Genomic DNA, 282,076 nt, shown 5'->3' on the forward strand with positions numbered 1-282,076 from the left:
TATTTGTTACGAATGTATAAAAAAAAAAACTGTCACATCTAATTTTACAAATAATAAAACATGAGGGTTAGTCACAGCTTCTTTAAGACATGCATCATCTTAAAATACAATAAAGCGATCATCTTTGAGACAAGGATTATATGTTTTTGAAATGTTGACAGATGAACAGATATGAGTGATGACTATAGCTGGCTATCCAGCACTTTGAAATGAAATCCTTCTAGTGTAAGGCCAAGGTTTCAAATTGTGTCAAGACAGTCAGTCCATGATAGAAGACGTACAGTATAGCACATTTTTAGGCATACTGAGCATACTGTATAATGCAGAGCATCGTAATTCAAAGGTTGTGGCTCTGTCTATTTCTTGAAAATACCCACGTAATTCAACCATATAACTGCAATAAATCTACATGGTCCATGTTCTTTATTTCAACCATTTACTGAAAAACTACAAACATGATAACAAACCAATTTAAGCGTACTACAGTTAAACACGACAAGCACGGTGCGCACAGGCAAACACTGGCGTGCTCTCAAGGCTCCATAACTCCAGTTAAACTAACTAAGCATGAGCAGCTTACTCATTTTAACCAATCAGATGGCAGAGCTGACTGCAGTCATTAAGGGTCCTAATTGAGCTTTATCTACATAGCTGCTTAGTGTTAGCAAATTAAACACAGCACAATAGAATTTATTTACAAATTTCTCCCTCTTGTAAAAATGGCCTCAATAGATGACAAATTACAAAATCTCTGTAGAGATAACTTTCAATTACTAAAGAATCTCGCCTACTCCACACTCCCTCACGACTAAAAAATGTACACCACCCTCCCTTCTGCAAATTACTCTCCTCCTTTTCTGAGCACCCCCATCCCTCTCTCCTCAACCCTAATAATTTTGGTACAGTCCCTAAAAGCTGCTACAAGAGTGTCAGAAGTGTAGTTGCTGCTTATTTACTTTACCGTACTCATTAGAGATAATGGGTTATTTTTTGTACTTTCAAATCCCAATGGGAGCCATAAGCAACTTTAAAAATGCTATGAAGGAGCCGACAGCCCTCCAATTACCGTTCACTTCAATTAAAAACACTAAAGCTCGAAATATACCGGCATAGTCGTACTTGCATAACACTGCATACACAGCTTAATGCAGAACACCTACACAAACATAATGTCAGCAATGCTTTCATAGTCTATTGTGACAGGGCTGGGGATACTTGGTTCTTCTTAAAAACTTGCAAAGTAATTATATATGCTATCTACGCTTTTACCCTGCTATACTGTGGCTATTTGAAATAAAGATTAAAAAAAAAGCATGTGTTACATGCTTGGGATAAATAAGTGATACCGCACTACTGTTATTTTTTCAATGCTGAAGCCAGTAATTATCTTCTCAAAAGCACCTAAGCAGAGTTTCATGGGAAATCACAGCTCAGTCTAACACAATAAAGAGCTCTCTTGGCTTTGTTTAATGGTGGATATAATTTTATGTGTCCAGATGAGTTATTCTTTCACTTTATTCTGTTTGTTCCCTGTGGTGTAATGCTTCATATTAGTTTCTCACCAGCTGAAATACAGTACTCTACTGCCCTCTCTCTATATTCTTACTTAAACACCACCATGCTGCATGTCTGAGGGTTGCATCTGCTGGGCACGCCACCTGCTGGGCAAAGAAAATCCAAGTCACAGAGATACTTAATATTTTGAAATGGCATTTATATTTGAATTTGAACTAATACTCTGACATATTCCTACTTTACTACTCTGTTCAATTGGGACATATGAATACAAGGAGTCAGTGAATGTGGGTTGCATGCAGGACACAGAATAAAATCATCAAGGAGTGTTGTAGTTGTTTGGGTGTTACCTCTAAACTGGTAATCTACTGTAATTCTTTATTATCAGGATGTCCCAATAACTCTGTATAAAGTCTCCAGATGATTCAATATGCTGCAGCACGAGCACTGACAGGAACTAAGAAAAGATATCATATTTGTCCTCTCTACATCTAAGATTAGATCTTTCCTCTTTGACAAAGCTTACAGAGCTGGCTCAGGTGAGGCCCGAACTGCCCCTTAGTTATGCAGGTATAGGCCTAGACTGCTGGGGGTACTCCCATGATGCACTGAGCACTTCTCTCTCTCTCTCTCTCTCTCTCTGGAGCTACAGGATCCGGACTTGCCACTACAACATTCATTATTATTTAGTCACTTTTGCTGCTGTTATTACTGATAACACCATTACGCCGATGGATATTGATATGATTATTGGCACTTTAACAGTCAGTCAGGGTGCTTGAATATTTCTTGCATCGTCGGAACTGTTTCTCTCTCTAATATTGTAAGGTCTTGAGCTCACCCTGTAAAGTGCCCTAAGATAATGTATGTTGTGATTTGACGCTATACAAATAAAATTGAATTGAATATAATAGAATAGTAGTGTTTATTTAATCCCTGACTCTAGTAAGTGTTCAGCGCTCTCTGGCTTGTTTTCCATCACACTGACACTATTCGCCCAACCTGCTAATGTGTGATAAATGACAAAGAGCCAGAAGCAAAGCCTGCCCTTGCACCAACTTTGTGTTGCTGCAAGGGTAAGCTTATGAAATATCAGCCAAAAGGGAAACAGGGCTTCTGATGTTTGCTGACTGAATCAGTCTGATTGCTTGCAGGCCTGTCACCTCATCACCAACACCAGCCTTGTTAAACTCAATGCAGACTGCACATCTCCAGTACCAAACTCTGTGGGAGCTACACAGGAGTACTGTTGAAAACGGAAGACTCATGCGGCGCAGTGCGAGACGAACAGAAATCAGCTGCTGACACGGTTTCTGAGGCAGAAATCGTCATCATGGCTTGGCATCTGTCATTTCTTGTCTTAGCTTCTTTGTTGAGTTATCTGTGGGAACAAGCCGACTGTTTGCTGCCACCATGTGACAGTGGAGATTCTCTGTATAAGTCACTGAGGCATCTCAGCAGCCTTGTTGTTTTGGCAACTTGATTGATTCTTTTCACTGTAATCTCTTTCAGGCCAGGGAAAAATCAGGGCAATCAATTTAAAAAGTGAAAGATCTTTTTTTTTTCTTCGCACACAATATGAAATATTTCTCATATTAAAAGGCCTTAGTGTGCATTCTTTTTTGAAAGATGATGAACAAAGAAATCGATTTTAATAGTTTTGTCTATAGCATTTTGTTATTGCATGTCAGGCTTGTTAATGTTGGGAAAGTTTAATTTGCTTCTGGTATAAACACTATAACAAGTCCATCTATCCATGACAAAGTGAACCACACAAGGAGTGTTTCTCCTTACATGCACAGAGCTTTTGTTTTCAATAGAAGCTCTGAGTTTGTCTGAGCATAAATGAACCTAAGCTGGCATTCCTAGGAAAAAAGTCCCTAAGTAAATAAATGCACCTACATGCACGCACGCACGCACGCACGCACACACGCACGCACGCACGCACGCACACACACACACACACACACACACACACACACACACACACACTTTGGTTTGGTGTGGCTTATGAAACAGATGGTAGGGGAAGTCATGGCCTCTTGTGTGATACAACTTGTTTATCATGTGCACAGACCACGTGTATATAGCAAATATGTTCATCTTAGATTTTATCATAGAATCTCAAAGATAAATCCTCCACTGATATATATTATTTTATATGTGAATAGATGAACAGAATCTGTGTAAGTCAATGACATTTTACCTCATAAGATAATGTACTAATAATAAATACATAAGGTAATAAAACAATAAATCAAAAACGATAATACTTGTCTACTTATCTCTACTTTTTTAATCATGTCATGTTGCCAGTGTGAGATGAATATTGTATATTGGAATTTTATTTTTTATAGGGAACATCAAGAAGCCCTTGAAAATATGTGAAACAAATACAATGTTACAATTTTTCAAGTTTATTTGAGCAAGTCAATATCCTCTTCTGAATTACATTGACTTCAATGACATCTAGATCCTCAAGCTCACCCATCATCTTCAATACAAAACATTTCTTTAAATACAGCCTGATCTTGCAATAATGTCCTAATTCAAAGTTGCGACATATAATTTCACTACAGTACACAAACGCATTAAAACTGAAAGAAAAACACAGAAGAACAAACTGATTATTTTATCGACAAAACATCATGAAGAGTTCGTTCCAAAATACAGCCTGAAGTTTAAGCACATTATGGGTTTATATTGAAGTTAAGAGTCACCTTTAAATGAATGCAGATTAGAACTGAAATTTGAGGACAGAACGATCAATTTAGAAGCACAAATTTTCACAGAAAGGATGTAGCAGAGTATTTTTGAAATCAAATCCTTCATACACACATTACAGGTACATACAGTGTGTTTTTGCACACGCATGCATCATCGAAAGCCCAAGATGTTTTCCTACATGACAAAGTCTCTACTGTGAAGGGACTTACAGCACTTAGCCAAATGGCAGCTTATAAGAAAGCCTCTTAAAAATGTGGGCTGTCCTCTGTCAACAAAAGTAACAATGTCAGAGAACAAAAAGTCAAAAAAGCAGGCCTGCTGAGGCTGGTGAAAAAACACACCCAACAGCACCCCCCCACCCCAGGGAATATACAGTAGATTCATGCTTTAACCTCAGGTTAAAGCCTAAGCTCAAACCAGATCCCCTAACTGTCTGGTTGGTAGATGTTGCCATGTTTAGTGCTGGAGCCCATGGTGGAGTGGGTGGGTGGGTGGGTGGGGGGGGCCTATGAATCTCCGAGTCTTTCCATCTCCTCCGGTCTTATACAAGCTCATAAGGACATGCCTTAATCGTGTTTGCCCTTCCCTTTAGGCGTGCCTTCGTTCCAGGCTACATAAACAAACAAAGCCAAAACCACATGCACAGCGAGAACAGCAACAATGGCTGCATAGAAGTAGCTGTCAGAGCTCGACATCTTCATTGAACCTGGGAAAAGGAGGCGGAGAAGCGAATGTTAAAAATACATAAATAAATGAAATAACTAAAACAATTATTTGATTATCAAAATCGTTGCTGATTATTTTTTCTGAGTTCTTTGTTTTTCTAAGCTCTTAGTTTAAATGTCTTGATTTCTAAATGATCTGATGACAGTTTGCATCAACAATGATAGCAAGAATACTGCAAACCATCTCTCTGTCTTTCAGTTACTATTGGAGCCTGACCTATAAATTGGCCAATATTATCTGTCAATAACAGCTTTTTTTATATTAAAAGGCAAATGTCAGCTGATATATTGTAATTTGATTTAAAGCTGCAACAATTAGTCGGTTAACAGAAGTAACTGGCAGATATTATGATAACCAATTAACCGTTTAAGTCATTTTTTAAAGCTAAAACACGATGAGGACTTTCTGCTTTTCTGTTTCATATAATTGTAAACTGAATATCTTTGGGTTTTGGATTTTTGCTCAGAAAAACAAGGACTGTAGGACAATATGATGAGTATTTTTCACTGCTTTTTATGCCTCTGGCCAGTGACAGCTGTGGCAGAAGGCATTATGTTTTCAAGTTGTCCGTCCATCCATACCGTTCCCGTGAATGCAATATCTCAGGAACACCTTGATGAAATGTCCTCAGATTTGGCAATCACGTTAACTTAAACTCAGGGATGAACTTATAAGAATTCGGTGCTCAAAGGTCAAGGTCAATGTGACCTCACAAAACACATTTTAAGCCATAACCCAAAAATTAATTATCTTATCATGACACAATTCAACACATATCTAATAGGATAAAATGATGAAGTGATGACATTTTCTATCCAAAAATTGTCAATTTTTATGCCATAATGTTCTTCAAAAGACACTTAAGGCCATATTTCAACACCGTAATTTAGGAACAGAAGGGGAGATTATGACCAGAAGGGGAGATTATTTCCTGTAACTTCACTAGTTGGGGGCGTTAATTGTAGTTTGCATTTTATAGACCAAACAATTAACTATTATTTTTGAAAATGTTGTGCAGATTAACGATTGATTGCAGCCCTGATCGCATTTTGTAACTCTCCAATATGAACAGAAACACAAATCCAGTACCGGTGAGGCTCTGTTTGTGATCGGGAACAAATTCTTTGTTTGATCGGGAACAAAGACAAGACTTGTAAGTGCAGTTGGTGGTAGCATCCTCAATAAATCAACAGTGAATAAAAATAGACATCAAAGGGCTGGTACTGTACTACCAACACAAACCATGTAGTGTTACAAACCTTACCCTCAAAGATGTACGCCTTTGATGCGAAGTACAGTCCTATGGGAAGCGTGACCATCAGGATAGTGAAGAATAGCAGTGTCTTGAGGGCAGAAACCAGGGAGCTTTCATTTCTGCAGAGGAGTACAAGTTCATGAGTCAGCCAAGATGAAACAAGACAGCAACCTTACTGTTGAGGAGGAACGGGACTCCAACATGCTGACTACTGGCGTGGGGATGTCCCTTGGCGGTGATGTTGTGTTCCAGGATTATGCCACAGTAGATAAAAGTATTTTATAAACTTTGGCACATGTCCAGCATCGAGCAGAGCGGGGAGACGGATGTTTAGAGTCACTCAACAGACAGATGGGGGCTGCTAAACTCAGCTAGGCTAATGCTAGCTGATCATTTAAAGTAACGGTTTGTTTTCTTACCCTCGAAAATAAGGCGGCGGTCCGGCTGCAGCGTCTGAAGATGCTCTGACTGATCCGTCCATTGCTGGGCTGATATGAGGCTAGATACAGATATAAAATGGAAAATAGACACAGTTTATGCTAGCGTGCAGCTGTTTGTTGTGTTGTCACTGTTGAAATCCCTCTCTTCCGCATGGAGTCACGGGAAACGTCACATGACGAGGTTTGACGCCAGTTAGTCTCGCGATGCCAGACTGTATGGCTGTAGCATCGACCAAAGAATGGATATAAAAGGGTTGATGTACCTCCTCTGTTTTCGCAGTTTCCCTTTGGGCCTGACTTTGATTCACAGTGAAATAAGGTGAAATACAAGTAAAGTACAAAATTACACATCATGCAATAGAATACTCATTTCAAATTTGTGTTATTGTAGCCCTTATATTGTAGGATTATTCATGTATATGCCTGTATTATATATATTATATATTATATATTATTTTTGTGAAGTGACCATTCATGTCAGTTTTTTTGTTATGCTGTATTGCATTGATAAATAATAGTTGTGTTGTATATTCTGATTCTACAGATGTGCGTTTTTTAATTTATCTTGAATATCATATAAAAAAAAACATTAAAATAATATAAATAATATTTTGTGAAAAACATAAGGCTGTTTTTTAGTGGAAATTACATAACTATAATCCAAATGAATTCAAATTTGAGGAAAATAGGTGGGCAGTTAAAAGCTAATCATAAATTCCTCACATACACAGTGTTTCATTTAGGATCTTGAAGAGTATGTCTTGACTTCTTTCTTCTGGGAGGCCAGACTTTATGGTCAAAGCCTGGCTGACTATTGCCAGACTATGTCTTGAAGAATTCACTAGTATTATTGGATTGGCATTGTTTATATTTAGGCTCTAAGTTTATTTGAGCAAAGTATTAGATAGATTTTCAATCAATCTTTCATCAATCAATTTTTCCCCTGAGGATTTTCCTCAATCCACACCTTGTACACCTGCATCTGGAATGGAAACTGCTTTACAATCAAGAAACGTACATTTTTTCATTCTAGAATACAAACAATCATACCAATACAGGGATTATTATAATACATACTGTGATCAAACAAAGTAAATTAATAGAATAAAGTAATAAAGAGTAAGGTGAGCACATATTTTAATAACATTTGAAGGCCCTACACACCCAAACAGATGTTTTCACTTATTCTGACTGATTACACCTCCCCTCAGGTGGAAGTTGAGCAGAGCTATGTTGGGAATAGGTTATTCACACAGCAGACTTCTTGACTCATCACAGCAGGAAACGCACAGTTGTAAATAACACGAAGATTAGCTGAATTCCATTTAGCCGCTTTAACGGACCATGAGTTATTAAAATGTGTGTTCATTTTCAGATTTGTGATAAGGCATTTGTCAGATAATCCTGCAAGGTGTTAAATGGTTTGTTAAGGTTGAATATCAGAAATTTCTCAACCAATTAAGAAACATTAATCATTCACAAAAATAATCTGAAAAATTCTAATTGCCAAAATTTGTATGTTTTTTCACTGGATTGCAACAGTGCTTTTGTAGAAATAGATACTGGAATTGGATATACGATATGGATATACGATATCTCATTCTGGACCATAATAGTGGTCCTAGTGTCGTCTTTACCAGCTGGATTTAATCATTCTTGTTATTTCATTCTAAATATTTCTCCTCAGGACTTCTGTAAACATTGCACCTTTTGTGGACTGATTGTGTAAAAGTTTTCTTTTTGAATGGGAAACCACAGAATTTTATTGGTTTGGATTGTGGAATAATCAAGCCTTGTTTCGTGGTAGATAGTAAACACATCTGTTATACATATTCCTAAAGAGATAAATGAGCATTCTAATATCATACCCCGAAGAAGAACTCAAATCAGCGTCACATAATAAAGTTGCAGTTGCATTGCAAGGGATTTCTTCATCATGCCTTTCTTGCCTCATCATTCAAAAACTACATCTTTTAATAATATGTTTATACTCATAGTTCTATAATGTGAGACCCATCCTTAACAGTTCAAAATCTAAAGTCCAGACCGTAAGTATTTGAACAGTTGTACATCTTCTGTTCTTCACGCACTGTGCACATTCAATTAAAAATAAAATAATAGATAGACTCACATAAAAGTGCCATCTCTCAGCTTTAATTTTAGAAGGTTAAGTCAATATTTAGAAAAAACCTTGTGTAGATATCGCCTTTTTAAAAGATAGTTCTTCAATTGCAAGGGTTCAAAAGTAATTGGACACTTCACTACTGAATGTTATGTAAGTTCATTCACAAAATAGCTCACATGTGGCTCTGAATTGATTGAGAGTTGCCATTTAGATTGAAGTGTTCACCTGACAAATGAAGAAGATCATGATGTGGCTCAAAAACAGCAAAAATATGTCAGAAAGATATTAAAGGCTAAATTTAACAGTTGGGTAAATTCTAACAAAAAAAAGTGCAATGTGCAAAAAATGTCAAACGAAAAGGTAGATGGAGGAGCGCAACTCATGTGGATCACAAGAAATTAATTCGCATGGGTGAAGAAAAATGTCTTTTTAACTGCACAGCAAGTCAAGAATGCTCTCCAGCATGAAGGTGGGCAAAATCAAGAGAAGACTTCATGACCATAAAACCTCAGAGATTCACCACAAGATGCAAACACCTAAGCCTCAGCAACAGAAACAAACATGGTGGTGGTTCTGTTATGGCTTGGGCTTGTATGGCCACTGGTGGAACTGGCATACTGACATTTACTGAGGATTTCCCAGAAGCAGCAGGATCAATGCAGTGGTCTACAGGAGTAATCTTTGTTTCTGTGAGCTCACATTCAGCCTAATGCATCAAAACTCTTTGGACGACACGTCATCATTCACCCAGATGACATATGGCCGAAGCAACCAAAGAGTATTTCAGGTTGGAGAGTGCAAAATATTGTATACATTTTGTCTAGGTATATATCTGTGTATATATCTCCCACATATTTTTTTTTATATTGATGTAAACCTGCTCAAATTTAAACTGGAGACCTGGCACTTTATCGTTATTTTATTTCTAATTGAATGTGCTCAAGCTCAGAGCCAAAAAAACCAAACAAAAAAGTGTAACTGTTCAACTAGTTACAGTCTGAGCTGTATGTTTTCCTCTTATCAAGATACTAATGTCCACTCATACTTACATCACTGTCTTTTCTTCCATTCATAATCAATCTAAAACAGAAGTAAACATATAGTTTCATTATTCAAGGATCATTTGTTGCAGTCTAAAATAACTTTGGTGGAATAAAAATATGAGATGACATCACATCAGTGTCCTCAGTGGCTGTACATGCACAATGCACATATATAGTACGCCTATATGCCTGTGTTCCCCTACATTCCTGAATAATGTAATACTGTAGACTATTTCTTGTTTAATTGCAGATGTAACAGAGAGCCATTAAGTCTATTTCATGCCAAGTATATACATTTAGTGTCGGTACACTGGCTGTGTTTCTGGTTGAAGTCTCCCTAGCCGAGTGTCAAGGAGTGGCACTTTCTGCTCCAGTTGGCTTCGTTCTCACCGGTATCACGCTCAGCAGGTTCCCCAAAACACATTTCATTTGAAAAGACATTCAAAAGAGACCAGCCGGAGCCACTAAGAACACTCCAGTGATATGTGTTTAAAATAATCATTTTGCTTGTTGTGGCAATTTCACTCCCAAGTTGTTACCCAACAAAAAGCCAGCAAGACGCCACTGACTCTGAGGAGTGTCACAGTGAATTGTATTATTATCTGATTTGCTGCTGAATGAAGCACCAAGAGCAATTTCAAAAATTATGTTCTGCCTTTATAGTTTTGTTAGATTTTGCACTTTGCAAACAGGAAGCATGGGAAAGTGTTTTAAACCCTCTTTCACTCAGAGCAACCCACAGATCAGACAGGCTTGTGTGATGACTTGCCTCGTTTATATTAAAATACATTTATTTTTATTTATAAGCAGGAGGAATCATTCATTTAAATGTAAAATGTTTTAGTGGCTTGGTTTGGGGTCCTTTGAAACCTTAACAAATTTTCCAAATGCATACAGATGTTAATTTTAAGGAATTGCCGGTGCATTTCAAAATGTCTTGTGTATAATAATATTTATTCTCAGTTTAAATGACAGAAGTGTGACAAATGTATCTAGAGATCAGGTCAACCGCGTGCAAAATGTTCCACACATACCTGTGTTTATGAGCTGCTGACTAACATTATTATTATACTGTATGTTAGTGGTGGTTTTAAAATCTCACTGTCCCATAAGTTACTTCCCTTTTTTCTAATTGTACAACAAAATATCTCATGTCAATCATTAGCGCTGGCAACCATTACAAAATAAGCAATGACCTCTTTTCATAAACAGCAATTATTCTAGGTCAAAAGTACATCCTCCCAATGCGCTGGAATTTTATTTTCTCTGGAAACAGATGCAAAACTCAAAATTAATTTGATGGTTTATTGCAGTGACCATTGGGAATAGACCATAAACCCTAGAGGACAGAACTGTTGCAGTCAGTGGCTGCACATGTTCACCTCGTTATGGTGGGATTATGAATTTTAATAAAACAACTGGTTCAAAAATAGAAGCTTGACAAAATCCATGTTCTCAATTGAATAGCAGTGTGTAGATCTGGTCAAGGGTTCTTCGGCTGCAAGTTCAATACTAGGTTGTCCTTCCTCATGGATCTCGACCTCTGACCTTCTGGAAGTATTTCCCACGGCTCCTTCTGTCTGGTCTCTCCTAGCTATGCCTTTTGCATTCCACCTGTCACCAGTGGTCTATGTCAAACACGAGGCACCCTGCATGCCACACCTGTTATTTTGACCAAGCGACACGGCGTCCTTCAGAAAATATTCAGTGTCGTAATGGGGACTATTACTGTAAATGAAGTTTCCATTTGAAAAGACACAGAGAATAAAACACTTTAAAAATAGTTCCATGCTATTTTTAGCCTTGTGATTCACTGCATTTACAACTATTGCAAAGGATGAGATGACTGTTGTCAGCATTAATTCAAGTCAGCAAGTTCATAAGTTGGTAGTTTCCTCTGGCATGCGCAAGTGGAAAGTTACCAATTAGGCTACTGTACTTCAATTACAGTTTTGATGTACTTGTCCTTCAGTTTTTCAATTTTATGCCTCTTTATACTTTTCAACATTTCATTACAACATTTCAGAGGAAAATATTCTTTTCAGATTAAAGGTCCCATATTTGACACTTTTCCAGTGTTTTATTTGAAGTGTTGATCCATAAGAAGATATATTTGCGGTTTTAAGAACCAAAAACCATCTCAGTGTAGTTTAACATCTCCTCTCTCAGGTTTCTCTCTGGACCATCCTCTCCACAACATTCTGGCAGGACAGAGAAGCAGCTACAGCTGCAGCAAACGTCTCATTTCTCTGCGCTGCAGAACAGAGAGGTTCAGGAGATCCTTTGTTCCCACTGCCATCAGGCTATACAACAACTCAGCCAAAGGAAGTGGACTAATCTAATTATTATTGTTTATTTATTATTAACAGTTTTTTTATTATTATTACTATTATTATTTTATCAACAATGAGTAAAGTATCTATCTATCTATTTGTATGAGTGGGATCAATCTTCCCATCCAACCCTCTGTGGAACACAAATATGGTCCAGGTCCAAAGAGCTGAAATGATCCATTATTTCAGAAGAAGCAAAGATTAGAGGAAAACAATTGATGGAAATATGTGCTGCACATCAATTTTTTCTTCATTATTTCCCATTAATCACGATGCTTCAGATTTATCTTGTGACCGTCTGGAGGCCTGAAGCCTAGTTTGAAAGCCACTAGAATGCCAAACTGCAAATAGAGTAGTTAAAACTATCTCCAGATACAAAAGCTTCTTCCTGTTTATGTGGTTTTATCAGTATTAGCGATCTAATAATTGAATAAATATCATTGACTATGTGAGGGGCCATTTTTCTGTAGAGCATGTAATTATACAGTATATTAATACCTCTACTTAAGATTGTGATGGCAGGACTTCTACTTGCAATGGAATATTTTTGTTATATTGATACTTTCACTTCCTGTAAATCAAAGATCTGAGTACTTCTTGACACACCAGAAGTTAGTGTCAGCAAACAAGGAGCATGGGAACATTTTGTCAAGTAAAAATAACTAATAGTTTACAGATGCATCCATAATCCCCTCCACTGTATATGATTCAGTCTAAAAATAAAGTCAAGAAATCTGACGCGAATAATCACCATCATCCCTATTTCCTGCTCTCATTGGCTTCCTTGGACCCACGACACCTAAAACCTCCTGGTAGTGTTGTGACCCAGAGCCCACTGGGACATGTAGGAACACATCATATGCATGAGAACACAGGCAGTGCTAGACCCGATGCACAAATCCATTAGGAGACTTGCTATTGTGGCAGTAGGCCCACAGTGAGACCCCACTGCTGTAAAATGCAGTGATGTGCAAGAGCTGTAGAAATTCCTCTGTGCAAAGAGTTGTGTTACGTTTAGCTTCATCCAGCGGGCAGAAAACCATCATGTCATGCTAGCGTTAGGCCATATAATGTCTCATTGCTCATCCATTTTGTGTTAATTGCATTTGTGGCAATATTCTGCTGTTGTGGAAATAATCTTTATCTCCCACAAATGAGAATTGGTTTCTTCGAGGCCTCTCCTGCTCACATACCACTGAGAAGGAGAAGAAAATAAGCAAGTGAAAACACGGCTGTGGAGGGAGTAGAGTATCATGTCCTCACACAGCCTCCAGTTTAACTGTCTACGCCTTGTTCCCCCTGTGCTTGGTCCATTTTTGGCAATAAATACTCACTGACATAAAGTGGATGCTGCACAGGGCACTGTATTTCTTTTTGATATATTTCCAAAAGATAAAACAGGTATGCCTTGGATCTGATATGTGACAATAAAACCATATAATTTATGATATTAAATTCTGATATGTCCCTATATGATAATACATAGTTACTCATGATGTGGCCTGGCTGTTGAAAGCTCGTGTGAGACACAAAGTAGCAGCTAAAGCAAAAGCAAATGAAGCTGATGTTGGTGAGAAAAAACAGAGAAAACACTTCTTGGAAAGATAATGTAACTCACAGTGAGAAAGAACCACATATGTACATGGAATCGGCAAAATGAAGTCATGAGTTATGATGGATCTTATAGGGTAGGGCGGCATGGATAGATCATGCTGTCCTTGAACATAACCGTAAGAAAAATGTCTCCACGAGCTATCGCCCTTCATATTAAATCACTGGCAAAATGACAGGCAGTGTGGGTGGATAGACCAGTCATTTCAACTATTCATCCTTGACTCTGGATTGTACTTTTGGTCTATCTACTGAGCAATATGACTTGTGAATAGTCTATTTTTTAATCAATATGGTTGTAACCAAACATGTTAATGATACATACATATATAAATAGGCTATAGAAATTCTATAAGCTTGTATGTGTTTTTCTATTTCTCATTCATTTTAAACATCTCTAACTTCCTATACTAGGAAAAGTGGTCTCTGGACTCTCGGAACCCACTGTATATAATATCAATCTTACACTTGGCAAGAAAGCAAAAGACGCATATTTTTCAAAATGTCAAGGTACACCTCAGATGCCTTAGGAGAGAGCAGGATAAATATATAGGAGTGTGGTGAGCAAGAAAATGAGAGAATGAAGAGCAGAAGGTGAGAGGGGGGAGAAAAAGAACAATGACCCTGCCATTAGTCTTTGACTCTTTGGTGTTGTAGAGCCGACACTGTCATCCTCCCTCAAGCCCCTTTAGCCACTCATCTGTGGCTGACCTTGCACTGGCATGTGGGCTGCTTCTTTCCTCCACATCAGAGACACCAACTTATAAGACTGCAAGCAGAATTGAACAGTTTTGTGGCATTTCGCAGCTCTGCAAATAGATGGCACCTGACTCTGCAAGACAGCTGGAGTCTCCCTGCGCTGATCCGAGATCCATCATGGATTCAGGGTCCTATCCCTGCATCTATAGTCATCCACTGAGGTTTTAATTTAACTAGACATCAGACAGCTTATCCAGACTTCTAGATTCAGCAAAGCAAAGCAGAATATAAAAGTCTGAAAATTTATTTGAAAGTATATCTGGAATATACTGGGAGTATTTATAAATCATTTCAATTAGACAGTGAGAATGTGAAGTGTCTTTAATATTCCAGCAACAGTACATCATGTCAAGAATGTGTCACACTGACATCTTGGAGCTTCCCTGTGAGGTGAACCGCTCATAGTTTGTTTGCTGGGTGGAAGTTACGCTGGGAGGCTGTCAGAGCTCATTTCGGCTAGGGTGACATGTGCGCGGGCAAACTCGCACTATCACAAAATTACATCTCCTGCTCCTGATGCGTATCATGTCCCCCGGGCATTTAATAAACAAGAAAGTTGCTTTGTGTTTTGTCATCTGTTCTCCCACTTTTCATAATTCCCTAAATCATCCTGGGTCAGAGAGGGAACGCCCCGAGCTTTTAACTTTTTTAAGACTAAATTGGTAGTTGACATGTGGTAGTTGAAACAGTTAAAAGTTTACCAGAATAATTGTCTGTTGTCCATGAGCACACAAAGCCAGTTCTGAAATGATAGCTTTGGTTCTTGTTTCTAATTTCTCCAGCTGAAACCAGAGCAAAAGCTTCCACAATCTTCCAGTGTATTTTATGAGGGCAACGTTGCTCAGAAGACAAGCCTGAGGGTGAAGGAACATAGCGGTCAATTAATACACACCACACAGAAGGGGTCTTAGATATCCATATACACTGAGAATCAATTATAGGATTCAAACTTCTCCAGACTACTGCTAAAATGTGTTTTCCTAATGGGCACACGGCCTATTTTTTAATATTCTCAATCACAAAAACCCAAATAATTGCCCTAACTCTTTGACAATTGGACTGAGAACTGAATGAAAGGGCTTCAGTGTAAATCTATAATTAGATTATGGATTTCACCTAAGGGAAAAAACAAACCCTTAGGCTTTCCCATCATTAATGTTGCATTTAAAACCGCAATGACACCGTGGTGATAGAAAATTCATTTATTTCATTTTCAATATGTTGTTGATGTACTCATGATTGAACTGAGCAAACAGGCAGTGCATGTGATGTACACATGCTGGGATGTGGCTTGAAAAGTGAAGTCTCTCATCCAAAAATAGGCTTTACAGTATGAGCTGACGCCCCTCCCTGGTCCTCCGTGGTGAATACTGACTAGTTGTTTGAACTCTTTCTGTCTTGCTTGCTAATCAGTTAGGAACACAATGTACTGGTGATACAATTTCCTCCCGTCATGAGGAAACGGTTTGTGTACGACATGGCTGAAAGGGATACGTGTGGTAGCAGTGTCCTCTCCAAACGTGCTTATCTCTTTACATGATACACATCTCGTGAAAAGGCACTTGGTGAATCATGGCACACAACCACAACTGATGCACCGGAACACTTAATCTTAAGCAGATGCTTTATACATTTATCTCTGCTACATTGTTGTTTGTTGCAGCCGGCGAGGGCTTACTCTTCAGTCCCTCTGTGGCACACCTGGATGTCTCCATGAGGAGCAAACGCGGGACGCAAAGAGCGAGGAGGATCGTCTTGTACTCTTTGCGGAAGTTTTGGTTTAGAAGCCCATATATGATGGCGTTGAGGCAGCTGTTGAAATACGCCATAAAATAGCTTGAGACGAAGAGCCACTCTGGGATGTTGGGTGCAACCTTCACAGGGTTTATAGCTACGGCCAGGCCTATGAGGTTTAGTGGAGCCCAGCATACTGCGAACAACACAAACACCATAAACATAGTCAGGAAGTTCCGCACATCACTCGGTTTCAGTTTGGTCCTTTGTTCTGGTTTAACCCGATGTTTCACTTGAATCACCAGCACCCATATCCTCATGTAGCAGTAAGACACCACCAGCAGCGGGATCAGGAAGTGAATGATCACCACAGAGATGGTGTAGTACGAGCTGACCGTCTGGGCGAAGGTGCAGGAGTAGATGCGGGGGTCGTACTGTAGCGAGCCGACAAAGAAGTTGGGCACTGTGGCGAGGGCAGTGAGCAGCCAGGTGAGGCCCAGGTAGCAGCAGGTGTTCCTCAGGCTGTACAGACGGTCGTAGTGGAGGCTGTGGCAGATGTAGCAGTAGCGGTTGATGGCGATTGCCGTGATGTTGAAGATGGAGCCGATGACGCTGAGGCCCATGATGAAGCCGCTGGCTTGGCAGTGCAGGTCACCCATGGTCCAGTCATTGTGGAAGATGGCTGTCAGGACCAGAGGGTAGGGGTACAATGCCACCACCAGGTCTGCTACGGACAAACTCACCACGAAGATGTTGCCTGGAGAAACAGAAGAGGTTTAGACAACAGACAAAAACGTGTCCCAGACTGGTGTATAATTAAAGCATACAGCTCTACCGCTCTGGGTTAAATTTCTTAAAATAAACTGGGTCACTGGAGGTATGATCATAAAAGAGCAACTTCATTGTGCCCTCTGCCCCTTCACTGGGTTCATTTTGGTGAGGCTTTTAAGATGTACTCTCCACTGCACTAATCTGGATCCAGGCGAGTGTTGTATTGTCACAGCTCTCCATGTCACAACCCCTTTTCTTTTCATGGTAACCGGTTTTAAAACCAACATGTTTAGCCATAGTAGTGGTGCCAATCCACCACTTTGGCCCAGACTGAAAGATCTCAACAGCTGGATGGATGGATGGATTACCACGGAATTTGGTACATATATCCATGGCGCCCAGGGGATGAGTCCCACTGACTTTGGTGATCCTCTGACGTTCCCTTTAGCGCTACCATGAGGTTCATATGAATGGTTTTGAGTGAAATATTTTAACAAGTATTCCCATGATATGCGCTGTGTATATAACTGCAGCCTCACAGAGCAGCAGCATGGTTGTGGGCTGCTTAGTCTTTTCTACATACACCAACATATTTAGTCAAGGATACAACAGAATAATTGTAAGAACAGTGCTTTTTTTATTTCTGTCAGTCCATCGCAATAAAATGCTTATATCAAGCGGTTCTTGTTTCAAAGCTTCTTCGCCCCTGGCATCAGACAGCTGAACACAAAGTTGAAGCACATAAAAACCAAGACATGGGAAATTATAACGTCTGATTACATCCAAACAAGTTCCTGTCCTCCGGAGGTCCTAGCTGATGGTAGTGTGACACTGGATCTCCTCAGAAGACATGAATCATTGAAAATGACGTCTGATATTGTAACAGTGCAGCTGTTCTGGGGAGGGGGAGAATAAAACAATAAATCAAGATGTAATGCTGTGTCAGATAAGAAGAACATACACTGGAGCCATAATGCAGCTGAACTAGTGTTTCACAAAAAGGAGAATGAGCTTCACAAACATTTTGAGTAGACGCTGTGCAATAGAGGCTCTATTGTGAGTGCGAGCTGCACATTTTCGGAGTAAAGGTTGAGGTGTGACGAAGTGGAGATTCTGTCCAGAGTTTGCTGCCGTTTAACTTTACCCAGCTTTTTAGCAATAAAACATGATAGTGAGAAGTAACATCTGAATAAAGCTGCACAATAAAAATCTTAATATATGACTCCCCACTGCTCGTCTTACTGCTCATTTTACAGCCAGTTTCTCTGGCACCATTACATCACTGGTTAGAATAAATAATCTGTGAAGGATTATATATAATGTGCCTCATTTCCACAACATTTTGTGTCAGACGTTGGGGTGATTCCAGGGTGAATTTAACATAAACCACCTCCTGAAGTTGAAATGTGCAGGCATGAGGCTCTCACTTGCTCAGACAACAGCTGAAACAACAGCGTTGATTGGCAGATATGACGGGAGTGGATTTAAAACACATGTTGGCCATCAATCCTCAGCGTTCAAAGCCTTGTTACAATCCCTGCACCCCCGGGACCACACAGCTACAGTATGTTGTTTAGCAACGGGCCTAATTTTAGTCTACTTGCCTAACTTGATTCATTTACTGTGGTAAAGAAAATAACAAAGTCTTCTCTGATATTTTCTTTTAATTTCAGAAGATGTTGGTTTCACATTTTTCCACAGACCTGGCTCAGGTATTCACAGGGAATCAATTTATTTCAAGTTACTAAAACAGCACGGGCCTTCTCTCAAGCCTGCTGAGACTAGAAAAAAAAATAAAAGCATTTGCTCCTCATCCGCGAGTCAGCTCAGTGGGCAAATCTGTCAGATTGTATTTGTGATGCTCACAGTACTCACTGTGTGCATTTGTCATTGTGCAGAGGTTTGATTCCTCGCTGACATCATGCGGCTCGGTGTTATCATGTGCGCTGTCTGGACAGGGCACGATCTCTCTGGCTGAACCCTCTCTCCCCAGTTATCACCAACAGGATGAGGTAAGCGTTAAAACACTGAGAGGCTGAGAGGATTGCTGTGAAGCGGCCAGATGACAGTTTGTGTTTTGCTGGTATTCATTATTAAAACACTGGACAACCCACTACCTCTCACCGTTCAATTAACCAACTTGGCCGGCCTGATGCCCATCGCGTCCAAACTCACAGCACTCAGTCTGATTATTGTTTTAGTGTAAATCAGCCGACCAACGAAGATACTCTCAGGCCCGCGTACAGGAAGAGAGTCTTGCTCGCTGACATCTTTGGGAGCTATTTTTATCAAGTGTGAGTTGAATAGAGTTTAACCTGGATGCTTATTGGTTACAAGCCATCAGGGACAGCTGACACGCAGCCTTTAACTTCTGTGACACCACTGTCTCTGTAATTATGTGATGTTTCAGTATTCTCTCACAAAAACTGTCAGCCCAGTGCAATGAAATCAACTGATTCTTGCTTTAAAGTTTCCACTCGAGAGCTGAGCGACCACCCACTGAATTACTTCAAGTGCATCTCTTTCTCTTTGTCTGTCACATACAACATTTTTTTTTTTTTTTTGGCAGATGAAACATGAATGAAAACTCATACAGCAGAGAAATATTCAGCTCTGCTTGAGTGAAACAGGATATTTGTCACCAGAATCATCCGGCACACACCAGGATGCAGCATATTCAAAAATATGTCAGACAGAAAGTGCCTCACATCCTCCCCTTCCATTATACCAACCTGCATATGTATTAAAATAGGCTCTGTATAAAATGTAGGCATATTTATGGCACATTTGCTCCATTCCAGCTGAATAGTTTTGAATAGTAAAAAGAACAAATTTGGAAATAAGAGAGGAGGCATGGTGGAGCAGGAATAGGTACATAATGAAGTGCAGGAGATAAACAAACCGAAAGACAAAACAAAAGCCTGCCGGCCGAGTCGGTTTTCAATCTGACAACTTGCATTGCTGTGTGCACATGTGAATCTCAAGGGCTTATGTTCCTCTGTCAAACCCACCATCTGTATCCCACCACTCATGCTGGAAACGTGATATACTACGCTTTGATTCACCCGGCTATATTTATACACCTTTGAAGTAAAGATGAATTCATAAAAAATGTGTAGGAGGGCTGGCATCGCTTGAATCCGGCTGAATGTCAGCGGCACGAGGCTTATTACTACAAGTGCATATCCCAAATTAGATTACATTCGACTGAGTCAGTCGTGTTATCATAAATAAGCAAGAGTAACCTTTCGGCAAGGGCATTAGCGCTGATGAATTAGTAGTGACTACTTCATGAACTCGTGTTCAAGGGGCCAGAGAATTTTTTTCTAAGAAGTTTAACATTAAACTGACAGGAGCTGCCTTTTGGTGATGCAGCCTGCATGAGCCCGGCCAAAAACATCATCGTCATCATCAGAGACCATCTACCAATCAGACCCCCAATGTCTGAGAAAATAAGACTCACTGGCCCTGGGAGAAATCAGACCGTCAGGACACAAGCAGCGTCTGGTGCGACGGCGTTTCACTCTGTAGCCGCAATCCCAGAAATGAACGAACGATGGTGAATTAGGGACAAAACATCCTCCTACAGTGGAGCGAAAGACTGGAAGTACTGCACACTTGAGGTTACATTTACTTTATCCAGGTGTGGTTTATTCCAATAATCCTAATCTGATAATGTCCTACCTCCACACCTCCCACACGAGCAGACTAAATGTCATCCGCTATTTTATTGTCAGGAAAAGACGACATGTTTAATGTAGTGTGCTAAGTGATATTCCCCGTGGATCTGCGCTGTCAATTTAAATCGGATTCTGGTTTGACTCACCAAGTCCACTGACTCAATTAACCCCCCTCTGGACACTCCAGTTTCTAGGTTTTATTCATGACTGGAGAGTGACTGGATGCGATGCATGATTTAACAAAATTCATGCCCATCCTCAACCTTACACACCCCCATGACCCCCCAGCTCCTGACGTCGAGGTGCAAGCTGCACATACACACACACACACACACACACACACACACACACACACACACACACACACACAGGCTCATTATTTCATTCTTTCCTCCATCTGTTCCACTTCATTCTATTCTTTTTCTGCCCCCTCCTCTCTCTTTTTCTCATGAGTGCATTTTGTTAGTGTATTTTTAGTATGGTTAACCCCCAGTGGAAAACTCTAGTGTTAACACCCCATTGGCAGTCCTGCAGTGCCATGCTCTACCCTTTGAAGACTCGCTGGATAGATCCTATTACATTTGCACGCGTGATAGAACCTACAAACCTGTGCAGATGGAACATATGGGTCTTCAATTCTCCCCAAAAATATATGAAGATATCAGGCAACAAATGTATTGTCACTAAGATGCACCAGCATTTTTTATAAATGTGCACACATGTTTTTTTTTTTTGTTTTTTTGGGTTTTTTTTTTGGGTGGATAGCGGAGGGATATATGAGGCAACGTGCAAGGCGAGTGTGTTGAAGTTAAGCAGAGCGGAAGGGTCCTGCTGCTGTGTGTGAGGTAGCAAACCAGCAGTTAGAATAGTGTGTAATGGACAGAGGAGATGGGATTTTGTTTTCAGCTGTATGTCTGACACGCCAGATTCTGCAAAAATATATGTCTGAGTTAGTCTTTACCAACTGTAAGTCATAAATCACACCCAGAGGATGTTGTTGTATTATACTACAACAATTATAGTTCGATTATACTACCCCCCCCTCACAAAACACCCATCTATCACATAAAACTGATTTTTTTATGGCAGACAGGTTTTCCACAGCTGTTCACTGTTCTTCAGCTGTGTCCATGCTCTCCTCTCGGAAAACTCTATACAATTAAACATTCATACAAAGTGAGCCAAATCTATAAATAGCTTGTTAAGAACAGAGAAGAGATTGTTGATAGGCTAACAGCAATAACAAATTCAGTCCCTGAAGGACACAGAATTATTGCATGAGATGGAACGGGAGGTTCTAAGCTTCTAGTGGAGGATCGACACAACGCTGCTGAGGACTCTCGTGTGACTGGATCTGCCAGAAAGTCCAATTAGAGCAGGAGAAAAATGACATGAGATCTGCAATCAGTGCAGTGTCCACAGTCCACCAGCGAGAGGAAGACTTTTGAACCTTTTGTTTGAGACCAGTCAACTGTCATTTTTTTTTTTTGCAAACCAGATAATCAAATTATCCTTCAGGCTTCTAAACTTCTTGCCAAACTGCTTTTGGCTGGTGTAAATGGGAGAACAGTGGAAGTGTTATGTAATGTATTTGAAATTGTAATTAAAAACTCATTATTCCAAACACTGGCTGACCTAATCCTGCTGCCTAATTCCTCATGTTCTCATTAGCATCATGTTGTGATCGCCGAGTTTAGTCTTTTGCCTCAGCAGAGGACTTTCCTGACTTTATTTTTAACCCTGGACCTGCTAGGTACAAGGATTTGCATATGCATTTATTTTTCGGGATTGTATGGAAGTTATTATGGTGGGAAGGGGAGCTGATCCTTCTGTTTTTTTTGTTTTTTAAAAAAAAGATATTTAAAAAATGTTGTTTTCTTTAGAATATAACAGCCTTAAATTGGTACAACTCACTCAAGTATTAATAAATAAAAGAAGCATTTTTAATCTTAGAGTTACACTACACTGCAGTATGTTCACTGCTTGTTTTACTTGTGACGTGTGACATATATAACAGAAGAAGAAAAGCGCTAAACATTTAGTGAATAGACTCAGTTTAGCATTGATAGTTTGCTAATGTTTTCTAACAGTAGCCAGCAAAAGCTGCTGGTCATACCAGAACAAAACAGCAAAACACAGAGCACGGTAGCATTTTATTACATCTGCCAGGGAGGTTGTGTTTTCACCCGCATCTGTTTGTATGTCAGCAGAATTATGCAAAAAGTACTGAACTGATTGGCACCAGATTTGGAGGGAAGGATGAGGCGTGAGCCAGGGAAGAACCCATTTAGTTTCTGTGCCGATCCGGTTAATCAATTTTTCACTTTCTTAAACACTGTTGGATGAGGTGTTTCTCAAGACTTTTGCCAACTTCTCAAGCAATAATGTAGGGATCTTGATGTAATAAAAAGACATATTTATGGTGTTGAGATCTAGGAGTTTTTACAATCTGGATCTGACAGACATGTGTAGGATTATTTGGCCTTGGCAGAGATTTGCGCTCTACTGAGTGCCATCAACTTTTCATTTGTAAAAGGAATACTGTCATATTTCTCCTTCGAAAAGTTACATGAACTGACTTTAATGTGTTAATGGAATCATTTTCATAAGAGACACTAACGCACACATTGGAACTTACAAAAGAACGTTTATAAAGATGACATGCTGTTTGGAGGGTTACATTCAATCATTGATTAATAAAAGGATCCAAGTCTGTGTTTCTCAGAAATTGATATTGTGGGCAGGAGAATCAACTGCTTTACATTAGTAACAAGTCCATGGCCCCTTCCCAAATAATTTTTGTATTTTTGTATATTCCCTTATTAGTTCATGAGAACAGACTTTAGAAAACATTGTACATTACAAGGCACTGGACATGAAAAAAACTGCATTGGTGACCATTTGACACAGCTGAAGTCTAGAGAGGAAAGGGGGCAATTGAATGCATATTTGCCAGGAAAGAAAGATGACATCAAAGTGATCGTAATAAATATCTTCTTCGCCTCCACCCTGCTGTCAGGACACATCACATGTAACAACAAAATATAAGGTTGTGTTTGACACCTGCACAAAAAGGACATAGAAGCTACACAACAGCTTCTCTCACCTTGGCAGCTCATGGCACACTACAGGTCCTGATAGAAGGAGGGATGCTATTTATCTGGGAGGGAGAAACCAAGGATAAAGCCGGATGGAGGGAAGAGGGTGTTATTATTTATGAAGAGATATGAAGGCAGACAGGCAAGGCTGTGGAAACTCCATCAAACTGAGACTGGAAGCTCACTTTAGACAGAAGCCTGATTACCAAACAGCAGAGGTCACACGTTATATTACATAATTAGTTATGAATGAAGAGGGGAAAGCAGGACACCCCATATACACAAGCTTAATGAGACTAATATTTCTTCCTTTTGGTGTTGGCCAGATGTAAATGAATAAAAAGCCAGTTGAGTGGGTTTTTTTTTGTGAAATTCTTTCACAAAAAATGGATCAAATAAAAATAATAACAATAATAATAACTTTCCCAGCTTTATTGTTAGTATCTGCTTGTTCCCAACAGGCATACTTCACATACACCCCTCCATCATTTATTTACATCGCCGAAAAACAAACAGATCTCTGCTCTATGGGTCTGTTTCAAAATCAACATTTTATCTTTTCTTTATCTCTCACCTGCATTCCTGAGTTTTTTGTTCCTGTACACGGACAGGATGACGAGGACATTGCCCAGGATGTCTACCACTATGGTGAAGATCAGCACGCTGGCCAGCGCAGTGGACACTCCACTGGAAGAAGCGCTTAGTCCGCCGTCGCTCTCATTCCGGGACAAACAGTTCGACCCGTTCACATCCTTCACCTCTAAATCCATCTCCCCTCAGGGTGCAGCGGCTGTGCTGAGGATACTCCAGTGTTGACTTGAAAATGATAATAATGATAATAATAAATATTCATAGAATAAAAATTCAAAAAAGGGATTTATTGGAGGGACTCTTGGAACTTCTTCAGGGTACGAAGCCACACTCCACACGCCTTTGGAGCAGCAGTTGCAGGACGCGAGCCGTGACATATAAAATGAATACACTTTACGCACGCAGGGAAATTGAAGAAGTTCATGTCGAAGGTGATGGAGAGAGCGGGAGCTCGCGTTTCACCGCCGTCCTCCGTTTGGTCCTCATGGTCCTCATGAGTCACCGAGGCTCTTCCATTCTGCCAGGAGAGCTCGTCCAGAAGGCATGTGAGCGCTCTCCTGTGCGTAATGGAAATGCGAGGATGCGAAGCTCACACACAGGGCAACGGAGAGCACCCCGTGTTGGCTTTGGGGGATATTAATTTTAAAAAAACTGCACTTGTGTCCAATTCTGTCTGCAGGCGAGTATTTGAATCGCTGGATAAAAAAGCCAGGTTTAAGACATATTTTTTGAGCTGTTTCAAAAACTATAAATAGTCTGAAATCGTTGCGCCCTGACCTGCTTCTCTGCACCACTCGTTAAACAACAACCCTGAGATCCGAGTGAATGTAGAGCTCGTGGCAAAGATAGTGCAGCTTATTTTAAATTTAAGGTTTACAACATCAGCCATTAATAACTTCTTATTCAGCTTCTCTTGTGCATAGAAATGGCGCCTTCATGTGTCCAGGAGAGACTCTTGCAAACAGTGAAAAACATGCACAAGAAATGAGTGGTTAATATTTTACAACTAAGAAAATAATATCATGAATTGTGCATCACTGCTGTTATATAAAGGTCTACATTTTTTCAGGCAGCACTTCTGAAATCATAAACCACAAGCTTTCAAATACTGTTGCTTATAAAAACACTTGGAAGAAGTTAAAATAAACAATTCCATCATTCCTAAAAACTTTTTTTTTTTTGATTGTGCCAGCTGGAGCAGAGTTGTTTTGTCTGAGCAAGATTGTAAAACCCAAACATAGGACACCTCCAATGTTATCCCAACTGTTTTCATTTTGTTGCTGTGGTCACACATATTATATATTGTAGTGATCTCATGGTGATGATCAGCCAACAGCTCCATGTTTTGACTTGTGAATTTGACATGTAATTTTTTAGATTATAATCTAATAAAAGATTTATTAAATTTTTCATAATAGCTTTCATTTTGTTTGGTTTGCCATGGTTGCATGTACGTGTTGATGAGCACCGTTTAACCACTAAACTATGAAAAGGGCTGTGGAACATCCAAATCACAATCCATTCATTCATCAACCATTTTATAACTGTTGATGTAAAAACAATACAGTCAGAATCTTATTTAATCAAGCTGTTTTAAACACGTATAAAGTGAGGTGGAAGATTATACCTCATTAACGAGTGGTACTAAGAAATTCAAATTTTTGGCTTCATTTAAAGTTGATAATGAAGACTGGGGTGTGAGTCCGGCATCACTTGATTTACTATAATGTGGCAAATGAAAAAACAATTGTCAAGAACTGATGGTGGAACTGATCATGGATTTATTTGTTTATTGTATGGAATTAATCATATTAACAAGGAAACTGTTATAATTCAGCTTCTGGATAAAATGATGTTGTTTTCTACCAGTGCTGGAGGTACAGTCATGTTTTTATTTCACAGGAAAAATGTGCCACACCCATAGCTTTTAGGGTGTGGACGACAGAGACTGTTGGTTTCCTGACTTAAGTGCCATAAAAAAAATAAAATAAAAACCCTGATTGTATCAGCGCAGGATGTGGCATTGTTTCCTAAAAGCTGTTTTCCCTGAGCAGTATATTTGTATTTATCCTGTCTGAAAAGCATTTATGAAAAGCTTAATTTTCAAGTAATGAAAAAGTAGTCTCTTTCAATATGGACAGAAAAATGAGTGGGGACATGGTCTGACACAGGTCGGTCACAGGAGAGGACAGAGTGGAGGTTTGTCCAGCTGAGACTGAGCAGAGTGACCGAGCTCTGTCTGTCCCACTCCTCACCATGTGATACCTGTGACATACAGCCGCAGGGGACGAAGAGGATGAGACTTATGTTGCTTTGGTGTTTCAGTGTGGATTACGTTTACAAAAAAAAAATCCCAAAATTGCTAGAGTGGATGCATGTCATTTTCACACACAGGCAGTGTTTTCAGACTGAGCCATCAGTCAGTGTTGACATCTGAAAAAACTAAGTATGACCACAATTGCTCCTGTACTTTACTAAATGGTTGAACATTTCTTATCTTAAGCCTGTCTGATATTAATTTTTAACATTTTTATGGCAATATTGAAAAAAAAAAAAACATTCAATGTAATGTGAAATGGTCCTTTACAGTGCAGAATTCATATCTTATTGTCCTGCTGTTTGGTTGAGTCTGAGCTCCTTTCATTGGCAAAAACAAACTGAATACAACCTGCATAGCAGAAAGAGACTAGCTTACAGAATCAAGTATCTACAGACAGACTCCTAAAAGTAAATATTGGATTTACAGCAGGACAACACAACGAAAGCAATTCTCTCATATCAAGTAGTGATCCACAGAACTACCAGAACAGCGTGGCGGAGTGTTGAGTGTGGATCTTGAACACCACATCTTCAAAGTGAACTGACTATACTGAATCATCATTGTCATTGACCAAATAAGTGGCTTAGGGCAGTGAATGAATGCATTCATAGTGCTTAGATAGAAAGGGAATTAACGTCCCAGCAGGGACTATGAATCTTTAAGTGAATTCGAATCAACCTATTGATTTGTAATTTCCACCTTTACACCACAGGCTTGATTCCTGCTGCGTTCTAACAGTAAACACATTGGTGGGTTGTAAGCTAGGCCTGGGTGGGTAGAGCTGGGCACTTCTGTCGTTCAGTGTCTTTTTCGATTCTACCACCTGCGTCTCACACAGGGGGCTTTCACATTCAGCTGCACCGAAACTCACTGTGCACTGATGTGATGATGTGACATACGATACCATATGTCCACCAGTACAAATGATATAAGTGAATTCATATCATGGTGCATATTTCTACGAGTGAGCTACCTATCCTTAATAGACATGTTTAAGAGACACAGAGAGCAAACTGCATCTTCCATCACCAATCTCTAATCACAATTCTGCCAATTCTAACACATAGACAAACTTCGAACCCTGTCATAAAGTATAATATTGACCCCACTGACCTTGGGAGGGAAGAGGATACTTAAATTTTGCATAACCCAACTACAGTATAAAGAGAAGCTCTCTCAGGAAAGGTATGAACAGGTAGCTGTAAAACTTGTTTTCAGCCTCATGACAGCCTGAGACTCTCTCCATGAAAAGTAACACCAAGGCACAATGTGGAGGGCAGCGGGACTCAGTTTGGCTCTGGGTCTGATCTAATTTGCTGGTGAGTTATCTTATTCCAGAAACCCATTTATCATTATTATTTTTTTCAGTTTTGGTGAGTAGATCACATCAACCGTGTGTGTGTGTGTGTGTGTGGGACTGATGGCAAAACCTATTTTAATGAACGTGTGCTGCCTTATATTTCTAAAAAGTAAAAACTGTATGTTTCGGTAAATACCTCACAAATACAACATTGAATGCTGACAGTACCTGAACCATGAAGACTTTTGTAGCATGCACTATCATTACACCTTTTTGAAAATCAAATTGCACTTTCAGTTGTGGTCTGAAATGTGTTTCAGTAGCAAATGTCAGCACATATTATAATATGCAGCTCTTTCATTCTACAGAAAAGGGCTCGAAGTCTCTATCAGGAAAAAAGCCTTTGCTGACGGAAGAGGAAATTTAATATCCTGTAACAGAGGTTACACTTCATTAAGCCTGATGCCTCATTATTGCAAGAACTAGGCTCAATAAAATGTGATTGAGATTCTTATTGTCTCTATGAGTTTTCTTCAAAGCAGTCGTTTATAGGATCATAAAAGGCTTGAATTGAAACTCCTTTAAACGTTAAACTCTTTCAGACGTGAGTAGTAGTTGATTTCTGCTGTTAATCTGATGCTGTCCCATTAAAAAAAAAAAAACAGACAAAATTTTGTAAACTTTTTCATTGTGGTACATCAACCTTATTAACTGGCAATCTACTGTTATAATTATGAAGCAGTCACTTCCTCAAATTATGAAAATTAAATGACACTGTTGACACAACACACTGTTAAATCATGTTTATTTCAAGGAAAATGTGCATCCTGTCACTCAGTGTGTGTTTCAAATTAACTGTGATGTTTCAGTTTGCACAAACACTGTCAACTTGTGTGACAAAAAACAACCTTACCTTACTTTACCTTACCTTACTTTACCTTATCTTACCTTACCTTACCATGACTACAACAGACATGCCTAAATGACAGCAATCACAATGCAGCTGTTACAACCTCACTGTATGAGTTACTATGTGTAGTTTACTTTTTGTGAGAGATGACATGTTTTCCCCTCAGGGTGTCCCGTAGCTGGGACAGGGATGCCAAATATCTTGGCATACCTGTGTACATCTGTCACACTAAAAGCCAAAAGGCTTTTGGCGTGGGACAGCCGTTGTCACATGCTCTCACGCTGCCAGACAAATCACATGCTAAATAAGAGGGAGACTCAAAGCCACTCTATCAAAAATAGTTATATAGCTTAAACAGGCTTTCTCTGCACATATGACAAAGTCTGAACAGCAGGCTTCAATATGAGTCCAAAGGACATGGAGTGCAAAGGAAACAGTTTGTATGGCTTTGATTGACTGAGGCGCACACATACTGTAGAAACCAGCACAAAACACATTTCGTGCATGTTGAGTTTTGCTTTATTCATTTGGCTCTACAGTTTCACATATATTACAAATGTTCGTACAAATACAACTTCCAGCAAAAACATAAAACATAAAGGAGCCGTTGCCTGTTTGCGTTAATCATGTAATTCACTGCCCACTTGTGGTGGCAGCAGAGTATTGTCTCTGAAATACGGTGGCCCTGAGAGCTCAATGCACTGCAATTTAAGAAAACATGCAAATACAAAAATTCACGCGCTTCAAATTCAGAGCACATCTTCATCAACACATGCGCTGCAAATATACACAACACAAAGGAAGTGTTTCCAAGACAATTTTCAGTAGTGTTTGCATGTGTTTTCTGAAGTTTAAGTGCGTTGAGCCCTCAGGGCCACCGTACTAAAAGTTGTATCTATCGTTTCCCTCATTTTCGTTGGTGTTAGCCATGTCCCATTGACAAAGGCTCTGGCTTGTCAAGCGGAGAAGAAAGTAGCTTAACTCGGAGGTTTGCAGATGCACATTGAGGATAATCCTGGGCTCTGCCTGATGCCTAGCGACAGCTAAAGTGTGCTTGTCCAGATGTCTTTGACTCAGCTTCTACCGTTCTGAGATCAGTTATGATATTGCACGCGTCACGCATGCACACACACCTGTGGAAACTATACTAAACGTGCATTAAGAATCAGGAGTACACGAGGAAATTACACCCATGTATGATCTCGGTGCAAGAACTGTAGTAAGCTTGAGAAGGAAAATTGCTACAACTGCCCAAGACCCAAGTTCCTGTGTCTCCCTTGTGCTTCCCAACTAGTCTAGGCAATGAGCCAGGACTAAAGCAGGTAAATACAGTTCAGATGTCACTGGAGTGTGTCATTGTTATATATATATATATATATATATATAAATATTATATACAAATATTTTGAAGATTACCATAGCAGTGGTTTTGAGATATTTTTCCTCTCAACTGCACATTTGATATGTTTACTGTCAGTTCAAAGTAATAATCCTAATACTTCTTCAGACAGGAAGGACAAAGGTGAAGAAGTCCAGGCAGAGAGCGGCGAGCTGCAGGAAAGAGACTTTCAGCACAGGAAAGTCACGCAGCACAAAATCATGAGACAGAACCGGCCCTGAATTAAAGAGAGATTTGCTGCTGCTGCTGCTGTAATGAAAAGGTATGTTTTAGTCTGGTCCATATTTTTTGTGAGGGGTTCTGTTTGCCCATCTGTAAAAGTCCCACCACCCCCCACCACTGCTTGATGGACTGTGCCATCGTTAATGAAATTTGTTTCAGCTGTGCTTTTTGTGCTATTACAGGTCAAAATTACTGCTTCAAAAAAGGTCTGTTGCCTAGTTACACATGCATATAGTTTCAGTTCAAAAATAGAGAAAGCCTTCCACACATAATTTACTTTGCTACAAAATCACACAAGTTTTTTCCATAATATACACTTTTCTTCAAAGCTAAACGAATAAGAAAAGTCTGCTAGGAGAATAGACCATGAAATAAATGCAATAGCTGTTAAAACAGTTTCAGCCCAAAGTCCAAGTAGCTGTTCTGGAGCTTTCAATTTACCAGTGGATGGAGTTTACACACTTGTCATGGATTTTTCTTCTGAGCTCTTTAAGGACTTCTCATCCATATTGGCTTAAACGTTGGTTTTAAAGAAAAGTAGAGGAAGCTCTCAAAGCTGCAACAGAGCAGAAGGAGGCAGAGACATGCCTAACCTGGTTGTCTCCTGGCTGATCAAGTGCGGGCAGTTACTGCAGTTAAGGTAGTGTTGATCCAGGGGCAGGAAGACAAGGAGAGGCTCCAGTGGCATAAGGAAAAGACCTGCCGCATGGAGTCTCTCAGGAGTGCCAGGCAGGCTCTGGATGACAGAGCAAAATGAGAGAGAGCAAAATGTAGGGATGAACGGATCGGGAGATGAATCAATCTAGAAAATCAGATGAAGGAAGTTCAGAGAAAACCCAAGATGAAATCTCTATGGAAACGATTCCTCCAGCTCTTCAGAGGAACTGGGTGGACCGAACCTTTACCAGTCACCCCTAACCACTAATCCTACTCCGAACCCCTATGAGCTTTTTCCTTCAGCTCTCATTCTCTCCTCCCTCCTTACCCTCCCCAACCCCCCATGATCAGGACTTAAGTGTTTGCATGTTCTCCCCTTGTCCGCGTGGGCTTTCTGCTGGTTCTCCACTTTCCTCTCGTACTCCAAAGATGTGATCTAATTACATTGTCAATAAAAAAAAAAAATAGCACAAAAACATTTCGACTTAATATGAAGTGACTCTAGAGTCTGTTTTCAGCTGTACTGTATCTGATACCTTTCATATAGAGGGAAAAATGTCCCTCAGTGATTGAGGTTTTGTACTGCATCAAAGCATTCTCATACACATTGGAGTAGTGCAACTTTGCAATGAGGATATGGGCATAAAAAATATGTCAATAATATCTTAAACCAAGGCATGGCAACTTTTTTTAATTCAGTTTTCAAATTTTACTCCCAATAATTGTTGGTAGTAGTATCTTTAAATGTAATAGCCTTCAGTCTGATGTCTGATTGCTCATTACTAAGAGATCCTTCACTCAGGTGAAAAAGCGAATGGATCTTTAAAGGCTAAATAAAAGGGATTGTTGTGAACTTGTTTCTTTACATTCTCTTAAGTGAACCTTCAGAAAAAGTTGTATCAGTCTTATTATTGAAGCTAGACACATTTTAATCACATCCACTTTTAATAATCTCTCACTGTGCAAAACCAGATTCTACATTTTACACTTTCCAAACAAACTTCCCCAAACATACTTTTCTTAAAGCACGCCACAGGACACACTTACATACACTTACATCTTTCCACTTACTGTTATAGCCTTTATTGCATAAATTCTGTATCTGTGTGCCTTTTTCACCACAAGCTTTCATAACTGTACATTGAAATATGGCTAGGATTGTTAGCATAATTACTTGGACAAACAATGTGACAAATATCTAAGGCACTAGAAGTCATAGACTACGGTCCGCATATTCTGCTGAAGCACACATAAATCTAGGACAACCGGGGTAAAGACAAAATATTCACAGCAGGCTTTTCTGCTCAGCAAATACATGTGACACAAGAGTAATCACATGGAAAATACAAAATGGGAGCACATGATTCATCTCTTCTTCCATAGCCAAAATATAGAAGCTCATGTATGCAGTCTATGTATTACGATGAGCTTCGTCACAGTTCTGCGTGTGAAGAGCCTGGTCTATCTCCAGATATGATTTACCCATACAAAATGGGTATATAGGCACATTTATGTCCTGGTGTGGCTAATCTCCGGATAGGGTCAAGATCCTGTTCAACAAAGCCTGAGAAGGGGAAACAGGGGGCATCCGGCATTGAAAGTCACAGCACCTGTTTAAACATCTGGACCATCATGGCCGATATGTTTTGATAACATCTTTGATAGGCCTCCTGCATATTGGACAGCAGGCATTTATCTGTCTCTTCAGCTTCAGCCCACAGTCGTTGCAAAGACACATGTGTCCACAGGTGTAGATGACGGTGTCCACCTCTTGGTCGAAGCAAATGGTGCATTCTCCGTTTTTTCCAGAAGGGGGCAGTTCAGAGGCAGTGAGCCTGGGAGAGATGGGAGGACTGAGAGGGGAGCTAGGAGCAGTCACTAGATGAAAAGAAAGGAAAGAAATGTGGGTCTCAAAACGCAGCAGACATGGATGTATGTGCACAGATAACTTCAGGTCTACAATACCGTTTCTTTTACATACTTAATTCTCATGTAGCCGATGTACTAGGGCTGCACCTAACAGTGATTTTTATAATCACTTAATCGGCTGATTATTTTCCCAGTGAATCGTTTGGTCTATATAACATCACAAAACAGTTGATAAAAATGCCCACAACTTCCTAGAGCCCACTTGATGTCATTATATGTCTTGTTTTGTCCAACCCACTTAGTTCAATTTACTAGGAAGGAATTTTCATCTTTGAGAAGCTTAAACAAGAATTGCTTTTGTTTTTTTCCACAAGAAACCTAAACGATTGATTATGAAATAGTTGCAGGTTAGTTTGATTGACAAATCAATTCATTTACTATTTACTGCAGTTCTACAATGTACCAAGTCATGGAGGAATATCTCTAACATTGTCAAAATCTGTTGTTGCTACTTCAAAAATAAGACAAAACACCTTTTCCAAGACTCGTCTAGTGTCACATACTATACGGCCCAAATGATCTACACCAAGAGCCTTCCTGCTGTGATCCCATGAGGGTTTCTATACGAACTGTAACATTAGGCATGCCGTTAACATTTGGTAACGTACCCAGAGAGGATTCAGAAGCAGAGGAGGATCTGTTGACACTGAACGCCAGATCTGAGTCACTGTCATCTGGACTGCTGCTCTGGGAGGTGCTGGGGGATGTGGAGGGAGGACTGGACTGCAGTGTTCCTGTGTCACAAAGATAAATACACATCAACAAATACCAGATAATTAGACTCATGTAAAGCCTTTAATTGTGACATTGAGACAATCTGTATATTTAACTGTAGTTGTTATCATTTCAATACAGTGTGTCCTTGAATTGTTTGAATGTACCGCAAGAGTATAAGGCGTTACGCTGGCTGGCCTTAACCAGTCGGATTAGATATTTGTATTACTTGAAGTTTCATGGGATGATTGTCTTTCAGCTGTTTGAGGATAACATTGTTGGATCAGAAACCAGTGAGAATGGGATCTGAGCTGATGGGAGTTTATGTGGGAGTGGTGGGAGTAGGACAGATAGGTCACAGCTCAAAGCTGAACAGGCAACATGCAGACATAAACTACTCAACTGCATTCCTTTAGTCTGGGAAAAAATAAATTGCAGGGGCTGCCTGGACTCAAGAATAGCCTGTGTGTCCTTTTTGGGCATTGATCATGTTTATATTAAGGCAAAAGTTTGACATTTTTGGAAATACCTGCTTTCTGGTGGACAGCTGAGTTAGAAGATTGATACCACTCTCATGTCTGTCCATTACATAACTTGGTGCCTGCATTACCCATAATGCAACGGAACCACTGACAGTTAGGTCGGAGATTTGGGAGTGTAACGGCTATTGTAGCCTTGAGTCGCTAGCCTTAAGCAGAACAGTCTCATCTAATTACAACAGTTGCACAAATAAAATTGTAGGGTATGTTATTTTAGGAATTTAATTCAAACAGAATAAATAATAGTTTTGTTTTGGTTGTGATATCACCCCTGTGTGTACATCATGTTGGCTGCTGTAAATACATTCGGCTTACCTAGTATCCTGAGTCTGTTGACAGCCCCATGCAGGGTGAAAAAGGCCCACAGAACCTGAGAGGAATCCACGCAGAGCAGCCTGCCACGTCCCACTCCGTTCACCCCGTGATGCACCTCTCCGCTGGGCAGCACACTGAAGCTGAGCACGTCTCCAGAGCAAGGCATGGGAAAGTCCCGGTGCACCACCCAATACTCTTTACGGTCCAGGAGAACCTCAGGGTCTGCTGGCAGGTCCCCGGCATGTAGACTAGCTGGGTCACAGGATGTTAAACCAAACAACAGCGCCCCAAAGTAAGGCAGACCCAGGTGGCCAACTTCCACGTACAAAGTCTCACCCACATGCAGCGGCCGGTCACTGAACACCAGAGTCCGACTGCTGTCCAGAAAGTGGATGCAGGCGGCTGAGCGGTCTGCAGAGAGTATTACATCAGAGCCACGGACAGGGTGAAAGTGCAAGTCATTGTCCAGCGGGGAAGGAAGGCCCCGGACAACCCGGGGGACGCTGAATCCAGTGGAGGCAGATGAGGAAGGTGTGGAAGAGGAGGAGGTGGAGGAGCAGCAGGGGATGAGCTGAGTGTAGTTATTGAGCTGGAGGTTGGCCATCTTGGCAGCGGCAGTCTGGTTGTTCTCCAGCTGATTGTTGCTGTAATTGGCTGAGTCGTGGCTACTCTGAGGCAGATAGGCGCTCAGACGGGCCGCGCTCAGGCAGCTGGATCCCACACTCTCAGCAAACGTGCTTTCTGTGGCGGAGAAGATGGACAAAAATGTACGTGACTGAGACATAGTATCATAGATCTTTCCCAAGCTTTTCTCCCAAGCATTAAGCTTTGAGATTTTAATTGCACATGTTGCTGCATCTTTTTTTGTTTGTTTTTGCCCTATGTGTGTTTTTTTTTTTTTTTTATAAGGGCCCAACTAATGATTAATTTCATAATTGATTACTTTCTCAATGACTTGATTAGTCGATAAGAAAACATGCCTATAAAGCATGAGAAAACTGAAAAAATGTCCATTACAATGTCTTAAGGAGCCTAAGGAGACATCTTTAATGGTTTTGTTAACAGTACAATATTCAGTTTACTGTCACAGAGGACAAAGAAAAGCAGCAAATAGTCACTATTAAGAAGACAGAACCAGGGAATATTGGCTTTTTTTGCTTGGGGAAAAGAGAGCGAAAAAAAAAATTAACATATAAAATTATGAAATAATATTTCAGCAAATTTTCATTATTTGTTACAAATGTGTTTACTGCATGTCCATTACCATACTGCTATTTGATACTTTTTCCCACTGTGACAGCAAGATGAGAAATACAAGATTAAACATCTTTGGTGCAGTAAGCCACTGGTCACTATCAAGGTGCTGGATAAAACACATTGATAGACATTTCTAACAACCAATCAGCAATTCAGACCGAGAATCTATGCTGAGAGCCCTTCGTATGGCATGTTGAGATGTTTGTTGTGAAGCGTTTCAGTACAAATAAGCTGTGTCAACAAGCAATTTATTTTACATTCACCAGTTTATTTACCTCCCTATTTAATTTCCTTTCTTCTCTAAACTCATGCACAGATACATTCATACACAGAGTTCATAGTAGAGCTGAATTTTTCTGTGTATGAGGGGCTGATATAAACAAGTATGACACTAGTAGTCCTGCTGGAGCAGTTGCGTGCACTGGCCCCTCACCAAAGCTCCTGGGATCTGCGTCTTGACCAAACATGGCCATTGCTCCTGTCAGACTGAAGATAAACACACCCAGTGAGTACTAGAGGGAACCGCAGGGGAAAGGGTGATGGAAATGTGGGAGGCGTAGAGGGAGAAGGAGACAAAGCGCGGGAAAATGATAGTAAGGGAGAGCGTTAGAGGAGAAGCGGGGGTAGTGATTAGGAGTGAGAGGTTCAAGAGGAACTGACTGGATGACATACGACAGTGACTAGTTTTGTCGCACGGATCATTGAATCATAGAGCCGCCCCAGGCAGCTCTACCTACTCCCACTATGTTGGCCTGTGCTGCTGCAGAGCTTTGTGGCACAGCTGCTCTCTGAACTCACAGGAAGCTGCTTAAATTAGCTGTGAATGTGTTGACATTATAAAAATAAGTTTAAGGGTTGTCAAAGCCATGGTCAAAATACATGGCCTTCGAGCTGACAGATGAAGTTGATTACAGTCAAAAAAATATCCTTAATTCAATACAAACTACCAGGGATGTATGCAATTACTAATGACATATTGTGTAAAGATTCGTCAGCAGTCAGTTGTGAAATCTGTTCCTCTCACTTCCTTCTTGTATATGAATCAGCTACCTCTCGCCTCTCTCAGCTGCAGTCATGAAAAAAACAGTAAGTAATCTAAAGGAGTGTTTTCACAGAGTGAGTGAACGACATGATAAAATGCTCACCGAGCAGCGTGACCTCCTGAGTGATGCCGTAGATATCTACGATGGCCCAGAGAGGACAGCCAATGCTGAGCCCACAGTGGAAGAGGATGGGCTCTCCCTCATTGATGCTGTAGAAAACTCTTCCATGGCGATCGGCCCAGAATGACAACACGTTGTCCTTCAAGGCCAGTCTCTCAGGCAGAGCTTTGGCCCAGTAGCCGGGACGTGTCACCAGGTCTGGGCAAGCGTACTTGGGGATGTCGGTAGCAACCAGTTCACTGGGGTCCAGACTGGTGAAACCAAAGCGTAAAGCTCCACTCCAGCCAGTGTGCACACCAGTCAGACGAAGACGCATCTGAACGAACAGCAATGATGTAAATACACTTTTATTCTTTAAATCTGTATCACTTAAACACAGGGTGAGTGAAGAAAGAGATGAAAACAAACCTTCTCATAGAGGTGCACAGGCCGATGGCTGAATGTGATGCCATTACAGAAGCTGTTCTTGCGAGTGGCTCGGCGAAGCTGCCCATCCAGCCTGATATTCTTGCCTTTGGCGTGGGGGTGAAATCGGGGTGACTCCACATTGATGCTGACCGGAGGAGCAGACGTTCTCCTCTCCACACCTGCCCCATTGTTAGGCAGGGTGTAGTACTGCCTGCTGGCCACCGGGCGGGGTTGCAGAGTCGCATCTGTAGGTGCAAAAACATCAGGAGTACAGTGAGGGAAGAGAAACCCATCAATGATTCAAGCTGATCAACTAAATTAGAGGACCAACATGGTATGTGAACAGCTGGTCTGCTTTTGTGTGACTCAGACAAGGTCAAGATAGTAAAATTAGTGACACCAGCTGCTGGAAAAAGAGGCAAACATATCCACACACAATAACTCGTTTGCAAGTGGGCCATGGCAGTTGGTTTAGAGGGCAGAGGCCAGTTATGTGAAGGAGCCCACAGTCTCACCCACTTCCTTCCCCACACTGACACTATGAAGCCTCTCTGCTCCTCTCTACAAAGTACAAACAAGTACACTCAATAGTCTCTTTTAGTATGTAACCCACATTTACAGTATAAAAAGGCAAACTGTCCCAAATCAGTCCTCTTACCACATCCTTAATGGACATTTATACCACAGAACTGAAACAAGGTAAATTTAGACAAAACTCTGATGTATATATTACTGGGGAATATTTGAGCAAAGCTAATATTAGTTGCATCACAGAAGAGAGAAACATAAAAAAAAAAAAAAATTTTTAAAGTCAGAACGTTGCAAAAGACACGATAAGTCTTCCTCTTATTTATGGGCTACACACCCCCTTGGCCTACAGCATAAACAAACCCTGAATAGCCCTTTTCATTCCTCCACAGTTATCTTCAGAAGTGGAGAATGAATCACGCAGTGCCTAGTCAGTAAAGAAATACCCAAATAAAAGGCTTAATCTTCACAGGAGTTAATGTCCTACTTGAGGAAAGAATTTCTTGATGAGCACCGCAAAACGAATTAACAAGGATCTGAAATCAAACAAGACACACTGAACATGGGCTTAAATGAGACTTGGATTGCTTGGGTTTAATATTAAATACAACTAAAGCTGTAGATGAGTGTTTATGGTATAGACTGGCTGAAATCCAACATTCAAAGGGAGGCTATGTTTCTATTCTCCTCCAGGGCCACAGAGTGATTACATTTCTGTTTAAAATTCACTGTGATCTGCTGTAAAGACAATAACTCAGTGAAATGTTCCACAGTACATTTCCTAAATTAGACATTATCACTGATTATATTCTAAACTATGAAGCAGCAGCAAGAACATCTGTAACATCTCAAATGATGTGCGGGTGCCCCTTTCCTTTCTGCTCGGAGAATTTGGCTTTGGAGGGAGTAAAATATACCGTGCATGGAGGAAAACATGTTGAGGGTTAGCCTACAGGCTCAACTATCTCTCTGACAGAGTGATGTACTGCGAGTCTGCAGTCAAGGGACCGACAGTGAGGACTGATATAGACACTTGCCACTATTAGATGAAAGGCATAGTACAATAGATCATGAAGCGAGGCACAGCTCACAGCGTAGTCAATGTCAGCCCCAGTTTGTACTCCTCGTATATGACCATTACTTTCGAGTCACATGAAGAATCACGAAGAATAAAGACGAATAAATAGACAGTTATGTTTGAAAAATGCAGATCGTCATTGGACAGCAATATGGAGCATTTTCTCAATGAGCGGATCCCCATTTTGTTTGTCTTGAGCACACGCATTTGTGCGCGTGGATGGTGTGACACATTCTTTCCAACGGTTTCATACTTTCACTGAACTAAAGGTGGCGCTAATTCGCCAAGAAAAGCAGCAATTCACCAACAAAGCTGGAAAAGAAGAAGACAGCCGGCAAGAAAACATGAACGTAAACAAGTTTCAAAATGTTCATAAATCAGCTCTGTAAAAAGAAAACATTCAACATATTTATTAGACCGTACAGATACGCACAGTGTTTTGGTGAACACTGAACTCTTTGTTTACGAGATAACTCTATAGGGCACCTTTAAAGAACTTCACAATCACCTGTATTGATCTATATTAATGTTACTTTATATTCTATTTTCAAAAAAAATATATGCTTTAATATTTTTTCTACAAACAGAGCAAAGATACATGTCATTTTCAGCTTCCTGGATAGGAAATGTAGTTGAAACTTCTGAAGTGGATTTTTATTGCACAGCTGAGAGAATATCAGATGGTTGAAGGAGTCTTTTGGAAACTGTGACTCGAATGTAATTCTGGTACATAAGAGGTAAAAGTGGGACTGGGTCAATGTCAGCGATGGATGACTACTCAGACTCCCCTTTTTTCCCCTAAAGGTTGATGTTAGACTTTAAGGCAAGCCTCTTTAGTGTACTGTCAGGAGCGCACTGAACAGCAGTGTCAGTGATACCCGATGGTTCCTGTAGCTTGGACCGCCCAAGTGATGAGAACAGCAGAGAAACAGAGACTGGTCCAGGCAGCTGACCAGTAAAGCTCAGCTGAAGTTTGGAGGTTGCTACGGTCAAAAGCAAATTTCACATAGAGTATATTTCTGCTAGAACTCATGTTGTCCAATTAATTTAGGAAAGAAACATTTGGGTATCGGGAACGGTGTCTCCCTGTTATGTTATGAATGAAAGAAAATGGACAAATGAATGCAATCATAAGACTGCACAAGACACACTGTTGTACCAAGGGAAGCTTTTTGAAATGTAAAACTGATTATGTGCATTCGTCAGAGTTATCTGTGGCTACGAGATGATCAGACTCTTTATTCTCTCGTATCTCTAGGCTGTATGTAATCACCATACTGTAACTCATTCACTGTGCAGGACATGAAACTTGGTGCATCTTAAGGGAATTTCATGGTCTATTTAGTTGCATCTTTGTCTCTAGAACATGTGAAAGTGAATGTGCTGGTAAAAACACCTAAATGACATCATTTGAATTTCTTTCTATAGCTGATGTAATGACTTCTTCATCACATATAGGTCTGCAACATAACTCTGAGCGGTGAGAAAATTAACCTATAAAAACCTCCTTTCTGGTATATTGCGCACATTTCTTCTATACTCCCATAAAAGACAGATATTTTATTAATTCCATGTTAATTGAAACCATACAGTGCAAGCAATAGGACCCAAGCTGCTCTTGCTTCTCTGTGACTAACTGTTCTCAGTCCAAACCCTGTGTCAGCTGGCTCTGGTGGAAGTAACCACATCATTTAGCCGCCGAGTGGGTCTGTTGGGGGCGTGGGAGTGTGACAGACATTAAATCAAAGTGATATGGGGAACTGATTGTCAAGTAATACGTTTTGGTGTCATGACAAAGTGGTTCGGAGAGTCATATTCTAAGAGCTCATAATGACAGCTTTATGTAAAAACCCAGGCTGACAATCAAGTCACATTGAGGAATAATTCCCTGGCAATCACTTGAGGTTGTAATTTACATAAGACAGTTTTGATACTTGGCATCACTGAAGAACATTACCAAGCATTACCAGGCAATATAGCTGTGTATATTTACAGTATAACATTTGTTATTGGTACTCTATCTGTCTATGAATTAACAATGTTGTACAAAAGAGGCAAAAAATTTGTTCCTGTCCAAAATAAAAGCCAGTTTCACAAAGAGTAATAAAGACAATGCTTCTGCAAATGACACAAAACAAGTAAGAAGGAGGCAGCAAGCAATCCACAGTATGACACTCAAAAAGCAGAAACTTAGGAGCCGTTTGATGCATAAGATACTTTGATTTCAAGTAATTTGGAAATTGGTCATTTGTCTGTTACAATCAGAGATACAATGGATTTGAAGTTCCAATGCTGAATAATATTTGATGTGAATTATCATAGATCAAGCTCGATCTGTTTACTTAGCATTGAATTGGCTTTGGTTGATGATGTATCCTTGCATGCTTTAGGCAGATCGTCAACATTTGCTTTTTTTTTTTTAATTAAGGCTGCATCGCTTGTTTGGATTCTATAAATGATGGGTGGAAGGTGAATTTGCAGAGAAAGGCGGCTGCTGGAGCGCTCGCTTGGACTCGCTCCCTGGGAATCACGCTCAGCTCCCCCGTGATGGGAAGCGCGTCTCTACGCAGAGCGAACACAAGTATAGCCTCGAGGAATTAGGACAAGCCATGTGTATCTCCCCGCTATCAGGCTGTTTCACACAGGCACCGCTCCGTGTGCATATATATGTGTGTGTGTGCATTACAAGCCGCGTGAATGATAAATGAATAACAAGTCTCACCTATTAAAGGTTTAGGTGTCGTATTCCCCATTATATCCAGAAATTCCTCGCACCGGCTGACAAGTTAATTCCGATTGTAATATTTCTCTGTCCATCCATGTATCCTCGATCTGATGATCTGATGAGTATCTGCCTGCAACCAGTTCAGTCTGAGTATCAGTGCCTTCAAATCGCGCTGTATCTCCCCGCTGAAGCATGGACACGCTCTTCTTAATGTCAACCCCAAGCCGCTGCGACAGGCAGACACCTCCAACTGGCGCACAGCAGCCCCCTCCTTTTAGTATAGGCTCCCCTCTGCACGACTTTAAAGACACAGTGAGCAGAACCCCCTCTCACCCCCACCCCCCACCCCCAGACTCAAGCATCACAGAACCTCTGAATAATTCATTTAATAATTCACTCAAAGCCTCTGATGAAGCCTAATGAGTGTGAAGCCTATAGGACAAACATCAAGCTTGAAGGGGATGTGTAATCTAGAGGAAGGAAGTCTGTCAAGTACATTTGCATATAGACAATCATGAAGACAGCATGGTGCAAACTTTGATAACACTACAATGATTACAAGATCATTGCTCATGACTCTTTGACAGATCTTTTGCTTTTGAGTATCATCCTAAAGGCGTTAGACAGATCTCAGAACAGAGTCAAGAGATTTCCATGAAATCAGATTTTTAAATCACAGATCCCTAAAGGAATACAGACTCATCAGAAGGAGGTGATCAACAAATGAATCACGTATTCACACACTTGATGAAAGTCCAGAGCGCCATATGAGGAAATCCCCCTTTTTCCCACCCTATCCTCTGCCCTCCCATAGCCTTGACTGCTGGGCTTCTCTCAAGCTGTTTCCTGTCTTCTGGACCACACCGCTCTCTGAGGAGCCATGGCCTGCAGGGTTTGCAGGACTGAGACCATTAGAGAAGGGAGTGCCGGGACGGCGTATCTCCCATAGTGGAGAATTAGAGAGGCCTGAAGCGTTACAGCAGCTGTGTGTCAAATATTCTGAACAAAGCCTGCTGGTTAAGAGATGAGAAAGCATGAAAACGTTGATGTGTGCTAGTTATTCCTCCTTGACGTCAATGTGATGTCCAGATTTTGACCAATTGTTAAACATATGACTGAATTATTAACAGATTAATCTCTGGCTCATGAGTGCATGTTTACAATGCTGTTATGATCCGTATCACAGGAAAAGTGCTTCTGGGTTTCTGCAGCCACCAACAGTCATATATGATCTAATTCAATATCAGGGCAAATAAGTCTCGTGAGAGATGGCGTTTGGGTGAAGGCAGGCTGGGACTAAATATAACTCAGAGACAAAAGCGTTTGTTTCTACCCCCTCAATGCTGTTTGTTTTAGCAGGATATGGTGGCTCCTTGTGTGAGTCTTGGGTGAATGGTGTTTGGGGTGAAGCGAAGCAGAAGTGAAATTCCCCCCACGCCCTCGCCATTGCCTCCGAAAGAAAAAGCTGCAGTGGCAAAGGGGATTAACACAGGAAGTGAATATGAGGCTGCGATGGAGTCTGCAATCAAGCCCTCCCTGTAAACACAGCAGAGCAGCAGTAACAAGTGCTGCTTCCCCTGATGCTTGCTTTACTGCTTGAGCGCAGACTATGGGGTGCTAATGAAAGCATGATTACTGGGCTGATTTTATTCCAAAGGAAAGGAACTGTATTTTCAGGATTATTTTCGGCACAATAATTTAAGCCACTGTTGGATGTCTACAGAAATATTCAACATTACAAAAAATGTCTAATGTATGTCTTTTGGAAATACACTTATTTACTTTCTTGCAGAGTGTCAAATGAGTAGATCAATTCCACTCTCATATCAGTTTGGTAATATGCAGCTGGAGGCAGAAGCCTGTTATCTTAGCATAGAGACTGGAAAAGGGGAAACGGCTAGCTTGACTGTGTCCAGAGGTAGCAAAATCCACCTGCTAGCACCTCTACTGCTCACAAATTAACACATTATATTTAATTTGTTTAATAGACACAAAATTCAAAGTTTAAAAACAATAAGTTGTAGTTTTGCTTTGGGTTACGACAAGACTCCAGAAAGTCACTGCCCCCGACCAAGAAATAGTCCAGTACATCACCCTAACAAAACCACAACATATCATATTTAACAATTTGTTCTCATACGGATCATACAAGCAAGCTAGCCGTTTCCCCTTGTTTCCAGTCTTTATGCTAAGCTAAGCTAACCGGCCGCTGGGTGTAGCTTCAAATATTGACAACAGAGACATGAGAGTGGTATCAAACTCTGGGCAAAAAGGTGAATAAGTCTATATCTCAAAATGGGAGATTAAATGACTTCTTGTGGCGATTTTCAGTAGCAGACAATTCTAAAATATGCTACAGCCCATCAAAGATGAACTATGACAAGCATATTTCATCTTTGAGGTACTGTATATGCATATATAACTCTCTGAACGCAGTCTGGCCTCACTAAGTACATTCAGATAGTCTGCGGACGGTGGAATGTTAAACAAAACGCAGTAGTTTAGAGAGCGTGTCAGCAGCCTTCTTAATACTCATACTCATTCTCACAACTCAGCATCATCCTCAGTCCTGACTCCTGGATGCTGTTAACACAGATATACAGTATCAGTCTGATCTTCTTGGAAGTTTTCTTGGAGACCAACTGAGAAAGAGCCTTCATCGTCAGTCTGACCACTTATTTACCGAAAGAAATTCAACTTGGCATAACTTCAATCTAGGTTTTTCCCTTTCCTGCTGCAATAGTGAGCCACACATCCTGGCAAACACTTAAGATTTTAGTGTGATTAGTCAGTAGCCACTTTTAAACAGAGATCCTGCTATAGTGCCAGTAAGGGGACCCCTCATTATGCTTGTTTATGCTGAACCATACAAAGCTGGCTTGATGGCGCTCCAGTGTGTGACTTTAGATAGCATGCTGGTGTTCAATAATCAGAGGCGCGTCGTCGAACGTCGGCGTCCATGTCCCTTCTGTACCTTGTATACCGAACGGCGAGAAAGAATGAGGGTGCAACATTTCCACCTTGAACAGGCTGCTAGTGTGATGAACATGTTTGGTCCAGAGATGTGATTTACACCAACAAAACTAGGTGAAGGTCATACTGTACAACACACTGTAAGAAAGCTGTATCTATTTTTATTTAATTGGATGCAAACGGGAAGTCTTCGCTCTAGCATGAACCATAATGTATACTGTCCCCCCTTTTGGGTGTCAAGCATCAGTGATGCAGCGATTCTCACGAGAGCCCCTACAGCAAATAAAGTTATTTCCAGAGAAACAGGACAGACATGCCTCGTTTGCTCAAGGAAACTTGGCCTACAGCAATGTGACTACTGCCATGCAGAGCAGCGCAGTGATTGGTCCTTGGACAGCAAAGTGTTACATTTGCAGTATTTTAATTCTCTTTAAAGATTCAAAGGCAGTGTAGAAATGCTGAGCAGATGGCTGTTTGGGAGGGTTTGAATGTGGTGGTCTCAGTATCAGGGGAGGGCTCCTGTCCAAACCCCAGTCACTGATCTAATGGATGAAGTGAGTCATACCCACCTTCAATGTGAACACAACCATCTCCATCAAACACACATGGGCCAGTACAATGAGCCACATTCATACAACAATGTTTTTCTGGTCACCTCTTTTTGTTCAAGCGCTGTTTTCTACTACAGCACTTTCACATCTGTTTTCAATATGTGCTCCTGTCTTAACAGGCCATTGGAGTCAAGCACCTGCTTTTCAAAAAACGCAGTATGAGTTCGACTATTGCCAAAACCGTTGTATCAGTAAAAAGTCCCTCACAAAGATGATGAGGCTTAGTGAGTTGAAAAGGGTTTTTTTTTCTTTATCAAGACAAAACAAGAGTGCAGCATTTGCCTTTAATTGGAGCCATTTTAGGGGGAGTTCTTGCCATGTGTTCGGTGCCCTCACAGATTGTTTTAATTTCCAAAATCCTCAGATCATGAGACTGAATGCTGTGGCAGCCTTTAGCAGACAAAATGCATGCATGCTTGGTTTCACTTCTGCAATTTCAGATTTCAGTAAATTAAAAACACCACTGAGAAGTGAATCACCAGCAAATGGTGTAAATTGGGAAAACAAAGCACTGCCGCTGGTATGAACGCTGCACTGTAATGCAGAAATTTGACAATCGAGTGTATAACATTTTACTCATGTTCACTCCATAATGAAGTTTTTTTTTCAGGGCTTTGGGTTGTTTTCATCAAACAATTAAAATGATTCCTTATTCCTCACTTTGTGTCGACAACATGACGAGCAGAAAACTGCTAATTTTAGACCCAAGAAATAATCCTCTTGCAAAAAGCATTTCAAACCATCCCACCACTTCTCAATCAGTTTATAATCCACAATATCGCCTCAAGCAGCCATTAGTCAGGTTCAAGCTCATGGAGAAAGTGAATTCACTTGATTCACTGTATCACTGTAAATCTTCTACATCTTAACATTGTTATCATGCTATAATATTTTATATGAGAAAGAAGCATCTTTCTATTTTTTCACATCTCATGGTCTTTGGAGTTTGCTCAGTTGTCATGGAAACAGTTTTTTAGTAACTCAGTATCTTCATCACAACAGAGGAAACTCTACAACAAAACAAGTAAGTGCACATTAAGTTGTTTTTGCAAAATACTGTTTTCCAAGGTCACGAATAAACGTCCGTGCATCTACAGCAAGTTGCGATCATTAGCCATCATGGTTTACAAGTTATTGGCCAAAATGACAGGAAACATGGGGGTCCAGATAAGTGGACGACACGAGACAAAATTCCCCAGCTGCCATTGAAGAGGGGACATTGTGTCCACATGGCACATGTCCATGGTAATGTTAATAGTGATAATGATAATGGACAGAGATATTGACTCTGATATGGGGAAATTTCCTGATTCATTTTCCATTGAAGGAGTCTAAATCATGACATTACGTAACATGTCAGCCTCTGACATTAAATGACCCCTGCTACTCTAGCACAATGGAAGAAGATAGTGGGTGGCATTGAGAAAATTCATTTACTACTGTTATAAAACATTTTAAAGTATACTAAACTGTCAATAAATCAATGTTGCACTTTTCTATAAAGAACTACATTTTTGGTTTGCAGTAGTGGAACATGAAACAGTGGCACAGCTCCACTAAAATGTTGTTTTAGGCCTCTCTGTCAGTGGGAGACGTGCTAAAAATGGCCTTTCAATGCATTAAACCAGATGCACGGACAGTGTTCTTCCTCCATCTGTTCTATTGTCTTAGTGTTCTCTGGGATGAGGAGCGGATGCACCACTGAAGGAGATGCAGGAAATACTCTTGGCCTAGAACAACACAGCCAAGTTCTTCTAGCCTTTTGCATAGTGGCTTCTTAAGTGCATCTTAAGTCTGTGGCAAGATGAAGGTATTACCTAATGCATGATCCATAATGTCTTGTTTTATGAGATGGGGCAATCAGTCTTCATAACTGTGATTCACAAGGACAAACATTGTTCCACACAAGAATTCAATCTTCATTTGTTCCTTTTTCTTTCATCTTTTTAAACAGTGACTCAACAGTAGCATGTTTAATGTAGTGGAAAATTCAGAGTCATGCAATTGTCAGGGGACTAATCACAGCTCTGACTGGTGTCCAGTTTCTGGGCGAAGAGGAACAGGAAAGTCCTAACTGGTGTCCATGTCAAGGTCTTTGTCATCTCTAACATGACTCCACACAAACAGCAGCAGGATCGCTCAACACAGTCTGTCAGGGCACTTTCCAGAAATAGACATTCTGACCCAGCATTAAAATTTACAAGGTAAAGCCATATATTTTTTATCATTTTTCAAAAACGGATAAAAATAAAAGTGAGCTTTGTAAAGACGAGAGGTATATAACACTAAATAAAGAGAGGGATAGGTAAATATGGAAGGCGTTTTATGTTGGTGTGTGTGTAACAGCATAAATGTGTTTTTGCGGGACAATATTATGAAGGCGGGATGGATGTTGTTGACCCACAGTATTTCACTGCTGGACTGCAGTTATAAAAAGTCTTGTGCCATATTCACAGTAATCCTGTCAGGCGTACTGGGGGCAAGCAGTGAATTCTTGCGGTGTGTATTAAACAACAAACCTATAGTTAAGAAGATCCCAATTAAGCCTGTTAACATCATTAGAATTTATGACACGGTACAAAAGGAAATAGCTTCGAAAGCAACTTAAGGCTTGTCAAAATTTGCCTCCAAGCTCCCAAATTCTAACCTCGAAATTGCTTCACTCTCAAATACTCGGAGAAGAATCCAAAATCTCATTAGAAAAACGCAAGTGGTTTTGAGGAACTGCTGAGCAGCTCAGTTTGGGGCTTTTCAGCTAGAACCATTTTACCATTTAATGAATTTCTTTATGTTGCTCCCCTTTCATGTGTTGGTCATGTAATATAATTTTTCACTGCAGCTAAGACAGCAGTTTATTAAAGTTAATGTTCCAGAGAAGTGGAACTGGGTTTTCACTGTTTTACTCTAATGTGAACTGTATTATAGTGCGAGTTTTTTTTTTTTTAAAGACACTCAGGGGTAATTAAAAAGCAATAAATACTCACCCAACATATGCAATAATTTTTTATGTAAAGAATTTCCTCTGCAAACTCCAAATTACATCATGGAATAACTATCACAAGCAAGAACAACAGCTGAGAATTAAAAATGTGACGTAAAGCATTTCACTCTCATCTGGTACTTTTCCAAAATCAAATAATTACAGATCTAAATATTTCCTACATGTTGCTAGAAGTAACAAAATGTTCACACACTGCCAGTCCCCCTGGTGATTTATATCTTGACTGCAAAGGGCTGATTGACCCACTGAGGGCCCTGGGGTTATGACACAAAATGCCTTAGCTATTATTACACTGTGTAGTCATCAGTATGCTGAAATACATCTAAGCCCACTTTCAACAACAGGCTTGGACAAAATCTCAGTTCAAGAAAAGATTCCAGTGTTTCCACGAAGTGAAAGAAGTTCAAGAACAACAGCCAGCAGCTGTCATATTATATGCTGACCATTAGTGTGTGATCGCTTTGTCTCTCAGTCTCAAAGGAAAGGGCATATAGGGATAGAGAGCTCCAGGTACAACATTACATAATAGATATTTCCTTTCAAAGCTCCTCTCTTTCCATTCATTCCTCTGCAGTTGAGACAGTAAGTACGGTTACCTACTGCAACTGTAGCCTTTCTGTCAAATGTTTTTCTACCAGTTGCCCTTTCTCTGCCCCTCTCTTGAGATTTTGAGTGGCACACACTGTCTAGCTACAAATTTTCCATAGAAGGCAGAAAAATCAGACTGGACAAAGAGTCAAAGGTCATGGAAGTTACTTTGTTGTTCCTGTCAGTGCAGAATTTATTGGCATGGGTGTTACATGTTATCAAAACATGTAACTCCCATTGGTTTTATCTTATGGCTGCTGATAGATCCTTATTAGTTACAAGATTTCATCATGGTTTCTGTACTCCAACCATGGCTCACCTCCAAACACAGATCCTCAGATCAAAAGCAAATTAACTTCTGAAACTAAACTAAACTAAAACAGAGGCTGTAACACAAAGCCATTTTTGTTCTCCAATGGACTGTGCATCTCTATGAAGGACATATAATTGACACTCTGGGGGACATAAGATGAGCCTCTCCTTCCAGAGCTCTGGGTGCATGAGTCACTCATGTCAACTGTCATTAAAGACATTCAAGCCACTAGCAGCAGTGTACCAGCAGGTCCAGCAATAATGTACTGTTCTTTTTTGTGTCAAGGGCAATTTCAAGGCCCGCAGCTCTTTTTGCTTAAGCTTTAGTGTGTTGCCTCACTTCATGTAGCATGCCAACACTCATGTCCTCTGACTTGAATGGGAAAAGCCATGCTGGAATTTCATTAGCTGACATAATGTCACTAACATGTTCAGTGCTTGCTGGCCTCCGTTGCAAGTCCAAGGTCTGACGTGCTGAAAGAAGAGTCAGTTCTGTCTTCAGTGAAAGAAGAATTTCAGCACTTTGTTTTCAGCATTTTACCTGTCATCTTAGCTCTACAGTCACGCCAGCATTGTATCCAGAACGCCTGTGTCGTTTCCTTTCCAGTTTCCATGTGCTCGGCTGCTGCCCTTTTGCCTTTATGCATCTTTCTTCCACAGACTCTTTAAGAACAAAGTGGCAACATGAAATCAAAGAGATGTTTGTTGTATCTGTGCTAAGGGTCTTGAGCTGAGGCATGCTCCCTGCCTTGCTGCTGACATGGGTGGGCGTAGGTAATTAGAGAGCAGGTCCTGTTAGTCCAGGTCTCCAGGGAAACAGCTGCCATCCAAGCCTGGTTCCCATGGAGCAACTTGAAGCTGAGGTGTGTACTGACTCCTCTGCTGTTCTGGACAGATGCCCTTCACTGAGCACATCCAGGCTTCCTCCTTCCCTGCTACCTGAGGCATTACTTCAGGATCACTGTCACGAATTCTGACGGTCTGAGAGTGACATATACAGGACAACACATTTGTGGGGAGTCATTCACAAATGAAATGAGATCCTATGCATTTCTTTGTATCAAGGATTCAGGCTTCTCTTCTTCATGGGCGTACAACTATTACTGTCACTACTGTTCAAATAGAGGAAATTGTCAGAAAATGAGAAAGCACAAGCAGAAAATTAGCAGTGCTTCCATGTGACCATTACATCCCCAGACAGTGAATACAGAAAATACGCAATGTACATGGAAAAGCAGTTCTTCATCACGACTGACTTGCAGCAACAGAGACAGATCAGAGGCAAACAACCAGGTTGTTTTCCTATGATTCAGATCAGCTTGTTTTGGCCAAGCCAGTTTAATTCCAACACCAAAAGTATTTTCTTACATGGAAGAAAAGGGACTGGAAATTTAATTTTTTGAGAATTACAAAATCGTTGTTGGTGTTTTTTTAATAGCAATATGAGACAGACGATTGATGGGGTTGATGGACTCGAGGGCCAAATCAGAGAGTTCTGGTCTGCTTCATTCAAAGTAAACTTACGTGTCTGAATAAAAAATATTCAGAAAAACAGACTGGGTGTTGATATATCCGACAAAATAATGACCCATAATTTGTGACTTGCTTTTCTTTAATCTAAGGCCATAGATAAGGACGGTCACCAGTATGCAACGTTTAAATGCAGCAGTTACATCCAGCGCCATTGAAATCTAGGGAACTTGGAATGTGTTGGATTGGACACTACCCGCTATCTGGAGGCTCACTTCATAGACACACTACATACCAGACATCAAAGACCACTGTCGTGGAAGGACATGAGCCAGTGGGAAGCCTGTAAGCTGATCTCATGTCCAGGACACTTTGAGACATTACAATGTACAGTATGCAGCCAATACGTTCAAACAGGTAAACAGCTAGGCCTAGAGCTCCGGGTGCCATAAACACCCAGTTACATAACCCTCACATTTGATTTGAAGAGGGGGAAATATCGGGGTCAGTTTCACAGACACTTGGTTCACCTTTAACACTTCTACACTGCTGAGTGCTTCCGCCCATCTGTGCCCCTTTTCCCGCTCTCCACGTCCCTCTGCTGCCATTGGGTCAACCATCATCCAAGCCCTTTGTGTTAACTTCTGTCTCTTTCTAACATGAGATAGGCTTGTATTTATCATACTCATTATTTTTTCCCTCTCCTTAAAGCTAATCTTCCATCCCTCCCATTCCCCTGCCCACTTCAGCCTCTCTTTCGATCTCTTGTCATGACAGTGGCCTGTGACACGTGTGGGAAACTTCTGCGGGGCCCCCGCTTCGGACGGGACACTGATATACTGACAGTGCTGGGTGACGGGGCTATTTATGGAACTTGTAAATATGAGAACTTCCTTTCCTAAAGTGTATCTAATATCTCAGAGGACTTAACAACAAGAAGCAATACAGGGTCAAAAATGCAGCATGTCCATTATCACTTCGAGTGCAGCTTGTTCTCCCGTTTTTCTGTGTGAATCAGTGGGATATTATGAGACTGAGCTCAAGACTTTCAAAAACAGGTTATATTACAGTGAATCTGACTCACAACTTATAAGCTGCCTTTGTCAGCAATTGTTCTTCTGTCTCTATAATAGCATTTTCAGGTGCTTCCACACATTAGGTCCAAGTTTTATGGGCAACATCCGGCTCAGTTCTAGGGATTCCGAACTCTGTCCCCTGTTTGGAAGTGAGGAGACAAGACAAGAGGCAAAATGGGGAGGAAACGTTACTGAACTATAACTTCAGATGAGGAAGCTGAGATTGCGATAAGGAAGATCTGGGGTCTGTTGCCAGACTTTAAGCTGCACACAGTTCAGGTTGGATCGGATGAGAGACTCTGAGCGACTATTCTCCACAGTCCATGGAAGACGGAGAGTGGTTTTCTTGCACTGCATTATAAGCCCTACTGAAAATAAGGCTGCTTTGGGAAAACAAAATCAGGAGTAATAATAATAATTAGGGCTAACACAATTATAAAATCAACTGGCTAAATTGGGATGATTGATTAATCTTTTAAATCATTTATCAAGCAAAAATGCTAAATATTTTAATCCAGCTCCTTGAAAAGTGAGTATGTGCTGCTTTTCACTGCTTTCTGCAAACTGAAAACCTTTGGGTTTGGGGTTTTGGTTGGATAAAACATGTTACTATGTCACTATAATGATAATAATAATCACAATCAATAATTACCATCATCTCTGAATTGCTAAGGATATTGCTCCATGGACAAAATTACCCTCAGCCGCAATAAGAGAAAAAGCTGAACAAATGCCATGACCTGTGCATTAAATTTAAATCAACTTATAGACTCTCCATCTGAAAAGATATTTAATAGATGATATATATATATATGTCCGGTGAATATTATTGATAAAATGATTATGTGTCTCATTTTCTTTCTCTCTCTCTCTTTGTCAGACACATAAAGACACACACTCGCACACTTAAACACACTTACATGCACGCAGCCGAGCAGTCTTGAATAATTAAGATGGTGCTGAATGTTTAACTGCCTCCCCTTATGCCACCCAAGGGCCTCATCACATGTGAGAGAAGTGGCCAAGGTCATACTCTCTCTCACACACCCATCCTTATTTTACTTCCCACACATTCAGATGGACATTACAGATACTTTACGCAACACGGGACAAACTAAGCAAAGATGTAATCTGAAAACAACAGATGAAGCAGTCAAGATGATGGATCCTTGTGTAACAGATCAAGCCGGGCCCGAAATTCTATACTCCGGTTTTCACCAGAGCAACTCTGCTCTCCATTCTCATCCTCCTTTAAAACATTCAGTCTGTCTGATGGTATCAGGTCTTCTGCTGACATCACGGCTGAAGGAGCGAGTGCCAAGCAACGCTGACGAAGAGCTCTGACATATATAATAAGCGCCAGTACTCTTCAAAGACAGGCCCTGCTGTAGCTTCAAATAGCCTATAGGAACAGACCTTCGACATTACACAACCACACCTGTTGCTTTAGGCAGCAAGACATAAGCAACCACTTCCACTGAACCACAGAGTAAACATACACTGTTGCTTCACAGATTGTGAGTTTACATTTGTACAATGGATGTTTAAATAGAAACAATGTTCAGTGTTTTATGCCGTGACATAATAGAGGGAGAACAAATGATGGAAGATGTATTTTAGCGTGGCTACGATAATCCAATGAACTCATCCTCTTACTTGCCAAAGTCAGATCATGAAGAGCTGAGCTCTCTATTGCCCCCTCCATACTTTGTGATGTCAATGTAAGTTAGTGCTGCCACCTAGTGACGTATATTGGTATGTATGAAAAGAATGACTTTCAATGGGTCAGTCAGCATACATTTAAAACATAAGGTGAAAAAGAATGGAACATTAGAGCAATCAATACAAATGGAGATTATATTAGATTCATCAAAGCACAAAGTAATTATCCTATTTTAAGATCCTGAAGTGCCCTTGAGCAACGCCCTGAATCCTTATAGATCCAGGGTCTGAAAAGAGATTTTCCCTTGAGAAGCTATAACGTGCCACATTAAATGTGCTATTTTGGTTGGTTTGAACATTATACACTGTTGTTATCATAAACAGCTTAAGTAAGTAAGGACATGTCAGCATTGAAGCAAAATAAGTGTTTGTATAATGTGAAAACTTCATGTAAAAGTCTAGGTGTACAAATGAATAGATAGTAAGGGCGTGTCCAAAGGTTTGACAGAATTTTGTTTGTTTTCTTTCCTTCTAGATTACATTGGTTCTTGTCTAGTGACTTCCTTTTTCTATTTTCACAACCATTTTGTCTTTTTTTTCCCATCACCCTGCAGGAGCCTGGGAAAGCTATGACATCATCAGAGGCCTCTGTGAACCTCTCTCAGCCACACAGGGCTCAGTGCAGCAGCAAATGAGCGACAGGCATTTCCTGTCTGTCTGAAACAACAAATAACAGTTTAATTAATATAAGATGTGGTACGACTTAACAGAAACTGGTTCAGGAGCAGATATTTGTGCAATAAAATGGGTCTCAACAATGGAGCAAATGGTAAAATGTGATACCAGTTGTTATTAGTTACATTTTGACATGTGTGATGGCACCGTTCATTCATATGACTGTGCTCAACTTCATACCACCTGCACTTGACTGTGGTTGTACTTGTTTTGTTTTTTTGTATGTATTTATTCTTATTTTGTAAACTGTAGCACTGAAGAAATAAAATTTAATTTCCCTGTATACTGAATATTGTATATGGAGAGAGTGACAGTGAATTTTACCTTGTACCTTATATGTGGAAGACTTCAAATATGACAACTCATCATCAGACAGATGGAGGTTGGAGCTCACAGTAAAGATATAGATCTGCATCAGTCTGTTAAAGTTATAGCATAGGCCTATTAGCTTATAAGTGTGTCCTTTCGTATCAATTTAAAGTTAAGTCCTGGGGAGGACTCTGACAAAGGTCAGTAAAATAACACTGTAATAGGAAAATATAATAACAGTACTATTTCTAACATTCAATAGTCAGGTTAGAGCAGCCATTGACCAATAATGATGTTATTTGTTATCAATTATTTACGCTTTGCTGTAATGTTTCCCATATTCCCCTGATAGTTAGTCTCAGGGTATATCAGCTTGTACCCTTGGACCAGTCTATTGCTATTATTTTTAAGTTGTTTATAACAGCTTTATTTAAAAAAAAAAAATAGATACTGAGAAAAATAGCAGGTTTAAGAAAATAGCAGAACGAATGACTTACCCTCATTGCTGTGGCTGACTTTCTTGTCTTTGTTGGAAGGAGGCAAATTGCAAAAACTAAAGGAAGTGCACTGGTTTGAAGACTGATTATTTCCCATGTTGTTGCGAATAAAAAGCGTCTCCACTTCGTAGTAAAATGACGAGCTTAATAAAGCTTACTTTGATAGTCTACTCTGGTGTGGCTGGTCTTATTCGTAACGTCAGTCTTTCTGTAACTGTGGTGTTTTAGTAACAAGAGCAAATCCCGCCTGAAATTTGAAGATGTGTAAACATGAGCACGTGTCTATTGTTATCTCTTTATTCTGCCCAATAAAATCCAACCTGAGAGGAAAGGACGTTGGCACGTGGGGAAGTGTGTGTGTGTGTGTGTGTGTGTGTGTGTGTGTGTGTGTGTGTGTGTGTGTGTGTGTGTGTGTGTGTGTGTGTGTGTGTGTGTGTGTGTGTGTTTATCCACACCTCGGACCGTTAAATATAAACATGACTGTGGCGGGAAAGACTGGTGACTTTTGTTTCAGCCCACAACCGCAGTTTCTAAAAAAGGTAAGGGGGGCGTGCACGGTAATATTCCTGTCCTGTCCTTGAGGGGTGTTCACAGCACTGATGTTTCGAAAAATATCTTTATTTGCTCTTAAGGTCTGGCAAAAAGGTCGATAACACTCAAATAGAAACATTAAACATTAGTTCGTTTGGTAAGCTCAAGTTCCCCTCTTCCTCTTACCAACTTCTTAAAAAGGCAGTAGTAAATAATAAGATTGAAATGAAAAATAAATTTCCCCTGTTTTAATCCTGTGTCCTCGTGTTAATTGCTCATTTATCTCGTGATATATGCCAAATATATGTTTAAAAATCCATGTATTTTCTCTTCCTGTAAAACGGATTCAAACTTTTGATGACTCATCCTGCACTCAAGGGCGTTTACTTATTTTGCATCCAATGAAAATGTTGAAATTATGAATCAGTGAAGGAAGAGTTTCTCAGATGCTTTACTTAAGTTAAAGTGGCAATACCTCTATTACTCTATCACTACGCTAAAAGTACTGCATTCAATATAGGCTAGTTGAGTAAAAGTACATAAGTATTTAATGAAAAGTATACTAAAAATAGCGAGAGTAAGAGTACTCATAATGAAGAATTGCTACCCATTAGTTGTGAGATAATTAAGTAAATGTTTTATTAGCCAAAATTTTAACGTTGTAGCAACTCAAGGAGGAGCTAGTATTTTTATCAATACTAATGAATTACATTTATGAAGTAATCATATGTTTTGTACCTTACAGCTCTCGAATTAATGTAATAAAATACAATATTTCATACTGAAATTACCCATGCTGCAAAGAATAAAATGAAGGCTAAAAGTACCTCAAGTACTTGAGTAGGCTAAAAGTGTTGAGTTACATTCCACCAGTGTTGTGCATGCTGGCTCACTGTCACAGACACTTGACTACAACAGCTATCGTTAATGTTATTAGTAACACCTGTGCTTTGTCTGCTGTGAAACAGGCCTATTGTTTTAAAGGAGTCAAACAGCCCACTGCAAGTATCCCCAAAAAGACGTGTCAGGATTAAACTGTGCTTTCAGACATTTTGACTTGTAAATAATAAATATAATGGCCCTGCGTCCCAGTAAGCCATAAGTGTGAAGCCACAATAGTCTGGCCCTCCAGTTGATATGTCTGCAAGGAATGCAGCCATTATCAGTGTTATTAAAAACATCTGAGCCTTTTCTGCTCTGTCATGGAAGATGAAAATGGTCTATTGCTCATTACATTAAAACTTTTAATCTAAATGTTATCAGCATTTATTCAGCAGAAAAAAACACCAATGTTGCAGTTGATCATTAACTTCTTTTCTTATGTGTCAATGAATAGGCCTATAGATTACTCAAGTGGTTACATTTCCCTCTAAAATGCTGGTTGCAGCCCTTCCATCAGCAGTGTTATTTATTAACAGTACTGGTCAAAAGTCATCAGTTTGAATCAGAATCAGTGGAGTCTGACCAATAGCGGTCTATCCTGTCTCTCTAATTATCCAGCTCAGCTCAGCAGTTTTCATCTATTGGCTCAGGGTATTTTAGTTTAAATCTGAATAGCTGATATGAAAACATTAGCAGAAAGACCATGAGGTCAACCTAACATCCCCTGGTCCCACTCCTGAAATGTGTATCTGTGTTTGACTGCAGGCTGTTGATTTTTCCACACTCACACTGATCATTTCACAACCTGTTCAGCTCCAACAAAGATACTGAGAATTGATCCACCTACAGGTTTCTGGCCACTCGGTGATGAAGTCAATATAAAAAATTGATTGTGTAATCAAACTGGACTGTTGCATTGCTGCCTGAGTGAAACAGCCAGAATGCTTCTAAATGAGAGAACTTTTGTGCAGACTGTACTTTCTGTTCATTCCCATTATGGAAGATATTTATGTCATTGGTAACACACAGTGTCTTCCATAAGATGGCGCTCTCACTCAGTGAACTTGGAAGGAGACGTTGCTCAGTGTGAGGAATCCTTCCACAGGATGTGTCCGAATGTGATGCGCTTGACTGACTGTGTGTTCAAAACACATTTGATCCATTCACTTGAGCCTGCTGTCATAGGTTAACTCCTGAAACTCCAGTCTGCAACTGTAGTTCCCTGCACATCACTGCTAAACTACACAGCTCAGTATATCCATATACACAGATTTCATAAATCAATCATACATTTTAAGGAGATCCTCTCTTTTGTCACCACAGCAAACCTTCACCAGTCGAACATCAACAGAAAAATGATGGTCTACATTTTCGCACAAGAACATGTTGTGTCAAACTATTGAAGTAAAAGTACAGAATAAATGCAAGGCATCAGTGTAAGGGAACATGTGAAATGCAGATTTGTGAAATCAGGAAATACGTTACTGACAATACACATACGTCACACACATGTTGTCTGTTAAACTGGGACAGCTGCAGCTTGTTGCTGTGTCCCGGAGCTTGGTCGTCACTAATACCACAGGAAGATCACATTCCTCAATGAAGACGGACACATTTAGCTAAACAGCTTATCAACAAACATCCTTCCTCTTACTATATGACGAAAGTATTTTATTATCAAGCTGCTTCAGTTCCCTTCACTATAATACTTAGTCTTTTTAAAGCTTTTTTTTGTTCATAAATAACTGCTGTAATGTTGCAAGTGCCACCAGTCAGACCATAATCATTTCTCAGTCATGTGGGATGTGCTGCAGCTTGTAAGCCAGCCTTTGTATCCATACAAACTGAAGGGTCAGTGTTTAGAGTCAGCATGTCCCATGCTTACTTTTGCCCCTGGTCCTCAAATGATTTATTCATGCATGATGCTTCTAATATTACTGCATTACTTTAGCACCAAATGAGGAAGATTCTTCATCTTGTTTGTTGTTTTCGTCACTGTCAATAATCTCTATTTGCATCAGAGATATGTAGCTTCTGCCTTGGGTTTGACCACAGCGTGCAAGCATTTGGTTTTGTGGTAGCAGTTTATGACGTTTTCAGGTCGCGGTTCACTGACACAACCCGGATAAACTTGCCTTGCTTGCTGAATGAGTCTGCACAGATGCCCTCATTATAGCCAAACTCTTCTTAATCAAAACAAATATTAGTACAGATGTTATACAGTTTAGCAGCCAAACACATCTGCCTGCAACTTTGTGATTTCTATCTGCTCATATATATGTTCTTTGGGTGTGACATCATATGCTCAGAGCTGCAGTTGGGGTAGAAGACAGGATGCCAGACATTCCTCGAATACTCCACACAGGATCTCACTTCTGCTTGTGAACACAACCCGTACCTCCAGTCAGTGGAAAAATACAGGCTCTGTTCAGAGTCAGCGGGGTGAATGAGGCTCTAGGGGGATTGATATGTGTCTTACTTCTGGCTATCATTCAAACATCTGATGATTTTTATGAAGAGTGTTGTTACCGGCCAATATGCAGAAGTTGTTACTTCTGATTATTTACAGCAAAGTGAGTTAGAGAATTGATGCCTCACTTTTATAGTAGCAGAACTCTCTTATCTAGGTGGAACTGCAATGAAAATAATGAGAGATCAACGTCATAAAACATCTTTGGAGATGCCCTGGATGATATGACCTGTCCGCCAGCAGTGCACACCTTCAGAGCCAACACAGTTTCTCTTCCACTGTTGTCTGACATTCCAGACAGGGTTGTTAAAGGAAGGGGAGCCCTGCTGGCAAGGAAAAGCCACTTCACTACAGCTATACATAATGTCCTGACATTCCTTGGGCTGTACAAATCTTTGCCTATCATGTCGCAGATCTGACCTTATCTCGGCTCCTGTCACGCAACAGCAGCTTGTCCTGGCCTCTTTCGCAGGGTTTCTGGTAGAGTTTTGCTCTGGAATGTCCTGAATACAGAAGGCTTGATATAGGAGCGGTTTCTTTATCAGCAGTGAAGCAAAAGAGCTTATCACATAAATCACCATCGCTGTCTTTACAATAAAGTTCCATGTTGACTCTGTTTTTGACAATGCCCATATGAGATGTGGCATCCGGCACAAACCCAGTGAGTGTGTCTGGTGCACTCTGTGTTCATGCAAGGGTTAGAACAAGCCACTACAATACTTCAGCCACGGGACGTTACAGATGCCTCCCCATCACAGTCATAATCCTCTTACAGATTTACTGCAGGTGAGTATTCTGCCATGACATCAAAGTGTGGACTAAATCTTCTCACCCAGGATATCGTGTCTGTGTGTCAGAAAGGATGTGTGTGGTTGTGTGTGTGTGTGTGTGTGAGAGAGAGAGACTTAATCTAGTTTCAAGGTACGATGAAGTGTGAGAGGTAATTACTCAGCAACCCCCAGTAATCAGACCAACAGTCACGTTCCCAGAGGAAGTCAGGTTAAATTATGCAGGTATGTGGTCATGTCCCTCTGTAACCTTTTCCTCATTGACGGTGATTAGATGTTCGGTATTATTTTTTCCGTCAGAGTGACTTGAAAAGACAGCTGGTGTGATGCATTCCTGAGGTATGAAATTGATTAGAAAAACAAATCCCCCTCCTCGGACATCTGACAGTTTCAATTTTAATTTTGACTGGAATGCAGAGGCAGAGAGAAGACTCAGAAGAAACCCACTGCAATGAGTCTTGATATATTGACTGACAATCGACTCATCAGGTTTTTATGACTCAGATTTAGGAAACTCTGTCCTATTAACACATCACAGGACACATGATGGCCCACATGTTTTTGTTTGATAATATGAAAACAACATGAATAAGGGAAAAAACACAAAAAAAAAAAAAAAATTTTTTTTCCTTTTCAGTAATGCTAGACAAATGTGTGCTTTGTGATCAAGCAAACCCATCTGTAGAGCCAAATGTAAACCCTATGGCCACAATTGTTACCAGTCTACAAATAAGTGGATTACATCGTGAAACAAAAAACCATCTTTGGTAATCAATGTACAACATTGCCCAATGATTCCCAATACACTGATCAAGTGCTGTGGCACTGCTATGACGGTTAGATAGTAGCAGTATGTTACTAGCAAATCTTTCACATTGCAGGGAGTATTATCTGATTCCATGTTAATATCAACAACCTTGCTTAATTGAACTTGAAGGTCCAAATAAGAAAAGGACTTTAACCTGGTAGATTATTCTGTATGTGTGAGAGAATTCAATGCAAATGTCAGTCTGTTACACATAACTGGTGTGAAAGGAACAGGAAACTAAGAGAACACCACAAGCTGCCACAGATTTGATCCAGACTAGATGATGTATTAGGGAGGGGTGGGATTTTCTCTCTTCCTGTCATGGCAGCAGTGTCTCACACGTTATATAATCTTTGTTTCTTTAGGACTGTGTTAATTAAAATGACTTTGAAGTTGGATCAGAGCTTAGCTGCCAAATGGAACGGCCAATTGACAACATAGTGAAACTGGCAAATGACGTTATAGTTAGTACTGTCTCACACATATTGAAAATGTGAGGATATGATAAGACAGGGATAAAAACAATCTGATTTAAGATTGAATGTTGGTCTTTACAAAAATCAGTCAAGATGAACAAACAGCCTTGTTTCAGGATTGAGCTTCATTCTGAGCGCTTCTTGACATTGTCTCACACCACATACAGATCACTTCGCACACATGCACTCTTAAAATCACAAGGCTTTAATGTCCCAGACCCAGACCCCCCCCCCCCCCTCCAAAGCACCCTCATCAGATTATAAAAGATGCCTAACGACTTTCACACACACACACACACACACACAGACACGAACACACACTCCTGCCAACCTCCCTCCTGACAACAGGAAATCTAAAGACACAAAGACGGGTGGGCTGGTGGGGGGCGGGGGATGCACATATGTCACCAAAGCGACAGCTTCTCTGAGGAAGCTTGTGAGGTAATGAATGAGCCTTTCATCACAGACACATCGTCACTACTGATGTTTTCTTTCATAGACAAACATTTACATTGTCAGATAAGAGGTGGATATCAGTAAGAAGAACACTTATTTATAGTCAGAGTGTTCTCAAACTTTCTGGGTTTCTCCCCCTGAACCTTTGCTCTTTGTAATGAAGGCCTTGGGATATCATCATCATCACCTCTACAGGAAGTTTTTTTTTTTTTTTTTTTTTGTCTTTTTTTCTCACACCCCATCAAGGGTCACAGCCAATGTTTTGGCTAATTTGCAACCCAAACATATTCCTTTCCCTTTCACGGCCGTCTCTGTCCCCACCTCCCCATTGGTGTGTGAGGCAAGGACACAAGGCTGGTGCTTGACTGAGCCCTGAAAGCTCTTTAGTTGTCACACTTTTCCCAAACGCCTTGCAGCTGCTCCTATTGTGGCCACAGAGGGAGGGCTCCTTAGCTGAGTCTTTAGGCCTCCTGCTGTCGCCCTGGCCTCAGATGGGTTCGTAGAGAGGGAGTGTGGTCCGAACAATGGCTGACACTATGACATCATGCTTCTTCTGTAGGCAAAATCCTTATGCAGATATATGATAGGATTCCATCGCATGGAACAAAATAGGGAAGGATGGGCACTAAGATGTTTCTGACATGCTAGAAGATGAAATGCTGTCTATGTTGTCTTTTTAGTCCTTATAAGCATCAAAATAAATAAACATATTTTCATATCTATTTATCTGAAACTAATAGTCAGTTGTTAGCAAATATTTTGATAAAAGATTAATTGTAGGAAATTCTTAAGCAAACATGCTAAAGATTTTACAGCTTCCATTCAAAATGTGTATATTTGCAAGTTCGCTTGTGTTTTGGACTGTTGGACTGGACATAACAAGCAATCTGAGTGTCAACTGGCTTTGGGAATTTGTGCTTGACCCTTTTCCTTACTATTTTCTCATTAAGCAAACAATTAATTGAGAAAATAAATCAATTATCAGATTAAATCAATAATAAAAATCATGGTTAATTGGAGAGATGGAAAAAATGAGCAGATATCTAACTGAGTACAAAATTCAAATGAGATTTATTCAATGGTATAAAAACAACAATTTAAACAAACATATGCAAAAATAGATATGATAAAGAAATATATTACTTTAGTTCAATAAATATGTCAGAATGCAGTCACTGAAGACTACATGGCCCCATTTTAGTAGTTTTTGGGGTTCTGTCTGCCTCAGCACTGCAGTACACAGTACAGAAACATGAGGTATTTAATGGTCGGTTTCCCCAATGTGTCAGGATCGTCATGGTTTCATGATGTCATGAAAGGCAGGTGTTTGCGTTTGAATTGGCAACCCCACTCAACTCTCAAACTGAACATGAATATTTCTGCCACATCCACATGAAAAGAGGGGTATACATTCATTGTTCGTCAAATGAAGGAGTAACTTCTATGCCATTTTGCACAACAGGTTAATACTGCTCTCTTTAACCAGCACAGAAAGCAAACTAGACATTTGGGAGGATATATCAACATTCCTGAGACAACTGTCAGCCCTCTCCATTTTGTTTAGTTTAAAAAAAAAAAAAAAAAAAAAAAGATTGTGATTATCAAAAGCAGTTGCCTTCATAAAAGTCCTTTGAATAAGGAATATTCAGATACTTATAATTTCCTCTGAAGGAATAAACTCAACTATCTTCAGCCATTTCCCAAGTCATCCAGGATTGGATACTGTGGATAACTTTCACATTTAGGATGTTAAACATCAATACTGCCTATCGGTAGTTAGCAAATCTCCCCTTGAAATGATGAGGCTGACCAACAGACAATTGGCCAGCGGATCAGAGTCAAATGTACTGACCCAAACAATAGCTCCCATTCTATGTAGTGATACCAGTATCACCAAAAAACGGATCATAATCAGGACTGTGTTTTGTGCAGTGCTCTGTGTAGAGTCACTGGCGAGGTGCAGTTCAAGTCCAAACAAAGTCTGTATTGCCCACACTTTCCTCAGCAGCTGGGAGACGTGGTGATGGGACTGTGGAGGAATGACAGCTGACCAGCTGAGGTGTGTACAGGGATTGAGACGGGGAAATTGAAGACTGTGCTGCTGCTGCCAATAGCTGGACTACCCGCCTCTGAGGAGCACGTAGACGAGGCCAGGACCTGGGACTCAAACTGGAGGAGCTGACCCATGAAGCTGAAGTTGGGGGAGATGATGCTGCGGCGCTGCTTGACAAACTCAAAGGCCTCGTCCAGCTTCACACGGTTGGTCCGCATGAGGTAGGCAAGGCAGATGGTGGCGGAGCGGGAGATGCCTGCTTGACAGTGCACAAATACGCGGCCTCCTTTATTTCTCACCGAGTCTGTGGGGGTGAAGAGAAGAGAAATCAAGATTAGTGCACCATTAACACCTTTGAGGTGATGGCATCTAGACTGAAGGTTACAACACAGCCTGTCACAGGAAACCACAAGCACAAAAGTCTTTGCAACACTTTCTGTTGCTATTTAAATTCAACGGCGCTCATTAAGACACAGGAACACAGTTAAGAGGGGTGCAGGGTGTGAGCCTGTGGGGGTTATTCCCAAAGGAGGCAGTCTGAATGGACAAAGGAGGGGAACAGACCCCTGCTGGGGGTATTGATCTGGGAGGAAGGCCGACAGTGAGTGAGGAGAAATTGCCTTTTGTTCTGTCAGAACAAAGAGTGGCGTGGAGGGAGCTATTCAAGCCCAGCCATCCTACCCACTACAAAACTAGTTTGGGGCCACTGCCTCACGATTCATTTAAAAGGGGGCATCCCTTTTTCTACGCCTGAGAGGTGGCGATGATGTAATCACTATTGTGGTGGAGTGAGGAGCCTGTGCTGAGCCAGCTGGTCGGTTTTGGAGGGAACTTTTTAAAATTTAAATCCGGGAGTCAAAGAGTGAAGTGAAGGGGGGTGGGGGGTGGGGGGGGGTTGGGTGTTTGTGTTGCCTGCCATCAACGGGCTCAGGAGGTAACAGCTGTGATAGGTGCTCACATTTGGCAGTGGACAGATTTTAAAAAGGTGTAAAAGCAGTGGATGCACTCACCGATAAACTCAATCGCCTCGTTGAACCAGGAGCTGATATCGGCTTTGTGGTTGTCCTCAACAGGGATGCTCTTGTAGAGGAAGGAGTCCTCAAAGTGGTTGGGGCAGTTGGCAGAGACGTTGATTAAAGCAGTGATCCCCAGCATGTCCAGCATGTCTTTTCTGGAGGCATGGTAAGCACTGCCAAGGTACAGGAAAGGCAAGATCTCCACAGGACCCCCCTATACAGAGGAAAAATAAAGAAACAACCCATTCAGTCATCAAAAGCTCCATAGCAGAACATCAGGAAGTGAAAAAAAGTTTCTGTTCTTGTGTTGAGTTCTATCTATGATCATAGAAAATAAACATACACAAACCTGATCATATAAGGGTGTATTGCATGGACTGCAGCTTGGGTCTGCACTACCGGGATGGCTGGAGCTCAGGGGCAAACTGAGCCCTTGTGGAGGGGAAGGTTTGGTGCACATCTCTGGATACTGGGTGGAAAATGTGTCAAATCCACCTACAAAAAAAGGGTAAATTCGTCAAGGTCAGATCACAGGAGAAGCACAGAGACACATCCACATTTAAATACGGGTCTCCAAAAGGTGACAACTGCTCAAGCGGCTATTTTGGAACATTGTTTACTCCCAGCACCAGCTGGTATGGTTTGGTGACAGCTGTAATCCGCATTTGTTGTACCGTTGTTAGGATACAGTAAAACAATTGTGTAGGGCTCTGAAACCCACTCTTTGCTTACCTTTAAGAATAAAAACACTGGCTCCACAGGGGTCGCGACACAGGGCCGTAACAGCAAGCATCAACGTCCCGTCTTTCTTCGCCTGGCTTAAGTCCAAACTGCGATCGTCAAGCAGCACCACGGACTGGTACTCTCCGGACAGCAGCCTATTCCTGGTGTCCTCGTTGGGGACAATGTGCTCAAGTCCCAGACCCCCCCTCGCTCTCCTGCGCACTATAGTACTGAAGCGCACGTTGGTAGAGCCCGATATGTGGGACGAGTTGAAGGACAGGAAGGAGCGGCAGTCCAGAAGCAGGCAGCCCGGAACGTCGCCCTCCATCAAGCCACGCAGGGACGCACAGTCGATGGTGGGGACCTCCATTATGACCATAGTAGGACAGCGGGATAGAAGTATTAAATCCAAATACATAAAGAGTGTAAGGCCCGACAAAAGAAGTTTGGACTGTTGTGAAAAAAGGCTTCTGGCCAAAGTTTCAAAGTAATATTTGAAGCGGCGAGTCCTTTGTTCCGGTTTGCTTGTTTAGAAAGAAAAACACGCAGACAAACAAACAAAAAAAACTTTTAAGACTATATCAGCTGGTCCTTTCCTCTTCTTGAGTGTATCCGGTAGGTGCGGTTCTTTAGAAGTTTGGTTGCCTATAATGAACTTTACAGTGAGTAGCTTCTGACTCTAAGCGCGTTGGGAAGCGTTTATATACGCTCGTGCTTGTGAATGAGAAGCTACTGACGTCAGGGGCCGCCCCTTCTGGCCTGCTGCCAGCCTTGCGGACGTCATCGTGCCCGCCCAGTGTGCAGCGGGAGCGGGTCACAGCGGGGCTCGCGCACATGCGTGACATTTCTGTACATGCGCAGCGCACGCGGGCACGCGGTGTTAGGCAAGTTTTGAGTATGAAGGAGAGGTCTACTTTTTCTTTCTTTCTTTCTTGCTTAATTTTTTTTTTCTTGCTTACTTTCTTTCTTTCTTTCTTTCTCTCTTTCTTTCTTAACTCTTGACGGTAAAGCACTAAAACAGAAAGCAGATTTTTTAAAAAGCAGTCAAAAGACAACATCAGTTGTGAGAGCGTAATGGGTAGGGCCCACAAGATGACTAAAATGTAGGCCATCAGTTTAGTCATAGCCTACCCTTGGTGATCTCAGAACTTCACTCTGCCTAAATAAAACCTGTTTTTCTGCTTTTTGTTTTCTTTCATTGAGTCACATCAGTCATGTGAGTGGACAAACTACAAATGACTGTCACTAGAAATCTGAAGATACCAAAAAACTCAAACTTGATGGACTGGTGTATTTTAATTCTATGTAAATAACAATTCCATTTTAAATGTCATAACATTAACTCAGCTAAAGAATTATTCTTTGTATGCTCCATATTAGTTGGTTTAGTTGGAGTGGTTAAACTAAGAAAAATGCAGTCATATTCTGGTCTAATAAAGGTTTACAATCATCATCATTATCATACTTTTATCACACTAAATAATAATCAGTCATTTTCTAAAGTGTTTGTGTAAAGAATATGTATGTCAGTAAATAAGGAATTTGCCAAATTTTCCATGATGTTAGTGTTTAATTAGATTTCAATTTTGCCTCTTCACCTGAGAGTTGACAAATAACAAGATAATAAGTAAATATCTGCCACAGGTGCCATAAAAGTTTATTCTTTGTTTTTATTAGTCAGAGGTACATAGTGTTCAATGCCCCGAGAGCAAAGGCTAACCATAAAAGTTAATCACTGTATAGAAATCTGAAGTCCAGTAAATTTCCACATGCTGAGAAACAAAACACTGGTCTACCAGGAAGACAACAGCAGATGGAGATCTCCTGACCTGTAAGTTATGTTTCATGTGTGACCTAATTGAAACAAATGGATGAGGTGGTTTTCCCAAAATTTGTGTATATATATTTTTTTACAGCAAACATGATTGCAATCACCCTGGGAAACCCTTTTCAGATGTTGGTGTGGTTTGCTGACTCAGAGTGGACAACACTTCTGTCTCACAATAAGGAACCGGGAGGATCATTATTGACAGACAACAGGCATCCACTGACAGGAGGGTGTGTGTTAAAATCTTTGAGTCTTGAAACTACACAGCAGAGACATGCCAGGGTTGGTTGTTTTGTTGTGAAACAAATGTTTACTTAGCAGACTAAAAAACAGGTAGTATTGCAACATTGCCCTGCATTTAAAATCCCATTGAGTTTCAGCTCAGCAGTGCTTCATTAGTTACATTGTTAATGTTATCACATTGTCCTAAACATTTATTCATTGTATTAACGACTTATAATAAAAACTATAGGAGTTTCACATTGTATATTGTTCCCGAAGATCAGGCTGACATATAGGCCATAACGTCATTCTCACTTTACTGTAACTTGTGAATCCACATCCATTCTGTTTTGGCCCAGTGTTTTAACTTCAAGCAAAGGGAAGATGGATGTGTTATGTGAGAAAGGAAGAGGGGGAGGGGAGGGGAAGCTTAAAGGACAGAAACTTAAGAATCACAACAGAGTGCAAAAACTCTCCAGCCGGTTTAACCTCACACTCCTGTGAGATGAATCAACTGTGAGGCACATGCCACAAAGCAGGAATGTTACACACTATACAGGGGAGTTGGGTCAAACAGGTCTTGAAAACAGTCTGTACCCAAACATTTTGTCCTCGCTCTAAATGCGTCCCCCAAGTCATGAAGTGGTGCCCTTATGTTCTGGAAGTTAAAGGAAAGAAATTAGACAACTGATGACGAGTTGAACAGAGGCAGCTAGTAGGCTACAATGATGAAGCAACATTTTTCTCCATGGTCATGATAAGCAGAAAAAAAGGTATGAATCCAAAACTTTGATTTCAATTACACAAAAACTCCTGTTCTTTACATGATGACATTTATCGGTGCAGATGTCCTCCCAGAATAAGAATACAAATGTGTGAGTGTTTGCGTTGTGGACTGTAAATGACACAATATTGAAATTGAGGTCTGAAAATAGAGCCTGGATTGTTGCTTTGTTTCTGATTCCCATAATTATGGCCCACAACCAACTGTAGCTCTCATCCAGAAAGGGAAGTGAAACAGAGGATGAGAGGCATTTCCTGCGGTCTGGCCTCGCTGTCACTTGTTGTCATCCCTGCCTGTTTACTGTCATTGTTACTAGGGGCAACAGCTGAGCCATCAGTGGGAAAACACAGGGTCTGTCCTGTCCTCTAGTGTCTCAATGGCCGACACATTATATGACCCAAGAACATTTAATTTCATGCATATATGAGTGTGGGGAGACCAAAAAAACTTGAGTTGGAATGGGAAGAATCTCAAGTGCTGTTTCAGGGTTGTGACTATAATAGCCTACACTCCAATATACACAGATACCTATATATCTGATGTACTGTATGTAATACTCAAAATGTAAAAAAAAAAAATTCCTGCTGAAAAAATACATTCACTTTCCTTTCATTTATGTTGAGTCTGTTTAAGGCAGAGGCCATTTGTCTTGAAAATGAATTTGCCTATCAACTGATCTGATCTGATACATAAGTTTACAAGTTTACTTTCTTCTAGTTCTGACCTTTTTTTGTTGTTGCATGTAACAAGTAGCTTAATCCGTTTTGATTAATTATTTGCAGGCTTTTCTCACAATGTTCTAAGAGTTTTTTAATGTCAGCCAAAGAGTGTAGTTGATACATTTTGGGTCACCAAGGGCATTAGACGTCACCACAGGAATTTTTAATAAAAATGTCTTCAAGGCAAGTTTATCATAAAGGCCACATGGTTTATGCCCTGTTGTATGGGGCTGTCACAGAGTAACCAGATAAACATACAGTTACTCACTAACCAAAGTTGGAAAGTTTGGACTAATCAACTTCAGTATACGATATGGATGTATTCAGTGAAACTCCTCTTAAATAAAGTAATTTCCTGTATAACCTGTTCTCATTCTTCAAATGTAGGCTAATTGATGTGTTCATGCTACATCAAGTTCATCATAAACCGGTAGGCTATGTGTTATGTTGTTACATTAGTTATTGTAGAATATGTCATTTTATACTATTTTTAGGATGCCTTCTTAAGATCTAGCCAGAGAAAAAAGACAAACTAGGGTTAGCTGTTTTGGTTAACTGTAGCTTACTCACTTATTTTCTTCTGTACATAAATAAATAAATACATGTAAAAGTTTTTGATTAAAAACATAGCCTACACTGTACCCTTGTACACCCTAATTGTTCAGGGACTTCAGAGAAGTAACCTAGTTAAATCTGGCTCAGAGTATCTATTTTGTTTGTAGCATTCAATAAATGATTTAAAAACAGACTACAATGTAGTTGTAAGTAGATATAAGTGTTTATTAATGTATTTATCAAAACAAACCATAACTTCACCTGTGGGCTCCTATAAGTGCAGGCTGTTGTATAAATATATGATGAATGACAAAATCGGAAAACAAGCATTTAAATGCTAAATAGGGGGAATTAAAGCAAAGTGTTGCCATAACATGTTTTTGTGCATGGTTCTACATACAAACAAAAAAAGAAGATAAATTTATGCAAATACACAAGGTATAATTTAAAACTACTTGAATATAAACCTATAACTCGCTTCTATCATAATTTTTTTTTTTTAAATGGATGGAAACTGATCACTGTCTTCACATAAGTTACAAAAAGCCATAAAAACGACGAACTGTTCTCGGAGGAAATAGAATCATAGGGAACAGGAAGTAGCTCTCAGCCAATCGGCTTTTGCAAAGCGTCCTAAGCTGACGTCAGCCCGGTACCGATGAACAGCCGGTAGCGTTGAAGAGAACTGTAAGGCTGCCCGTCGTTTGTAGCTTTGTCCGCTAACCCCCTCCCTGTCAAACGTGCAAACATCATGCCTTTCGATGTTAGGAGGTGAGTACGGGGCTTCCGTTCATTGGGGTTTAGACGTGAAGGGACGGCGGGGGGGTTCTGCAGTCGGTGAGCTCTGGATGAATTAACTGGCTGGCAAAGCATCGCCTACTAATGAGCGAGTCTCAGTCGGAGCAATACCGTTTCACATTTGGCATGAATGGGCCACATTGTCGCAGGGGTGTAGAGTTGTTGTTGAGTCGGTGGAGTGATGCTCAGGTATGCTCACTGAGCTTTTGTCTGGGTTCCAGCCTGCGCATGTGCAGATTTCCTCATCCTTCCTAATATTTGCAAGAAGTTAAACTAATAACAGTAACCTCAGAGCATAGTAAGTTATTGTCAACACAGTGGTGTCATAGCTGCTTGCTATAATAAGCAAAAGTAACGGTCTGGTTTAGTGTTGTTTACGAATCAATAATCTTAATACACACAAATGTGTCAAAGCATTCAGAGTCATTCAAAACAGTAAGAAACAGACGGTGGGCAGTCAGAAATACACCTGAGCAGAGGTACTGCAGAGCCATTCACCTAATCTGTTGATACTCTATTAGCACAGAGCTAATAGTCACACCTACTGTACAGGGCTGTTGAAACTGTCAATAGAGCACACCTTAATCAAAATAAAGGACAGGATGTTTGCACAGTGGTCACTTCATACTATTGAGCTGTGACAGATACCGACTGGTGGTCTGTCATCAATTAAATACTAGTATTCATTTTGTCAAGGTAAAAAAAAACAAAAAACTAAAGTAATAGGGCAACAAGAAACAATTATTTTTACTGGTTAATCTGCCAGTTTTTTCCAGTTGTTATAATATGCAACAAAATTGTCAAAAAATCAAAAATGCGCATCACTACTTTCCCAGGAGCCAAGGTGAAGTCTACAATACCTTGTTTATTTCACCAAAAGTCTAAACCCCAAAGATATTCAGTTTTCAATAATATGACAAAGAAAACCAGCAAAGTCTCTTATTTGAGAGGCTCACACAAGAAAACGTTTTGTATTTTGTACTGTTTTTGTTCAAAAATGTAGGAGTACTTTAATATTCAAATTTTATTTTATTTTGAATTTCAAAGTTTTCATTTGGAAACACACTGGATTTATGTCCTCAGTAATAATTAGTGGTTGGTGAATTGAATGATATTATTTCTGATCACAATAGTGCAGAAACATCTAGTAATTGATTAGTTGATCGACATAAATATAAAAACTTCAGAGAAGAAGAAGAAGCCTTAGCTCATTCACGAGCTGCCTTTCTCTCAAACTAATAACAGTTGCTGTCATCCTTCCTACAGACCACAGCCGTGTCGCAATAAGCAAATGAATTTACCAAAATACAGCATCTGGCGTATATCTCTTGTTTCGACTGCTACAATAGATGATCTGTGTTGGAGGGTTGTCTGAGAGTGAATGTGTCATTGGGTTATGAACTGGTCATTTCCTGTTCAGATGCTTCAGTGATACCATGATCATGCAAAACTCATGTTGCAACAGCTGGAAATAGTTCGATTGACCAACCAACTGGTTGTTTCACTCAGTCAGAAACATCGGTGGGTTAGTCAACAGGATGAGAGTGTGTAACCATATAGATTACCGTAGGTTACGCCATACGTTTGGGTAGCATGTATTCCCAGAATGTTGTGCTGTATTAGATTAAATATAGTTTTTTAACAGTGGGTGTTTTATATTTTTCTTATATAAGCAAAACCCATGAAAAGACTAAAATCAACAATGTGTTAGTCCGTCTCTCATTACTTTCTGACTTTCCTATCCTATCAGTTGCACTTAGCCCCAAGTTCATTGCATCTTTCATAAGAGATTTTGTAAATCTTAAGAAACGGGTCACAAATCACAAAAGCAAGACGATACATGTATATCAGACTTTGGATATGTGTTTCAGTAGTTGTATGTAGGATAAATTCATATTCATCTGTCCATTATGTGTTTACGCTTACTTTAAAGGAGTTATTTGTAAGTTTAGCTATTGTTACATAGCCAACATTAGCATTAACTGCTATTTATTTTCAATCTTGCCAAGAGCTTCAGCCATTGTTGTATTTACACGACAAGGTTATAATGCGTACTCAGAGCAGCCCTATTTCTTCAGGGCAGACTGGGCGATACTCGGTATCGGAAAGTGACCAGACTGTCTGTCGGGCCGGGTATAGCTGGTTAGCATGATGACCTCAGTGATAGAAGCAAAACAACAGTCAACATTGGCATTTCTTTCCACTGCTGGAGACAGCTCTATGCGAGTAAAAGACTGAAGTTTGATGCTGAACTTGCAACGTCTCTAATGTTGGCTATGTAAAAATAGCAAACCTTACAAATAGTTCCTTTTAAATGATCTAATATTGTATTATTTTTTTTATTATTATATTTTTTTTTTTTTACTCTCAGTTAATTACTAATATAAAGAAAATTCCTTGTACCCTCACAAATCATTAATCATTTTAGCTATTTTTCAAGCAAAAATTCATGAGTGTTCTGGTCCGCTCAAAAATAGTTTTCTTTGCGCCCCCTCTTCAAATGCTCCAACTCTATAATTCTTTCTGTACACTATATTTGATTATTTTATAGTTTCATTCAGTTTCTCATGATGTAATCAAAAACGACCTGACTGGATTGGATGTCAGATTCATGTTCTGAGATGCTTTGTTTCTTGATTTACTACCAAAAATGGCAATAACACTGTGATTGGTTATAGCAGCATGTGCTGACTTGCTGTGTCACTTTTTGATGGTGTTTCTGCACAGCTTCTAACAATCAGCTTCTAATTATAAGAATTCCCTCTTTCAGAATGACTGAGCAGCAGCTCTTCTGATTGAATGAGTGAATGGCTCAGAGGCTTTTATCCCCACGTTTAATTGACCTTCAGAATTATGTCATTTATTGACATATGTAGGCATGGTTTGGGCCAACCTGATGAGGTAGTGTGTTTGCCCCTCTGGCGATTAGATCATGGTGACTTAGAGTTTCAGTACGGATGCTGACAGTGTTTTGTCAATGCATGTTATATCTCTTAATCTTGACAGTGATGGGTGACTTTGCAGTTTAATACTTGATGTACACTTTCACCAGATGACTGAAATAGAAATCTACTTACACAAGTAAGCATGCGTTACCTATGTAAGATGATCACATGTGAGAAGAGGAACTAAACAATCCATTAATGTGGAGGAATACATAAAAGGGGTGAAGCAGTGACTCACTGTGACTCATTTGCGAGATATGGTTCATTTAGTCAGGTTCTTTCCTTGAAAAGCAGCCCTGTGCTTTCACTTCATGGTGTCAACAGAGAGATACTGGTACACCATGTCCTCACTAATCACAAAACATCTGCGGCCCTTACAGAAGACCGAGCAGTGTGAAGTGACGGAGGGAGATGTGTTGACTGTAATTCAGGAAATTACAAACGTCAGTGTTAGACCGAGAGATGAACTCTTGAGTCATCATTAATATTCATGAATACAAAGTGTTCGCAGTGAAGGAAATTACGTGAAACTGAGTTCTCATCCAACCTAAAAATAAGTCTCCCTAAGTCTAACAAAGGTGTTGTGCACCTCTGACAAAATCTGCTATAAAATGTAATGTAACTATATAAAATAAAATACATTTTAAATTATGTATGACAATACTTTAAATAAATACAGTTAAGTAAATGTATTTCTTCAAAAAACAGAGATTGTCTTTATTGCCATAACACTTGTGTGTTTTGTATTTAAATGAATGCATTTTAAATGATATGTTATGATATATATTAAATGCTGCCTTACCAAATTAATTCACACATTTCAGTTAAATTAAACAAAAGCCATGTCATGTGATATAAAAAATATATTTTCAACTGGTGGAATATAAGGTATGCTATCAAATATATCAAATATTTTATTCAGAAATATTCAGATTTATTCCAGTAATATGTTTTTAATGCATACAACATAACAGATGTCAACATTGTAGCATTTCAATTTTGCATTCAGTATGAGAAGTGTCTTTATTATGACATTTCAGCTCCAACATAAATTAAACCTGCCATAATTCTGTTTGATTCAAATGACTGTATGTATTTATTCATCTGCCCAGCATTTTCAGTGTTAGAAGGGATTATAACTGTGCTCATGAACCAGGTCTCCAGGTGCAACACAGCGTTGGTGAGATAGTGGATGCACCTGCCTTTCTATTTTAATGTAGTACAACAGCTCAGTCAATCTCCGTCATATCAAGGCAGAATGATGAGTCCGTGTGATGGGTGGGTGGGGGGGGGGGGGGTTGTGTGTTTGCATGTGATTCCCTACTGTGACTAACAAGCAAAAAATATGGTTACATGGTTTTTGTGTTAGACTGCTGCAGCAGGAGGCCAACATATCACGTGACTTCAAATATTTAACTAAATATCATATCAATATCAAGATAGTGCTGGGATGCCATTTTATAAATTTTCTCCACCTTTCCATCCCTTAATTTAGAGTGTAACTCAGACCTTGTGTCCAGATATATCCGGCCTGTCTACTGTACATCAATCTGAGACTATTTACAGTTCGCATCAGTCGCATCAGATTCCATGTCAGGTCTCAAGTGACCACTTGAGTGAGATTTTGTTTCCTCACTCACATTTGATTTTAGCAGTGGGAGACCACGACAGCTAAAAAAAAAAGATAGTCACACACCAAGAGATGAGGATCTCTGTGAGTATTTATAACCTGGTCTCCAACTTGGCTGCAGTCAGTGGCGTCATGTGTTTGTGATGTAGCTTGAGCATTAAGAAGTATGTTTAAATGTGTAATAATCAGTGGCTTCTTACAACCTTCTTGCACAATTTACTTTCTATAGTTCTTTATATTATTGGCACTGCTTATATACGTCACATCTCACGTGGCAACTTTTCAACAAATACACTTCTTGTTTCTGTCTTGGCCACTTTGACCACAAATGCGGTTTGGAGTTTAAGAAAAGAAAGTTGACGAAGTTTCCAAAACAACACTGGTTGTTTATTTTCTCTTACCAGGAGAACCCACACGGGGGAGGGTGTAATCCTTGATCTGAGCTCAGAGAGATAGAAATCAGGAATCAAGTGTTTCAAGGTTTTCACATGACAGCATTGTACATCACTGTGCCCCACCTGTTTGGTTGTTTCATGGGGTCAGCACTGTGGCAGGGTGGAGAGGATGTGAGGGAAGGAGATTCTGCCTCTCTGCACATGAAGCTTAACATTCAGGAAGTGTGTTAGTGTAGAAGTTATTCTGATCCTGCATACAGACGACCCCTCCCTGAGTTCCCCTCCAAGCCTCCTCTCTATGCTGTCTGCCCTGTATATCCAGCCAGGCTGGCTATTAGCGCACAGTGATCTAATACTGATGGGACATCGGTGCAGGAAGTTATAGATGGATGCGGATCAGAGGGAGAGAGGAAGAGATGAAAGGAAGTTGGGCGAGGCCGTGTGCGCTAGATGAAAACACAGGAGCGAGAACAGGAACTGTGGCGAAACAAGAGAAGCAGCAGGGTCGGAGCTCGACAGGAAGCCCTCCCTCCCACTTCCTCCAGCCCCCCACCCCCCACTGCCCTGCATTGCATCAGCTGTGATTACTTCTCTGGCAGCTAACGGTGGAAGAAATTTGAAGAGATGTGAGTGTTTTGGAAGGAGATGAGGAAGGAGCGAGAGAGAGAAAGAGAGTGTGTGTGTGACGAGAGATGAGAAGTGAGGGTGGGTGGGGTTTACATCAGTCAGCAATGGAGTTTGGGGTCGAAAATGTTTCACTGCCCAAAAAGGACATGCGCAAGAACTCATGAACCTAAATAGTTTTGGTGTTGAGTAGTTTTTCCCCCTTCTCAGCTCCCCAAATAGGCAACAACAGTATTTCACAAGAGTGCTGTGGTTGTGTCAGGTGGTAATGATCCTCCTGCGCTTCTGATTCACTGATGTACACACAATCCTTTTTTTTTTTTTTAATACCTACGTTGATATGAAAATGTTAAGTTGAAGATTTAAATGAGAATAAATCTACAGCCTGATGTTGTCAGACTGAATCCTTCACTGCTGGTGTTGTTGCACTTACTGCCAAGAAGATCAAACCATATGACTTGATCATCGTAAATTACATCGTTACTACAGTTGTGTTTGTATTCCTCTATGTCTGTTTTCATTGGTTTGTCTGTGTTTTGTGTTTATGTTGGCTTTGTGTTTTGCTGTGTACATGCAGAGTGTGAGAGACCTTTTGTTGGGGTCAGGACAGAATTACAGAGCACACATTCACAGGAAGAGGTGTAACCCTGTAGTTTGTGTGTGTGTGTGTGTGTGTGTTGCGGCTGGCTGTCTGGACCTGTTATGTGTAATGGCAGTGGTCCACAGCTAACATTCCACCACTCTTCTGTAATATCGCACAGCCTGATGGGTACAGAATGTGCTTCTTTTCTCAGCACGTAGTGTTTACATTTGCAATTTTTTTTCTCACTCCTCCTTTCCCTTTTTTTTTTGTTTCCTTCTCTTCCTTTCTCTCCTCAGATTCGATATCTACAGGAAAGTGCCAAAAGATCTCACCCAGCCCACATACACAGGAGCATTCAGTGAGTAGTTCTTCACCCTCAATGGGCCAAAAATATGAGGCTCTTTTTTTGGTTGTTTTTTATTTTTATATGATGATTCATCAAGTTTTAGTTGCCCATTTTTCCACGTATGTATTTGGAATCCCTGAGTGTTAAATATGCAAAATGTTTGGTACAGATTTGGTTCAATAAAGTTCTATTTCCACTTGTGTCACTAACTTAAAATCTGCTTATTTGCTTTCTTGTTGAAAGTTAGCTGAAAAGATTGAAGCCACTCTCATGTACATAAAAAATGAAACACCACCACCAGTAGATGGTTAGCTTAGCTTAAAGAAAAAAAGGAAACAACTAGCCTGAGTCTGTCCAAAGGTTACAAAGTGTAAAACATCACACAAACAAGATTTGATGTGTTAGTGAGCTTTATAGCTGCTAGAGGTCTAGCTGTTTCCAATCTTTGTGCTAAGCTAAGCTAACTGGCTACTGGCTCTAGCTTCATAATAAAACCACAGTTTTTCATTTTTATTCAGTGTTTTGGTATCCACCTTCTCATCCAGCCGTGACCAAGAAAGAAGACAAGTGTGTACAAATGATGTCAAACTATTCCTTTGACTGTTTCTGTTCACGCTATTCATTTTTTCAGCAATATCATTAGCTAACTTAGCCTTAAATTGCAGTACTTGCAGCATTTTGTTTCAATTTGTATGTTTCAATATTGTGAATGTTTTGTGTATTTTCTTTTCAGTGAAACGAAAACAAAAGTAACAGAGACAGACTTTCATCAAAATAATACCTTTTTGGATGATTTATTTCAACTGATAGTCATGTTTTATGTCACATTTTGCTATTCCTACCATCTACAAAACCCTGTGGCTCTTAGATAGCAATAACAAATGACTTTGCCATTCTAGTAGTGCTTAGCTAGTGGTAGTATTTAGCATACCTGTAGAGTTTAACGTGCACACTTTTCATTAGAATGTAAACAGAGAGAGAGAGAGAGAGAGAGAGAGAGAGAGAGAGAGAGAGAGAGAGAGAGAGAGAGAGAGAGAGAGAGAGAGAGAGAGAGAGAGAGAGAGAGAGAGAGAGAGAGAGAGAGAGAGAGAGAGAGAGAGAAGAGAGAGAGAGAGAGAGAGAGAGAGAGAGAGAGAGAGAGAGAGAGAGAGAGAGAGAGAGAGAGAGAGAGAGAGAGAGAGAGAGAGAGATATACCAGTCACTACTAAGTGGGTGGATGTATTGAGGAACAGTTTAGGAAAAGGGAGGAGATGACACTTGTAAATCAAGTCCCTGTCTCAGCGCAGAGGTGTATCCCAACAGAGTCAGTCAATGGGCAGTACCTGTTTTGCTACAACTAGTATGGTAAGAATGTTAATGAGCGTGCTCTTTCATTGCCACAGGCACCTGAGAAGTCATCACTGTGAATCTGAATGGTTTTCCTGTCAGATCATGTGTTTCGCGCTTGTCACCGACAAGTCATTGTGTAATCAGGGATAGTATTGATTATTCACTCTTAAGCAGCATACAAAAGACCTGATGACACATTTTTGGCTCCTCAGTCATCTTCTAGTTTGGTTATTCATTGAGCAGCGCAGGGTAGAACTGAATGTCAGCTCCAACCTGATGACAGAGTGGATAAACAACGCTGTTAGTGAATGGTGAACAGTTTTACACAGTTTATAAACACCTTCCTGGATGACAGGGAAGAGAATGAATTTGCTAAAGATATACACACGAGTTTCCACCCATGAGGAAATGGATGGAAGTTCTTCCTGTATGGAGTTGACTCCCTTCCTGTCTCCGTCCTCTGTCTAGGGGTGAGGGCATTTGGTTGATTCAGATATTAGACAACTGTTAGTGCTTCACCCACGGCCGCTCAACTTACAGTTTGGTTTGTGTGGTTCAGAGGCAACCAGAAACAGACTCCCTCTTTTCACAAAAGGCCAAATATTTGACCCCAAGTGCTTTTGTTATTCTGTTTTAGGGCCACATTCCTTTGGCTTCAATTTTTACGGTATTTACTTTGAACAATAGCTCTGTTTTTGCAACAGTGGTTTTTCTGGAGCCCTTCTCACTTTGGACATAATATATCAATCTGTTGTTTGACTGATTTGTAATAATTCTATTATTTGTTTGTCCTGCCTGTGCGGTGTGGGAGAAAATGAGCTTCGGGTAGAACACAAAAATAAATAGAACATCTGATTACGGAAGTGTAGGGCTAATTTTGGGTGTCATGGACTGATTCATGGTGTTATCGAATCCGATCCTTAGTGTCACAGCTCTGAAAGAAAAGCTTCCTGTCTGTGAGAATGAAGCAACTTTTGAGTCTATTTCATCTTAAGTGCGAGCACTAGGATGGATGAGCTAAGGTTTGAAAAAAAAAAAAAAGAAAAAGAAAACACTCATGTGAAGTCTTTCTAAATCATTTGCCTTGTCAGTATTTCCATTGCAGAGCTGTTGAAGTTTAAATCAGCAGCAGTCCATTACACTCATCTTTAGTAATCCCCTTCCAGTATTGCATCCTTTGAGGCTCAGGAAGAAATATTGTACACGTCTTTTGATGAACCTGAATAAGTGACCTATGTGTCATAGCGATGCTTCCTATTGTTTGTTGGTTAAACATTACCTTATGTAAAGCCTCTGCCAACCACAGGTTTGGCTGTGACGCTCTGCCGACCACAAGGTCATGTGATTGTGATCCTGGGAGACGGTTGTCACGTAAACACGCCTCACCTGCTGAGTGAGAGCTTGTCTGACTGAGGCTCTTGTCATACCAGATAGACCACAGTTGCGCAGACACAGATCAGCTCCTTCCATATTTATCTTAGTAAACACATGACGTTTTTATATGACCCTTCGACTGATTAGTTTGACACATGAAATGAAACAGACAGCCTGGCTGCTTCTCCTTTTAAGCTCAGACTTTATTTTGGCTCAGATTGAACAAAAATACTTAATATTTAAGGTTAATATTCCTAATCTGGTCCCTGTCTTGCTGTTCATTAAAACCTTCACTGTAAAGCTTCTTTGTTGGAGCCATTTTTGGTCTGGGTGATTGTGTGAAGTTTGTTTAAGGAAACCCAAAAAGAACCGTTTGTAGGACTTGTGCAGCATGAGCTCACCCCTCTGAAAGCAGATATGCTGTAATGGCTGCCTGTTGTGCTGGTATTTAATGTGTAATTAGTGTAGGAGGGTCTTTTAAAAACCTGCGTAATGGCAGGCTTAACGTAGCCAGTAAAACAGCTATTTCGGGACAATTTTTACGGCTGCTGTGATTTCATTAATGTCAATAGCTTAGGTCAGCCATTCTCAAAGGTTGGAAGAGCCCTCACTCATTTTGTTTACATCATTCCTTGAAGTGCCGTACATAAAACTCAGCAGTGACTTAAGTTTAAACAAGGTGTTCATTCTAACTTTCTTCCTCTTTGCCCACAGTTTCCATTCTCTGCTGTGTCTTCATACTTTTCCTGTTCCTATCTGAGCTGACGGGATTCATAGCCACTGAAATGTAGGTATCAACACCAGTCGATGCACCTTTAACAGCCGTGTTATCTTGTAATATCCTGTAGCTGAAACAATCGAATCGTAAGAAAGTCCCCTTTGTTGCCACACGGGCACAGGACCTGCCATCTGAAATATACAAGACAGGAACTTAATCATGAATGTCGTTGCCCTCATTATGATGTATCCTGCTCGGCCCGTGTTGTAACCAATGAGTGGAGTCAATTGTCTCACAGGAAATTGGCTTTGTGCATGCGTCAGCCTCTTGGCAATGTGTAATAAGTGATGACTTGGGGAGGGTGTGACAGAAAGGAAATACACTGACACAGATACACAAATGCTCTTTTACTTGCAATTTGGCAGAAGATGAATCCTCGACTGTTAAAGTAGTGCGCAAATGACATGTTGTCAGAGGAGAAAATGGTCTTTTTCTTAGTATAAATGACTTTTTTCCCCCTCTCATTAAAGGTTTCAGCTTATCTAACTGTTTTTCTCTTTTCTGCCTATTACAGAGTAAATGAACTGTATGTGGATGATCCTGATAAAGACAGTGGTGGGAAGATAGATGTGAGTTTAAACATCAGTTTGCCAAACTTACACTGTGATTGTGAGTATATACATATATATATATATATATACATATATATAACCCTCAGTTTCTCTTCATTACACTTCCTGTTTGTGTGTTATGTTTTTCACACTGTTTATGGCCTCTTTTTTACAGTTTGTTTTTCCCTTTATCAGACTGTGTCATACTTGCTCTGCCCTATCATTTAACACGGCATATTGGCAAAAGATAAATGATTCCCTAGATAAAGAATAGACTCAAAGCTACACAATGGTTTGTTTACCCTGCGGTGTTGATGCATGCTGCTAGATAACACTAGACTTTACGCCAGACCTCAGATCTTTGTCGCCTCTGTTTGATCTCATGCTGCCACACAGCCGTGATCTGAGTTTGACATGAAGTTGCCTCGGTTGGCTCGTCTACTGTACTTTGGATGTCAGAGAAGTGGGCAGGGCAGTTGAAGCGTGCCAGGACGCAGAGCAGTCACTGGTTATTTGCTCCTCATGACTCTCCTCAGAAACTATGCCCAATGACAAATCACACACACGCGCGCGCACACACACACACACACACACACACACACACACACACACACACACACACACACACACACCACATCCATGTACACACACACACACACACACACACACACACACACTGGTGCTACTCCGGCAGCACAGAAAACACACACATCCATTCAGTTCAAGCGATATCCAAAAATGGCAAAGCCAATAAATGCTTGTGTGAAAAATGAAGTCCAGATTTCAGCGAGAGAGGCTTTGGCATGCAGACACACAGCTGTTGGCCATGTGTTTAGACAAGCTCGCTCATGGCATGCCTAAACAAAGGCCGTCCCCTGCCGTTTCCAATTAAAGCTCTTGATGATTGTATGTATGGTGGTTTTGTTTATTTGCAGAATTTAAACTTTTTTTTTTTTTTTTTGTCAGAAATGTAGGGCGCTCTTAAATACCAGTTCAAACACGTTGGTGTAACCACAGTGCAGCTGCATGTAATGAGCAGAAATGTTCCTCAGGCCTTGCCCCTGCAAGTTAATATTGTCAGTTTATTTTCCAGGCCTCCAAACAGGTTGTCATCCATTACAAATTTACTTGCAGAGAGAAATCATTCTCATCATGGAAAAGCTGGCATTTCCATCTCTTTTTACTATTTATCTGCTCTGCCGCTCCAGAGTTAAACACTGTCTCCCTCCACTGACCTTTACGGGTTGCCAGGTCTTGATTTGTGACTTCATGGAAAAGCAGAACCGCGTGTAATATCCTTATAATAACCCCCCCCCACACACACACACACACACACACACACCAGCCCACCCACTTTACATGAACACACTTCCAGTCCTAAATGTCTTAAAAAGGAGAAACAACCAGCTCTCACACGGGCGGACTTCACTCACATTTGTGCACTGTATTTTGAGATGTAGATAGACGTGGGGCAGAAGTGGGCAGAGGGGGGGAGGGGTCAAATTTGTCTTGAATGTCAAAGGTCAGACGGACGGCGTGTGGAGGTTTTAGCACAGATCCAACAGACATCCCTCTCTGCACTGCTGGCCAACACAGAGCACAGGCAGCCTCTGAAAATAGGCCACTGCCAGTGTGCCAATGCACGTCGGCTTGCAGGGGAGGGGGTGGGGGGTGGTGTGGAAGTCTAGATGGAAAAACACAGACAGGGAGAGGGCAACAGGCAGGAGAGGTGGTCTGTTTGGACTTTGTGTGTTTACTTTGCGGGCCACACTGTTGTGATATTTAAAATCTCTCTCTTTATTCTTCTCTTTCTCTTCTAATGGAAAGTACCAGTTTGCTTGTTGAATGTAAAAAAAAAAATCTGCAGCTAATGATTATTCTCATCATCTGTAAATCTATTATTAATGTCTTTGATTAACCAATGAATAGTTTAATCAATAAAGAGTCCAGTCACAAGATGGTGATGTCTTCACACAACTTGTTTTGTCTGTAATGATGCACTTGGATAAATTTAGGATTCATTCATTTTTTATTTTTTACTCTGTTGAACTCAAAGACCAAAATAAAGATCAAAATTGAGGAAAGCAGCAAATGTTTTTCATAGAGCTGAAACAATACATTGACTGGTCAAACAACAACAACAAAATGATTTTCAGCAAATTTGATAATTGATATTTAATAATTTGTTAAAAAAAATTCAAGTGTCCTCTGGTTTCTGCCTCTCAAATGTGAGAACTTTCTACGTTTCTGTGTGTTATATTGTGCTAAATTGAGTGTCTGGATTTTGTGTGTTAATCAGATAAAACAAGAATTCTGAGGACGTCACGTTGGGCTCTGGGGAACTGTCATCGAAACTTTTTCAGTGTTTTCTGGCATTATTTTTACACTAAACCAATCACTACAACCGATGAATTAGTTTAGAATAAAGGATAGATAAATCAGTAAAAAAAAGTTTCAGTTGCAGTTCTAGTTTCTGTGTTTTCTTAGCACTTGAAAAGTAAAAGTTTGAAACCGGCAGAGGAAACTGTTTAATATTTTGGTTCATATTCTCTCTTGTTCATTATATATTTAAATTTTCTCCCGTATCTCTTTGTTTTTCTTCAGTGGTAGGTTTGGACATCCAGGATGAGATGGGCCGCCATGAGGTCGGTCACATTGACAACTCCATGAAGATTCCTCTCAACCAGGGTGACGGTTGTCGCTTTGAGGGAGAATTCACCATCAACAAAGTAAGGCGTTATCTCATAGTGGAGCGGAGAAGAAGAATGACCCCCACACACTCGAGGGATTACTTGTTTTATGTGCCTGATCCCCCTCAGAAAATGGCAAAAGTCAGTCTTTTCTGTCCAGTAATTACATTATGGTGGATCAGATAAGAGTTTTTGTGGGACCTAAGCTCTTGGACTATATGCCGTATATTTGTCTTGCACTTGAGTTAAACATAGTGGCTGATCCCCTGTCTGAGACAAATGAGCCCGACCTGCTTCCTCCTCCAGTCTAAATTGAGTTATGCTAAATGGAAGAGCTTGGGGATTCAGTTACACCTGACAGCATACTACAGTCTGGGCCCCGTGAAGCTCTGTTTGTCCCACTACCACTTTGTGCGTCAGTCTTTCCATTGCATTTAAAATGATTAACCCAGCAGTTGTACATTTAACACTCTTGCTCATGGAATAAATGGAAATATGTGGAACGTGTTAAAGTGGGAAGATCTTTCTTCCGGAGGCGCGGACCTTTTAGTTTCCAACCGAGAGAGTGCGTTCAGTCAGATTCCGTCATTAGTTAACTAAATGTGTTGCAGGTGCTTGTGCTGTTATTGGCTTACAAACTTTGCTGTGTGTATGTGTTTATGTGTGTTGCCTGCCTTCAGGTACCAGGAAACTTCCACGTTTCGACACACAGCGCTACTGCACAGCCCCAGAGCCCTGACATGACACACACCATCCACAAACTGGCCTTTGGGGAAAAGCTTCAGGTAGGAACACACACACAAAACACAGCCTAGAAAACTTGACAAGATCTGCAGCATGAAGGCACAACACAGATCTCTTTTTTCCCCTTTTGTCACACAGGTACAAAAAGTACAAGGAGCCTTCAATGCGTTGGGAGGGGCCGACAAGCTCTCATCTAATCGTACGTATCCACACTGCACATGTACTCATCATAACCACTATGTGACTTTTATGTAAGGCCACTCGCGTGATGCAATGAAATGAGACACCTAGTGGACGGCAATTAAATCCAAACACAGTGGAAACTTGATTCAAACAGCTGACACTGCAGCTCAAACAGAAAGTCTCCAGTCGTCTGCGTCATGATCAAAACTGTATCCATTTTTGGACCCCGGAAACAACATTTTGTCATTGAAATTACTTTGTTGCTCTTGCAGCTCTGGCCTCTCATGACTACATACTGAAGATTGTTCCAACAGTGTATGAAGACCTGTCAGGCAGACAGAGGTTCTCCTACCAGTACACGGTAGCCAACAAGGTGCTGTATCCTCGCTATTACCTCTCTTTTCCTTTCCACCCTTCTCATTAAATCACACCGCTATGTCATGTTGTTTTTGCACTCGTCATGGAAGCAGAGCGACCATCCCAACATATGGTCCGAGCATGTATCTCCGTGTTAACTTGTGCACTCACCCGGAAGTGAAAGCTCACCCCTAGTGACTGGAAAAGCTCCCTAGATGTCAACAAACCATAAACACACTTCCTAGAACTGTGTTGACTGACAGCTGGGTTTTGGAGTTTGAAGTAATAACAGTGCAGGTCAGCTGTGAAGCGGGGAGGATGAGGGCCTGAGCAAAATATTCCAAAATCTCATTGCAGGAGCATAAATAAAGGTCCAGCTGAGGCACACATCTGTGCTTGGACTTCAACAGTCTTTTTTCCATGATAAATTTATTATTCTTATCAAATTTCATCACATCACGTAACAATAACTCAGCTCATTGTAGCCGCCTCCTGCTTACTTCATCTGAGTTTATTCAGCCAATGTTCTTTTTTTTTCATTCTTTCATTTTAAGATTTTTGAATGACTTCATTCAAAACCAGTTCAGTAATGACTCGTAAACATCACTACAGATGAGAATGAAATTACAGTTTGCTCTAAATTGTTTTCGAAACATAATGGGATTGACCGACTCAGTGTTGATTAAATCGATCTCACATGTCGCAGAGTCCAAAACACTTTTTGTAACACGCTCTCTTTTTTTTTTTTTTTTTCCTTCCCACACAGGAATACGTTGCTTACAGCCACACGGGCAGGATCATCCCGGCCATCTGGTTCAGATACGACCTCAGTCCAATCACGGTCAAGTACACAGAGAGGAGACAGCCCTTCTACCGCTTCATCACAACAGTGAGTGGATTCATCTCTGGGATTTGCCAGAAACCAAAATCTGTGGCAAAATGTCTCACATTAATGTTGATTTATTTAAATTCAAGGCCTTTCAAGGTCTTATAAACAGTGAAAGTGATGATTTTAAAACACTACCTCAAAGCGGTTCTAATGTATTTTTAACAACGCCAGTAGCTTGGTCAGTTGGTCGTAATTTGACAGAAATTCATGATGCCCAGAGGATGAATCCTATTTTTCCTCTTGTGACACCATCAGGTTAGAAACTTAGTCTAATACTTTGTGACCAACAAAACAAATCTTAACATTAATCTAAGATGGTACACATGTTTAACATTATACCTGCTAAAAATCAACATTTTAGTTCCCCTCAGCTCACAGAGGCTTTTATCTTCTTTCAGATCATTGTTTCACTCTTTGATTTTGATTGACCCATAGTGCTCTCATCAGTGCTGTTTTCATCAGCAGGCAAAAGTTTACCTCAAGACATCTCTGATAAACCCACTGTACGCTACCTGCCCATCATCATACAGAAGACAGTTAGTGATTAGCTCGTGAACATAGCAAACATTTAGCAGCTAATGAGCTAAATATTTACCTCAGGAGTTGATAGAAACAAAAAACTGAGCCAAAAGGAGAGGGGATATTTTCTTGTATTCATCGGGTGGCCAGAAATACAACTTCAGGTCAATGCTAATGTTGCTCTGTGTCTGCTGGATGTGTAAAAAGGCTGTTAGCTAACATGTTAGCCATAACAGCTTTATAATTCCAGCTTTTTGTGTTGTTCCAACATCAGTAAAACAATGTAATGTTATATTATTAAATTGATCAGTTGTTACACAGTATGTCTCACAGACCTAAAGTGGGAATACTTCTGTAGTTTTTCACTTTTCACATTTACTTGTATGGTTTTAGGGTTCTTTTTTTTTTTAGTGGTCATATAAGAGGTCTTATATTTTCTATATTTTCTTTGTTTCTTTATATTTTGTCTTGTACAAAAAAAATCCCTTTACCTCCTAAATTCCTTTTATCTGACTCCATCCCCCACCTGACCCGGTCAGTCTAGAAATTTTTTGCTGTACCACCTCATCAGGAAAGTTCCCTGCTGACTGATAATGCAGTCAGAGGTATATTGGCTGCTGGCTGTTGAGATACACTGTTATTTGTCCTTTGTGTTGTTTAGGTTTATCATGACTTAAGGCATGGGTAGGAGATGACTGTGCGTATAGTGTGATTATGAGTCACGGCCTAAGATTGTGAGTCAAGCAGCAGCAGAGCTCTTTGCTGGACTCCAGTACATACCGAGTTGTCCGTGTAATGTATTGTTATGATTAAATGTGATTAAAGCCAGCTGATATTGAGCCATTTATAACCAGAGAAGAAAACTTAACAGCTTTGAAACACTGAGACTGACGGGACGACTTGTTTTCTGTAGATCTGTGCCATTGTTGGAGGGACGTTCACAGTCGCAGGCATCATCGACTCCTGTATATTCACCGCTTCAGAGGCCTGGAAGAAGATCCAGATAGGAAAGATGTCATGAGGATCGCTCCTCACCTTACCCAACACATTTTATTTATAAGTGCAAAGTTGCTAGCCTGTTAGCTAAATCCAGTTCTGCTCGAACCAACTTCCTTGTGGAGATTGTATCACCGTGACCAATGAAGTGGCTCCGGCACTCGATCTAACTACCAGGCTACACGCCACTACTGCACCTCAGTTACTGGGGCTCCTCTCAGGCTCCCATCTGCTCTGCTGACGTGTGGACGCTGACTATCACATGTCTGCTTCCTGCATCTTCAGTGTCAGGAGAGGAGAGGAGGGGGAAGCTTTTTTGTTACTGTGGAGATGAAATCTAAAGTACTGTGTGTCAGGGTTCAACCAGTATGGGTGTTTTGAAGGCTTCAGCTGATATTTTTAGAATGAAGTAAAAAAAAAAAAAAAAAAATAGCTGAGATTTGTGCTGATATTCACATATTTTAAATATGATCAAGCAGCACATGACACAAATCTGTGCACTACACGTGTTCAATCATAGGGAAATTTTCAGATCATGGCTGAATGATTTACAGATTTAAAAAAGTGGGTGAAATCAAAATGTATTATTTACTATTTTCTATTTTCAGCCCAATCTATTTGTCAACCTGAATATCACTGTTTATTTCCCAGTACTGAAAAAGGGACTGATTATTTGAAGGAAGTGTTGTTCTTTTCTATAAACCTGTACCACAAAAATACATTTTCTATCACGTAACGTGAGTTTTTTTTCTTCCAATCTGACATTTAATCTCCAGTATTCAAACTGTGTGCCTTTGGGTTTGCTGTTCCACCATACAGGATTACATCAGCTCTTCATTATTTCATTGTTTCAGTGGCTGCCACTAAAACCAGTATTTTCACAGGTTCTTTCATGCATGTTACAGATACAGTATCTTAGATTAGGGGTTTCTTTTAATACAGCGATCATTGTGTACCTTTCATTTCATTTACACCAAATATTTCCTCAACGCTGTTAAAGGTCCTAGATTTGACTGTTTCCATTCCATTTCAGTGATTGCAAAAAAAATATAGTGAATGTCTTGTTTTTGCTAAGAAATAAATTGATTTTTTTTTTTTTTTTTACATGGTACCTGAATTTGTTTACTGATTGTTAATCCATGAAGTTATTGTTATATAAATTGTGAAGAAGGTTTGGTTTTGTAAGGAGAGAACATGTAGGCCAAGATGTTTTTCCTCTTTGGTCATTATTTTTCTTTTTATACTATTGTTACTGCAGCGTCTCTGATCAAGGACGGTGATAATCACAAGCCCTGGTATAACTGGTCTTTCTACTGTAAAGGTCATCCATTTCCTGTTGTGTCTCAAATTACTCTGTAATGCTATGTGTTCCTCAAGTAAAGGTACCATAGTGACACTAACTGTTGTACACTTTATTTCTTTATATTGCTATAAACTGGCTGCCATTTTACAAACTTTTATTTTGGCTTCAACCACTCATTTAAATCTGTTTTGACAGTTTCAAAGGGCTTTGAACCATTTTTCCCGACAGCTTACTAACTTTATCCATGTGCCCTTATCACCAGTTACTCATTGAAATGTAGAATGGAACACTAGCACATCTGATCTCATAACATAAACTAAGCTGTAGTGGCTCTAATTATGTTTGTATCAAGTGGACTTTGCACTCAAGATGCTGCTCATTTCCCCCAGCTGGCAGCCACAGTCAACATCATGCAGGTTGTCATTTGTGATGTGAGCATGTAAGAGGGTATTAAGCTGTCTACGCTGTCATCTTGCTTACGTCCAGCTCTGATAAGAGGTGCTTAGTGTGACTCACTCCTTTATTCGCCTACACCTCTCTGTTTACCTCTGTCATTTATTCCTTGTTCATGGTGTTGTGTATCTGAGCATCTCTACAGCCACTGAATGACACAGATACTATGAATATCTGCTCGTTGCGTTGATTGGTCCACTACATGGATCATCACTGAGATTGTGGTACTCGGTCGATGTGGACCTGTAATTTACCGCAGCATGACAAATTCAAATTTGCACTTCAGACCTGCACTTTACTGGAATAATGACAGATCCTTCATATTTATCATAGAAGAGAATCAGAGAAGAGTGAGAAGATAAATTTCTTTATTTCTTCCCATATGAGTCATAATTTGTACAAATAAAGGAAGAATACTCTGTATATAAAAGATAAAAATATAATTGTGTGAATAGAAAATACTTAAGGTTTGTTTTTGTCATAATGCTGCCACCCAGTGGCTGGTTAGAGGAACTTCAGGCACATACAGCTCAGTGCGTTTGCTGAGGCAGCAGCCCGAGAGGACAAAGTAAGAACAATGAGATGAGTAGAGGTCAACTCTGGTCATAATGATCTATAACCTGATCTTCATTAATAAATGACTAGTTACATGTCAACACTGGGATGTTACTAAATCCTACACACCTCCCACAACTTGAGGTGCCCACTTTTTTTTTTGTTTTGTTTTAACCCCTTACGTTCTTTCAGGTTGCATCTTTGGTAAGGTTACACATTGGAGGAGGCCAGGCAGGGGGCGTCTGGCGAGGAGAAGAAGTCGCAGAAGCCCTCCTCGGACAGATGTCCGTACTCGTTGTTGTAGAAGGTCTGTCCTGACAGCTGGCTGAAGAAGTTGGGACGGTGCCTGGAGCTGCTGGCACCAAAGCTCCGACCCAGGGAACCATGGGAGGCTGTCAGAGGCTCTGTGCTGCTGCTGCTGCTTACACGACTGGGGACACGCACACACGAAAAACAGCTCATTGGTACAGGATATTATTGGTAAAAATGATCTAAATCAGTGTTTACAGTTCAGGATAGGATAGTTTATAACTTGCCACTTTTTGCGGCTACTTTGTTGCATGCTGTTATATTCAGACACACTTCTGTTATAACATCACACCGCTGTGTCTGAGTTCCACGTTCTGACTGTACATGTGATAAATGTTCTTCCTACACTTTGCTTTAAGTAGGAGTGAGTTGATAAATACTTTTTATTCTTCACTATTACTTTTTTAGCTTCTTTCTTTCGTGCACCCTCACATGTACTTGTCAATAATCTAACAAATACAGACCCTTGGTTTCACACTGTTGTTTACTCATCTATAAATTAAGACTGCTGATGCGTACTTCCTTTGCAAATCTACTGTAGTTTCGCTCCACATGAGGCTGTGAGTGACTCCACTCTACGTTTCCAAGCGAGAGAGAATGACAGTTTTTTCATATTAACTCGAAAACTGATATATCTGACGTCAAGATCACAGTTTCACTGTGAGTGATAAGTGTATGACAGTCCAGATGACAAACATTGTGAATAAATAACAGGCTGTATGTCTCCTGGGTGTTAGTTTCAGTTTCAGACAGGAATATACGTCAATGCTTTTGTAACATTAACCTTTTAGAGACGGCACCCCTGTGCTGGTGCTCAATTCTCTCAAATTCTTCGGAGGCCAGAACCATCCCGCTGTCTGTCTGGTTATCCTGGGAAGAGACACAGTTTCACATCATGTGAATTAATTGACTTTTAGTTGACCCCCGCTGCTTTGTCTGTCTCCGTCAGCAGCAAATATTTTTAGTTATTATCTGAAGAGAAAATTCCTAAAGTTCAGTGCCATTCAGAAAATGTCACCAGCCGGTTCACATTTCTGACCATAGATGAGAAGATAAAGAGCTTACTTGAGGAGTTTTCTGCGGATGCATCTCCAGGGGCAACTCTTCAAATGTCTTCACTCTGGGCTGACATATTTTGGAGGGTCCCACAAACACACAGCCGGCAAAGGGCACGCAGTTATAATACCTGGTCAGGAAGTATTTAGATTAGATTATTAAATGAATACATAATAGAGCTTCCTGTCCAAGTGCCAGGAAAAAGATAGGACAAAACGTTAGCAAAGTATGTCGGATTCAATGAGAAAAACAGTATATTGTTTTTTGATTTTAAAGTAAATTTTTGTTACGAATAAAGATGATTTCAGCTGTGTGACTTTCTCCATCCGTGTTTCTAAACTTGTACTAACTGGACACTCCCATGGCTTGCATCTAGTGGTGGAGTGATTTTCTCTTTTCAGTTCACTTCATTTGATTAATTATCAGTGAGTGAGGGCCTAGGGGCTGAAACTATTCACTATACAAGATAAGGAAAATGTCAGAGCAAACACTATAATACAACTGGGTACAATATTTTTTCCCCCGCACATAAAATATCTAAGAATAAACCTCAAAATGATCTTGGGGCTTCCTGTGAGGGCTTTTGAACATTTGTCTTCATGAAGCCTACACTATAAATTCTGTAAGAAACTGAAAATACAAACACAAGTTGCTCTTTATGGAACATGGGGCCTTCTTTAATATGAGGCAATTCGAACAGCACAGTGAGTGACCTTTACAAACTATAAACCAGTGGGAGAGGAAACAGTCGGGGTAAGGCTTAGTGGGAGCAAAGAGGTTAAAAAAACAAAGCTGTGATGGCTTGACAGGGTAAAGAATTTTGATCACCACACCTCAGGATAAATTTAGAAGCTGTTCTGATAGGCAGAGAGATTATTTTCTCGCAAACAACCCACCAACTGTCGTCGCATTTAGATTCAAATATTGCTGAAACCTTGATCCGGTGTATGTGAGTACACAAAATCACATTTTTCCAACTGAGTAGATTCCTTCTAAGCTTAGAAAAATCAAATACAGAAAACTGTTTGTGTAAGGCCCATTTCTCATAATAAGAAGCTGATTGAGAATTACTGCAGGGTTTGCATTAGTACCTGGTGGGTAGAGTGTTACAGGCCATTCTCAGCTCCTCTTCAGACGGTGGCCGTGATGAGGCCTGTGAGAAACCGTCATCTTCTGAGCTCTGTGAGTGATTCAGAGGGATGTAGTCCTTCCCATCCTGAAGGGAATGCAGAGAAGATTTAGATCAAGACCTGAAACCTCTTTACGAAACTAAAACAAAAACATAACTTGCTAGAATGAATCTCTCTCCAGCAGTGAACTTGCAGGTAGGCTGTTGTCCTGCAGCAGGTCTCCCAGGATCTGCACCAGAGCGGGGAAGGTTGGTCTCTCTTTGGGTTCGCCCTGCCAGCAGGCCAGCATGATGCCATATCTACCAGCAGAGGGCAGCACCATCACAACAAGGACAACACTGAGGGCTTCAACCTCTGTAACTCAGTAAAATAACTGCAAATTTAATCCTGTATCGTCTCCTATATCATCTGTTTAGGAGCAGATTCTTGTTTAAGACAGAGAATAAGTGAAAGTTAACGCTTACATTTCAGGGGAGGCCGTCTCTGGTGCTCTCATCCTGACGCCGTCTTTCAATCGTTTGCAGAAATCCTCATCAATCTGAACCCCCGGGTACGGAGACGCACCTGAGGGTGGGGAAAAAGGAAGAAGAGGCATTAATCAACGTGTCAGGGATGGGAACAGTGATGAAGATTCACTCTGCTTCTACAAGTTAACAAAGGATAAATTCCAGATTGCTTTTGGCAGGAACAGAGATCTCTACACCTCTGTTCCTTTCATTTCTGTACAAATGACTGTATTTATAAAACATGAAATGAGTGCCGTCTGATTCTGTCTTTACCAAGTGAAAAGATTTCCCAGAGGAGAACTCCAAAAGACCACACGTCACTCTGGCTGGTGTACACTTTGTCAAAGATACTCTCTGGAGCCATCCACTTTAAAGGCAGACGAGCCTGGGAGAATATTAAAACATATTACAAGATAGTTACATAAACAGAAATGGCACCTGTCTGTAAAGTTAATCATTATGTGGGTGGTTTAAAAAATGAAAAAGAGGAGTTCCCCAACAGTAAATGGAGATTTATAATAAAGTTAGGAGCTTAACTCTAAAGTGTAGTGAGTGTGAGGATGGCGTACATTGCCTTTCCTGACGTAGTCTGGGTCTTTGTATATGTCTCTGGCCAGGCCAAAGTCACAGATCTTCACGATGTTGTTCTCTGACAGGAGAATGTTTCGGGCTGCCAGGTCTCTGTGGATACACTGCGGATACACACACGACCACGCATACATCATAACTCTGTGGACAGGTGTGTGTGCATGTGTGTGTTCGCATGAGCGCTTGCATGCATTCTCTCCACCTTGTTTTTCTCTCTGAGTAACAGATATGATTTGGAGAGAGTAAATAGCACAATAATCTGTGGCATTAAAATCTGTTTGTGTGTGTGCCTGTGTGTGTCTCTGTGCAACTTTGTGCGTGGGACTGGACTGTGTCTCAGCCAGGCTGAGCTCTGAGGAATCGCTGCAGGAGATCCAACACCAGTCACAAAGCTGTCAGGTAAATGTGCCGGCGGAGCCAGACAGTCTGCTTAGAGTCCGGTCAGCTCCTTCATATTCATCATCAGTTATAGTTGCTTTTGTTGTCAGCATTTTAATCGCATTATTCATCAGATACACTGTAGCCTGCAATCCAGTAACAACCACAGATGACAATTTGGACAACTACATGGAAAAAATCTGTACAATATGCCATTGAGTTGCCATGTAATTACCCTCATCTCATCTCAGTGACGTTGTCATTCATGTGGAGTTGTGTTTTTGTCCACACGGTGCATGCAAGTCCAATATTTCCTCTTTTCTACCAACTCCTGAAGCCACTATCTGGCTCTTTATTTAGTTCATCACTATGAGCTACTCTTTTCACAGTCTTTTGATACAGTTATAAAAAAAAAGGTGGATTATAGCGACTTTAATTTAATATAATATAACTGACAATTTGATTTGATTGAAGCTTTTTGCTAGCAATTGCTAGGACCCTTATAGATGATTTATGTGTGAAATAACAACACATAAAACATGAAATATAACACATTAATGTATTGAAAATACCCCTGTACTTTTACTTAAGTAAGATTTTAAATGCAGAACCTTTACTTTAATATTGCGGAATTGTTAATTATATTTAAGTAAATGATGTGAATTCTTCTTTCACCACAGCCTGGGACAGTCCTAAGCTGTGTCCTTATTCCATACTACATGGTAATTGTGTACACATGCTCATGATGTTCATAGTACATAGTGTTATTTATACTTAACTTTACCATTTAGAATTTACAGGAAATAATGCATTTAATGTGGTAAAGCACAAAATGTTTTTATGCCACTGACAACTGAAGGTTGTTTTAATGTTTTGCAGCTGTGAGTAGCTTTTGAATTTCCTTGGTGCATTGCATTGTGGGACAATAGTGATCATCGACAGCACATGAAAACTGAGGTTGGAAAAAATTAAATTTTGTCAGTGTTCATGTGAGAACATACCACATACTCCAACCTGCTTAGAATTAGTGTGCAGTATGGACCTGTTGCACAGCTCCAGTTATGGTCATGTGGTTAATTAAGAAGCACAAAGGACTGAAAAGCTGTATTATCCTGGTTGCAACCTACTGCCTCTGAAGCAGACCTGTGGTGACAATTCACCACAGCTCATTCACAAATTGCCTTTGTAATGCTGACAATTAACCTTTCTGGAGGCCAGGAAGTCCATCCCACGAGCCACCTGGAAACTGTAGCAAATTAGATCTTCTATTGTCAGAGGGGTTTTCCACAAGTCCTCCACTGCAGAGAGGAAAAAGTGAGCGGGAGGGCAGCCGGGGAGAGAAAAAGGAGGAGGAATGAAGCCACATTTGTAACTTGACAATGAGTTAAATCATTTACTCTTGTGTATTAATAAAAGAGACTCACTTTTCTCCACAGCGGGATTCTGATCGGACGCGTTGGATGACGGACTCTGAGGACTGGCGAGTCGGGAGGAGGATGGAGACGGCGGGTGACGAGCTCTTTGATCCATTTGACCCGCTTCGATCATCCTTCTCACCTGGCTCTGGGTTTTCGGAGACCGATCCTGAGTGAGGGAACGGTTTAATGCGTCATCTCCAAAATCAATGTTATGTGTGTTGTTCAATAAAGGAAACAAAGGAAAGACAGAAATATCGGATAACTAAAACAAACAAGATTCTCTCTGAAGCCTCAACTGCTGTCACATTATAACAACAGGACAAACAAATTCAAAGGAGTAGAAACGGCTTCAGTGTTGATACCCTGTATGGGAGGAAGAACTCTCTCTTGGCTCGTAGGAAGTTGGAGAGGTTCCCATACTTGCAGTATTCCACTATCACCATCAATGGACCTGGTGATACACACAGCATAAATGTCAGCTGTTTTTTTTTTTATCATGACAGTGCTGCATAAAAAAGAATATAAATGTGTCACTACACTTCACATTATGTTCTTACTTGATTAAAAAAAACATTAAAATGATTTCTGCCTCTTGTTTAAGAGCCTTTTTTTTTTTCTTACACCATATTCAAAATAGTGGGGGCTGCATTCTCGAAGCACTTCCTGCCAGAGATAATCTGCCAGGCTGGTTTGGTTTAGGGTGAACAGGGTAAACATTTTCAGATGTGTACCCCTCAAACATGTGCTCTTTACGTCAGATTGATATATGGATAAAGAAAAAAAAAAGGCAACTTTTGTACTTCCTCATTAGGTTTCGCTTAGAAAAGCGATGTGAAGGTTGCAGGAGGTAGACAGAATGATATAAACACTTCATACAAAAGGAATTAACAACAGAACAAATAACACAGCTAGAACAAGGTGAAACTGCAGTAATATTCTCCTTATAGTTCAATTAATTTGTTTTATTTATTTTTTCAACATATCTTTCATTGACAAAGATGAATGGAGGCTGAAACTCTAACAAAATGATGAGACGAACATCAGCAATTTAATACTTTGTCTGCACCTGTTACACTGAAATTCTGCAGCTGTATATCACAGCTATAGACCACACACTATCATCATTGCATCACATTATGAAAATATACCGCACACATAACGCATGTAAATAAATGTGTGTACTCACCATTTGGTTTGGTGCAGGCTCCTAACAGGTTCACCACATTCAGATGGTTACCGATGTGAATCAGTATCTTCAGCTCTGACATCAAGGCCTTGTGCTCACTGGCTGTGGCGCCATCTGAAATGCAGATTTAACAAGTCATATGTTGCACACACAGTGCTACACATAACAGTGCTGTTTACTCTGATCCAGAGCTACTTCCAATCTGTGCAGCAGTGGGGTCTTAGAAAGCTGCAATAGTCATAATGCTCAAAGACAAATCTCACCCTTCAGCATCTTGACAGCCACTGTGTCCAAACTGTTGCTCTTGCTGATGCCGTAGATTGAAGCCTCAATTACTTTTCCAAAGGCACCGTGGCCTAAAACCTTTCCTGTGTCAGAAGAAAGACCAGAAAAATTACACAACATTCATGTTCATTGATCTACATAGGTTCAATTTTTGTCTCATTGGAAAACACAAACAGCTGTGGTTGGGAATAGTTGCAAAATGCAAATGCATCTGGCATCCATATAGACAAGGGGGAGGAATTAACATCTGAATTGCAGCATTTCAAAAAACAACATGTTCCCATAAGTTGCCGTTGTGCAACAGATGCTTTTCCTCAGGGTGTTTTTAAAAAGCTGTGCTGGGAATGAGCGCATATTTAACATTAGCACTTTACTTGGCAGCACTTTGCCCAGCTGGCTGCAATCCAAACTCATGCCATTACAGATTCTGGAAATGGAAAAGTAATTCAGTTTCATCCATCTATCCGCTCTCATCCCCGCCTGTATATTTCTTCAAATACACCCCCCCCGTGTGCTTCTTTATCCAACATCCATCAGCGCGTCCACTCTTCTCTCCCACTCGTCCTGGTGGCTCACCCAGTCGGAGTCTGTCCCTGGAGATCTCCCATTGCGAGGAGTCATAGGGCAGGTATTCACACTGTTCGTCAAGAGGCACCTCTCCTGGGTCCATAATGATCGACAGATAGCCTGTCTTTATGTCTGCCGGGTTAACCTGAAGTACAGAGAGAGAGAGTAGAGAGAGAGTACTGGTGTGAGGTGGCGGTAAAAGATCAGGTCGGGCTGCAAATCAGAGCTGGAAATATTAAATGACTTAAACACATCACAAAAATAAAACACAAGTAACGTGAGCGAGGAAAGAACAAAAGCAAAAACTGCAAACCCGATGGTATTTTGCAAGTGATTACTGTAGTGTGTTTTTAAATCAAGCAAAAAATACCTTCGGTGATTCGTTTCTGCAGTCAAAAATAACATCAGTGTTTTTTATTTTTCAAAATGTATTGTTAATTGTTTTTATTACTAAAAAGGAAAAAATTTGATTGGATTTGATTGGAAACAAGTCATCATTCATATATCATCATTCATCGTTCATGATTTAATGCAAAGATGTCTCTCTTGTTTTCAGATTTTTTTCTTTCCCCCCAAAGGAAATCACCGGGCAGGTGGCTTTACAGAAAACATATGCATCCTGTGGCAAAAAAAAAAAAAGCAATTTAATTCCAGTTTGTCTTTAACATGTAACTGATATGTTTTCATTGGTGTTGGGGAGACAGTATTCTGATTTTATCACATCAGACAACTCAATAAAAAAAAAAAGAAAAAAGAAATGTATTCAAGCTGGAAACATTTTAATTTCCGGAAAAGTCACCTGACATTTCGTACAAACCTTCTATTCAGTATTGATTATCTGATAGTTTTCATTTGGCTGCCTAGGCGACCAACATCCACGTACGGTACATGTGGACAGTATCTAACTGGTTTTGCTCAGAGGCATGTAAACAATACGCCTTTCACCTCTGGGACTTTTGTTGTGACAAACCTGCTGCCATGGAGAAGTGGAAACACAGATGGAGTTGAGTGAACAAAAGGGGGAAAAGACACAGAATGAGACACTGTTAGTGAGAAGAACAAACAAGAGGACTAAATGTATTTGTTAATGAGAGTACCACCCTGTGGATGTTGCTCCGGAAACTGTGTTGATCTAATGAATGAGTGGCATGACAAGTGAAGAGAAATAAATTCAGTTTGAGCCTCAGTATGGACTTGCTTGTTGTTGGAGCCACTCGCAGTAACAGTGACTAAAGAGGTATCAGGATCTTTCTCTGCTGTACATCACAGACTCTCCCTGAGATCAAACTGGTCATGCTCAAATGCCGACAGACACGTTGGGAGTCAAGAAGGTTAAAGTGCCCCCTGTCACAGCCTGACAGTTTCTCACACAAACACAGACACACGGTGAAATGTGGTGGCCTCTGACCCGTTTCACATTGCAGTAAATGAGGATGAGCAAGGCCCAGAAGAAAACAGCGATGACTCCAGTCCCGATGAGGATAACGATCTCCACGTTGGCCTTGTCACTTGAACCTTGACAGAAAAAAAGAAACAAAGAAAGAAAGTCGCTTTTAGATCCAAATGTTTTGAAAAGTGAGCTTTAGAAACACTTATGTAATCTCTTTTATGACATTACTCTTCACCACCTGTAGGAGGTGCTGTATTACAAACTATTGACTATTGGGCTTTCTTGCAAGCTCCTTACATTAAATCTTTAGTTTACATCAATGTGCCAAAAACACATTTACTGAGTTCAGCCATTCATCACGAAACCACTTCCAGCAAACCCATTAAATTATTCACTCTGCATATGAAATGTCCCAGCAGTCAATGGCTTTGATTTTAGTCTGGAGAGCTGTCCGTAAAGCAAGCACAAAAAATTACAGCGGCTGTGTAAAGTGTGAGAGGTGAATGACTTCAACATCCAGACCTCCTGTACAGTTTGTGTGTGAAGATGTGAACTTAAGGGCAACTGTGATTTCAGGCGTGAGTGCACTTGAAAGAGCACATGTCAGTGGTGAACAGATTCAGGTGTTTCAGTGAATGTATGTACCTATATGTGTGTGTGTGTGTGTGTGTGTGTGTGTGTGTACAGCTGTCTCACCGATGACCCTGACAGCGGCTGAGGAGTGGACACATCCACGCTGGTTGCAGGCTTTGCAGGTGTAAAGCCCAGCGTCCTCCTCCCTCACCCGCTGGATACTCAAAGTGCGGTTTGAATCCTGCAGCTGGATCCCTGCGAGGAGGTGACACGTGACGATTAGTGACACGCACACACAAACACTTCACTGGCAGTGAAACAATGCGCTGTGACTTCCAGCCACTCCTTTACCCCTCACATCATAAATTCAGCAGCATTTTCAACTACATTTCTTCGTTTTTTTTGTCACACGTCTGGACTTTATTCATTCATAATCCCGTCCTGCATTCTGGAACCACATGTCCCGACAGCCCCTCTGAGCGAACCCAGAGCAACAGCTGTCACTCACAGCCATATTTACCGCCCCTCCTCACCCCACCCTACCCCCTCTCATCTCCTTCAGATGTTAAGAAGAGGCACACACTGAGAAAGCTAATGAGCCGTGTCTATCGGCCTGCAGGGTTTTATGCATGTGTGTGTGAGTGTGAGCGTGTGTGGGTGGGTGTGTGTGTGGGAGGGTGGGGGGTTGGAGGGCATATATGCATCGACACAAGAATTCCTGTCACTGGTTCTTTCTGACACATTTGTTCGACAGTATGTGTGTGTGTGGGCGGGCTGGCGGGTGGGTGGTTGTGTATCTGTGTGTGCCTGTGTGAGCCCATATTGGCTTTTAATAGTATGATTGGCATTTATCATGATGGAAAGTGCAAAAAAAAACAAAAAAACGGCAACATCTGCCAAAAATTGTTAGCATTTGGGTAAATATTAGCAAGGCTTATTGTTTCACTAAAAATTCACTCTTTTATCTAATATGAGTGTAACAGATTTTCATGGGAACTCACCAGAGCAGAATAAACTCATGGGAGAATGTGAGTCTAAATAAAAATCCAGAGGGGCAAACTTTATGAATAGCTGCTGAGAGTGTGTGTATGTGTGTGTGGTTTCTGTGTCGGCAGGTGGGCGGCTGCACCGTTGTGTAAACATGTGTATTCCCTGCGTAGGTGTATTCATGCACCTGACATTTGGTGGAGAGGCTGGTTGTCTTTGAACCAGGAGAGGCGGGGTAGGGGTCTGCCCTCCGCGTCGCACTCCATCCGCAGAGACTCGGTCACATTCACTGTCTGGGTGGTGAGGTTCCGCTTGTACCGAGGCGCCTCCAGGGCTACGGAGGGAGGGAGAGGCCAAAAGAGGGAAAGAAAGGAAGAGCAGGAGAAGGACAAGGAAATCAACACTATGACTTGTCTGCACTGCTGTGAACAGTGTGATAATCAACTCAAGGACTGTAAATGAACATGATATATACTGACGGGTCTCGCAGGACTGAAGAAAGGGCAAGAAGTCAAAAAAACCCATTAGATGTACATCTATCCTCCAGGCACTGATACGAGGCTACAGCACACAACATGAATGAAAAATGGATTTGTTTATGGGTTTCAGCCCTGCAGTGTCTCAGCTCTGGTTTCTATCAGAACATATTGATGCTGTGCAAACACCAGGTACTCTCTCCATTACGTGTTGATGTGGGTTATTGGGCTGCGTGGGCACTTGTTTGTGAGTGCATGTATTTTTATGCCCACAGCATCTCAGCACCAGCCCCACTGTGACCCGTGTGTGTGTTTCTGCTGCCAAAGGTTGAGCTTTTCTCTATAATTAGCTGCGGTTAGAGTGGCTATTCTCTACACCGGGCGATGTGAATATGTCTGTGTCTGGAGCTTTCATCTCTTTTATCTCTCACCTTTGACAGAGACATATCTGAACAGGCACTGTTTCTCCCCGTTGCGCCTGCTCTGAGCCTCACACACATAATGACCCTCCTCATGCAGCTGTATGGAGGGGATGGTGAAGTCCAGGACCCAGCTGTTGGAGTGCTCCTGGAAGGTGAGCTGGCCATCAAGTGTGTTGGCATAGAGGTGCACGCTCCTGCAGTCCAGCTCTTGGGGCTTGCCCTGCTCATCCTGCAGGGCCTTGGGGTCGAGGCGGTACCACTGCAGCTGCTCGTAGGTGTAATTGTCAGCACTGCAGCACAGGGACACTTTCTCCTGCTCAAGGGGGTTCTCTGAGGGCTGGACGTCCACGCTGAACCCCTCTGGGATGGCTTTGAAGATACAGACAGCGGCAGGTGAAGCAGTTACGTAACCTTGCAAAACAGAGCTTAATGAAAGGTATTCCTTAATGAGTTGGCTTGGCTAACAGCCCCCCCCCCCTCCTAAAAAAAAAAAGGGAACACATTTTCTCACATAAATCCAGTGGGAGCTAGCCATGCAGTTTTGGTTTCCTATGCTTAGTTTGAGATTAAAAATCTATGGTAGTGGATTTTGTTTGAGGGGCTCACAGCACTGGAAAATGACTTTTAAAAAATTCAACAGGAACTGGATAACCTACACACCAACCTCACACTGAACAGTTTTCATTTCTTTGGCATGGATGGATTATGAGCCCATGAGACAGACTACCAGAGCTCCCTCCCTGCAGCACTGGTCACAGTTTTTTATTCATATGTTTAGCATGTAACCATAAGTCTAAAGTTCTGTTATTGGTTTAAGTTATTTTGTTCATGAGAGGCTGACTAAATCATCTCCAAACCTTCAAAATATTATTAAAATCCTCAAAGAAAACGTGTCATGTATGGCTCTTCTGCTGTGTAACATTTGAATTGCTTCACTACATCGGCTTAAATGCACAATAAAACTCAATATAAGTTCACACTCTGATACTCAATATAAAGGATCAAGAGAAAGAACAACATAATCAGGACTGTTTTAATTCCCCCCTGAGTCCCCCTTGACTTATCACTGAGAAATGTTAATAACAGTCACTCAAAACAGAGGCTTGTGCTTAGGGGTTCGGCCCCCCGGGCCTGTAGGAGGCTCGTTCAATAATCCCTCCAAGTTCTTTGGTAGAAAGTAATGTTGCTACTGAATTTTTTAAATCAAATTTTCCAATGCTGTGAGCAGCACATATTCAATTCTATTCACTACTCCATTGTAATGGTGTATAGGCAGAAATCTCACAGACGGATACCTCAACCCTGGGCAAATGAAGCCATTAGAGGCGACTTTGTGGGAGACAACCCATTCTGTGTATTCTTGCTAAAAACACAGGGTGAAGTCTAACCCGACACACTTACTTGTTACATAGAAGTAGATCAGCCGCTCATCTTTGCCGACTTTGTTTTCAGCAGAACACTTGTACATGACAGACACACTGGCATTTCGGATTTGAAGCCTGCTCACTATCTGTAAGGTGAGAGAAGATGGATGAGACTTTAAAATATCCTGAAGAAAAACACGCATATTTTAAAAAGGAAGTGCAGTCTGCTGTCATGTAATTCTTTGTGAGCTGACACAAACCCGATTTTGTGCTGACAGGCCAACAAGAAGCAAACTCACTCAGGTGTGACTGAAAAAACATCAGGACGTTTGCGTGTGCGAGTCCCTCCGTGTGATCATTTCCTCCGATGGTTGTGGTTTATAAATGTACAGGCGTGGGGATGTGCACATGTGCCCTTGCATGTGTGTCTGGGTGTGTTTATAACCAGTCTTTACAGGAAGTCTGCAGAGGAAGACTGCTCTAAATATTTCTACTGTGGAAATGGCTCTTGATTGACAAATTTTGTTCTGGAGCTCAGAATTGGGAACGCTTACATAAAAACATTGGAGCTCATAGATAAGTCCACTTACATAAATGTCTTCTTTTCTGAGTTACGTCCTAATTATATTCTGTCACTATTTTACAGAAATCAAATTCAAATCCTACAATCGCACAATCATATTACAATATTATTGATTTTTCAATATAAACAGGTTTGCCTTTCCCAAAAATGAACAATTAAACAGCTGTGATGAACCTTTTGTCTTCCATCCACAACTTCGTCGGACTTTTCAATAGCCTCAATTTCATTCACTGCGTTTTTCAAGTTAATGTCCTGCCAGTTCTGACAGTCTGCGATCCTGTCACTCCGGCCCTTCCTGTCTCGTCGGACCCTGGAGAGAAACACAAACACATTCATGACATCTCCCCTCATTGACATGCACAGCAGAGAGTGGGCAGTGGGGGAGATTTCAGAAGCACATCAAACCAGACATCCTGAGGTTTTATGAGAATTTTTTTCCACTGACTGGATTGCATTTTCCATCTGAGCATCAGCTCGTATCCTAAAGCCAAGGCAATTATGCTAAGTGTCCTGGCAAGTAATGGAAAAACTACAGTATCAATTGCTATTATGAAAATCCATAATGTGAATATCATACCACAGCTAATGAAACATGAAATGAAATGTTGTGTTGTATCTTTTCCTAAAGGCACTGCTCAGCTATTTTAGGTCAGGAGGGTCAGTTTCATTTTACTCACGATCAAACAAACAGGATGCATGCTTCATAAATAAATCAAATTTATACATAATACATTTTCAGAGCCCAATGTCGGGGAAACAACTTGTTTTGATTTCCTCCAAGTATTTTATAGTCAACATAGGTTATGACCGTTTGTACAAGATGCCATAGCCAATATTATCTGCAGTCATGGCCTTTATAACATTTTTTGAATAGGAGCAGGTTGATTAGAGTATTTTTTTTAACTGTACACATATTACACGTTTTTAATGCAAACTCTGACATGTCTTAGCCATGCTTGCAGTGTGTCTCTATGGGATGGCAAAGTTGGTCTGTCAGTTGCTCCATATCTGTCCACCACTGCAGACTGAAATTTACTCAAGCGTTATTATCAGATCAAACTTTCAATTTGTAAAATACTTTGGATTGTGAATAGTTACGAAATGTTAGCATGCTAACATGCTAAGGTCAGATGGTGAAAAACATTATACCTGCTAAACATCAGGACGTTAGCATTGTGAGCATATTTTACTTTCAGCCATTAACACCATTGTGCCAAACAAAGCCTCACAGAGACTCTTATCCATAAGAAAATTTCACGTGGGAAAAACCATACAATTTCTCTATTACTAGTCCCTGTTCCTATGGTGCTGTGCCACATGCTCCTGTGGTAAATTCCTGTGGTGACATTTACCACAGGACTGTACCTCAGGCTTTGTGGTACTGTACTATAAATTCTGTGGTATTGTACCTTACTTTCTGTGGTGTACCACATGCTTATGGAAAATTGCTGTGTTGTATTTGGGGACGTTTATCACAGGATCATATCGCAGGCTCTGTGCTCCCACACCACCGGTTAATTACCTTATAAAAATGCAATTTGTGCTAAATCTATGGTACAGTACCACAGGTTTTGTGATATATTACCACAGAATTGGCTTTACCTGTGGTACTGTATGGTCATAACACATGAATACTACAGGAACTCATAAGAATAATCAATCTATTTTTTTTGTTTTTACAGAAAGACTAAATAAATTAAAAAGTTATATAGTATTCTCGACCAGACTTGGCAGTGTTAGACAATACCGTAGGGATATAAAATCATGTCTGTATGCCAACTATGAAGCTACAGCCAGCAGCAGATTAGCTTAGCATATCAGCAGCTAGCCTCGGCTTGCCTTGACTGGCAGTTGCTCTCAAGAAGGTTGGATGTTTAGCCTGAATTTTTTTTTTTTTTTTTTTTTACCTTTGGACAGAGCCAGGATTGCTTTCCCCCCTGTTTACACTCTTTATGCTAAGCTAAGCTACCTTTCTTCTGCCTGTATAGTTTCATGTTTAATGTACAGATATGAGATCTTCTCATCTAGTTCTTGGCAAGACAGCAGAGTCAAACTACTTCTATAACTATTAACGAGTAGGACGTCCTCAAATGGGAGAAGAGTCCCAACAACTGGACCATGTGAGCATATATTTGTCCTTTCAATGCGACTAATCCAGATACTGCTCACATACTATTCAAGTGTTTGTGGGACTCTTCACTCTTATGAAAATGATTTTTCAAGCTCAAGCGAGAATTATGCCCAAAACAGCTAAGTTCAATTGTGTCTTTCTCAAGTACACTTCGGCAGACTGCTGTGACCCAAGACAAATTCATTCAAGTCCTACACTATATGTTTGACCATCAGATTTAAAAAAAGGAAATTCAATTCTTATACGGGGCAAAAGGTCAACACAGCCATCTCTCAGTTAGTGCCAATGAAATGTCATATTGGATGTACATGAAACAGAACATGAACTGGACAGCTGGAGGTGAGGTTGAGCTTAACCTGCCACTGTTGTGTGTTTCAGTGTGTACTGTCTGAGAACAGGGTGGGCGCCTCAGGTCTGCACTCATGTGGTACGCCCACATGGAAAGGTCAAGAGAAGCAATAAATTCCGAAATTAAGCCTCAGAGGAAGATTGAGGAGGCAGGTGAATATTAGGATATTTCAGTGGGAGCAGCCACACAGCGGGGGTTTAAAGGAATAGGAAATAACTGTAATCTAGTGTGTATGGCTGTCCTGAGAGTCCATTATATCATGTTGTAGGATTCAGCAGAGATGAAGGTGAGAAAAAGCCCAGGGCAATGCCTGGCAATAATTGACTCTGTGTGTGTCTGTGTGTGTGTGTGTATGTGTGTGTCTGTGTGTGTGTGTCTGTGTGTGTGTGTGTGTGTGTGTGTGTGTGTGTGTGTGTGTGTGTGTATGTGTGTGTGTCTGTGTGTGTCTGTGTGTGCGTGTGCGCGCGCGTCTGTGTGCGTGTGTGCGTGCATGTGTGCGTGCGTGCGTGCGCATGTGTGTGTGTGTGTGTGTATGTGCGTGTGTGTGCATGTGTGTGTGTGTGTGATAGCCTATATTGCACGCAGATGAGCTCAAACACACCTAGGTGGTTTATGTTCATCACTGAGCAAGTGAAGTCTGTGTTTGCATGTAGTGTGAGGGTCTGTGAGCACATTATGTGTTTGCCTGTGTATGTCAGAAAGTGAAACTGCTGTGTGAGAGCTGAACCATATCGGATCAGCCGCAGAGTAACAGGCACATTATTACTGCACGGGGGAGGAAACAGGTTCGACATCACACAGACGCACTTTCCTTTCATCGTCTCTTTCCTCTGTTTACTTCTCCTCCACCTTCCTCTTTATCTCTGCTCTTTTCATCCACCTCCACTTCTCTTTCTTAACCGCCTCTTTCTTCGTCGTCTCCTCCTTGTCTTCGTCACTCTCAGCCAGTGAATAATTTCAAACTGACCTCTTCTCGTTATTCAGTCCTCACGTAACGCTTCACTACCTGCATCCCACTCCTCTCCTTTTTTTCTGTCCCGTTCGATCAACCCTTATCTGCTCCCACAGTGGTTACACAGAGTTTCCGAAGATATACATGTATCCGTCCTGTGTGTGAGTGTGTGTAAATGTGAGAGAAGTTTTTCTCACAGTCTGCTGCGGGTGCTGTTGAGAACACACGGGCCCCACGCTCTCCACTTCCAGCTGATGTTAGGAGCTGGGAGACCATAGGCGGTGCATGTTAGAGTCTGACTGCTGCCACTGGGGTACGGGCTGGATGGCTCTGCCACTTCTTTCTCATGAATCTGTGGGGGGACTGGGGAAGACGAGAGGCAATTAATCCATCCATACAGCCAGCCATAATATTTAGGGTCACAGACATATCCCAGTGTATGTTCACAGGGCAACACCCTCTGTGACTTTTCTGTCTTTTACTCCCATTCACAGCTGTGAGACATTTAAATTCTCTTGGTGTAGAACTAGATTATGATTTATCATTTATGATACCTTCATGAGCTCATTTGTCTTTGCACGCCCTCTGTAATTTGTACAATGGGTGGAAGCAATAAGTTGATGTTACATCTGCACATAGAAATTTAACAAGAAGTTGAAGCAGGTCCCACAACTGTTCAATCTGTCTCCACCACCATTTTGTGCATATTTTGTTTACTGTTTCTGCTTTTGCAATAGTTAAGCTTTTTTTTCTGACAAAAAAGAAAAAAATAAGATTTAAATTTTCCCAACAGATTCAAAAGAACATCAGAATAGACCCTAATTATGCCTTTATGTTTAAAGCCAAGCACTTACCATAATTCTTCCATTGTTGTGCTTGAAACAACTTAAAATGCACTGCACTCTCTCTGCCTGTCTTAGAAAAACCTCTAGAGTTTTGTCAACTAGTGCTCATCTCCACAGAACACCTGGTGTGATTCAGACAAATAGTCTAGTTACCGTTGACAACAAGCGTGATGTTGAGCCTCCTCTCCAGCGCAGCGGCGCTATTTTTCAGCACCACCGTGTAGTTCCCAGAATCCTCCTGACAAACATCCTTAATCTCCAAAGCGTGGTTAAGATGCATCCTCATTCTTTTCATCTTGAACTCTGGACGGTGGTTTATCAGCTTTCCATCTCTATACCTGGACACAACACACACACACACACACACACACACACACACACACACACACACACAACACTAAGTTGCTACACCACAGACTACACTCTTGCTGAGGTGCTTTGCCCCTAAACAAATCTGAACATCTCAGTTGCGTGAGGCTTAATTACGCTTTTCAAAATTGCCCATTAGATTTAATGAATACATAAGAGAGTCTAATCTTACCATTGTGTTTCGGGTGTGGGGAAGGCAGTCACATTTACTTGTAATTTGAAAGACTTCTGGCCAGCAGTTACCTCCACCACTGGTCCAGTTCTGTAGTCGAGGCTGATAAATGGCCTATCTGAAAGAAGAGACATTCACTCGTTCACAAAATGTCAGTAGAAATGTCCACTGGAACTTCTCAGATCAAACCTGTGCTGTATCTGTACAGTAACTTAAGTTTGTATGGATATTTCCAACACATTTTAATGCTGTGAGTCTGGGTTATCTTTGGGTTCAGAGCCACCATTCAATTTGGTTTCCTTTAGCAATTCCTTTAAAGCAGTTCTTTTAGGAAAAATTACTCTTCTTCTTCTTCTTCTTCTTCCAAATGGAAAGTTTAAGCAATAAAATGCACCATTGCTCAGTTCAATGCCCTGAGAGTTCTGTGTGCTATGTGTCACTTCAGCAAGTGACATAGGGCTGTTTTAATATGTTTTTAGCCATGCTAGCTGCATGACTCTAGGGACAGAATGTCAGTCTGTGGGTTAGTCCACCACTTTGGTCCAGACTGAAATATCTCAACAACTGTTTGATGGATTACCATGAAATTCATTACAGATATCCAGGGCGTCCAAAGGATAAATCTTATTGACATTGGTGCTCTTTTGACCTTTCCTCTAGTGCCACCCTCAGGTCAAAGTTTTAACTTATCAAGTGAAATATCATCTACAAACAGGATTGGCACAAAATCTTGCTTGGAGGTTCATCATTCCCAGCCGCACCTTGAGGTTGACATGTGGTTTGAAGTGAAATATCTCGACAACTGTTGGATGAATTGCCATGAAATCTGGGTCAGATATTCACGTCCCACTAAGGAATTAAATTGTAAAAACTTATGGATTGCATCTCTTTCCATCTATTGCCATCAGGTCAAAATTTAACTTGTCCAAAACTTTTATACCTGCAAAACTAGAGACATCTCTGCTATCCTCAGGTGTACCCTGTGTTTAGTGCTAATTATCAAATGCTAAACATTATACCTGCTTAACATCAGCCTGTTAGCCTTGTCATTGTAACCATGTTAGCATCCTGATGTTGGGATTTGGCTCAAAGCCCTGTTGTGCCTAAGTACAGACTCTTAGCATTGTTGTCATCTACATATACCCATGGTTGGTATGTATTTAAGCTAAGAGATTGATCTACTGAAATAGAGGAAGGCCAGGTAGTAAATGTAGACTGCTCTGTGCGAGTGCTTACCATGAACTGTGACCTGAGTTTGTTGGGTTTGTGTTCTGTCTGTGCTGGTCACGTTGCAGTAGTATGTGCCACTGTCTGTGACATTGACACTGTGGATGGTCAGGATGCTAACAGCCTCTGTGGCATGAGACAGAGCTTCACGATGGGGCTTGGTGTCCACCCAGCTGTTGGTCTGGCAAGAAGAAACACACTCTGAGTATCAGAAAACACTCTCTGAAATTCAGGTTGACTGCTGCTGCTATGTACCTCTTTGCCAGGGTAGGACCACTGAATGTCCACCCCAGCGTTAAACTCCACCAACGCTGTGCAGTTCAGGGTGAGGGCCTCCCCCACCATGAGCTCCACTGGGTCCTCAGGAAACAGCTTGACATCGTAAACCTGACTTCCTGTCCGGGAAAAAGAAAAAGGGGGAGGGAGAAACAGAGGGACAGAGGGAGGGAGACAGTGACAGAGGTCACGATGACATTGTCAGCAGTTTTTCCTTCCTTGCTGGACCAGAGGAAATGACTTTCCTTTGGACCAGAGGAGCCATCCCACTATAAAAAAGCTGTCTGTCACAAGTTCACATTTCTGTGCCAAGCTATATATCAGTGAAGGAAATTAAAATGGAGTACAGTGAAGCCTCAATTCCAGATAAGAGAGAAAAGGCAAGAAAGCTTTGGACACTGGCCTCTGATATTCAAGCCACCTCTCTGTGCAGTCACTGGAAATGACATGTGGTGAAAAAAAAAACCCATATGCTGGTGATGTCTTTGCAGCAGACTGTGATAGCCTGATTGTTCAAACGCTCCATTACCGTTCCGAGTGAAGACTCGCTCTCAGTTTCTCCTGTGACTGATGCTGCTGTTACTTTTGGCCAGCGGTGGGTATGAGTTTCCTTTCGCCCTCTGAAGTGAGAGGTAAATGATCTCACACAACATAGCAAAGAGCCTGCGAGTCTTTCAGAGTTCAGCCCCGACGAGAGGGAACCTCGACATAAAATCCTGTCCCTTCATCTTAGTTTCTTAAAATTTAATTATGCCCTGGCCTTCTCTTACTTTCCATTTTTTCTTTAAATTCTGCTAGGATAATGGCACGTCCCCACATAAAAAAGGGAGTAGTTGACATAAAATTATTACAAATTGATACTATTAAGGCATAATTTGCTCAATGACTGCCTTACAAAATTGTTGTGACAATGCAGTTGGCCTAGCATCATCTTTCATTTTCAAGCTTTTTTTCTTTTCAACAAGAGCACAACCTCAAATCTAATCTAATAAATATTTGTACTGGGCGTTTGCTGTTCTGCTGTGTTTCTATTGCTGCTAAATTTAAAGTTTGTATGAACATTTGACTGAAACACCAGAGGGTACCGAACCCTGTAAACCTGAGTCAACACCAATATAATGTGTTTCACCTGTAATGTGGAGCAGATAGTTGGCAGACTGGTACTCTTTACCGCCCAGTGTGGCCACACACAAAACTCCGATGAGCATTGATGCACTGTCTATGATTTGTCGGGGAATAGACCAGCCTCGCTTGTTGTCCCAGGTCATCCCGCTCTGCTCCAGAGGTGAGGGATACTGAGATAACGCACACGCACGAACATGCACACACACACACACACACACACACACACACACAAACACAAACAAAAAAAAAAAATCGCTTGAGCTAAAATCCACAATTAAAACTTGACAGCTCAAATTGGAGGGACAGAGTGTAAGAAATCTGTGGCGAGTACAAACCGCATGGAGAGTGACGTTCAGATCGGGCACCGTGACGAGACATGGCACTGTGATGTGCGTGGAGAAGCGTGTGATTAAAATGGTCTCCAGGTCATTTCCGTTGCCCTCGCTGTAGCTGCCTCTCCTGAGGAAAGGGTGCTCGGTGTCTGGATGCAGATAGAAACAGAGAGCTGTTAAAAGGTAACGCTGATAGCAGCTGGGATAATGACAGCTATTACTGAGGTAACTTCATGAGCGGACAGGCAGATATCTCACAGCCTGATAATGACCCCCAAAGACACACCATACGTGGATTTAATCACGATTACCATGTAATGCAACAGTTCAACCTGTCCCTGCACAGTAAATAGCATTAAGAGCTACTATTACGTGTCAGCTTAGGAACAGACAGCCGAGGGGTTTAATCCTCCTCTAAACAGTGTTACAATTTCACCCCGAGATGTCACACCTTGATTTTTCCCTTTTTATTGTCTGCGACTTGCAGCTACTGTTGCACACAGCTGTCGGAGACATCACAGAAACTGTCACCAATTTACATTGCAACCGTTATCACTATAAAACCTTATATTCCCACAGCATGAGCGCACACTATAATGAAAATGCTTATCTCTCAGTTCTTCCTGTCAATGGCAGTGAATTCTGTATAGCAGCCAAAGATGTTGTATGACTTCAAACTGCTCACTTCTTTCTTTATTTCTTTTTTTGACATGATAAACCTCCTATTATATTCATGCTTTTTTTTGCAGCACTTCAAGCTGGTGCAAGGGTGGGGTGGGTACAAACAGTCCTATCGAGAGGCTTATATTTCTCCCCTGCGGTGGTCTAAATACACACAGGTAACAGAAATAATACACAACTCCTCGCAGTTTAAGTTCTTCACAATAAATCACTGTAGGTATTAGACTGCAATCGGTTTGGAAGAGGAAATGTCCCACCCGGGGCAAGAAGAGTTTGCAAAGCATGAGGGATATGAGCCTGGGTGTGTGTGTGTGTGTGTGTATGTGTGTGTGAGAATGTAGGTGAAAATGTGTGTCAGAGGAAGTGTTTGTATATTTTGCATGTGCCTGTGTGTGTGTATGCAAGCCAGCGCATTTACAGTACATTCATGCATTTGGGTCATACTGTACACTCGTGTGTTTTTGAGTGTTTATAGGATTGTGTGCAGCACATACGGGTTAAAGGGCCGATGTCTGCCTGTTTAACTGAACCCACATGCGTCCTTTCTCATCTCCCTACACGCTGGGTCTAATTTATGGCTGTGATTTCATCTGCTTCTGATCAGCCCCCTGGTTAGATCTGTGGAAACTGTTTTGGCACCTTGTCAGAGGGGATAAACAGACGTTTCACACGAGTGGACTGGTCAGCAGGACTCCCCTACATGACAATCATCTGTCTCTCTATCCTCCCCCTTCTACTTCTCTCCCACAGCACATGGAGCAAGGCGAAGAAAAGAAAAAAGGCAGCCCTTAAGGACAAGCTCAGAGTCCTAAAGTCAGCCTAAAAGGGAAAGTGAGAGCAATAGCTCTGAATCCTAATATATGACACACTATGAAACAAGGAAAGATGTGTAGCAAACATTTTATTGTGCAGCCCCAATCAGATTTGAGGCTCTCATAAATAACATGTAAAGCCTCATGAGACTAAAAGGGAGCTCATGCTGTATTTCAATCTTCATAAATTAATAACATATCCTTTCTGTAATTAGAAAAGTGAATGAACAGCTCTTTCCTACCTTTATCAAACACTTTGCATCTCTAATTTCCGAAACATTAATCTTGCCAGCCTCCAGGGTGTTCCTGGGGCCAAGTCAACAACCTCCAGTTCTAATAATGCAGGGGTGGCTTTGATATTGAAGTCATATTCAAACAGGAGATCTGTTGCAGTACAACAGCTATGGTTTTCTTGTGAACAACCCAAGGAAAAGAGAAACTAAAGCCTAGTGTCCACATAGCCAAGCCAAAGAGCTGCAGACCAGGGCAGCAGGCAGGAGATGAAAGATGCTCTCTTTAAATACAGAGCAAGTTCAGACAGCTAAATGGCCTCGCAAACTGCAGACTGACTACAACATAAAATGACTTCCGAGTAGAAAAGTAAAGTCATGGATGAAAATAAGATGTTTTGTCATTTCATTTTCATATTTGAGATGCACTGGACCCTGACAATTACTTTTAAATGAAATAAGGGAAAGACTGAAGCAGACCTTTATAATGAATATTTTATGCTGAGCCAGCGAGGTGAATGAGTCATTTAAATATTGTGACTTTTCATTGTCAAAGGAGTTTGCATCAGCATCAGCATGAGTGTATGCGTGTATGTATCCGTCTGTGTGTGGGTGGCTGTGTTTGTGAATGTGTGGCTCACCCCTGACAAAGACATAAATGCTGACGGCAGTGGTGCCGTCAATGATGACCTTGGCATCCTTATAAAAACAGCGGTAGTAGCCGGTGTCTTTGCCCCATGCCCTGTTCAGGACCAGCCTCTTGCAGTACGGCCTCCCCGGCTGCCCTGGACACTCGCTGACTAAGGCGACCCTCTGCCCGGTGGCCCTGGGGGTCGACAGCTGGGCCTGACGGTCGGTTAACTCCTGTCCCACCAGAGTCTGATCAGGCCAGGTCCAGGCCAGAGTGTGCTGTCCCCTGAGGACACATCCAGTCAAAGGACATGGAACAGATTTGACATTAGTATGACCATCGGATAATAAATCATCATCCACAGGTAATATTAGGAAGGATAAGTTCACATTTTTCTATCTCTATAAGCCTATCTTAAAATAATAGCTCTCTGTATATATATGCACAACTGATTAGTACTAAATATAACTATTTAAAGTTTCTATTTTAAGAAATCAAATTACAGCCATTACTCACATTCCACTTGTAAATGTCATGTTTTGACTATTAAAGTTGAGACCAAAGTGTTTGCGTGTGTGTGTGTGTGTGTGTGATGCTATAAATTTGTCTGTGTATCCACATATCCCTGTTTGCTTTGTGCTTTGTCACATAAATTCAGTTACGGGCGGACATGTTAACCTGGAGGCATTATGAGCGAGATTGAGTAGGATCATAATGGTGGTCTGAAAACTGATAGCTATGCTTTCACCACCTGCCTCCACCAACTGCAAATGTCAATGTACAAACATTTGCAGGCGGTGCCAAAATGTGATGACAGGGAATGGACAAAGGGCAATGGAAGTATTCTGTGGGTTATTTTCCAGCCCTTGTGAATAGCATCTATCTGTCTAGATTGGATAAAAATGTACATTGTGAAGACTAAATTGACTAAAATGAAACTGACTTCCTCTCCCTCAGGATTGGCGAAAATGTGAGGTTTACATGCAAACAATTATTTAAGACCTGTTTTGGGAAAAGTCCAAAAGTATCACCAGCTTTCCAAAGACAGCATTTTTTTGTGCCGCAGAGACAAAACGGTCAGTAGAGTGACAGCTTGGCAGTGGACAGCGTAGCAGAGATTTCATAAGGATAAAGGACAATTATTATGAGTGAATTCATATCTCACATCGACTTGGTTTATATGAGTGCTGGCTTTGTTTTAAAACAAAAAGTCTCTATGTGTCTTATAGGACATGGGCTTTTATTACTTGTATGGTTTAGAAAATGTAGAGTACCACTTTTTTCCCTGTTAACAGAGTTTTTTGTGTGTGATTCTTTTTTTTATTCAAACTGCATCTGAGAATAGTCACTCTCAGTAAAACCTGTAATTTTGTGCTTCATGAATAAAATTCACATGACTATTTTCCATCAGAAACACACTGCATAAAAAATGCTCTGAAAACTGGACTGAAATCTTTAATAATAACAATGAATCACTGGTTGAGGAAGTAGTAGTAAAATAACAGTAGCACCCATTGAAAATACTCAATTACAAGTAAAAGTCTTACATCAATTATGTTACTTAAAGCAGCAATATGTTTTTTAAATTTTGTTTTAATTCATCATTATGAAGTAAATGAAATGAAATAAATTTGCAGGCTATAGAATAATCTGCATTTAGATTGGTTCCCTATAAGCCTTGCTTTCACTATGCAGTTCTGTCTGCCACCAGGTACGAAATCTCCCAGGAAAATGAATGCTTGATTTACGGCACAAAGGAAGTGCATCTGCCACTGCACAACCTGAACAGAAAGAGGATAGCGCTTTGCTTTAGGTAGCAGAAATGGTGGATGGTGGAACAACCAGAGTACCTGTGGACACACTACCCAGCACCGTTGCCGGAGGAGGCAAAAAAGACGAAGACAGAGTGACTGAAACTGAACTGGGACAGAAATTCAGTTCTGGGCTACTACTGGGACTGAAGAGATGGCTGGTAAAGAGACTGGCAGGGACTGTTTTTACGGTCCATGTGAGAAATGTTAAAAGTTATGTTACATTGCTAAGAGAGTGTTGTTTTTATATTATGATGATTACTGTTGCTATGCGTTAGGGGGCGCTAGGGTGAAACTCAAGGCAGTCACAAACACATAGGGAGACACCAGAAGAACAGGATGTCATGTGACCGCCTCAGTTGCTTAAAGTAAACAACAACTTCTAGCATGGCGAAGTGGCGGTTACATGAAAAGGGAGAGTAGGTTTTTCTCCAGGTGCGGTCAGATCAGAAGAAGGAGGCACTGTGCCAAGAGGCTGGGACCAGCCTGTGCACCAACAAAGGGAGAGCTGAGTCTAAACCATGGCCTCTCCCCAGCTTTTTCACCAATCAGATAGTTACAAAAATATATACAAAACTCTGTGTAACTGCTAAGATAGACACTCCTCTCTGGGACGTTGGCCACAGCTAACTGCTTGTAGACTGATTTTGATTCTCTAATAGCAAATAAATATTGGTTTCAACGGATAACTTTGAGTGGAGAATGAATGCGCTGACAAATTTGGTGACCATGACGTGATTTGCAAAAGAAAAATTGGATCCGGCCCACGAATGAAGATTTTCAGCAGGACCTGACCGGAGCCCCGGACTCCTAGTCACTCACGAGTATGCTCATGAAATAAGGTAAGCAGAAGCCTGTTGTTTTAAGAACCAAAATTCTGTACATTGGCTACATATAAATTCCTGTGAGTGCATAGGAGGTAAGATGGTTTACGGAATAAAGTGAATAGAGTTAAAAGATAAATGTCATTGTATTGTGTAATATTGGAGAATCAAGATTAAAGAGAAAAAAGAGATAAAGTAAATGAGATAAGATGAGATGAAGCATTGAGAAAACAGATACGTGAAACTGCACCTACAACCTTAAGTTGGGAGGATAGCAATTGGAATAAAGGTTTTTGACATCACTGTTGACTCACGACCTAAGATCGTGATCAGTGGATGTAAAAGTTTGGAACATATTTGATCTCTGTAATACCTGAGATGTGACTAGTGGAATAATATGAAGAAAAGACTGGAGGAAGACTAAACTCTCTGGTTCGTGAATGGTACCTGGAGCCAGCTGACCGGTCCATGCTAGTCTGAAAAGTACCACTAAGAACTCACATCTGTAGACGTGCAGTGTCTAGTCTGTTGCAATGTCAGGAAGAGATAGATGTGTGTGTGTCTCCTAATGAGCTTCACGGCAGAGGCACAAGCTCAGGGGAGACCACGAAATTAAAAAGTAAAAAGTAAAAATTGTATGGGGTAATTCCTGTAAAAAGCGGACGGATGTGTATTGTTTGGAGCAAAATAGTGTGTGAAAACGCTAACGGAGTGCTCAGATAGTTACATAGTCTTAGGAGATGTTGGGAATTCACATACAAGTTGGCAGTGAATAATAGGCCTTTTTTAGAAGTGTGAAGCATGCAATTTATGAATGAATGGTGAAGTGGGGTGGTAGTGATCAACAGTGTCTTGGTGGAAAGGGGAGCAGCGGAAACCTAGCAGTGATAACATAACCTGCTTGAGCTGTGGAAACCTAGCAGTGTTAACAGAAGCAGCATTCCACCAATTGGGCAAGTTGCTCGGTTGAACTCCATAAAAAAACTGGCTGGCTGTTGAGGGGAATTGAGAGCCTGGGGGAGAGTGAATTGTGAGAGGTCATTGGCATGGGCAAGGAGGGAGGCAATAACACTCCATAGCTTCCACATTAGTTGTGGCAGTGGGAAAACATTCCTGGGGCTCTGCCTATGCCAGGATGAAGAAAATAAGAGATAAAGAAGTAACAACCACAGTGCTGTGTGAGATCATCACCTACATAGGAAAGCAACAACAAAGGTCAAAGAAAGATAAGCGAGGGGAGGCAGGAAGGGAAAGACGACAGTCATGACTCCCATCACACCCACACCAGAAGAGGAAAACAAAAAGGGCCAAGGTCCGGCCTATGGCACCCTCCCTGTACCCAGCCCTACCAATCGAGCCTCCCCCAAACCATGATGCTTCAATGAAAGGACAGACTAAAGAAAAAGCCATCCAAGCACCTCTATTACGTGTTTTGGACATAGAAATGCCAACTGATGAAAATAACCAGAGTTTCCAAAAAGAGATGGCCGCCATGACTGAAAGAATGGTGAGTGTAATGAAGACTATGGATGAGAAAGTGGGAAAGTTAGAGAGCTCAATAATAGAACTCTCCACCAATCATGCTGATAACGCATCCTCCTCCACCTCCACTGTCTCGTGCAGGTCAAAGAGAGACATTGGCCCTACCCCACTAGTGGCTGAAATGGGGGCATCCGGAGTTAAATACACAGCTGACGATGAAGAAGAAACTACTGAGGATGAAGAAGGAAATGAAGAGGAGGAGAGACAGGAGCTATGGTCACTACAGTACCCTGACCCGAATGCCTGGCAGAGTGTGAATCTGAAGCCGGTAGCAGGCGTAATTACCGGACAGTTCAACAGACATCTTGAACCCAAAAGGAACCCTTCATCTATCCACCACATGCAGCTCCGACCCAGAAACAAAGGTGGTTCAAAGGAACCTCCTACTGGGGCGGGCAGTTATCCATTAAGGGTCACGACTACTGGGGCCCCGGCGTACGTCCCTTTCGCACACCGGGACATGGTGGGCTTATTGGCCAAGCTACCACCATTAGGAAGAGGAGCATCTGACTGGATCACTACCTTAGAAAGCCAAACCATGGGAGAGACCCTGTGTGTAGGAGACTTGAGAGCCCTCCTAGGGAAAATCGAAGGGAAAGAAGTTGCAAAGAAAATACTAAAAGAAGGGGGAGTGGCGAGTGGAACACCTTATAACACACCTCTGAATGCTGTCAGAAACCAAGTGTGGAACGCCATGAGAAGAGAATATCCTACGGAAAGAAATGTGGACAGCGTGGGAGAAGTTAAAATGAAAAAGGATTAAGAGATGTTGGACTATCTGAAGAGAGCAGCGGAATTGTGGGCCAAACACATAGACACATGACATGATTCCAGAGACTCAATGCAGGCACTGTGGCAAATGCAGTGCATAAGAGGCCTCCCAGAAGGAGTCCAGAAAGCATTGAAAGAAGTGGTGGGACTTCAGAAGCTCCCATATAAAATGTGGGTTGAACACTTAGATCACCACCATCATAGATATGAAGACAAGTTAGAGCAAGAAGAGGAGGAAACAAAGAAACTGTCCCACCATCTGCTGAAACAAAACTCCAGCAATAAAGGTAGGAGACTGGGTGCAGGTGAAAGTCCACAAAAGAAAGTGGCTGGATCCCAGATGGACAGGACCCTATGAAGTTACTGAAGTAACTTCCAACGCGGTCCAGGTAAAAGGTAAAGTTGGAGCTAATTGGCACCACCTGACACATTGTGCACCTGCATCTCCGCCCTCACGCACTTTGGCGGAGGTTAGAACTGATTTGGCTGAACAAGGTGAGGGTTCAAAGGAGATAGACTGAAAAAAAAAAAAAAGACAAAATCCTCATCAACACCATGGTTGAATTAAACAGACGACCATGGCACCCCTTTAGGCACCCAGGCTGGTGTGGGCTAAGGGGAACATTGTGTGCGTTTTTGTTCATATCATTAATCATAGTACTCCCCATTATATTGTGGGAGATTAATAATAATCACGCCACCAATACTACTGACAGCATTGCAGCTACAGCTCACCTCCGACCGAAACGGTCTCTCACCTCCAGTAGAGCCCCACTTAACATACAGTTTACTGAAGGACAATAGCACAGTTCATTGAGTGCTCTACCTACAGGGAAAGAGGGTTATATGATTCCAGGTCACAACGGACGACCTGTACAAGGAGAAGCCAACACTAGGTATTGTAGCCTGTGACCTTTGCTTACTGCTGATGAAGGTTTACACCTTAAAAGGTGTAAAAGGAGGGATTTGTGAGAAATGTTAAAAGTTATGTTACATTGCTAAGAGAGTGTTGTTTTTATATTATGATGACTACTGTTGCTATGCGTTAGGGGGCGCTAGGGTGAAACTCAAGGCAGTCACACACACATAGGGAGACACCAGAAGAACAGGATGTCATGTGACCGCCTCAGTTGCTTAATGTAAACAACAACTTCTAGCATGGTGAAGTGGCAGTTACATGAAAAGGGAGAGTAGGTTTTTCTCCAGGTGCGGTCAGATCAGAAGAAGGAGGCACTGTGCCAAGAGGCTGGGACCAGCCTGTGGACCAACGAAGGGAGAGTTGAGTCTAAACCACGGCCTCTCCCCAGCTTTTTCACCAATCAGATAGTTACAAAAATATATACAAAACTCTGTGTAACTGCTAAGATAGACACTCTTCTCTGGGACGTTGGCCACAGGTAACTGCTTGCAGACTGTGGTTTTCAGATCGGAGGAGATCCATGTACATGCTGATTGTGATTCTCTAATAGCAAATAAATATAATAACTTAACTTAACTTCGAGTGGAGAACTCTTATTGCAAATAAATTAATGCGCTGACATCCACCAGGATTTGTACCAGTAGTCCCGATCGTCCCGATGGTCAGTCCGTCTATTTAGAGAGCTCCAAACCAACATTCTGTTGGCTTTATTTCTACTAGATCATTAAATAACAAAACCTGCCCACTAATCAAAACAACTGGGTGTTTTACTCTGCCTTTATTGCAGCAGTGAGATCAGGCTTTCTAGTTTGGGATTCTTGCAGTTGTCGCTTTTGGTACAGTATAGCCAGGCTGATAGCAGAAGCCATGTTGCTAACACTATTTCAAGCAGCCAGAAACATCTATGATTCAGACTCCATTTGATAATCTAAATAAAGAACTTACTATGTTCTATTATATTCAATCTGGTCTTTGCAACAGCAGCGCCAACATTAATACCACTTGGGAAGGCTATGGGGGGAAAGTCCTCCAATGAAAGTCAAGTTTTTAACCTTGTTAACATGTGTGTACGATGTGGTTTATATAATAGATATATCATGAACGAAATAGGCAGTCAACAGCATGACTGACTATTTCCACCTTCATACCTCATATAACCTAAGGAACCAATCCTGTCAACTTGCGGAATGGAGCAGCGGGAAGAAAAAAACGGAAACTTGTCACGGAGGGCAAGAGTTTGCACTAGCACAACCACGAAGGCACTGTCAGTTGCGAGCTAACCAACAACATAAACAAGTAAAAGATGCTAACAGCGCTAACCGTTCTGATATGTATGCTAGTCGCTGAGTTTGGTCACAACAGACTGCTCATTTGTCTGGCTCTAACATGTGGCTGAAGCTCTCTGATGCTTCTTCCAACACTAACTATCTTGATATACACTGCTTCCTCCCCAGTCATCAAAACCTTATCAGCACAGAGAGCAAGAGTTTGCGTTAGCACCGTCGCTAAAACTGTGCCAGCCTGCCAGTTACAAGCAAACAAACAACCAATTAACTACGCTTACCTTCTGATACATCTTTTGTTGCTGATTTTGTTGACAATAAACTCCTCAAAAACTCCCGAGTCTGGGTCTGACTGAGGTTCAAGCATGTGACTGAGTCTCTCCCATGTTTCCTCTGCTAACCATATTGTTATGCACTGTTTCAACTGACAACAATCGGTGGTGGGCGGGGCATAAGGCCTGATCCACATTTTTCAATGAGGAAGTAAGCCTCTATGTGCTTCACTTTTTATGTGGGAAAACCATGTTAAACAAAATATTCATTCATATTTTTTACATAGTTTAAAAAATGTCTGGAGAGGAACTTTAATCATAAATGTTCAAAATGTACTCAAAAGTACTCAATGCCAAAAAATGGCCCCTATTAGTTTTATATGCTTTTATGCTTGAATTTTAGTTGCTGAAACATAAAGCAGCCTTTTACTGTTGTAGTTGCTTGAGCATGTGCTATTTTTTTTTTAACTAATTCATATGGGGCTGCAACTCATGATTCATTTCGTAATCAAATAATCTTAATTTCAATCAGTTAACTGCTTTGTAAAATGTCAGAAAATATCGAGAAATGCCCATCATCATTTCCTAGTGCCCAATGTGACATTTTCAAACTGTTTATTTTGTCCTTGTTTTGTTTGTATTTAATTTAAGCAGCAAATCCTCACATTTGAGAAACTGACACCATAAAATGTTTGGCAACATCTCAACGGTAACATCTCTAACTTTATTTACAGCTGGGTAGTTCAGTTTATCTAACAGTGCATCATATTAAGCTTATTATAGGTTTTGTATAAGAATAACCAATTGTACTGGTTTAAAAAATGTAATCTCTCTCTGATTTGAGTCGAAGTAAAATGAGAATACTCAAGTACAAGTACTTGAAATTTGTGCTTGATCAAATTTAGCCTACTTGTTTACAGGCCACCACTGCAACTGAACGTACCTGCATGTAATAGTGAGTGTTTCGTGCACTGGAATCACTAGGTCGCCTCTGGAGCTGTCAAGGATGGGTGGAGTCATAGAAAAGCCAATCACCAGACCTGAGGGAGAAAACACAGCAACTGCATTAGTTTCATGTTACACAGGTCAGTCAGGACCTAGTGGATTTGACAAGGCTGCTGGTTAGGCTGTCAAATCCCAGTAACACATTAAGGATCTGAAACCTGACACGACGGCAGCTCAGATAACACGTTGTTCATTACATTTACAAGCTGTAAGGCAATCTGTGGGTAAAGCACTCGGTCACTCATGCTGAGAACACCCAGACAGAGAAATCACGGCCTACTCATGAGGCGATGTTGCTCCGAGCTCCCTGCCTCCTCCTCTGACATAGCCACAAAGACCATTTGCCCTTGATTCATTACTAATGCATATACTTCGCTGACTTCTGCTTGGTTAATACAGCCGGTCCAGAATGTCATTACCTTCCCAGCATCCCCTCAGGGTGCTATTAGCACTTAGCCAGACTCCACACCTACAGTCTTTCATATATAAAAGTGTCACCATGACTTATGCCCCACCTGGATATCATTACAGATGAAAACACACACAGCACAGACTGAGGGTGTGTATGAGGGTGCAGAGGCTTTCTTTGCACTTATTAAAGCAAACAATAACCGTTTTATCATTTGAAAGAAATTGTGATAAATGTCCAGTATTTAATGTACTGTATGATTCCCAGCATAATAAACAAAGCAGGGTAAACTATTCAAGGACAAGCAGAGCAGCAATTCAAATACCTGAAAGCTAACAAGCAAAACTTTGCATACCATTAACAAATGTCTTAAGTCTATCTTTTCACGGAAAAAGAAAAGTGCTTGGGGTCAAGTGGCATGTGCAACAGAGCATCAGATTCACATTTTGACATTAATGACTCACACATCTTCAAGCATGTGTAATACAGACAACAGGCTGTACAGACAGACTTCAGCCCGAGCAGCTGAAAGCAGCAAGAACCATTTCATAACAGTCACTCATGACCTGCTGCCAATCAAAACCCAGAGCTCTGGACAGCTGCAATTCTTGTACACAAACCTCATTCCTCCAACACATCCTGCTGCCCAGGGAGCACAATAGAGCCCAGTTATTCTTATGTAAATATTTTGTTAATCATGTTTACAGTAAAGGCTGGTCCCAGTGGAAGGAGACTGATCGGCCTGGGTTCCCTTCAATATCACAAACAGACTCAACTCAACTCAAAGATACCCTCAACTCCGAGCGGCCAGTCATAAATACAGTGAAGTTACAGTATAGACAGTATACAGTTTTTATTACAACAGACTTTTACACAGCAAGGTCAAAAATCTTTATTTATATTTGTCCTTCAAACCTTTTTTTTTTTTTTAAACTTTTTTACTTCTACTTCACTTGAAGTTTAACACCCCCCAGGAGGAAACTATTTAATGAGTGAAAAACGAGGGTGTGAGTGAATATAGCTGACCATTTTTACACTGTGGCATGACAACATTCAAGGCCACTTTTCTGCTGCATTGTAAACCAATTCCATTTGTTTACTTTTGACATTTGGTTATTTATATCACTGAAAGGGTTTTGTTTTCAATAAAACTGTACTATCAATGAGAAATAATTAATAAAAATTAAGAAAGATATTTTACCAGAAGCTTTTTACTGCCAATAGCATGTCAATTCTATGTTATATTTAGTTTTATTTAAAAGAAAAAACGTGACATTTTGAGAAATATTCAAATTTGCTTTCTTGCCGAACTGTAGATGAGAATATTGACAGACTCTCATGTCTGTATTCTGATTATACAGCAGGTGGTTAGCTTAGCTTAGCACAAAGACTAGAAACATGGGGAAACAGCTAGCCTGGCTCTGTCTGGAAGTCAAACAGAATCTGCTTGCCACCAGTAAAGCTCACTAATTAACACTTTGTGTATCTTGTTTGTTTAATTTGTACAAAAACTGATGTCCGCTGATTTCTTGGCCTGATGCAGTGACTTGCTGGAGTCACAGAAACAACAAGATTCCTCACTTTGTAGATTAAACAAAAGATACTGAGCTTTAGAGGGGAATTTCGTTACCTGCAGACAGAGCCAGGTTAGTGGTTTCCCCTACTTCCAATCTTTGTGCTAAGCTAAGCTAACTAGCCCCAGACTGTAGCTTCATATTTACTGTATAGACACAAGAGTGGTATCAACATTCTCATTTAACATTCGGCCAGAAAGCAAATAATTATATTTCCCAAAATGCTGAACTATTCCTATGTGTATTACTATTTCTGGTGAAAAATATCCATTCACATTTCCAATATCCTTGTTGAACTGCTGCAGGGATCACAGTTGAGCCAAAACCATTAAGTGACACCTGTTTCTATCTTTGTGCGGATATGTATGTAATGCTAATTTAAAAGCACATAAAATCTACAAAATAACACTTGAATTAATGTACAATAGGACAGCTAGTATTGTCGTACTGACACAAAACAAACATGTTGAGGAGCTGAAGTGGGAAGCGATGGCGGTCCTTTACTCATTCACAGCTCGGCTCACAGCAGGGTATTCCTTCCCTAAACGTTCAGAGATCTTTAACTCTGCCCCAGAGGATAAGCAAAGTTTTCCCAACATATTGTCTCAGCTCAGATGTGAACCTGCCACCAGCTTCAGTCCCATCACCACCCCACCACAACACAACACAGCTTTTGTCCTCACACCTGAAATGTTGTGAAGACAACAGCAGGATGTGTCTGAGAAACATACACAGGGGCCAATTATGGCCTCCAGCCAACCCCCAAGAGCTATTTCTCTGTCAGGACCAGCTCACGTCTTCACTATTTTAGGAATAACAGTTTTCCCTCACACATGCTAAGGTTGGAGAGCATGAGAGTTCATCTCCTTGAGTGCAAGTTCAGTTTCAAAGGAGAGCAGACAGATGAGTGCTGGACCTCCCACGCATCCCAGAGATTTCAGATGTCAGATTTCAGTCTGTGCTCAACAGACCAGGATGTTCCACTCTGGCCACAAACCAAAATATTCAAATGATTTGTGGGAGGTACATTTAGAATAGAAATGGATTTGACAACATTAAAGCTGCACTAATCAATATTTTTATATTAACAATGGATTAAATGACTATGCGTACTGTGACACTGGTGGCCCACTGTGATGAACAGTATCATCACTTGACTCTAAACTCCCTCAGCTCTAAAGAGTGTTTTAAGTTCTTTCAGCACGATGTTTTGGTTTTCTGGCCAACAACTTTACCCCTTTGGTTCACTCTCACTGCTCTCATCAGTACCGAATGCTCTAATTGTATAAAAGCTGCTCAGCACCAAACAGGCAAAGGTAGCGACTAGCTGGTGAACATAGTGGAGCATTTGGCTGCTAAAGAGCCAAATATTTTTTTCAGGATTTGAGGCCAGAAACAGAGGTAAAAGGTGAGTGAATACTGGACTTACATTTGTTGGGTGAAGAGAAATTTATCTCCACATAAATGCTAATGTTGCTCAGAACTTTATAAGGTGATTATGTCAGTGTTGTGTTTACAGCTTGCTGCATTGGCCCAAGCGAAGAATTAATCAGTACTGATTTTTTAAAGTTAAAGCTTTATCATTGGTCTGATGTTCAAACACCTATAACACCTGTGGCTGTTTGAATAATGAATTTTGCTCTGACAGGCAAAAGTGTAAGTTATGTGACTTTAGGGCCACTGAACGTCTTCAGAAGGATGTCGGGGCGGATGGTTGGATGTACAAAGTGAAAGACTTTGCCCCCGGGGACCACAGTTTGCATCCTGTTCCCTACCGGCAGTCAATGTTGGTTTCTTTTAACCATGACCACAAAATCTTTACCTATCCTTATCCAAGTGGTTGTAGTTGCTTAAACTTAGCCAAAATAAAACATTACGTGTGGCAGATCTGAAAACCTTTTTTGTAAAAAAAAAAGATCTCCTCCTGTGGAAAATGGGGGAAAAGTGTCAGAAAACACTTACATGGTTCGTTTTAAAGGTAATGGCCAATGACCTGTTTTGTCACTTAGAGTTTAAAAATGACCAGCTTTGTCTCCCTCCAGCGATAGTATCAAATAACACACTGTGGCAGAAAGCAATACACACCACCACAGATATGACTCTAATAAAAATGAATGCCCTCAGAATTATTTGAGTTGAGTTATGATTTTAACAAGGACATAGGACCACATATCTCCGAGGAGAAATGGTGTACAGGCTGATGTGTGCTGGTGTGATTTTTCTCTCTGGCAGATGTACAGACTGAGTGATGAGCTCTGAGCTCAATCTGAACTGTAGCTGAGTCTCAGTGATGGATGCTTCCCTCACAATCTGTCGAGAGATTGCCCACACTGACAGACAGAACGCAAATGTCAATACTGACTGGCATGGCCTCAGAGACATCAAGATGTTTGCAGGTGTATTTGGGAGGGAAACCTGGATGAGTTACATTTACTATGAAAGGGAAGACTTTAGCTTTAGCTATTTGAAATGCTCCAACGTACAGTAAGATTGACTGAAATGTCTATCGCAAGAGTGTCATACACCAGAGGGCAAAGATGACATTACACCCACACGGAGTCAAGCTAAGAGCTCTTTGAAGTCAAGCAGAACGTTTCACAGATCATTCAAACTGATACAATTCATAACAAATATGCTGGTGTACTCCGAGGTCGGTGCTACCGACATGGTCTGTTTCCAGGGTGAGTTTGGGGCTAATGTGTGCCACATTATTTGTCAAGGCTTTGGATCTCTAATACATCACTTGTCATGTGAAGTGGCTCTCTGATAACTGCTGGGGGAGGTGCTGCAAAGTCATAACTTAATGCCTGCTGGGTTGCACACATGGCTGCGGGCCAAAACAGCCACCGACATCTCCGCTGTTTGGACACCACAGATTGATGAGAGGTGGGAAAAGGGCATTTCTATGCCATGCATACTGTAGGTGACTCTTGGCCCTGATGCTCCACGAGAAGCTAGTTCTTTCCCCCATGTTTCACAATGATGAAAATGCTTGGTGTCAGATGTCAATATCTTCCATATGGATGTACTATATAATGTATACACCATGTTTCCAAACTGTGAGACACCAGATATGGAGGCCTGACAGCTTGTCAGCTACATAAAGGGTTTGAGAAAATCTATAATCCCATTAGCAAGTGTTTGCATTCTGTCAAATATAATTAAAAGCACACATTGCTCCAATGTACAGCTATGTGAAGCGAATGCCAAAGAAAACCAAACACATCAATCCATACAAGTTCATGGCTGATAACATATCTTGTCCTGATAATAAACACATTTTCCTGCCGTGACCTTTCATGCTGCGTTTCTTGACAGATTGTTATGACTGTTATCACTCAGTTACCTCATTTATCTTATTACTCATTAAATAGTGAAGTTAAAAAAAGGTTAACAGTCTCCATATATTGTACAAGCTTTGTTCCTGAACAGCAGTTTCAGCTGGGGGAGAGTCAGCACAGACAGTTATGTAGGTGGACAAAGAGTAAGCAGAGCTGCAGCTGTGAACTCTGGTTTAAGGAGACTGCGTTAGCCCTCTGTACACAAGGCAGCAGCTTCAAACCGAAAATGCCTGGTGCCTGGTGTCTCAGTTCAGTCCTGAGTTTAGCATTTTCAAACGGATTCTTTTGTGTAACGTATCTTTCCAACTTACCACAAAGCCACTAGTTTTTAAATTCATCTCTGTGAGATATGAAAATCAATCCATTACACCACACACTTGAGACTTGCTTGAGTTGCTTCATCCATCACAGTAAGGAGCTTGTCTGCATTAATTTTTGTCAGTGGTAAATTACAATTGCATTGTAATTCAGTGAGATTGATATGAAAAGTGCACACTGCATTAACTCATAATGACAATGGGACTTGCAAAAACAAATGCAGAGTTGATGATCATAGATTACACATCAGTTGCAAAAAATCTGCAATTCGATTTTATTTTAAAGTTTAATACACAGCAGCGTGGTAAGCAAAATGGCTAGGAATGCAAAGTATATGTGATTTGTTGAAAATTTGATAAAACACACAAAACAAATACGTTTTGCTGATAATTTTCTGTAGCCAGGAACATCTGACAGATCAACATCTGTTTGCTCAGAATGATTGCCAGGCTTAAAAAAAAAAAATCCGTTGCATGGTGATTGGCTCGTGGAGAACCACCTTACAAATGTGAACATGCGGGGCAGTGAGCCAAAATAATATTTGAGCTCGGTTTCCTTCTTTTCCCATGCATTCCAGCTGGTGGTGCGGAGATAAGCAGCAGCTTTGGGTGATTAGCTTCCACCAACAAAAAGCAACATCACATTTTTACCCACAAAGAATAAGACTAAGTATATCCAAAGCTGATTTACTCCTTCTGTTATCATGTTATTATACACCGCATAAACATACAAGGTGAGATATGTAAAATCCTTCAGACACGTAAAAGCTTCATTAACAGTCTCTGATGGTGAAGCATTAATGTTGTAGCCAGTTTTCTTTGTTTCAAGAACTTGAAATGACAATGACTTCAATGAACTTCCAAAATCTTGTGTTCAGCTGGGATTGTCACAAATAATTAAACTCAACAATTAATGAAGATTCAGAAAATAATTCTTCATTGGGAGTCGTCTTGCATGGTTTTGTCTTAGAGAAACAGCTCACTGAACATGCCCTTGTAAAAACTTGACATTGCGCTTGAGAAATGTGATTTCTCTGTTGTTGTGAAAACCCATTCTCACTGTGGGAGCCATGCATGTGTGTATCCTGCACCAGCTCCAGCTGGATGTGCCAAGTAAACATGAAGGTTTGAGTGGCCTAAAACAACTTTTCAGGCGGGTATTTGTTTAAAACAGCAATAAAAGAGAGGAAATGATAAATGCCTAGGTAGATAAAAAGTAATACAGATAAGAATGAGGCAGTGAAAACACTTTGGTTTGTCGTGTTCTCGGACATGCTCACCATGTGATCATATAGATATGACTGCATTAGACATATGGCTTGACGCAGCTGGTCTTTGTGTCTTTTTTATGTTGCATTCCTCTGTCATGATGGAAGTGTCAGATGTATGTACAGTATGTATGTGAGCCATGTGCAAGAAGTCAGAATTTTTCTAGGACTATGGTGCCTCTTCACTCAGCATGTGCATCACGCTACACTTTGATGTGTCAGCTCCACATACCTGGTTGACAGAGAGGAAAGATGTGCCACTGGCTTCTTGGCAATTGAAATAGGTAAACAGCATGCCAGAGGAACATCTTCAGTAGCTCTGCACTTAGGCTTGAAGTGTTAGAATACCAAGAGGTGCAGAGGACTGCTGCGAGAGTTTTGCAACAACTTAGTGCTGTGAAATATGCTAGAAATATGAAATTAGTGACACTGAAAAATGCAATCCCAAAACATATGCGGATGCACAGTGAAGCTGGTTTCCGATCACTCTTAGGTTTCACATTAAAACTACAAAATCATATGCACACTGAAAAGCATATGTACCTGTAACTTGAGTCCAGCCAGGGACATCTTTTTTACGCGTCACTCAGTCTTTCTCTGCCCTCACATTTCCTGTCTGATTTGCTGCTGTACCCTATCAAAATAAGGCAAACCTCCTACAAAGTAATAAAAAGGGAAAACTGCAAAATATATTGCAGCCCACTCTTTAAAAATCACAGTAGAAATACATAAATCAAACAAATGTGCATCTCAAATCACTTGCTTCCACTTTTTCTGTCCCTACTGATGTCTAGACGTGTACATGCCTTCTCTTTCTCATGCCGTAAAATGGAAATAATGGAAAATTTCCAACTAAATATACAGTAGCTCTTACAAAGGCAAAGAGAGTTTCAGTTCCAATGCATTATGTGCTTGTGTCGAGAAGAGTTATGGCAAAATGAAATGTAGAATTGCTCAATTAAGTGGGAGAAAACACAGTGGTGAACACAGTAGATGTTTTACCCATTTAAATTCCTCTGCTCATTTTATCCTCTGCTGAGCTCTCTTAGTGGTCTCATAGTGGTGGCTTTGTCACAGTCAGAGTACTGAAACTGGACTTCCCAGCTTATGGAGGACACCTGGTGCGTAAAGATAAATCACATAACACACACAGGGGAAGAAGCGTAGCTGCCATAAGGCACCCTACGCCAGTTAAAAATGTAAAGCTTCTCTGACAAGCAGACAGATACAAGGCAGGCAAGAGTCGAGCCCCATCAAAGGTACACGTGAAGACGAGAGCTCCTCTCCCTGTGGCTACGTCACAGTCCACACTGAAACTCGTGTGAAAAGCGGCGCAATGTTTTTCATTGTGAGCAAATTTCCTGTTTTTTAATTTTTTTTAATTTTGTTCACGCTTCTCCCACTTCCCTTTTTCATGGACAGTGAAGGAGATGTTGCCATTAGTGTTTCCTCAATCCTCTGTAGTTTTGTCTCTGATCAGTCATGTGACAGGAACAGGAAAAGAGGAGCCTTGTGTAAACAAATAAAGCTTTTTTCAGCGTCTCGTTTTGGCAGAAAGGATGCGACGTGGGAGGCCTTCAAAAATACGAAGGTTTTCACAGAAATGGTAATCGTAATTAGCTACTTGTGCTGTTGCTGTGTGTTTATATACTGTATGAATGAGGGGAACACCTGGAAAGTCATTTAAATTGATCTATATACTGTACACAGCTGCGACTCCTCCTCTTCAACTGATGCTCAAAGGGTTAAACAGACTTGAATGAGACAGCAAATGTAATTACTGGAACTGCAAAGAGCAAAACTGTAAGTTTTTAAGGTCGAAGAGCAACATGTAGGTGACAGTACATCTACACAGTTATTTCAGTGCCACAGTAGTTGGCAAAGGGCCAAGGCTGAAGCACTCTGAAATAGAAACACCCTGTATGTCCGGCAAGTGACAGGAGGCCAGGCAGGCCACGGAGCAGACCTGCTCTCTGGATGTGGAGTCAGCCGGCCTCAGGCTACAATATACTCCCTCTCTCCCTCTCTCTCTGAGAGAAATAAATTCCGCTTCCTCTGTCATCTGGAGACAAGGCCGGGCCAAAGCCAGGCGACGGACTGACTGGCAGCCCAGCTTTGATTTCATTGTTACCATGGAGGAGGATGACATCCCTGTCCTCTCCACTAGTGGAGGAGTTAGGCCTTTCCAACATCCTGCCAGAGGAGGGGTACAAAATTAAGGATGCGGCAACAAGCCATCTGGGCCTGCTTCCTATGTTTTAAAACCTCTGTCCCTGACTAAATCTTCCTGTACCTGCCTCACAGGCACACCGGACAACTCAAGCGCTTCCTGTGTGGCAAAACCATTTTTTGCATGTCATCATTTTTATCATTGAGAAATTATTTCCTCTGCTGAGAAAGGAACCGAGCATATTCTGTTTAATGCTTTGTCCCAGCTCCTGGTGATGACATTTCTGTTGGTGAGCATCTAAAAAATGTTTTTGAACACAAGCAAGTGCCAAAGATTAGCACAATCCAGGCCTGCTGCGATGGCTTGCACGCTCCTAAAACTCACGCTGTGACTGTTCAGAGGCCAAACTTTGAGGTGCCCCATTACTGTGCTTGTTACCTAATTCCTGGAGATTTGGGTCATAAACAAGTCTCTGTTGCGATGTCAGATGTCGCAGTGAGCTAAATCACTACGGCAGCTGCTGTAAAAAACAAGGTCAGAGTATGGAGTGCAGGGTCAACAATTAAGGTGCCGAATGCCTAAAGGGAGGGAAGCTAGTAATTTCCTCAGTGTTTGCCATTGGACTCTTTCCCATGAACCTTCAGCAACCTCCAATGGCATGGCAAAAGGTATGAGTGACCAACATGGACTTTCAACACACTGGCTGACACTGATCAGCAATTTGAGCGTAATAGTGATGGTGGCTCTCGTTAATCTGATAAGTGCTCTAACTGATGCTTGTTTCTAAGCAACGCAAGCTCTTTGGTGTGTTGTAATATCCTCGTAACAGCCACCGTGTCTCAGGATCCAGTTTCTGCCTTCACACCGTGTGGAGAGTGATCAACCAATAAAGGAAAGAGATGCCACAATGTAATTCCCCTTCAGTGTCTGACTGCACTAGAGCACTACTACTTACAATAAATGTCTATTTGCTGGCTGTTACAGCTGCTGGATCTCATAATTAGCCTTTCATTAGCACGTAAACCAAGATAAGTGTTTGTAGCTGTAAATTAAAAACCACTAATTATTCTGGACTCTCTAATTTGGTGATACACCAATCTCTCCAATGTAATTGTAGTACCTCGCCAATATTTAAGCTGAACAGAAAATTGTGCAGCAGTCCTTCATGATCAGCTTTGGTCTCAATTAACAGCGGAAGCAATATATCATTTATTTCATCTCCCAGGTAAAAGCACTTATATGTTTAATTGTGCACACTCAGAGTCAATGCTCAGTGAGTGAAGCTCGGATGAGAGAGGAATTGAAATTCATTTTGTCTTTGTGCTCTGCTGGCTGCAATATGAAACTCAGGTCTGCATGAACTTGGTGGAAAGGACAGAGAAAGAGAGGAAAAAAATATATTTTTTATTTTAAGAATGAAGAAAAAGAGAAATGTGCATTGTCAGAGCAAAAAGGGGAGTGCTGTGCCTAACATTTCGTTTGCATCATCAGGACACTGAAAATGACCATGAAGAGAAGAGTATGAATGGACACCTTTAAGAAAGTCTCTTTCATAACTCATCCTTTAACAGGCAAGTCAGACTTTAACAGTGAAAGACAACAGTCCTATAGATTCTAAAAGGACTGAGAAGCTGTTATGTGCTAGATTGAGAGGGTAATAATTGTACCAACCCCTACTTGTCCTTTGTGGTTGTGGGTCAAGCAATGAAAGGACCATTTAGAGAGCTCTGCCATTATAACAAGACTAAAGCTGCCAGTGTGATTCATCAGGACTGTTTGTCGGATGGATGAGCAGCTTCGTAACCCCTTCCCCCTACATTTTTACAACATCAGAATTGAAGGGGTGGTTATGTGAAGTAATTTCCATAATTTTCCAAAATCAACAATCTGACATTCACGCACATTTCACACGGCATATTCCTGTGTGAGTCAACGCTATGAACGACCTTCAGGATAGACTGTCAGCGTTTTTCTCCCCATATTTAAATTACCTTGTGTCTCCTCCTTTTCTTTGATGAGTGTGGTTGTTCGTGGCAGCTGTAAATGCTCAGGTCAGTGATAGTCATAAACCAAAATGTTGTTGATGTAACTCTAGTGCTAGAGTAAAAATAAAGTGACCAAAGTTATTTTAATTCATCCTGAGGGCTGTACCTCATTTCATGGCACAACATCCATTTGCAGTTTATCTGATAGCCATCAAGATATTTAACTGAAAGCCATAAATGTAGAGTAAAGATCCAGGGACCACAAAAAGTGGTAGATTCAAACCCCTTGGGATCATGAACATATGTACAAAATTTAATGGCAATCCATCCAGCGGTTATTGAGACATTTCAGTCTGGACCAAAGTGGTGAACGGACTGATTGACATTGCAATCTATAGAACCATGCTGCAAGTGTGGCTCAAAACTAGGCATAGAAAACATGGAGGGGTCAAAAATCTAAAAACAAAAATACCGCAGATGGTTTTCATCAACTATCTAACACCAACTTTGACTCATATTTGGCTTCTGCCGCAGATTCCTGGTGTTGAAAGAGCTTATCTCTCAGCTCTTGCCATATTTGGGGTGATGGGTCTTTAACATGATGAGAAAGTGAGTGACCAGACATTGAAATGCCCAAGAGGCCTCACTACTCCATGCCAGTGATGAGTGAAGCACCGGGCTCCCTATTTATTTGGACTTTACTGCAGACAGCTTCCCACACGGAGCAGCAGCAGCATTCCTCCCTCATCCGAGCTGCTCTCCAGCTGATAGAACAAGATACTCAAGGACAGACACCGAGGGTCCGCTCCTTGGAGTCCTGAGGTTGAATCCTGAGATCAGCGCTGAGAATAGGGGGCTATTGTTGGCTAAAACAACTCAACCTCTATAAGTGGACGACAAGAATAATACCCAAAGTTGAGAGTCAGATTTCTGGGATGATCTGATCAAGCAGAGGTATGCGTACAGAAAACACTCTGCTAAAAGCAATATCAACACTATTCACCCAAGACCTAGGGTAAGCCAAAGATCATTCAGCTCTAGAGCTCAGCTTTAGAAAAAAAAAAGATTCACTGCTTTCATATGTGGCTTCTTTGACCTGGAATGCTTTAACAGCTAATTATGATTCAACAAAAACAAGAAAATTATGAGGAGCTGAATCAATCAGTCATCCACAATTCAAATCAGTAGTATCCTATAGCGGAGAAGCTGGGCCAAGATGTCTTTTTCAAATGGGACAGAAATTCTGTAGCTGTGTAATAAATTTTTTGGAAACACCATAATTCAAACCAGAGACAGAGCGTGACAGGAAGATGGTAGAAAATGGCTTGAGGTGAAATCTTGAATCTCCCTAAATGCAATGACTTCTGGACTGGCAAGTCTACAATCCACTCTCCCTCAGTCTTCCCCTCGGATCATAATAATGGGAAGCCACTGCTCTCATCATACTTGCATCAGTCTCCAACTTGGAAGTGTCATTTAAATGCCACACATTTGTAATTTGTTGAAAGAATTTTTTTTTTGTAAGGGGGGGAGGGGGCGCGAGACTGAAGACAAATCAGACAAATTTTAGGTATTATTTTAGGGATGACGTATTATTTAGTAATACATAGTATATAGTAATAGTATGTTCTATAACTTTTAAAATGCCTAAGTTATTCAACAAAAGATCTTTAATGTCAGAATGACAAAAGGTTAATTGCATGCACTCACTCATTATCCAGTTTATCTATCTCTGACACACACACACACACACACCTCTTTTCTCTCACCTCCCTACGTTAATGTGGCACTCGGTCTCACAGGGACATATACTGCGAGGCTGTAATTGAAAAAAGTGCATCTCTGGTAGTGGTTCTCTCTGCCTCCATGATATTGCGCTTCTACTTCATGTTTTCAGCATCAACTGAGAAAAGTGGGAGTTCAACAGATAACATCACCCGTACCCTGATGGGCACATAAGGTTTGCGTGATCACAGAACTGTCAGACAGAGCTTCACAATTCCAAGACACACATTGTGGATACCTGAGAAACTCATATGTGTATTTCTTGTGAGTTTTCTCTTTGTTTTGGGCTCTGCAAAAGTTTGAATAGAGCCACGAAAGACCACATGGGCAGGTGAAAAGAGGAGAGAGACCTCAGACTCGGTTTTCACAAAACACCATTTGTCACGCATTATAAGATCTATCATCACAGAGGATCGATAATGTTTACCGTTACTGAGAGCAGTGATTCCCCTGAAATGGATCTTATGATGCCATTAGTCCTCACTCCTCTCTGAAAAACACAGGGAGTTCATCTGTTCCTCTGAACGTATGAGACCCACCCAGCACAGCTCACAGTGATATTTATGAAAGGAGCGAGAGCCATTCCTCCAACCCTGAGGTTATGATTTGGGTAGCCATATGGTGACTGCTCCTCTCAAAAGTATCCTCTGTTCCCTTAATGAACAGCTGTTCACACCAATCAGACATGAACAACTCAAACATACACATTTTCAGTTGCTGAGCAAAACTGCAAACGACCTCAGCCATACTCCCAGATAATGTAGTCGATCAGAGGGTCGTCTTTCAAGTATGTGATTTAAAATAGCACTATGGAAACAATGTGCTTTAAATCATTGAGTTGTCGTATTACTTTTACCTGTTTAATGGATTTTCTGGAGGCATGTCAGACTCAGACTGAAAATAACCCAGAAGTCCTTCAAACAAGTTGGTTTGTACTGGGTGAGAGTGGCATTCACTCACCTTTCACTTGGTATACAGAAATAAAATTACCCCCCACCCCCCTCTTCCTCATGTCACATGTCCAGTCTAGATGAGTCAGCTGTCCTCCCACTCTGCCTCTAAAATTTTGACCTACATAGGCCTACACACACTGCAATGTAAAGCCACTCAAACCCAACATAGCAAAATCGGATTTTTCTGAGTTAAGCATACTTAATTATCAGCAGCATCTTTATCAAACACAACAACAGCATGTCTCCCCCTAGTGCTTAACGGCATGCAGACTTTCACTAGGTTATTAACTCAGTCCCAAACTTTCAATTATTTATGGGTGATGCAGGTCGGGTTTAGCTCTATTCAAAATTTTAGGGAAAATTGTTGCTTGTGACTGCAAACGGAGGGGATTTTAAGCAGTAAAGTGTAAGATTTCATGATCTTGACTCAATATAATGCATTAGTTTTGAAATAACTTATACATTATGGAGTCATAGGAGAAAATAAATAGAGAAATATAAACAGGAATAAATAAAAATAATAAATTAGTGAATTAAAAATGTAGAAATATATAAAGAGAAATAAATAAAAGAGTAAAAGAAAGGTTTTTCCCCTATTGCTTTTGCTATTCTTTGAAGGGCCAAGCTGTCAATCAACTGGCTTTGGGTGGGCTTTCCTGCCCAGGCTGAGTAGTCCATTCCTGCAAACATGAATCCTGCTTTGGCTGCTTTGGACAACAGGAAGTAGGCACCGACTATTGAGATTCTCTCATGTGAATGTGGCTGAGGTTTCAATCGGGTAGGGAAACACAATGGGAGAAGTAGATTTATGGAGAGGTGTTCAACAAGTTCTTTTAAGACTTGCTCAGTATGTGGAGGAAACTTTTCAACCAGACTATTTTTTGAGGGTTGTGGAAGATGTCATGGAGAGTCTTGGGCAAATGTCTGCGTTGACTAACAGACATTGATGAGGTTGTGTGGTGCAATCTTACCATCCTCTGTGACATGGCGGCTGAACTGGACTGTGGACTACCTGCTGAAGTGGATGGTGAACTTAAAGCATCCATCCCTCAACGACTTTGAAATAGATTTCTCCATGTGAATGACCAGACAATAGACAGTGCACACATGGAGGAAGAACTCTTTTCCTACTTCTTTCCTTCCCACCCCGATTCAAACAGCAACCACATTCAAATTGAGAATGCGTAGTCCATGTCTAACTGCCTAAAGCACCTGCTAAAGCTGGATTGGGCAGATGGAGAGCCCCAAGCCAGTTGATTGTCATCTTGGCCCTTCAAGGAATAGCAAAGCCAATAAGGGAAAAGTAAAATTGGGCAAAGTGGCGAAAAAACTGTTTCTAAATCCAAAATGGCACCTAGGCAATTAGGTTGAACTGACAAATGGCCATGTCTCAACCTTAGGCCCTTCTATGATATTACCAGACACAAGAATTTGGGCTTTAAGACAAACACATAAGCAGCTATAAGGCAAATTGCAATTTTTATTATCGCACCACCCACTAAAGGGTCAAATGGCACCAGATTTCTTGCATCTCACTCTGATGGGGTCCTAAATCCATGTGCCCAGTTTACTTTTCTTACATAAAATATGACCTTACTTCCTGCTTGGCACTTGTGAGACTTGCTCTGAAGATTATCTATGCCAATTTTAGAGAAGATTGGACAAAGTTTGTCTGAGTAGAAACGAAAAAAACTCTTCAGGCTAAAATGGAAATTGAAGTCATACGCTGCATTTAACTCAGCTTGATCCAACCAATGGTACCTCATTTTTGAAAACTGGGCATAGGGTTCATTAGTTACATGCGTGAAAACACCTTCAACCATGACCTGTTGGTGGTGCTAGAGCACTTGAGGCACAGACATGAAACTTGGTGGAAAGCATCACCGGAGTCTCCCCAATCAGTGTGCCAAATTTCAAAACTTTTTAGCATATGGTTCAAGGGGCTGACATAGATTCCCATGGCAGTAGAAAAAAAAAAGATGAAGAGGAAAAGATAGAAACAAGCTTCGTTGCTTGGCCCCCAAAAAGCAAAAGCAACAGTGAAAAAGCAAAAGCAATAGTAATAAGCAGAAGTAACAGGAATAAAGCAAAAGCAATGGGTAAGCGCAAAAGCAAAATGGGAAAAGCAAACGCAATGAATAGGATAAAAGCCAAAGAAATAGGTCAAGGCATTTTTAAAATTCTTTTATTTATTTCTGTTTATATTTCCACATTTTTGTGATTAGCCTCCTTATTTACTCTAATTTACTCTTGTTTATATTCCGAATTCATTTTTCTTATTCTTTTATAGATTTATTATTTTTTATGGCACTCCAGTGACTCCATAAGAAATATCCCAATCCTAATAAAACACTATTTGAAAACAAGCACGTAAAATTCTGAAACGTCAAAGTTCAGTATCCACCCAGCTTCAGTTTAAGACCTCGGCTTAACATAAATAAAACTTTGAGCCTCTAAAAATAAAAGCTCAATCAACCACGGATCAATTATTTACTTCAAGTCAGTGCAAACAGTCAGCTCGACCTCTCCCTTCATAAAAACCTGTGCACTCAAAACTTTCAGACTCGCTGTAAAAGTCTCCTCACCTGAGGCATATGCTATTCCAATCCAAGTCCGACAGAAAAACGTAAAATCTGTCTTCATCTCCAGATCTCCGGTCCAGAAGCGCAGAAAGCTTGAGCGATGTATCTGATTTAAAAATGTGTTAGTTTTAACTCCGGTGGAGACAGTGGAGAGGTGGTTTGAATGACTGTCCGCGGATGGGGGAAAAACCCAGGTGAATGTCGGTCAATCGATGCCTGTCTGTACTCTGCTCACAGGGAGGACGGGGGCGAAATGCTGAGGAAAAGGGAAAAAAACGTCTTTTTTTGTCAAAACGATGCATACGATGCGCTGAATGGGATTTACAATGATTTCCCTTTCCTTTGGTCGTGACCGGAGCGCATGCACACCCATCCATTCACTTCATAAAACAAGCTGGATTGGAGGGGTGTGTGTGTTGGTGGGGTGTGTGTCAGCGTGTGTTGGGGAGGGGGGCCCCCCCTAACACCCATGACAAATTTCCTTCCTGCAAGATCCCATTCGTTTTATCCTCTGCGTTAAAGACCTATAGTAATCATATTATAGGCCCTCTACCAAAGGTTAGAACACCCCTATTTTTTCAGTTTTCAGGTAGAAAAGGAGTTCAGGACACCAAAGGCTGAATAATCATTTACATTTTTGTAGAAAACAGGTTCTTTTCAGGGATTAAGAAATTGGTTAATTTACAGCTTTCCAGCAGCAAAGAGAGTAAGTGAAGCCCTGAAAATTAATGGAGGCAATTCCTACAAGTGCCCAACTTTAGAAGATCACTAACAACCCCTCTGTCCGTACAAAGGCAGTGTTGAAACAAACTGTGTTACTACACCCTCCGATGCAACATGGTAATACTGTCCTGTAGGGCGTAGTTGTGTAAACTGCTGACAGAATGGTGAGAAAAAGGCAAGTAACGAAGGAAGACCGACTGGTTGGTCAGGGGTTCATCTTAAAAGCCAAAACATTAGAAGCAAAGAAAGATGGAAGAGCAGCACATCTCCATACTTAAACCCCATGGAGCTGCTTTGGAATGAACTGGACACAAGGTGAAAGAAAAGCAACAAGTGCAACACATTTGTGTTGCTGAATGAGTCAAAAATGTAGGTTACATTTAAGATTTAAGATTCCATCAATCCTTTTTTTTTTCTTTCTTTTTAAATCTTTTGAAATCGCTTATTTGTTCTGTGCTTTAATTTCAGAGTACACTGAGACATTACACTATGTAAATTTCACCAACTGGAAAAATAGAGATGTTCTAACACTTTTGATCGGTAGTATAAGATAATATAGGATAGTACAAAGTACAATGAGGACTTAATACATTCAATAATGCGAGAATTTATGATGCTGTAGAAGAGCTGTGGTATTTCCATCTGTTGCGTCAGTGCAAAATTGTTTCATATTGATTTTCATTTCATGGGGTTTAAATGCCTCTTGACATCCAAATAGCTCGGCAGGTAATCCTAATATCATCAGAAGATTTATGAAATGAAATAAAGCTGTGTCATCTCAGGGAGCAAACAGGTACCACATAAAGAGCAAAGACACTCAGACTCCAGAGGAATATTAGAAGAATATTACCTCTAGTCGGCTGTATTTCGTCTGCAAAGTAATATGTCAGTGCAATTTTATCTGTTCAGTTCAAATATTTGCTATTAATTAGAGGTAGAAAAGTTATCCTGTGTGCTTATGAACACAAATTCTTCTAGATGTTCAACAAGCCGAGCAGAGGTGCCCCCGGGAGTAGCTCTCTAAGAGTCTGTAATTATTCTTGCAAAGGTTAGATGTAGTGATGCCTCCAAAATAAAACTAAACTGTGCTGAGTTTTTCCAGCCTTGTCCAAGTCCTGTTCACCCCCTCCGCCCCCACATCTGTCTATGTAACCATGCTCCTCAGGGAGTCCTCAGAGTGTGAATGAAAATCATGTACTAAGAGCACAACATGCCCATGGTGAGCTGCTATCAGAACTGTTTTATTTTACAGGGAGGGATTTGGAAAATTGAAAACTCATGTACCATATGCAATCAGAAGTGAAAAGTCAAAAAGGGTACAAGGTGTGTGCACTCAGATGATTGCACACACACACACACACACACACACATACACACACACACACATGGACAAAGTTTTGAGTAAAGGTGTGTTTTTCATTCGTTAACTGTCTGCAGTATCTGCAGCTTCGACGGGACCTCTAATCAGCGTGTGACGGAGCCACAGAAGAACCAGCATGCCCATTTCAAGTCAGACTAATCACTCCCAGACACCTCTGCTTTCCAGCACCAGGAGTGTGAAGTGAAATCAATAACATGCTGAATCTCCATTTGGAAATTCATTACAGCGATAATAAAAACTGTGCCTTCAGAAGTGCTGAAAGCCCGTCCACCCATCAAACAGCAGCTGTTGATAAGACGTATGAGAAAAAATATTTTTTCTCAATATGATTATGTTGTTATTCTCAGTGAACCTAACGTCAGGCGTTTATGGAATAACAGGGAGTCAGAGGATCATTTTGTGTTATTGTGGGCATGTGTCGTCGTCCCCCACCCCCACCCCCCCCATATCCCTTACGGCAATCCACCTCTCTGACCTTAAAACACAATGTTGTGATTGAATGGTTGTAATTAAAATGTTCCCCTGGTGTCAGCCCCACAGCGCCCTCGGCTTCAGAGGAAAATAAACACACTAAATCGTGCTGATAGTCTAACAAAGCTTTGTCCTGGGAGTTATCAAATCTCATTACAAATATAAAACAGATAATGTCATAAACACATGAAAACACTTGAGTGGCTAATATAATAATAAACTGCACACATAAGCATTCAGACAACAGTGATAACAAACAATAGCCCTTATGCAGGATAGCATGATCGCCCCTGCTGCGTCAGATGAAAAGGTTTGAGTTTATAATCCTGCTGGCTCCTTAGAGACAACTGAGGATTCAAGGACCCGTCCTTGAAGTGCCAGCACTCTATCCGGCCCATCCTCAGAACAGGAAACACATTACAGATCCACGGGTACCTTCATAGGAAGGATGTGGAGCACGCATGCAAGCTACGCACCCTCTCGCCGAAGTTCCCACTCATGGGCCCGTGCACTACAAAAGCACTGTGCCAAACTACTTTGAAGTAGCTGTCACTGTTCAAGAGGGCTTTTTTGTTTTGTTTTGATGTGGCAGCCAAAGTTTCACATCAGTTGTAGGTCACGTTGGTTAGCAGTCAACAGTTATGGCAGTCTCCCTGGCTAGAAGAAGGAGCAGGACAGCAGCATGCTTGCATGTAAATTATTTACCAACTAATTATCCATGAAGCTAATGCATTGTGTATGAAGATTAACCTTTGCAACTCAAAGCAAATGGTACCTGGCGTTTGAGTCTCATCATTTATCTAGAAGTTCTAGCTTAAATCCGCTTTAATTGATTTTCTGGGCACTTGGAGGCAGCAAAACAAGCAGTAAACACAACGTTTCATATTTTCTCTTTATAAAGTTGATTAAGCGAACGTTTAGCAAACAGTTGCCTAGTTAAACATTGAGCAGATACGGAAAAATAACATTTATTTGAAGTTGGTTTTCTCTCCCCTTCTGCTCTCAATCAACTGCTGATGGAAATGTCTCTTTAGCTGCTAAATGCTCCACTTTGTTCATGGGCATGGACAATTAGCTAAAAGAGGCTAATAGGAAAAGTTGGGGGATTATTCTTTATGGATTCACCGATAGAAGCAACTATTCTCATTGTACAGTCAGTGATTTTTTTCACTTGTTCATATTAAAACATTGATTAGTGCAGCTTTAACTTTTAATGTCTTTCATGCAGCTATCTACCACATTCACAGTCTTTTTCTTTTACCTCATTAAAATAAAAAATGTATATAATGTATAATAAAATGTCACTTTTTAAAGCAAAAAGCACAATTCCAGTCAGAGTATAAGAGAGAATAATAATCTCTTCATATACAATATTGAGGCTCAATTCAGGAGCTTGAGTTGACTTCATTCTGCAAAGTGACTGTCTAGTGTGTGATATGCGTGTCATATAGTGTGCGAGTTGTTGTGCACCCATGTCCATGTAGCCACTGTGCTGGAAGAGCATGGGTCCCCCTCTGGTGGAATTCATTGTGCCACTTTTCCAATCAGCAGAGGAGGCAGCAGCATCCTGCTTCAGCATGCCCCGGAGGCCCATTGAGCAGCCCGGAGGCATCACCACTGTCACTCTGTTTATCTGACCTTTCACCTGACAGCAGGAAACAGGACGTCAGTGCTCTTGTGTGTTTGTGAAGATAACCAAGAGCCCTCCTATTCTTGCTGTTTAAGTGTCAGCGATGGCTCATGTATTCAAAAGTTTCCAGTCCAGGTGCAGAGGAGTCAACAACCCTACGCTGTAGCTCTTGTTAAATGGCTTTGGATTCCCATCAACCATGGCATTCATAATTGTGTGTTCTGCTTTGATGATGCTTAATAACATCCTCGATTATTTCAAGTGAGGTCATGGAAGTGTGCAGTGTCACAGCTGCAGAGTGAACCGAAGACAGTGTTTATTTAAGAAAGAAAATTTCATTTATTATCTGCGTCAGCATTTTTTTTTTTTTTTTTTACAGTAATTGTTTTGTTTTTAATTACGAAATGATACAGCATGTGATTGACATAACAATATAGAATATACTGCATCTTAGTATTTCCTTCAGCCTTAACAATTTAACAATCAAGTGCATTATACCATGTGTTTTAGTTTAGGCACATATAATATAAATGAACATACAAATCATGACAAATCAACAGAAGCTGCTACAGTCAGCTACAGAACTCATAAGGTGCAGTAAAGTTACATCTGTGTAATCACAAAAAAATCTAAAATAAAATGTATAAAGCATGAAGGACCATTTAATCAGACACAAAATCCCAAGTAATAAAAAACCCCTTCATGCTGATTAAACTCAAGTGTGATTCAAAAACCCTTTTACAAGTAAACCTACAGACAATCTGGCTTAATGAGAGAATTATTCAGATGATTGAAAAGTCAGCTATCTACATCTATAACAGATACTTGGTTGAACAGTGTGTAGCCAATAGAACTTAAGTAGCAATGTAATTACAGGTACCTGAGCTCCGCTATATTGAAGCCAAAATGGTTAAATACTGTGTTTTTTAATGGGTTTGTGCTGATTGCTCCTGCAAACTGATTGAGCCCCTTCAGAATGATTACCGCATGATTGAATTTTTTATATTGTGAGCATTGCAATTTTCATAACATTTCAAGGCCCTTAAGGTTCAGTTCAAATTGAAAATAGAAGCATCTGGTGGTATCCCGTAATTAAAGCATGGATAATAAGAGAACAGTATGGCGATATGGCACCATAATGCAAACAAGGGCATCGCTGTCTTTTAATAGTTGGGTAATTACAATGGTTGGTCAATAAGTGAGTCCACAGCTCTTATATACTGACAAGCTTTTATTGATTGCAGCCATGTTAGCCAGACAGAGCGACAGGTGGGTAGTGGAGGAGTTTGATAGGCTGAGGTTCTTGACTGCTGCCACTAATACAAGGGCTGAAGAAGGGGAACACCTTGCCCCTCGGCCCGTTGGCAAATGAGTAGAGCAGGCTCATATCATCTGCGTTATAAAAGGACACCCTCCTCTCCTCGCAGTCTAGGAAGACACCGAGCCTCTCAGGGGAAGAGCTGAGCTGCAGCCTAGTCCAGGGCTGGGTGCCGGCTGAGTACTCATTCCTGTTACGGAGTCGCAGAGTCCAGTATCCGCTTTCAGGACTCAGCTTGATCCGCGAATGTCTGTCTACGGCGTCTGAGGCCACGCCTAGGTCCCATTTGGGCTTGGAGCCCACCTCCACCTCCCAGTAGTGTCGGCCTGACTGGAAGCCCTGGGTAGCCAGAATGTTAACACACTGGAGGAAACGCTTGTCGTGGTCCATGTGCAATATCATGCCATCACATTCGACTGCCACGGTTTTGTCCCTGGACACTCTAATGCTCGGGTGCGCTGACTCAACATCAAATGTTAATGGGGAAGGACCTTTGGGATGAAACAATTCACATTTAAAATTGAAAAAATATCATATCAGTGGAACAATGGTGTCATTACTGTCATTCCGATACCACTTTAACAACTTTAAATAATAACTGAGTAAATTCTCCATAGTAATTTCACCATAATTACTCCCATTCTTGAGGCAGAACCAGTTTCAGATGAAACTTTTTTGTGTCTAATGAAGCACTTCATAGAGGAAATTACCTGGCTTCAAAGACTTGAACATTTTTCTCCATGTGATGTACTGTAATGGGGCCATGTATTTGTTGCTGAAACCATTTATGTCAAACTCTGGGGCAACATCCACCTGCACACATGGTCTGTGGAAAAAAAAAGAAAGGCAAACATACATTTAGTTAGGGTCATTTATTCTCAGCATAAATGGCATTAAATGGAGGTAGAAATCAAATAAGCATATGACAGGTGCAAAAATGCCAAAAGCAATCAATCAGTCATAACACTGAAATTAACACTTACCTTAGCTGTGGTAGCTACAGAGGGAAATTAAGAAAAAAAAAATCACATCAATAACTGTTGTTTCAAATCAGTGCAGAAGTCACAAGTCAAATTAGAAGACACAATTTTTTTTATTTTAAGTTTAGATTTAATCTATATATTCATATCTTGACATCTACTTTGAGATAGACAAAATGTGATTCTTATTTAAACCTTTTGTCCTTACTAAGGCCTCACCTCAGTCAGTACTGTGTTCTCAGTGGCGGCGCTAGCCTGTTGGAGCATCCTCATATTCTCCTCCAGCTCCCTCACGGCAACCCTGAGGGCCTCCAGGTGGCGCTCGACCTTCTCCAGCTCCTCCTCCTGCTCTCTCCTTATCTGCTCCAGCATACATGTCTCCTCATCGTCCAGGATCTGATGGAGAGCTCTGAATTCACCTTTGACACGAGTCTGCAGATCTGCTCCGAACCTCTGAGGGGAGGAATCACTGTTGTTACAGCTTGAGGACATAATGCGATACTTTCTAGGTAGTACCACATTTTCATTGACCAGTTAGAAATTGAGTTACCCAAGATGCCGAGTGGCTCGTTCCATTAAAGCTCTAAATAATTTGCGTACACATCTCTGTACACCTTGTACATATCTCTAGAGAGAAATACACAAGGGATAATGAAGCTGCATTTAGCATCTAAGATCTAAGTATCCATCAACTACAGACTCTTACAGCAGGAAAGGATTTCCTGTTCATTATCTCATCACAGCATGCACAACTAAACTCAAGCTCTTATCTTCCATCTGTCTCAAACACATTATACGATATGTTTTTTTGTTTCTGTTCCCCCTGGTCTGTACAGTCTCTCATGTATGTAATAGTCTTGCCAACTGTTAAGGCAACTTAAGGCAAAGTGTTAAGTGATTGGTTTAACGTCACAGATCTTTCTCCAAATGAAAATTATGACAGAATCATTATCCTGTGAGAATTAGACCGTATAGGAGGATTTCCTCTGCATAGTTGTCACACACCTCAGTCAAAGGTTAGAAAGGCATTTATGCACCCAAGCGCAAGACCATTATGTTTTACATATCAAAGCACATACTGTCACTTACCACATCCGCAAACACCACTAAATATGCACAGCGACATATTGCAAACAGCCATTAGGGAGCGACGTGCATTCTTATCTGTTAAGTGCTGCCATCCCATGACTTAGAGGAGTGTACCTTTATGGTATCCATCTTGCCTTTGTCTCTGGTAATATTGTTGTTGTGGTCGTCCCTCCTCAGGCGATAGCTCTCCAAAGTCTCTTTCAGTTGTTTCTGTACAACAATATGCAAAACAAATCAGTTTGAGGACAGAGACAATGACACAGAGAGAGCGAGAGTGTTCAGAAAGAAATACAACTATCTAATAGTTTAACGTATTAAGATTTATGTTTTCTTGCTTTCCTGCCGTCTTGTCAGCACCATGAGGTTACCCAACATCCAGTGGAGACTACAGGAAGTGACTGTGCTTGACCAAGAAATGGTCTGACACATAAGGCCTCGTAAAACTGCCACTTGTTTTTATACTTATGTTTTTGCTTAGATAAGTCAAACAAGATATAACATGTTAATAATTGAATCTTAGAGGTACTTGTAGTTGGATTTTATTACTCTTGCTCATAGCCAGGCTAGCTGTTTCACCCTGTTTCCAGTCTTTATGCCAAGATAAGTTAATCAACTGCTGGAACAGCTGCTGAAAAGTCACAGACTCTAGGACCCCTACAGTATTTTCCCATGTAACTCTGCACGAAAGTGAGTGACCATATTTCCCAAAAAGTAAAACTATTCCTTTAAAGATGTCAATAAAGTTGAATAAAGACCTCTCTGACACAGTATGTAAATGTTTAAAAATAACAAAGATGACAAAGATATGATTTATTGCAGGATTGCATTACACATTCTGGCAGAGTATTTTGGTTGCCTTGCTGTAGTTAAGTCATATATCCTGTCATACAAAGTAATATAAAGGCAGTGAAGAGTGAACTTGGTCCTGCAATTCCAGTGAGATAAGTTCAGGGTGGAACTTAAGTGATATGAGCACAGATGTTAATTCAAACATAGAATACAATTGTATTCAATTTATATAGCTCAAAGGTTACAGAACGCTCATTTTTAATCGATCGGTTTACTTTGGAGCAAACAAGTATTTGTTTAAGATTGTGTAACACTTAACAACACTTTCCAGATGACCAAGAATAAAGGCATGGAAGGAAGCCAACAGGATCATGGTCAAACCTGCAGTGGAGGTGAGATTGAAAGCAGTGAACTCACCTTTAGGTTTTGGATGTAAGTGTCCGAGGTCGTGGCCCTGACCTTCTCCACCATGGCTGCGACTAGGTAGTTGGTTTGAAAATTCCTACAGCTGAACTCCTTTCGGCACTGAGGACAGGTTACAGGCCCCTGTGTTCCTCTCCAGTACCTGGAGATGCAGGGTCTGCAGAAGTGGTGCATGCAGGCCAACATGACAGGCTCCCGGAACAAGTCACAGCAGATGGCACATGTCAGATCCTCTCTCAGGCTGCCTTTGGTAGATGAAACAACACAAGGAGCGGCGGCAGCAGCAGCCATGGTGACGGGGCCTTTCCTCTGCAGTCTGAGGAAATGAAAGTAAAAGCCTGGAGGAAGAGAGAAAGAGGGGAAGATGAACACTCCCTTCCCTTTATGAAGACAGTTTACAGGGCGACATGTTTCTCTAAGTCAGCAGCAATTAAATTAACTAATTACAAAGTTTACATTCTACAGCACTTGCTTCCTGTTGTTGTTTAGGTAAATCATTACCTAACACTGGATCCTGGTCACGCACCTCCCGTCTGAAGTTCAACACTAGTATTAAATTGGTGTAAATAACTCTCCACTTTCTCCCTGGACTATACTAAGCACCAGCTTCAAGTGAAATGACAGGCAGTTCAAGTTAAAACCATAGAAACCAGGTGATATATCACGGGACTCTGTAAGCTAGCTTGTGATTTGTATTGTGAAAGCAACGTTTGTTCAGACGGTTTGTTTGGTTTTTACACTGCTATTGTTTAGCTACGTATAACAGCCAGTAAACAGCTTTTTTTCATCAACATAAAGCAAAACCATATCAAATATTTGACGTGGGGACTATATTCAACGTTTATGTAACACTTTAATGAACTTACGTTGTCTGTTGTTCGGGGGGAAATGCCTCCTCTGCAGCGCTCTGGTCCTTTCGCCTGATGTTTGGGAACAAGACGTTCACGAGTAACTGCGCATGTACCAACTACAACCCCACTTATGATTGGTCCAGCTATCTCACGCAGCAATCAGGATGTGTGTAAATATAGCCAGCTACTTTTTCTCTTCTCCACTTTACTGGTCTCCTCTGTCACTTTATGAAATTAATGCATTAAAAACAAAAGCTACATTTCCTCACTGTTGCATATTTGCGGAACAGCCTGAAGTCCACTGTGATTAAGCATTTTCACTTCCTTCATTGTGCCTTAACACAAGACTATCTCCACAAATATATGTTTCGAGGATATAATTCTGGTTAAGAAATACTCAATCATTTCTTTATACTGTGTTTTAAAGGGCCACTATGGCAATTCAGTATTACACTTCAATAAAGTTGGCAGACATGCAATAGACATGTTTTTAAAAGGATAGTTAAAATCGAAGGAGGAGAGACAGAGTTATCCATGACTTTAAGTCTCTGGTAGGCTACAGGTTAAGCAGGATGTTACATTTCCCATCATGCAGCTCAGTAATGACTTTCATGTGATCTTCAGTTGCTCATGTCTTACAAACTCGCCCAGTTTATAATACAAGCTTTCTGCAACAATTTTGTCACCTCTAAGCCCAAACTGCAAGTGAATTTTTTTTTAAATATACTGTAAAAAGCGCTATACAGTTGTTTTCATTGGCTGGGAATTATTCTCTGTAACAAGTGAAACTGAAGTCCATGTGTAAAATTGATTTTTTTAAAAAGACCCTGTAATTGACTTACCTCATAACCACTATCAATAATTTCATGTTGTTAAAACCCCCAATTTCACCAGAAACAATATTAAGGGCCTCAGTGTCATCACTGGTAGCTATACTGTTTATGAGGCATAGCTAAACGTACAATACGTTTTAAAGGGACATCTAAATTGACTGTCCATGGTGTTATATTATGTTATATTATATTAAAGCCTATATGTTTTATAATGATATGTATTATGTTGTATATATTGTCATACAACTTGATCAGAGACAGTATCAGGCCTAGATAATTTTTACTTTCCTAAATGCGTCATCCTTGTCTTAGAATAAATGAAAAGTAGAGGTAGCCAATATGTGGAGCATCCCACACGAATGTTTACCCAAGGAATCCAATTTGAAGACTTCACAGACTCTCCATGCTTTTAAATCAATATTTTTTTTTTTTTTTTTTAAAGTATATTTTTTTGGGCTTTTATGCCTTTAATGGACAGCACAGTGGAGAGTGACAGGAAACAGAGAGAGGGGGAATGACATGCAGCGAAAGGCCGTCCGATGCGGGATTTGAACCGGGGCCAACTGCAGCTAGGACTGTAGCCTCTACACATGGGGCGCCTGCTTAAACCACTACGCTACACGACAACCCTAAATCAATATTTTTAATCACTGAAGAATTAAAGGCTGTTATCTGCACTAGGCTACATTTTCCACCTGTCAGGTTTGACCTCCGTGAGAAAATCCAAGAGTAAAAGGAAAATGGAGGAGGAATGCACGGGATTCCTGACTTTGTATGTCCTTCACTCCCACATTCAATAATTCACACAGCCCACACACAGAAAGACATACAGACACACAGTGAGATGAGAACAACAGGCACAAATGTATGCTGTGCGACGTGAGGACGCCATGGCCTCTGATCAGATCACTGGCACCAGTGCTCTCAGAGGAGCTGGACAGAAACAGTGATCAGATTGAGGGCAGTGAACTGTAAATACAGGATCCCCAGCCATATGGAGGGAGTCCTACAGAGCTCACTAATTAGGTGCATGTAGATTCAAATAAGCCCAAGAAAACAAATGATGCTGCAAAGAACTACTTCTAAAAGTACTAAGAGAGATTGAAGCGAACAAGAATTTTCTGCAAGGCCATACTATAAAACCTTTTCACCACTTTTCAGAATTTGTTGGCGATAAGCAAGTTTGTAGCAAGGATAGAAATCCTTTATCAGGAAAACATACAAGTCTGAGAGAGCTGTCAACCTTGACTGCCGAGTGACCCAGTGCATGTGGAAGCAGAGGCGTGGCCTTCATAATTGAAATAATAAATCGAGGTGGAGAGGCAGCCTGACCCAATCAATAATGGTAATCTATGTGGCTGAGTCAATCAGTGCACCAATTATTACATCATCAAAAAAATCCCACCAAGACAATTCAGGGATTTCTTCCAACATTGCTCCCTGAACAATAAATCGGCTCTGGAACGGTGAAAGGCAGCTCTTAGCGGCTCAGGGGAAGTGCAGAAACGAGGCTCAAGGGAAACATGATCTCCTGTTCTGTTATCAAATTCACAAAATATTCTCATAGAGGATGGAAATGGTTTTCCACCAGTCTAAAGCTCCTTTGTTTATGTCTAATTTCAAGTGACAGTGTGTTTCAGGTCCTTCCCTATTATCTGATGACATACCCACCACATGTCTGTGCTGCAGGTCTGATAAGGTGAATTAACTTCAAACAGAGTCATGGGAGATGCAACATGTACATTTTTATTGTTTCAATATTTTTCATCACTCTAAATCCCATTTATTTCAAGGTAACTCTTGCTTAAAGCCTAGTTAGTTTTGTTTGACCTTTAACTTTCCATTGGAGATGTCCTATAATGTTCTTTGCAGACTTATATGGCTTTATCACCATAAAAAAAAATCTGCCTTGAGAAAATGTCCTGAACTGTCTTTTCACAAATGGCGCACTCTAAATACTAAAATTCAGATTAAAATTGGCACCATATTCAGATGTACTTGAATTCAGTAGCCACAGCAGAATTCAGTATGTGCAGTTCAATCAGTTCAGCAAGAACTTAATTATCTGTTAGAAAATCATGCTAGCTCACAGAAATGATCTTGTGAGAGATTTGTGTCTTGATTGTCTTCACAGAGAAGCAACTAAATCTAAATCTGCAGTTAACTGACAATAGCTTATTTCACAACAATATGAGATTGTGCCACATGCAGCCCAGATTTAATACTGTTTACCTGATTACAGAAATTTGATCAGTGGTGACAGTGACCTGGAGCCTGAAATAAAGCAATAGGCCAATATGAGGATTTGTTTTACAACCCATAATTGTTCCAAAGTCCATTCAAAATTGTTCACAAGAATGAGAGGAAGAAACAGCAGGCTTTAAGTAATAAAGTGGAAAAGCTTTACTGGAAATAAAGTGAATGATAAATGGAGATAAAACAACAAAATGTAATAAACTTAGTGACGTAACGCTGCGTTGGCACTTCAGAAGACATTCAGAAGACATTTAATGGCATTTCTTTACTGAGTAATGCAGTGGAAATGAAATAACACAGATGCCCCTCTTTAAACTGTGATCTACAAATCGCAATCCCTGCGCAGATCTCGCAGCACTGATGTGGACGCTCACACTGAATCCTGTAGACCTGCCACAGGAACGCACAGTCCAGCCACAAGATGCGCACTAGACGCTTCGCTTGGGAGGAGCTTCTGGATTTTCCCCCCTTGTTTCACGCCACTCTCGAGTGAGGACCCGTTTGCAAAAGGAGATATAGGGGGAAAGGTGAGTCCATTAATATGTAGATAGCGTTCATTTAGACTTTGAATGGATTTTGCGAGGCTAGTTTTGGTGACAGAAACCTGAGGTGCAAGGTATTAATCTCTGTTCTTTTGTGACAGCAACCTGTGGTTACTGAACTACTACACTGTATGTGCGTAATTTGGATATGAGAGAAACCTTTGACAAGGAGGTTGAACAAGTGTCCAAATTACGAACCACAGCAAACTATTTGTGTTATTTGTGCACCTGTCTTATCGGCTGAATAAGCTCAGAAAGCTCACTTGGAGGTATTTGAATGCACACTATTCAGTAACTTAAACAAATGGCGACAAATTACGCACGAACGAAGCATCAATGCACATTTGATTGGGAATCAGGTACCTCATCATAATCCGACGGCAGTGCATAGAGTTCATTAGAATCCGGTTGTATTGCGGTTTTCTGCTCCAGCAGGTGTAAGGGAACAGATCCCTCAGGGGCACAAGCTTGCCTAAAGTCAAGGACGAGGCTACCATCGCTGATCAAAAACGGGTGCTTTGACAAATCACCGATGCCTGCAGCCTGCCTGATGAATCTCTGCTGTGTGCCACTGTGAGGCTGCGTGCCCTGGTGACAGAGGGTAAAGGCAGGTTGTACATGGTTTTTGTTGTCGTTGGCAGAGCAGCGCTCTAGCTGTCCTCACACATGGACATTTTATACTGTGTACTTAAATGTTCAGAAACTCAAAGCCTGTATGAAGGGCTTTTATTTCTAGGAAATGCACACCATCACACACACACACACACACACACACACACACACACACACACACACACACACACACACACACTTGTTGTGTAGACCTTTTGTTGCTAGAACTCAGTTGCTGAGGACAATATCATTCATGTTGCAGAAAGATTAATGACAATAAAGCGACACAACAATGTCAAAAAATATTTTATTTAGTCAATATTTTTGAAATATTCATGAGTTTCATTGTTAATAAAATAATGAAAAAGCAATGATGTCAGTAAACTAGGATCCACAGGACCAAACCCAAAGCAACCAGAGAGTGTCTGTCACCAAATAGATGGCCTCTCAGTAAATGGTCTGTCTATTTATGGTGAAAATTTTGAGTGTTAGCCATGAAAAAAATGTGCAAGCAAACACAAAAAAACAACAAATGTGTTCAGTTTTTAACACTTAAAAAGACATCCTTTAGAGAGAGTATTGTAGATTTATCGAAGGCCACTTGCTGAGTCTAATGCCACTTAATGTAATTAGCATTCATCTGCTTCATGAGAGTAAGAATAATTGACAGTGACATTGACAGTAGTTTTTATACATGTCATAACAAAATGTTCTCTGTATTCAGCAAGAGCTCTCAGACTCTCACATGAAACTGACAGAAAGTATAAGATAATGAACTACAGATAGTATATTGAAATGACATGACTTAAATACAGTTGTGTAACCCGGGCCAGCACCAGTCTGTCTGTCTGAAAAAAGGCTTACCACACAATATACCCTTTATGAGAGTCAGACTTTGTATGAGAGCAGCCTGTGACTCTAATGATGTTGCTTTGAACTGGCTGATCACATTGCTTCCTCCATCGTTTTCCTTTAGCCTTCATAATAGCACAGGTGTTCATGTTCCTTGGAAACGCCGCATGCTGTAACCAAATGAATACTTGTTGGTAATGAATTTTCAATATGAATAGTATGAGGGAGAAATATGGTCTGTTTCTTGGGGGGTGGGGGGTGGGGGGGTTTGGAACAAAAGAACTGATTTTCTATTGATTATGATCTAACTGAAATGCATATTTCATTTTCTTAGCTTTTCAGAACATCTCAATGCAATCTTGGGCAATTGTTCCTATAATTAGGATGTGTGCATTAGAGAAGTGTCTTATCTTCTAAATTGCACAGTCAAGCTGTCAAGTTGAATACTAGATGGCTTTAATAACAATATGAGCTTTACAATGCAAAGCACTCTTTTCAGGTGATACGAAGAGAAATTAAATGAGTGTGTGTGAATGTGTATCAGTTCTGTTTAGTCATATTTCATTAAAAGTTGGATTTAGTCAAAGTTCTTGCAGTTCATTCAGTGCTGATGAAGTAAAAAGACCCTTAAAGTAAATGACAGGATTTTAAGTACAATGCTAATAATGGCATTTTGTGTATCTAAATATGTTAACAGTTTATTTCTCTGGGTGACAGAGGTACAGTATAAAAGGGAAGGTATTACACTAAATAAACACCCTGAGCAGCGGTCAATCACCAAAGACACCCACTCACCCACCAAAGATGTGGGTTGTTAGACACGTGTTTTACCCTTCTGGTGACACCATGTGTTTGCTACAGTGGAGTTGGCAGTGAAGAAGAAATGCATATCAGGGGTGTTGGAAATTCCAAATTGGAGAGAAAAGGTGGAAATGAATAAACACCTGAAGCTTCAGTGTTTTTCACAGTGAATACCTTTGTCATTTTCTTATACAGCTTGCATGGATAATATTCTGCCTGGCCCGTCTCAAACAATGACTTTATTTTATGTGTTTTCTCTGCTCAGGTGTCTGCACAGCCTCGATCTGGCATCATCCAAAAAAATGAGCCCACCAGACACATTCAATAGCACAGAAGAAGGGGATGCTGGTGAGACCGATCCCGCGGTTCTACTTAACGACAGCATGGGTTTACACCCACCTGGTTTCCACACTGACATCACCAAGCACCTTGGAGTCCAGATCACCTTGATAACGGCGTACTCCCTAATCATTCTGCTGGGGCTGCTGGGGAATGCTCTTGTGATCTACATGATTATTCGCTACAGAAACATGCGAACAGTGACCAACTTCTTCATAGCTAACCTGGCCCTGGCAGACCTCTTGGTGAACACTCTGTGCTTGCCCTTCACTCTGGTCTACACTCTGTTAGATGAGTGGAAGTTTGGGGCTGTGTTGTGCCACATGGTGCCATTTGCCCAGGCCCTGAGCGTGCATGTATCCATCCTTACCATGACTGTCATTGCTCTGGAGCGTTACCGCTGTATCATCTTCCACCTTGGTCGGCGCCTCACGTGGCACTCCAGCTTCCTTATCATGGCATTCACCTGGACTATGTCTGCCGTCTTGGCAGCACCCCTGGCCATCTTCAGAGAGTACCGCAATGAAGAGATACCTTCAATCAACCTGCGTATTGCTGTCTGCTCTGAGAAGTGGCCTCACGGGACCAGCAGGGACGGAGTCATCTACAGCCTCTCAATGCTGCTCCTACAGTACATTATTCCTTTAGCCATCATTAGCTATGCCTACATCTGCATCTGGGTCAAACTCAAGAATCACATCAGCCCATCCAGCCGCAACGACAGCATCAAACGCCGCAAAAAGACCACCAAGATGTTGGCGCTGGTGGTGGTGGTGTTTGCTATCTGCTGGCTTCCGTTCCATGTGTTTCAGCTGGCCAGTGATCTGGACCTGGTGCTTAGGTTTAAGGAGTACAAACTGATATACACAGTGTTCCATATTGTGGCTATGTGTTCGACTTTTACCAACCCTCTCCTGTATGGGTGGATGAATAAAAACTACCGGAATGGCTTCCTTATGGTCTTCCGTTGTGAGGATAAGCCAGATTCTTTCCACCCTGAAGGCTCGTTCAGGACACGCTCCATAAGAGGGTTGACTCTGAATGGTCGTAATGGTGGACATCCTCCCACTGCTGTGTGAGATTAACAAATTTTAAAAAGCCTGTAGAATATGATTGAACACAATGAACGCACCTCTGGTTTGTGGTGCTTGTGGTACAGAAGTAGCCTTTTGACTTGAATGGTCTGAGCTTGAGTGTTTATGTCACTGGAGAGGACTCAAAGCTTTGCATGTATATTGCTTTATGCAAGGCTTTTCTTTCCATTGTGAATGGTACTAGTGAAAATTCATTTGTTGAACGTATTCAAATATGTGTTGAAGATGTTTACTAAGGTGTTAAGTAACTTGGTACAATGTATAACGTGTTTCCTGTTGATCCAGAGCTCTTGTTGGTAAGTAATGTCCAATTAATTATGCTCTCCACGCATACATTGACCTATCTGAGGCTATTGATGTGCTCATTCTTACTGAAGAGAGGCTGGTGGTTATTGCCACTGTGAGAAGTTTAATTTGTCACACTTGTTTTTCTATTTTTTTGGTTGTTCAAAACATTTGGATGAATTTCACTTAATTCATCCAAATGATGTGTTTATTTAATTAATTACAGTGTTCTAGTAGAATAAACATTCAGTCCACATCCAAGGAATCCAGAGAAGGCTACTGCTGATTTTCTGTCCAACCAGGAAGTTAATTGTGTTCACCTGGCAACCAGCTGTTCCTGATCAGATGGACCAGCAGGACTCTGTGTCCAAAGGAATGGGATCGAAAACCACTGAAGTGTGTGAAGTGAGAACAAGTTCATGATATCTTCATCACAGAATGGGAGCAGCTGCTTTGAGGATATATAAAAAAAAGGGGGATTCGGAAGATGTCATGCAGTTTCATAATGATTACTCTGAGCTGATAAAGAGTCCTTTGTTGGTGGTCTTTTAATAAGGGAAACATGAACATTTATTAATTAACTGATTAATGACAGGGCCTCTGAGCACACACATCAAGCCCCTAGTGTACACACAGCTCCCAAAGTTAATTTGACATTCAGGAGAAATTATGTTTTGTGCCTCCATTTCAAATAAAGAGACATTTGCTTGAACAATATGTAGACTAGTCAAAACTTATTGGGGTACCACTTAATGGATGTACTCTGCATACTTAAGAGTAATACAGGAAAATAAACTTCAACTCCCTAAACCTGACAGCTGGAAAATCCATCTATAGTTGTGAAAACAGAGGGAAAATAGAAGCGATTGAGGCATTTTTTTTAATATACAAATGTGAGGTTAAACAGCCCTACACATAAACTTTCAGACATTCAGAACAAAAACCAGAGGGTCCATATAACAGCCAATAAAGCATTTAATGAACAATCAAACAAATGTAGAGTACGCAGTGTGATTCATTTCAAGGCAGAGAAAATATCTATTGCATTTTTATTGCTGGTTCTTCTTGACACCCACATTACTGATTTCATGGCTTAGCCTATATTCCTTTATGTGCTGTAGATTATTATAGAAGCTCTAAGCCTTTAACAGTACTACCAGCAGGCAAACATTAAGCTTCGACCCATGTCTACAGATGTTTTCAGGGTTGATTTTAGCAAAGCGGAATAAATTATCTATCTATCCTCCTCCACTGAAGTGTGCTTAAAGACATGTATCTGCAAAAATAGCAAGACAAGGTCAGATTAACAATCATTATGTTTTTTTGTTTGTTTTGTTCAACCTTCGAGTTGAAGAGAAATTTTAGGTTTTGTAAATGGTGCACTTTCAAAGGAGCCTTACATGCAACTTACATTGGTTTTGACAACATTAGACGACATCCCAAAAAATCTTATCGAAATTCACGCTGTAGATAACCGATACTGTTAAACACTGCGCGGCATTTATACAGTCACATGCTGCCCTCTAGTGTTCAAAGTGAGCATTACACTTGCACCGCCTACCGGATATGTCGTGATGCTTGACCTTCTCTCTAGCCCCAGACGGTTGCGATGAATTGTGGGTGGCTGCCCGGTGAAGTTCATCCCGATAGGAGTGTAAAATGCAAATAGTTGTCTTCTGAATACTGTCGCCATACAGGTAACCGGCTTTGCCTCTGAAATGAGTTTGCTCGTTGAATGTCGTTCAGAGAAATGTCTGGGTCGTAGTATGCCATTCATTCATGGCGTTTGCTTCATGCTAGGCTAGCTAATGCTAACGAGGAAGCTAAGTAGTGCGGACCTACGGTGCGGACGTGACAAATGTGACAGTAACGTTATAGCTGATATTACCCACTGACTGATTAAATATTCATTAGTCTGTGTTCGTGGTGTTAGCCACATAGGCTGTCGTTAGTCACACCAGGAGACTCGGTGTGGTATTCATGAAATAATGATGATTATTTTTTTAGTATTTATTTTACTGACAGCTGTCATGTCGCGTTTAGCTGGAAAGTTCGTGAAGTTGTGTGTCTCTGTTAACGGCCATGACTTGTTTTACATATTTCAGCATATCTTAACAAACCTAAATCCTATCGTTTAGTCGTTGTCGCTTTTTTCTGTAAATAACATGTTTTGCTTGTTGACACATTAGGGTACAAAAATGTACATTTCCTCATCCGTACACCACCGTGTAATGTGTATACCACTAGCTGTCACCGTGTTTGTTCTCGGGGGTCGTTTGAAAACTAGCTGAACAAACGTAGCAAATTAACACGTTTTGTTTGTTCTGGATCTGCACAGGATATTGCCAGAGTAAACTGAGGGAACAATGGTGAAATATTTCTGCTGCGCAGATTTACTCAAAAGCACCTGGGACCAAGTCTGTGTTGCTTTCTGGCAACGATATCCCAACCCCTACAGGTGAGCACAATGAGAGCAGTGGATGTATTCATACACTTTTCACCTTTGATCACCGCTGAACATCCTTATTCAAATAGCACCGAGATTTTGACTTGTGTATACTAAGAAGGTTTGGCAGTGGTGGAAAGTAATGAAATACATTACTCAAGCAGTGTGCTTTGCTTATTTATTAAAGATTTAATATTCCTTAGCTATTACTGCTGAATATCATATGTCTGCTAGTTATTTTGAATATAATAGTTTTACATTCAAAACCTATGAACTGATATAATGTGACACTGTTACAGACAAACTATCATATAATAGTTTTACATTCAAAACCTATGAACTGATATAATGTGACACTGTTACAGACAAACTATCCAACAGTATATAAGGCAGTTAAATTAGTTTCACCTCAATCAGCTAAAACATTCAAATCCCACTTACACCTTAATGCATGAGTAATAGTAATAGCATAATACAATAATACTCATTACAGGTTCCCTTCTAATCTCACCTAATGCGTTATTTTATTTCTAATACTTTAACTACATTTAATGTTAAATATTTTTATGTCTTATACCACTAAAGTAAACCTATTAATGAAGGACTTTGCCTGTAATTAAGCACCTCTACAGTATAGTTTTGCTACTTTACTCAATAAAAGATGTCAATACCACTTCCACCACTGAGGTGAAGTTGGGTATTTCTCCAGACTGCAGTGATGTGACATTATACAATGCAGCAGTTGAAATAATTACTCAATTGATAAATTGACAACAGTTTAGATACAATTATTTGTTATTTGTTTTTAAGCAAAACTTTAGATGGTTTCTTCTCAGATTTTAATATTTGCTGACTTCATGATACAATAGTTAAGTAGATATAAGAAATTGTGATTCACATTTTCATTAGGTTCTTACATTTTCTAGGCTAAACATAACTTGAAGAAGAAGAAAGTAATCAAGAAAATAATCTGCAGAGTAATCAACAATGAAAATAACTGTTAGTTACAACCCTATTGATTAGTCGAGCAACAGGAAATTTTGATAATCAGTTTATTGTTTCTTTTATGAAGCTTAAGTGCTAAAGAAAATGTGGATTTCAGCTTCTTTATTTGTGAGTTTGCTGGGGTTTTTTTCAGTTTTGTTATTTCAAATTAAATGTCTTCAGGTTTCTGACTGTTGATTAGACAAAGTAACAGTTTTAAAACTTTTACATTTTGAGACCTCTTGAACACAAATTGACTTTTCTTCCTGTTTTCTCACATATTGTAGATTAGATGATTAACCATTTGGAACGAAAATAATGTTTTATATCAGGTCTTGATCCATAGCATTTCCTTCTCTCCCACAGTAACCATGTTTTGACTGAGGACATAATTTTCCGAGAGGTTACTCCAACCAACTGCCTCATTTCCAGACGTCTGTTGACCAAAACTAGCCGATCGCCTCGCTGGATGGAGCGGTACCTTCCAAAGCACATGGCCAGCTCAGCGTACATTATTGAGGACTCCATTGTGGACCCTCACAAACGGACCATGACCACATTCACATGGAACATCAGCCACGCTCGGCTCATGGTACATTAGCGTTAGCATCTATTTGCATTCAGTATTGCGCAGAATAATAACATGGTCTCACGTTGCTTTTGTTTGTTTTTCGCTCTCTGTTCCAGTCTGTGGAAGAGCGGTGCGAGTACCGAATTAACCCTGAGAATGGCAGCTGGACAGAGATGAAAAGAGAAGCTTGGATCTCCTCCAATGTCTATGGGCTCTCTAGAGCTATTCAGGTCAGTAGAGCAAAGTGGAGCACCACACTACGTAACAGCACAGGGAAATGGTGTGGGGCATCTGAAAGGGAGAATCACCCACCTACGTGTCATTCTGTAATTGCTAACATAATACTAAGTGTGAAGATGCAACAGCTGAGTGCTTGAAGTTGTCTGCCAAGTTACTAAATGATTTATGACATCAGAATGATTTATTTATTGATTGTTGTCACCTTCTGAGTGTATACAAGTAAATATGTGACGATATGAGTTATAGGTTGCTGACACATTATTCTCTAAGAGGTATTTTCTGTCTTGATTAACTGTTGTCTCTCTCCAGGAATTTGGCCTTGCAAGGTTCAAGACCAGTGTTACAAAGACCATGAAAGGGTTTGAGTATGTGCTGGCCAAAATGCAAGGTAAATCATCATTAAATGAATCATTCCTTATCCATCTGGATTTACATTTAATTTTACATCTGATGTAGTTAAAACACCAATAATTAGTGCATTGCATTGCATTAATTGGTGGAATGATGCCATGGAAAATGAATGATATAGAAGCACAAGTGCTCTGATGCTAGCTAGGCTGTTAACATTCAGGTTAGTAGATATAAAGTATAACTTAAAAGTAAATATAAAAAGTGTAACTTTTTCTTATAAAGTTAAAGTATCTCTTTCTTTGCTGTAACTAAGTAATTCGAGAAAATCAGCTGTTTGGAAATGATGATAATTTTCAGTTGGTCAAATCCAAAACATAGTTCTGTCAAAACAAATGTAAAGGCATTGAATACATAGGAAAAATACATTATTATATTACTTTAAGTATATCCATCTGCATCCACCATCTATATTCTGTTGAAACCCTGGAGACTGACTTAAGTGTTTGTTTGTTTGTTTGTATGAGACAATTCCAAACTATTAGGGAATAGCATTGGTATTCATGACCTACATAAATACATAGATCAGCCAAATTAAGGACATTATGTAATTTCTTCTGTAGGTGAAACACCATCAAGAACCCTGGCAGAAACAGCTACAGAGCGGGCAAGAGAGACAGCACTGGCAGCTAAGGAGAAAGCCAAAGACCTCGCCTCACACGCCCAGAAGAAACAATATGTGTGACGAGCCTCATGAATCACTGGTTCTGCAGCCACTGACACTAGGACAGATTTTTCTTTACCCCCTCTCATTGTTCGGTCAGGCATCAGGGTAAGACAAACTGATCCCAGTCATGGGTAGACACCTCTGTGAGGTAGCATCCAAATGAAATGGTGGGTGGACCATAAAAGGCCTGAGCTGGGTTCAAGAGCCTGTTCCAGCCTCCCTGTCCGTGCCACACTGAGTTTATTGTACATTAAAAACCAGATCATCTCAGTATTTACCAGAGATAGGGATCTTAGAAAGGAATGGTCAGATGTGGCTCTGTGTGCCATAAAATGATAAAAGCACTTTGCCAACCTTGATACTGTTCCTCAGACCTTTGCTCAACCTCTGTGCCCATCAACAGTGTTTGCTTTCTACTCTGTATCTTTACGAGTATGTCATATTGTCTTGTAGTAGCATCGTATTATTATCAGCTTCTTGTCCAGAAGCTAAGATTAACATACAGAATCTTATTATTTCAAATTCATGTGTGTGATTTACTTAAGTTGTTGTTTAGTTGCAATCATGTTATGTTTTAGTTCAGTTCACCCACCCACACCTTAATCGTCCAACCAAGACTGATTGCTTCAGGTTGAAGTTCATTGACTGAAGGGTACGTGTCATTGGCAGTCATAGCTTGAGAAGAAATGCTCACTTGGCACTTATGATATTGTGGTATGATCTGGTTGCAATGGATTTCAGTGTCTTCACTTAAATTTAGAATGTGTGTACAAAGACAAAAATGGCCTTGTATTGTACATTCAGCTTAGGTCTGACTATACAAACCATGCAACAATGTGCTCTTGCTGTATCAATTAAATATCAGCTTGTCAATAAATGGACAGTTTATTTGTAACCATAATGCTGTGATTACTTTGTACACAATAAGTGGTATCTCTGTATAGTTCAATCAGTGGACCCCAACCTGGGGAACGGGACACCCGGAAGGGGTTACAGGACAAATCTGACAGGATGGGAAGGAGAAGAACCTCGGAGTTTCAAAGCAAGAGGTCTTGTAAAATAACCATAAACAGCACATAAATATAGAAAATATTTATTCATAAAAAATAAAAAAAAAAGATTACACCAGTACAAAATGCTACATAATATTACTGGGCGGAGAGACAGATGAATGCATACATACTATGAAAAAGGTAATAAGGCATCTTGCATATACAAAAATGAAGGGAAAAAGCACCTTCAGTTATTAAATATATAGCAGTGAATAGATTAGATACTTGTAATACAGCATTAATTGCATAATCATTACAAGTAGACATTACCTGCTTGACTGTGGTGAATTTGGTGCATGCAAAATTAACATTTTAATTGACAAATGCACAAGCAGCGAAGTGTACAGTTGTGCTAATGGACACTGCAAAGAATATAAGCAGTGAAGAAAACTCATTTGATCTGTGCAAGGAGCCCCCAACCCGCAATGCTCACAATTTATCTTTCACACAGACATTGAAATTCTTGCACTTAACCACAGACTGAATTGTGTACAAATACACTAAATTAATATTTGGCATGGTTATGTAAATGCCACATATCAATGTGCAAAGGTGACCAGTTAATTTCTCTTCACTGTTTTTCATTTTGATATACCCACAATCCTTCTGAGATAAAAACAAGTGCAATGTGTGGTCGTTTTGTGCAACAGAAGAAAAAGAACAAAACACATGACTGAACTTACATAATAGGACAATAATACAAAACATAGCACAGATTATTGTATAAGTGCATGCTACACATGACATGAAATATGAACTTAGTGCTAAAGAGAAGCTGTATTGACTACTAGACCAAATCTGATTTAAGGCAGAATTCAGTATAGACATACTGTAGTAAAGAATAAGTTAAGAGTTTTGAATAAAAAGCCCTTATTTGGATTTAGAAAACTTACATAATCACTGTAAGTTACACCTCATGGCTTAGGGGGAAAAAAAGCCATTTATGGTCGATGCCAAAATATATATATGCGTAATGTTACATCCATCTCAGCCCAGTGATTTTAACTGCTATTCAGTGCAAATGGACACAGCTCATTCATTCATTATTGTTTAGCTTGTAGTCTGACATAATTTGAAAGGAGAACATCAAAACTTACTCCTTCCGTTAGAAAAAACAAAAAACAAGTGTTCAGTTGCTCAGTAACATATTTTTTCATTGTCCCTCATCCTCCATTTGCTTGTTTTTGGAATGTTTTCTCCTCTTCCTCTCCATCCGGTGGCATTAAGTGAGGTACTTAGGTTTACTGCTGTCATAGCCAGGCTTTGTCCATGCTGGAGTAACAGTGGTCTGCGTCAGTGTGTGTAATGTTCAGTCCGTCAGAGTCAACACAGTCAAACACGATGCTCTCCACATCAACCTCCACGTCCTCTGTAATGTAACCAAAGATCAAATCCATTAGCATGAGTAAATATGAGGAAATTCACCTTTCACATGTTTAACCCACTTAAACTAGGGCTGGGTCATGTTATTCAAAATAGCATCAACTTACAACAATATATGTTTAACATTGATATTTATCACAATGTGGCAAATGCACAGGAGATGCAGAATAAAATACATCCAACTGGTGATCAATTAATTGTGTTCCATTATTTTACATTACAGCAAAACTGTTCAAGAGGATAAAATACAATATTATGGTTACATTTTGCTTTGAATTATTTAATAAGGCAACTGAATTTGGTAGGTTATGACATGTTAAGATCATGTCATCTTGATATGCTAAATGATAATTATCAATTATAGCTCAGCTGCAGCCAGATCAGTGTAAATGATGTATGTAAATCTAATACTATATTGACTGTGCATAATGATTGACAAAAATGTGTCACAACTAAAAAAATTTCAGGAGATACACAGAATGTGTTTTTAATGAAGCTGCTGTTTTGTTAGCCAGTTTAATTTCCATGAAAAGAATACAGTTAATATGAAGTTAGTGCCAGCTGCCAGTTAGCTTAGCTTAGCACAAAGACTGGAGACAGGGGAAAACAGCTAGCCTGGCTCTGTACATAAGTAACAAATTCTGTCTACCATCATCTCCATATGTATATAAAAAAATTTAAAACAAAACTCATTCAAGCTTGAGATAAACTTTAAATTACAATTTTGCACTGAATGATCACTGTGGATTTTGTTCCCCCATCATTGCCAATTGAGGCACATTAGGAAGGAAGAATAATTACAGTAAGCAATACCTGTCTTCATATTTACATGCCCCATTGTGAAACTGTCTTGGCATTGTCATGACCAATAGGCTGTGGTAAGAGGCTTCTTGTGTCTGAGAGACCTACCTCTGTCGGAGTCCGACCTCTCAGAGGACATGGTTGAGCCCTGACTATTGTTCCTCATCCTCTCTGTGCCTCTCTGCAGCTGCTCGAGCCGAACCCGCAGCTCTCTCTGTTCCCAGCGCAGGCGGCCCTTCAGTTTCTCTGCGCGCTCATCCTGCTCCTGCAGCTTCTGAAATGAAAAGGCAGAGAGAGAAACCAGTGAGCTACAGACCAAACCTTGGACACAGCCAGGCTGGGATAAGCACCTGGAGACCACCAAGCACTGTCAGCAGACGCAGTCACTATATCTGGTGAATCTTATTAGTTGACATCCAAGGCAGAGTAAGTCAAACAACAATACGAGGGTTCATTTCACTGTCCCAATGTATGTATCTACCTTTATGTGAAGCTGGGCTCGTCTCAGCAAGTTGAGGGTGGTGTTCCTCATGGAGTCAGATGAGAGAGGGACTTGTTTCTTGAGCTGCTCCAGACAGTGTCTTAGTTGAGCTCTTCTACACAACACAACAACAGGATGCAAAAATTGATGACGTTAATCCAGGCATGTGCAAAGCGGGTGTTAAAGACTGTGATAAGACTGACCATGTGATGTTATTTATTGTTATGACAAACAAGAATTACCTGTTCTTTTCCAGCTCATTGTGAACTGACCTGCAGTTACAGGAAGAGACAGATATTTTAGTTCTGATATGCATTTATGACAATGCAACTGCAACTTAAGCAATGACAGAGATGTTAGTGTTTCAAAGGGTGTTTTATCAAAACTGAAAGTCAAGCTTTACAAACCACACCCTCTTGTCAGTTGTCTGTTATGTAATGTATTCACCTATTGCCACCAGCAGATATCTTCTTGCTCTTCTGTTTGCTCCTCTTATCAGAGTGACCTGGACTGAGAGGCAGGACTGAAGCATATCCATGTTCTGCCTCTGTGCAGGAAAAAACACATCACAGCTGTGTCAGAAAACAGTCAGATGATCAATCAGCAGCTTCGAAACTCAATGGCAAAACAGTGTTAAATACAAATATTTCCAATAATTAATGTTAATGAACCCCGGTTCTATACATCAAACATTTAATATCATCATCAACATCAAGGTTGGAAGGAAATGAGGAGGACAAAGGCAGTCTGCTGCTGTCATCAGCATCATCTGCTGAACGGTTTGTTTTTGGGTTTTGGCGCCATCACACACCGCTTCTTCGCTATTATAAAATCGGATTTTCAGCCTCGCCGATTTAAACAGCTGATACAGTGTCTACAGAGCCTAAACAATGAGTGAAACTTGTAGCATCGCCTTTTTCTGACCCACTTTCATTCACCGTACTGAGCGGTCGGCGCCGCTTGGATTCATTTTCAAACTGGACTAGATTGGCGCCTTTGAGTACAATGATGTGACCGATATGTAGGTCACTGAGTCAAATGGGGAAGATCGTCTAAAATAATGTTCTAGCAAGAATCTCGATGAAATCTTGAACCATTCCTGTGTATTATATCCCTGTGTTATGTTTTGCGCGCATAGTTACTGTCGTTTCATTGTGCATTTTGTTGTTTTAACAATAAGCAACTTCCTCCCCTGTAGACTGACAGTTGTCATAAAATACACAGGCCTACCTCGTTCTCTTCTATCCAGAAACTCAGCTGCCCGGAGAAGCACCTGGATGTTGCAGACGTTTCCTTCCATTGTTGTTTTTGTTAAAATAAAATAAACGCAGGTAAACAACCTACTGTGACTCAAGCGTCAGTAGTCTCAAGTAGATGAAGCAGTGTCTGTGCTACGTCCTCAAGCCACAGAACCCCAACACTGACGCTGCCTTCACTGCTCCACGTAAACTCGGACATTTCATACTACAGTCATAAAAATGATCCGGTGGGCGCCGGGTTTGTCGAATGTAATAACAAAATGGGCCACCTAAAGTATTGCAGTCTTTTGGTTCACTTAAGTTAAAAAATAGTTTTTTATGGGTCATATTTATCAACAATTGTTGTTTTAAGAAGTGTGAGAATTACCCCTACGGTTTAGACAGCTCGGGAGCATATTGCAGTACCTGCTATTTATGTAAAATGGCAAATATATAATCCGATACTTAACGATACAGTATGAAATTATCCATTTCTAATGAACATAATGTCATAAACACTATTAAAGGAAACAAAACACGTTTTGATAATGACATATCCGAATGCGTTTGAAGGCATCTATAGACGACGTAAGACGTCATTGTGAAGCCCCCTTCCTCTTCCAAAACACCTTTATTTTTCAAACATTTAGCCTATTACATTGGTTATCAACGATATTGACCTTCTTATGCATATCTGCCTCTATCTAATCAAAACTTAAAACCATACAGTGTGTAAGATGGTCGTCTGTGGGCTAGTTGTACAAAGTTGCGCATATATTATATTAGAATTTATTATATTATATTATATTATATTATATTATATTATATTACATTATATTATATTATATTATATTATATTATATTATATTATATACGTATGTAAAACAAATATGTCCCTTTATAGAGACCAAAACAGTGCAAATGGTAAGTGTAGGAAGACAATTAATGTAGGATTTAAATATGCTAAAATGCTGAAACAATCGTTTGAATAGCCATTGTGAGCAGGTGTAGCTGTTCAATTGTCTGCAGACCTCTATGTTTCAGACATAGACGAAAGTGGGAGGAGAGGCTTGCCCTTACTAAATATGGCGGTGTCTGGCTTCACTGCCTGTGTAACATTCCAGTTGCATTCTCCGTATAGGAGTGAAGCCTCTTTGCCAGCAGTATCTTTAACCTATGAACTCCTGAGTGTGCCAGTCCTCCGCCATATTGACTGTTGTCTTGACTGGAGGAGATAGAGAACATTTTGAGGTCCGAGAAGAAACGAAAGTGTGCTCCTAAATTCATCGAAACTGGTGCAAACTTGGCCAAAGCGTATTATAAACACCGTCGTAATGGCAAGGAAGAAAAGCAAGCAGCAAGGAGTCGCCCAGAAGGAGCTTGTGCCTGGACAGCAGACTGTACCGAAGAGCCCAGTCTCTCCCGGCGATGCAGCTGGCGGTGGCGGTGGAGATGCTGGGCTGGATAGGCTGGCCACTACCAGGGCGAACCAGGTAGCTAGCAACAAGCCAATCGCTGCTTTTAAAATAGGCTAGCTAGCCTATGTGCTAGCACCTCTCTGCTAATCCAAGCATCCTCCATTGTGCTTTTATTTTATGTGGCTAGATTCTGCAGAGGTGAAGTTATATACATCCGCTGCTTGGTGGAAAGCTATTTTAGTCTTAACGTAGTAGTCTTTGATGTAGAGCTTTACGTCTTTTGATATGTAATTAAATAAATAATACGCTCAACTTAGCGAACAGAATCGTCCCCGTCAGGCGGCTTCGAGGCAGTGTGGCTAGCGTTGCCCATCTCTTGTGCCGGACAGGTGACATTGTGCCTCGGACAGGTCGTCCCATTTCCAGCGTTTACAACTCTTCATCCGCCCAGCTAACGTTAGCCAGGAGGCTAGGCGGGCTATCATCTCCAGCTAGCGTGCTGCAAACGTGCTTGCTGCCGAGCTACACTTGAACTCATGCACAGGAACCAACCATCCAGCAGTGGCTAACCTGCTACTAGCTAATCACCTAGCTAGCTAAAAGAGATAGTGGGTTCATAATTAGGGTAGTTCACTCTCAGACATGGTTTGAGTTGTTTATTCCACTCTGCCATACTATTTATCTTCTTTCTGTTGTATTCCAGTCTACTATTGGTGTGACAGGAGCTAATGTCAAAAGTTTCAATGTATGGCATTCAGTTAACCATCAGCTAATGATGCCTATCGCAGGCTAAATCGGAGTTAGTAACATTAGCTATGTAAGTTTAGGGTGACCACTAACCTCGTAAAGCAAGGATGGTATGCTGTAGGCTGAACCACAACTAACCTTACATCTGACCTCTGTACCTTTATTTACAAACTGACTGACTGCTGCTTGGACAGAGTAATTACACCTTATAGCACATGTGTAAGGTAACAGTCAAGACACGTCTCATAACAAGAATTAATATATTTACTTTATAAGCAGAAATGTGTTATAATTAATTTTGAATAACCCGGTTATTCTTTAAAATGTATGTATTTCTACATTTTAACATTTTGTGATACTCAGAACATACTTTGAAACAAATATCTATGCCAGTTTGTTTGGTTCATTATTTGTTATATAAGGTGACTGAAATTTTGAATTGCAAGATTCAAGTTGTTTTGAATCATTTTGTATTAGGCTGCATTCTTTATAGCTAGTATATCTAATAAAGTGGCAACGGACTATCTATACACATACACATAATAATTACACACATAGAAATCACCTGTTTGATTGCCTACTGTATTCAGTTGGAATTGTCAAGTATTGTCAAACTACTCTGAGAGACATCAGATCTAGCAGGCCTATTTTATACTGTTAATTAACAAACTAAATTCTGTGTCACCAATTGCAGTTTCACTGGAAATTACAATTCTCTTTATCATCTTTTTCTCTACCCAGCCTATGCACACATGCTGCCTGCTGTGCCACCGTGAATTTAAGGACTGGGGAGCAAGCTCTGTGAACGGGCTCCCCGGAGGACATGGGACCAAGCTGGCTGATGCCGTGCCTGCGCTCTCCCAGGCCTTATTGCGGGAGGCGCCAGGGCGTAAGCTTGCTGATGCTGTGCCCTCGCTGTCTCAGTCCCTGCTGGGTGAGGTGCCTCTGTGGATCTGTCAAAGCTGCTGCAAGAGTGTGGAAGAGGAGGAGAGGCGGAGCACCCAGGAGCAGCCAACGCCGGTAAATAAAAGGGGACTGATTTGGGTCACATGTCTGGGTCCTATTTACTACTTCTTCTTACTACTTTACTTTCTAGTTAATATCTGTTTTTTTCCGTGGACTGATGTAATCTCATCTTTATTCATCATACAAAGCATTGCATTTGCATGTGCTCACTCACTAAATAAATCTGTCATTCTGAATGTAACCTTGTATTCAGTAAGTTTAAACATGCATTCTACTTGTTATCTCTTCATGAGGAACTTAATTTTGTATTTGTTTTTCTGTGTAATATGTTGGGTAGCAACAGCAATTACTAATTGCTTTTTGTTTCTGTTTCAACAAAAATATTTTCCATGAAATGCAAATGTAGGTGACTGCAGGTCACCATGGTGTCCAAAATGTTTTGCAGATATTTGGCTTAAACTTTCAAAAACTTGTTAAAACAGCAAAGAAAAAGAAAATGGAATTATTGCTTTTTAAAACATTGTTAATGTTTGTTTGTTTTTCACTTAATTTAGATAAGTGCACCCCTTAGATGTTTTCCCATGTTTTGATACACTCTATTATTGTGCTATTAAGACTAGATTCTGCTGTTGGGCACTGCTAGTGTTAAAATGTAAGCCTGTGTAGACAGCCAGATGATTAACTAATTGGATGTTTTTTTTTTTGTTTTTGTCCATCAGGTACCATTGTCACACTCTTCCTCCTGTAAGTCCCAGAGCTGTGGGAATGGTTACCCGGAGCAAAGTACTGTGGACTGGGACCCCAGTTCCTTCCTGTCAGCCCACAAACTGTCAGGTCTCTGGAACTCTGCCCACACTAACGGCGGGGAACACTGCAACCACAACACTTCTTCACACTCACAACAAGGTTTGTCATCCCAGGGTAAAAGACAGCTCCAGAAAACATTTAATGACAGTTACAGTAATCTCTGAAAACAACACGAACCTTAGTTGCAGGTTGTGTTAGTATACAGTTTTGTGAAATAGGTACAAATTTGGTCAGAATCACAGCTCTACTACTGGCTTGTTAGCGAACTAAATGTTTGATACATTTTTCACCTCTTTGTTCAGGTGTTAGTCTACTACATCCTAGAAGAACAAAGAGGCATATTGCGAAATCTTGTAATGCTCTACTTTCTAAGGCTCTCAGAGCTCAGCATTATGAAAGGTGGAATAATAATGTTTTAGGCTTGTTGTCACACCTGTCAAGTTAACACGGATTGTGGAGATAAAGATAACAGAATTTAGAGTGAAGATTGTTTAATTGAATCTGAGAAATATGGCTTGGACCATCATTTATAAAATACCCTCAGCCTATTCATGGACCTGTTCACTTTTTGAATTCCATTATACATCAAGTCCACCAAAATCTATACTGCCACAGAAACTACAGAATTAAACATTTATCACATGCCTGGACTTGCAGCTTTTAAATATAAAGAAGGCTCTTTCTGATTTAAAAGCTACAGTATGGACATGTTGTATGTTGAAACGAGGGGAAAAGGGAGCATAATGACAATCAGTTTCAGTACAAGCTCTGTCAGTTAAAGAGTTAAAAATTCAACTAACATAGGAAATCAAATTACACATTAGTGACAATGCTTCTTTATACTTTGGAAAAGATAAAACATCACTGTCAGTTGCAAGTTTTACCACAAATGATCTGCACCTGTTAGTTCATCATGGAAAGCCTGGCTTTTTGCTCAAAGTTGCATATATTTGAGACAAGTTACAACATACTACAACATACTGTCATGATCACACTTTGGTGAAACAGCAATACCCAAACTGCGCTAGTGTTGAGAAATGAAAATGGGAGCAAATTCCTCACTTTTTCATGATGGATGTTAGTGATTATCTAGTTAGGATTGTTGTCATACAAAAAGAAAAAATGTGGAACTCTGAAATTGAGATACATTAAGTTGCTCCAACAATGGTTTTGTAGTTAAGCCATTGCATGTTAAATTAGAATGAAATCATGAATTTTCAAATGACAAGACAGTTAACAGATACAGAATATTTGAAAAAGTCTGCCTTTTTAAGTTTATTAATTACTCAATTCTCTGACTATTCAGTGGTTTAACAGGACCGTCTTGCAAAATACCTCAGATGCAGTACCCAGCTAGAAAATGTGTCTAACCATGGCAGAGAGAATACCTGACAGAAGCATCATAAATGGAAAATTGAATGTGAAAGTTAGATGCTTGTTTCTGGCCAGGGAAATGCAGTTGTTTGTAAAATGAAACCATAACGATCTTTGCTTTGATTGGTTTTTTTATTCTGTTCTTGGATTTCATCAAACCATGTGATAGAGGTGACCTGGTGCATATGTGTGGTTGTATTTCTAGTTTAGCAACTACTCACATGTGCACATGTCTAATCAGCTTTAATTTGTAAAATTTGTCATGGTGTTGACTGAAACAGTGGATGTTCAGCTGTTTTAGCTGAGTTTTGTTTTTCAACTAGAAGTAATATCAAACAAATATTAGTCTTGCATTGGATGTAAACTGAGCTACTTAATATACTTAATTACATACCATAGAAAATGTTTAAATGGACATTATGGTAACTTCTATCAGCTTCTGATTGTTGTTGGGTGATTGTTATGTTAAATTATTCAAATGTTGTCGCACCACTTTCTCATTTCTAATTTGGAAAGCAAACAGGAGTAAACATTTCTTTCAGTTTCTTTCTCCCAGAAGAGAAAAAGTATCACCACTGGACAGTTAAACATGCTTCCAAAAAGGGGGGAATTATTGTCACTAAACATAAATTACAGCCCAAAAAGTGAGTGTAACTTTCACTCACTTTTTGGGCTGTAATTTATGTATTTTTATTATTAAAATCCTCAAGGGAATTAATTGAATCAGTAAAACTACCCCAGACACGGTAGTTTTGTGTCATGGCTGGTAAACATCTTACCTTATTACTCCTCTAAATCTTGAAACTTAACAAATGAAACTGTTTTTATTCTGCCCTGAACCAAGTTTTAGCATCAACAAGGTTTGTGAAAATGATGGCTGTAATCAAAAGGAGTATTTCTCATTATTGTAACCATACTCATATTGCTATGAATGAATCATCAGTGCCCTGATACAGTCATTGAATTTTCTCCACCTCCAGGCATAACACCAGGATCAGCCTGTCATGAGAAAAGAGGACTTCATGAAGCGCCTGGGAAATCTGCTAAAACGTCAGGGACCAAAGTCTGTCCCTACAGTCACCCGTCATCCCAGAATTCCAGTGGATCTTCTGCTGGGAACCCCCTGTCTACCTCAGCAGACCTTTGTAAAACCACTCCCAAGCACTTCAAGACCATGTGCCGTCGACCAACGCCACCAGGTGATTTTCCTTTGACTCCTAGGGTTCAATAGTATTTTTTAAAATTGGAACCCAACAAGAGAATCTGCTCATCAAATTGTTTAAAATATTATATTGAATCTACACTGTTTAAGGGTTAGGGATCTTATGTACAATAAGGAGAACAAGATATAAAATTATTTTTGAATTAAATACATATGATATATTTCAGTAACAAGTGTCTACTTAGATAGAAGATAGAATAACTTCCAGTCTTTTTTCTTACCATACAAAATTGACAAACCACAGTTTATATTTTACTTTGAACTCAAAAAGTGGACCAATTTAATTTACATTAAAGACATTAGTGGTAATTGGCATACTTGTATGGAGTAGTAGTAGTCTATATAGACTTCCAGTATGGATGTAAGAAGAAATCCAGTGAAATAAGCTGTGTGGTCAACAGAGTACAAACTGATGCACTATGTGGAAAGATGAAGCGGTATTTTTGATCTATAAGTAACTTTTATTACTTGTTTACATTGTCCAGGTGAAGCCTTCCACCCCAGTGACCACCATCAACACACAGACTTGTCGGTACCCCCCAACAGTCCCACCGGCCTGTCATCCCAGCATTCCTCCCTCCTGCCCCCAAAGCCAAACTCCGGGCAGCACAGCCACGTAACGTCCTCGTCTGGCGCTGGTGTGGCAACCCACGCGGCCCACGCTCCCTTCTCCCCGCTACTACCAAATCTCCACGGCCCCACAGCCAAACTGAATTCGCCCAGTCCAGATAGCCCAACATCTGTCCATAAGCCCAGCCCGTGCAAAAACTCCCACATTCCTGCCGTGAACACACAACACAGCAAACTGGGCACGTCTCTCACAGGCTGTAGCCACTCCTGTAATGGACACAGTCCGGGAACAGTGGCCTCCTCCAATGTAGGTCATCTGACAGCTGGGGCCTGCAGGTTAGTACTGATATCTGAATATTTCCTTTTTTTGAGTATGTTGTATCTGTCTAGCTCCAGAATACAAAAGTTTTCTGATCGTTAATTCTATTATGTCAATAATTTCTTGTAGGGACCAGGCATGTAAGGGGCACAAAATGACGAATGGGACGTTGTGTCATCCTTCATCTGAGTTGGAGGAGGGGGAGGATGAAGACAGCAGCTCTGAGAGGAGCTCCTGCGCCTCCTCTTCCACCAATCAGAAGGATGGGAAGTACTGTGACTGCTGCTACTGCGAGTTCTTTGGACATAATGCGGTACTTTGAAACTTTGTTGTCACCACTTTTGAAGTAGTACTTAAGAGTTCATTTCATGCCTGTTACACATTTATAAATGCTGACATTCTGACAAGATATCAATATTGTAATACATTATTTGCTCACAGCCTCCAGCTGCACCAACTAGCCGAAACTATGCTGAGATCCGAGAGAAACTCCGCTCACGCCTGACCCGACGTAAAGAGGAGCTGCCTCAGCGTCAAGATTCAGAACTGACAGTGGCTGGTGCCATTGACAACCGAGATGTGGACGAGCTGCTAGACTTCATAAACAGTTCTGAGCCCAAACCTGTTAACAGTGCCAAGGCTGCCAAAAGGGCTCGACACAAACAAAAGAAGAAGGTATGATAACTTTAAAAACAGTGTTTATTTCCTGTTTCAATTGGAGTACTTAACATTGAATATATAGGACTTATAAGATTTAAGATTTTGATACTACTGCACTACTGTGTAGTGTTTTGGTAACAAAACAGTACTTTTGAAAAGGTACTAAAAGTAACATTTAAATTAACTTGTGTTCTACAAAACCCTTCTGTAATGGTAAATGTTGTCTTAACACAATAACCTCTACAAGAACTTTGCCTAAACAGACAAAAATTGTAAAAGTTTAAAGTTGTAATCCCCAAGATTTCAGACCTAGCAGTAGCAGGAAGTATTTGGTTTGCATTGGCAGTAACTTAATACAGCTCTGATTCAGCATTAAGAGCATGAACAGAAAACAGTGAGACTCATTTCAATGTGATAAAATTGGTAGAATGGATTACATACATGCATTGTCTCATGTGAGTCCCTCGTGTGTAAACTACTATATAGAAAGGTGATTACATAATATAAATTCATTGAATCATTATTACAAAAAGAAAATGCCTACTATGGTTTGACTGGGTGTGATTTCATGAAAAATTTAAGGATTATAATTTTAAATTAGGAACTAATTTATCAAAAAATAAATAAACAAGATTAGGAATCTGAATCCACATTTGATGCCAACTTTCTGTACTTTTTTTTTTTTTTTTTTATATACTCCGCTATAGACAGATTTTGGTCAATACCAATAAAAAAGGAGGTTCGATACATAGCCCTACTAATGTATTGTCTCAGTAACATTTTGTTCGCTTGTCCTCACTCTCATACCTGTACCATGTCTGTTTCAGGAAAAAGCTCAGCAGGGCAACATGGGTGCTGCAGGCAGTGACCCCCACTCCAATCCATCTGAGCCTGCCGACGAGCCCATCCCTGACGGTTCTGAAGCCAGCCGGTTGCTGGACTGGCCTCAGCTGGAGCTTGAACGCGTCAACAGTTTTCTCACCAGTCGGCTCGAAGAGATTAAGAACACCATCAAAGACTCAATCCGGGCCTCTTTTAGCATGTACGACCTCAATCTGGATGTCAATGACTTCCCAAAGAAGGCAGCCACATTGGAGGGCAACCATTTACTGTCCCATCTCAATGGTTCTTCTGACCTGCAGCAGATAGACCTCGACCTTGCTCCTCTTTCACTGGGATCCTTTAAGAGCCACCTTGATCTGGTTAATGGATGGGAGGACACAACTACTGTCTCATCCCCTAATACCACCACCACAGCATCAGGAGTCACTGCTGGGTCAAAGGACATCCAGCGGTTGCACACTACACCCAGTCTCTCAAAGCTCATAAGGGTACGCTCCCCAGAAAGATGCACTTCTACTGGATCTGACAATTTGCCACAGGTGCCAGCACAAGCAACAGCTAAATCAAAGGAGGAAATCCTTGAACCCAAGAACACAGCAATTGGGAATGGTGGTGCAAAGTCAAAGAAGAATAAAAAACAGCAGCAAAGACAGGAGCAATCTGTATCAGAGCAAAATTCCAACAAACCAACCAAAGCTGCCTCTGGGAGTGAAACACAGAAAGCCAATGAGTCTAAAGAAATGGCATCTAATGGCTCAAAAGCTGGAAACAAACAGCCGCAACACTCAGCAGACAGCCAGAGAAACATGGCTAAGAAAGCTGAGGAGGGCAGATCATCCAAACATGCAGCAAATGGAGCAAATGGTGGCCTCTCGAATGCACAAAGGGGGAAAGGTGACACAGAGACACGGGGAAGTCGATCTGAGCCGGATGCAGAAAGCAAAGCTCATCCCATCATTCCAGCAAATGGGCAGCAACAGCAACAATCCAAGGGGAAGAATAAGAAGAACAAGAACAAGGGTGAAAAATCCAGCAGCGCTATCGGTACGGGAGAATATCTACGTTTACGACGCTGTAGGTGTGAATGTTTCTAATTTTTTTTTTCTTTCCATCTAATTTTTCATCTTCATTTTCTTTTTTTAGACGACGTGTTTCTCCCTAAAGACGTGGATCCAACAGAAATGGATGAGATTGATCGGGAAGTGGAATACTTCAAAAGGTAAGATCAATACAGAGGTGTATCAGAATGTTTAAAAAAAAAAAAAAAAAAAAAGTCAGCTAATCTGTTATGTTGATGAACATTAAATGCATCACTAAAACTGAGTGTTATTTCTTCCCCTTTCTCTCCTCCTCCTCTTCTTTGTCTGTTTTGTTCCCTGTAGGTTTTGCCTTGATTCTGCAAAACAAACTCGCCAGAAGGTAGCAGTGAATTGGTCCAACTTCAGCCTCAAAAAGGTTCCTTCCAATGCAGCTCAATAACTTGGATGAGTGCCAGACAGAAAAACTTCACACCACAAACTCTTTCAGTAGAGCCCTATTTGGCCTGAGGCCTTCTCTCATTCCCTGTTTTCTTCTCTTCCTTACTAAGCCAAGGGACCCTGGTTCAAAATCATACTCTCCATTCAAAAGACTGAAACATAACTTGTGGCTAACAAGCCAGGGATCATTCTCAAGGCCAACTCTACCCTTTGCTATTATTGCAATGTTCACTAAATGAGAGATGCAAAAATGGAAAAAGTCTGAATCCACTGCATCCATGTGCTTACGTATGTAGTATGTAAACAATTACCTTACATGAAATAAATGTTTTTATCACAAATCTGAGACATTTTAACGTTGTTAAACTTCTGAATTCCAAACAATTCAATTTGGTGCTCATCATCATTTACATTCTGCATCACTAGTTTATCACCTACTACACCAATCTCTGTAGACACTAGAGACCATTTGTCTTATACTGTACAACTGACAAAAAGGAGCACAAGACAACACCTAATTTTAAGGAAAAACACTTCTCTCTGCGGGGAGCAAAGGTAGCAACCATTGCATTGATTTTTACTCACAAGCAGACTGCAGTGCATTTTCATAGTTTTCAATTTGAATATTTTTCTTAAATTTTAATTGCGATGATCAAGTTAATGGGGAATCAGTGATAGAAAAATTAACTGACAAACACTTGATGACCTACCTGCTACACTGTTCCTCTTTTTGTATGAAATTATGTTTAAAAAAACATGAATGATTGACAGTTTTCAGTACACCGACAACACTAATATAACCTTGTGGGAAAATATCAATTTGCTGTGTATGACACTTGGCTCACAGGATGCATCGTAAAGAACATTAATCGAATTAGGTACCCATGCATGACATGTAGAACAGAAAAAATCAAAATACTGTCCCCTAGTCCTGTATTGGGCAAAGTCCAATGCGTCTGTGGCTTCAATATCAATCCTCCTGAACAATTCTCTCATTTATAGTGTTATCTAGTATACACTCTGCCATCTGTAGAAAGAAATCCTTTACCACAGTTTTCTCACTCTTAATGTAACACCTATAGTCCCAGCAGTGACAGGTACACCTGTGTGCAGTATTCATTTTAACGTTGGAACCATCACACTTTGTTTGACGCAGTTAATTTTAATGCTTGTACATATTGAGTGATTATTTGGGCCCTTTTGAGCCTTTGTCATGCGTTTCTGGCGGTTGTGTGTATGAGCTATATTTTCAACCATACTACTTTTTTTTTTTTTTTTTTTTATTCCCCTCTGTACTGTGACCTTGGTGGCACCCTCCACCTCAGCTTGCCCATCTGAAGTCCAAGTATTGATTATCTTTTGATGAGAAATCACAGAAGAATTGATACATTTTGGACAAGGGCCTCTGGATATACACCAGTAACCATGTTTTAGCTGATGGCTTTCATTGAGATGGATGATTTCTTTCCTGAATCTGTGCTGAGATTTTGTTTTCATATAACATCTCTGATGCTTTTCAGGTTATATTCAATTAGAGAAGATTATCTTAATGTTTCGAATGTAGATTTATATTATACCAATAATAGCCAAGTGTATGTTGGCTTGTTTCTTTTTTTAAAATTCACTTTTGATACTGTGAAAAATCTTTCGTTCAGAAAGATTAAAAACAATACAGTTTTTGACAAAAATAAAGTGTGGCGTTTGCTTTCTAAGTTTATTTTTTTGGTTTGGTTTCAATAACTGCATCTGCACGATCTGCTTCTCCGACACCAGACTGTGTCGCACTGAAGTGTTTGGACGCGGCTTCTCGATAAGGTTTGACCCTTCCAGCGTTCCGTACAGCCTCAAAGCTTCCTGTGTTGTGTAAACATGTGGATTAAGTGTATTTATTGAACTGTGTGAATAGTTTCTGGTTAAAAACTCAGTGTCTTAAGCTGATAGAGAACGTTGCTGCATTAATAACTAATATGGAGACCGAAAATCGACCCAAAAAGGTAAGTTCAGTATAAGCTGTCGTTCACATTACGAAGAGGTTACAATAGCTAACGCTTGCTAAAGTTAGCTAGCCAGTCAAGCATCAGAGCATTTATCCGTTTTACATACATCAGGCTATGTTATCCACTGGGCAGTTAAAATCATTAGAACAGCCTATTGAATAACGTTAATAAAGTGAATTAAGTGTTTGAATAAAACGGGGGTTTAAGTTGTAGTCGACATGAATAGGTAAAGCTCCATGATGAACTAGCCAAAATGTAGTGCCACTACATCCACGGTCAATGCGAAACGGCGTTGCTTAAAAAGCATTAGTCTCCATTTGTATAAGAGTAAAATATAAGTGTACTTAAGTGAGTTATCAGTTTATAAATTAAAGTCAAAAGTTGATGGCAGAGCTCCGAAAACGGCACGGCTTCTTTTCAGTTGTGTCCCTACAACATCAAGCGATTTAATGAGGATTATGTTGATCATCCGACTACACGATGCGAGTTTGGTGACTGAAGGCAGTCCTGTGTAACTCTAGGTTACTTCGTATTTTCATGATAAGAAAACTATTCAGCTGGTTAACAGAAGTTTTTCAGTGGGTAACTTGTTGATGATCATTAAATGCAAGGAAGCCATCTTTATAACCACTTACTATTAGTTTTAAACGAGGAATAATAGTAGCTACCAATTACATCACAATTCTTATATCGAGTGTAAAACATGCAGGTCCAATTACAGATATTTGGCTACAATATGTCCGGACACAGAAAAGTCCCGCGTATGGCAGCCAGCAGCCTCCATTCGAGAGTCTAATATCTACTACTAATATCTATTGACGAACTTTTGATTAAAGCATGCCTAAAATTACAGCCAACCAAAGTAGAGTACCAGAAATGGCGTAGTGCAATCCTTTCAGCTGAATGAAAAGTTTACAATTTATCTCGTACAGCAATGTATACTATAAAACCAAATAACAGTGCTTCATATGTCAGCATAGCTGTATATGACTTTAGAATATACAGATCAATCACATATAATATGTTGCGCTGTATCTGATTTTGTACCAGCTGCTGTTTGCTTTATGGTATACTGGATAACCAAGTTTTCTCCAAGGCCTTGCTGCACTGCAGAGGTTATAAGACTATAACGGTAATATGTTTGTACAGAGATCCCTTGGGGAGGATGAACGGTCTGGCTCAGAAGGATCAGAGGATGATGATTATGTTCCGTACGTTCCAGTCAAGATTAGAAAACAACAAATGGTAAGTTATTGTGCACTGTCGTGACACTCAAGAAATAAATAGCGATGGACTGATCTGCTCCAATCTGCTGGTTCTGTAAATGTCATTATAAAATTTGGTACATTTATTCATTGTAAAAGTTATATGATATTTAAAATATGTCATGTATATCAAAATCATGTACAGTTACCACATATTCAGATTTAATGCATTTTTTAAACATGTTTACATCACAGTTACAGAAGATGTTACGTCTGCGAGGGAAGGCGGTGGACGAGGAGCAGAAGGACAGTGGGGGGGAGCAGAGGGACGAGGACGAGGGTCTCGGTCCACGCTCCAATATCAGTCTCCTTGATCAGCATCAGCACCTCAAGGAAAAAGCAGAAGGTATCCTGTTCAAACAGGGCACAATCTGGATTTTTAAGGCTTGCCTGTTTTTCATTTTCCATGACTATATTGGTTCTGTGATGTGTTTTTGTATCTTCAGCCCGAAAGGAGTCAGCCAAGGAGAAGCAGCTGAAAGAGGAAGAGAAGATTCTTGAGAGCGTTGCAGAGGGCAGAGGTAAAATGAAAACGCTATCCAATTCCTATGAAGCCGTGTTGAATTATTAGCCAAATTGATTTTGATAAAAATGTTTGTTCAAAATGGTTTAAACTTGCAAAACTAATTCTGGAAACTTTCACCTCTCCTCTATCAGCTCTGATGTCTGTGAAGGAAATGGCCAAAGGTATTATATATGATGATCCAATAAAAACAAGGTAAGTTCTTCATCGGTGAATTTTATAAAGCAATATTGTGCGTGTGTGCGTGTAGTTTTTTTTAAAACCTTTTTATTTAACCTGGATATTCTCTCTAGCTGGAATGCACCACGATACATCCTGAACATGCCAGACACCCGACATGAGCGCGTCAGGAAGAAGTTTCATATCCTAGTTGATGGAGACGGTATCCCTCCTCCAATCAAAAGCTTCAGGGAGATGAAGTTTCCACCAGGTAACAACACACTCCCTGTCTCACATTCTTTCTGTATAAAGCTTTTAATGGTGTCACATGATTAACAGCTGGCAACAAATTTCTGTTCATTGCATTTGCAGCAATTCTGAAAGGTTTGAAAAAGAAGGGGATTGTGCATCCCACACCAATTCAAGTCCAAGGAATCCCCACAGTGTAAGTAGAGTAAATGGAACTCTGGAATGCAAACATTGTAAAATGAACAATTTTATGTTATTGTTAAGTACAATGGTTCATAAATTGACCTTTGTTTGTCTGTAGTCTGTCAGGACGGGACATGATTGGCATCGCGTTCACTGGATCAGGAAAGACTTTGGTTTTCACTCTGCCCATCATCATGTTTTCCCTGGAACAGGAAAAAAGGCTGCCATTCTTTAAGAGAGAGGGACCATATGGACTTATCATCTGTCCTTCAGTAAGACATACAAGACAAACCTATATCATTAATACAGCAGCTTGAAATACATTAATGCAGTCTCATTTGTGGTTACAAAAAAGGATGCTGTCCTTCATGTGTACATGTGCACAGTAGTATTTTGCTTCAGATTGCATTTAATTGTAATTAGGCCCATCAAAGGCCCAAATAATTATACAGTATTTCTTGCTGTCTGCACTCTAGACTGATGACATATACTGTGAGCAACCTAACTTTTTTCTGCAACTAAGCAAATCTGAGTTTAAAACCTTTCCCGTTACTCCAGCGAGAGTTGGCGAGGCAGACCCATGGCATCATTGAGTATTACTGCAAGCTGCTTGAGGAGGAGGGAGCTCCTCAGCTGCGCTCTGCCCTCTGCATTGGAGGAATGTCTGTCAAGGAGCAGATGGAGGTAGTAAAACAGTAAGTAAGAGGGAAAGTTTGAGTGAAAACTTTGGTGCCTGTGATTTATTCAGAATTTGCAGTTTAAACTGGTGTCAAACAAAAACAAGCAGGATTCAGCTGCATTAAATTATTTACAGAGGAAGAATAATGGCGAAAGATTGATGTGTTGCGCAGTATAAAACATTAAGCATGGCCACCTCAAAACCCAGATATTAATAATAGTGTATTTTTAAAAAGCTTAAGAAGTAAATAGTGTTTTGGGTTCCTCTGAATGTGTGTCTCGTCTCGGTTCTAGTGGTGTCCACATGATGGTGGCCACCCCTGGCAGACTGATGGACTTGCTGCAGAAGAAGATGGTGAGTCTGGACATCTGCCGCTACTTGGCTCTGGACGAGGCTGATAGGATGATTGACATGGGCTTTGAGGAAGACATCAGGACCATCTTCTCCTATTTCAAGGTGAGGTCTTCCTTTATGACAGCAACCATTTTCATCAATGCAGAAGATTTAGAACATTTTACAAAACCAAAGTCTTACCTTTAAAACTGTATCCTGGCAACAATATTATTTCTTTATCTAGGGACAAAGGCAAACCCTGCTTTTTAGTGCCACTATGCCCAAGAAGATCCAGAACTTTGCCAAGAGTGCACTGGTCAAACCCATCACTATTAATGTAGGCAGAGCTGGTGCTGCCAGCTTGGATGTCATCCAGGTATGTTCATCTTTCCCTGTAACAGGTTTGTGCTGTCAGGGGTATTCATTGCATTCAGATTTTTTTTAAAAAACCCACTGATGTGAAAACTCTGTGAACTTCAATTTTGTGTATGTGTTTGTGTGCAGGAAGTGGAATATGTCAAAGAGGAGGCCAAGATGGTGTACCTGCTAGAGTGCCTGCAGAAAACACCACCTCCTGTCAGTACTTCCACATGTTATGACACTGGCAAGCATCTAAAATACATAACTCAGACATGTCAGGCGTTACAAAATATTCTGTCTTCATATGACAGGTGCTGATATTTGCTGAGAAGAAGGCTGATGTAGATGCCATCCATGAGTATCTGCTGCTAAAAGGCGTGGAGGCGGTGGCCATCCATGGAGGAAAAGGTACGCACAACTCTATTCTAATCATTAACATACATAGCAGTTAGTACTTAGTAATAGTGCATGCAGAGGATTACTGTATCTGGAGGTTTTTCCAACCAAGCATCAAGTTTAGCTCAGACTTTACTCTTCAGCTTTGATGTAGTTGCTCATCATTACCACCAGATGCCACCCTGCTTGCAGATGTCACAATTCTGCTTTATAGTGTAGTTTAACATTTCCAAAGAACTGCATACACCTCCCTCACATTTTCCACTTTGTCATTGTCTTGCAAAATACTGTTTCGTTAATGTGATATTTGGTGTTTTATTATCAGATCAAGAGGAAAGAACAAAGGCCATAGAGGCATTCAAAGAGGGAAAAAAAGATGTCTTAGTTGCCACAGACGTTGCCTCCAAAGGTCTGGATTTCCCAGCTATACAGCATGTGGTGAACTATGACATGCCTGAGGAAATAGAAAACTATGGTAAGAGGATAAGTCCACGACCTGGCCCCCTTAAAATCAGTACAATATCTAAGCCTCAGTGTTTTTGCTCAAGCTGGTTTGTTGGAATTTTCTGGCTTTAGTCCACAGAATTGGAAGAACTGGTCGATCGGGCAAGACTGGTATCGCCACAACGTTCATCAATAAAGGCTGTGGTGAGGAAAAATATCAGTCTCATTAATGATTTTCAGAATATTTGCAATGTATTATAATAAATTTAGTTGATCCCAGTGGCGATAAATTAACAGTAAGTGCATGTCTTTTCTTCTGGTGTAGATGAGTCAGTGTTGATGGACCTGAAAGCCCTGCTAGTTGAAGCCAAGCAGAAGGTCCCACCTGTTCTCCAGGTGCTCCAGACTGGAGACGAGACCATGCTGGACATCGGAGGTGAGACTTTCACACCAAATCTAGTTTTCATCTCTTTCTTTGGGGTCTATTCTATATCAACTTTAAAATATTTCTCTCATCTGATCATCTCAATTTCGCAGACACCGACGCAGGTGTGGAGTATTTGCAAACCCTTTCTAACGTACCTGGTATTTGTGTTCTCACAGGAGAGAGGGGCTGTACATTTTGTGGTGGTCTTGGTCATCGTATTACAGACTGTCCCAAGTTGGAGGCCATGCAGACCAAGCAGGTCACCAACATCGGGCGGAAAGACTACCTGGCTCATAGCTCAATGGACTTCTAAGAGGGTTTTAATGAGGGGGAAGATTCTCCAAGGCCAAATGGAACTGAGAGACATTTCTGAGGAAATCGTACACTTATGTGTCATGTCACTGAACTAAGGAAGTGTATTTTTATCAACAGCTGTCATTGTTTGCAGGTCTGTTAGATAAGATATTCAGTTCCTTGCATCTTTTCCCCCCAGTTTCTCTCATACTTGTTCTGTTCTGCCTTTGTAACATACATTTTTGATACTCTGATACTGATAATTGTAAATAAAACCACCATATAATGTATTTTTTGTTCATCTTTTCTGTTCTTATCTGGAAAATAGAGAAAGGTGTGGTACCAGTTTTGTTTGGTGAGGAAGTTGCTAAAACAAGCAGAATAATGCAAAGGGAAGTTTGACTCAAGAAAACAGCAACACACGACCTGTGGGTCCTATCTTTTGCAACAGTTACATTGCAGATCAGAGACATCTTGACATTTAGCCCTGATAGACATACCCAAGCAGATGACAGAATGAATGCTGCTGGTGATGTAAAGGAAACAATTATTTTTGTCGTGTAGGAAACCAATTTTAGCATCTTTGAACTGTAGAGCAACGGCTTTTACAGTGAAAGATATACAGACAAAGCTTGCAAGCATGGATGTCATCTTCAAGGAAGGAATGCTGTACCTTCAGGGAGTCAAGTTTGGAAAAGTAAGTTTTACATAAATTTCCCATTCAGCGTATTTGTGAGAATATTGTGGCTCATTTTATTCCTGTATTGTTTATTTTTCAAAGTACGGCAACTGAGCAGCTTGCCGTGTTTTCACTAACTGCTTAGTTAAAATAAGCAAAGGCACAGATGGTGATACGATTGTTTTTCAGAGTTTTAAAGTCTTGACACGGAGCATATCATATCCAAAGCCAATGCGTGCACAGACATTAACAAATTTGGCGCAGAGACAGCTTTTTTAAGCACCTATGAGAATGCTTCAAATGATCTGTCATTGGAATACCTTTAACAAAATAGAGCACTAGCAGTATGATAATGTGCAGAGAACTGTATTTGTTCATTATTTTTTCAGCTATTGCATAATAATCAGCAGAACAAACTTTGTATATGGCACATTTGAAACATGAAACCATATGCTTCACAAAGATGTGAAGTTAACAGGAAACAAGTGGAAGTGTAAACAACAAAAGACTCGGCAGATATGGGAAATAATTAAAACCAAAAATATAATAAAAAATGAATTGAAAAAAACTAGTGGAGGAAGCATACATGAAATATTCTTACAAAGGCAAGTTAGACCAAGAAAATGTTATTTATACTTTAACTTTTACTTGAACTAAAGTAACTATTTTGACTTACAGGCAGCCAATTGAGACATTTTAGGAACAGTAAGTGAATTATTCTAATATGTTGCAATAATCAAGATGTACATATACTAAAGCACAAACTTGGTTTTCACAACGGTAGAACATATAGTGGTGCTCTGAATGTGAAATCTAGTTCACAATCTAAAATTACCCCTAGGTTCATGTGTGGTAGAAATGTAGAGCTGTGTGTCACCTGTGTAATAATAGAAACAGATGCCATACTTGCTGATGATGTGGCAACATGGCATCGCATACAGTCAGAAAAGAATGAACTCTCGAAACAGAACCAAAATAAACAAATTTTCTGCTTGTTATGTGACATTTAAACCAGCCAATAACTGTGACAAGGAACCCACTTACTAACAGTCACTTTTTCACCCTGTCCCCTCATCTGCAACAGAGAACATGGAGGAAAATATGGCTGATGCTCTTTAAACCCAGTTCCACTGGGGTTGGCCGGTTGGAGCTCTATACCGTACTCGACAACAATGCTATTACTGACCAGAAGAAGGCCACTCGGCAGAAAACACCAGAGAGAAAAGTGGTGCGTCTGAGTGATTGCCTGAGTGTCATCCCTGCTCCAAAGGAGTCTTGCCCCCAAGGGTGCACGGCCTTCTACTTAAAAACCACACAATGCACCTACACTATGGCCTCTACAACAAGCCAGGACTGGCTAAGTGCCCTCTGTCTCCTGGCCTTCCAGGTATCACACTTCTCTCCTCTTGATCAGTACAGCTTTCTCCTTTTCCTTTCTATATCAGTGGTAGTGTTGTTATTTAGGAAAGGTGGACATAAACCTTATCCACAATTGGAGATAGATAGCACAATGAGGAAGTTAATACAGTATCTGCAACTTCTGTCACTTCACTTCTCTAATTCTTGTGCTTGCACAAGCTTTGCTGTTTCGTGCATCTTACCACTTTGAAATCATAAAACAGCGATAAGAGGTTGGTTTACTCTGTGTAATATTTACCATGCCACTGTGTTTACAGAAGGATCCTGGAGAAACAGACAAAGGGGGTTTGAAGAGAGGAAATGATTTGACCATGGAGGACAATGACCTTTACTCATCTTGGAAAACTGGTAACACAAACAGCTGATCAGTCAACAAGCAATCAAAAGTAACAGTTCAGAAAAGGTGTTTAGTGAATGTGCGCAGAGTGTGATGTATCAACTCTCCTACCAGGTTGTTAAGTTAAAATATAATAACATTTTCTTATGTCCAAAGTTTTTCTTGGCTTTTTTATGACTAATTAAACACTATACTCAACTGCTGGGAACACGGGACTGTACAAAAACGTATTGTAATTTTTCTTTTGGCTGAAAGTACCATAGTCTGACTATTTTGGCAGAGCAGTGGAGACTCTTTTATTCTTGTCCTAAATTCTTTTTCATACTCATAATTTTTTCTTGTGTACATTGGTGGTGCACGTTCAAAGATTTAAATTGAAGAACATGATGATGAACATGTTGTCACTATTATATTATTTTGACACATTGTGGGATAGAAAACATTAATAACCCTGGTGAGGGCCTTGGTTTTTTACGAAGTGAAAACACACCAATAATTTTTGTACAATCCCTAAAAAGAAGCCACACAGGGGCAAGATGCACAAGCAGTCAAACAATCTGAAAATGATTTAGAAAAACCATCAGTATTAGCGTCAGCAAGCTTTAGCTTATACAAATGTATTTCTTTTTATTTCCTAATGGATTAAACTTCTGCTGAAAAATCCAGGTTGCCTGTAGTGACTTGGAGCGATTAGTAGAATGCAAACACCTTTAAAGCAGCTGGTTTCTGTAGGAGAATATATTTGATGTACATTTATTCACTTTGCTGATGCATTGCTGCTCAGACCTCATATAATTAATCTAATGCTTTCATGTGTAGTCATGCTGCACTGGTCTCAGTGTGATTGTTGTGATTTTGAAGTGGTAAATATTTTCATATCTTCTCATGTTTAGATCTCACCCTTCCTCCGAACCAGTACCAAGTGACTGTCCAGAGCACAGAAGCATCGAGGAGGTGCAAGCTGGCCCGGGAGTATCTGGTCTCCCCAGATAAAGAAGCTTTGGTACTGCTGGCCTGCAGTACCGGTGACATCATCTATAGCTGGCCATACAGACTTTTGCGCAAATTCGGACAGGTTGAGGTAAAGTACTTCCCCTAAAATTGGAAAGGATATGCTTTTTGAATTTGTATTTCTCAAAATATCAAACTGTTTCGGTGCCTCTTTATGATAAGACTACCTTTATAAAGGATTTATGATTGGTTTAGTAAACTAGTTATAGTTTGTAGTAATAAAATAGTTTATTAATTAGTTTGTTCACACTATATAAATCATTCATAAGATGTTATAACACATTAGATAAAAGGGGCAACAATGACCTAGAGTTTGAATCTGGTAATTTAATATGCCATAATTTGATCTGCCGAATGAAATTAATTATTTATTATTATTTAACCAATAAGAGTGTGTCATTATTAGTGTTGTTATTTGCTAGTCACTTAACAAATATGTAAAGAAGCAGCAGGCATAAACGCTGGATGATGGAGAAAACAAAGAAAGCTCAGTAACTAATGAGATATGAGGCTTAACAGTACAGAGAAATGTGGGCTCACTATTTGGCAAGCAACAAGTCACTGTTGCCCTTTTTATCTAATGTGTTATAACAGCTATTGAATGATTCATAAAGTGTTCAAAAGCTTATTAATGAGCTAGTTATAAACCATTCATAAATCCTTTATAAGGGTAGTCGTACTGTAAAGTGGTACCACTATTTCTTTAAGATGTGTGTTAATTGCTGTGATTACAGGGGGGGTTCAGCATTGAAGCAGGCCGTCGCTGTCAGTCAGGAGAAGGAGTGTTCATCTTCCTGACCAAACATGGCTCCCAGGTCTTCCAGGCTATATTAGAGCAGTGCTCTGTGGAGAAGAGCTCGCCTGCCCAGCCACTCAGCAACAACAGAATATCATTTTCTGACCAGTCTCCTGTTTTCCTCCCAGCCCCACCCAACCGACCACCTGCTCCTCCTGTCTACAACCCTGCAGATGTTGCTGCGGACACAGAAGACAAGTCTGAAGACCATTATTCTACTATTAATTACACCTTCAAGCCACTATCTTTTGTCAAACCTCAACTTTCTAATAGCAAGGAGGTTGTGGGAGAGGAAGGTGACGTTGAGGATGAGGATGAACGGTGTCATTCCCTGGAGGCCCTAAGCCTGGACGGTGACATGGACGACATTTATTACAACGTGAGGAGATTCACTCCTCCTGTGGTCAGAAAAGATCCGTTCAAACCTGAGATAGACGATTCAAACGAGTGCATCTACTCGGCTGTGAGAATAAGCATTTCTCCCTCAAACTCCCAGTTGCAGCCTTTATCCTCACCCCTGCCTCCACCTGTTCCTCCGCCTCCTCCCTGCCCCCTTCCCCAATCTGTTCCTTACACCCTACCCAAGCCCAGATACCAGTGTCAGCCCCCTGTGATTAACTTCATCCAGCCAGGGTTCAATACTCAGGCAGAGGCAGAGGATGACATGAAGGAGATGGAGGAGGCCATTGGCTCCTCTACCCGTGTCAACCCCACAGAGGCCCCTGGCAGTTTTAAACACAGGCTGGCAGAAATCATTTCTAAGGACCTGGCAAAGTTCCAGCCACCTCTTCCCACTGGAGCGGGCAGCCCCACATTTTCTCAGTAGGCTATTAGTTAACAGACAGACTAGAAGGAGCAATTTTAACCATGATAGATTGTCAGAAGGTGCAATTAGTTTCTTTCTTTCTTTTTTTTTTTTTTTTTTTTTAAATCCCCTCCACTGGGAACATTAGGCATCAGATTTTTGTCTTGCAGATGTTCATGTTTATCAGTGTAGTCTGTCATTTTATTCTTTGGGAAAAGAGGATTCAGTCCGTGTTGTTTTTCACTGCTGGAATGTTAATGTGACATTACCATTAGTTGATAAGCAGAGAGAACACCTGATTGTTTGACTGTTTAATTATGGAAACAGTTTAAGGAAAAAAAAAAATTATGATTCCTTGTGACAGTCAGTGAGTTGCATGACATCTTTTGAGGCTTCCTCTAGATTATGTTTGTTCTTCTACTTCCTTCTTAAAGTGAAATAAGATGGATGCTGCATGTAAATCAAGAGTTTTTCTGCAAGACAGAAAGACGAAATACCCAAGTGTGAATATTGCTTTTTTTTTTGTACATGGACGCTTCAGTTTGCTTCACATGGTAGAAATATTAAAATATCATTTACTCAGTATACAACGTGTTGCTGACTTCAGTATGAAACATACAAAAATAATTTGAAATGCACTCATTTCTTAACTATGTCTTTATTTTAGCAAAACAACCCTTATAAAATACCCCATAGCTAAACATAAATATCAAATAATTGTTTTTAATTTAGACAATTGTCACTAATGACACATGAAAATGTCATTAATGATGTTCAGGGCATATAAAGTGCATAAAAAGGCCTATGGGAGCTCATCATGGCCTTGGGAAGTAAAAACAAGTTTTTCCTGTATTGTTTTTTTTTTTTCATTTGGCAGTGCAACATCTAAGCTATAAATTATGACAGGAGAATATATGAAGGACTAGCACATGATCAACATTTCTACAAGCTGTAATATTTGGTTCTCCCGGTTCTTCCTATGACAGACACCGCGGTGTAAAGAGTCAATAGTCAGTGGCCAGTGTTCTCTGTTACTGTCTCCCGTTCTGACTTTCCTCCATGTCGCTGAGATGCGAGGATTCCCCATCACTGCTGTGGGAAGAGGGTGTGGATTTAATTGTCCCCAGGTCGGATGTAGGTCCGAGTATGATAAGGTGATCCCGCTGCTCTCCGGTCAGCTGCTCCTGCGCACTGGCTGCAGGCCGTAGAGAGTGAATTAGGCTCCTCCTGGAGCTCTTGTCCGCTGGACCCATGCACTCCGACTGAACCACGCCGGCCAGGAGCTCCGACAGCTCGTTGATGTAAATCTGCGCCATTTGGAGGGTGTCATATTTGGACAACTTCTTCTCATTTTCCAGGGAAGGGATGACGCTCCTCAGCTCGTCAAACGCTTTGTTCAGGCCGTGCATCCTTCTCCTTTCCCTGGCGTTGGCTGCGACGCGCCTGTGTTTCTGGGGGCCAAAGTGGCTCGCATTGCCTCCCTCAGCTGACTTCTCACAGTCTGTCTCTGTGATGCCTGCAGCCGACACGCAGTCAGGCAGTTTACTGGTTGGCACAAATTTCTCATGCAGTGAGATGCATGCCTCTGGAGCTCCGTGCGCGTCCTTCCGGGAGAACGCACGGATTGAGTTTGAAGAAATCCAACTTTTGGAGTTGATGTGGGCCAGGCTGCGCTGCTGCAGCGCGGTGAAATCTTCTGGGTACTCTTGCCAGCTCGAAAGCTCTGCCTTTGCGGTCATCACTGTAATGGCCTGTGGTCGTGCGCGGCAGGGAATAAAGGTCACACAGAAGACTCTGGCTGATGCCCTTGTCTCTGGAACGGGTTGCACTGCGCCAGCAATTTATACTTTTCCAGCCTCCCCTCAGTCACCTTGGTGTCACTCCCAGCCCTCAGACAGCTCTGACAGCGCTGCAGCCTCAGGAGGCAGCAGCCAATCGCACAATCCCCTCTGACCCTGTCAAAGAACAATTAGACAAAGCGCGACTTTTTTCTCCTATTGTGTATTGTAACTCAATCACGACCTTGTTATTATCCTCACACAGAGGGGAACCCGGAGTATTAATCATTTAAGAGCGTGGCTTATACGTTCTCAAAGAGAACGTGATCTAATGAACTTAGCAGTAAAGTCTAGACTTCATGTCTGTTTGGCTAAACCCTTCAAGTTTCCCAGAAACAGTTAAAATAACGTTTATTGGGAAATTGAACAACTTTCGAGCTTGAGGAGTTTTCTTATCTGTTATTTCCTAAATCCATTTTTACACACATTATCATTCAAAGTTGTATCCTCCTCCTCCTCCTCCTCCTCCTCCTCCATGGACCTCCGCCAGTGTTCCAAGTCCATGGAAAATGAATTTGGACATCTTTCTCATGAGCAAAGGAACTGAGTCCTTAATTGGGTCTAACCCTTAAAGGATCTGGCAGGGCTGAGGTTTGTTCTCAAACAAACAGTAAAAGCTGGACGATCTTATTTGCAGAGCAACAATAAAACCAACAGGTGGGAGACAAGGCTTGAGGCACACCTGTCTACAGCAGAGCCATGATAACTGATAAGATGTCTGAAGGCAATTTATGGATCATCTAGCAAAACATGCATAAGTCATACTGGAAAACGTTCAACCATCCATTATTATAATCATCACCATCATCATCATTATTATTATTATTATTAGTAGTAGTAGTTGTTGTTGTATTATTATTGTTATTATTATTATTATTATTATTATTATTATTATTATTATTATAGGATTAAGAGTTTATCCAAATCTAATCCAAATCAAGGAAGATAAATTAGGCTACAAATTTTGGTTATAGTCACGTGGCCCCTGCCCTGTGCCTATCAGCTGGTGTCCCCTGGCACCCCACGCAAGCTACACACCTCTGTCACAGCCAGTGTCACCCACGTCTCCCATATGCTGCGCACAGCGACAGCTCAGCTTCCACACTGACTCTCGCTGCCCTGACACAAGAGCTAATCACTCATTAGGTCATCAATTACAGGAGAAGGAACCTCTCCAGCAGCAGCGCAGACCTGTCCGGAGGGAGATCTGAGATGTTGTGTGGTGATAGCGACTTGGGCACATTTTGCATTCAGTGCCCCTCTCTCTCGCTCTCTGTGTTTTGTGTGTGTGTGTGTGTGTGTGTGTGTGTGTGTGTGTGTGTGTGTGTGTGTGTGTGTGACAGTCGGGGTCGAGCACTGGTAAAGAAAATCACCGTGACCTGCCTCGCCGCCAGCAGTTTAACGAGGCCTGGTCTTAGTTGAATAAATCGGCACGCTCTCCGTCCCGGGGTGTCCATTCATTTTTGGGGCTGCATGAATATTTCATTCCTTCAGCCCCACTGCCAGCGCAACAGCCTGTAACCCTGCGTGCAGGCTTTAAAAATGCGGCTACACTTCCCATCTGGTGCGGGGCGTGAGCGGGGGAGTGGCAGCGGAGGCCGAGGAGGTGTGAGGAACATTTCAAAGGTCAACTTCTACTGACCTGCAGCAAGAGGGAGACTGATGTGTCCCACCAAGCAGCCAGAGAGGGAGGGAGGGAGGGAAGGAGGAGGGGGGAGGTCGCTGTCAACTGGCGAGTTATGGCAACTTTCAGTGCTGGTCCAAAGCCTTGTTGGGGGTCATAAATGCAAAATTCCCCCTCCCCATTACAAATGAAAGCGTTGACTGTAAGCGATTGCCATTATTATTGTTGGGCAGCGGTGGAAGAAGTATTTACCTTAGATAAAGCAGTATAACACAATGCTACAATACACCATGCAATAAAAAAGTGAAAATATCATCAGCAAAATGTACTTGGAGTATGTACTTGTATTATAACACTTCATATCATTTGATGGTTAATACTGATGTATTAATATGTACACAGCATTTTAATGTTGTGGTTGGCAGAGGTTGTGTTCTTCTGAACTGCTTTAAATATTGTTGAATCATGTCCTTTTTAGAAGCTCATCATTCGTTTTTCTATGTTATGTCTGCAAAGTAACTTGTAACTGTTGGCTCACAAATAAATCTAGTGGTGTACAAAGTGCGGTGTTTCCCTCACAATGTTAAAGTAACAGCAGCTGAGGAATTTATGCTGTTGTTTACCCAGAGACTAGTGGTCAACAGTTTGCAATGTGAAAATAATGCAAAACAACTCAAAGCTACAGGTAAATCACTGAAAGAAAAAGACATGTGGATGGTAATCTCCTCAGTAACTGTAAATAACCAATAGAAAAGTGGAAAGAAAAACAAAAAACTTCACATCTGCAAACAGCATGTAAGCAGCTGGATCCCAGCTGTCTTTTTAACCTGCTTCTCAAATTTTGCCTCCCTCTTAGTTTCTCCAAAGCTGTCACCACCTGCAGCTATGGCCTAAATGTTATAACCACATCCACTAGTAACAGCAAATTAGCCTCATCAGGTCTTACCTAAGCCTATAGTCAGGGTTCCTTCAGAATATTTGCCTCGGTCCCCGTTCCCACAATATTGCTCAATAAAACCCAGACTGGTGGATTGGTGTGTTCGCAGTGAGGAGTTCCTGTATGTTCTGTGTAGTAGTGTCAAATGAATGTAACGGTAACACTTTACTGTATGGGAGGCTACATTACTAATACAACAATACATGTTGCAATGCCGTCACCATCTGAACGATAAGGCGCACAAAATGCCACAACAATTTCTCAACTAAGTTGACCACTGGTTTCACAATATGTCTCTAACCAGAGCGCTGTAGATATTACTGCAGCTGCCACATGACGTTGGTGACTGTGCCAACTGCGTATTTACTTATTGTGCCTCTTAATCATTCAAACCCTAAACCTAAGCAGCCAACCATAGCAGCGATTACTTGTGTCAACACAACTTCCATGGCTGCCATTCAACTGTAATAACTATAACCGCCTACAGTGTGTAACAACTCAGAAGGTTGGGAAGTACAAATGCCTCTAAACTCATCACGCTGTATGGCTGCAGCTGAACAATGTAAAATACCCATATTTTGGCAGGGGTTCTCTGATCCATCTCATTCTTTACTCGTTGGCTGGAGAATAGAGAGAGACAGAAAGTAGTTCCAATGATAATACATTGTGTCATTGTTTTAATTTCTAGTAAATGAAGCAGACCTAATAGTGAAATAAAAACCAGTCTTCTTTTCACTGGGGATGCCTTAAACCCTCCTCAATTATCCCTGGGGAACAGCAGTTGGGGAGCCATGGCTTCAAGCAATCTATAATTAATTCAACACTATTTTTTAAAGGCCTTACTTTGAAGTATTGTGTCTCTGTTTCATTATCCACCTGTTCAAGACACTGTAACACCTCACTGAAACACATATGACACATCCATACAAGCCACATATGGCTGCAAAATTATGTTAACGCTTTATTGTATGGGTCCCTAATTGTGTATTATATTAATAGATTATTGTTATATAATTTTGTAGGAAGATCTTTTGAAAGAACAAGGTAAGTTGGTAGTAATCATGAGGAAAATCTTCTCGAGAGAAATGCTCCATTTAAAGGTTGAATTGTGTGCTTGCATATGAATGAATTTGACATTTGTTTTGTTCACCTAACCTGCTGTGACTTAAATCTATGTTGGTGATTGGGTCTAATTTCTTGAAAATGCTGTTTATGTTTATATATTGGGATTATAATTTTTTTTTTTTTATAAATAGTATAACATTCTATCTTTCCAGGGAGATATTAGGATATTATGGGCCACACGGTGTGCTTCACAAAGACAGTATGGCTTTTGACGTATATGTTAATATAATAACAGCTACATTATAACTTCAACCATGTATGTACTTCCCAGGCGTGCATCCCCTGTAGCCTATCCATCCAACCCTTACTATACCTTTAGATTGTTTTCAGCATGTGTTAATACTGTAGGCCATACAGTGTACAAGCAGCTGGACATGAGTTTAACCCCACCATGACATTTGGAGTGAGATGTCCTTCCTCGCCTACCCATTAGAGCTGAGTGGTCAATACAGTGAGCCACCGTTTCTCTTGTGTTTTAATTAAAGACTCCTTCCTTCCCTAACAATAGAGCGTCTCCATGTTTTTTGTCACACAGTCGTGCACCAGGAACAGTGAACCTCTTGATGTTGGGAGCAGTCTACTCTGTAATTATCCTCACACACCCGAAGCTACGGAGGTGGTTCTAGAGAGCAAAGAGACAAATCTTAATGCCGGGGTTTCAGACGCAAATTAGGACAATTAGAGGCCTCATTAATTTAGGAGAAGGGAAGTAATATTCTAGTTAAAGTAACGGTTCATTAAGTCAATGTTATCTGTGATAGCAGGCTAATTGATGAACTCCTAGGGAGCAACAATAAGAGGAGAGATGACTTCCTTACAGTAGGACCGCGCTGGACACCAACAATAACCTCAGTCTCCCACATGTTCACACCGCTTCTTACTGTAAACATAGCGTCTCATTGGGAGAATAGCTGCACAGCGCTCCACTGAGGTGGAACGAAATGTCGCGATGCTTGAAATCAAGTCTCGGCAGGGTGCCGTTCTGTAACACACGATGCAGGGGATTCCACCGCGTGAAGGGGACAATAAAGCACGTCTTAAGAGTCAGACCTGCTCCACTGATCACAAGTGTCACCAGACACCTATTGTAAACATGTCATCTCTAAGACACGTGTCATACAAAATATATGGAAAAAAGTTTTATATACAAAAACGTGCTTTGATTACAGTCCTATTAGTAATTATGTGCTTTTAGTAATATCAAAAATATTGTTCCATTGATAGAAATAAATTTCTTCACACCTTCAACACTTCACCAAAAGTTTATTTTATTTTATTAAGAGGTCCATTTAAATTTCAGTATGGAAAGTGTCAGACTTTGTCCTAATTATGCTACTATGTGAGGAACATATTAGAAAAAATTATTTATTATTATTAATTATTTTATTTTCGTGATTATTGTTTGACTGTTTTTATGAGGCTGAAAAAAAAGCTGATAATGTGAATGGGGTCATTTGTTTTACTTTTTTATAGTTTAAGTAAAATACACTATTTACACTTTTGTGTTTTGAATGCAGGACTTTTACTAACAGGATAAATTCAAACTGTGGTGCTGATACTTTTACTCAACTGAAGGATCTGAATACTTCTTCCAGCACAGTATCCGGGCTCCAGCATCCCTCTGCATAATCAAATTGGTCTATTTTGGTAAAATGAGTTTATTGCTCATCAGTGGTGTAGTCATCTATAAACCTTCAGCGTGCTAAATCAATCCTGAAAGAGAAGTGGATTGTTTTAATGGGCCATCCGTGGGTTTCCTCCATGTATGACAGTTGATGAAAATGCAGCTTGGAGTGTGCTGTTTTCTTGTTCCAGCACACCATATGGCAGATAGTGGAGTAGGCTGTAAAGACCCAGTCCATCAAAAGAAGAATAAAGGCTTCAAGACACTTGCGCATCAGGGCCTCTGAGAGCTGTCAGCAGTGGATAAATACTTACAATGTGTGGATGGATGCTCCGGCTATTGTGTTTGCAATAACATCTTTACATGATGTTTTGATGCAGAGAAAATCAAATACAAGTGAATTAAAATATCTACTATCCATTTTTATATCTATATTGGGTATCTAATATAGGATGCAAGACTTATCGGGTTGCTACCCAATAAGACAGTCCTATATTAAACACAACTTTGTTTCATTTCTATTTTTTGTTAACACTGTATCAGAGTGATGATGATGATGATGATCAGTGTTGCTGTTGTGAATAGATGATAAATACACAAGGTGACAAAAGATTGTAAACTAAACAAGGCACCATGCCAACATACAGAAATGAATTTGCACTTTTTCAACAAAAACTTCACTTTTTAAGTAAGGCAGTATTGATCGTATAATACACACACATATTTATGTTATAACTAAATAATGATTATATCTATTCATTATATATCTGTACTTTCTAAGTCTTGCATTGCATTACATCATACAGATGTTTTTATTTTTCAGGCTACTCATAAACTTGAATTTTTCATCATACAGTTCGTTTGACATTTATACAATTTTATGGTACAGTTTTTAAAGAGAATAACCTTTGTGATCACCTATGTCTCCACTGCTTGTTTTTTTTATTTTATGGGATTTATTTGAGTGGGGTCTGGTTGCAGATATGAACAGAGAGCTAAAAGCAGTAAACTTCAGGTGACCAGTTAAGTAGTAAAGTAAATGTTATATTTAAAGATATGAATATGAAGAATTTATGAGTATGTACCTGACCAAACTGACATAAAAAAGGCCACGTGAATAAAATCAAATAATGTAATACCACAAGACACCAGCAGATGGAGACGACACAACATACCTGCCAGTCATAGTGTTCCTTAAATATCAAGGGCGGTTTCATTCTTCAATCAGACAAGCAAAACAAACTTAATGATTATATAAATACCATAACACACTCCACAAGCTAAGTGATCCTTTAAGAGCTGATAGGTATTTATCACCCATCTACCAGACATAGATCCTGCAGGAGATGGACAGTTGTCTGAGAAGGGGATATCTCTGGAGGCTTCAACCGTGGTCAACAATCAGAAAGCTATTTACTGTGAGGATGATGTGTATCTTATCGTAATAAGGCCCTGCTCAGTTCACTGGGGATTACATCCCTCATGATACGGACAATTACAAGATGGGATCGTATCCTGAGCACAGCAGCTGCTACTCTAAAACCTTCTCTCTTAAAAAAAAAAAAAAAAAAGGAAACAAATAAAAAACAGAAGATCCTCCAAAAACTTCCTCCAGCCCAAAACAGAGGAAGGAATCATGGTCCCACCAGTCATTTCCTGTCATTTTCATGAGTAAACTTGGATAAGACTTAGTCATTTCAGCCGGCCAGTGTCAGGCAGCTGTCAGTAGAGAGCAGTAGTGCTCTGCGCTTGTATAGGGGAGCTGCATGTGGAGCAGCATGCGGCTGTTAGTCAGATAAGATGAGCAACACTTTGTCCACTGACCTCTTTGACCTTGCGGGCTGAATTAAATGTGCTACACAAAGTGAGAGCTGTTATGAAGTCATGTGGACGAATCATGCAAGGCCAGTTTTCAGTAAGCGATCTTCCTGAAAGTGCATGACCTTCAATGTCTTCATAGTGCCTGTGAAGTCAGTGAACTGCCTTGGAAATCACGACGGACCACTCACATCTTCCTCCTGTCATCCTCTTCGACTTGATCTCTCACCCTGTCTATTATACGCCAAAATGTTTCGAGACTAAGTGAGTTTCCCACATTTAACTGACAATCGCCGTGCTGACAGGATAATCTAGGAATAAAGCACAATATTTTGAAAAAAAAAAAAAAAAAAAAAAGATAGATAATTATGTCTGTCATGATCACGGTCAGAGGGTTAGTTCAACAAGATTATTTCATAAGGCGGATAGTGACAGCCACAGCCAGCTCCAATTATAATCATGCCATCCCTGTAATTTGGCAATAAGGATTGTTCATCAACCTTCAGTATGGATTTTCTATGGTCGATTAATAAAATTGGATTGAGAATCACTGATGTCTCAGTCTGAACTGACATCTGAGCTGATGTCAGATTTTGGCAGCAACAGGCTCCATCTTTGTATTTGTGGCTTTGAATTATGGGTGTCTCTCTCTCTCTCTGTCTCTGTGTGCGTGGAGCGAAGAAAGAAAGTGAGCAACAGAAAGTGAAATAGCCTTCAGTGTTTACTAGGTGACAATGAGACAGCATGTCCAGCTCTGCGAGGGGGCGTGTATAAATAACCTTGATTATGAAAAGAGCAATTTTCTGCACCTGGCTGCTAATTGTTCCCATGCAGACACCCTGGATTGGTGTGATCTCTCCTTTTAAAGCTCTAACTGTAGATAGAGGAGGGTGTGATGCAAAGGTGGTAAGGAGAGAGAAATGAAGGGAGGTAGAGAGAGGTGAAACTGCATCTTAAATCGCTGTAATAGTCGACCGGTGATTTCCATCTGTAATTTGAGATGGTATGGGTGCCAAAGGATTAGTAAAGGTTCCTGCATGGCGCTCCCTGTCCATCCTCGCAGGCCCTCTTCTCTGTCGTTGAAGAAGATAAAAATGTTGATGTCATAAATCTCTGGGGTTTATCCAGGACATATATTCCCCAGCCTCGGGGCTAAAGTGAATGGAAATCATTAGCACCTTGTCCTTCATTGTGATCCTCAGTCTGGAGGGTGAGGGCGAGGGTGGCAAGGGAGAGTGCCATAAGGTGAGCTTCTTAACTATGAGAAGCCGTGAACAGAGATGGATGAGACCGGAAAGGCAAAGGTGAGGGGTGAGGGAGAAGGAAAGTGAAAAAGACTGGTAGGAGCTGGAGTGTGTGGTCCGGAGGTGGGAGCTGTTGTGTTGGACGAGAGGTGTAAGGGATGTGTTTTTCCTGTGTTACCTCAATCATTTGCAAACATGACCCTCCCAGTTAAGTTTGTTTTTTTTTTTTTTTCAAATTCATCTTCAAAAGGGAATTTCAGTGTCAGGGTCCTGCTGCTTCCACATGTGGTAGATAAGAAGCCAAATAACGTTTGTATGATTTATTCATTTGGAGATAGACGGTAAACTGACAGAAAGGCAGCACTGGTGTTACGTGCTGACTAACATGCCTGTGAGTGGATTGAACTTGCTGACAGAAATCACACTCGATTTCCTGGAAATTTTGCTCTCTGCCTTTAAAGGAAAAAAAAACCCCACAAATGTTGAAAATGTAATAAAATCGGTGCCTGCACACATACATTTGCTTTATTTGCCAAGAGTTAGCCACATGAGAAGATCAGTAATGCTTCCATGTGTGTATGCTAACTGTTAGCTTCATCTTAGCTAACAGGAAACAGCTGTTTTATGTCAAAAGGTAAAACTGTAAAATCACAATGTGTCAGTTTTACACTTTTGTTTCTGAAAGGATTTATTTATCATGTGACTTAGTGAGCTTTAGAGGAGATAGATGGATATCGTTAAATTTTGCACAGATTTAGACATTTTGAAGAACAAAATTAAAAACAGTTTAACTGTAGCAGTGTAAGGGGGGAACATGGGGGCTTTTACAGTCTCAGGGCTGACTGTTATGGTTTTTATTACTTTACAGCCTAAGCACATCATATTATGGCTTTTTTATTGTCCCCGCAGTGGAAAATTGATTTTGCATCCTATTGTTAAATGTACACCACAAAGATATCACGGGGCCAAGCCTGTCACCTGCATGAAGGATCACACACTAGATAGCAACCCAAACACAGCGCAAGACATGACAAAAACCCTCACACAAGATACAATACTTTAAAAAAGAAAAAGTGGTCGAGGACATCTGCAGGGCATCAGTAAACCAGGAGGGTGGAAAAACACAGAGAGGAATCATGGCCTTTTTATTTTCTCGCTTTAGGCAAGACTTGTTTTCCCTCACACTCACTCGCTCACTCACTCACGCTTTCTCACACACATGCTTGAACACAAGTCCACAATAAAGCGTCCATGATCAAAAACAGCAGTGAACTCTGTGTGACAGGGAATTTTCGCTTTACTTTGACAATCGTTGTCAGGCTATAAGTTCGTTCGGGGTGATCGGCATCCCTGCGGAGAATAAAGGATGGTCATTAAAGAAAAAAGACGCCTGGCATCCCAAGGTCAGGAGCAATGCCCTCTGGCAGGAAGCACTGTGAGGAATGGCAGTGTCAGTCAGAAACCTCCCTCACCTCCTTGGACCTGTCAATTTGGCGGCGATAATTAATCTCTCTCTGGTTAAATATAAATATTGTAAACCACAGCATGATCCTGCACCATTAGGGGGCCTTCATCTGTCAGCTACAGACCTTGGCTAATGGCCCTTTGTAAGCAGAGCACTGGCACAGGCAGCGCACCAGCCACCTACTGGTCCTCCTCATCATTTGTTTCTCACAGTGACATCCCGCCTCCAACCTGCAGAACAGAGGATCATCAAACCGCAGGCAGGGAGACCACAGGTTTCCACCACTGAAATTATAATGACTACTTTATTTCACACTCACCCCTACTTAGTACAACATTGTACAAGGTTTAAATGTTGGCTTTATTAATGGTTGATGAATTATTTTATAATTTTTTCCACAGTATTCCCGTATTTAGACACTAATTAGGACAAATTTTCTGATGCCAAGTTTTAAAAAGTTATATAGCTCTGTAATTATTAGGAGAACACCTCCAAATGACAGTTTCACTACTCACCTTCTGTAAAAAGGCTATAAGCATCTGGACCACAATCAATTTGTCAACAATTTACTAACATAACAACTCCAAACTTGATGTATTGTTATGCTGGAAAAACAATTTACCGTTTATTATATTTTCAACAATTTATTAATGACGTGATACCATTTATAACTGCAGACCTATAAAATGAGTCACACGTGAATCTATATCAAAGACTTCCTTTTAAATGAGACATCACCCCTGCAGTGATGTCAGTAAGTCATAAATTAAAGGCTTATTGGATTCTCATTTTATAATAAGATAAAACGTTTGCAGTTCTAAATATTATAAAGTTGTTAACAGATAAACGTTGGTCCAGATGCACTGCAGCTCTTTTTTAGAAGGTAACTATCTGATGGAAGCGTTCCTGATGAATTGAAACGCTACTTAATGAAGCAATGCAAGTTACGCTGGAGGACTAGCTAACTAGCCGAATGGATATTTTCTTACAACATAGCAACCCAAAAGTCGACATCATACAGGGCTTATTACATTTTTTAAATATGAATAATAAAGACAGCTTATAAACCATTTATAAAGTGAGGCTTTCTTATGTAACCCTGAATCCTTGATGGGTATCGTTCTCCAGTCACTCCGGCTGCTAAGCAGCGACAGCAGGACAGTAAACACACCCAGCTTCAGTTCGTCAAGGGTCACATCAGACTGCTCCCCGTAAAAGAACAAAATTACTCTGACGTAAAAGAGTATTAATAATAAAACTTAACTCTGCAACATTTTGACTAATATAGCAGAATTTCCCAACCTAAACAAGTTACCATAGCGTTTCATGCAACTGAATTACACAACATAAATGAGTAAGGTAAACCTAAGAAATTAAAGTAAACCAAGTATGTAATGTGTCTCAGTTGTAACCCAGCTTTAAATGTTGCAGCTTAACCTCGATTCTAATTTAATTATAATGAACATATTCATAACGATACAAATACAATACAAAGGAATTACGCACATAGCCATATACTTTCACACGCACAAGCAAATGTATGACTATGCACTTATTTTGTGCGACAGTGGATGACATTTGGATGACAGGGAACTCTGACTTCTGAAGATAAAGTGAACGCCCTGATGCCACACAGTTTGGTGACTGTCACACACTGAGGTTTGGAAAATGAACTGAATGGCTAATGCATAATCTGTGATTGGTTGTGGCTTTAAAATAGAACATTTCAAGCTGTTACACAGGATTTTCATGGTCAGCATTTATGGATAATGAGTATAAAATGTATTCATTGAGCAATGTTACGTGTGTGTGTGTGTGTGTGTGTTTCCTTCATATTTACACACCTGTGTGTGTGTGTGTGTGTGTGTGTGTGAGGTCTGAAACAAATTCCTTCCTGAACGTCCTTGCTGTTCTGCTTAGTCCTGTGGTCAGATTCAATAACAGCAAGCATACAGTTGAGCCTTTAATTACTTGTACACAGCTCTGTGACCCACTTCACAGTGATAATTATATCACTGCGCTGTTGCTTTCTGCAGAGTACCTCTGTTTTTAAAAACTTCCCTCACATCCCTTTGGACTAGGCATTACATCAACCATAATAAAGTTGTTTGTTTGTGTGCTTGTAGGGGGTAAACTCTGCGATAGTCTTTGAACGAGCTGTTAGCACTGTGCACTGTTGTGCTTGTTAAATGCTTTGTTGGAAGTTTGACACTCAGCTTCTCAGGCTGCATTCGCCGCCGCCAACGGTATCCTTAAGTCATGAGGCTGTTTCATGCTGGGCCCCCTTGGGTGAGGGAGGGATGACAGGATAGCAGAAGAGGCAAACAACTAATGTGGGCGCGCACACACACACACACACACACACACACAGTCACCTTTAAAGTGTGTATGAGAGCTCCCTGATGCCAGTGCTGCCATACTGCATGACTAATGCAGCCCGCGAGTCACTGTTTCTCCTCACCAAGTCCCCAAGAGCTGAATTAATTGGCTGTCATCATGTTAGCTCTCACTCTCTCTCTCTGTCTCACACACACGCACACACACACACACACACACACAAACACACACACATGCATGCATGGAATGATCAAGATATAAATAAACCGAGTCAACATGGCATTTAAGTGACAGGCAACCATAAACACTTTGTGCCAACATTCGGTGGCGTGTTCTTACTTTGGGCCCCCCCATCAAACACATGAACCGCCTCCTTGAAATGAACATTACCAGAACTATCAAGTAGCAGCGCAATATGTTTAAAGGAATGGTTAGACATTTTGGGAAGTATACTCTCATTTGCTTACTGGGTGAGAGTTAGATGATCCACTATAATCTAGTTTATATATGTTTATGTATCACTTCAAATACATTTTGAAGGAAATGTAATTGCTGCCTGGATTAAGTTCACCTGCAATGTTTTGTACACTTTTGTACGCCATGCAAGTTGCAACAGCAAATTGGTTTTGTAGGAAGTGTAATTGCAGGTTGGATTATGTGCGGAGGAACGAATGAAGTGCTGTTAAGGGCAGCAGAGTCACTACCAGGGGGGTTAAGGTGGATGGTGGACGCCTGTCACACAAGAGAATGTAAATAAATGTAAAAAAAATGGTGTGTCTGAAATCACTGTGAACTTTTTCTGTATTAAACCAGGCCACAATCTTTCTTTAACTTTGCACAAGAGCTGTGAGTGCCTAAATAAATAACCATAGAGAAGTTTAATAATGCTGCAGTCTCTTGGTGGATATTGTACAGCAAGATTGGATGTTTGGGTGGGAAACAAATAGGTTCTCTGTGAACATTTTACTGATGCGGTTTAGCTGTATTATATAAATATACAATATATAAATAAATATAAATACAAATACAATGTGTTAATTAGTGAGATTCAGAGGTGTCTTCATGCTAAGCTAAGCTAATCAGCTCTTGTGCTTGTACAATGTTGGCAGAGGGAGAAGGACAGGAAAACTTGTGTATAACGAGTGTTCACTCATTATTCCGGGACCGTTCCTCCCACATGCTACGGCCTTGCCATCACACAAAGAACACTGTTGAACTATTCCTTTAGCTATGCTGCTTATCTAATATGAGACATTATAATCAAATAACGTAACATTAGAAACATTTTACTCACAAGGGAAATGCAGTCTGGGTAGATACAGCGGATAAGATAAACATTTTTTTGTTTTGTGTACAGCGCAATGAGACGATAACCTTTTAAAGACCCTTTCATTTGTGCAGCTTTGAATTCCAATTGTAATGCACTTAAAAGACAAAGAGCTCTGTCTCCTTTTCTATTTGCCTGTGCTTTGAACCATAAACAACATTTGTGTTCCTCAACAGTTCGCTCAGACTGAAAGAGTAATGGAGTGTCATTCTGACCCTCTGCCTTTGCATAATACAGTCTGAGTAGTCATGCAGTATAATATCCTGTCTGTCCGAAAGTGATTCATTTAAAAGGATTTCACTTTTGTTGTGAGCACTGATTATATTAATCTAATATGGGAGCAGCAGAAAACTTGCTCACTGGACAGTGACAGGGATGTGCTGTGATGTATACATTATTTCAGACGGAGGGGGCTTTACCTTTTCATGACCTCAGCCATGTTTTAACGCATGTGTATGTGTATATGTGTGTGTCTGTTCTACCTTTCTCTTTGTCCTCAGAGCTTTTCCTTCCTGTAAGACTCCAGATGTTGTCTTCTGCTCATTTGGGATGAGACTAAGCAGTCAGGTGTGAGAGAGACCTTCAACAACAGGCTTTAAACGAAAATGAAGCTCTGCCATGTGTTGTTATGTGCTTATGAGTTTATAGCTTTTTAGTGAAAGGCAACAATTATCAGCAAAATTGTGACTAGGCTTTGCACAGTCAGTACGTTGTGCCTTTCCTGCCATAGGCTGCAGAAACTCAAGTGAGTCCTTTATTATGATGTTGAATAGAGTTTTGAACCATTTTTACTGGTGCCCATAAAAACAATTGAATGCTATCATGTCAACAGCAGCTGAAAGTAAGTTAAACATTTTTTGATTTAAAGTATTTTTTCATCACAAAAAAATCACAAATACTGAGACAGGCTCTCAACAAACACTTGGTGACTGAGTGTATGACTAATTTACAGTAAATCAAAACTTAGCCAATACACACGAGGAGAACTCAGGTTATCAAGAAGTATCGTGTGTGTAACGAGTGTTCACTCATTATTCCGGGACCGTTCCTCCCACATGCTACGGCCTTGCCATCACACAAAGAACACTGTTGAACTATTCCTTTAGCTATGCTGCTTATCTAATATGAGACATTATAATCAAATAACGTAACATTAGAAACATTTTACTCACAAGGGAAATGCAGTCTGGGTAGATACAGCGGATAAGATAAACATTTTTTTGTTTTGTGTACAGCGCAATGAGACGATAACCTTTTAAAGACCCTTTCATTTGTGCAGCTTTGAATTCCAATTGTAATGCACTTAAAAGACAAAGAGCTCTGTCTCCTTTTCTATTTGCCTGTGCTTTGAACCATAAACAACATTTGTGTTCCTCAACAGTTCGCTCAGACTGAAAGAGTAATGGAGTGTCATTCTGACCCTCTGCCTTTGCATAATACAGTCTGAGTAGTCATGCAGTATAATATCCTGTCTGTCCGAAAGTGATTCATTTAAAAGGATTTCACTTTTGTTGTGAGCACTGATTATATTAATCTAATATGGGAGCAGCAGAAAACTTGCTCACTGGACAGTGACAGGGATGTGCTGTGATGTATACATTATTTCAGACGGAGGGGGCTTTACCTTTTCATGACCTCAGCCATGTTTTAACGCATGTGTATGTGTATATGTGTGTGTCTGTTCTACCTTTCTCTTTGTCCTCAGAGCTTTTCCTTCCTGTAAGACTCCAGATGTTGTCTTCTGCTCATTTGGGATGAGACTAAGCAGTCAGGTGTGAGAGAGACCTTCAACAACAGGCTTTAAACGAAAATGAAGCTCTGCCATGTGTTGTTATGTGCTTATGAGTTTATAGCTTTTTAGTGAAAGGCAACAATTATCAGCAAAATTGTGACTAGGCTTTGCACAGTCAGTACGTTGTGCCTTTCCTGCCATAGGCTGCAGAAACTCAAGTGAGTCCTTTATTATGATGTTGAATAGAGTTTTGAACCATTTTTACTGGTGCCCATAAAAACAATTGAATGCTATCATGTCAACAGCAGCTGAAAGTAAGTTAAACATTTTTTGATTTAAAGTATTTTTTCATCACAAAAAAATCACAAATACTGAGACAGGCTCTCAACAAACACTTGGTGACTGAGTGTATGACTAATTTACAGTAAATCAAAACTTAGCCAATACACACGAGGAGAACTCAGGTTATCAAGAAGTATCGTGTGTGTAACCAAAGTGGTATTAAAAAAAATCCTGCACGCCGCCTGACTTGCAGCAAACAATTTTATCACGACATTTCGGTCTTAGACCTTCATCAGGCAAGATCGCACATACTGTTCCTACGCACCTGCCTCACAGGGTAGATGTGCAAAGCTTCCTCCTGCTGTGTAACCAAAGTAATATAAACCGAGGCTTACTGACAAGCAAACCTAACAGTCTACAGCCATGCTGTCTTAAGCTGAATGCTAACATCAGCCTGCCATCCTGCACACAACATAAACCTGCTGATGTTCATCAGGTATAATGTTTACCATGATCACTATACACTAAACAAAAAGTAAACCTGAGGCTGAGTGTCATCCAGCCAATAGATGTTGAGATTCTGTATTTCAGTCTGAATAAAACCAAAATTGCCTGTCTAGTGTAACGCTGTTAGCATGGTTAAAAACTTTAACAAGCCGTTGAGATGCAAAGAAGATCTGCATGTGAAGTGGCCTCTTAAAGTTTGATGTCACAGTGCAGGCATTTTTCCTGTGTTAGGGGACAAAACCCCTAACACAAACTACGTGTACATGTTGTTGCTAAGTAACAACATGGACAGGTGGCTTTTGTATGGTTGTTCTTGATAAACCCTCATTTATATTAATGAGGATATGCTAAATAACAGAAACACCTCTCTACAATACAGTTTAATAGCGCCACAAAAAAGATGACAGAGTTGAATCACTACCTCTCGAAAACTTATTTTAGTGAAAACTGAACATTACAAACTTTATGAAGGGAGGATTTATTGCAGGACTGTTGTTTTAGACGGCATTAGTTTTAGCTAGGTGTACTTAATAAACTACAATCTGTGTGTATTCTCTATAGGTCATTACAGTTCCAGTCTTGCATTTATAGTTACCAAAACATTTACTTTACCTCAGAGGACACTGAGAAGATTGGTACCTTGCTCAAGAACCGTTCAGCAGTCGTGATGGGGAGATTGTACTGTAGCTACAGATTTGACTCCGGCTAACCTCCAGTAACCAGCATGCGACTGGAGCGCACCCAGCTCCGAGTGGCAGGGATCAAACTGACAACACTGGTATTTGGGTGGCCTCTTTATGTGTCAGCCAACTCGCCACCCTCCTCCAGAGTCCGAATGTGCCAATCCATTTATTTTTCATCATGATCATGGAAGCAGTTGACACCACTTGAGAAAAATCTAATCATGAAACATGATCTTGTTATCATGCCAGGTGACAAATGTAAATCTTTCTTCTTCTGCCTCACAAACAAAGAGAATCATCACTCTCTTCTCTATTTTTCTGACCTGGCAGAAGATTCGAGGTGCTGAGCGAATGAGGTTGATGTATTGCTGTATCTTTTAGCTGTGAGAGGCAGAGAAATATTATCACATTAACACTCGATTTCCATTTTCTGTGAATAATTTCGTTTCTGTTCCATTTTCAGGAACATACTTCATCCTTCAGCACAACTGAAGAAAACTATATACTGCCCGTGTTGCAGCTTACCACTAAATTGTGATTTACTGTTGAAGTGAAACACGAAACATGTCTGAAATATGCCCTGTGAAAATGTTCTTACCCACAGTCCACTGTAATCACACAGCCTGACAAGCAGACATTTCTATTCTATTATCAGCCACAGCACAAACAATGACAACGGTCCAAAGTGTCTGCTGAATGTCTTTTAATATTTGTTTATTTTTCTGCCATATGCGCTGCGACAACCCTGCAATGTGAAAATCACTGTGGCTGTTATTCACTTGGTATTATGATACTTGACAACAGATTCCAAGAAATTATTTCAAGGCAAACAGACTATGGGTGCGTGATAATAGCACCTCTCTATTGACAGACTTTCACATAGATCAAAATTTAATGGGCTTCATAATTAACAGTGATGATTCCTCTCCTCTCTGCTTAGCCTCTGTTGGGGCAAAACAAAATAGAAGGTTGACATTTCTCAGATTACTTCCGATTGATCTTGCCCACCCTACTGTGAGCCGTAGATGAGAAAGGCTAACTAGCCTTGCCTTTGAACCCGAAGACATTCACAGGCTTTGCTATTCAGTAAAGACTGAGCTGACAAAAAAACATCTCATTAAATGTGTGTGTGTTTTGTATTTTGCTACATAGCATACTACACATAGGTACTGTTAAGCTTGTTAAAAAAAAAAAGTTGTGAAACACTCATTGCTTGTTTCAGTTTAATGAATTGCTCCCTGAGTGCAGTACTACACTTACCCTTGCAAAATTGGCAATGAAGGGGTAGTCCATAAAATTGGATAACTTTCAAGAGACAGTTTTAAAACAATAGTGAAAATCAATGCAGCAAAGTGTCCTGACTTTAAAGTTATAATCCTTAAGATCTACATGAAATCAAACCCCACTGTGGATTTTCTCTGCAACAGCCATTCAAAGTATTTACTTTCTATAATTACCTTTTTATATAGTAGTTTTCATTGTTAGTGGCAGAGCACACCATTATAATCAACTGTGGGCTTCAAATGACCAACCTATGCATGAGGGATTCACAGGAAATGATACATGTATGTAATCCAGCATTTTCTCTCATTGATACCACTCTCTCTGTTTATTCTCCTGATGTCATATCAGAGCCGTACAAAATTAAACTGAATTTTTCCTACTGTGTACATTGCTCATATACAAAGCACTCAGGAGGTGAAAAACAGGGTGGTTTTTATTTTGAATCAATCAATCGAATGCAATGAAATTGTCAGTGTGGTCAGGGCTAACTACACTTGTCCATCAACAATGCTTCTACAAAACAAGACATGGTCAGTTTTTCCTTTTTTTTTTTGACAGACACTTCAGTGTAATACCTATTATGATTGTGTAATGTTTCTTTAACTAGTGAACACAGCCATCAAACCACCAGAGGCTCTGTTAATAATTGGTCATTTTTTCCACTTTTAAGCCACTTTTTTACTCTACATTTTTATGACCCTTGCTTTTTTTCCTATACATTTTATCAAGGAGGCCGATTTTAGTCATTGGAATTTGGATTTTAAAGTACAAGCAACCTGAAGCCACAGTCAGCTGGTTGCTGCTTGTCTGACTGCTGCTAGCTTACCTGGTTTTGTTTTTAGCATGGGAGCTAGCTAGCCAACCAGCTACCAGCCGAAGCCTGATCAACGCAGCAGGTCCACTTGTTGGGCCCATGCTGGTAACTGTTGCCGCATGATGTTCCTCCTATAAGGTCCTTTTACTAAAGCCATATCAACACTGATCAGAGCGCTTGTGTGTAAATGGCAGAAATGGCCACTAACACATTTTATGCACATTTAGCCCATGCACTGGCCTCCTCTCTCCTTCTGTGTTCCCCACCTACCTACTCCATACCCCTACTCCAAACCCCATCCCCATCCTCCACCACTCACCTCTCAGTCCGGGCGTGAAAGCTGTCTCCCCCTTTATCCGAACAATCACTGAACTGTCTATTAACTGTACACAACAGTGTAAATCAGTAAAACCTTCTCCAAGGGAGTACTACTAAACCAAAGCTGATAACACAGTGATGTCACTTGAGTCAGCGTCTGCTGCTGGGGCTGAGGAAAAACTATGGAGGTGTGGAGTTAGAAGGAAGTGAGATTAGCAGACCTCGGTAGTCCACTCTTCCTTTTCTGCTTGAGGCTAAAGGGTCAAAGCTACATTAGCTGCTACTGCCATAACACACCCAAATCTGTGACCAAACTATCAGCGGTCAGGTTGCATTATGGGTAGATGCCAAGTTTTGACAAGGAAGAAGAATTTGTGGAATAAGAAAGACGATCTCTCTGGTTCTGCCGCATGAATTCTGATTATTAAAAAATATATATTATAGCGCTGCAATGACAAATCAGTAAAGTTAGAGTTATTTTAATATTTTCACATCGTCTTCCTTCACAAACTCAAAAAGTGTAAATACTTCCCCACAAGAGTTAGCAAACCGTTCTTACATTTCTCACACACACACCTTTCTTTTGAGGTGTCTTCATCTGAGGAAAATGAAGGAGACAGGTGTGAAACAGTTTTTAAATAATAAAAAACATATGTGGCAGTGCAGTGTGTAATCACATAAGTGCTCTTTGGTGAGGGATGAAACATTCACAGTTTAACCAAGAGACGTGAGCCAAGGAAAGTGTTGTGCCAAGACACAGCAAATAAGATTAAAGAGCCTCTATTAAATGGCTCATTCACAGAAGAACAATATAGCATATAAACATGTTTCCAAACTAGGCCACAAGACTGGTCAGTTTTTGGTTCATTCAACTTTTTAAAACTGGTAACTGCAGCATTATTACTGGCATCAGCATAGTAATTTATTACAGCTTGTTGCTGGCTATAGATACAGGCAGCCCCTTGATTTGCTTTCCTCTGCTCACTTGTTGTTGGAAAGCTTAATTCTCTGTGCGTCTGTCCAACGTTTAAAAACATGAATTTACCCACTAGCCTTCCAAACAGCGGTGGACCATCTTGTTATTTACCCCCACAGTGTATTAAAATGCCAAGCAAAGGAAATCATAATGAGTTTTTGAATCACGGTTGTTGACCAAAAGTGGGAGGCTGCAACTGCAATTTCCATTTTCATTTTCAGAGACTAGAGAGAGAGATTCCTTCTCTGCCATACGCTAATATGTAGTGTGTCTTTTTTTTTTTGTGTGTGTGTGCATCTAACATATTGTTTTACAGTAATTAGACTTCACGCTTGAGCGATTCCTTGTTTTAATTAAATGAAACTCAGACTGAACAAGTGTGCCAAAAGTGTATTTTCAGGGAAAGAGGGCTACTGCAGAAATAAAATAGGATCTCAGTTATTGATTTGTCTGTAAGTGTTGGAGACAACTCTCCTGGCTATCCATCTGAGGTGGCTTTTGACCCAAACAATGACAGGGTGAGAACCTGCAGTGGAGACAACAGGCAGTGAGCAGCAAGCAGCGAGTAATGAGCTGCATGTTGGTTGTCTTTGTGTTCCGGAAAGAAGAATTTCGTTTTTTTTCCCCCACAGACACTCCTGTTTCCTTTTTGTCCCCTTAGATGCTACTCTTAAGAAAATTGCTCTCATACGAACATAGCACGCCATTCTTTTGTTCCTCCAATAAAAGATGTAACAGCTGCTTCTCAGGGAGTGAATTCTAAATGAGGCTTGGCATTGCCCTCCACTGTCATATCCCGCAATGACCTGGACTTCTCCTGCTTCCTGCCTCCCCTCTCCCGCCTCCTCCTTCCCTCTGTCATCCTCCACCTCTCTCCTCTGTCTCCCTCTACTCCTTAAGACGAGCCCCTTGTGTTGGGCGTGTTGACAGGGCTTTCTCACTCGAATGCAACCAGAAGGAAGCTGATGTGTCCCGCGCTGCGCAGAAGCATCACGGCATGTGATGGCACCTCAGCCTCTGCTCTTAACAGAAACCACAGGAGTGCCTCATGTGGAAACCAAACAACAGACACACGCAGACACACACACACACACACACACACACACACACACACACACACACACACACACACACGCACACACACACAATAAAAAAAAAGCCAGGAGTCTCCTCAAAGAATACCTGAACAATTATTGCTGCAGTGTTGATGAGTTGTGATGTGTTTGTGGCAGAGCGCTGGGGTTAAGTTTAAGGTCCTCAGTGGGCAGGTTGTCCCATTTCTGATTGCTGCTGTCAGTCCTGATTGCCACAGATCAGCACCAGGTGACACCAGGGGACATGGCAGAGCCTGATTCTCAAGCATGCGACTGCCTGAACCTTGCAGCCAGGCCAGTTCAGAGGCAATTCTCATGCTGAATAAATGATTCATCCTCTGTAAAAACTTGTGATTGTCAGAGGAAGATGGGAAATGATGTTTGCGAGGTTTATCAGCATGTGGGTAACAGGAGGATATGATTATTGAATGACTGCATCATACATTTCTGAACATACAATGTGAAACGGGGAGATATGGAGCAAGGGAGGGGAGGCAGTGGAGTAGAACAGTGAAGATGTGACAGAATCAGGGGATGTGTGAAAAGGGAGGAAACCAGGCTGTGGGAGGATATTTAGGCCACACTGGGTTTTTTTAATCGCTTGCACAATATGCAGCATGTCTGCTACCTCAGATGTCCAGCTGCTGCTGTTCTCCTGGGTAATGCGACTGCAATGAAATGATGCTGTGACTCCTTATGCAGAACATGCTATTATTCTCCCAAAGCAACGATCTGATCATTCAGCGTCCCTAACGAGCAGACTCACAAATCCCCCAGTCTTTGTAGTATTTTCATGGATTTTGTAGCGAACTGGGATGGGGGATTGAATCAGCTTAACCTTTCACCAGTAATCATAGGTGATTATAAGCATTTGGACATCTTGTTATTCAGAATTATAGAGAGGGGTGGCCAGTAAGGCGGTAATTATCCTGCAGGCGGGTTACCTGACTTATATGGTAGATTTTTGTCTCGCACATTTTTCAGCTCAATAGGTAAAAGGTTCAGCTCGCCTGTAATAAAAGGAATTCACCGGGCTTATTTACAACAACCAGGCTCCATTTTTATATTAATAACACAGTGGCAAAATCGATAAAACCCCTTCCCCTTTGGAAGATATATTTTATTGGAAGCACTCACCCGACTAGTCTCCAGCGTTACTTTTTTCTTGTTCCAACCTAGCAGATGGATTTTCTAAAAATTTCAACGAGCAGCTTTTTTTCTTTTTTCTTTTTTTTTTTTTGCCATCTTTGTTTCCTTGACAACACATCTAAACAAGGAATGGTCTCCCAGACAACAGGTCTGAAAGTACCACAAATATCTCAGTGTGTGTGTGTGTGTGTGTGTGTGTGTGTGTGTGAGAGAGAGAGAGCAATGAGGTGAGAGAAAAAGAGGGAACGATTGTATGTATGTGTATGTTGTTTTTGTTTTTTTTTCCTGTTGAATTTCCTTCTCCGAGACCACGGCTGCATGTGTTGATTGATCTATTTACTGCTCTGTACATATATTACACACACTTACAGTCTTCAGCGATGGAGATGAAATAGAATAATAGGATTTTCTATTTAGTCAAGGCTCTGCTTGCTCTAAACTGTTAACCGTGATCCTTTCCAAGAGGAGGAACATGCCAGAGCATTCCAGCTGGATCCTTTTCATCACCAAAACAATACTCTCTGTGTGAAACAAATGGTATTTTTGCTAGATATGGACTGGAATGTGTTACCCTCGCTGATAATGCTCATCCCCATCTCAGATCCACTCACTGCTAACAGGGCCAACAATTCATCCCTCCATCTGTTATTGACCCATCCTCACTCCTGTAGATGACTGCATCAGCCGACAGGGTTTCTTTGTTTTGCTGAAAATTTCTTCATCTCCCCTTGCTCACTCTACTGTATCAGTAGTTATTACCAGGGATTGTTACTATTGCTGGCTCAATGAAGAAAAAAAAGAAAGCCATTAAAGGGCTGATTGTGAGCGTTGTTTGCATCGAGGCATCATCTCTCCTCTCTCCGGACTTGTGTGCGGCTATTAAGCCATCTACCAGACAGAGAGCTCAACAGAGAGGGTGAATGCCTTTGCACCTTCATTAGCAGGACATGAGACATACACAGATCCAGCTCTTAGTGACCTCTGAGCATTAACACTACATTTCTCACAGCATAAATAAATAACAACAGAAACGGATGGGGATATTTAACACGGGGCAACATCATTGAGGAAAGTTTTTCCTTTCTCAACAGAATTCATTTAACTGATTTATTCATTCGGCAGGAAATAACAATTTTCTTTATTGAGGCATAATAAATACATCCCACGTACAAAAGAAGAACCTCTCTCTCCCAGCAGAGTGCAGACTTGTGGAGGCTGAGCTCCTGTTGTACTGCCTTCCTGTAGAGCTTCCTCTGTCAGTATGGATTAGAAAGTAGTGAGCTGGAAAACTTCAGAAACAGAACAACACCTCCCAATGCCGCTCCAAACTCATGAAATATCTGCAGCCATGCATACAAGAGATAAAACATTATTTTCGATATTAGTTATACATATTTGATGACAGCCAAGGTGTGCATTGATATGGGAATTCAGAGGCACGCTGTGTTTGAAGGTCTCCATTACACAGAATTAAAGAGATGGTGCAAGACAAATATTTTAACCTGATTTGTCAAGCTTTAAGGTACAATTAATAATAAATCTTACAAAAATACTCAAAGGTAGAAGAAGAAAACCACAGTGTAATAATATATAAAGTAAGAGATTGAAAATGTCATTATGCATACAAAGTATTCAGGAAAACTTTGATTAGCTCTTCTTATGGATGTGTCATGTTTAACTGATATTTTAGTGTTAACTGGTCCAGATGGAACAAGGTGTGCTGTTAAGTAGATGCAAGCACTGTGTCATAAGTTTTATATTTATATTTAAGCATATTGTGCTGCCATGCTGTGTGATTTCTTGTAAAATCTTCAAACTTTGCCAGCATCACAGAAATGTAGTGGAGTAGAAAGTACAACATTTCAAAAATATTTAATGTCTCACAGTAAATAAACTTGAGGGAAGCAGCAGATGTCTGGCACTATTTTAAAATAATACTTTTATTTTTAAATGAAAAACTTGAAAAGCAATTTTTTCTTGCCATAACAAACAACATATTAATTAGTCTGCTATATGAGGAAAAATGTACTGAATTTAACGTATAGTCCAGACATCTTAGCAACTTCTTACACAAATCATTGTTCTAAAGTGGAACTTGTGCACAGTTTTAATTAAAAGAACATTTTTATTTAACTTTTTTTTTGTTTCATTTTACTACATTTTCCAAAGCACACAGTAAGTTTGAGACTGTCCAGTAGAAAACGAGCCCATAGGTCGTCTGTGCACAGAGTGTATTACGACCCATAGTTTTATAGTTATGTGACCTCTAGTGGTTGTTGTAATTATGACTAGAGCCAAGAAGGAAGTCAGAATAGAGAGATAAAGAGAGATAAAGAGAGATAAAGTCTGCATTAGGAGGAGGTTGGGGTGTATGGATGGATTGACAAAACACTGGATCGCATATTTGTTATTGTAACCATGACGACGAAGGACCTCTTACCTTAAGGAGGAACTTATTTTAATCCATTATTTTCCTAAACCTATCTAAGTTGTTTTTGTGCCCAAAATGAACAAAACCATGATCCTTCCACAATCTTTATTGCATGTTTGTTATTGTTACCATGACGACAATGGTCAGGTACTCCTGCCACCGGTACACTCCTCCCCACGTCTGAGGGGAGGTAGGAACAACCTATATGTACTTGTATATACTTATACTTGTATATATACTTGTTGGTAAGTGTTTAGGTTGACTGCCTTCAAGAGAGCCACGGTTTTCAATCCATTTTACTGTGTTTGAAAAATTACTTAAAACTAGAACTTTCCTCACTTATGTATAATCTACCATGTTGCTTTTCTTTTTTTTCCCCCTTAAACTCAAAGTTGTCATGTATTTGTGAGCAGAAACTTTAATTGCTATTCTCCCTCTTGGTGCATTTACAGTAAGATCCGACAACATCTGAGATTAGTGAGCCAGCTGCTGCGTGGTGACCTCTTCAGTGGTAACTGCCAAATTTACATGATCTTATTTACAATGTCCATGTTTGCTTGTTGCTAGTATGGATTTGATTTACTGACAACTCAGCAGTTCTTGGCCGGCGATCATTGATTTGTGTTCTTCCTTGAAGCATCACCAAGAACGGTTGTTAGAAACGGTGCCAGCTTACCTCCTCAGTACCACACGAACATAACATAACTTCGTGAGACACTATGATAGCTTAGCCTGCTTATAGTAGTAAGTTTCAAGTTTACGCAGGTTAATTTAAGAAGTAAACAGAAATAAATGGAAACCAACAGGTAAAAAATAACTTTGATAACTGAATTCATGCTTTGGAAGATGGATGGGTGTTTTCAATGCATAGTAAAACATGTAAAATCATCGGTATCACTTCTGTTTTCCACCAGGAGTTTGTTATCCTGGTCGACCAAGAGAAGACTCTGATGTGAACCCTCTAGACCCCGGTGGAACCTCTTTACTACAGGGAACTGAAAACAGGTGAAACCCTGGTGAAACTAGATATTTCACAAAGTTTTATTCATAAGTTTTGATTCAGCCCCCCACTGAGTGTAATGAATTATCAATGTAACACTGTCAAACGCTGGCAGCTTTCCCTATATACGGTACAATATGGCAGAATACAATCGGTTGTGGGAGCCGCATTACAGCAGACGGTCGAGCATTCAGTAAATATTCATATGGCCGTAGAGGTGGTAATCTGAGCAGAGAAATATCTGTGACCACTACATCTGTCAGTTCGGTTTGCAGTGCATCTGGCCTGTGTTGTACCGAAGCCAGTTTCTCTAAATAAAGACAGACTTTTTGCATCCCCAGCTCCCACCCTCTGTTCTACACACAACACTACCCCTTGCCAGTGCCAAGCAGCCCAAATTAAATCAGGCTTAAATAAGATATATCTCCATCTCTGTATGCAAGTATAGACTGATCCTCGCAGCAGTGCTCTGACATTTCTCTCAGGCCGCGGGACGCCTCTGAAGGATTACCTCAGTGGGAGTGGGCTGCATTAGCTAGCCCATGACGACTCACTCTATTGATAGCCGTGGCAGGTACACCTCAGCAAGGAGCCCTTGTGCGGCCTGTGGAGAGAAGTGAAATGAGTATAAATTGTGGGTGTCAATTCCAAAGGGGAAAGCTGGTCATCTGTAAAAGAAAAGATGTATGAGCACATAAGGATGGGTAATTCCACTCCTCTGCCAAGAGAGGACGTGGAGAAGATGACATTCCCTCCTCTGGCCTGTGACGGGACTTCAGAGTTTCTTCTGGCTTTTTCTGTCCCTCACTTCCTCTTTCTTATTTGCTCTCTGGGTTTAATTCAAACTCGCAAATATTCAGACTTTAGTCCGAGACAACCAGACAGTCACACACACATGGACACACACCCTCCTATTGATTTGCCTTCTGATTTGTGAGTCGCCGAGCCGTTGTTTCTCCATGTTAGAAAGTGAAGGGAGCGATGACCCAACTATCAATCAAGAGTAAGACAAAAGCATCACTTTCTTCCTCAATAGGCATGCACGCTATTTGTCAGGCGACGCATCACATCCTCAAGGTCACATCAAACTGACGGCTGTGCCAAAGCAAATGTTGAACACCTTTTGATGCAGCTTTTACAAATTTGTTTAATGAGAAATTGATTTTCACTCCTCCTGTCTTTTTTTTTTTTTTTTTTTTCTCGTGGATGAGGCAGGCTGTCCCTCAGGCCTGGTAACAGCAGGCGGTTCAGCTCCACAGGAGCAACAATCAGACAGAGAAGGAGAGCTGTTCATCTCGACAACAGGCAGCAAGAAGCAGCTCACTGGGCGGAATGACTCACAGACGAGGCCATTCAGACGCACATGAAGATGGCTGCCGCCTGCCTCTTTTCACAGCCACGCCAGGCTGCTTGGCTCGAACAGATAGACCCCTCCAATTCTAATGTGTTGTAGCCTAATGTTGTGGAAAAAGAAGGAGCTCAGTCATCAGGTTTGAATGAAACAGTGGACAGAGAGGTGGAAAACATGCTTCGGAGTGTGAGTGATCTCATCAAAACATCAGAGGGATCAAATACATCAGGTCTGCTGCTTTAAGTTTGGCCGCCTGGATGGAAGAAAGATGAATAAAACATGGAGGATGTCTGAAGTAACATGGCCGCCGACCAAATGGGAGGTTTGGAATTTCTAAGCAAAACATTTATTCATGACCAGTGCAGTGAATACAAAATATTGTTTAAAGGAGGAGAGCGTCTCTGACAGGAATAGTGAAATACAATTGATGGATCGCAGCATTATTGATTGGTTAAACACACGGATTTCTCTGCCATTGACTGAAATGCACATAAATCATCATCATCATTTCTATTCTGTAGGCTAACAGCCAATGTGGTGAGAAAAAAAAAAGCCAACCTAAGAGGACGTCTTCTTGGCTAAAGAATGTGTTTGGCCTTCTTACCCTTTCATAATAACTCACAGAAGATGGTCAAGTCTTTCTAAATGGGTTAATGAAATCTCAGCCTTTACCCAGCTGAGGAAGAGGCTATTGATCCCACTGTGGGGAGGAAATCCTATATCACCATGCCAGTTCAGATTAATCACTGGACGCGCTGTATGACATTTCTTTGCATAACTGCAGCAATCACACCCTGTCTGAGAGAAGTTTGGAATAACGATGAGGGAATTATTACTCAAAGCTAGAAAACAAGTGCGACAAATATAAATGAAAACGTTTTAACTGGTCACTTCAAAGAAGAGAAATCCAATCAAATTATTTCAAAAGTTTCTCGCCTCTATTTCGTCTCACTATTTGTCTGATGAATAATGGGCACTCCGTGTCAGCGGTGGTTGGAATAATGTGTAATGTGTTCCAGCGAATGCATTGAGGGGCTTGATTATTTTCATTCTGAGAAAATGACCCTTTTCCCTCTGTGACAAACATCTTTGATTGACCTGCCGGCTCTGCTGGGTCATCCGGCAAATCAATGGCTTGCAACATTCATGCTGGAAAATTTGCCTCGACTAAAGAAAAGACAGAGAGAGAGAGAGAGAGAAAGAGAGAGAGAGAGAAAAAGAAAAGCATTTTTGTTTCACAAGGAAGTGTCCCTGAACAGTCGTGATTGACATGTCTTCAGACGTGAACAACTCGAGGTGCAGATCTGTCAGCAGTGATCCACGCTAAGCCCTGGCAGAATAAGCTGGGGATTGGAGCAACTAGAAGTCCAGCTGGGGTGGATGTCTCCGCTGTGACATTGTAGACTATGACAGGCTCCTGTTCTCCCACAGACAGGGAGAATTTATGAAAATGGAAGCGCAGTGTTGAGACGGATGGGAGCTGATCATTGTCTGTCCCATGCAGCAATCAGGTGAAACCCTGCAGGGCTGAATTTAAAGCAAATGTGCACTATAAATCTCCAGGTTTCCCTGGGCTGCCTAATGAAAACTAATAGACAGACTGTGAAAGGAGCCATCCATCCTGCTAGTTTCTCCGCCCAATAACTGGTTACTTTCCTGTTGGTGGTGAGGTAAAGCTATAGTGTTTACATGCAAGTTTCTCTGGGGGAAAGTCATGCTAAAAGTAAACAAGCTCAATAGAATAACTATTCGTGTCACCTAAATATACATAGATCCCAGTGTTAGATTTGAGGTTTATTATCTATTTAACATATTGTGGCAGACAGCCTGCAGAGGAGGAAGTGATCCCCTTTAGCTGCACAGAGTCCTGCAGTCTTTTTTAAATACAGATGACATTGTTTTTCTTGCATTTTCAGCACAGCAACTAGAAAAACAATTTCCCCAGGAATTGGAAAATTGATGCATTCCCGCACATACAGAATCCAGCTGTAAGCGCCTACGCATGTGTACATGTTGGATATTTATGTGTGCTCCTTCGCGCTCAATAATAACCTCTTATTTCAGAGAGCAGGGACTGGGGCCCATCCTGCATGGAACCACAGGCAAAGAGTGGAAGAGGGAGAGGGGGGGGGGGAGAGGGGGGGGGGAGGCTGTTGGTGATCTCAGTCTGCAGATAGGCACCACGGAGACGTTCCCAAATAGAATGTGACTTTGATTTCTCACCTCATTTCACTCTCAGCCGTCAGATAGGTTTCTGCTCAGATGACATCTCCTTCACAACGATGCGCAAAAATGTGGAACGGCTCAGAAATGAGGCAGCTGCTGCCCTACATGCCAGGCAGTCTCCGTGACATCATCACCTCCGCCGCTCTCCTGTGACTCAACAACACTGACAACAACAATTACAGCAACAAAACTTAAGCCGCAGCCATGCAAATGATGCACTGCACCTTTCCAGCGCCTCCTCCCTCCCTCCCTCCGTCCTCAGTTTTCCCCACCTCTGCATCTTTGTCTGCTTCCCTGTCTCCCCCTGAGCAGCCGTGACCCATTTATCTCAGATGTATCAACATCTTGGTTTTACCTGTGTAGACATGTTGATGCACGGCCGTCTTCTCCTCAGAGTCTCACTCAGGAGCTCCATTAGTGCTGCAGTAACTTTAAGAGACTGTTGACATCACAATATGTTGGAGAATAGGAATTTTTGGTTATGTTTTTAATATGAAAATGACATTACGTCACCACTTTATACCCTTTTATAATAGGCCGGTAAGTCATGTCTTGTTGATAAGTAATGTAGCCTAAGTAATAAGTGGTATATTCATCATTTTTAATTTGTAATACTGCAGTTATAGCTAAACCAAGTATCTCCTAATTTGGTGATTTAAATAGTTCTGAAAAACTGAAGCTTTCCTGGAAGTTTTTCTTTATGGCCTGAGAAATATCTCCCACTAATTGAATGAATAATGAATAAACAAAAGTTAATGTTTTGCTGATACATAGTTTTCACAGGGCAGTGATGAAATGTTAGTAATCCACTAATAAATTTTTAATAACTCATTAAGTCTGCAGTTATAAATGTGAATAGGAGGTTAATGAATGAATTGCGGTCCAAGTCAAAAGTTTTCGAAACTGTAGGCTTAACAAGTCAAAGGGAGTGTTCACAACCTATATGTATTATATAACCCATAACTGATATATAATGAGAAAGTAAGTGTTAAAGCAGTAAATTAACTGTTAATAATGATAATAATAATCCTTCACTTACAACTTTATAAAGGGTGCCTTATTAGAAAGTAGTCCCTGCATGCAACTCAGTTTGACATCACACGTCAAATTTCACTTTGTGCTGCAAAGAGGTGTTTCCATATGATATATAGAAATGGTGAAAAAGGAGCATAGGATGTTCAGACACCCTTTCATGTAGGTGTATAATTCACATCAAAATGTGTTTACACTGTCTCAGATGGTGTCAGCTGAAGGTGTCCCTTGTGGAAAATGATGAAAAACAACAGCAACAAATGGCTATTTCCAGCTAAGGCCCAAACCTCCCGTGCAGTCTGACCACACACAATAAATAAGAAATGTGTCTCGTTCAGTAACTTCATCTTGTCTCCGCTCTCGACCATGTTCTCATCTTGAATCCCAGGGGGGGTGGAACAGGATTGGGGGGTATAATCCAAAGTCACGGGCAGGCTGAACGTTGCAGTGGATAGACCAGCTCAAACTGCAGAAGCCGGTCATAGATTTCTTTCTTTTTTTTCTTTCTCTCTTTTTTTTTTTTAGCCATCAGGGACGGCTCTCACTGGAACAGTATCTTCCAGTGAGAGCCGTCTAGTGAGAGTATATCTGACTCATATCTGTGTTGGCCGGCTCGGTCTGTGTAAGAGACACCAGAAAACTGCCTCTGTCCTTGTGAGGGATTATTAGGGAAATAGAGACACTGAAACAATCTGCCTGTGGTCGCCGGACCAGGTCATTTTCAAACCTGTTAGCGGTCGCCCCCATGGTGTCATGAGGCTTACATACCACCTGCTTGGCTTGTATTCTGACCAGATCTGCTCCACTTGGCGATGAATACTATCTCAATGAGACAGCTGGGTACTGGTAACTACCCTCCAATGTTTCATCAACAGGGATTCATGTGTTATTCATTTGCCTGAGCTGCTGGCTGCTGGCCATGTAATGACTGTTGATCACTGCAGTTGTATACTGGATTGAGATTTTCGCCCCGGTAAATTCGGCGGTTCATTATTCCTCAGACGTCCCTAAGCGAGGCACAGAGCTGCGGTCTAAACCGTATGAATAACCTAATCAAGTCGACATCCTCAGGAACTATAGCTGGCTTATAATCAAATTATAATCAAATTCTCATGGAGTTTAAAAAGCATCATAAAACTCTGTTCAATAATTCACAGAGCAAATATGATATTACCAGGAATTGTTTAGAAATTCGCCACACTGCCACCCATCAGTGCACACTTTTTGCCCCAGAGCAACTCTGGCTGGTCCTTCAGCTGCAGAAGTCAGAGAGGGCTGGCAGCCACAATATTAAGAAGGGAGAGCCACTTGCTGCTTCTGCAATATAAGTGTAAATATGAGCACCTTAGAACAGCTGGGTTATGAATAATGGAAGCAGGTTGCCCTTGGTATTCATGGGAGGGGGGAACATTCTGCCACTCAAAAACAGAGAGAGAAAGTTCACAACCCTTTGCTGTACTCCTTTTTTCCTTGGTGCTTATTTGCACCCACGGCCGTCAGACGCCAGTCAGAAGTGAGACAACAGCAGCAGCAGCAGCAGCAGCAGCAGCAGCAGCAGCAGCGCAGCCGGATGCTGCAGGCCTTTGGATGAATTCACTTGTCTCTTTTATCCCCGTTTTTTTCTTAAGAGATGCATTTAAAGTCCTGCTGGACAGGGATCTGTTGCCATTTGTGACAATAAATAAACAGATGAGGCGCTGCCTCTGCCGGCGAGCATTGATAATAGAAAGAGAGGTCAGGAGCTGGAGGGCGTGAGACAATGCAGAGGGGTAATTTTGCAATGACACTGCTGATCATTTCACCAGTGAGAAATAAAACATTCCCTGTAGCAAAATGCAATCAAACTTAGAGGCTCTCAAGAAGGAAAAATATGTTTTCTTCATACTCTTGTTTCTTAAAGCCCTCCAAATTGTCCATATTGATTTTTTTTTCCATTAACCGATTACTGTCTCAGTTCTGAATTACTGTTTGTGCTCTGCTGGGTGGGATGCCCCAGGCCAGCGAGGTCAGCTGTCTCATTAGACAGTAGTTAGTGAGATTGGCTGAAGTGTAAAGTCAAGATGAGTACGGATGATGTCTGATGAGCTGCTGTGGACAGTGCTCACTGAGACTCCTTAGACTGAGTGAATTTGAGGTCTGTTTGAACAACATCAGCAACATACTGCATCATGCTTTCAACATACACCGATAACTGGGCAGCTCCTCTGCAAAAACACAGCTACTCCAGTGCAGAGTGTATCCAAGGTTAAAACTCATCCACTGCTGAAATGCACAGACTTTACACTTCTAAAAAAAAAGAAAAAAAAAAAAAAAGTCGCTGACTTGGTGGTAAAGCCAAGACATCAGAGCAAACACCCGGCCAGCTCAGACACTCTCACAGCTACATATCCGAAGTGTTGTAATTTACTTTTGTGGTGTACCCACTTCCCTTCAGCCTTCCTCATTTACTTCTGCTTCTACAATGACTTCTGACAGAGAAAAAGCATCGACTTCTTTATTTCCAGCTCTGAGTCGGTGAAGAAGGCAATAAATCGAATGATGGTGGAGACAGATAAACCTAAAGTTATGTCACTTTCACAGCTGCCCCAGATATGTTCACACACACACATTGCCATTAGCTCTCGCTGCTGCAGTTTTCCATGGGCTAGATTTGATCTTTACACATTAACACCACAGCTACTGTATTTATACATTAAATAACAAGTTCGAAATTACAAGTTTTGAGTGGGAGAATGTGTTGTATTTGGTTCGGGATCAATACGGAGGCCATGCAGGCGCTTGGTAACATGTCACATATATATTGTGTGATTTATAAAGATGCTGTTGGCTGCTAGCTGTGGAATTCTCCTATAAGGATCAATTATCACAGTGGGGGAAAAAAATGGATGACATTAACATTTTATTGAAGTTCTTATTACACTGACTCAAGGGTGTAATTTCCTCCTGGGATGAGGGGAACATACAGCCTCACTTTTCAAAATGCTATTTTACTGTTTCAGTTTGATTGATTTGCTCATAACAAATATCTCTAAACAGTGTCCTCTGACTGTCCAGCATCAAGATGAGAGACGAGAGGAGCAGTGAGTGCTTAATAACCTCAGATTTCACCTCTCAGACTACACACAGTACACCCAACCTTAGTGGTGGAGGTGGTCGGAGCTCCATGCCTCCTGAGAGGAATACTGCAGGCACTCCTCTGCATGTTTATCACCGTTATGTCTTTTATTTACACTTAATACTCTCCTAAAAAAGATGAAGATAAGACAGGTAAGAATAGTGTAGTGCTCTATGTAGTACAGATGCAAACACAACATTATTTGTCATATCACTAGATAAATGTGATTATGGGGTTAGTGCATTAATAATGCAGCAATTTACATAGAATTTCTCATTCTTTTAATCATCATAAAAACAGCTGTAACACCTATAGTATGAATGTCAGTCCGGTGGCTGTTTGTCTTCACATGAAGAAGACCTCAGTGTTGAAATGAATGCATTAATGTAGTGAATGTACAACTTTTTTTATTATCAGAAAAAAAAAAAAAATCCAATTCAATCATAATCTGTTATTTTGTCAGTTTGATATAAGTGTAAACAGCCGCAGGAAATAATGTTCACATTTTTTTTTCTCTCTTCTGGATTTGTTGAGTCCTTCCGACTTCCGCACCCCTGCTCTGATATATTTATAACATTCATTTGACCTCACTGTGTGTGTCTTTGTGTAAACATCCAGTTGAGGGTGGAAGGAGGCGGAATCAGCAAATAAGTTTCTTCAATTTGAACGTTCATTGATCTCTTAATAACTTTTGTCTCATTATGTATTCATCAACAAACTGAGACATCACTTTTAGTCCAATTACTTTTTGATCGTCGCGGTGCTTAGCAGGTGCTTTCTTTCCTCCACAGATAGATAAATAGTTTCTGTCTTTCATTTTATCCATAAAAATGAACACTTGTCTTTAATATTGGGCTTTATGGGCAGAAAGGAGTTCCGCATTCATTTTGCAGTGACTGCATTTGCTGGTTCTGTAAGCTGCGGCTGCTAATATGATTTGTAAGAAGAGCATAAGATGTAACATCCCATTGCGGCTGACACATTGGAATACAGAGTCAAGCGATTAACAGAGAAATCATGCATGAGCGAGCTTGCTTACCAATCTGCTCTGTGTATTAGCCAAAACATCCATATATTAAAGCTTGCTGAGCCTAATGAACATCCCGCTCTTATTGATGATCCCATTGTTGTGTGGAGGAATTTACATAATCGCTACTTTACTCAGATTAAATTTAGCTCCATTAAAACATACCTCTCATCCTCTCCACTTTAGCTGAGATGGTAATATTGTCTCATACATGTGTTTGTATTTTGAGAACAGTTAAAAACCAACCATTTTTCTATTTTTCTTTAAATCACTTTTTTTTTCTTTCTTTCTTTTTCCTCTTTTTAACAAATTGCATGCAGTGGAGTACAAAGTGTTTTTTTTTTTTTTTCTTTCTGCTCCCCGTGTCGCATCATCATTATATCTCACAAAATTTTCTGCTGAGACAGGGACTTGCAGAGAGTGTTTTTTTATGTTCAGGGGGTTGGAGAAGGGGGGGTGGGGGTGTGGGGTGGGGGGTGGCGGGTTGAGGAGGAAGGAAGCAGAGAGATAATAGTTTGAAGGCTGTGTCAGGGGTAGGCAGGCTTCAGAAAACATCAGGGCAGCATTCGGAGATAAAAACAGGTATACCACCCTATCATGTCCTCAGAGCAACTGTGCTTTGATATGTTTTAAAAAATCCATTGATGTCTCTGACAGCGCTCTCTCCCCTTTTTTCCCTGTAATGACCGGGGGGAGGAGGAATTTTTTCTTTAACTTTTTAAAATCTAGCTGCAAAACTTTATTTGAATTTTCTTGCAAATTAGCAACAAATCGTTTGTTAAATTACATATAATTAATTCATTGAGTTTATGGCCATTAGCCAAAATACAGATAAGAAGACGAAGTTTTAAGCTCCTGATTTCCTCTGAATTGTAGCAAACTGAGAACTGTGGTGGGTGCAAAATTCAGACAGGTTTCCAAGAAAACATGTTCCAATAGATGAAACATAAGCAGATGAACAAACATCTTAAAACAGCATATAGAAGAAAAAAAAAAATACTGCAAAGAAAACAAATTAAGAAATGTCACAGCACAATTTGCACCATAAAGAAGCACCACAACAAACACAGACAGTACAACCAGACGCAGAACTGCACAGCAAACACAGCAACAACAACAACCCACTGTGAATACATAAATGTACTGCAAAATAAAGAAAACACAAACAAATATCGACAGGGACAGAAACAATAATTCAGGCTGGGGATCTGACTCCTTCCCTGGTTCACGTAAACCATCAGACTACTAATTTTAGCCATTATGTTCGCCTGGCAGGAAAGTTGTCCAGATTAGTCTGGACTTTTTTAAAAAAGACAATGCTATACTACAGAGTTAGTTCAAATGTTTGAATGGTTATCTTTTCGCCAGTTTAGTTTTTGACTTACTTTTGATTTACTTCACTTTTAACATTGTGCTTACACGATTCATATATTATTACAGATATCTGTTTTAGACCCACTGCACTGCAAATGTTTATAGAGTATAGAACCTATATCATGTAATAACTCCGTGAGCAAACATCGAGTTATTACATGATATAGGTTATATGCTCAGGAGACTTCATCAGTTTTTAATTTTTCTTGCTGAAACTTATTTTGGTTTTCTTTTGTATTCTTCTGAGTTTTCAGTATCTGGTTCTATTTTCTGTTTTTGATTGTTCTCTTTATTTTCCGCACACATGTTGCCATCGATGAAGATGTTTTCTTCCTGTGCTCGTGTTTTGTTTAATTTTCTTTCGTTGCAGTGTGTTGAGCTGTAGCCTACACCAGCTGGTTCGGAGTGTAATTGTAAAGAAGATGGCAAATGCTGTTCAATAATAATGATCGTTGAATATTACAGTTATGAAAATGGGAGAGATGAGAGAGAGTTAACAGTAAATATGTGATGGCAGAGAGCTCACAGAAAGCTTTGGCACAGATCACATGTGTGAAATAAGTCAATTTTTTGCTGTGGGATAATCTTTCTGATGTTACTGTCACTGAACTCATTTCAGCTCTTCAAGTTTTCAGACAGGGTCAGACACCAAAGCACATCCTCACAGACCCAAACATGCTCCACAACACTGACATACACACACACACACACACACACACACACACACACACACACACACACACACACACACACACACACACACACACACACACACACACACACACACACACACACACACACACACACACACACACACACACACACACACACACACACACACACACACACACACACACACACACACACACACACACACACACACACACACACACATAATGGCAAATTCCTAGCACAGCTGAATGGAGACCCATTTGCCAGTTCTTGATAAATTTGTTTGTCCGTTTACTCAAACGCATGAGGAATTCAATTAATTTCATAAAGTGGAACAATACTGGACCTAATCAAAATAAATGAATCCACAAAACCACATCATTGCTATTTATTACAAAAACACATTTCTCCAATTTGGTATGATGCTTTCCAATATCCATGCACTGACCTGTTATTCCCACTTAATTAAAAGACATACCCAGTTATGCTCAACTTAGCTCTTCAATTGGCTCAGACATATCACAGCCAAGCTGCTTTTACAGCAAGTTAAATGGGCATGACGCAAATCTGGCTTCACTTGTGCCATACATTAGATGCCATAAAGTTGGATGTCACGCTGACAAAGTTATGTTCAAGTTCATTTACTTGTATTGGCCTTTATCAAAAGCAGCATTTCCATAGTTGCTATAAATACTGCAAAAATGCCCAGTTTTATGTTGTTAAACATTTTTGACAGCACTGTAATTTGTAGAGCATTGTGGGTAATTTGCATGATGTGACACAGTGATTACAGTGACTCACTGTATTTGTTAGAACGGAGGCAAAGTGCTTATAGGCCCCTATATCATGTCTACGGTAATGTACAGGTGGCTGATATCACTGAAATTATACAGCTAGCTCCCTCTGTATTTGTATCCAATTCACCAATGGATCTCTTATGATATACTCAGATCCTTTAAGTAAAAGTAGTAACACCACAAATATGCCACTACATTACAAGTAAATGTCCTGCAATTAAAATAAATCTTTGAAGCATTCACTTATAGGTGTAGAAAAAAATAAAAATCATTATGATTACTTATACATCCATGTACAGCAGCTTAATGTTGCTGGTCAAAGTGGTTTAAATAACTTTATACATTTCTGATCACCATCATGTTTTGTGGACAAAATCTAAAGCTGCTTTTTATCAGACAAAAGACTTTAGTTCTGATGGACAGTCATGCATCTGAAGTAAGGGTATTTAGGTATAATTCCTATACTTACAGTACATAACCTTAACAAAGCAAGAATTACAAGAAAATAAATCAAATCACAAGATTCAGCGCCCCTCCTTCCCCACCCCAATCATTTTCATACAGTCCCTAACTATTAACTATACTGTACTGCTGTGGAATAAATGTAGTTGAGTAAAAGAATCCAATATTTCCATCAGAAATGAGTAGAAAGTAGAATTGTGGCATAAAATAGAAACAGGCCCAGTAATCAAGCCTAGTACAAGTATACCTCAAACGTCTACATTTCAGACAATGAAAAACAAAGAATGTTGAGCAGCCCAAGTCAGAAAAGTATCCACTGGCCATTAGTTAGGTTTTATTGTATTTTTACAGTAACTGGTAAAGCATTACACTGTTTTATTATCATTACTATTATCATTATTGTTAGAAGTAGTACTACTACTAGCAGTAAAAGTAGTAGTTCTAGGAATAGTACGAAGTGTGTTACTTGGCGTTTGATGTGTTAAATCGAGACAGCTGCAGCTCCTGCAGCCCTGCTCCACAGTTACAGACTGAGATCGACTTGTTTTGCCTTCGCCTTTCCTGTGCTATAGACCCACTGAGACTTGCTCTGCTGTGCCATCAGTAACCTATACAGCACCGCATGTCAACTCACAAGTGACTGCCACAAATATCAGACAACCCGGATGAGACACTTTATCACATTTCATTGCTTTTCAAACGTATTCCAAGACAAGGACAATGTGATTTATTATTTATACTCCCAAAGCCACCTTATCCTTCTCTGCCAATGGGCAGGCTAAAAATAAACAATTCATTTAGGACTTCTAAGCACATATAATGGATGCTTTGTGCTTTATTCAGTCTGACATTGTCATCTTAGACGTAATGTGCTTTGAAGTACAGTGGACATATATTATTTAATAATAGACTTTTAACCAATTCTATATAACCATTGATTGAGAGGTGCTGATTTATTCTCCTTCTTGGAAAATGCATATCTTTTCATAAAACTTAATTTTCTTACCATTTGATACAAAAATGCAAAATCAAGACAGTATTTAGTCATATGATCTTCAGAGATGCAGCTTTGAACTGTGTGTGTTCTGTGCATTAATTTAAAACAATTACAGGTCTCCGAAGGCGATGGGAGCCTGGGTTACAGGACAAGGTTACCTTGCCGGGCTGCTTATCATGGAGAAAGTGGCCTGCTAGGACAAAGCAATTCAGAATTTTATTATCATTCAAATTAGAACATATAGAGGGGCTTCTATCCGATTGGTGAAATAATGGGAGTCATTTATCTAGGTCTCACCGACCTTTCATTTCCCATTCATGTCTTATTAGGGCAGCATACATCATCACCCTGCCATAATTAAAAAGAGAAAATCAAATTGATTGTGGGAAAAAAAAGGTTCATGTAGGTAGAGATTGAATAGAGCTGTGTGCTCTTTGAAGCATCGTTTGTGTAGTGGACTTTAACTGGCCTTTACTGTGTTGATGTTATTTGGCTTCTTTGTCACACAGAAGCCCAGGAGGGACACTAACCAGACGTCATAGGTGTTTATCAGCTCTGGGCTAGCCACTGCCATAATCAGAACAAAAGCATATTAGAGCTCCAGTGATTAATGCGCCATGAGACTGAAGAAAATGTTTCTCACGCATATTAGTCTTCATAACGGATTTATAAAAAACAAAATGAAAGTAGCATAAGCTGATGACTGAGATAAGACAGAATTTATGATGTAAAAGTGGGCATTTTTGCAGTTTGGAGGTCCTTTTTTCAAGGCCACACAGCAGTGTGAGAAAACTGTGTTATGAAATAGCAGACGATAGATAGAGGTCTAAATTGAAAGTGATGGTATGATGGAACCTGGGATGTCAAAGAGAGTTTCATTGGAGACTAAGAGACATGAGACACCGGTGTGATTACTCATCAAAACCTAAACAAATTGAATATGGAAGGATGCTGTTATCGCTACAATCATGTTTACAGACGTACACAACACATTCAACATCAACCAATCCAGATAGGAATTGAAGGGAAAGTAGTTAACTACTCATCACACTGCAGTTCAATGAGCATAACTCAATAGCGTGTCTCCTCTCTTCTCCATCTGAAGCTTGCAATTCACCAGGGGTCCACACTGGAGAAGATAAATGGGGTGAGAGTTACCCTCGAAGTGGCCCTAATGAGAAATCTGTGGGAGATGCTCATATTTTATCTGCAAAATAGAACAAAACAATTCTCCCCAAAGCCCTCTTAAATGCTAATTGAATAGTAAAGCAATGCCTCAGGCATCTTGTTGTCAGCTCATTTGGGCAGTGATTTGTCTCAATCCGTCATAGGATTCTCACTTTTGGCACGCTCTCAATGAACTGCTCAATGTGCCATTGAAATTCAATTTCATAAATCCCTGTGCTGTACAACAGCCTCTTTGCCAGGCCCCGCTCTACTCTTTAAGTCATCCCAGTTTCTCTTTTGCAGGAAGGATTTGTTACTTGAATATACAAACTTAGTGAAATCAGCATTATCTTCTTCTCTGTTTGATATATTTCTCTGCCTCGGAAGTACCGACCTGGACAGAGGAAGCGTAGCTCTGTGATTCAAGTAACCTCACAGTTAAAACATATTTAATCGGAATTCTTTGTCATGTGAAAATGGATTCCCCAAGAAACATAACAAAGTCTTATCTCACTGCTGCACTAATAAAAATGATGGATAACATGGGAGCCTGAGATGACTGGAGACAATTGGATTTCACCCACATTATGTAATTCAAACGCTGCTTGGAGAACAAGCTGGAGTCTCAGGTTCCTCCTTGACTGCTCTCCACCCTGCAGGGTTATGAAGAGGCCACAACAAAACCCCGCTGTGACAGACACACAAGCTGATGCACTGCATTAACAACACAGCTGCATGCTGTGTTGTTGGAAAAACTTGCAACAGATAAAGACAAAGGTTTAGCTGCTGCACTTGTATAAGGATATATGCTAAAGCGACCATCAAACAGAAAGCTGCACCAGTCAAAATTTTTATTTAAACCAAACATCAAATGACCACAGTGTAGCGATGTACTTACAGATAATCATCACCCCAAAATTTGGTTTAATGGCCTGCAACTTTATAGTTTCAGTTCACGCTCACTGCTCTCATCAACCTTGTTGTTTTCGGTGAGAGCGCCCTGATAAACCACCTGTAAGCTATCTGTCCAGCACCAAACAGCAAACAGACATACAGAGTGATTAGCTGGTGAATATAGTTATAAATAGCATTTATCAGCTAAAGAACCAGATGTTTCCCTATGGAGTCGACGGAGACGCCAAATAACTGCGGATAAATAGGAAACAGTCTGCTAACGTGTTCACAGTAAATGCTGTATATGGTGATAATGTGCGGCCGAAAATTGTTCAGAGCTGCTTTGAATGATTAAAGTGTGCATTGAAGCTCTGAGTTGTTTCTTGTCTGACTGCTGGTAAAAAATTACAGATGGTTTGTATGAAGGTGTATTAATTTGAAAGGTGATGATAGCAGGCCACACACAGAACACCATAAAACTCTCTTTTTAGATGGATGCACATATAATAAGCTTAATATTGAGACCACATTTGGCCTGCACTCAAAGCTGGAATTACCATATCAGAAAGCATTGTCCAGCTACAGCTTATTGCTTTTAGTCTCTGTGATTAATAACACTCGCACCAACTTTACCCTATTAATAAAATAGACTGATCCCATGAAATTGAATATTTAGTAATCAAAAACTGACTTGTTTGCCCCATGATAATTAATATTATGTTCTGTACCGACAAATGCAGTGAGTGTTTTGCATAAGAAACAAAAGGGATGTTTGTTATCTAACAGCATCTTGGAAATATCTTCTACTTACTGATAAAATATGTACGGTATCTGTTGAGCACAGCGTGTCAGCTTTCATTTGGAAGCTTACCCGCCGCCCCCTCATCCCTTTTAAATTCATTTGCCACCTCTGAAGTTCAGCTTCAGTCCAGCAGTCCCTCTCAGTGTGGGGTGACAGAGCAGGTTAATTGCTGAATTTTGATTGTCATGCTGTAACAGATGAATGTGGAGGAGAAAGTATGGCGTTAACAGATAGATAACAGATCGCTATCTCTCGCTCGCAGCAGTCTGGTGTGGCACAATAGTGTCAGAGTGAAGAAATTCTAATCACAGAGGTATGTAATGACATAAATCTACATATCATGGATGAGTAAAAATAATAGATGAACTCCCTCTAGCTTAACAAATACTCTGCATGTACTGTATATGTCAATGAACTGCATCATCCTCATCTCATGATGTTAAATTTAAACCAGCTCCCATATCCCAGAGCTAGTGGGATTTAGAGCGCCCACTCTAAAATATGACTCAGAGATTAAAAAAACACAATCATACTGCATGTTGCAATACATCAAAGAACGTGACCTTTAGGACTTTTGAAGACATGCCTGTGTTATATGGCTATCTACCACTGAACTTCACTTCTTTTTTTTTCTATCTGAGAGAGTTTGAACTATTTCTGCTAGAGTTCCTGTTATTTTCAAGTTGAACCTCGATTTCTTACTGTAGCTCTGGACATCACAACAGTTGATTTTTCTCAAGACTGTCTGGTTTCTAAGGATTGCCGCTTTCTAAATGACATCACAAAGGCTGACTAACTCTTAAATCTTTTTTCTTTTTTTAAATCTTTTAAATCTGAAAATCTGTTTCTATTGTTTGTGTTCGTGGTGCATTTTCACTCATTTCAAGAATTTTCTTGCCAAAAAGCTGCACCATATGGTGATAGGCTAATGCAGATCACTTCAGATAACAGTATTTGCTTCCAATACAAATCAGATTAATTGATCTTTTGCAAGATGGATCTTCCCTGCAGGGATGCTGTCAGTCACTGCATGACACAACCATCTACTGGGTTTGTCTGGATTTGTTGCTGGTTGATAACACTAAAGAAAAGAATATTACACCACATCATAGAAGGATTAGACATTATTTTTTCGTTGTTGCTGATGCCTAAGCCCTGTCTAAGCCCTCGTTATGTTTAATGGTGTGAGTTATTGCCTGCCCTGAGCATTGTAACTCACGGGACGCAGAGCATAGAACATTTATAGACCCTTCAGTCGCTATACAGGCCGAGGCCAGCTCCTGCAGTAAGCAGGGGATAAAAGAATAGCAATATTCCTCATTGTGGTGCAGCTCTGTGATACCTGAATTTTAAAATTCTGACCTCAGGAGCAGATGATTTAAATAATTAATGTCCTTTACTGCATTGTTTTTGCAAACAGTCCTAGCTTTTCAAGCATGTAGTGTTTATAGAGAGTGGTCTAGAAAGACCCAATGAAGTGAAGTCGACGAATGGTATTAGGGGTCAACCCATTATCCCTACTAATGTGCTGTGAGATTGGTAGCTAATTGATATTGCATGCTAATTGATATTAGCTCTGGGCACATTACCAGCCGCAGGCTTTACATACTGTCCACACAGATACAATTAAGAGAAGATGTGGGCTAAAACTCATTCGGTTCAATCTTCCTTTCTCTCCACGGTTATGTCTTGGCAATTTACATTTAATATTCGGAAGCTCCGGTGCAGGACATTTAGCCACAAAATCCTTACCTGCAGAGAGAGGAGGCGAGAGGAGCAGACGCAGGGGAAAGAGCAAAACTACAATCAGCAGGTCAGAGACAACAACAGATTCCTCTGAAGGAAAGGGGACTGTGAGCGTGATTATTCCAAATAATACATGAGGTACTACAGGAAAATCATTTTAAGAGGATATCATTGCTCAGTTGGTTCATACCTGATATGTCTACCGACAAAAAGGTGACTAGAAAAAGATGTTTTAACTATGACAACTAATTTCAATTTTACAAAAGAAGTCGATCTCTATGACGACAAATCTTCCTACAACCAGGAGACAGGAGGCTTCTGTGTCCAGCTCTATGTTGGACATGACTGTATATCCAGTATCCACACAGAGCGCTAGCAGAAAGACATGGCAGAACAACACATGTTTTCAGGTTTCTGTTTATATATTTTTGGTTTCCATTTTCAGTCGCCTGTAAAGCACTTATTGCACTAACATGTATGACAGGATGACACCTGATTGGCAGATAAAGTCATATGACTCATAGATAAGCCTTTTCTCACTGAGGACATTTTGACATGTCACAATAAGAAAAGCATAGGTGGAAATAGTACAATTAATGAAAGCTGAATTCCATTTATCTGCTTCAGTTTCAGGGTCACGGTATTATACATGCTGGCTTGCTGTCACACTGTCATGGGGAGAAGAAAAAAAAAACATTCTTTATTTAGACTCAAAAGTGTTTACACATTATTTCAAGATGGTTAGCCCGAGTGCCAACCTTGTCGTCACACCAGATAAACTGCATAAATTAACTGCTTTTATTTTGTTACATATTTGTAGCAGTTTATTACAAAGTAAACTGAAACACAAGCTAAGTGTATAGGTCCTGTAAAATGAGCTGAATGGATTGTATTGTTTTGATGTAGCTGTCAACAGTTTGTTGACACATCTGTAGTTATTTTTCACCAAGTGGGGGATATCGTCGCTGTCAGAAATTCGGGATATCTCTGACTTGGAATTACACGTCAGAGGCTGACGTGAGGTGTTTTTTGCAGCTGCTTGTAATTATGCTTTAAATGATATGACATGATTATCTGTAACACCTGTGCTTAAGACAAGTCAAAGTGTCTGCTGTGAAAAGGGCTCGTCAAAGTCAAAAACATACAGATCGTCAGTCGAGCAAAAATGTTTTAGCGTAGCAAGTGTTGAAAAAGTAATCACGATACCAACACATGACCATGTGTTACGGCCTGACACTGAACACGTGTTGTTCAAACAATAGAGAGAAAATGATTCATCTTTAATCAGTGATTCACTTCTTATTCATGCTTTTGTCAGTTTTCCCTTGCCAGTTATCAGCTTCAGAACTCCTATGAGTTTAACTTGTAAGTTGAAAGAACATCTTAATTATGCTCACTGGCATACTTCCCAGCATGCAGTGCATTTGAATTAACTTTACAGAATCTTTTTCTTCTCATCATTTGGGCATGAGTCACAGGATGGAGACTCTTTCTGTATATTTGCAAATCATAGATCTATTTCTGATGAAAATAAAAAATGATGGTAACTATGATGGAAATTAGTTTACACTTCAGTCTACTTCTGTCTACTCTGTGAGATGGATAGCTGTACGAAAACCTTCATCACATGTACTTTAACCTTTATATGTCCTAGATCGTTTTCAGTGTAAAGTTACTGTTTCATATTCGGTCATATGTGTCAACAAAGTTATATTCAAAAATGTTCTCTTATAGCAGTCTTTTTGTTGGTAAAATGTTACTTAATTGTTAGCAGTGTGTGTTTAGAATGAATTAGTTTGTTTATGGAAGAAACCCTGCAGTGATTTCCTTAGTTTGGCTCATTTGGGCACATATGAACAATCAGAAAGCAATTGTATTCAGCTGTGGAGTGAAACAATTGGACCTTGCTGGGAGTAAATTTGTTGTGGGCATTGTTCGCATTCAGATTAAAGGCACTCCACCAAAGTGGTGGCACTTCTGTAATGTGTGTTCTTTGAACAATGACCATGTCCTCTTACTAGGTTTCCACAAATAAATGTCCAAAGAACCCCAGCTATCAAAAGTAGTCATTTGGAGTTTAAAACTAAGGTGAATGGTTGTGAAAACCTATTTCCCCAATAATATATTTTATCCATAATTTCCCTTTCATACGTGCTGCCTGGTTAAAATTGTGGGATGACGACTTATCTATGTGTCATTTTCATACACAACACTGCTTTGTTTACAGTAGATTGTTGGAAGCAGTCAGGATTTTAGGAATAGCGAGGCTCCTAAACGCACCCCTTAATCACTTATGAAAATTTTGACCAGACAGTTACCATTAGTTTATACATTTTTTCTTGTTGTTTGGATTTTTGGTCAACTACTTTGATCCAGACTGAAATATCTAAACAACTATTAGATGGATTGCCATAGAATTTGTTCCAGACATTCATATTCCCCAGAGGATGAATCCCACTGACTGTGGTGATCCCCTGACTCTTCCTGTAGTATTAGTATTTCAAAATATTCATTTATTCTCTCTGACATCTAAACATCCTGGAAGCATTGGCACTAAATTTGGTTAATGGTCATCTGACAATGAAACTGAATGACTTTGATCATCAGATCAAAATTTCAAGTCGTCCAGTACATTGGTTTTGTGACCAAATACCTTGAAAACTAATGAAGTTCCCATCATTGTCAGCTCACTACTATACTTTGGGATTTGTGCATACTAGCTAATGTTATAATAGTATGATAGCTCGAACTTCACACTGTTAGCAAAAAGATTGTAGTGGAGAAATATTCATCATAACTTGAAAGGATAGACAGATAGACAGATAGATAGATAGATAGATAGATAGATAGATAGATAGATAGATAGATAGATAGATAGATAGATAGATAGATAGATAGATAGATAGATAGATAGATAGATAGATAGATAGATGTCCAACCAAATGCTTCTGAATTCGTAGCTGGAAGCCTTTAGGATTTTGAGAAGCCGGGTCTGGTGGCGTGTTTGTGATGGGATGTGTTGTTCTGAACACAGCTAACATGCTCTATGTGGGCCACCAGCCCCGCAGCCTCGCTGTTTGCCAAGACTGTTATGACACAAGATGCTGTACATGACATTCCGCTACCTCAGTTTCCATGGATACCACACCTGATTAGACATGAAGTCATGCACGTGCCCTCTGGATTGTGACAGCAAGACGATCCGGATGACATCTCTCCAAGAACCTGTACTACTCGAAAAAACAACAACAACAAAAACCAACACAATAGTTTCTGTTTATCAGCCTGCAAACATGTAATCGCCTTTTATCCTGTTTAATTCTCTCCATCGCCCAGTGATGCACAGAGATGTTGACTTTTCATTTTTTCCTGCTGATCTCCGACTTTGGTTCATGATCAAATGTTTGACAATCCAGAGATGTAATCGACTTTTTTCCCCCTCTGTCCTCTGTCTTTATTCTCTTTTTAAATTCTTTATTCGCTTTTCACATTCACTGGCTCCATTTCCTATTCCCTCTGCTCAGCATGCATGAAGCGGATAGCACGGGGAGCCCAGAGATCCATAATCCCCCTACAGGAGAGAAGTGGATGGCTTTAATGATTTAAATCTTGTCAATGAGCACCTTCTCTGATTTGAAATGAGAAATTTGACAGCCTGTTGGAATTAGCCCAAAACAGGGCCACACTCACCACATCAGCATTCCCCTCAATCAATGGTCATTGACTGCAGCAAGTAGGTGCTTAATCATTTTTAATTAGAGATAATCAGACATCTTGTCCATTCTAGTTACAAGAGGGCAAAATCGAGGTCTGCTGGGATCAAAGTTCTCAATTTGACATTCTGACTCCAATTTCTTTAATTTGACAACATTGTTAATCCAAGATTTTTTCCCTGTACAGAGCAGATAAGTCAGTATTGACAAGCTATACATGATTACTCCTCAAAAGCAAGAAGTGGGATGTGTTCACAGAACCATGTTGATGCCAGTGTCTGGAAGTTAATTTATTGTGTGACAACAACAGTAACAAAAGTGAACAAAAAAATAAAAAATCCAAGCAAAACTGAGTGTGAAGTGTGGGAGAATGCTCAGTTGAGTCCGTACTGGGTGTGGCAGTGCAGTCTCGCTCGCTGGTGGTATCTCTCAGTAATGAGGCCCTGTGAAGCATCGGCTCTCACCCCTCACTGGGCCCTCATACATCATTAATGTTCCCACATCATGGTCCTGATAATTACTGGGGACGTGAATGTCACCTCAGTCGCGCCTCCTCAACAGAGGATGACAGCACAAGGTCTGTGGTCTGCCAGACGTGCCATGAGTGCGTCGCATCTTGCACGCATGCACACACACACTCAGAGTCTCAGTGCATACTCCCAAACATACCGATTTCACCCAAAGTGAACCATATGTGTCCTGTTATACTCACAACACAAGGGCCGCCTGACTCTTTTGGCTCTGTTCCAGCAGGCTGCTCAACTTTTCTTCATGGACAATGAGAAGTATCTATGTGTCAAAACAGAGGGCCTGTGGGGGAAAAAAAAAGGAGGGCTTGGGGGTTACACAAGAGTGTTGGTGTCACACAAGGCAGAGTCAGTTCATACAAGCAAGCAGATAGTTTTGGTTTTGGTGAATGGAACTTGGTGCTCGAGCCTAGAATCACCAGAAATTATGTCAATATTGGATGATGGTGGATTCAGTGCCAGTACAGGTAGCAGTGTTCCCCCTTGTGTCATGACGGGAAACGAAAGGGTACAAAGGTCAAATCTGACCCACATGCAGAAGACTGAAGGTTGCCTTGTGTAAATATTGTTGAAAGCTAGGATTTTTTAAAATAATATTGGCACTGGATGTGAAAAACTTTTGTTACTGAATGTAATCTAGGATTTGACAGAATTGTCCAATAATAACCTTTTATGTGGCAATACAATTGGCTGCTTAAACAACAACAACAAAAAAATTCCTTAAAATATTCAACAAAATGTCTTTCTAGAAACAGTTTTTCTCTCGACTGGACTATCCATGAACACAGCACAGGTTTTATAGGAATTTCTTTGTAGAAAATACTCCATGATAAAAATATAATATCCAAAAGTCACAAGTCAAGATAGTTCTATTTTGTATTTGTTTTGAATTTTATGATTTTTTTTTTTCCATTACAAATGATAATATCAGCTTAACAATTTGAATAAAAAGTTGCATCTATGAAAGATTAAATTAATGTTGAAATATCTTAACATTTTGGTGTGTGTGTGTTTGCATTAATGGCAGCAGGCACTCGAGCTGGCGTTGACTCCACAAGTTTGTGCAAAACCCGATGACCCATGTTATCCCAATGTGATTTGACAACGTTCCAAAGAGCTTCTTGTGAACTCGCAGAGTGCTTGGCTTTCTCAGTCTTCAATGCCCCAATAAATGTTCAGCGGGGTTGAGGTCGGGTGACGGTGGAGGAGGAAAGTGCATGGCAGTCAGGACTCCTTCCTTGGTCTTCAGGGAGTTCCTGCAAAGCTTTGAGGTGTGTTTGGGGTCATTATGTTGCTGCAGTATGTATCAGTCTTCACAAAGATTGAAACCAGAAGGTACAGCATGTCTCTAAGGAATGGAGAGGCAGGCTACTTCCCCTTTCGTCAGGGTGTTGGCAATTCATTGCAAGTGTCCAGCTCCAGAGTAGGCAGACCATGTTTCACTGTGGGTTTGATACACTGCAGTATCATTCTCTTTTCCTTTTGTCTCCTAACATTCACCCTCTGTTTCTGCCCTAAATCTCAAATTTGGATTCACCAGGAAATCGGACCTTTTTCCAGTCATCCATACCAGATGCTGGTGTTTCTTAGCCCACCAATAGCGTTAGGCCTTGTTTCCCCTCATGAGGAGGGGTTTCAAAACTGCTACTTGTCCTCTGAGAACATTAAAGACGGCTTTCTTTTGTAAGTACTTTTGCTTTATTTAGTAAATTGATGAAGTTGTTTTTCTCTCCATCTCCCAGGGAACTAAGCTTGATGTATTACTCTTCTGATGGTGTGGTCAACTTTTGGTCTGCTGGATCGTGCTTTGGATACAACCGATCCAGTTTCTGCAAAGCATTTCAGAGTTCAATGCACTGCCCCCTTTGAATCCTTTAGTCTGAGTCTGAGAAAGTCCCTCTTACCTTAGAATAACAATTTGACTTCTGACACTTTCACTTGCCATTTTTCATGTAACACGGTGCTACTGAACAAGCGAAAACTTGAGGCACAATTTCATTTATAACAGAACACTAGAAACAGTGCAGATTCTTGAATGTTTCTTCTTCATTTTCCATGACATAACTTCTTGTCCTTTTAAATGTTTCTGAATCCTCCAGCTTTCTAATTATTTCTAGGTTTATGTTACATATTAGGTTTACAATATTGGAAATTTTCAATGTGGCCTCGAACTTTTGAAGTGCACTGTATATCCTATCCTGTGAAAGAAACTAACACTACCTGCATGAGTAGACAGTGTTCTTCTACAAGTGATGTGGTCCTTTAAGAATTGGTAAAATGGCATTCCCTACCTTTTTAAATCACATTGTAAAGCCATGATAAAAATATGTCCGAAAGCTGGTCATTGCAGAGCTGCACTGATAGATCACATTTTGGGGGAGAAATAATATATAGTACAATCATGGAGGGCTAGAGCATTATACACAAAAGCTGCTTGGCTCTTCGCGTTTGGCAAAACAGTACACGAATAAAGAAACATTTAAGTCTGCTCATTAAATGGCCAATTCATGTTGAAACATTGAAAATCCTCCACATGTTTTGGCATCAGGGAGTGAGACTTATCATTCTTACTGTCAAATTACCCGTGTGACTGAACAGATGTTTGCACCTACTTTACGTCTTCAATGCTTTTCCTCCTCTGCCTCTCTTTCTCCATATCTCTCTCTTCCTCTGATACAGACACGCATGTGGACCCACTCCGGGTTTAGAGCAAACCCTCATTTGGCCAATTACTCTGACCTTCCAAAGTGCAGACCATCCAAAAGCCTCTTACAGTGAATGTAGCATCCCCTCCTTCCCTGCTCTCTGGAGAGATATTCAGCATGCTCCTCCAACCCCACTGATAGGACAGTTTAGCTTTAAATGAGCCTGTTTTGCCTCAACACATTTCTTCCCGCATATCTTCCAGGGCTGTGGGTTTTATTGATCGCTGTCCTCCCAGGGGTGTTGGTGCCTGGACTGGGGCACTCAGCAGCAGCTGGTTGGGCTGCTGATGGTTGTTAGCCCCGCTGGCTGCTCTGTTTTGGGCTTTGAGTGGTGCCAGGCTCAGCAGTTACCCTGCTCCCCTACAGCCCTGGCGGAGGACGCTTGTTAGGAAGCTGCCTAAAATAGAGGAGAAATATCTCCAGTCTCACTGCACCACTTCCCTCTGCACACGTCTGGCTGATTTAGCTGGCTACAGCTGGCTGGCACAGGGTTACCTGGTACCTAGAGCATGGGGTTTTACGTGGCTGTGTGTGTCCCTGGGTGTGTGTGTTTATAAGTATAAAACTGGGGCTGATCTCACTCTCATCTTAAAACAAAGCTTGGTTATGTTGTAAACCTACACATGCTGTGATTTGAGGTAGCCTTGTGGGATTTCCCCCAGGACGGGCCACCACGGGGAGAGCTGAAGGGGAAGTCGGGGCGCACGCTTTGCCACTTTGCCTCACCGCCGCAACAAATCCTGGCTGGTTAGAAGCTCTGCTCTCATGCATTTTATCAGTTTATCTGGATAATAGCCAACATGGTTTTTGAATTCACCCGGTTCTCTCAATCTGCTGTTTTCATTCAGCACCTCCCTCTTCAGGCTAGTTTGTGTTGGATCTGTTCCACATCATCACTGATAACAATTTGTTTAATTCTTGATTTAAAAGCAGCATTTCAGTCATGTGACAGGGAACTGAGACAGATCACAGTCTGAAACTCATCTAAAATCAGTAAACTGATTGAATTAGTAAATTCAATTGTATCATGGGTCCCTTCCAGTTGTTTGCCTCATTAAACTACAGCTATCATTACATTGGCAAGTACAATAATGGCTCCCCAATACAGTAGTTATACCGGAGATTCATAGTACCACAGACAGTCCTCCACAGATATCTAGAAACTGTTGAGGGGTAATGCTCTTGGCAACGCTGAGGCCAGGTGGTGCGCATCAGCACACACTACCAGCCAGCCAATCAATGTTCATATAACCACCTGGATACACATAGTGACGTACTGGCCATCAGACAGCAAGCAGTCAATATATTTTCAATTCAGATCACTCAGTTAAGTGTCAAATACTTCATGGTACCTCTGCATTTCATCCTGGTTTATAACTCTCCCGAGAGAATCATTTTCTACAAATCATGTCTGATTCATATTGAGTGGGTTCTTGAGGAAAGCAAGTAAAAGTGTAGTTACTGTTGATGTTTATTTTCCATACCCTAATTGCAAAATGTACCCTCTCCAAGCATTCATCGACCTTTTCGAAGCACCTTTTTATCATTTGTCACCTCGACTGTGCACTGACAAAGTGTTGGCAGAAAGTGATTGTATAACTAGCACAGGGTGAGATGTGAGTGATGCACATTTATCCAAAAATAAAGATATCTATTTATATAAACAGATGAAATGCAAAATAATGATACCTGGTCATTTGATAATTTAATGCTTTTACTGGCCTCCATGAGTTGGATGGAAATTGAACATGAAAAAAAAAACTCTCTGCTTTAATCTTTAATGTCGGGACCGACACCCAATTCATCATTTCTTGTTGATATAAAGCCTGTGCCAACATTGAAGGCATTTGCATATATTCCAAATATGAACTCATATATTCAGGCTCTGATTTAGGTGAAAGATGCTGTCTGTCTGCCTTCTCATATTCTTCAAATACATACACACTACACTAAACATTTCCATGGAAACTGAACTTGCTGCAATAGAGGGAAAAAAAATAAATAAAAAATCTCAATGTGTTGAAGTGCATTGACAGTGTCAGTATCAGGCTGTAGAAACATCATATCACAAATGAAGGTTGTTCTACAATAGAGGGTGTTATTGTATATGGGATATGACATTTGATAATGCTCATATGTATGACTATAAAAACTGCACAACTGCCACCCCACCCCACCCCCATACAAATTTGTACTATGTGTGTACAAATAAGCTCTGCTATTTGCTAAGAATTCAGTCCAAGCACGCCCTGCTCTAGATTCTTGCAATATCTGTAATTACTAGATTTTGGCACCTAAACCAAAGATGTATTCATACTGTCACTTATTTTCTTCAACAGTAATGACTTTTGAAGTCTGCGTGTGTTGACCTTAATATCAATATGTGTGAAAATCTTACACTTGAAAGCTGCTTCTAATTCATCATGAGAATAAATCATACAAGATGAGCCAGAACATGAAAATAATGAAATAATGAAAATAAAAACATCTGTATTTTTTTTTTTTCTTACACAAACATGGGGGTGGCAAAGAAAGTAACACTGGGGAATTCATTTGATGTAGGATTATCAGTTTTCTTGGCTTCAGTTTTTGGGGTATTTGCTACAGATCCCATTGTGTTTAACCCTGTGCTGTTACAGGACTGTGATGTGATCATCCCAAAGCACACTGTTTACAACTGTGCGTGTCATGATACACAGTTGAAGCGTACTGGTAATCATCCAGAACACCAGAGGCATCTGATTTCTGGTGCTTCTGCCAAAAAGTCTGACAAAAGAACAGAAAATATTCTGATAGTTAAGTATGTACACACACACACACACACACACACACACACACACACACACAGTGGTTATAGTACACTGTACACAGTAAGTATCCAGGGCTTGTCAGTTGGAGTACCACTGCCAATTTCATTTCAATAGAGAAAGAAAAATTGCTTTCAAAAGCTACAGTACTATTTTTGTTTTGTTTTCCTTAAGCAGTCTCTCCATCATGCACAATATGGCTAATGTTTTGCAGCTTTGAGTAGCTGCTCCAGTTGCATTGCAATGCAAAAATATTCAAATAGTTCAGCAGCGCAATGAAAAATCTAGTCTTTTTAGTACTTTTTTTTTAAAGCTTAAATGTGTTACTTTTCCAGTGTTAACACACCAAACCTGCTCTAAATTAGTATGTACAGTTGTGAACACAGATAAAATTGGTATGCCTTGTGGTGTATCCATGAAACCATTACTTGCAATTCAACCTTTCTAATTTGACCAGACTTTATTGACACTGTCAGACAGAAAGGGAGCGAGCGGATAACAAGAGGGATGAGGCTAAATAATGGGGCACACAGACAAAACAAAAAAAAAGTTAAAACGTATAAAAGTGAATTCCTGTGATCTTTTGTGTCTGGATACTGGGCTGAGGATTACTGGACAACCAGACATGATGACCATGTTATGAAGTCGCCATGACAGTGAGGTTCAACTCAGTCATTAGCTGTATACGCCACGGGCACTTAGAGTTAAAGCCTGCTTCCAAACCCTTGACTTCCATTTCCACCTTTAACTGGTCACGAAACAGTGATCAAACAATCACTGCGGACTAAATCACACCGCTTCCCAGGGGCTTAACCATAATGTGTTTGAATGTAATATTCGCAGACAGCTCAGCGACTAATTCGATATACAGGACATCATCTAATGTACAGCACATCATCCTCACTCTAACACTTCCAGACAGAAAGCCAATACATCAACCAGAGTTTTGTGTAAAGTGTGAGGCTTGAGTTTTATTTTGCCAAATGTAACAGTGTTTGTCACACAGCCTACATGCCAATTAAGCTAAACGCATAGCAACAAAGGTGCAGGGGTAATTAGAATATATTATCACTCTCAATTGGTTGCTATAGCTATTATGTGTGATATTACATTTACAGTTTGTTCTAATGTTCCCATGTCATATTAAATTATTGTGATGCAACTGTGACTGTAACCGCACCAGTGATGTGATGATGAAATTTTTGAAGTTTTTTTATTTTTTATTTATAGGTCTCCTCATTGGCTTTTGGGTGAAAATATGATCTGCTTCATGGGTATGATATATTCTGGTTCATAGATATGCTCAGTGGTTGCTGAATTTATTCTATAATGCAGTCATGACCAAAAAATGATCCTGTCGTTAATCATTGTTATAAAAATGTAACGTGGATATTATTTGTTTTGAATATCGGCTGTGAAAAGCTATTTGAACATTGTCAGACATAGTTACATATCCAATTTCAGTTAAGTTAAGTGCAACCTCCCCCCCCCCCCTCCAGTATGTGCTAAAAAATTAAATGAGGCTCATCATATTGACACATTGATTAGTGTCCTTCATTAAAAATAAAAGAAGTCAGGTAATGTGAAACACCATTTCAGATAAGGAACCTGTAAATTAGCAAGCAGTAGCATCTGGAGGAAGATTTTCCTGCACAGTCCCTCAGGTCATGTTAACGACTGGATGAAGAGGAAGAAGAAAAAAAAATCCAGCTGAAGTCTTTCTCACCTTTATACTTTGTCTTTTCAGTCAAAATAAAAAAAAATCTATTTGGTCCTTATGGGATGAGCTATTTTCAAATGAGCGCCATCACATCTGTCATATTCACTCTCCATGGGGCCAGCTTGAGCTAGTTTATAAACTGCAATGAAGCGGCAGTGTGAGAGGAGACTGATGCACCTCTCCATCACCGCTCCACCCGCTCCCAAAAAGGAGTGAAATTAATTAAATTCTGGATGAGACAAAGGCTTAGGACATAAAGGGCTGCTGTTAGCATTTTTCTAGCCCATTGATTCCTTGTTACTACTGCACATTATGGCCCCCTGAACCCTCATAAATCAATTCATACCCTATTGTCCTTTTCAGAAGGCTCTCTTCACTGTTGGCTCTAACATGGCCGAGGTGACAATAATCTATTGTTTCAGTTTAAAGCTCGGTGCTGCACCTCAGACCCACGGCCACAGAGGCCAGCAGGATGTATGTGCTGCCTGCAGGGAGCGGGTGGGGGTGGGGGGGTGTGCTGAGCTGTGGCTGACACACAAGGGTTGAGCTCTGCAACATAGGGAATCCATCTTTGTCTTTGTGAAGGATATACATACTGTACCATAAACTTAGAGGACACCGCAGAATATGAGACATCTAAATGGATAATAACAAACAGGTGAGAGGGACAAATTCAGTCAGTAAATCCTAGAAATAAATGTATTAAGAGTTAAATGGAAAGTAATTCTCCACTCCATGCTGTCTGGGGATGTTGGAGTTTGTATCGAAATTGAAAACTGTGTAACAGAAGCATTTAAATGCATCATTTCTCTGTCTGCTGCAGTGTTTGGTTTTTCATGATCGCAGCTTTAAATGTTCCCTCAGGTATCTGTTTGGTTGGATTAGAATTTTATTTTCGCATGTTGGTGAATCAAAAGGTTCTTCAAACTCACGTGCCAAACATACAACAACATATTATAGTTATTAAAAACTGAACAAACTCTGGCAGTACACTGGGGACAAACTGCTTAGTTTTGAGAAATATCAGTGTGGAAATACTCTTTAATTAAAGATTTGTTAATGTGCAAAAGATTTTTACTGGAAGTTATCTGGTTTGTGTGTAACAGTGTATTCATTATCGATTTCTTACTTCGATATCTTGACAAAACATGTGAAAAGATGGTGTTTTTTCTTGATGCATATGGTTTGTGAGGGAATCCATCTAATCAAATCACAGCAAATGCATTTCATTCACTTGAACCTTCACTGTCAGTGCGGTTGTGTGTATGAATGACTATTGATTGCCTATTTAAGAAAGTTTATCGTGGTTTAGAACCCATGAAGGGCGTCTCTGTTAGAGAGGTGGGAATGGGAGAAAAACCAAGAAAAGAAAAACAAAAGTCTGTTTACAGCCGGGTTTCACTCCAGATCGATTCCAACTGGTCGGTGGACTGATATTAAGTAGACCAGTGAAGCAGCTAGTCAGACAACGGAGCATAGCCTGTGATCATTATACAGCTATAGCTGCAGCAGCCACATACTGTACTCGTCTTGTTTATGCTCATGAAGATATACAGCATGTTTTTTTTTGTTTTTTTCAACTTACGTCTGAGGTTAATTTTTGTAGTTTGCCATCATTAACCAGCAGAGAAAAGGGCAGAGTCACATGGCCTTATAAAGCACTTAAAACACACAGTGGATTGATCAAAACAAGTTTGTCACTCCAGACATGTTGAGCACTGTATGTTGTGTGTTTTTCAGACAGGCAGGAGGGCTACACCAAATTTCAGCCCACCAACCCAAAGCAATTGTGCTCTGGAAGCAGTTGGGAGCCTCTCTGGCCTGATTTGCATGCTGATTCTTCATCTGTTCGCCAAATTTCAATCTTTATATAATCAGGCAGTCTAATTTGAACATAATAACAGTCTTTGATCAATCAATCAGCACAGCTTTCATTTGCACTGTATTATTTGTCCTTTTTGTACCAAAAAAGATTTTTTTTTTTGTTGCAACTTTTTCACTTTAAAACAGCTAGTCTTCGCACCTGCCTATTCATTCACTCATTTTCAGTTTAATGATTTAAAATTCTGAGCCAGAGACAGAGGTGACAGACTACTTCAGTGACATTCAGCAGCTTTGAAAAAATAAGAACCTTTTGCCTGGAAACAAGCACTTAATTGAGCTCCTGTTCAAAAGGCACCATTCACCGTTAAAAGTGCACCTCTAAGAGAACTGAGTGGTCCATTTTACTTCCCTCGTATGCCGGATGCATGCTGTGCAGTTCGATCTCTTCACGACAGTAATATCTAGTCGGGGTCTTTGACTTGCAAAGGTGTGACAGCTCGGAGATATTGGTGTGGGAATTTTCCGTTGAGCGCCGAGAGGTCGGTCTCGGCCTGGCGACAGCCTGTGGGCACAGCTGTAGGCACTGCTCTAAAGGTCACCATGGTCTGACCGTGCACCCATCAAACTCCATCACTTTGCCCATAAACTGATGCATGATCGCCCCCCTTTTTTTTTGCTTTAATGCAACCAATATAGGTATTACCATAATTCTCCATTTGTGTCAAGTTTTTCTTCAACACTTGCTGCTGTATTTTTATTTCCATCATCAAACCAAACCCGAGCTAAGTGAGCCGCATATTTCCAGTGCTGCTGCAGTTGGCTTTCAGTGGTTTGTGGTTGCATTTTATTTTCTGTTGTTTTTATTTTCTGAACTCTCTAGATTTCTAATTTTGACGTCACTCTCTTAAGCAAAGGCCTTTATTAAGCAATCACTGTGTTCTATAATCATACAGGGAGAAATCCTTAACACAATAGTAGGAGATACTAATTTTACCTCCATCCGTTGCCACATAGGTCAGAATACATTGTGGCTGCTGCTTCCATATTTATTTAGTTTTTTTTCAACAGGATCCAACATTTTAGCTTTATTTTTTTCTCCCTCCACTTCACTAAGCTATTTCTGTTCCTCTCTCAGCTGCACGTACAGTATACAGCAAAGACACTAGGGGTTACCATGATGCATTGTGGGAAATATACTGAGGTTACATTGTCGTAAATGCAGATGCCATGCTGAGGGGAAAAAAAAGGTCAACAGAAGAGTAAATTACACCACTAAATAACTACTGGAAAGCAGTGAACATTAAAGATTAATAATGTCCGGCGCTGTACAGGGAGCACAGGGTCCTCTGCAGATGAGCTTGCCACCTATAGGACACAGCTCTAACTATGACATACTGTGGTGTAATGCCTGCATGACATTTCTAATGGACCACAAGGTATGCAGACCTTCTGAGGAAATGATGCTTCACTCTGTGCCTGTATGGTTGATTTAATGCTGATGGTGCACAATAAACCAAATACTCATAAATTACTGTCTTCAACAGCAACGAACACCTGTTGTAGTGGTAACAATACACCCCACAGATCCGACTGTGACACGTCTCAACTGAAGTCATCAGGCAGCTAAATGTGCAAGAAATAATTTGCTGTGATAAACTGAGGCACAGTACAAATGAATGTATTTTTTCAGTGTTATATTTATTTCTCTGTTCTGTGGTGTGTAATGGCAGAACTACAAGTGCACAGCTTTATTAGTGACCCTTTGAGTCTGGAATGTGTTTGATATCACAGATAACATCGACTATAATATAATAATATAATATTGATGTTAGCAGCCATAGTCCTGCTGATATGGGGGTTAAAAAATGTCAGGATTGACAGGGTGGCACTGGAACAGTCCATCCAACCTCTGGGTTCCCTGAGTTTCCACAGCAAATTTAATGGCAAACTAACTGCTGATAGATTAAATACAGTAATGTGTGATGGTCTGTTATAATACGGAACTCCATTTCAGTGCCGTAGCTCCATTCTTGTTTTTATCACCCAACGCTGAACCTTTGGTGGGCTACACTGAGAAAATGATGCTCCTGTTGATAAAAGCAATGGGTTTAGTATTTTTAATCATTACTAGAGCTGCAGAGGGGCAAAGGATTATTACTGCCATTACACCTGCTTGAGATTCCTTTGTGTGTTAAAGGTCAAACAAACCTCCTTTGAGCACAAACATTCAATGATTCATTTGTTGTAAGAAAAAAAAACAACAGAAATTAAATTTGGTGTAACTTAAAATACTGTAAGTTAGTTTGGTCTTATCATTTCTAGCCATTATATATCACATCATATATTTAAAAATGTGATGATTGTGGGTGTATTTTTAATTTATCCCACATACAATACAATATATTAATCATTGTGGACAAAATGCATATTCCAATGGAATTACATTCCACAGTGAGAGTTCCTTTCTTAGCAATACCCTCTTCCCATTTCCTTGATATTGATTTCACAGTGATTTCTATCATAAGGGCGGTAATGTGCTTCGCCATTAGTATTATTTCTTGAAAAAATAGATTTTCATTAGCTACACGTCCAACCGAATGCCCGTGCTCCCTGCTGTTGTCACCATCCTGCAGACGTTCCATGTAAAAGCAATTTCTATTTCAGGCATCCTAGGAGTCAAGCTAATTTAAACAGCTGGAGAGAAAGAACCAGCATGAGGAAAGGACATAAGGTTAAACAGATGATGTGCTTGCAATACCAAGCTGTCATTCGTTGTGTCTCATCGTTGTTTGGTTTGTTTGTTCTAAGTTTTTTAATGGGCCCTTTCATTCTCAGGCAATTTCCGAGCTCAGTGGTGCTGTCGCTGCTGGTCACTGGTCGGGGCGAGGCTAAGATCGCAGTGGCCAAGGGCACGTCCGCCCGCCTGTGTCTCCTCTGTCAGCACTAATGCATTCAGGGCAGAGCTACATGCTTTTTCAGGTGTGTCCTAGGCTGCGGCGTCAGCAGATTGTAATCAAATCCAATCTGGTATTAAAAGACGATCTTGACACTTGACTCCATCAAAAGAAAACAGGGAAAGTTAGTGTATATAACGTGATTGTAGACAACTCCTCGATGATCTTACCGCCAGTGGTCACCTCATAAGACTAAATTCAGCCCCTTTTTGAATGGAGTCAATAATGATCCTTTGATCTGCACCACAGCGCAACGAGCACGCTCTGCCTGAACTGTTGATGTGTGCTTTCCACTGTCCGTTGAGTGCGAATAGAATGAATAAAACTCAACATGCTAACGCCTCCATTTCGTATTGAACAATAAAAATGCCTCAGTCGACAATACATTTTCAAGGGAGGCTTCGCTCCTGATTTGGCAACCTGTCTTTATACATATTCCCGCTGCCACATCGACTTCTCACTTAAAAACCCTTTGAGAAGACTCAGTCATGCAGCCGTATGTGAAACTGGCCTTAAATCGCAGTTACTGCTCAGCGAGGAAATGTTAAGCATTCATCCACGCTTTTACTCATGTATTCATTCAGATGCACAGTGTCACCTTAAAGGGAGAAACTGAATTCAGAAGAAAATCAATATGATAAACTGCTACTTGTTTTGTCCCTAAATTGTTTCAGTTTGGAAATCGATACGGGAGCCAGAGCCATTCATCACCGTTTGAGAGAAGTGGGCGCCCCGCGGGAAAATATTAGGGCCTCCATGTGGAGCGGGAAAAAAAGAGAAAATGCGATGGGTGTTCGTGTGAGGTGGGTGAAGAGGGAGGTAAGCTGATGGCAGGCTGGGAGAGGAATAAGGAATAAAGACAAAGAGAATAAATACAGGCAAAGAGACAGAGAAAGGGAAGAAAACAGAGTGGGAAGAGGAGAACCGTAACATGTCTCCCCCTCTCTTTCTCTCCGAAGGATGGATGACGTGCAGGGGTTTATCAGACTCTGACAGACACAATAAAAAATAACCTTCCCAGTGTGGGGCCTGCTCAAATTAATATAGTGCAGCAGGCGATGTCGGAGCCAGGTCATTAGGGGCCACTGACAGTGTCATTAAGATAATGGGCAGATTATAGCGGTTACATGTGACAAACTGCCGATGTGGACTCTGCCATGTTCCTCGCTTGACCTTTGGTGAGCGTCATCATGACTCTGTAAATCAAGATGGAAGGTGAAGGATGAGGAGATACTTTAAGTGGTTATTATGACAATAATAACTTGTAGTGTGAGATTTTTTTTTTACGGCGTATTGCTGTTCTACCAGACATGTGGAGGATAATTTAAGTGTTTGTGTTTGTGACATTGTGAATCAAGTCTCAGACTGACATTTAAAACCTATAAAAACGATTATGGCTCCATCTAGAACATTCAAACGGCATATTACGTTTGAATCTGATACAGGTTGTGGATACTGTAAAATTAAACTTCACTGCCTCACTGATTGTCTTTATAGTAGCAAACTTAAATCTCAGATGGTTAAAAAGAAGGAAGTTAATTTGGAGAAACTGTGATTTGAATTTAAATCAACTGTTAGTAAATGAGTACAACTGTTGTGCTCTGAAGTAGAGTATGACCTTTTGTTTTGCCGTTAATTAGAGGAACTTTTGACAACTAATGCCCTGTGGTATTGCATAGGCTGCAAAAATGTTTTCCTGGCTTTTTTTGCTTATCATCTACTTTTCTTTTAGTGGGATATCACTATGCAACCATTTTGCATATGTAAAAAATAAAATAAATTCTTCTGCTGCAAATAACATACTGTTACAGTTAAGTGCATTGAATTGCAGTAAAAAAAAAAAAAAAAAAAAAAATTTAAAAAAGGTGTAAAGAAGTGATATTCATGCTCTGGGAAACGGTTGTGGTGTTTACAAACACCTTCAGATATTCAATATTTGGTATGAATTGCAACAGATTGCAGTAAAAAGCATCAAAACTGGCATATAAGTCATCTCTGTGTATTTCCATACATAAAAACGAAATAACATTTCGCTCATTCAGTCATTCATTCAATAAAATGAACAGTAAGTGGATGTAATGCAGAATAAAATATATATGGAGCTTGGTTTAAACACAGTTCAGGAAGAAAATCACAAGCACTTTCTGTTGCTGTTTCTCAATTTGTGCATTTCCATACTTGCTACTTGCTGTTTTGAATGTTCACTTTGACAACTATGGCAACATACACTGCACTATGAGAACCAAGATGTTGCTCTCAGAGTGGTCAACAAATAGAGTGTAAAAACAATGGTTACTTCTTACCGTCAACGGTTGCCATCTTGGCTATACGTGGCTGAAGGGAAGGGACCACTGATGTGTTTTCAAACTTGTGAAAACAGCAGCAGAGGAAGGAGGACGCGCTGTCAGTGCCAATGGCGGCCTAATTTCCATGTTGCATGACACAGGCATCGAAGAAAAAAAGTTTTTTTTAATTCAATTATGCGGGCAACAACATGGAGTTGTGATCGTCATTTCCGGGCAGTGTTTGATCTGGGACAACACTACCCAGTCAGAATTCATGCACTACGCCAGTGACTACACTGTGTACACAGCGTAGGACTGACTGAAGTATCCGATTCGACACACACAGCGTTAGTGTTTGAAATAAACAGATGAAATCCAGTGGAAAGGGAAAGGCTCTATTGGATTAATTTTGTAAATCCACCTTCACTGACGTCATGACTGGAAAAGTTAGACGAAGACAGGTCCTGTCAGGTAAAAAAAATTATTCAACCATGAGGCTGCCAGGCCAGGTGGAATCTGAAAAATGCAAGTATAGCTTATTAAGTGCACTGCAGCTAAAGAATAAGAGTTGAACAGATAGACAGAGGGGAGGGGAATTACTTGGCACCCAACATTGTTCTTTTTCATTTACAAGTTGGTAAAGACATATGCAATAGTACATGTACAGCACATACATCTGCCATGAAATTAGCTCAATGTTCTGGTACGCTGCTGGTTTCACACTGTTGAGCTCACGGTGATGCCAGAGGAAAGATCAGGGGATCACCAAGGTAAGACAGATTCATCCTCCGGGCACCATCATTGTCTGTACAAAAATGAATGGCAATCCCTCCAGTAGGTTTTGAGGCATTTTAGGTAGAAATTTAGATTCTCAGCATATGTTTTAATATCATTAATATGCTAATTTTCATAGTTTTTAATTAATTTGGATTTCTGTGATATCAAGGTTGTAATATTGTAGGTTCCGGGGTTATATGAAGCACTGACAATGCACTGTAAAATACTGCAAAGCGAAAAGTGTCTTGTCTTTTGTGCCCTTGTGTCACTGTGTCGGATTCTCTGTGATTCAGGCATTCAGCATTTTGTTCCGTGCATCTGTCACTGCTGCTTTGTCTGGCAGGTGAAACAGCAGCGATAAATAAAACACTGAGGTGGAGTGTTCACCCTGCTGTAGAGTACTGATCATGGAGTTCATTGCATCACTTTGCAGTGAGAGCAAACATGATTTCTCATCACCCTCTCTACAGGTTTTCTGCACGATGAGTGCTGAAAAAAAAAATCCATTTTGTGTAGATGTGGTTTCAAAGATTCAAAAGCACATATGAGCTTTGGATGACACCTATTCAACAAATATCAATCAGAAGAACTCAGATATTTTATGATGACATGTTTTAGTAATCCAGTGCTGCTCTATGAAATATTAAAAGCAGAGGTATGTTGGTGTTGACTTTGATCACTGTCGGCCTTGCCTGCCTTCTGCAGCTCTCCTCCTCTGTCAGGTTAGATCAAAGCACACAGCAACACGTGTTTCATACCAGAGTTTTCTCCAGAACTCAAATTCACCTTGTTCTGCTTATTTATATGATGACTCCCTTAAATTCAGAGCGCTGTGTGGACGTCATTAATTTATTTATTAACACGCATCACGCTGTGTGTCACTCTGAAGAGGAACCAACCAATGTTGACACTGGGACGCAAACTCTGATATGCGACACCAGTCGACGGTCCGACAGAGATGAGGGAATCCACACAGGCAAATTAAGCTATGCATTGTAAGGCAAGCTGTTCTCACAAAGCTGTTTTGTCAGACTGAGAGTCAGACAGGAGGATTTAAGTGACACCAGGGCTGCAAAAATAACTCTTTGAACATAAAATAGCTTGCATTTTTTATTTGCAAGAGAAAAGACTTTCAAACAGGTTTTAGACATTCCTCCGCAGCACTGACAAATGATTAAAAAAAATATTCTGTTCTAAAATTTTAGGTTTTTGAAACAAGTAAAAATAGATCTGCTGATGTCTGCATCAGGATTAAAGATTAAACCAGCTGATGTTTTGTTGTTTGATAAATATATAAATTAAATTAAACAGTGCTCAATGCTCCAAATTCCCCCCAACAGAACCCCCCCCCATCAAACTTATTTATTTATTTAGGTGCAATATAACAGCAAAAAAGTATTGATGCAGAGAAATATTTGTCATTAGTGTGTCTGTCTGTGTGAGCATGGCCATGAGAATGTGTGGGTATTTGGAGGGAAGATTTTTTTTTTTTTTTTTTTACCAGCTACCAATCAACCAGTTAGTTTTGCTGTACTAAACACTAAATTCCTATAATTTAAGTGTAATGTATTTAGCTTTTAGCCACGCTAGCGGCATGGCTCTAGGGATGTCTGTTAGTCGATCATTACACCCAAACATTACAGGGTGCTCAAATTAATAAAAGTGCCGAATGTTATAAATTATTTACCTTGCTTATGCTACTTGGTACACCGTCGTTCATCATGCATTATTTCTGTGCTTGATCATGTTGATATTGTATATGGTAATGTGTCTTAATGAAGAGGTGAGGTGAACCTCTCTAATCAACACAAGGGAATTTGCATGCTTACGCTTGGACAACCAGTTTCAAGGTAAAACTCCATAGGTGAATAGGATAAAATCTTTAACTACTAGATATCACAATGAAATTTTCACAATGAGTTGATTACTTTCATTCAGACAATTATTTTTTGTATGGCAATTTCTTCTGACTTTATGTGGAAGTATGCAAATGATTTGCATAAATGTCCAGAACGGAAATCTGAGCATTGGTAAGGTTCAAAATTCTTCCTTGACTTTGTTGACATGTTACATGAAAAAAACCTATTTATGCCATATTTTCAAGAATAATATGTTATATAAATCAGGCTATGAATGATATATGAACAACCCCCTCTGTTAAAGCCTTCAGAATGTAGGTAGGAATAAAACTGTAAAGTTTGGTGTATGTAAGTGCTACTGAAGTGAAGATTTCTGGCTCAGAAAAAAAACTCATTTTGAGAAAATAGCCTTTAAAGATACAGTGGTGTATCTTTAACTTCAAAGGAACTTAAAAGAAAGTCTGAGGTGTAAAATCAGATCAGGGGTTCAGACCGGGTTGTTGTCTACGACTGATGCACCGAAGACGTGTAATGGCCAAAGTCTCAGCCAAGTGGCTCAGCGTGCCTGGGAAGTGATTGAGAGGAACAAGGGTCCCGGGAGACGGAGCTCTAAGTAAGAGCGATTCTCTCTGCTCTCTCAAAGTATGGACCACCATCCCACTGACCTTCTGCTAGTGTGCGGATGAAATTGGATGATTTCTTGCTGGAGCTGAGGAGGAGTGACAGGTGGCTGTGCTCCCAAGCCTGAAGGGGAGCCGGTCTGCTCAATCCAGTCCCTGAGTCCTGCCATCCACTTGCGTGCCCCCTTCCTCTGCTACGATCTGAGAACATCTCACAACATCATCACTTATTTATGGCCAGATATGAAGAGCTATATTTCAATCTCACTGGACATTTGAGATATTTCAATATATGCATGTGAGTGTTCTAATTTGCAAGCATGATTTAATAAAAATGCAATCATATGCGCCATGTGTACTCAAGACAGCTTCTCATTCAAATATAAGTGACACTGATGCTGCACTTCCGGGCATTTGGTTTATTTATGTGTTTATTTCTTTTTGGTAATTACATGGCGTGTCTGTTCCTGTGGAGCCTCTGAAATTTGATCAGTTTTACTTGCTAATATTTGAAAGCACAAAGGCTACAAGTTGTAATGTGGAAAGTCTTCCACAGTGTAGTCATGAGCAATTCTCCTCCAGAGCTAGAAAACCAAAGAAGTGAGACTCTAATCTGTGATGACATGCTGATATACAGCTTGGAGCTGCTTCATTGACCATGAATGGGAGACTGACTTTGTGTACTCATACAATGTTTGCCTGAAGTTTCACATCTAAGTGAGTTTTATATTGATAGTGCTATAACTTTCAAAGCAGAAAATGTGCTCCGTTCCCAGGAAAATTATTCTGAAAACTGTCACAGACACGTTTTCCATCATTTGGAATTCATCTCTGTGGAGCTGCACATCACGGAAACATCAGAGATACGAATGCACGCAGGGGTGTGTATTAAGGCAAACTCACAGAGACAACCACACACCTACAGCCACACACAAGCATAAACATACACACAGCTTTAACAGTGACTCATTTTTTCCCAGCCAGTCAGACAGGAACAGCAGTCTGACTCTGCATCCGTGTTGCTGTGGCTTCTCCAGACTCTGAGGGAGATCCAGCCACCTAGGAGGATAAAACACACTACATGCGAAATGTTTCATCACTATCATCCTCCTTACCAGGTCATCTGAGGCTGTTAACTGGCACATAACCATTTTCCTTTTGATATGTGCTAATACTGTACAAATGAGTCCTTGAGCATTGTATTTCTTCAAAGGAACATGGATGAGAGGAACAGTGGATTCACCTCTTTCCTCTGTCATCTTTGTTCTTAATTTGCTCAGCATTGTGGGTGTAAACCAGCTCACACTGGTGTTCTTTTCACAGACAAAATAAAGAAAAAAATGCTGAAATAACTAATGAATAAAAACCCTCAGGGAGGGCTTTTAAATCTACATAATATCAAACCGTAGCTTTTTCTTTTTCAATAACAAGGCGTATTGGGTTCTGTGATGTATTTCTTGCATGCCTAATTACTGAGATATGAATTATCTCTCGTCCTTTGCAATTTAGTAAATAAATCCCAGGGGAGCTCATTTGAAGTAGGAAATAGGCCACATTTCTAAGTGGAGAAACCACCATGTGAAAAAAGTTCCATAGGGGAAATATGTAACCAAATCAGTCATGTAATGGAGGAAATCAAAGCACCACACAACCTTGTTTACTCAAAGGATGGTAGCTCGCAATTTTTGGTTAGACATTGAGATAACCAGGCAACATCTCTCCCACTTGTCTTCAAAACACATGTAACGCCGGTTGTTTGCAGAGTTAAAAGGGGAGATTAAGATCGATAAAATAACAACATACTCCTTAGCGGAGATCAGTCTAGGTGCGAGAAGGAAGAGTTAAGCTTACATGTTTGGGAGAAACGATGAAACAGGAGAAACCCAGAGTATCAAAAGTGAGGCTGAGAGAGATTCAAGAAGAGATCGAGGAGGGATGGGGGAGTCCAAACAGAGCAGACCTATAGGGCGGTTATTCTGGGTTCTTCTGAGCAGGCAATGGGCAGCCCTGCAGGTACTGCTCTCCCTGGACTGAGACCACTCTAGACAGACTGCAGTAATTTACATTGACAAAGCTGTCAGAGGAGAGGTGGCCTCCCGCATGGTGATGGATGCCGACCTGGGAGGAAGAAGAGAAGGAAAGGGAAGGAGAGGAGAGGAGAGGAGAGGAAAGGAGAGGTTCAGGAAATGAGCAAAAACCAAAGGCAGACATCTGATTTTTGGGTGTAGTATTTGAATAATACTGAGCACACACACACGCGCGCGCGCACACACACACACACACACACACACACACACACACAGTAATAAGACAGTGAGGAATACAATAAGAGGATTTTCACTTTCTACCAGAGATCAAAAGCACACCTCTACAAGTCCAGAACTTCTATCCCCATGTATCTCCAAAGGCTATCGATGAAAGCTCCCTGGCACTTACACTCCTTCACTCCTTACAGCAAAATGCAATATGAGACACACTGGGTCGTATCAATATTTTATGCTTCTGTCCGTCTTCCACATGGGGGTTAGTGAAATAACAAACTAAAGTAACAGAACAGTGAGAGAGGAAGGAAGCAGATAACTTCTTACCCTCCCTGTTTTTTCCATTCCTACTTCCTGTGGAAAGATGTGCTGACACTGCATCTCCCGGGGCAGGTGCTGTGTGGTGTCAGGGGCCCCCGGTGAGCAGCTCCTCGTTCCTGTCACCTTTGCTAACACCGGCCCTCGTCAGCAGGGGCTGGCCCGAATGCCGCAGCCTCCCACTCCTCCTGTCACCTGTCCTCACACAGGCCAAGGTGACTTTGTTCCTTCCTGATGGAAAAATGACAGCTACTGCAGCTATGTCTGAAAAAGTCAAGGAGCAACCAGTTGGCTTCTTTCTGTGTCCTTTTCTCTTTTTTTATGTATTCCTTGTCCTCTGTCCCCCTCTCTCGCTATTTCTCAATCATTCTGAACATTCTGTCTCTACTTTTTATTTTCATTCAGCTGAAAAAATCCAACTAAAATCTATTTTGTTTTTTTCCCAAACTGTTGTGTTTTCTTAAGCGCTCCCTTAAGGAAAAAAAGTAAATAGATAACTATATACAGTGTATATATATGTATGTATTCTTTTTTCATTCACTTCTTGCAATAATTACATTACCCAGTCAAAATGCTGGTGGTTCTCTGTAGATAGAGGAAGTCTTTGAATTTCATTTTAAACTGTATTTGCAAAAGCTATAATCTAACTAAATACCAGACACAGCCTTAAACACAACACAAAAAACAACTTTGAACCACATCTTCCATTAACTGTCTACCTCACATATGTAAACTTTTACTTACAACGACCCAGGTCTGAATGATCTACCAAAGACGAGGCAGTGAACTAACGAAAACAGAAGAAGTGAAAAAGAAGTTGCCGGACAGTCTGCAATGGACTGCACATGACAATATTCGCAACTTTGAATATTTTTATGAAAGATCCTTGTGATTCTTTTGATATGTGGACCATTACAGACTAAAGGAATATAAATAATCGAGGACAATTGGACTCCATGACCTCTTCAAAGAGAGTCGCCAACGTTTTGCCATTTTGCTGGTTTACAATGCTGGTAAATCTGGACAAATTATACTTTTGTACTCATGGTTATTGTAAATTGACTAGAACAACTGGATTGTGGAGAATCTTTCTGATGATTCTAAGGATGTTTGGCATGTCGACAAAAGTTTGAAAATGTATCTTTTTGCTTTACACAAGCTTGAAACTGTTCGCCAGTGACAAGGCGGGTTTTCAGAGGGCTGAGCCCCCTCAGTTGTATTTTTTGCTCCCTCTGTTGGAGCTTCAGTTAGAAAAATAGCAAAAACAACAACATTATCGGCCAAGATACATTCTCTGATTGGGTAGTGGAATAGAACACGACAGTCACGCTGAGGTAGAACAGGAGGGTTGCATACAAATTGCCCTGTTTTAAGAGCCTATAACCCGTAATGTTTATCTCCCATTTGCACTGAATTGAGTCTCAAAAATACGGGACAAAGCGTGTACTGTATCAATTATCAGTCAGCCTTCACCATAGTTTATTACAGTACAATAGTTACCATGGTCAAAATAAATTAAACCTTTATTGCCCCTCCCAAACCACCACCCTTTTTATTTCATAGATAAAAATATGTAAAAACATAGATTAAAAACATTATATATTTTGATGATATATTGACCGCCAAACTGGAAATGTCCCCGGTCAGCCTTTACTTTTCATTTCCTTTCAATAATAAAATATTGACAATAATGTTGAAAATAACTTTTAATTATGTTTTTTTGCAAAACAGGATGGATAATAATTGTGTTTTCAGTTGATAAGACAAGTTAATTAAGAAGGACCAGATGAGTAAAACTTTTTTTTCTTTTAACCCCCTCATTCTCTCTTTTCTTTCTGTCCAAATCAAATTTAAATCTCTTTTGTCGCAGCTCGTGCTGTCGCTGTTAGTTGGTGTGATGCAGACTAATATTGATCAAATTCAATAGATCAGCTCAGGGACACTGGGATTTATAGTCTGCCATGATTTATATCCCAGTCACTTTCATGCAATGAATGACAATTACAGACCATAAGATACTTACATTTTTCCCAGCAATGTCTAATAACAATCCTGCTTCATATTTACATTTTACTGCCTCTTTAAACTCTCTAGACTTTGCCAGAGGGGATTTCCTCAAGCACTGAGGTCTGAATTAGGCATGATATACTGGCTTGGGAATCTTGGGAGTAAATAGTGAGATTTTCATGTTTAGGGTGATAGTGTTGAAAATGTTTCATTTGAATTACAGATGGCTCTGGGAGCATTGTGGCATGACTGAAGTGAGAGTAATTGGTGAAATGTAGATGACACACAATGCTGCGCGCATTAGTGCTGCAACGCATCCTGAAATTGGAGCTGCTTATTTCATTTCTGAATGCTCTTACTCTTGTTGTTTTCATAGCAGACTGATTTGTCTGCTCTTCTCCTGTTGCACTGCAGATTGCGTCCCAAGCTTTTGAGCAGCGCACATGAAAAATGTCTGCTGTCAACACAGTGTGTCTCCTGGACAATGGTAGCCGAAATCCTGTTTTGAGCTTTTTTTTTTTAATGGGTAGCAAGGACTAAAACCTGATGAAATGGAACAGTCGTGTTGATTTTACACACACACACACACAAAGGGAGGATAGAGAGAAAGATACTGCGGTGACGGACAGAAAAGATTTCCTTCTCTTCATTCCCTTGAGCACGAGAGGGTTGTTGTGCTGGGAACTCACGCTGTGATAAAAGGGGAGAAACGAGATATCAAACTATGCTGTCCACCTGCTGCCTTCTCTCGCATTCATCATTAGATGAAGCTGTCATATAGGTCTTGCTTCGGTCAATTATCACCATCATCCATTTCCAGCGTGAGACAATATACGGTGAGTGGCCATCTGCTGCAACGTAGCTGGAATTATGGGGCACACGTGGTTGCTGCCCTACGGTACAGAAAGCCTCTTGAAAAGTTGACTCGGTCATAGCTTGACACAAACTTCAAAGTCCTCAACTCAGAAATAGGAAATAAATGAATGCATGCGGAGCCCTTTGAGTATCACTGTGCACAGGCTGTCACTTTGTGCGACATTTATTTAAAATATAACTCATATGTAAGTCCAAACTGTTCTGTTGCGTTCCGTTGGACTGGATGGAGAATTCATTTGGACATCACCATCGTCTCACAATTTCTTCCTCACACATACACACACACACACACTCACTATAGTGCGAGACATATCTCCAGGAACCCTTATGTTGACTCATTTTGCATCTGGCACTGCTTGCTGGTATACTCCATGCATCCCGGCATGTATAGCCAGTACTGCAAGCCATTCATATTTTCACCTCATTTTCAAGATGGTTCACACCACAGCTGATGATGGCAGGTGATGACATAATCATTCAAGCATGTGAGTGGAGGATCTGGTCGCTCCATCCAAACTCTTACTGAAAGTGCTGGAGACTTTGATTTACAAACAGCAATTCAGACTTGAAGATGTTATTCGGCAGATATCATTTTCTCGATTTCAAAGCTTTTCTTTTGGTCGGACCCATATCATTTTTCCTCCAGGGGCAATGATATAACAGTGCTGGAAGATAAACATTATGCTCAGCTGTGTTATTTTATATTTGAACATGTACACAGCGTTTTCAATCTCAGAGGTGTACGTATTCGGAACAACCAGCTGTGAGAAAAAGACATTGCTACCTTACCTCTGTTTTTACATCTCATTGTGTTGTTCTGTTGTGAATTCAGCTGCGACTTTCTTCCGAAGGATCTTTTCTCAAAACAATAGCTTGCAATTAGTTGTGTTTCTTAGGATAGCAAAGCTCTCTCCAAGGACTTACTCTCTTTTTAAATGGGTGTTTCTTCAATATAACCTCTCTAAAATTTCAGGAAAAAAAAAATCAATTAGTTTTTGGATAACAAACATAGTTTTTCTTTCTTTTTGCTAATGATGTAAGAGCTGTTCAGACACTGCTATTCTCTGATTTTGAAACTGTAAATTAGAGCGTATGTCCTTTGAAGATTAAACACCAACTCATCTCCTTTGAATTGTTCATTTTCTTCATAACATAATGGTTATTCTTATAGGTTGCTCTTCACTGTAGCTTTATCATTTATTATGTTCATTATTCCTGAGCACTGATAAGTGCATCTTTCGTTTTTTTTCATTTTCTGTCTCTTCTGTGGGTTTAAACCCAGAGCTGGAAATGAAGCATTCCTTTGTTCGCTGTTCATTTGGAAGTCAGACTTTGCTGGCTTGTCCCTCTAAGCAGTGATATTGTGGAAGCAGCTCAAGGCAAGCATCCTCAGAAAAGATATTCTGCTCCGCTTAGCAGGTTCATGAATACTGAACGGCATTGCAAAGATCAAACAGAGTGAACGCGGTGTTCCAGTGTGCGTGGTGTTGAGTGTGGTTGACACTTTGACACCTGCAATTGTGTCATTATTACTACGCAGTGATAGTCGGGGTAAATGTTTATTGAAATGAAAATCTGCCATGAGCTATTTACTGTAGTTAGACATTTTGTAATAGCTATGTTCACATTTACATTTTGATGTGAAAGAGAACTTCTTTATTTAATCTGTCATCACTGTAAATGCGATACTATTCTAAGAGTCTGTCCACCAGTTCTTCTTGTTTCTTTGGCATCCTCTAATATGATATTCTGAGCCTGACTCCTGAGTCATTCTGTCTTGGTTTCTTCTGAGTTTTGAATAACTTCCAGATAGCAGCAGATAAAACCTTATTCCATATTTTTTACTTCCCTCTGGTGTGTTGGATTCAGTGGTCAAAGCCTCCTTTAGAGGGAGCACTGTGGCTGTCATATTTCTACTTTATAAAATGAAATGGGCTGTTTGAAGCAACAAGAGATGTAAGGGCTCTTGCACCACTGTTTCGCTTTGCAGGTAGCCATTGCCACTCGTCGTCCTTCATCTTTGTTTAGATTCCTTGGGTCTGTTTTGGATAAATGAGGTTCATGACCCTGGCTTTCTGCATCACCAAGCTCTCACACTGTTTCCTCATGGTCGAGGGGGAGAGGCTGGCACTCAGATGGAAAGCACTCTCAGCAGACGGTTTAGTAATTACACACTGGAAACCAATCAGCCCGAACGCTGCTTCTTAATTAGCAGAACAAAACAATAGTGCATGGATTGGAGGACCCTGGAGGTCACATGCTCCCTTTAGGTATCCCACCGAGGTGCACTTTACAGAGGCTTGATCCTCTTTGGCCACCCGTCACCTCCCTAACAACACTGTCATTTCTATACAACTAAACTGCAACAGCAAATACGGTTTGTGGGAAATGTATTTGGCTGGATTAGTGCTACATTAATTAACAGCTGCAGAGGTGTCAGGATGGTGCCATGTCAAAGTCGCACCAGAGATTCGGGTTTGCATCCTCAGTCATGCCTGTGGTCAGGTTATGGCCACAAAAACACTAAGCATGTTGTGTCTGAAGACTGCATTAAACCAGACTTTTTTCTAACCTTAACCAAGTGCTGTTAGAGTCTAAACATGACCATAAAGATGGTTAACAATGCTGCAGTCACAACAAGCACATATTATACTGCAAGATTGCAGTTACATTTCCTTGTTATGTTCATAGAAAATGTAATCCGGTCACAATGATCCTGTAAAATGTTCCAGTTTAGTTTTATAGAAATGTCATTTTTAGGAGACATGGTTGTCCCTGATCAGACCAGCAGGCTCCCAGTGATTACAGATGCAGTTCAGCAGGTAAAAAGAGTCACCGTGTACAGCAGATGAAGGAGCCAGATCCCACTGGATGTGGCAGAGATGCACTGTAAAGGTGTGAGTGCCTGATAGCTAGAATGGATGTGCATTTGGGCCTCTCCTCATGGATGCTAGCAGAGGAGCAAAGAGGTCACCTAATCCATTCTAATCAAGGCTAAAGCAGCAACACGAATGGTAGTCATTAGTAAACAAGAGAAAGAGCCGCTCCACGACAAACAACTTGGCCATAATTAGCTTGTAGAGGGTCTTGCGGTGGACAAAGCCTCTGATAGCAGTCAGGACAAACAAACCTTCAGTGCGGCGTGGAATCAAAGAACTGTGTTTAATTCTTACAATCGAATCCTTTCACATCAGATTACACCGGCTCTAAATCCATACAGGTTGATGAATGCTTCAACTATAAATGGACTCTGCGCATTTCTTGTGACCATTTGATATTTACAAGGATATTCATAATGTCTCGTAATGGACTAGGTATGCTTGCAATAATTCATCCTGTAACACTACCCAGTCTAAATTACTACTATGAGAAGACTGCTTCCAATTTCCTGCACGGGAACATCTTAGATGTCCACCATCTCTTCATAAACCTTCATAAAATGACAGTAAAAGCATTTCAGATACAGCAAAACAGAAATATGTAGATAATAGGCTCAAGAGTGACAGTGCAACAGAAGGAATGGAGCTGCTACAGTCTGACATGGTGCCAGGGAGTTTTTCTGTGTTCTCCACTATTAACAGTTAGGTAGAGCAGGCTGGTAATAGTTTTTTCGTGTCTATTAATGTCTCTCTCCAGAGTGAGCAGTTACATGCTGTGTCATTAAAGGTCAGAGCAAATTGGATCCTCAAATGAAGATGGTGTGAAAAAAAAGCAGGGCTTCTTAATAGCTCACGTAAGGATGCCAATAAATGCTCTGATTATTATTAATGATTTTTCTCAGTATTGATTTGGCCCCGTCCTGTTGTCAAGCTCTTGGGTGATATCCCACCGTCAAACTATAAGTGTGAAGTATTCTGCAGAAGCCATGGACTATTTTCATATGTTTCTTCATTGTTTTTACATAAATCTGTAACAGTATTGCATATAGTTCTGGCCAGCATTGTTTTTCCGGACTAGGAAAGTACAGAAAAACTTGGCGAGTTAGAGAATTTCAGAACCACAACACTACACTTTGAATGACAGTAGGATGTTCCTCAATTCCTGGAGGGCAGTAAATTGTTTATTTTCCAGTTGTTAACATTAAGTATATGTGCTCTCTGAGAAGATATGATCTGATCTGCTTGTAGATTAATGATGTGAAGTATGGATGTTTTTTTATCCTTCAGTATAAAGACAATACATTATTAGTGAAGACAAGTGTGGTGCTGATTAGAGACCGTACAAAAATTATTGTGGTTGAAGCTCAGAAATTCACTCTTTGAAAAAGCAACATCCTCCTCATTGTTATTAATATTTTCTTTGGAAACAAAAAAAATTATAATAAAAATGACAATAAGACAAGTTTTATTCCACAATAAACAACTAATGGTGGAAACTGATTAAAACTTTTGAGTATTTAACTTGAATTTGTTTTTAGCCTGTATTTGTTGTGTGAGTTGTCCAAGTATTACTGCAAAAATTCAAATGCTCATTGCCGGTTGTACAAGCAAAATTTATCATCAATCATCATCAGTAGCCTGTTATGAAAGAGTGTTTTGTTCTACTCTGTGTGTGAAACTTCAACTTCTGAGGCACAAAGGTGACCTTGGTACTTTTCAGTTATTTGATAAATTATTTTGTTTCTTGTGTGGGATAATGAGGGAGCTTTCCATTCCCATCATGCTTATCTAATCAAAAGACAAGGTGGCTGAGCTCAAGGCTAGCATGCGCACCTCCACAATCTGCCTATGATATGATTTAATTATAAAATGAAACTGTACTCCATTGTCAGACTCACTGAATACACTCTGGTGCATGAGCTCTGTCCTTTCAGCTGAAATAGATAGACTTTGTTATACTCTATATTATTCACTTTATTAAAAATACAAAAGACAGCTGCTTGTTGCATCATTGTTTATTTGCTATTATTTATATTATTTGTATTTCTCAAGGAAATACATAATTCCCACGACACACATTATCTGTGTTTATCCAAATAATGTAGCTGTATTTGTTTACATAAAGGTCCTATGATGGAATTGGAAAAAATAAGATCTTAAACAGAGACCATCTATAGTCCTCTTCTGTCCTTTTTTTTCATTCTAAATTATCCTCCCTTGCTAAGCTAAGGCTTAAATAGAAATTTGCTGAAATAATAGATCCTCACTTGTTTAGGCTACCCTCCTTTCAACATCACCCTTCCCCTTTTCTGATCTCCCCTGCCCTGTAATAATTTTTGTACAGTCCCTGAGGACTTAAAACTGGAGATCAGCAAATGGTTTTCAGTTAGTAGCTGGTACATTTCAGTGCTCTATTACAGCAAAACAAAGCAAGAGACTCAGCGCTAAAAGGCACTACTATGATTCGTTAAAGGGGCTCTATTTGCCTTTTTCCCCCAGCTGGTTTCCTGTCACTAGCTGCCAGTGAGTCCAATACTTGGTAACGCTCACAGCACCTTTGAGGACAACAAGACAGGAGCACCTTCCCCCTCCCCATCATTTCAAGTTGATATTTCAGTTTTTGTTATGTGACATTTGGCTGACTGAACAGAGGTGTCGAGGACAGCCATCACCGAGAGAGGAGGCAGAGCGGGTTGGGGGGAGAAGAAGAAGAGAAGGAATGAAAAAACAGAGGAGGATGGGTGTTGAAAGAGACACAGAGAGAACTAACAGACACTGAGTGAGCTGGAGGGATTGAGGCAAAGGAGGAAAGGAAGGCACGAGAGAAAGAACTGTCATATCCACCCTTATCACAGTGGTCTGCAGTTTTCCAAATGTCTCTTTTCAAGTGGCGGCGGCGGTGGCGGAGGGTGCATATTAACTGTAATGGTGTGTCTTTGTCCGGGCTCCTGCTAGGCCATTCACATCCCGCACACTCTCTGCAGGCGACCGCTACCACACACTCAGCCAAGCCGAGAAGTCTCACCAGCACTACAAACAGATTCTCCTTGTTTTTGAACCAAAGGATTTCTTTTCCTTTTTTAAAAAAAATTCTTTCCAGGGAGTGGGCTGTGGGAAATTTTGCTATTATTTTTGAACAGGAAGTGAAAAGAATAAGGAAGAAAGTCAGAGAAAGCGTTGATGCAGAATACTTCACGCAGCACCACAGATCAGGCCAAGTTCAATATATTCATTTTTTAAAGGGAAGGGTTTCATGACTCCCTCGACTGGTGTCATATGTGATCCTTGTAAATGCGACCCTTTCATTGGATAAACTGTCCAGATGTAGTGTCCCTAGCCTACATTAAGTAGCTCATCTGAAAGCTGTTATGCAATGATAACCTTGAAATGCCGCTGGCTGAGAGCTGAATCTGTGGATGTGGTACTGTAGGAGTGTGAGCCACATAAAACCTTACATCAGATAAATAAGCACAGTCACATGCCCAATTGAAATTCTACTGAAATCCTTACATAGGTTAGAATCTGTAGCATGCCAGGCAGACACACTGACTCATGAGTGTTTGTGTAATGTATGCTCAAGGGATGTGGGAATACACTTCATGTGTATTCAAGGATTTATTTGATTTAGTAAGTAGAAGGTGATTAATTCCAGTCTGGGGAATATAAATATATATATATATGTATATATATATATATATATATATATTTTTTAGCAATCAGTGTTCTCCAACTAAATTCTGAAATTTAAAAGCAGATTGTTAAATGCGCAACATCTGCAGGGATTCAAGATGATTTCCAGTAATTGAACCGGTTGCCTATAGCCTATTGTTTTCCAGTTGGCTGTCACATTTTTGGTTCATTTTAGCTGCAAAGTAACAAAAAAACTATTATACAAAACCAAAAAATGTTGTCACTATTATGAAAAGATCACTTTCTTAGGGCATCTAGGGTGTGTATGAGAAGGTGTAATGCATTCTCTCCACAGCTCAGCTTCTTGTCACTGTTGGAGAATTTTCTTAGAGAGACAGAGAAGTGTTTGTATTTGTCATGGACTTTCATCGGCTTTTCAAAAGAAAAATCATTGCAGTAACATGAAGGTAGCAAGGTTGTGTGGTATAATAAAATGCTAGAAAGAAAAAAAAAAAAACGGTACAGAACCCGAATACAGCAGAAATTCACTTAAATATTCTGAGACTCCAATGTTAACCTTACTTCTGATTGAATGCACAGGTACCTTTTACTTTAATGAAAATGGCATGGCGTTCACCCTTGTGTAATCATTTCATCAAAATGTTGAACTTTTGAACTTGCACAAAATTAAGGTAAGGTTTGAAAAAGAGTCTGACTTTTTTTCCCCCAAATCAAAAAGTGTTTCAATAACTGAATCAATCTGGCAGAAGAAAACGTATTTTCATTTAACATCAGATTTTGAAACTTCAGTATGGAGTGTCGGGATCCTCATTAGTGTCTGAACTACAACAACCCTCATTATGTCACACTTAAATATAAAATAAATGGTCTGTAACTTTTTTAGCAATATAACAAACTGCATTTACCAGTAATACTGTTTTTAGCCACGTGGTTCTAGGGATGGAGATGTTGGTCTGTCTGTCCACTTTGATCCAGACTGAAATTAACTCAACAACTATTGGATGCATTGCTGTAAAATTTAGTACATCTATTAAAGGTCCCTGGACTTTTCTTCTAGCATCACCATGAGGTTAATTGTTATGGTTTTGAGCAGCACACGGTGGCTAACTGGGAGGTACAGGAAGATTTACAGTGGGATGGGCTGGTTGTTGGACGGCAAAGGGGCCGGTGACAGGGTCAGCAAACACTTCGCGTCACTTTATAAATGATGATGATAACTTTATGATTTCAACATCAACTTTCCACGACAGCTTTTGGCAGTAGGCTACTGGGCCCGTGGTTCAATGCGAAAAAAAAATAAAAATGAATAAAGAGAGAGAGAGAGCAAGAGGTAGAGAGATCGATAGTGCTGTGTTGTGGTGATCAGCCCACCGAGGTTGTGTGTGGCCGTCATCTCCCTCACCTGTGGCTCCCCAGCAGACTATACCGTTCGGTTCGGTCCCGCAGCTCCGTCCGCCTGCTGCACGTATGTTTGCATTATTAATCATTGTTTAAACTGGGGGGAAGCAGTGCACTGTTGCTGACACGCTTTACCTGAAAAGAAGTTCAAATCGAAAAGAAAAAAAAAACCCAAATACCTCAAATAGTTGTGCATGTAGCAGCAGCGACTCTCTCCCAGTAACAACAGCTCACAGTAGGTCCAGTTTTATAGAACAGGACTACAGGAATCTAGTCTGAGTTTTAGTGAGTTTGGTAGTTTAATAGTGCTTCATATTCTGCGCTGGTTTCATCAGAAAGTCTAATGTGCTAATTAAAGTTCTCAAAGTCTGTGTGATTAACTCAGATCTTTTATTACAGAATGATCCAATGAAAGGAGAGAAACCACTAAAAGTAAAATATGACTGCTGTTGTATTTACCACTGTACTGTCCAGTCTGAATCCTAATCTCACACCCCCTGTTGTCTATTTATAGAGGAAAGTGAAAAAATTAACTACAGCTTGGTTGTTCTACAAATCATCATAATTAATTCATCCTCTGTGTACTACATCATTCTTGTAAAGTGTGACACAGATCATATGCGATAGCGGGTTGTGGTGGGCCAGTCCGACTCAAAAGTCTCGGGCTGATTTTTATTCCCTCTGGTTTTCAGTGAAAGATCTTGACATTCAGAGCTCTAGACTTGTGTGCTGAGACTTGCACTGGAGTCAAACTAACTTTGAGTCACAAAAAAGAGGGCTTGAGCTTGGTATGGATGCAGGCAACTGCTGTGAGACTTGATTACTTGACACTTGACACAATAACGGTAAAAAAAAAAAGAGCTAAAACGCTCTCAGTAAGAAGTTTCAAGGTTTGACTTGACAAAGTCCTGAAAAAATAAAAAAGTGAAGGAGACTGTGACAGACAAGCCTTGACTAGCCACACCTTCACGATTTAATTATTAGGCCTATACACTGTACAGACTGAAGAGACCAGGTGTCAGCTATCTAAAAACAATATTAACACAGCACAGGGGACTTATTGTTCTCACTTATGTTGACAAGGTAGCACTTCCTCTCAGACTACATCAATACTACACTACTACAACTCTGCTTCATTGATGTGCCTGGAAAAATCCTCCAGTTTCTTATTTCCAATCAGTTATAACATCAGAAGTTAATTTCACCTCTCCCTCGTGTATGGTGGGAGTGATTTTGAGAATCTTGGGTGCATTACACAGTTATGGGGGCTTAAAGAGAAGTATGCTTGCGGATAGACGGGTGTCGCAGCCAATCACACGTTCGCTTGTCCCACTGAGCCTGCGGTTGTGCGGCTCTTTGAGAGGGTGCTGTTGAGAGCCAGATCAACTAAAGTCTATGGACCAAAGATTCAAATCGATAGAGGTGCAGTATTACAGACCTAGAGAAATTGTAGCATTACTGGGTAGCTGTGTTGCACTTCACTTGCACTTCACCTTATTGAACAGATTTAGTACTTAGTTCTTACTTCAAGGTCTCCTACAGCACTGAAGCTTTGGTGTTGTCCCTCTCTTGTAAAAGCGTTTGATAAATGAGTACATTTAAATGTAAACACGTGTTATGTGTGTTAAAGTAAAACATTAACGCACAAAAAAAAAAAAATTCTGTTTCATAATACCTGTTTCACAATATCTCTCATGGCAGCTGTGTGGGTCTTTAAAGGAAAAACCCAAAGATAGATTTATCCTACTTTGAGATTCTCTGTGAAGGCAGTCCTTCAAGACTACACACACAAATCACATGAGTTGGATCTGTCTGTTCAACTTACGGTATGAACTATGCAATACACTGGTGTCTCTTATGTTATAGCCTGTTGGTTTGCCACAGATGATGATAAACTCATACTCAGGCAATCCGCAGCATAAAGAAAGGATACCGCAGTAGTCAACCGTAGATTTGAAAGAGCATTTAAAGTGAAGAGAGCTGCGCTGTACAAATGTATATTTCTCTGTCGCATATGCCTGCCAAACAGGGACTGACTAGAGGATGGACAAATGCATCTTCATAGCAGGAGAAGTGTCAAGACATTAACTCATCAGGAATGTCACAGGGCAGCACATTACATTATTACACTTTGTTTTGCAGGCGAAGTGCACATGTTTAAAAACTCATGTACGTTTGGGTTGAGGAATACTCTCCCTTTCTCTCTATGTATCCATCCATCCCACACACAAATGAGTATTTTTTTTCTTTTCCATTTAAAAGTGATGCATGAGTGAGAAAAAGAGACAGAGAGAGTGGGTGAATGGGAAGGTGAAACTAAACAGAAATGGAAACTTAATTTGGTCTTTGTTTCATTGCGATTCCTCACTTCTTTGTGAAGACAAAAGTATGAAACACTCAGGTAAAATAAAGACGATGTGACAAATGGGGAAATTTTACTGGCAAGATTCAATCTGTATTGTTTCACTAAGATGTTAGATGCAGTTCTGTGTGTTTACAAGGACAATTCATCATGGCTCAACTCAAAAATGTGTCAATATTGGTAAATGGCTTATAAAGTACAACTTTTGACTTGTCTTACATTTAGTGAATACTCAATCAAATAGACTCCATCATAAGAGCAACTTAGTTTAATATTCAGAAATCTCCTATGTTTGGCAGTCCACTTTCAAATTTGCTTTGCCATCTGATAAGCCTTAAGACTCATCACACCTTTTGATTATTTTGCCTACTGGGAAAATGTTTTTATATTGTCTATGAAGTTTCTCAATCTTCCAGGTCAAGATTATCCAGCCAGTTGAATTGAGGGCAGCTGGACTTGGTTGTTGATACTTGATACAAGATGGCCAGTTGCTCTCGATTTAACTATTCTTGGATAACCATGACCTGGATGACTGAGAATCTCCACAGACATCTTACTGAGCATGACAGAGTGAGACAGGTCCATTTCACCATTCAATGTTTGAATGAAAAGGCGGACTGTTTACCCTAGAAACTAACATCACATCTGCCCAGTGCAGCCCTGGAGAAGGTCACTGATTTCATAGAGAAGGCAAAACTATCTCAACAGACCAACAGTCACGAGCCACCAACACCAGGAAAACAGAAGAACATAGCTGGAGGCAAAAGAAAGAAGTCGAAATATAAATATGCAACAGATGGTGAAGAACCTGTCAGACCTCTCGCCAAAGGGTTAAACTTTGCCATCACACCGGAGCATTTACCAATAGTTGACCTGATCACAGTAACAGAATCAGCCATAAGAAAAAACAACTTAAACAGAAACAGAGGCAGAAAAGCTCAGATTGAAGGTATCGGGGGCTTTCTCCAATACGAAGGCAACCCCTACCAACTTCATCATCCAAGAAAGGAAGGCTGTGATGTCACTGAGCAAGGACCAAAATATACCCATCCTACCAGCAGATGACAGAAGATGTACAGTGGTACTAAACACAGTTGACTGCCACCCCAGGGTCGCCACACTATACTCAGTGACACTAAAGACCACTAACCCGCTAAGACCCGCTAACTTCAGGCTTTAGCCAGCAATGGGAAAAGGTAAAATCTCAGGTCCAGCTGAACGTGCTAATTTCCGCCCCTTTTCTGTGCTGCAGCGTCTTTCAGAGCACAAACACTGTAAACGGACCTGTCACCTGAAAACGGCGGACTGACTTTTCTCTCATTTTGAAAATGTTATAGACTTTACGCTGTGTGTGTCACAGGAGAACAATTAATCACAGCCAACTCCTACGCTGTCAGTCATGTTGTGTATGTGCATTCTTCACCAGTGCACCTTTGCTTTATCTTGAGTTCATGTTTGAAATGTTAGAAATAAAGAAAAATTCCTTTCATTTTAAATGTTTGCTGCGTTCACCACGACCAAATTTTATCACTGTCTAAAAAAAAGAAATACAAAACTACAATGGCTCTTTTTGTTGATTCAATTGTGTTTTTATGGCCATTTTCTATGGGCTTTATATCATATTCTACAACCTTTTTATTCTACAGGTTGTTTCAGACTCATAAGGTTCTGTAAATGTGGAACATTACAACAACGCACTGACAAAAATGTACTTGTGAATATTTAAGTATTTCTTTAAAGAAACTCCAGTACTTCACCTCAAGTAAAAATTTGACTGGACAACTTCCACTTGTATTGGAGTAATATTTTTGTAATGGAATTTTGTAATGGAGCTTTGTACTTTATAATGTAAATAATAATTTCGAAGAATTGTATTTGTAGTAAAAAAGCAAAGCCAATCTGGCTTTAGTGTACACTCTGATCCTGGAGGTGAGTATATTTCAGGAAATTGTCTCCACGTCAGCTCTTCTTACACGCCACCATGGCAGAGGGATCCTCTGTGACCCTCTTTGTCATCACCTGACACCTGACTCCAGTCGCGTACGTGTCTGTCTGTCGGTCCAGCAGGTATGGTGCGGCAGATTAGCATGATCAAGGTCAGTCCGTGTACGTTGACCTGAGTGAGTCGCAGCAAAGGTGAGAGGATGCACCTGCTGGCCCCCTGCAGATTGATTTAATTAAGGATATGGGTGCACATTTGTTACTGTGGTATCATGGAGCCCAAAAGGAACACCAGGAGTGGAGAGGAGAGGAGAGGAGAGGAGAGGAGAGGAGAGAAGAGAGGAGAAGAGAAGACACACATAATCAAAAGGAGAGTGCAGGGGAATTGATGAATGAGCTTTTAATCTGCATAGAAATAGCTGGGTTACCGAAATTGAGCTGTGGTCTTCTCGGCACGGCCTGATGTATGAGAGTGCTGTGGGATCCTCAAGAAACACACACCCACACTTTATTAGAATATGTTTGTCCTTCCAACATTGACCTTATTCCCGACCTTAATTAAATGCTCCCTTAATGACTTTGCTGTCCAAGCATAGCTTTGCTGACTTGTTGGTGCATGCACATACGTGAGAGTGCACCTGTGCCTCCACACCAAATTTGTGGGGTGGTGTACATGCTGCATGGGTTAGCGTGTGTGTGCATGTGGGAGGTGGTTAGATGTAATGCGTTATGTGTATTTACAGCATGATGAAACATTGTGTGATTATGTGCTTGCCAATATGTGTGTTGGTTTGTGTGTGAAAATCCCAGCCACACACACTTGCTTGTTGTACACCCTTATTTCATTAACCTGCATGTCTGTAATTGCATTGCAGATGAGTTAAGGCTACTGAAGTCACTGTGGAGACTCTTTATATGAACCACCAAAACCATCTGATTAAAAGGTGGTGTGCAAACCTGGGAGAACGGGGTGGAGGGAGGCTACTTAATGAGATTTTTAACCCACTAATTCAATAGTCAAAAGTAAACAGTAAGGAGCTGGGGAGAGAGAAAAACGCTGGGGGGGGAATCAGCTAGCATGGGTACATGCACACAATCAGTCTTACATTAGCTATGTGCCATTATTCTGCACCACCACCAAACCAATTGAGGATTACTGAGCCCATGTTTCATTTCTTTCTTTTCCTCACAGGCCCCTCCTTTCCCTCCCACCTTGCTTTAATCCATCAACCTGAAGACTAATCCTTTTGAACATTCAAAGCAAGAGCCAGCAAGGCTGCAACATGATCAATTACAGACTTTCCGCTGCTGTCTCAGTCTACTATGTCACGCAAACATCGGTACAAACACATTCATTTTGTTGATGCTGCTTTTCTAATTTTTTCCTGCTGTCTCTTTTCAATTCGCGCCAACCTCTTTCTGAGCTTCAATAGCATGTTATAATTCGGCACCACTTAAAATACTTTCGCATGCAAAACTTTTCTCCTGCTTAGCTTGCCGCTGGCATACCTTTCTCAAGGAATAAACAACTCTACAGATTCAAAGTATACCTTGGTTTTCCAGAAAACTAAGCCCAGTCAGTTTCACTTGCTTTATCTAACCAGCGAAAGACAGTGTGATAATGAGTTGCAGTGTGTTTGTCATGATGTAGCTGTATAAAAGGTGCTGATACACTGATTTGTCACTTCCTGCCCTGCTCCCTAACAAACACTCTTACTCTTTGCACACTCTCATTATCCTATCTGGTGAAGGCGGGGATGTAGGGAGGGATGCAGACGGTTTAGGGGTCCAGAGTTAATTCCTCTGCTGTGTTACCCACAGCCAGACTTTTTTTCTTGCATTGTTTCTCTCTGGCCTACATAATGGCCAGTGTTCTGTTGAAAAGGATCCTGAGGGGGGACTCTAATAACCCAGATAGATAGCGCTGTTACATTTCTATCTCAAGGCACTCTGTCTTTGCCTGCCAGTGCCCAGGTGCCTTACTCATAGCATTCACAGCGCTTCCTCTGCCATGTAAATAGTATCTATCACCTGGAGAACAGGTTGAAGCGTGGAGTGGAGGGGTGGGAAGTCGAGGGGTGGGGGTGGGTTGGCGGCTGAAAGGGGGCCAGACCTATGTCAGATTGTACATAATGATTGCACTGACATGTTTGTCAAATGTTAGCTGTAAGGATTATTCATGTTTTGCATTATGCAGAGTGAAAATGATTTTTTAAAGAGTGTGTGTGTGTGTGTGCGTGTGTGTGTGTGTGTGTGTGTGTGTGTGTGTGTGTGTGTGTGTGTGTGTGTGTGTATCTGAGATCAAATGTCACACTCATTGTGAAATATCATATTGATAAAAAAAATGGTTTGCTGTTGTCAATGGATGTACTCATGTGGGTGAAATGGACCGTGAAATGCATTAAGCCTCTGTCACTCTCCACACTGGTCAGCCATTAAATCCTTTATTTTCTCAAGACGGAAAACAGCTTGCTAAATACGTCCAATATCTGCTTCCACAGCCCTGTTTAGTCATCTTGTCTGACCACAACTGCAACTGCAAACAAATGAATAAATAATAAGAAGTGTAAAAATCATTACTGGCGATATATCATTCATTCACTGGCATTTGTGGACTTTATTGCCCTAAATGAAGATTTTCAACACAAAATTTCATTTCATTTCAATTTCATTATTCCTTAAAAGCACCCTGTCTTTATTATGGAGGGAAAAAAACAATGCAAACCATACAAAATTTGATCCTGTTTTTCAACATCCACATTCCAAGTGGTTATATGAGAGCACCTGAGTGGATCGACAGTGGTGACCAGAGGTTGTTATTGCATGTAGTGGCAGAGAAGGAATGTTCTTGGCATGCTGCTGTTTCAGCTTGTTTTTCTTCAGTTTTAAGGAATGGAGATGTTGTTCTTGAACGTTAAGTTGTAATGTTGGGGTCATCTCCGGCAAGCAGTTCTCCATCTGTTAAATCCCACTCTGCAATCAGTCCGACTCCTCTCTCATTCAGGATGGAGCACTGCATACCTAATTAGGCTGCTCGGTGAACCATGTGGATAATTTACGTTTTCTCATTTTGCACTCAGCTTTGTTCATCTAATCTAAAAAACATTTAAATATAAACCTGCACTGTAAATTACCTTTTCAGCATCACAGGTAATAGTAAGAAATCACTGCAGGTAAAAAGTTGATCCAGTTATATTACTGTATTAATGGTAATTTAAGGTCTGACTCAAAAACAGTTCAGCCTTGAGAGCAAGCTCTCACAATGGTGGTCTGATTACAGTAGATATAAAGATAATAAAAGCACATATATATATATATACAGTATATACATCAACATAGTATACAATGAACAGAACAAGAACATTGTAAGGGGCTACATCAAATAAGAAAAAATGTGTTTTGGAGGAGATTAGAGGAGGTGTTTATGTCTCAGTGGACAAGGTACTTTTCACTGTGAGACTGCTCAGGTGCAAAAAGAAAAATTAAAAAATCCTGGCAATTTTCTTATGAAATGGGCCCAGATTTTGGCTGGAATTTTAGGAATAAATGAAGTTTGATGAGCTGCCACTTTTTGAGGCCCAACCCATTGTTAACATCCCATCAGAAGAATATATGGCTATAAGTTTGACTGTATGGCCACAGCTGAGATGGGTTTGAGCAGCAATCTCAGGACGTTCTCTGATGAACAATTACGACAAGACCAGAGGGCCTCTGCTGCTTTGGCAGATGATAGAAGGTGACCTGATTAACCTGCAAATTGACATTAAGCATCGAGAGGGTGCCGCCTAATATAATCTAGGGGTTAATTAAGCACTTAACACATGAAATTGAATGTAGAGCCTGTGTAATGGGATGTTGACCAGGAGGAGAGAGGAGAAGCTTCTCACAAAGAAAAAAAATAGAGGTGCTGACGGTTGCATCAAAATCATTAGGTGAGATTGATAATGAAAGCAGAACATATAACTGGAGGTAGACCCCAACAGACAAAATGTGTTCGATTTAGTAAATACATTTAAGCAGGTTTTCAAGGCATCCCTAGGCCATTACTGAGCAGATGAAAGTTTCTTTTCTGTTTGGTGTGAGCAATAGTTGAAAATGATGAAACTCTGGGGGCTTTGTCTGGCCTGGCATGACGGATGACTCTGCCGTGAAAATAGGGCATTGTCCCCCACTATCATTTATTATGAGTGTTGGCCAGGTTTGATGGAGGGAGCCAGGCAGTTGGGGAGCGTACATCATTCATCCAGGATGAGAGGCTGTACCGGGTGGAGATCTGCTCCTTCAACAACAGCAGAAGAGCTCCCCTGAAAACCTGGTCCGAACGTACACGTTGACGTTCATCTGGGTAGACTGTGCAAAAGACAAAAACACTCATGCTCGACTTCACTGTGGACAAACATCAGCTCGATTCTCTGCATTGTAATCAGCAGCTGAATTCTAGAAACAAAGAAAAACTCCTGATGAGCTGCACGTCTGTTGTGTTCGGTTTTAGTGTCAAAAATGTGCCTGCCGTTGTAGAAAAATGTCACACCTCCCCAGAACAGGAAAACCCAACGCTGCTACCACAAACTGTTGATTTTAAAATAAGACGCTTGTGTGCTGTTAGCTTCAAATTGTGTGCAAATCTGCGAGCTAGAGCTTGGTTTATAGTTAGGTACACTGATCTGCCAAGGGGATGTATTAGCTGACTGATTGAGTGAAATAGGGCAAGGTACTCTGTCTGGGATGTCACTCGAGGGTACGTTCTGCTAATGTATCCAGCTGTCTATCTCTTAACATATCTCAGAGGAAGAATGGTACTCGGTTAGAGCAGTTGCGCTACCTATCATCAATCAGATTTTGCACAGCCAACACTGGCCACATATTCACAAATATTAACAAATAATCTCTTCCGGCTCGCTGTAAAGTTTCTCAACCGCATAAAAAGGAAAAACAGAAAAACCAACCACAAGGTGCTTTTATTGCTCATGCCAGTGTTGAGTTAAACAGCAAGGATAGACAGTATGCCATTTGCAGTGCACCTTAATATTTTATTAGGCTGCATGTTTAATGCTCAAATCTCGAAATCTGAGCGTTCCTGTCAGTAAAACAATAACCTAGCCATTTGTGATTACATGGAGCCACTCTGCTCCCTGAACAATGCTGAAACTTCCCAAAGCCTTTTCAGATAACCTGCTGAGAAAGCACAATCCCTGGCAAGCTACAGTAACTTCAGAAAGCTCTTTGAGTCTGGTTACAAACAAATAACCGGTAATGATGGATCGACTGAGCGAGGCAGCCAATTAACTGTAATTAACGCAATCAAAGTGCTCACAAAAAATAGCTGTAATGATAACTGTGTGAGTTCTGCAGATTTACATGGAAGTCTATGATTGTGCACGCACAGACGTGCACAGACATTTTTGTGTGTGCATTTTTTATGTGTGTATGAGGGAAGGGCACTTAGAGTTTCCAAACACCTTTTCTAATAAATCCCTTTTTATGCACAGACTATTGCCTGCCTATCTATTGCCTCTCATTTACATGCATGCAAGCTTGTTTACTTTAATTCAACAATGGTGCAGTAAGCACTTTGTTACTGGGGAGTGGTGATGGATAGCCACAGTGACGGACGTTTATTAGCACGGCTTTTAGATATGCCCATGAGTGCAGCTCTTGACAGAAATAATCCTTGTCAATAGGAAAGATTCTGCCCTCTTTGTGCCAACGCCGCTGCACTGCACTCAAACATCCCCCCAACCTTAAAGTCTGCACTGAGCAGTGACAGTTTGGCCCTGGCATATCTGCTCTAAGACAAAAACAAAATGCTGCTGAATTGAATCATTTCATTGATGAGGCTGTCATCATCAGAGAGCAACACATTCATTATTTAAACGTGCATGGGCAGAACTGAGACGGGAACAAGGTTGTCAAAGCTGATATTGTCTAAACATGAAAAGCCTTTTAAAATCAATTTCCAATCAAATTAAATTTAGACAGGTGATTTTTCCCAAACGTCCAACTTTGGAAGACTTCATTTTCACTGTTGTAATATCCACACTTATCAGCTCTAATGGGATTCCTCAATAATATATGATATTATTATGAAAATTTAACATTTGATATGTTGTATGTTCAGTCCATATGTCTCTGTCAAACATATAGTACTATTAATAATTTCTTAATGTTAAATAATATAGAAGTTACATATTAAATAATTAATGACATGCAAGTCTGTACTACTTAAAGGTCTAATTGTGTCACTTCTGTTATGTTAACAAAAAACATTATGGTAATTTGCTGCTGGTGGAAGTAACCGCCTGCCATTCATCAGCAAATGCTCTGATTGGCTGAGCACAGATCAACTACCAAGGTGGCCTGGGGTCAGATTTGGCGGAGGGCTACGGTAAACGTGGCTGCGGGAGTCCTCACCAGCAAAATGTATCTACATAAAATTCACAAACTCTGCTTTGTTTGAAGTTCTGCATAGTTTATTTTTATCGCAAAATGTGGCTCATAATATACATGTACAGCTACATTCAGTTTATACTGCTCACCCAGCTCTGCACCAATCAGCACAGCTCTGCCTGCCCTCACTCACTCACCCAGTGACTCACTCCACTATAGTTTACTGTTAGCCGATAGCCTATATGCTGCAGTTAAAACACAAGTGGTAGCTAAAATTGTCATGACCACCCAAATGCCAAAGTCCTTGCTCTTCAATACAACTGCTGACAAAACTTTCTGTCAATAAACTTTCAGTTTCTAACAAAAGTTTGTTCACATTGTCTTACCCTCCCACAGACAACTCAGCTGCCGGCCACGGCTCGACAACCGTTAGTTATCAGGTTTTGACGTATAAATCGGATCAAATTCTTACTGGCCTGTGAAGCTTGGTGGTGGTGGTGGTGTTGGGGGGGGGCATCTTGTTGTGGGGGAGCTAGAGGAGTGGCAGTTTTTCACAGTGCTTATTTTTACACCTCCGAGTTTATAAACAACACAAAACACAATCAAACCCCCTTTTCACGAAATAGGACCTTTAAATCAAACTGCTTCGCAGTTCATCTTTTATTACTTATGGAATTATTCTGTTCATTTTCAGCAACACTCCAATTCTTTTATCTGTTGAGCTGTATAGATCCCATTGAGTTCTGGCGATAACCCTCTGCACAATCCATTAAGATTTTGTGAGAATAACAAATGCAGATAAGACCGTGTTCATTGTTGAATTATCTCAAAGTTCTCTTCTTATGCAAAAGGCAACTTCAGTTGATTTTTCTTTTTTAATAAATCGAGTGGGCAAGTTAGATATTAAACACAGCTATCAGCTCAAAGGAAACATTTATTCATCAGATGATTGTATTTCACATACGTCCTCACATAAGAGTGCAAAGATAACTTTCTTTTGCATTATCTCTGTCAATTCAGTTCCTTGAAGCTAGAAAAGAAAAAGTGTCATGCAAGTGTTAATGCCTGTGAGAAGCGACTCTCATGGTCAGATAACAGCTTTATTTCTTGCCTGGCCTGGAACAGCAGATGTACTGTGGGTCACACAATATGCATTTCATAGCTGTGAGCCGTTCTGGTTGAGTGACTGGCATGTATCTGCTCATAAAAAGCTCATCAGTGTTTCATGTTACATTGATCTTCACCCATTTCCTCAGCTGAAAACATTACATTATCTAATAGATTCATGAAACTGATGAAATCAATTTATCTGGTAAGAAGACCTCTTAGACCTCTAATGTTTTTCTAAAATATAAATATTAACAATACATGGCTAATCAATCTAAAATTGGGTAAATATTTCTCTAAACACTGAAATCCTCTTGGACCACCAGTGCCACTCATGGACTAATTAGTCTTCTTCCAGACCATCTTCAGAGTTTGGCGCATGAGAGCTCAGAGGAGAAGCAGCCAGAAACAGCCGGGCAAGACTGCCGCTGGGCATGTGGGGAGACACACACCGAAAGCACATTGTTAAAAAGTAATTATCCTCTCATATAAACCCAGAGTATGAAAGTATGAGGAGATCCCAAATCGAGGAAAATGTATAATACGGGAAACGCGTTCAAAAAAAAAAGACTTCAAGCTAAAATAAGCCTCAAAATACGATACATTTACAACAAACTAAGATGTTGTGCTAAATTCATGTGGAGCAATAGGGACTTGGAAAGAAAACTGTGCAGCATTAAAGGTCAAAGTGCAATTAAAATTAATTTACCTTGACAAAAAGTAATTTAGACATTAGGTTGATAAATGAGCGCTGAATGATTAAGGTAATTAACTAGATATGTTAATTTTCAGTTATCTTTGGGCTGGTTTAAGGAATCGATGATTCCCCTGAGCGATGCTGCAGGCTGTGACTGTCAATCTAGATGTCCAGAGACCTTGTGTAAAGGGGCCGCACACACGTTGGAATAGAAATGTCCTACATTAAGTTACACATACCTTAGCCTTCTGCAAACCTCAAGGATTGGCCATGGGTTTCAACAGACTGCTAACAACACCATTAAGGAAGAAGGGTTATCCTCAGGGCCTCATATAACAGATTATTAAGGCGCTTCTAAAACTGGGCTGTAACCATATATATATACAGTATATATATATATATATATATATATATATATATGTTTTTTTTTTTTTCTTTTCACATAACATTTTTAAGGGACCAATCAAACAATGCCGGATAATGATCATCTCAGGTTGACAGGGCATCATGCCACACATTGTGTATTCACTGCAGGACCTTATTTTTCAAATTTAGTAGTGTCTAAAGGGCTAAACTTGCACTAGTAATATAAGATATTAATGACAAGGATATTCTAACTATTGGCTGCTGATGAGTACGACACTGCAATGATGTGTGCTGTATGTATTTTAGCCAGTAATGTGTGCTATTTTAGAAGCTTTGTCATGAGTAAAATTAGCTGGGATAAAGGAAGGGGACAGCCTGCAGGGCAGCTTCAGGAGTGATGGGAGTCCATTATAAACCCTCTACAGAGCTCTAACAGGTAACACAGCCAGGCATATGTCAGGTGCTAGTGAATTCACATTTTTGTCTGGATACCCTAATTATAACATTTCTTCTGGCATAAGGGCCACATGCCATTGCCATGGTGTTGCTATAGAGGCAACATCTTGGCAGTGGTATGCTTACCTGCCATAGAAGCTTGAAAAGCGCAAGTCCAGGGGCTGCAATGCATGACTGACATTTCAGTATGATGCACAAAAGCCATATACTAAAGTCACAATAGCCAGTGGCCAGATAAAGAATCTGTGACAGAAGCCTGGACACTGAGCTGCTAGAAGCCTAAAATCCCAATCTATTGGATTTTTTATCTGCTGTGGATCAGCCACAACCCCATCATTTTGAAACTCCATCCTTCCTGCCTGCTCAGAATGTTTGAGGACTGTGATTG

At 40.5% G+C, this 282,076-nt stretch overlaps 14 protein-coding genes and 1 long non-coding RNA gene across 17 annotated transcripts; 7 read left to right on the forward strand and 8 right to left on the reverse strand.

Moving 5' to 3' along the window:
• Positions 1–3,916: 3,916 nt before the first annotated feature.
• vma21 (vacuolar ATPase assembly factor VMA21) lies at positions 3,917–6,827 on the reverse strand. Its single transcript, XM_056381974.1, has 3 exons — positions 6,643–6,827; positions 6,233–6,342; positions 3,917–4,948 (listed from the first exon to the last, which is right to left on the reverse strand). The coding sequence occupies exons 1-3, from the start codon at positions 6,702–6,704 to the stop codon at positions 4,809–4,811; spliced, it is 312 nt and encodes a 103-aa protein (XP_056237949.1). The 5' UTR covers positions 6,705–6,827; the 3' UTR covers positions 3,917–4,808.
• An 8,883-nt stretch (positions 6,828–15,710) lies between these two features.
• On the reverse strand, positions 15,711–25,044 carry mtnr1c (melatonin receptor 1C). The gene is made up of 2 exons (XM_056383141.1): positions 24,392–25,044; positions 15,711–17,025 (listed from the first exon to the last, which is right to left on the reverse strand). The coding sequence occupies exons 1-2, from the start codon at positions 24,585–24,587 to the stop codon at positions 16,160–16,162; spliced, it is 1,062 nt and encodes a 353-aa protein (XP_056239116.1). The 5' UTR covers positions 24,588–25,044; the 3' UTR covers positions 15,711–16,159.
• Positions 25,045–29,450: 4,406 nt separating this feature from the next.
• On the forward strand, positions 29,451–55,090 carry LOC130174006 (uncharacterized). Its single transcript, XR_008828528.1, has 3 exons — positions 29,451–30,260; positions 30,446–30,599; positions 54,180–55,090. It is a non-coding gene; the product is annotated as an uncharacterized LOC130174006 (long non-coding RNA).
• Positions 30,593–55,391, reverse strand: neurl1b (neuralized E3 ubiquitin protein ligase 1B). Of its 2 annotated transcripts, none has more exons than XM_056383585.1 (6): positions 55,107–55,391; positions 37,542–37,786; positions 37,116–37,449; positions 34,714–35,454; positions 33,754–33,879; positions 30,593–33,094 (listed from the first exon to the last, which is right to left on the reverse strand). In XM_056383585.1, the coding sequence occupies exons 1-6, from the start codon at positions 55,201–55,203 to the stop codon at positions 32,847–32,849; spliced, it is 1,791 nt and encodes a 596-aa protein (XP_056239560.1). In that variant the 5' UTR covers positions 55,204–55,391; the 3' UTR covers positions 30,593–32,846. The 2 variants fall into 2 exon arrangements, with proteins under 2 accessions (XP_056239560.1, XP_056239561.1); XM_056383586.1 differs by lacking the exon at positions 55,107–55,391 and adding an exon at positions 41,870–42,182.
• Positions 55,392–62,569: 7,178 nt separating this feature from the next.
• dusp1 (dual specificity phosphatase 1) lies at positions 62,570–65,992 on the reverse strand. The gene is made up of 4 exons (XM_056383249.1): positions 65,319–65,992; positions 64,936–65,081; positions 64,581–64,800; positions 62,570–63,874 (listed from the first exon to the last, which is right to left on the reverse strand). The coding sequence occupies exons 1-4, from the start codon at positions 65,725–65,727 to the stop codon at positions 63,519–63,521; spliced, it is 1,131 nt and encodes a 376-aa protein (XP_056239224.1). The 5' UTR covers positions 65,728–65,992; the 3' UTR covers positions 62,570–63,518.
• A 4,043-nt stretch (positions 65,993–70,035) lies between these two features.
• On the forward strand, positions 70,036–88,548 carry ergic1 (endoplasmic reticulum-golgi intermediate compartment 1). Its single transcript, XM_056382298.1, has 10 exons — positions 70,036–70,188; positions 76,689–76,750; positions 80,156–80,228; positions 80,734–80,828; positions 83,375–83,499; positions 84,141–84,245; positions 84,343–84,403; positions 84,660–84,760; positions 85,511–85,633; positions 87,066–88,548. The coding sequence occupies exons 1-10, from the start codon at positions 70,169–70,171 to the stop codon at positions 87,171–87,173; spliced, it is 873 nt and encodes a 290-aa protein (XP_056238273.1). The 5' UTR covers positions 70,036–70,168; the 3' UTR covers positions 87,174–88,548.
• Positions 86,983–138,047, reverse strand: flt4 (fms related receptor tyrosine kinase 4). 2 transcript variants are annotated; one of them, XM_056382296.1, is made up of 31 exons: positions 137,624–138,047; positions 121,175–121,271; positions 112,820–113,094; positions 110,459–110,604; positions 110,128–110,293; positions 108,978–109,117; positions 108,732–108,903; positions 107,496–107,613; positions 107,108–107,292; positions 106,307–106,472; positions 102,852–102,987; positions 102,132–102,240; positions 100,740–101,099; positions 100,020–100,166; positions 98,969–99,100; positions 98,291–98,397; positions 96,892–97,027; positions 96,294–96,398; positions 96,031–96,144; positions 95,207–95,295; positions 94,851–95,010; positions 94,630–94,724; positions 93,030–93,152; positions 92,734–92,845; positions 92,419–92,518; positions 92,148–92,253; positions 91,916–92,040; positions 90,834–90,954; positions 90,553–90,638; positions 89,642–89,889; positions 86,983–87,139 (listed from the first exon to the last, which is right to left on the reverse strand). In XM_056382296.1, exons 1-30 carry the CDS (start codon positions 137,679–137,681, stop codon positions 89,670–89,672), a joined length of 4,206 nt encoding a protein of 1,401 aa, XP_056238271.1. In that variant the 5' UTR covers positions 137,682–138,047; the 3' UTR covers positions 86,983–87,139; positions 89,642–89,669. The 2 variants fall into 2 exon arrangements, with proteins under 2 accessions (XP_056238271.1, XP_056238270.1); XM_056382295.1 differs by lacking the exon at positions 86,983–87,139 and having other exon boundaries at positions 89,256–89,889; positions 137,624–138,044.
• A 4,093-nt stretch (positions 138,048–142,140) lies between these two features.
• trim105 (tripartite motif containing 105) lies at positions 142,141–147,490 on the reverse strand. Its single transcript, XM_056383688.1, has 7 exons — positions 147,291–147,490; positions 146,419–146,762; positions 145,327–145,422; positions 144,343–144,576; positions 144,127–144,140; positions 143,854–143,969; positions 142,141–143,634 (listed from the first exon to the last, which is right to left on the reverse strand). Exons 2-7 carry the CDS (start codon positions 146,713–146,715, stop codon positions 143,075–143,077), a joined length of 1,317 nt encoding a protein of 438 aa, XP_056239663.1. The 5' UTR covers positions 146,716–146,762; positions 147,291–147,490; the 3' UTR covers positions 142,141–143,074.
• A 3,258-nt stretch (positions 147,491–150,748) lies between these two features.
• On the forward strand, positions 150,749–155,606 carry npy7r (neuropeptide Y receptor Y7). The gene is made up of 2 exons (XM_056383210.1): positions 150,749–150,891; positions 153,437–155,606. Exon 2 carries the CDS (start codon positions 153,474–153,476, stop codon positions 154,587–154,589), a length of 1,116 nt encoding a protein of 371 aa, XP_056239185.1. The 5' UTR covers positions 150,749–150,891; positions 153,437–153,473; the 3' UTR covers positions 154,590–155,606.
• Positions 155,607–156,465: 859 nt separating this feature from the next.
• prelid1a (PRELI domain containing 1a) lies at positions 156,466–161,106 on the forward strand. The gene is made up of 6 exons (XM_056383211.1): positions 156,466–156,586; positions 157,228–157,347; positions 158,686–158,911; positions 159,007–159,120; positions 159,440–159,518; positions 160,102–161,106. Exons 2-6 carry the CDS (start codon positions 157,256–157,258, stop codon positions 160,221–160,223), a joined length of 633 nt encoding a protein of 210 aa, XP_056239186.1. The 5' UTR covers positions 156,466–156,586; positions 157,228–157,255; the 3' UTR covers positions 160,224–161,106.
• A 176-nt stretch (positions 161,107–161,282) lies between these two features.
• Positions 161,283–165,326, reverse strand: mxd3 (MAX dimerization protein 3). Its single transcript, XM_056383212.1, has 6 exons — positions 165,153–165,326; positions 164,370–164,469; positions 164,165–164,194; positions 163,923–164,037; positions 163,550–163,715; positions 161,283–162,626 (listed from the first exon to the last, which is right to left on the reverse strand). Exons 1-6 carry the CDS (start codon positions 165,220–165,222, stop codon positions 162,508–162,510), a joined length of 600 nt encoding a protein of 199 aa, XP_056239187.1. The 5' UTR covers positions 165,223–165,326; the 3' UTR covers positions 161,283–162,507.
• A 1,035-nt stretch (positions 165,327–166,361) lies between these two features.
• On the forward strand, positions 166,362–175,946 carry fam193b (family with sequence similarity 193 member B). The gene is made up of 10 exons (XM_056383038.1): positions 166,362–166,653; positions 168,067–168,345; positions 169,011–169,197; positions 171,453–171,671; positions 172,180–172,600; positions 172,713–172,896; positions 173,025–173,258; positions 174,071–175,130; positions 175,230–175,305; positions 175,469–175,946. Exons 1-10 carry the CDS (start codon positions 166,495–166,497, stop codon positions 175,563–175,565), a joined length of 2,916 nt encoding a protein of 971 aa, XP_056239013.1. The 5' UTR covers positions 166,362–166,494; the 3' UTR covers positions 175,566–175,946.
• A 1,437-nt stretch (positions 175,947–177,383) lies between these two features.
• LOC130173618 (probable ATP-dependent RNA helicase DDX41) lies at positions 177,384–183,163 on the forward strand. Its single transcript, XM_056383040.1, has 17 exons — positions 177,384–177,558; positions 178,711–178,806; positions 179,022–179,172; positions 179,273–179,347; positions 179,484–179,544; positions 179,643–179,779; positions 179,881–179,953; positions 180,059–180,212; positions 180,499–180,635; positions 180,913–181,075; positions 181,197–181,328; positions 181,457–181,528; positions 181,624–181,720; positions 182,034–182,183; positions 182,285–182,356; positions 182,478–182,588; positions 182,756–183,163. Exons 1-17 carry the CDS (start codon positions 177,532–177,534, stop codon positions 182,890–182,892), a joined length of 1,845 nt encoding a protein of 614 aa, XP_056239015.1. The 5' UTR covers positions 177,384–177,531; the 3' UTR covers positions 182,893–183,163.
• Positions 183,164–183,337: 174 nt separating this feature from the next.
• Positions 183,338–188,063, forward strand: dok3 (docking protein 3). The gene is made up of 5 exons (XM_056383164.1): positions 183,338–183,570; positions 184,637–184,939; positions 185,229–185,319; positions 186,202–186,389; positions 187,054–188,063. The coding sequence occupies exons 1-5, from the start codon at positions 183,514–183,516 to the stop codon at positions 187,939–187,941; spliced, it is 1,527 nt and encodes a 508-aa protein (XP_056239139.1). The 5' UTR covers positions 183,338–183,513; the 3' UTR covers positions 187,942–188,063.
• An 84-nt stretch (positions 188,064–188,147) lies between these two features.
• Positions 188,148–190,628, reverse strand: atoh1b (atonal bHLH transcription factor 1b). Its single transcript, XM_056383163.1, has one exon. It carries the CDS (start codon positions 189,657–189,659, stop codon positions 188,952–188,954), a length of 708 nt encoding a protein of 235 aa, XP_056239138.1. The 5' UTR covers positions 189,660–190,628; the 3' UTR covers positions 188,148–188,951.
• Between the last annotated feature and the right edge of the window lie 91,448 nt (positions 190,629–282,076).

Source organism: Seriola aureovittata, chromosome 8 (assembly GCF_021018895.1).
Source record: "Seriola aureovittata isolate HTS-2021-v1 ecotype China chromosome 8, ASM2101889v1, whole genome shotgun sequence".
Taxonomy (NCBI): Eukaryota; Metazoa; Chordata; class Actinopteri; order Carangiformes; family Carangidae; genus Seriola; species Seriola aureovittata.

What these genes read in the sequence shown, in the direction of transcription:
- mtnr1c (XM_056383141.1), bottom strand. Translation starts at nt 24,587, where the DNA reads ATGGATTTAGAGGTGAAGGATGTGAACGGGTCGAACTGTTTGTCCCGG. An exon ending in CAAAAAACTCAGGAATGCAG is followed by an intron (nt 17,026 to 24,391) that starts GTGAGAGATAAA and finishes CTGTTTCTCCAG; the next exon opens with GCAACATCTTCGTGGTGAGT.
- dusp1 (XM_056383249.1), bottom strand. Translation starts at nt 65,727, where the DNA reads ATGTATTTGGATTTAATACTTCTATCCCGCTGTCCTACTATGGTCATA. An exon ending in ATACACCCTTATATGATCAG is followed by an intron (nt 64,801 to 64,935) that starts GTTTGTGTATGT and finishes TCCTCTGTATAG; the next exon opens with GGGGGTCCTGTGGAGATCTT. An exon ending in CGAGGCGATTGAGTTTATCG is followed by an intron (nt 63,875 to 64,580) that starts GTGAGTGCATCC and finishes TCACCCCCACAG; the next exon opens with ACTCGGTGAGAAATAAAGGA.
- fam193b (XM_056383038.1), top strand. Translation starts at nt 166,495, where the DNA reads ATGGCAAGGAAGAAAAGCAAGCAGCAAGGAGTCGCCCAGAAGGAGCTT. An exon ending in AGTTCTTTGGACATAATGCG is followed by an intron (nt 172,897 to 173,024) that starts GTACTTTGAAAC and finishes ATTTGCTCACAG; the next exon opens with CCTCCAGCTGCACCAACTAG. An exon ending in GAAGTGGAATACTTCAAAAG is followed by an intron (nt 175,306 to 175,468) that starts GTAAGATCAATA and finishes TGTTCCCTGTAG; the next exon opens with GTTTTGCCTTGATTCTGCAA.
- flt4 (XM_056382296.1), bottom strand. Translation starts at nt 137,681, where the DNA reads ATGAAGACAGATTTTACGTTTTTCTGTCGGACTTGGATTGGAATAGCA. An exon ending in AACTCAGGTCACAGTTCATG is followed by an intron (nt 107,614 to 108,731) that starts GTAAGCACTCGC and finishes CTCTTCTTTCAG; the next exon opens with ATAGGCCATTTATCAGCCTC. An exon ending in AGTTCTTCCTCCCATACAGG is followed by an intron (nt 95,011 to 95,206) that starts GTATCAACACTG and finishes TCCCTCACTCAG; the next exon opens with GATCGGTCTCCGAAAACCCA.
- npy7r (XM_056383210.1), top strand. Translation starts at nt 153,474, where the DNA reads ATGAGCCCACCAGACACATTCAATAGCACAGAAGAAGGGGATGCTGGT.
- vma21 (XM_056381974.1), bottom strand. Translation starts at nt 6,704, where the DNA reads ATGGACGGATCAGTCAGAGCATCTTCAGACGCTGCAGCCGGACCGCCG. An exon ending in CCGCCGCCTTATTTTCGAGG is followed by an intron (nt 6,343 to 6,642) that starts GTAAGAAAACAA and finishes ACTCCTCTGCAG; the next exon opens with AAATGAAAGCTCCCTGGTTT. An exon ending in AAAGGCGTACATCTTTGAGG is followed by an intron (nt 4,949 to 6,232) that starts GTAAGGTTTGTA and finishes TCCTTTTCCCAG; the next exon opens with GTTCAATGAAGATGTCGAGC.
- ergic1 (XM_056382298.1), top strand. Translation starts at nt 70,169, where the DNA reads ATGCCTTTCGATGTTAGGAG. An exon ending in ATGCCTTTCGATGTTAGGAG is followed by an intron (nt 70,189 to 76,688) that starts GTGAGTACGGGG and finishes TTCTCTCCTCAG; the next exon opens with ATTCGATATCTACAGGAAAG. An exon ending in AGTACACGGTAGCCAACAAG is followed by an intron (nt 84,761 to 85,510) that starts GTGCTGTATCCT and finishes CTTCCCACACAG; the next exon opens with GAATACGTTGCTTACAGCCA.
- LOC130173618 (XM_056383040.1), top strand. Translation starts at nt 177,532, where the DNA reads ATGGAGACCGAAAATCGACCCAAAAAG. An exon ending in GTCCAAGGAATCCCCACAGT is followed by an intron (nt 179,954 to 180,058) that starts GTAAGTAGAGTA and finishes GTTTGTCTGTAG; the next exon opens with TCTGTCAGGACGGGACATGA. An exon ending in GGCCATCCATGGAGGAAAAG is followed by an intron (nt 181,721 to 182,033) that starts GTACGCACAACT and finishes TTTTATTATCAG; the next exon opens with ATCAAGAGGAAAGAACAAAG.
- prelid1a (XM_056383211.1), top strand. Translation starts at nt 157,256, where the DNA reads ATGGTGAAATATTTCTGCTGCGCAGATTTACTCAAAAGCACCTGGGAC. An exon ending in GGCTCTCTAGAGCTATTCAG is followed by an intron (nt 159,121 to 159,439) that starts GTCAGTAGAGCA and finishes GTCTCTCTCCAG; the next exon opens with GAATTTGGCCTTGCAAGGTT. An exon ending in TGTGCTGGCCAAAATGCAAG is followed by an intron (nt 159,519 to 160,101) that starts GTAAATCATCAT and finishes TTTCTTCTGTAG; the next exon opens with GTGAAACACCATCAAGAACC.
- trim105 (XM_056383688.1), bottom strand. Translation starts at nt 146,715, where the DNA reads ATGGCTGCTGCTGCCGCCGCTCCTTGTGTTGTTTCATCTACCAAAGGC. An exon ending in CTTACATCCAAAACCTAAAG is followed by an intron (nt 145,423 to 146,418) that starts GTGAGTTCACTG and finishes ATTGTTGTACAG; the next exon opens with AAACAACTGAAAGAGACTTT. An exon ending in GTTCAAGTCTTTGAAGCCAG is followed by an intron (nt 143,635 to 143,853) that starts GTAATTTCCTCT and finishes TTCATCCCAAAG; the next exon opens with GTCCTTCCCCATTAACATTT.
- neurl1b (XM_056383585.1), bottom strand. Translation starts at nt 55,203, where the DNA reads ATGGGAAATAATCAGTCTTCAAACCAGTGCACTTCCTTTAGTTTTTGC. An exon ending in CTGTGCACCTCTATGAGAAG is followed by an intron (nt 37,450 to 37,541) that starts GTTTGTTTTCAT and finishes CTGTTCGTTCAG; the next exon opens with ATGCGTCTTCGTCTGACTGG. An exon ending in TGCTTCTGAATCCTCTCTGG is followed by an intron (nt 33,095 to 33,753) that starts GTACGTTACCAA and finishes CTTTTCATCTAG; the next exon opens with TGACTGCTCCTAGCTCCCCT.
- dok3 (XM_056383164.1), top strand. Translation starts at nt 183,514, where the DNA reads ATGGATGTCATCTTCAAGGAAGGAATGCTGTACCTTCAGGGAGTCAAG. An exon ending in AGGGAGTCAAGTTTGGAAAA is followed by an intron (nt 183,571 to 184,636) that starts GTAAGTTTTACA and finishes CATCTGCAACAG; the next exon opens with AGAACATGGAGGAAAATATG. An exon ending in TCTGTCTCCTGGCCTTCCAG is followed by an intron (nt 184,940 to 185,228) that starts GTATCACACTTC and finishes CTGTGTTTACAG; the next exon opens with AAGGATCCTGGAGAAACAGA.
- atoh1b (XM_056383163.1), bottom strand. Translation starts at nt 189,659, where the DNA reads ATGACCGCAAAGGCAGAGCTTTCGAGCTGGCAAGAGTACCCAGAAGAT.
- mxd3 (XM_056383212.1), bottom strand. Translation starts at nt 165,222, where the DNA reads ATGGAAGGAAACGTCTGCAACATCCAGGTGCTTCTCCGGGCAGCTGAG. An exon ending in TCTGGATAGAAGAGAACGAG is followed by an intron (nt 164,470 to 165,152) that starts GTAGGCCTGTGT and finishes TTTCCTGCACAG; the next exon opens with AGGCAGAACATGGATATGCT. An exon ending in GAGCCCAGCTTCACATAAAG is followed by an intron (nt 163,716 to 163,922) that starts GTAGATACATAC and finishes TTTTCATTTCAG; the next exon opens with AAGCTGCAGGAGCAGGATGA.